At 36.6% G+C, this 247,954-nt stretch overlaps 2 protein-coding genes across 5 annotated transcripts in view; both read right to left on the reverse strand.

The window, feature by feature from the left end:
• Window positions 1-27,189: 27,189 nt before the first annotated feature.
• On the reverse strand, window positions 27,190-164,153 carry DOP1B (DOP1 leucine zipper like protein B). The gene is made up of 39 exons (XM_044670271.1): window positions 164,016-164,153; window positions 152,708-152,889; window positions 152,442-152,612; window positions 149,402-149,591; window positions 147,540-147,638; window positions 143,799-143,922; window positions 137,722-137,831; window positions 136,726-136,840; window positions 133,874-133,994; window positions 130,977-131,096; window positions 129,230-129,329; window positions 128,504-128,695; window positions 108,336-108,355; window positions 105,334-105,344; window positions 100,341-100,997; window positions 99,451-99,453; window positions 95,610-95,878; window positions 86,237-86,389; window positions 80,378-80,478; window positions 79,792-79,982; window positions 75,940-77,551; window positions 74,070-74,184; window positions 73,020-73,208; window positions 68,842-68,958; window positions 67,535-67,669; window positions 63,390-63,445; window positions 58,411-58,515; window positions 58,234-58,300; window positions 57,096-57,240; window positions 48,831-48,913; window positions 47,666-47,775; window positions 47,349-47,495; window positions 46,084-46,145; window positions 45,308-45,436; window positions 43,901-44,037; window positions 42,896-42,951; window positions 30,119-30,280; window positions 29,651-29,780; window positions 27,190-27,746 (listed from the first exon to the last, which is right to left on the reverse strand). Exons 1-39 carry the CDS (start codon window positions 164,151-164,153, stop codon window positions 27,492-27,494), a joined length of 6,879 nt encoding a protein of 2,292 aa, XP_044526206.1. The 3' UTR covers window positions 27,190-27,491.
• An 18,302-nt stretch (window positions 164,154-182,455) lies between these two features.
• LOC123242484 (amyloid beta precursor protein) overlaps window positions 182,456-247,954 on the reverse strand; it is a 174,294-nt gene continuing 108,795 nt past the window's right edge. Inside the window, exons 6-17 of one of the 4 annotated variants that reach the window (XM_044670272.1) lie at window positions 239,228-239,430; window positions 230,238-230,405; window positions 224,099-224,232; window positions 220,365-220,439; window positions 219,527-219,685; window positions 213,509-213,637; window positions 212,488-212,587; window positions 203,121-203,342; window positions 194,747-194,800; window positions 190,421-190,521; window positions 188,851-188,997; window positions 182,456-183,434 (exon numbers count right to left, since the gene is read on the reverse strand). In XM_044670272.1, the coding sequence (XP_044526207.1) occupies window positions 183,333-183,434; window positions 188,851-188,997; window positions 190,421-190,521; window positions 194,747-194,800; window positions 203,121-203,342; window positions 212,488-212,587; window positions 213,509-213,637; window positions 219,527-219,685; window positions 220,365-220,439; window positions 224,099-224,232; window positions 230,238-230,405; window positions 239,228-239,430 (1,594 nt within the window). In that variant the 3' untranslated portion in view covers window positions 182,456-183,332. The remainder of the gene's footprint in view (window positions 183,435-188,850; window positions 188,998-190,420; window positions 190,522-194,746; window positions 194,801-203,120; window positions 203,343-212,487; window positions 212,588-213,508; window positions 213,638-219,526; window positions 219,686-220,364; window positions 220,440-224,098; window positions 224,233-230,237; window positions 230,406-239,227; window positions 239,431-247,954) is intronic. The other 3 variants (XM_044670275.1, XM_044670274.1, XM_044670276.1) reach the window with 3 other exon arrangements.

Consider the following 247,954-nt stretch of genomic DNA (forward strand, 5'->3'; position numbering starts at 1 on the left):
ACGGAGGGGGGGGTGCCGGGGGGGGGGGGTGAAGACAATTCAGATCAGATAACTTCAGACAACTTATGTGGAAATTTGTTATGTGTAATTGGTAAAATACATTTTAAAATGTATGTTTCTATGATGAACTGTGAAGAACCAAACCATTATCAGCAAAACAAGATAACTCAAGATAACCCTAAGGGATTCATGATAAAAAAAAAATGCTATCCTCAGCCAAATAAGGAACTGCTGGAATCTGCAATTTTCACTTTTCTCCGTGTAGTTTTTTATCACATGCGTGATATGTCTCTTCCATAATGGCATAGGGAATATGTAAATATGCACTGCATGAAAGCACTAAGATAACATCTCAAAATGTTTACTTCCTGAGAAGTGGGTATACAAATGGGATTCCAGTGTCAACATGAAATCTGGACACCTCAATTTTACCCATGCTCTTTGAGAAACTCCAGTACCTGGCACACCTGTTTTGGGTTGAACTATAGACCTTAAACTGTTTGGGGACCCTAGTGTGGGTGGGATTAATGGACATAGTCAAAATGTTGAGTGCCTTTACTTGTTTTAGAAGCTTCTCCCATTATATTAAAGATCCCTCTCAAGAAGCCCAACTCTTAGTTTGACCCTTTCTTTTGTAATTGTTATAGTTGACAGCTCCCTGATATCCCTGAGGTTGGCTGCAACCTCTTTGCAGCCTGCTTGCAGTTTGTCTATGTAGGCTTGTAGTACCAAGTTATCCAGAGTATAAAGTTCTGTCCCTCTTCAGAGCTGGCATCTAGCGTGGTGCCTTCTCCCAGGAATACGTCCCCAGAGTCCTCAGGGTGTATGTAGACTCTGTGTAAATTCTTAGCGCTGGGCTCTGTGTGGCAACTGAATATTGGACATACCAGTATATGATTAATTTGTAACTTTTAAGTCCTGGCATAAAGGGGTAGGTCAAGGTGTGTCTAAAGGGAGACTCCAAACTACTGACAATTCTAATGCTGGATTGGTTTAGAATCTATGTCTGTCATGTTGTCATCTGATTTTGAGAGTGGGTTTTGACAGCTTCCTTGAAAAGAAGATCTCAAGGAGGAAATCTCCATTCTCTTGGCTAGTTTGTATTTGGCCTGTAACAGAAGGGGAATTTTTGGCAGACAAGGATTTTGACAGCTACCCAAATCAGTATGATTATTTTCTTACATTAATTTATCTAAATGATATGGCCCCCAGTAGTGAGAGTGAATCCCAGATTACAAGGTCTCTAGGTAGCCATAGCTTAGAAAGAGACATGTAAGCCTGCTCCCTCGCATGAGAAAAACAAGTACTGTATGTTCTTCCAAGAAATTACTGATGTAAGAGTTCTGTGAGAACAACACACAGTATTCTATAAGAAGTTGGGTCATACATATTGAATTGACATGTTAAATTATCACCTATAGAAAACTGTTCAAAGCCACTTAAGTAATCTAAACCCATTATTTCTATCCTGTTAATCACTGACTTCCACTGTGAATGATCTAATCCATCCCTCTGCTTGATCCAATCCTCTATAAATAACTACTTTAAATCAATCAACTTTGTCACTGATCAAGTGCATTTCTGTGCAGTCTTTCAGTCAGTCTGGCAGCTCCGCCCACCTATAATAATCCCAGAATCATTTTTCTCATCCCAGTTCACTGACCTACCAGTAATCTGTCAAGCAGATCTTGACACTTTACTATTAATCCTATAAGTTTTAAAGCTGACAACTCAGCTAGTAAAACTATTAATAGTTGGGACTACTTCTTACTACAAAATAAGAGCAATCAATAAACAGTAGCTCACCCTAAACTGAATTTATCAGGAACTGACAGTCATCAGGGAAGATGAAAATTTACTAGTCAAACTTCTGCAGAAAATTGGTGAATGCTAATATACTGCTGGTGAAGTTGTGAATTGGTCCAACCATTCTGAAGGGCAATTTGGAACTATGCCCAAAGGGTTTTAAAAGAATTCCTACCCTTTGACCCATCCATACCATTGTTGGGTTTGAACCCAAAGAGATAATAAGGAAAAAGACTTGTATAAAAATATTTATAGCTGTGTTCTTTGTGGTGGCAAAAACTGGAAAATGGGGAGGGGGGGGTCCATCAATTGGAGAATGGCTGAATAAATTGTGGTATATGATGATGATGGAATATCATTGTGCTGAAAGGAATAATAAACTGGAAGAATCCCATATGAACTGGAAAAAAACCTCCAGGAACTGATGCAGAGCGAAAGGAGCAAAACCTTTTCAGAAAAACATTGTACACAGAGGCACAATTATGTTAATTATTAAAAACATTATGGTGCAATAGAATTTAACTGACTTTTCTACTAGCTGCAAAGCAATGATCCAGGACAATCCAAAGGAATTTATAAGAAAGAACGCTATCCACATCCAGAGAAAGAACTATGGAAATAGAAACACAGAAGAAAAGCATATGATGGATCATGTAGTTCAATAGGGATATGATTAGGGTTTTGATGTTTTTAAAAGATCATTCTACAGCAAATACAAATAACATGGAAATAGATTTTGAACAATGATACAAGTATAACCCAGTGGAACTGTTTGTCGGCTTTTGGGGGGGGGGGGAGGAAAGAGCAGGTGAGGGATCATGAATCATGTAACCATGAAAAAATATTCTACAAAAAAAATTTTTTTAAAGAAAATTGATGAATGAAGTTGGGAAAATGTGCATTAGTAAGAATGAATAATTCAGTTAATCCTTCTATTTGGATTTATAGTATCACCTCCATGATTTTTTTTTTAACCAATGTAACCATTAAAACCAAGTATCAAAATAAACAACTAAGAACCAGATCTCAACATTCCTATATCCCAATCTTAATTCAATTATAGTGCTCTCAGTAAAAATACTTTTAACATTTTAGTAAGAGCAATACGTGTGTGTGTGTGTGTGTGTGTGTGTAGCAGTAAGGTATTTAGGAGTGTATTCAAAAAATTTTTTTATTAATGGGATCTGGAATGAAAAAAATTTCAGAAGATATCAATGAAAACAGATACTTCATATAACTAAACTAATCCAACTTTTCAAACTTTCTCCTTTTTTGCATGCTCTTTCAATTCTTCTCATTACTCAAAGCAACATGTTGTAATTCACAAAGAGAAGCTGACCTTGAAACAAAGAATGTTTAGGTTCAAATCCCACCTCTTAACATATATTTCCTGCATGATAATGGGCAAATATAATTTAACTGCTCTCAAATTCAATTTGAGAAGTTATAAGCCTTTTTCTACAAGGAGCTCCCTGTACCAATTGAGGTTCTTAATCTTTTTTGTCATGGGTTATTTTGGCAATCTGGTGAAGCCTACATATATCACCCCTTGTCAGAATTTTTTTTAAAATGTATAAAACATATAGAATTACAAAGAAAATCAATTATATTGAAAGTTATCAAGATTTTAAAAATAAGAAAAACAATTTCACAGACCCCAGGTTAAGAACTTTTTCTTTATATAAAAGACCTATCCACCCTGGGCAAAGATGGCCCTGGGGAGCTGCTCCATTCCCCCCTCTTCTCAGTCCCAAGGACATTTTTTACCAGCCTTACCCCTCTAGTCCAGCCACCCAAAGCAAGTACTTTCTCCCTCAACTTTCTCAGTTAATCCAGAGCTCACATACAGCTTGAATTTGCCCTCTGGGCAAAAACTCAGAAAAGGTTCACCAAGGAAACATCGACCTTCCTCTACTACAGGGCTAAATCCTCGTCCTTCCTCTATAATCAGTTCTTAAACTGAGTTCTCTGAACATCTTTTATTTTTTATAACCCTTACGTTCCACATTAGAATCAATATTGTGTATTAGTTCCCATACAGAAGAGTGGTATGGGTTAGGCCAGTGATGGGGAATCTTTTATATTTTTTTAGGGACCCCATGCCATGCCCCACCCACTCCCCAAGACTGCATGCCAGTGCCAGCCCCACATTGCATGCCATGCCAACTGCTTGCCCCACCATCTGCATGCAGGGATATGGCCTCCAAAGATACCAGTATGTACAATTAGAGGAATATATCTTCATTCCCTTCCTGAAGGTAACAGGGTTCCCAGTGCAATTTCTACACAGTGCATGTCCCTTATCAAAGCACTTATTCTGGAAGGGGTCTTGATTAATCCATCTATCCTGAATGAACATCAACCCAGTGTGGCAGTCCTGGGGATATTCAGTAAAAGTGAAAGGCTGCCCCATGAGAAAGCAGGGGGCATTCTCTAAGGTATTCCACAGAGGGTAGCTAGAAATGGAATAGACAGAATTTCCTGGAAGCCTCAGGCATTTGGTAGGCCTTTAAGGCACTGAGACCTGAGGCCAGGGGCCCAGGATAAGTGTCCCCACCTGCTGGGAGCCACTCAGAGAAATAGAATCTTTATCAGGGTCCCATCAAGATCAATACAGCTAGCAAAGCCCAGTGCTGATTCTTATGGCCTAAAAGTCCTTCCAATCAGATCCCTTCTCAAGCAGAAAGTCTAAATTAGGTGGCTCTTCATTTCTTAAAAACCAAAGTGAGAGGCAGAGAGAGATGGACGTGTGTGTGTGTGTGTGTGTGTGTGTGTGTGTGTGTGTGTGTGTGTGTGTAATATATATAAATCTAAAGATGGGCAGGGTAGATTTAATCTCATTATCACACTGGGTTCAATTCTTGTCTCAGATACTTCCTAGTTGTGTGAACCTGGGAAAGTCACTTAACTCCAATTGCCTGTCCTTTACTGCTCTTCTGTCTTGGAATTCTTCTAAGAGAAAAGGTAAAGATTTAAAAAAATGATGGAAAAATTCAGAAGCTACTAAATGAAAAATGAGAATTTCATTAGTCTAGAGACTTCCCTAGAGAGAGACTTCTCCATTTAACTCACAAGTTGGGTGGTCTGAAACCCACATGTGATAAAAGAAGTGACAAATCAAAATTTACTGACTGCCTCCTGGGCAATCCTAAGAAAAGCGTCTGTTGTGATTGGACATGTAAACTAAGAGGAAGGCACAGGAAGTGCCACAAAAGAGGCCCCTTTAAAAAGAAAGTTGAGTGAGTTGAGGGCTCTCTTCTGGTTCTTGCTTGGATGTGGAGGAGCTCTGGACCTGGGACCAGACCAGCAGAGAGTCGATAGTGCCAACTTCCCCTGGCAGCTCCAGTACTTGGTGGCACTTGAATAGAAACTAAGGAAACAAAGGTTAGAATTTACAAAGAAATCAATTTATGAATAAAACTAGCAACTGCCAATAAATCAGGTCCTAGACTTCCTCAGTCTTATGCAAGTACACCGTTTGGAAGTTTAAAAAGGCTTTCTTATTGGCAATAATAAAGAATTATAGAGTGTATGGATGTTCAAGGAGACCTAACACCTCTACCATGAGGGCTTGCTGAGCCCTTTTCAGGGCTGCTCAGCCATCTTGGTGTCCACCTACCACTCAACTCTAACCTATAGCCCCAAGAAGCTGTGGTATGCATGCATCTCAGTGCAACTGATAAGGCCATAAAATTGGTGGTGAATTAGGGAGACATGTACCCCAAGCATTGGAGACTTCTTCCAAAAGAAGGGGCAGATGAGAACAATTGGTTCCAATGGCCATGAAGGCAGCTGAAGCAGGCACAGTGCACGGTGCATCAAAGATGCCAAGGTCCTGCATCTCAGGAATTACCAGTCATTTTGATTCTTGTCTTGCCAATGGTCTTTGATGACTCTGGAAGAGAGAATGAGGCTGGCAATTTTGTGTAATTTTGCCTCACCTAAATCCAACTCGCCCAAAAATCAAGATATCACCCTGTGGGATGACTGATTTGCCAGAGGTTGCATAGCTAATGAACATCTTAGGGCAGCAAGGTGATGTGGTAGATAGTGCTGGGCCGGGAGTCAGGAAGATTCATCTTCCTAAGTTCAAATCTATCCTCAGACACTTGCTGGCTGTATGATGCTGGCTTGGCCCTGTTTGCCTCAATTTCCTCAGCTCTGGGATGAGCTGGAGATGGAAATGGCAAGACACTCCAGTGTCTGTCAGAAGAGCTCTGAAGGGAGGTCTTGAATGTCATCACTGGGAATTGGACACAACTGAAACAATTGAACAATAATTTGTTTAGTTGAGAATTTTCAAATCAGCTCCCTGACATTCCTTACTGTATTTTTAAGTTCCAGAAGGGGAAAAAATAAAAACAATTATTCACTGTTGTATACTCAGTGGATAGCACCATGTCTTAAATATTTTATATTTTTAATTAAATTTTTATTGGGTTAAGATAAAAAAAAAAAAGATCACCCAGTGATGTTTTTTTGGTCCTTTTTGAAAACAAAGGACAAACAATGAAGAACCAATTAACTAATACAATCTTGAGCAGCACATGGGTTCTCTCTTTCTGAATGGCCAAAGTTTTACAAATTTTCTGGCAATTTCAAGCATATCCTGGTACATTTTGTGGTTATTACAAAAACATACTTTTATACTGAGCTGGGTTGAAAGCAGTAACGCACCTACACTTGCTTCCCTTTTATTATGGGCAATCTCCTTATTCACTTGCTTGTGTTTGATATGAAGTTTTGTTCAATGATGTGGATGTTTTTGGATCCTGAATAACAGGGACCTCTAAGTGTAACATAAAAGCAAAAGCAAATAGTCACAATAAACCACATAAACAAGAGGAAGAAAAATTTGCCACACAAATGTTGGAAATGCTCTGTTTCTATGTGCCAATTTTCCTTCAATGATGAGAATATTTTGCAGGGGAGCAACTAATTGAGATTTAAATTTAAAAGTTCACATTTGATAGCTAAAGTGGGAGTGGGATAGTAAAGTCTAGGATTTGAACAAGATCTTGAAGATTATATAGAATTTTTTTAAAAGATGGTGTCCCAGACAGTCATAATGACATCTCACCCAGGTGTCTCTACCATCTAACAACTCCCTTTTCTAATCCATCCTTCACAGTATCCAAAAACATCCCAATGCCAAAGATCAGAACTCTGCTCAAAAATTGTCTCTACTTACTTCATAGGATTAGTCTGAGGACCAAATGAAATAATATATGTGAAGCACAAAAAAAAATGTAATGAATGATGAGGAAAGGGGAGAAAAGAACATTAAGAAAACCTTAAAAATACAACTCAGAAAAGAGCAACAGTTCAGAAAAGGACACAAACAAGGCAATTTTGTTACTTTCTTATTTAGTTTAATATACACTTTCAGAAAAAAATAGATTCTATGTATAAGAATTTCACTGTCATATACTACTTTTTTCTGTGCTTTATTAAATGAATCATATTAAAAAAATTTTAATTAAAAATGAAATGTAATATAGGACAGAAATAATGTGAGACAGTATTAAGACTGTTGCTAAATTTGTGGGCAGAGTAGGGATTCAAACTACAATCCTTATATCAAGTGGTAACATATTTATAACAGTGAAATTGCTTCTCAGCTCCAGGAAGGGGGAGGGAGAGAAAATGAACCATGTAACTATGGAAAAATATTTTTAAATTTAAAAAAATTAAAAATCAAACTACAATCCTTAGAATCCAAATCTAGCATACTTTTTCATTGTGCCATACTGCTTCTCTCAAAGAATGGTCTATGTATACACATATGATTCATTCCATGAAAGGTCTCCTGGAATGTTTAAATCTGTAACAAATCCAAGCTTAACAGTGGTGATTAATTCCAATATCAATAACTTTCCAAATACCTTAAAAAGAGAAGGCAATCTTTTAAATCAACTGACACATGGGATGTGTCTTGGTTGGACCCAGGGACCTTGTAAAATATACCCTGTAGATCTGAACAATGCCTTTAACAAACAAAATAAATACTTCTCTGAGGGTGAGCAAAACTAGACAACACAGAATTAGGTCTTTTTATCCACAATTACTTCAAATAATATCAAAGCACCTAACACCACAGTCTTTGAGCAGATCTGCTTGGCATAATCAATTACAATAAATGTAGTAATGCATAATCCTTTAAAAAAAGGTTGATAGCTACAGTTTTTACTTATTACCTGGGAAGTATCTTGAAATTTCTATTAACTGTAAATTCTTTTTAAAATCAATTTTAAAAGCTAGGGCTTCTACTAGAGAATAGTAGTAAGTAAAAATTTCAGGGCATGAAAATAAATAAATAAATGAATGAATGAATGAATAAATGAATGAATGAATGAATGAATGTGTATGTAGATCTTTGTAGTAAAGGAGGAAAAAAGATATTTTTATTTTATGTGTACCTTGAAGCAGTTATGGCCAACCTGAGTTCAAATCTAAAATCAGTGTGACCTTGGGAAAGTTAACTTAACCTCTGCCTGCCTCAACCATAAAATGGGGATGGTAATAATAGCACCCAATTCCCAGGTTGGTTGGATCAAATAACTTAATATGTGTAAAATGCCCGACACACATAACAAAAGGCAGCTGAAATTTATAAATGTTTAAGATTTACAAAGTGCTTTGAATTCAGGTAAACAACTTTATGTCAACAAGCCCCTACATGTGTCAGGTTCTGTGTCCTGGGAATACAAAGACAGATTAAATAATTTTTTAAAATCCATCACTGCTTTCTAGGATCTCAAGACTTACTACGGGAGGCAACAAGTAGGCAACTATGTACAAAATAGATTTTCATCAACTGATGAAAATCTCAAAGAGAAAGCATTAGCATTATGAAGGGTCAGGAAAAGCTTCTGGCAAAAAATGTGGTATTTTAGCTGATACTGAAAGTCAAGAGGTGGAAGAGAGAACCAAAGACTGACCCTGAAATTGCCTAAAGTCCGGAGATAGGAATGTTGTTATAAAGGCCAGTATTACAAGACTAAAGACTTGGGGAGTTGAGGAGTTGGCTATTAAAAACCCTGAAAAGATAAGATGAGGCCAAGTTATGTAGAGCTTTAAAAACAAAAGATTTCTTATTTGATCCTGGGGGAGGGGGACATAGGAAGCTACTAGAATTTATTTAATTGAAGATTGAAGGCTGATTTTGGTGGGGCAAGTGGAAATAATTCACTGGGAAAAGCCATCTTGGAAATAATTTAGCTAGAGACAATCTCAAATTTCATATCCTAAATGCACCATCTCATCACCTAGCTTGTTATACCAAAACTTAACTCGATTTATAGCTAGCTCCATAGCCCAGTTTCAAGTTAACTTGAAACACCACTAAACTTACTCCTTCCCACCATCTTCTCAAAGTCATGCACAGAAAGATTATTTGACCAGTGCACTTATTTTGGCTTTCACTGGCAAAAAAATATAAAAGAGTTGGGCTTTTTTAAATAGAAAATATGAATTCGAATTAGGAAACCCTAAACAAGTCAAGGATTCCATTTTCCTTATCTCACAGGCTTCTTCTTAAAAGCGATTAATTGATGTTTCTTGACTTAAAGGCCTTTTGTAGGGGGGTCTCAAGGTGGGAAAAAAAAGAATTACGTTGACTTATCTCCAATACTTACCTGGTACCACCACCACCACCACCTCCCTCCCCCCCCAAAAAAAAGAACGAGGGGAGGAGTCCGCGACCCGCCCTCCGAAAGCAATGTTCAACAACATTGCCTTGAGGAAGGGAAATAGAAACTAGACCGCGGCGCCCCGCCCCGCCCCGCACCAACCCCACTGGCATCAGGAGAAAAGGAAACAGAAACTAGTCCGCGGCGCCCCGCCCTCAGGTGGCCCCACAAGCCAGCAATTCCAGTCCACATCTTGGCAGTTTTGCCTTCCTTCCCCGGGGCGCCCAAACAGTTTATAGTAAGTCTATATTACTCCCGGGAGGCGGATGCGTAGGTTCTCCACTCCAGTATACACGTCCCCCAACAAACGGCCAGCCTCAGACCCACCCTGGCGAAGGCTTTCACTAGTGGTCCTGATGGACCCGCAGCCAAGGCGGAGCGACGAGTCACCACTAGCCCCCCCTCTCTCCTCGCCTCCCCCACGCTGCCGTGATAGCTCACCGCGCTGAGCCGAATCCCGCTCTGTGTTTGTGCCGCCATCTTGGGTCAGCTACAAAGCCAAGCACAGCCACCAGGGCAACCCGACTAGTAGTCAATAGCTACACTTCCCCACCTACTTCCGGAGGAAGCGATTGGCTAAGACGTGACTCCTCCCACCCACTTCTCGTGACCACCCTTATAGAATGCTTTCCGGACAGGTTAAAAGAAAGGAATGGGCAAGAAAGTGGGTGGGGCAGTGCATGCGCAATATGTAGTCTGTTTTTTTCCCCAGCCTATTTCTTAACACTTTGATGTCTTTAGGCTAGGTAGATCTAGGCTTAAAAGACACTGGGCTTTTCATGCTAAGAATCACAGAGGTAGACGATTTAGGTAGACAAACCAACTAGAAAAGGCTTTTTTTTAAGCCTGAAAATAATTTTTATTTTTAAAATCCTTTTAAAACATATTAATGTAAGTCCTTGTAGCCTTATTAAATAATTGCAAATATTAAATTTGAAATATGTTATTGTTTAGTCTTGTCTTAATTCTTCATGACCTCATCTGGGATTTTCTGGGCAAGGATGCTGGAGAGGTTTGCCATTTCCTTCTCCAGTTCATTTTATAGATGAGAAAACTGAGGCAAACAAGCAGCGTTAAGTAACTTGCCCAGGGTCACACACCTAGTAAGTGTCTGAGGATGAATTTAAACTCAAGTCGTCTAGACTCCAGGTCTGCAATATCTACAGGCCCTAAAGTTGAATTAATTGTACTTAATTTTAGTTGTTTTTGGTGGTGTAAGGTACAACTGGTCATCATTTGAAAAAAGTTATGGACTAGGATATTCCCATATATTGAAGGCAACATATTTTGTGTCAGTGTGTGGAAATTGGAAGAAAAGGTGGGCATTTGAAGATTGAATAATAGTTAAGTAAAATATTATGTCAATAAAAAAAAAGTGTTAAAAGGGCCTAAGAGTGCCAGATCTCAAACTACATTATAACATAGTAAAAATGTAGTATATATAACATAGTAGTATAACATAGTATATAACATGTAGTATATATATAACAGTAAAAAAAAAATTAAAAAATAAATTAATCAGTGGAGCAGATTAGACACATAAAATCCAGAAACTGATTAACATAATAGTATAGTGATTGTTCAGGCATAGCTAAGAATGCAGTACCTGAAAAAAATTGGCAGGAAAGCTCACAAACTGTCTGATAAAAAATAGGTACAGACCAGTATTTCACAGTGTATATAAGATAAATTCAAAATAGGGAGGCAATTTAGATATAAAAACAGTATAGGAAGATGAAACAATGTACATTTTGCAACTCAGGATAGGGGAAAAGTTCATGATCAAAAAAGAAATAGAGAAGGTCATAGAAGATAAAATGAACAATTTGTATTTCATAAAATTGCAACACTTTTCCACAAAGCCAGTACAATTAAAGCAGGGAAGATAAAATTAAATGTAGGAAGTCATGAGTAAATATGTCTGCTACCATCTAGGGAAAAAAGCATAGAAACTGAAACCAAGTATGGCTTCTGTTATGCCCTTGAGGATCCAATGAACTGGTAATTCTTGATCCAGATGATTGATTCAACTTTCTAGTTGTTATTGTACATCTACTCCTGACTTCTGATTAGACATGTGTTTGAGGTCATGTTCCTAGTCAGGTCTGGGTGCTAAATAATTACATTTTTCTTTATTTAGATTTTCTTCCCAGCATGTGTTCACCTTCTAAGATAATTAAATTAGTTCAGTGCTGGGAGGGTCCTTAGAAATTATATCTGTAATTCTTTCATTTTAAGGATGAGAAAATTCATGCACATAATATAGCTTTATATATGTATGCAGTAATTCATTTTTCCCTTCGTTATTTATAACTGTTTTATTGTGCTAGTTGCACATCATTTATTCATTCAACAAAATTGGACATTTACTGCTTGTAGGATTTTATGCCAGGCACAATGGGAATGGAGAAATGAATGGTATCTCCCTACCCTCTAGAAGTTTTCCTGGGAAAAGAATGAGCTAAAAGGCAGCAGTCTGACAGATGCCCTATTATAAGAGATAATAAAAGACCAAGAAAAAGCACTATTACCAAACTAGTCTGTTCTTTTATAGTTTTTCCCAGAACAAATTGAAAAGAATGAAACAAATGATGACAAGAAGAATGCCATGATGTATATACTATCTGTCAGGGTTGTCCATGGCTTGAATGTGGAAAATGAAAAGCCTATTAATCTGTGGTTAAATTTGGGATGGAAAAAACAAAAAGACTTGTCAAGAGATGTGCTTGTATCTGTGCAAGAGGCTGATAAAGATAGTTGATAATAACCTGAAATGCTATCCCCTTTCTTGACCCTCCTTTCCCAAAAGCTCAAATGTGGAAAAAGAATAAGAAGATTCTGATCTCCTAGATGAGAGCCAAAAAATGGAAATGAAGCTTATTTTCAGAAAGCATAAACTGAATCTGGAAACCTGGGAGTTTTCAGATAATGAGAGGCTTTTTTATTACATATTATTTATTTGTAATTTAGCAACTGTTGGGGGTGGGTTTAATGCCAGCACCATGATAGGTTGGGGAATGAGGGAAGAAATAAGGTACTCTCAAGGCATTGAACAACTAATAAAAGAAAGTGTACTTTGCCCTAACAAAAATAGGATATGCAATAAGGATACAATTTCTAACACCATGTGGCAGTTAGATGTATTTTACAAGGAAGAGGCCATATGGACCAAAGGGCTTTAATGTTCCTAAACCAGAACTGGGAGCTGGAGTACTTCGGTTACAGGTGCCTCACCACCCTGTCTGTTCCCCTGTCCTCTCCCTATATTTCCAGCAATCTGAAGCCTATCCTTTGCCTGGGTACAGAGCAGGGACTGCCCAAAGCCCAGACTAGAATTAGACAGAGAGTTTAGGAATCAAGCAAGGCAGGGAAGAATTAGGAAACAGGTTGATTATCAGAGACAGAAAGAGATCATTCAAGACAAAGAGGAACATCCAGTCCTCTTTATGAACCATCTGGTTACAAATAAATAAATTTTAAAATCCTGAGGAAATTTACCAGTTTAGCCACAGGGAATGAATAAGAAATCATTGTCCTACATTTCCATTTTGTTTGTCAGTCAACTCAAGGAACAAGACTAAAACAGCAGAAACTAGATCTTAATCTCCAAACTCCTACTTTCCAATTAACCAAAGCTGCATCTAAGGTCTTTTATGTTAGGAACCTATTGAAAGGTGTTTTCCTTTTTATCCCTATTTATTTTTCTCCAGATATCTATTAGCTCTAATTTTTCTAACATTTCATTCACTTCCCTTACTTTTTTCTTATTTATTTTTTGGTTTGATTTATCTAGTTCTGATAAAGGAAGGTTAAGGTCCCCCACTAGTATGGTTTTACTATCTATTTCCTCCTTAAGCTCCTTTAGTTTTTTGAAAGTTGAACAAGGAGGAAGGCTCTTACCGGAAATAAGCTGCTTCCAGGCATCCTCACCTCCCAAAAGCAAAGGTGGAAGCCCAATGGTTCTTGTTATACCTGCAGAAGGAGTAGGCACTGGTCAAGGGAATGTCATTTGAAGGAACAGCAGCCCTTCACTCTGCCCAGCCTGTGGACTACAGGGGCACTGGAAACACAGTAGTCCCATTAGGATGGAGCTCCAGAACACAGAGTAATAGAAGTCCTGGAACTGTCTGTCCCATTTTTATCTCCCATTATGGCAGCAGACAATTGGAGTTGGTAAGAAATCCCTTAGATCCAATGGAGTTTTAAATAACTTACACTTTTAAACACTAAGCACTAAGACTTTTTATAATCTACCAACAATCTATTCTCAAACTCTAAGATAACTTAATATAGTGAAAGGGAATTAGTCATTTATCCTCTGTTTTGGGGAAAACAGAGGCAGATAAGCCTCCTTTTCCCCCTCTGCTGGCTGGAAGTAATGCTTAAATCTCTCTACTAGATTTCTTTATTAGTATTTATTTCAGAGTTAGAACATGTATACAACTGGGTTTAAAAAATATCCTAATTTTTAAATTATGCTTGTTGGACTCAGTGAAATTGCAGTCTGTATGAAAAAGTCATGATTCAGTATTGTAGAAAGATTTTTTTAAGCCGAGAGGCTGCATTTCATTCTGTTCTTATCTATCAGTGTAAAGAATGTCTTCAATTTAGAGGTCTAAAATGAATGAAACCCATTTAAACCATTTATGGGTTTAAGTGTTTATATTAAAATTGAGAATTGAAAGAAAAAGTTTCCAATCTCAGGGGGAATGTATTATATATGTGGGTGAGTATTGATGGTAAATGGGTGGATATTTAGCGTCCCTCCTTGTTAGCTTTCAATGGACCAGATCAGCTCATCCACACCCCAGGGAAGACCTATAAGGGAATAAACTCAAAAAGGTTCCCAAACTAGCAAAGCTATAATGGGGATGTTGAAGGAAGGTGTTGGGGTTCAATGGTGACCCTAATGGATGGGATCCCACCCTCAGAGCCAGCCCTATTGAGATAAGCCTCCCCCACCTCCTAAATACACAGCTTTACCCCCTCAAGATTGAGTCAGGTAATGGTATTCACCCCACCCCCCAGCCACAAGATCAGTCACCTCCCCCCTCAATGTAACTATTCCAGACTTCTAAGTATCAACTATCAGGGATTTAATAATGGATAAATCAAATAATGGAGAAAAAGGTTTAGAAGAATAAAGGAAGGAGGGAAAGGATAAACTACTCTATCAAATATGTCTTCTCTCCCCAGAGAGTAGCTCCAGACTTCTTCAGTGGCTTGGTCACAGTAGCTAACTCTCTCTTTCCCCTACAGTCTCCTATCAAATACTTCTATCTAATATAACACAGGGAAGTAACAGGATCAATGGGTTCAGGCAGGATCAGGGAAAGGATCCCCCCTCATTCAAAACTGCTCCTCCCCCCAGAAGTTCGGTTTGGAGAATGGCTGTTCAGTGTCTTTATTGGTATTAGTGGTCTCCCTGATTAGTCTCTCATACAAGTACAGGAAAGCCAAATTCTCTCTGGATTGACTCCACAAAACCAGAACCTCCCAACCAAAGAATCAAGCCCCCAGCTCCTCTTCTGGTCAGGAGAGAAGATGAAATGTAGTGACAGTTGAAAAACTCCTCTTGCTGTTGGCCCCTCCTAAATGGAAGTCTCTTAGAGTTCCATGGGGTCAGCTTCCAGTCCCATCCAAGATGAGTGCTTAGTGATCCTTGATTTACGCCAATTCCACACTTACAATTATTATCCTATAATGTAAAGTTTAAATTCTTTTGAGAGTAATTTTAGGACAAGAAACTTGCTACCTCCCCGAATCCAGAAACTGAACAATTTGGAGAAGGCTCCATGAAAATGCCTACAAAAACCACACACTGTACCAGAAGATCTGGAGTGAACTTTGGGATGTGGTGAATTGAACTGTGGGAGGTTGAATCCATTTGTTTTGACTGTACACTTTTATGCGAAAGGGGACTGCCCCCAAATTCATCTTTTGGAAATATAGCAATCATTGGTTTTTGTTCTTTTTTTCTTCTATTTCCCTTTTATCCCCAAATTATTGTATATACCTTTAGTTAAAAAATCTTTAAAGTTATAAGTTTGTTATGTTTAAGTGATCCCTTGGGGAGACTAATCTCCCAAAGGATCATAGGGAGGAATGTGTAAATAGGATTTTGTACCCTTTTGTACCCTTCATCTCCCAGAATCCCTTTCCCTTCATTCCCATGTTACATGCTTACGTTGTATCAATAAAGCTGTGTACCCTCTCTCTCTCTTCTCCCACATGTGCAGTTGGGAAACTCTCTATTTGCTAAAGCTATCACTTTCCTCTGCTTCAAATTAATATTAATAAATATTATAAAAATATAATACTTGGAAGGTTGGATATTAATTCTTAATCTTACAAAGATAATTATATAGGTTTTTAAAAAAATCTTTTATGATGATGATGAGGAGGAGGAGGCAACTAGGTGGCTCAGTGGATAGAGAGCAAGGCTTGGAGATGAGAAGTCCTGGGTTCAAATATGATCTCAGACATGTCCCAGCTGTTTGACACTGGGCAAAGTCATTTAACTCCAAATTGCCTACACTTTACCACTCTTATGTCTTAGAACTGATATCTCAGATTGACTCTAAGACAGAAGGTAAGGGTTCTTTTTTTTTTTTTTAAGTTTTTAATAGGTCACCAGTCCTTTATATTCAAATTTGAATCATTCATTTTAGGTATATGAAGTTTATATATTTTAAATTGTGTAAAATTAAAAATTGATTCTTAATTCTATTTGTTAAGAATCAAGCCAGCATTGGTTTAATATGTTTTTTAAACCCTTACCTTCCGTCTTGGAGTCAATACTGTGTATTGGCTCCAAGGCAGAAGAGGGGTAAGGGTAGGCAATGGGGGTCAAGTGACTTGCCCAGGGTCACACAGCTGGGAAGTGTCTGAGGCCAGATTTGAACCTAGGACCTCCAGTCTCTAGTCCTGGCTCTCAATCCACTGAGCTACCCAGCTGCCCCCAGCATTGGTTTAATATTCTCCTTTCCAAGTGAGTCAAAATTCCTTACCCCTGCAAGCTTACTCAAGTAACCTCAAATCACTTGGATTGCTTCTTATGACATACCTCAGAACCCCATATCCTTCATTTTGGAGAAGCTTACCTAAAGGTCAGTCTCCTCAATCCAAACTATTATTGCAACTCCCACTGCCTACAGACTAATCCAAAACCTGAGGCCTACTTCTGAGTAGTAAGATAAGAACTGATTTCCCCTCCCACTGATATAATGGGGAGAAGCTGAGATGATACTTCTCTCAACTCCTCACTGAAACATCTAGCCATTTAGGAGAAGAAATACCTATATCACTTGAAATTTTTCTCTATCATCTTGTTAATCATTATAAAATATCCCACTGCTGCCTCTCAGGGTTTTGGCTACTAAAGAGCTATTGACCCCTTTTATTAGTCTTGCTAATAAAGAGAACATGTTCAGATTTTTGACTTTAAAACACAATCATGCATATATATATATATGCATATATATATATATATATACACACATATGTCATAAAAGTATTTGTTTTTCAGATTGCTAACTGCAACATCCTAGTTAAAACATTTATCTAGTGGTCAGAATGCATGAAAAACAAAATCCTTAGAATTAATGTAGCTTGTTGGCCATGGGTGGGGGGAATGCGGGGGGTGAAGGGGAAAGTAGGAGCATGAATCATGTAACCATGTTAAAAATTAATATTAATAAATGTTTAAAATTAAAAAAAAGAATTAATGTAGCTTCTGAAAAAGGTGTAAAAAACAATTTGGGTGATATAAAGTCTGCTCAATGGAAAAAAAAATCAAAGGTGTAGAGGGTTATCAGAATAGAATATAGTTTTCAGTAATGTAAATAGACCTTTCTATATGTAGTTTTTCAGTCTTAATGCCTTTTTTATGCTTATTTTTAATAGTCCTAGTAATAATACCAGTACATATATGAGACATTAAGAAACAAACAGAAAGAATGAAAAAAAAGAATAAAATGTGAAATATTTTCTTGCAAAAACAGTTAACTTAGAAAATCAATAAAGGAAAAAGAATTTAAGAATTATTGGTCTACCTGAAAGCCATGTCTAACAAAAGATCCTAGACATCATATTTGAAGAAATTATTTGAAAAAATTGCTCTAACATTCTTAAACCAGAAGATAAAATAACTACCAGTTTTCTTCTGAAAGAGATCCTGAAATGAAAATTCACAAGAATATTATAAACAAATCTAGAATTTCCAGATCAAGGAGAGTATAAGCAGCCAGAAAGAAACAATTAAAATATCATGGAATCCCAGTGAGGATAACATAAGATTTAGCTGCTTCTACATTAAGGAGTGATTAGTTTTGAATATGATGTTCTGGAAGGCCAAGGAGCTAGGATTGCACCAAGAATCATCTATTCAGAAAAACTGACTATAATCCTTTAGGGGAGAAAAATAGATATTTGTAGACCCCAGTAGTGAGAACAGGTCCCAGTAAAATCACAGCCATAACTAAGAAATTGCAAAGTACATAGTCTGCACACCAGCATGAGAAAAGCAAACTTTTCCCTCTCCAAATACTAGATGTTCTTCCAAGAAAATTACTGATGCAGGAGTTCTGAGAGAAGAACATACAGTATTCTGTACAAAACTGGGACATATGTTGATATGTTAATTGACATGTTAACTGTGATTTATTATCCTATAGAAAACTCTGTTCAGAACCACTGAGGTAATCTAAATCTATTGTCACCACCTTGTAAATCATTACTAACCATTGTACCTGCAAAAGCAGTGATTCCCCGGTGAATGCTGCAGCAATCCAGGAAGCGGTGATGGCCACAGGTGCATTTATCTTTCCTATTAATTGCTATTAAAATTTTTAAAAAATTAATTTCCAGAGGCTAAGTAATATTTTTTCTGGAAAGGGGGTAGTAGGCCAAAAAAGTTTGGGAACCACTGAGCAAAAGACTTACCTAATCCCTTAGCTTACATGATTTTTCTCTTTAAAGTATATACCCCAAATCATTAAACTTTGTCCCTGTTTAGCAAGAGGATGTCTGATCTGTCAGTCTGGCAGTTTGACCCTCCTATAATCCCAGAATCATTTTTCTCATCCCAGTTCATTAACTGATGAGTAACTTGTTGAGCAGAACTCAAAAGATATTTAATGAAGTAAAGGACTTTCAATCATTCCTGATGAAAAGACCAAAGCTCTGGGAGTAGCTTGGTGACTCAGTGGATTGAGAGCCAGGTCTAGAAATGGGATGTCTTAGGTTCAAATCTGGCCTCAGACAATTCCAGCTGTGTGACTCTGGGCACTTAACTCCCATTGCCTAGTCCTTACTGCTCTTCTGCCTGGGAACCTACACTTAGTATTGATTCTGAGATAGAAGGGCTTTTTTTAAATGAATGAATGATGAGAATACTGCTAAAGGTTGCTTTTGCATAACTGTGTAGAATTTATTCTACTAGCTAAAATGTATCTATTACACAAAACAAGAGAAATTCTTATGTAACTTCTGTTTGCAATGAACTTGCTCTAAGAAGCTATTAACTTTTTAATTAATGTTAATTAATTATTTAACTAAATATTTAATTAATATTAACCTTAAAAATGAACAGATATATGATTTTGCACAAATTGCTATGCTCAATGCCTTGATTGTTTGGTTGGTATAATTTGTATTCAATACCTGATCATTTATGCATAATAATACTCAACATTTTTCTCCCTGTTTAGATGGACTAAATGAGATCATTGGGGCCTGATCCTTCTCATCTGGTGACTTAATACTTAAAGGATTTGGCATTTTGGCATGAAGTGGCAAAATCCTGAATGGTCCCTTGGTTCTCGTCCCCTGCCTTGATAGTGACAGAGGATCAGGCACTGCTACCTTAAAGAAAATATCACATTCACCTTTGTTTCCTGCTTCAACTCTCCATGTGGCATGTTTTATGCTCTGGTTTGAGACTCTCCATAATAAGGGGTGAAGTGCTTTTGTTTCTATTCACACATGCACCCAACTAGGTCAATTTCTGCCTAGGTTCCTGGTTGCTTTTTTCTTGTTTTGTGTTTACTTTCTTGAGGAGGTGATTGAACATTGTTTATTGTCTGGGCATGACCAAGCTTGTGGTTCCAGAAGTTTAGTGGTTCAAGGTTCAGTGGTGGCAAGGAAAACTTCTGTAATGGTCTAATCAACTATAAATAGGAGGAGAAGCCCAAGTCCCTGGCTTGCTTTGCCAGAATACATAGACTTTAATAAAAGTAGTAGAGCTAAGGTGAATATTTGTAATGTATTTAGCACAGTGTCTAGATCACAGGTCTGACCATGCCATCCCCATATTCAATTAGAGGACTTATGTTTAGTACGTGGAATTATTTCTATTTCAGAGTTTTATATTAGGGTTCAGGTTCACCCCTCAATCTCTGCAAATCATTCCCAGGAGCTTTAAGGAATGCCTCATCCAATTAATTTTTTCTATTTTAGAATAGATGGGAAAGGGAGATTATGGGTAAGATTATAAGATCTGTCTTACTCAGTAAATAAGCTTATTATAGATGTACCTGCACATATTCAAACTGAGACCTTCAATTTCCTACTGAGAAACATTAGCAAAGGACAATCCTGACAAGGCAGGACTAGATTTCTCCTCCTACACAATGAAGGACATGGGACCAAGTTTGTAAATGAACACCATCACCCAAGGGATATGGAAGAGTTGAGAGTTTTGAAGGACTACTTCCCCCTGGCTATTCACCAATTAGAGATATCTTGGATATCTAGGAGAGAATGGAGGGATGAGCTCCCAAAGTGTATTTATGGTTCCATGCATGGGGACTTGGGGGTCTTTTGGTTACCAAGAGAATCATTTGACCAAATTAATTTGTATTGACTGGCCAATTAAGAAATTAATTTAATACCCAGAACTACTGCCTCATCACACAATAACCTCCATTGGTTCCCAGTTACCTCCAGAATCGAATACAAAGATTTTATTTGGTATTCAAATACCTTCATAATCTAGCCAAACCCCACTTGTCCTCTCTGTTTTCTTCTTTTTTTTAAAAATCCTTACCTTCTGTCTTAGAATTAATACTAATTATTTATAATTATATATAATTAAATTATAATTAATACTGAGCATTAATTCTAAGGCAGAAGAGCAGTAAACATGGGGTTAAGTGACTTGCCCAGGGTTGTACAGCTAGGAAGTGCCTGAGGTCTAATTTGAATCCAGGACTTCTCATATTTTGTTCTGGCTCTCTATCCATTGAGCCACCTAGCTGCCCCACTTCAGTGTCTTTATACCTTTACCCCCTCAATATACTCCTCACTCCAGAGTCATTGGCCTCCTCCATCTCTCAGCCATGGGCGTTTTCTCTGGCTCTCTCCTATGCCTGAAATACTTTCTCTTCTTAAGTTCCTCAGGGAAGTCTGCTGGCTTTCTTGGCCTCCTTCAGTTTCCAATTTTAATCCCACTTTCTCCAGGAAGCCTTTCCCAATCCCTCTTAATTCTAGATCTTTCCCTCTGTTCACTATCTCTGATTTATAATCTACTCCTGCCAAGGGAGATATCTGTGGTAGTGGTATAGATGAATGAACACCAGAAAGGAAGTACTGTTTTTTTTTTTTTTTTAAAACCCTTACCTTCCGTCTTGGAGTCAATACTGTGTATTGGTTCCAAGGCAGAAGAGTGGTAAGGGTAGGCAATGGGGGTCAAGTGACTTGCCCAGGGTCACAGAGCTTGGAAGTGTCTGAGGCTAGATTTGAACCTAGGACCTCCCATCTCTAGAGTTAGCACTGAGCTACCCAGCTGCCCCCAGAAAGGAAGTATTTTTGAGGCTCTGGGTTAATAGATTTAGCAGATGAGAAGGCAAAAGGAGTCTCTTTAAACCCAACAAGTGAAATCATAGTCCTAATTCCCACCTTCCTTATAGAGCCCGGGGTTTCCAAATTCTCTGAGAGAGAAATCAGGGAACTAGAACAATTAGGGAGGTTCTGACCACTCCAGATACACGGCTCCTCCCTGATGGGAGGCAAATAGTGAACAAATGAGGGAGGTGCTGGCTGTTCTGTGATTTGGCATTGAAGCCCTTCGGATGAGTGGGAATCTATACCATAGCCAAGCAAATTTGGGAGAGATCTGCCAAAAAATCAACCAGAAGGTTTTGAAGAAGCAGGTGCAAGGAGGAAGGGAACCCAGTCTCAGACTTTTCCAGAGCATTCAGATAACTACAAAGAGATGCCCCTGGTTGGCAGACTGAAGTAGTCATCCTAGTCATAGGTGAGCATCTGAGGAGGTGGGTGGAAGCTTACCCTTTGGCTTTGGCCACAGCATCAGGGATCTCCAAGATGATTTTATTTTATATTTTAAGTAAAAAAAAATTTTTTTTAACCCTTACCTTCTGTCTTGGAATCAATACTGTGTGTTGGTTCCAAGGCAGAAGAGTGGTAAGGGTAGGCAATGGGGGTTAAGTGACTTGCCCAGGGTCACATAGGAAGTATCTGAGGCCAAATTTGAACCCAGGACCTTCTGTCTCTAGGCTTGGCTCTCAATCCACTAAGCCACCTAGCTGCCCCCTCCAGGATCATTTTAGAACAAATAATTCCCCCCTCCCCAAAATATGTTAGTAGAAAACATTGACTGGAGCAAAGGTAGTCATTTTGCCTCATGGGTATTTATAAGGACTAATGAGAAGATTAGGCATTTCCTGGGAGTTTCATTCCACCTTCCTCCCTAAAGAGTGTAATGAATGAATGAGAACCTAAAGAAGCATATTTCAAATTTGATTTTAGAAATTAAGCTTTGCTAGACTAAGTGCCCACTCATTGTCTTATTAAGAAAAAGAACTGCCTCAAGATGAGAAACAGGAATCTCTCCTTATGAAATGCTTTTCAGGCTGTCCTTTCTGGGAGGGATGAGAGACCTCTCATCTTTGGAATCTAAAGATCTTTTTCTTAAAACAATATACTGGCTCTGTCCTCAGACACTGAGTCTGTTGGCACAAATTCCTCCTCTTGAGTACTTGTAGTCCACAAGTACCAACTGGGTGACTTAGTCCTAATTAAGTCATGGAAGGACTCCAAACTCCAGCCTGCCTAGAAAGGACCTTATAAAGTCTTGTTAATCACCAAAACAGCAGTTTGTATGGTGGAAAAAGGTTGGACACACTATAACCCCCTTAAGGGACCAGGGAACCCACCCCAGCAATGGACAGCAGCCCTGACCTTGGATCCTCTTAAACTAAGACTAAGTAAGGGACTAAAAAGCTAAAAGTGGAATAATTGGGGGAAGAAAGGGATTAGTCCCTCTTCCCTTTTCCATTTTGTTTTTACTAGGTTGGAACAAAGGCCTTGACCTACCAGAGGATGACCAATGAGGAGTGGAGCAGGGTATTCCAGGCAAACTTTGGATTACCATCACAAGGAAACTTGAGCCCCCAAAAGTTGTTGAAAGCTATGCAACATCTCCAGATAATCTGATTATCTGGCTTAGTTGATAAGAAAGTAGCTCTCAATGAGTTTAGGATTTTATTTTTATAATGTATACCAAACCCAATTCACACACACACACAGAGGACTTTACAGTTGCACAGTCAAGCCGAAGTTACATCATGGTTTTACAAAGCACAATAAAGTTATAGTTTTATAAAGAACTTTCTCATGAAGATAATGCTGGATGAGAAAAAAGTCCCAAGCCTGAGTCTTCTACCTTATTGGGAGGAAAAGCACCTGCTGGATGAGTCATCTAACTTTTGTCCAGTTTTGACCTTGACTGTCTGAGAACAGTTTTGAGCTTAATTTTCTGCATTTCTGCCTTAAAGAGAAACTGTTAACCTCTTAACTTCTGGTTTGCTAAGAACTTAAAGCTTTCCAATGAGACTATAATGTTTTTTCAATAAGAAAAGGTGTGGATCATAAAAGGGATCAAAAGAAGAGTCTCAGATTTTTATCTATTTGAGGCCGTTTCTCTTATTGGCTTTCCACAAACAGTGTTATGTATAGTTGGAAAATCTTGAACCCCTGAAACTACATTACCCAAACTTCCTTTCTGTATTACCCACAATTCCTTTTGCCTTTCATATACATGCATGGTTACAGTCTGTATATAGTTTGGGTTCACTCTGCTATGCTCTTTCTCTTCCACGTGAATTGAGTGGGGAACGTTCTCTGTGTTCTCTAGCTCTCTGGTTAAATATTAATAAATATTTATACTCTATAAATATTATACTTTTAGAGATATTGAATATTAATTTAAAAACCCATAGTTATTAGATGCCTGACAAGTATTAGACTGTGGGAGCTTAGAGATCCAGAGGGCCCTGGGGAATGAGAATAAGTCGTATGCCCTGAGGAGGAATTTGGGACAAAACTGTCCCGAGGACCTATCTGTCCAGGAAGGAGTGATATTTGGTGGACTACCTAATTCCAAGGGTATGCTTCACACTCTCAGAATAAATCCTTTACAGAAAAATTGACCATGTTCAAAGGGGAGTCAACCTATATCTATGAAGACAGAAAATGTAACCCTATAATTTTAATAATTAAAGATTTAGGGAGTGACCTAAAGCAAACCTTTGGGTTAGGGGCAGATATATATATGGAAGAGACCCCATAGGAAGTCTAAGGATAAGAGTAGCAGGACAAGAGGGGACTGAGTCTGAACTGAACTTAAACATTAACTTTGGATTGGATAAGAAAGTCTTAAATGATCCCAAAATAGTCAAAATAGTTGAAATTAAAGATCTGATACATGTAAAACCCAGTGGAACTGTGCGTTAGCTAAGAGGGTTTGGAGGAGAAAGAACATGAAACATGTAACTATGGGGAAATAATCAAAATTTAAATTTAAAAAAAAAATGAAAGATCTGAGAGAGGCCTTAGAAGTGGAGACAGGATATAGAGATTCTAATGCCTGGGTGGAATGGATTAAATACATAGTCAATAGCCTAAAAACAAGCAACTGTATTGCATTGCCCCAACTGCACCCTTCCCTACTGAATTAACTAATAATCCTGCAGGGTTCCATTACATAATAAAGTTATTCCAGAATGAATTATCCAGGGCAAAGGACTCTTGCTACTCTCTTTCTACTGAAGAAAGGGAATGAGAATAACTCCCACTTTCTCTCCAATCTTTGAATCCATTGTAAAGCTAATCAATTTAGCATTCCTATCCTGTATATCTGGATTAAAAGGTCTGTCTCTGACTCTTAATCATTTCTTAAAAATGTTCATTTGAAAGATATTCCCTTCGGGAAGGTTTGAATGTGTCATTTAAATTGAGGATTGAATTTTCTTACAGAGAAGGGTTTTTTTTTTTTCTGTAAATCTTGGGTTATTTTGTCTCAGGTCAATGAGTTGAGGCATGGCCATGCATTTCTCTCTCTGTAAATCTGGAGAAATCATTTCAGAATCCATGATGTGAGACATTGATCCACATTTTAAAGATGGGTTTCCTCGGTCTCTCATTTTTGAATAGTGTCTAAAAAGGGCACATTTTATTATTTCAAGATCCCCTTAGATTTCTACATCACACAGCAGAAACATGCAGGCAGGTCCAATTGGGAATCCCTTTCAGCCTGGCATTTGAAAAGTCTGAGATTCCAAAGTCAAGAACCTAGAGGTCCTGCCAATCCCATATTGATCTTTTGACTAATGAATATATCTATAGGAGTTCTGTAAGGAATCCCGGATGAATTTAAGGGCAGAAATCAAATAGAAGTAGGGTTTGAGTGCCTCTTTTGGTTTTACTATCAACATGAAGGTGGATTGGATAAATTATAATACACCAACAAAAGTTTATAGATTACACTAGGGATGCAGTAAAGGGGATTGTTAGCCAGTTGAATGCAACTAGCAAGACAGCCTGGGATAGACTAACCCTGGACATACTAGCAGAAAATGGTGGAGCTGATGTGATGCTCAAGAGACAGTGTTGCATTTTTATTTCCAATAACAGAGCGCCTAACGGATCCATCATGAAAGACCTCAATGGGCTCATCACCCTAGCAGAGGAATTGACTGGAAATTTGGAGGTGGACATCTCATGGACTGGGCAACTGGATAACTGGTTTGGCAAATGGAAGGGAACTGTTCTCTCAGGCCTGACCTCTCTGATAACTAAAATGGGAATTCTAGTGGCCCTAGGTTGTTTCCTAATTCCATGTCTTAGGGGATTGGTTCAAAGATTGATCGAAACAGCTTAATGCAACTCATTAAGCAATAATTATCTCTCCACCTGCTTACTCCAATGCTCCCAGGTTAAGAGGATGAATTGGATAAACAAAATCAAAGGATGTTCTCAGTAGAAGAAAGCTCTATGAAGAATATAGATGTTATAGTTGTGAGGAAATAAAAGAGGAGGGACTAGGGAAACGGAGATTTCCATTTGCAACATTTATAGCTAAATTCAGTTAGGTTACACAACCATTATTCCTTGGCCAGTCAGAAAGAGCCTATGGTTAAAATTGTGGTCCGAGAGGTGCAAACCTAGCAGAAACCTGGTTTAGCTAGTTCTGTGTTTAGAGCCCAGCCCTGCCTTCTAACCAAGAGGTAGAGAAAGACCATAGAAGGAAAAATAAATTAGGCTGGGATCTCAATAAGGAGGGCAATGGGAGATGTAATTGGGGTGGGAGGCTAGCTTCCTCCAATAGGCTGTAACCTCTGGAGGATTCAACAAATGAGGAAATAGGGGAGGAACTGGTCCTTTAGGCTTAAGAAATAAATCCTGCTGTTTCTGGTCTGAGCTGTGCCTGTCAGCAGATGTGGGTGGGAACCTGCTCTTGCAAGGACGAAAATAGTAGATAAGGCATCCTTTCTTACTGGTGGTATCTGTGAATAGACTGAAAAGGGAATGTATAGTGAGGAAATTCCCTCTACCAATGCTAGTCATAGTCTGTGACATTCACTTTTTCCTTTTTATTATAGATTTTCAGTTTTCTCTGAATGGTATTCCAATGACCAGAGACATGCAAACATCTTCAATTTTACATAAATCTTCAAATTTACATACATAGGCTTACATGTGCTTATTTTAAACCAATTCTTGACATTTCTTTGCTTATAATTTCAGCAAATTAAGTAATACATTAACATATTATTTCCATTAATTTTACCTTAAAGCCTCATTATGGCATGAAGATGACCCTCTGGAAGAATTTATACCAAGCTGAAAAGGCCTCATGCCTGGGTCTGGTTAGATTATATTTCTATTTTTCAAGAACTAGGCTATTTAAGTTTCAAGAGGCTCATTATCAGGCTGGCAGCAGAGGGATGAATTTTTCAGCTATAACAAGTGAAAAACATATCGTAGACTATAGAAGGGTTGCAAAAATTAAGAGGGGTGGATGACACACTGATGAAATCACAGATCTCTGAAATACTGAAACATCAATAGTAACTCTTCAAAGAGGATAAAAAACCACAGTGATGATCCAGTTTGTTTTTTAACAAATTCAGGTAACATAACTAAATTGATTTTAATAGGAGAGGGGACTAGACAATTTCAAATTTCAAATATCTTCTATGATTGTTACTTTGTGTAAGGCATGTATATTTACTTTCAATCATTCCTATTTTGGAAAATCATGTGTTCGTCTTAAAAAAAAGAAGTATCTGTATGAAAGATTCAAAAACTATATTAACATATTTTTAGAGACACAGTGCATTTGGAAGAAATAAAAATATAACTACACTTCTGTACCACCAACAAAAACAGCTTTCCTTTATCTTTATATTCTTTATTTATACTGTAAATATATTGAGAGTTACAATTTTTCTAGATTTGGATGCAACATCAACTTTTGAAAAATTACATAAACTGAGTAAAAAAAAAATCAGCCCTTTGATCTAGCTTTCTTAAAAGTCATTTAAGAAGATTTTCCATGCCAATCAGAAATAAATTAAAAATTAACTTTTAAAATGGAATAGAAAATAAATTGACAATACCACCATACTACAGTTCCATGTTAAATCATATTCTAGTAATAAAATGTCACAAAATCAATGGAACAAAGAGCCTTTAACATTCCAGATTTTCCAGAAAATCACATTCAACACTTTCCTCCAGTTGTTTCAAGATCTTTGGGCCATCTGCAATAGAAAATTCTGCTAAGGAAGACCTTGGATATTCATGAGACAGATTACTTTGAGTCTTAAAAGCACAGCTCAGGGTCCTGAAGAATGGCATCAACTGCACAATGCTGGATATAGAATGTTGATGTAAAAGAGGGAATTCACACTTGAGAGAAGCTGTCTCATTAGTATTGTTTATCTCCTGTAAACAAATGCAAAGTAAGTTATTTGGCTTTCTCAGGATCTCTATACTAAGATTTCAGATCAACTAAAAACTTTAAGGGTAAGACTTTTCATGAAAATTTAGTATCAACAGTAATTAGGTTTCAAATTTAAGGTCTAGATCAGGGGTCGGCAACCTTTATGGTCGTGAGAGCCATAAACGCCACATTTTTAAAATGTAATTTCGTGAGAGCCGTACAGTGCTCACAGTGCCGCTCCTGTAACAGCGCCTGAAAAAAAATTGACTTTATGGCTCCTGCAGAAAGAGCCCTATTTGGCCCTCAAAAGAGCCATATCTGGCCCGAGAGCCATACGTTGCCGACCCCTGCTCTAGTGGATCTCTTTTTCCTGGGCTTCAAACATTATAATGGCTTCTTAACGATGCCATATGCACTGGTAGAAAGAATCATAAACTCAGGGTTAGAAGGGACCTCAGAGGTCTATTTGAACAGAGACTCGGCAAAAAAATTTTTATACATTATCCACAAAATGCTTATTGTATCTTTTGCTTTAAGATTTCTTGGGGGGTGGGGGGAGGGGCAGCTAGTGACTCAATGGATTGAAAGCCAGGACTAGAGTTGAGAGGTCCTGAGTTAAAATCTGGCCTCAGACACTTCCTAGCTGTGTGACCCTGGGCAAGTCATTTAACCCCTACTGCCTAGCCCTTACCATTCTTCTGCTTTGGAACAAATACAGAGTATTGATTCTAAGACAGAAATAAGGGCTTAAAAAAAAGATGTCTTGTTAGTAAGGAACTCTAAATCATCAATAAAAAAAAGTTTGGACTTAAGAGGAACAAAGACAAAGACCTTCTTCCCCATTCTATATTTACATTAATCTACAGCAACTAACCAAGCTACAAATCCATATAAAAACATTATTTTCCTACTAATGTTTTTCAGATGATATTTATGAGGATTTAAAATAAGACTGGGTCTTCCTATTTTTCTCAGGTTGAAAGTTCAGGGACTACTAATGGTCCTGAACTCATTGGCACAGAAGCTTGGACTACATACATTTCCAACATGGAAACCACCTTGGGCAATCCACTGTTGAATTTGGTAACCTAGTTAGCTTAGCCCTACTGCAGCTCAGAATTCCAAAGTAAACCAATGCCGTACCTTTGGCTGAATATTTACCTTCTCTTGTTAGTTTTTTTTTTTTTTTTTTTTTTTTTTGTTTTTTATCCTGGGACTCCATTCTAGGAGCATAGGGCCACAACCAGTAGGCAATGGGACACACAGTTGCTCAGGGTCACCCAGCTGGGAAGTGTCTGAGCCCAGACTTGAACCTAGGACCTTTCGTCTCTAGGCCTGGCTCTCAATCCACTGAGCTAGCCCAACTACCCCTACTTAAGGTTGCAGTTTCTTTAGCAGATGTAGTTTTTTTTACAGGGTGGGGTTGCTAGCCCCACGCCCAACCCTCCTCCTTTTTTCATCCGGGCTAGGGCCTGTCCTTGGCCCAGGAGTGGTAAGGGTGGGCAGTAGGGGTCAAGTGACTTGCCCAAGGTCACACAGCTGGAAGTGTCCAAGGCCGGACTTGAACCTAGGACCTCCAGTCTCTAGGCCTGGTTCTCAATCCACTGAGCCACTCAGCTGCCCCTTCTCTTGTTAGTAGTAAACCTCATTTTGTTCATTGTCATATGGTTTATGAGTGGTTCAGGCCTGAGAGTGGAACTACTCTAAATGAGATCACTGGACTGGCTTAAGTCAGGTTTGGCCTATATCTATATTTTTTATATTTTTATTATATATTTTTATAATATATATTGTATATTATATATTATATTATATACATTTATGTATATATTTAATAATATCTATGCTACAATTTAGAAAAAGTTAACAGTATATACTTAAGTTTAAAGAGCAATTTTTTGTTTACCCCATATTTTAGGTTGAGAAGTTCCAAGATTCTAACAACATGTGGTTTACATTCTTGGTGATACTCCTCTAAATCTGAGAGAAAGGCAGAAGTTTTTGTATCTACTTCTGGAACAAAAGCCCATTTATACCTAGAAAAAAGAAACAAAACTTTGGATCAGATATATAGTTCAGTGGTCATTTCTATGGAGAAATCATAATGTGTCTTTTTATTGGTGGAGGGAGAGAAGTGAAGAAGAAAAGAAATTCTAGTTTGTACATTTAGTAGGAGAAATAATTGCAAGTCACCTGAAATGTAGATTCTGTCACAAGAAAGCTGTGTTACCAGAAGTCTCAATTGCCATTAGTAACAAAGTTTTAAATGCTCATATATATATTGAAACAACTAAAAGCAATTTCAGTGACAGAAGACAGACATCACTAAAAAATAGTACATATATCTGTTCCCTGGTAAGTATATTTAACTTACATTTGAAATAAAGGCATCTTGTCTGGTGGAAAAGAAAGTGCTGTGTCCAGGAACTTGCAAGCTGATAAATACAAGAAGAGTTCATTTTGGGAAATTTCACCAAGAGAGGGCCCACTGCCATCAGCTCCTGAAGCTCTCATTCTGTTTACTTTGTTGTTGCTTCTGCAATTTACAACCAAGGACATGTATATTAGAAATTCAGAAAGACCCTTTAAATTGGAAGGTTATTTGAAATTTTCCATTTCCCCAGAAAGGTTTATCCTATTAAAAGTTTTTATAATATCTCTAAGTGGGAAGGGAGTAGAGAGGTCATCTGATTTAACCCTTACCTGAAATATAAATTCTCTCAATATTTTCCAAAAGTGGTTAACTAGAAGTCTTGGGTTCAAATCTGACCTCAGGCATTCCCTAGTTGGGTGACTGCAGGGGGCCATCAAAACCCGTCCTATCTGACATGGTCACAGGGGGGACCTCGATGAAGTGCATGGCAGCCTCAGGAAGGATAGAAACCCCTGTGTGACTCTTCTCTTACTAACACTCCTTATTACTGAAATTATTGTGATCAATATCCCTACTCAGCTCCAGGGAAAATCAGAAGAACAGTAAAAACTGTTACTAGAACCCTCACAAGCTCCCTAAAAACTCCTAGGAAATTCCCACCTTTATATGTATTAATACAGAAATTCCCCTAAAAGTCACTTCATAACAAACCAGCAAATAGTGAGTTAATGTTTAAGATTTTAAACTCCAACAAACTGCACCTGGATTTTCCACTCCCATACACAGAAGCTTATGTAATGAGAAACCAGAAACAATAAGCCTCCCCCTCCCCAATCTTTGATACATTGGATGAAAAATGGAGAAATTGTCTTCAAAGGCCAGTACCTCCCCAAACTGTGCTCTCCACCCCATAGCCAAGGAGACAAGTAAACATACCTTTGAGACATGTTCTGGGTTGCTGAGGAGTGAAAAGTTGTTAGCAACAAAGTTAAAGTATGACTTAATACATTGTCTCTAAGAAAAGATATATGATGAGAATGGATTTCCATGCCAACATTATGTGTGATCTCAAAGCGTATAAATTAAACCTTACTCAAGGCAGAGCAGAGCAGTATTCATGATGCCTGCCTGGCTGAAATTCAAACTGTCTCTTATTTGGCTTAACACCCCGATGCTGTCACACCACCTTGAGCCCCTGGACCTGCAGAAGCCAGCCTCTCCCAGGTGACCCTGGGTAAGTCACTTAACCACAACTGTTTAGTCTTTATCACTTCTCTGTTTTGGAGTCAACACTTTCTAAGTTGGAATTCTAAGATGGAAGAATTCTAAGTTGGATTCTAAGATGGAAGAAAAGGGTGTAAAAAACCCTAGTCATCCAAGCCCTCCTTGGTCTCCAGGACTCTTAGGAGATTTTCTGTCTCCTAATATAGCAACACCTCATTTCTGAATGGCTTTCATTTTTTGAAAGTTAAATTTTCATATATAGTAGGGAATTGAAACCTTTCTCTGCAACTTTTGCAACTGCTCCAATGAAGCAAAGTAGAAAAAAATTTTATTTTTCTTCCACAAACTACCCTTTAAATCTCTGAGATGATTACTTCCTTTGTTTTGAACAGTAGCTTTTTAATGTGATCTAAGACTGCTTTAATATTTTTGGCTTTCAAGTCAACAAGCATTTATTAAGCACTTACAATGTGTGCCAAACACTGGGAATACCAAAGAAGGTAAAAAGGTAATCTCTGCTTTTGAGGGGCTCACAGTCTGGTTATGCAAACCAGAGTACACTAAATATATATGAGATAGACTGAAGATAAACAATAGATGGAAAGCACTAAGACTAAGGAAGATCTTGGAAAAGGATTCTTCTAGAACAGGGGTCGGCAACCTTTTTGGCCATGAGAGCCATAAACACCACATTTTTTAAAATGTAATTTCGTGAGAGCCGTACAGTGCTCACAGTGTGCGCTCCTGTAACAGCGCCTGAAAAAAAATTGACTTTATGGCTCCTGCAGAAAGAGCCATACATTGCTTACCCCTGTTCTAGAGAGTGAGATTTTAGGTGAGACTTCTAGAAAGCCAGGGAATCTAGGAGATAAAGTAGCTTGTGCAAAGAACCCCAAGGACACCAGTGCCACTGGAGACTAGTAAGGTGTAAGAAAACTGGAAAAGTAGGAAGTGACAACCTTGTTTTATGGAACCCCCACATTTACCTTTGTCTCTTAGGAACTTGCCTTTAGGGAACACCCAGACAGAACCTTGTCCCAGGCAACAAGCACCCATTAAGCACTCTGAATAGGAGGGATTGAGATAATCACCCTAGCCTCCAGTAAGCCAATCAATTATACTTCCTTTTCTTCATTCCCCAGAGTGTACATAGGACCCAAGGTCTTCAGATCATTGGAAATTCCCATGATGGGCATTCCCACTTTCCTGGAGACATTGTTCACAGTCTCAGAACTTGACTCTGTGTGGTGTAAGTTTATGACTCTGTGTGGTGGCCGTAGGAACTCTGTCTCCCTTGTCCTGATTAAAGACTTGTTCTCTGTATCTGTGTTAGTGGTTCTGGGTTTTTCCAAGCTAACATATTTGGAGGCCACAACGAGATTCAAAGTTGTTGCTGCTGAGACAGCCCACCCACTAGAGAATGACCAAACTGAGTTTCAATCAAGACTCAACTTGGCAGGTTGGCTGGGTCAGTAAAACTCTCAACAAACAATGAACTCCTGTATCTGGGAGACTGAACCTCTCTTTAATCAGAAGTTTGTTGAATGAGGGACAATCTGCCCCAGCAAGTCCACCATTTGGGGACCAGGTCCCTGTAGGTATTTAGATTATAGGTATTTGGATAAGTGGCAAAAGTTGCCTAACTTTGGTCCTAAGCATTTTTTCTGGCCAGAATGGGGTTTAGTATAGCCTGGCTGTGCAACCTCCAGAATGTGTTTGGTTGTACATACATGAGGAAAACAATGTGACTATGTGTCTCCTCATTCTTACTCTAAGGGAAGTAGGAGAGGGGAAACATGGTGTGGTGGTACAGATACAGCAGTGCAAATACATATTTATAAAATACCTAAAATCTCCCTCTTACAAGAAGCAAGAAAAATCCACTAAATCTAGATAATTTTTACATAGAAAAAATCCAGACCACAGAACACACAGCAGAGGACAAACATGTAAACACATCCAAACCCTCCCCCCAAAATGAAAATTGGTCATAAGCTCTTGAAGAGTTCCAATCTGAGATCATGAGAAAGGTGGAAGAGATTTGGCAAAAAAAGAGGGAAATAGTTCAAAAAGAAAATAACAGTTTAAAAGGCAGAATTTCGCATATTGGAAACTGAGGTTCAGAAATCAAATGAAATGATAAGCAAATTGAAGACCAGAAATGACCAGCTGGAAGCCATGAAGAGCCAGGTAGACCATACAGAAAAGGAAAACCAAAAGATTATAGCAGAAAACCAGTCTTTAAAGGCTAGAATTGGGCAAGTAGAAGCCAACGATCTCACAAGACAGCAAGAATTAATAAAGCAAAGTCAAAAGACTGATAAAATAGAAGGAAACATAAAATATCTCAATGAGAAGATGACAGATCAAGAAAACAGGTCTAGAAGAGACAACTTGAGAATTATTGGTCTTCTGGAAAAATCAGAGACAAATAGAACTCTAGATATCATACTATAAGAAATTATCCAAGAAAACTGCCCTGATGTCCCTGAACAAGAGAGCAAAATAGACATTGAAAGAGCTCATAGAATACCCTCTACACTAAATCCTCAAAAGATAACCCTCAGGGATGTAACAGCCAAATTCAAAAGCTTCCAAGTTAAGGAGAAAATATTACAAGAAGCCAGAAAAAAGTTGATTCTCTAGGACTTTTTAAGTAGACCATCATATCATCTGCAAAGAATGATAGCTTAGTCTCCTCATTGCCTATTTTAATACCTTCAATTTCTTCTTTTCTAATTGCTACTGCTAGTGTTTCTAGTACAATGTTAAATAATAGAGGTGATAATGGGCAACCTTGTTTCACACCTGATCTTATTGGGAAGGCTTCTAATTTATCCCCATTGCATATGATGCTTGTTGATGGTTAAGATACACACTGTTTATTATTTTTAGGAAAGGACCTTCTATTCCTATACTTTCTAGTGTTTTCAGTAGGAATGGGTGTTGTATTTTGTCAAAGGCTTTTTCAGCATCTATTGAGATAATCATATGGTTTTTGTTGGTTTTCTTGTTGATATGGTCAATCATGTGGATGGTTTTCCTAATGTTGAACCATCCTTGCATTCCTGGTATAAATCCCACCTGATCAGGATGGATAACCCTAGTGATCACTTGCTGGAATCTTTTTGCTAGTATTCTATTTAAGATTTTTGCATCTATGTTCATTAAGGAGATTGGTCTGAATTTTCTTTGTCTGTTTTTGATCTACCTGGCTTTGGAATCAGTACCATATTTGTGTCATAAAAGGAATTTGGTAAGACTCCTTCTTTGCTTATTATATCAAATAATTTGTATAGTATTGGGATTGATTGTTCTTTGAATGTTTGATAGAATTCACTTGTGAATCCATCAGGCCCTGGGGATTTTTTCTTAGGGAGTTCTTTGATGGCTTGTTCAATTTCTTTTCTGATACAGGATTATTTAAGTATTCTATTTCTTCCGCTGTTAATCTAGGCAATTTATATTTTTGTAAATATTCATCCATATTACCTAGATTGCTAAATTTATTGCCATGTAATTGGGCAAAATAGTTTTTAATGATTGCCTTAATTTCCTCTTCATTAGAGGTGAGGTCTCTCTTTTCATCTTTGATTCTTTTTCTCATTTGAAGCCCAAAAGATTTTGCTCCATCCTCTCATTTTTCACTCTATGTATGTCTGTCTGTCTCATGTGTGTTTCTTGTAGACAACATATGGTAGGATTTTGGTTTCTAATCCACTCTGCTATTTGCTTCCGTTTTATGGGCGAGTTCATCCCATTCACATTCAGAGTTGTAATTATCAGCTGTGCATTCCCAGACATTTTGATTCTCTCTCCTAGTCCTGTCCTTTCTTCTTTCACTCTCTCCTTCTATACCAGTGTTTTGTTTTTAATCAGTTCCTATAATACCCTCCCTTGTTGTACTTCCCTTTCTCCCCCCTCCCTTCTTATTCCCCTCTTATTGTTCTTTAAAGCCACGCCGCACTCCCCCACAAGCCCTCTCCCTCCCTAGTATTGCTTCCCTCCCCACCAGTCCCTTTGTTACCCTTCTAATTCTCTATAGGGAGTGAATCAATTCTCTGCCCCAATGGATCTGATTGTTCTCTCTTTAAGTTGATTTCAATGCACTTAAGTATTGAATATTTCCTCTCTCTAACCTCTTTATCCTTACAGTGTATTGTTATTTTTCCCTGTTGGTCCCACGAGCTTCTTTATGGAATATAAATTTATTCCTTTTTGTTTGTTTTCCTATTTTTCTTATTATCTTCTCCACCCCAACCACCCCCCGTTTTGTATATATTTATACCTACATACATACATATAATACATATTATATGTATGTATATATCACTTGACATTTCATCCTATACAGTTTGTCCCTTTTCCCTCTATGTAAACTTCTTCTAGTTACCCTGTTGGTAATAACAATTTTTAATATTTGCCAATACCTTCTTTTCTTCTTCGGAATAAATAGATTGAACTTGTTGTGTCCCTTAAAGAAAAGAATTTTTTTCTCCTCACCCCATTCTCTTAATTACCTTATGTTGATTCTCTTGAGTTCTGGATTTGGGCAGCAAACTCTCTGTTTATGTCCAGTTTTTTCTTGATGAATGTTTGGAAGTCCTCAATTTTATTGAATGACCACACTTTCCCCTGCAATAATATAGTTAGTTTTGCTGGATAGTTGATTCTTGGTTGTAGACCCAGTTCTCTTGCTTTCTGGAATATTGTGTTCCATGCCTTCTGGTCCTTCAATGTAGATGCAGCCAGATCCTGTGTTATCCTAACTGTGGTTCCCTGATATCTGAATGACTTCTTTTTAGCAGCTTGTAATATTTTTTCCTTGGACTGGTAGTTTTTGAATTTGGCTATAATATTCCTGGAAGTTGCCAGTTGTGGATTAAATGTAGGAGGTGATCTGTGGATTCTGTCAATTTCCACTTTTCCCTCTTGTTCAAGAATTTCTGGGCAATTTTCTCTGATGATTTCTTGTAAAATGCTATCTAAACTTTTTCTTTTATCATGATGTTCTGGTAAACCAATAATTCTTAAGTTGTCTTTTCTAGCTCTGTTCTCCAGATCTTTGGTTGAATCAATGAGGTGTTTCATATTCTCCCCAAATTTTTCATTTTTTAAATTTTGTTTAATATATTCTTGCTGCCTTTTGAAATCACTTGCTTCTAGTTGTTGAGTTCTGTTTTTTAAAGATTGAATTTCATTCCTGGCTTTTTGGTCATCCTTCTCTTTCTCGTCTGATTTTCTTTGTAGATCATCTTTTACCTTCTTTGCTTCATTTTCAAGCTGGCCAATTCTGGCCTTTAAGACTTTATTTTCTTGTTTTAGTTCATGTATTTCCTTTTTCAAATTGTCTTCAGCCTCTCTTGATTGCTTTTTGAGTTCCTGAAGTTGTTGAGTTAACTGAATTTTAAATTCTTGAGTTAACTGAATTTTGAGATCTTCCAAAGTCTGTGTCCAGTTTGCTGGAACTACTTCCTCTTCTATTTCTATTTCATTTTCTCTCTTTTCACTTCCTTGAAAGAAGCTGTCAATTGTAATTTCTTTTCTCTTTTTCTGTTGCTTACTCATATTTTTTCCTTCCTTGTTCTGCTAGTTTGAACAGATGTATTTAATGATCTTTGATGAAAGATCTTCCCCCCCAGCTGGCAATGGAGGTTTGTAGTTACTTTCTTTGCCCTCTGAAGACTTCTTATCTGTCCAATTGTTGGAATTAATCCTGTATTGATTGGATTAATCTTACTGCTTACTCTTCCCTGAGGCTAAAACCTGGAGGGGAGGGAAAAACAAACAAACAAACAAGATGGGGATAAGAAGGAGCCTTTTTTTTTTTTTGCTGAACTGAGCTCTCCAGCAGAGAGGTGCCCCTGAACTGTTTGCTCTGTTTGATCTGGTTTTCTTTCCTCTTGAAGCCCTGTGTTCTCTATCTCAGTCTGAAGGAGCCAAGCTGTCTGTGGTCTGGGGTTTGGCTCTCTCTAAGCCACCATCTTCTGGGCATTTTTGCTGTGTTTCTCTGGTTTTCTCCTCCAGTCACCTCTCCAGTGCCTGTGTTTAACTCCCTGAGTCTGGTGCCAGCAATGCCCTCTCTCCCAACTGGTGCACCCACTGGCCCTGAGATTTCCTGGGGCCTCTGGAGACTCCGCACAGCATGTGGGGGAGGCTTCCTGGGATCCTGGGATTCCCCTTCTATGCCCTCAGACCCAACAGTTCAAGAATTGAAGCCTCTTTCTTGGCGTACCTCTTTAGTTACGCTGCAGTAGGGTTCCCCCTGCTATGTCCCGTTATTAGATTTGGTCCTCTTTCTTCTTGAAATGCATTGTTTTCTCTCTGAGTGTGTAAGGGTGCGGAGGTTTTAAGATTCGCTCTCTAGGAAAAAATTCACAAGTCTCTTACTTAGAGATTTCCACCCTTTTAACTCAATCAATCAGAAACTTGTGAATCCTTTGATAACAGTTTACACCCTCAGAGGATGAGATATGAATCCCACAGACACTGCCCCCCTGGGCAGTACTAGGCAATTTGGAAGCTGTGATTGGCCCCTGTGAGAAGAGGAAGGGACAGGATTAACTGTGGGAAAAGTACTATACAAAGTCTTGAACTCCCTGTCCAGGGGTCTTTGGCTTGAGTCTTTGGTTGAAGCTTGGAGCTTTGGCTGGTGATATGCCTCTTGGAGGTGGTTTTGGACTTGGACCTTGGTTTGACTTAGGACCTTGGCTTTTGGACTGTTTCTTGGAGGTGGCTTTGGATCTTCTCTTTTGGACTTCGTTTTGGGTGAGTGAGTAGCTGGCCTTCCCTTCCTGGCTTCTGGAGAGATTAGTTCTGGAGAGTCCTCCTTCTCCTGGAGGAGGCTGCGTTGATAGAACCTTTGCATAAGACACCACCAAGTCCTCTGGCTGAGGGTTAATGAGCCCTGGGGGCTGAGCTGGACACTGGAGCAACATTTAGTGTGATAGGCTAGACATTTTCTCTACTCTCTTCTTATATTTTTCTACTTTCTCTTTCCACCTCTTTGTAAATAAAAGCTACTAAAAGTCACTTGATTTGAGCTATAATATTTTTTAATCAGTGACCACAATATTACTTTAGAACTCTCATATTAACATAAAAACCTAATTTTAAATTCTTACACATGGAAAATAAATTGGCTGGGGATGCAAGCAGTCCAGTGGATTGTCTTCTGGTTGTGGCAGATATAGTTCTGTATCACGGGAAAGCTGAGAAGGTGCTCAGCTGGATTCCCTAGAAAGAAACTAGAAACTTCAGTTTTATACCTGGCAGGTTTTATTACATGGCTTTGCATCATTGCCAACTTATACCTGACATCAATACTCCAAATTATAGGAGCATTTCTCCCTTATTTTATTCATGTCCCTCTTTAATCTTGTTATTGCAAATTTTCTATAATCATGAAAGGTAAAAGGTCCTAGATAGGCTAATAATGCTGAATAGTAATTAAAGATGCAAATATATAGAATTTAAGCTATTCAAACAATTAAATGGATGAATACTAAGAGTTTTAGTTATCAGTAGGAAAGAATGACCTATGATCCATTAACTTGGATGTAGTATTTTAATTTGGTATTACCTATATAGAAAAACATATCCTGAAAGTGCATAAAAATTAAAGGAATGTGAAATAAATTTTTTCAAATAGTGGCTAACATGAGTGAAATTTCTAATCCACTTGAGCATGGTTATGATTATTGAATAAGTGAATTAAAAAGTTGTTTTTATATCCTCAGCATCTCATTCTCCAAAAGGGGGAAATGAGAATGTTGAATTTGTATCTCATTCTCCAAAAGGGGAAGTGAGAAGTATAATTTGTAATTTTGAATGTACTTTCAAAATTGTTTGAAACTGAAATAGTCATGCAAGCATTTTAAATATTATTTTGGGTCTATAATAGAATACATAATTAGAAAAGTTATTTTCACTACTGTTCTAAGCACCAGTATCAAGTAATTTTTAAGGACTGACAGTACATTTCAGTCAGGCCAAAATTACTGAATGTCTGCAATGACTGACACACATACCCCAAGAATCAATTAATTCGTATTGGAGAATTTGGTTATAGATTTTGAATGTTATTTTTTCCTTCTAGAAATGAAACTCTTCAGGAACCTATTTATTGCAAAGGAGGTTTCTACAAAGGAACAAAGGTCACTGAACCCTCTCTTCAGACCCATAAGACATTAAAGACAAGACAGACTTTGGAAAATTGGGTAGTTTTTGTTAAGATTTTGCCAAAGGCATAGTGCCAGCCCAGTCACTGCAGACAGGGAGCAGGGAGTGCTCCCTGAAGCAGACAAAGATCCATAGGGAGAAGGAATCAGGAAGCTTAAAAGATATACTTGAGTGGAGATAAAGATTATAGATGACTCTCAAGGAATATAGATCCTAAATGGAAGAGAGATATAAGACAACAGCTAGCCAGAAAGGGTATTTTTAGGATGGGAAACTATGCTTATGTTTGTAGGCAGGAAGGAAGCAACAGAGCCTGAAGATGAATGAGAATGGAATCATTTGTGCAAATAGGGGGATTTGCTTTGGCAAGAAGAATCATTCCCTCAGGTGTAAAGGAAGAGACTGTGGGAGAAAATGTTGGTTATGTGAGACGAAGAGAACCAGAGAATTGGGAGCTCCAGGTGATTAGTCTGAAATTTTTCTGTGAAATATGAGGAAAGGTTCCAAAGGAGATGAATCATAGAAATGGGAAGGGAGCAGGAGTGTAAGTTAATCATTTAGGAATGCTTGGGGGGGGAGGGGAAAGGGAAGGGAGTGCTCTCATTGTTTATCAGTATTCAGCCTCCCAGGTGGAGTCCTCTCAGGGTTTTCTGCAACTTTAAGTGGGGATAGAAGGAGGAAGTAGTCTCTGTGGGAGTAAGGCAGCTAGGGGCCCAGGAGGGGCGGAGTGAAGATAGGAAGCTTTCTTGGGCTGGAATAGGCAAGGCAGCTGCAGTGAATTTATAGGAAGCTGGAGAGAGTGCCTGGAGGGTGTCACACAAACAAACCTGGAGCTTTCTTAAATATTCAGATAGATTTGTGATCTCACTAATTTGAATATTCCCTCCAGTGATTCAGTTTGAAGTTCTTTCAAGCCAGCCCTTGGGTGTGAGTCTTTCCCATTTTTCCCAATCTGTTTGCCACCGGGGGTCCACAGACCATCCTGAAGGCTTCCCTTGCTTTCTTAGGACATCCTGGAGACACCAGAATATCCTGAGATGGTACACCTACCTGTCAAGTAACTAATCCCTTTTTTCTTTCACATTTTCCTTATGACATTCTTTACTCCTGTTCCTTAAAGGAGCTCTGAAATTTCCAGAAGGTAATATAGCCCAATTTCCTCCTCCTCCTCAATTATAGAACCAACTCCATATCCATGTGCACCGTATGTCTCAAATATTTATGGAAAAGCCCTATAGAACCAAATACTTTTGTCTCTGTAACTCCCACTCTAGGCTTCTGCTGTCTTAGATAGATGAACAAGGCACTGGCCTATTATGAAGGTAACTGACATTTTCTTGCCAGCTGCCTCCACTTTTTTGGCAAAGAATTAAATCAATACTATTATTACTGATGGAAAGTGTGTGATATTCTATTTCTTTATGGTTCCACTCACCACCCCTATAACTTCTCATACCAAAATACTACTCTCCTTATTTGTATAATCTATGATATTATGGTGATTTTATATTAGTTTTCCTACTTTAGCAAAGTGCCTGGCACATTGTAAGTGTTTAATAAAACTTTGCCATTCATTTGTTCCAATCAATTGTGAGAAACAGGGATTTCTGATTCATTGGCCTCTTCCACGTGGATAACTTTTTTTAAGTGGTTATAATTTTTTTAGAAGATTTTGCATAGTTCCAAGCCTAATGGAACCAGTATTATGTCATCTACCAAAAGAAGCATCTAAAGGACCTCAATCTACAAAAGGATCCTTCTTCAAGGGACTAAAGGACTGTGGAAAACATGTTTATCTTTGTTTTATGCCTCATCTAATATTCATAATCAGGGCTACTGAACAAGAAGGTAAACTCAGGAGGGCTGTGGGTCTATCTGTAATGTTCCTAGTGGTGTCCCCTTAGGACATACACTCTGCCAAACTCTGGAGGTATCTCAGATATTTTTTGCATTCTTATCTTAAAGATTTTGTCTAAACTCATAGATATCTTTTCCCTGTTTTCTGCTACCTATGATTAATTGCTGGTTTGAGTTCCCCAGTTGGTTGCCAAGTCTGCATGGTTAAAAAGAAGTGGTTTCTAGTGGGCAGATCTTTTGGAGGTAGCCATCAAGAAGTTAAGATGTGACTCTAGGTTTGGGTGGAGGAAGGAAGAGACTGGGGTAGCCAGGTGGTTCAGTGGATAGAGAACTAGGCCTGGAAGTCCTGGGTTCAAATATGACCTCAGAAATTTCCTAGCTGTGTAATCTGGGGGAAGTCACTTAACCCCTACTGCCTAGCCCTTACTGCTCTTCTGTCTTAGAAATGATACTGAGAGAGAACGTAGGGGTTTAAAAATTATGTTCATTAATATAATTAAAACATTATTCCTTCTCATATGACCAAATTCCAGCCAAACTAGCTTACTTACTATTACCCATACACAATGTTCCCTCTTCTACTTCCATGCCTTTGTCTAGTCTATCCCCTATTTCTGGAATGCTCTCCCTCATTTATCTGTATCCTAGTGATTCTCTTTTGTTGTTCAATCATTTCAGTCTTGAGTCCTGTCCAATTCCTCATAACCTTACGTGGGGTTTTCTTGGCAAAGATATTGGCCTTTTCCTTCTCTGGCTCATTTTACCAATGTGGAAATAGGCAAATGGGGCTAAATGACTTGCCCAAGGTCACGTAACTAGTATCTGAGGCCAGATTTGAACCCAGGAAGATGAGTCTTTCTGATTCTAGGCCTGGCCCTCTATCCACTATGCAACACAACTTTCTTCAAAGTTCAGCTCAGATGCCACATTCCTAGAGAAGGCCATTCCTAAGCTTCCCAGCTCTTGGTATTCTTCTATTCCCTCCTATAATTATTTTATGCATATTTCATATATGCCTAATCTTAGTATATATGTCACATGTATATTAAGTCATATATATATATATATATACACTACACATATAATATATATATAAGACAAACAAAAAACAAAAATATATATTTGTTTTTGTTTTTTTTCCTCCTAGTAGAATATAAACCCCTTGAAAGCAGAGAATATTTTATTTTATCTTTATCGCCAATGTTTATTAGCACAGTGTCTGGCATTGGTAGGCACAATTTTTTTAAATTGAATTGAATTTTAAAATACTATCTTTTCAACTTTCAGAATCTATGCCAGTGGCAAGTGGCTTTGTACCTTCCTGGTATAACAAGCAAAACTTTAGTATATTTACAAGGTTGCATGCTTGCAGACAAATTAAAAATAACCTATTTCTATGGCACTTTTTGCCTTTATATTTTGCAGAGGCTTATAAAGACTAGACTATATATAAGACTAGACTATTCCCCAAACATGCACAAGGACACAAATACAAAGACATTTGTAAATTCTTACTTTGATGATTCATTCCTCTGTTTTAGATCATCTTCAAATTGTATAAATGTCTGAATCTTTAAAAAAAAAATACATCTCTTAGTGACTTTTAAAAAGTATTTAAAAGCATAGTGATAGTTATCACAGTCTTTTAAAAAATTACATGTATAGGGGGCAGCTGGGTAGCTCAGTGGATTGAGAGTCAGGCCTAGAGACGGGAGGTCCTAAGTTCAAATCCGGCCTCAGACACTTCCCAGCTGTGTGACCCTGGGCAAGTCACTTGACCCCCATTGCCTACCCTTACCACTCTTCTGCCTTGGAGCCAATACACAGTATTGACTCCAAGACGGAAGGTAAGGGTTTAAAAAAAAAAATTACATGTATAGCAGCTAGTATTTGGTGTTTAAACATAATAAAGTGTTAATCTGTTTAAATTCCTAACTTTTTTGGTTCTTTGGGAATCCTAATCAATTAATGATCAACATATGTCCTTCTCTAATTTAATAACCATGAAAAGAATATTTTATGAAAATGAAACAAAGGCAGTTTTTGAAAAATGTCACACCATAGTCATCTTCCAAAGAAAACAAGAGAAGAGGGAAAAGGAGAGATTAAAAGTGTGGTGCTAGCTTGACTCTCTCATTCCTCTCAGATAAATAACTTTTTTTTTTAACCGCTTACCTTCTGTCTTAGAACTGGTTGTAAGGCAGAAGAGTGGTAAGGGTAGGCAATGGGGGTCAAGTGACTTGCCCAAAGCCACACAGCTAGGAAGTGTCTGAGGCCAGATTTGAACCTAGAACCTCCCGTCTCTAGGCCTAGCTCTCAATCCACTGAGTCACCCAGCTGTCCCCTCAGATAAGTAATTCTTGAGACTCTTTTACCTCTTTTTTCCCCCTTAAAGCCTCTTGCCTATGTTGGTAAAAATTCTTCACACTTCTGCTGAGGGACCTTCCCAATATAGTCTGCCCAAGCTCTGCCCACTTCTTGGCTGGAGCTTGTATTTTTAAGACAAATGTTTTTGCTCACCAATTCAGTGACCATTATTGGCCACAATGAAGTCAAATGTTGAGGAGATATTCTTAGCAGCAAAACTCTGAAAAAAAGGAACATCTGAGCAGCAACTAGAGATGTTTGTCCAACTCTGAGGTTCTCTGTCAGTCGTTCTGGGGAAAGATTAATAATTTATCAGAAAAATATGAATAAAAATAAATGTTTTTATTGGTGGAGCCTAAGGGATTGCTGTTAATCTGGCTAGTAATACATTGAAAATAATAAATTAAGGATGTGTGGTTAAATGTCTTCAGATTAAAAACAATTGCTGAAACTGGTATAATGCATATTAGATGGCCTGGGGGTGGGGTGGGGGAGAAAGGGAAGGGAGGAAGAGAGAAAATCTGAATCCTGAAATTTCAGAAAACAATAGCCAAAAATTGTTTCTACATGTAACTGAGAAAAAAGGCCACAAACTTCTGAATTTTAGATGGTCCTGCATCATAGGGTAGGGGGAAGAGGATCTTTCCCAAATAAGGAACCGAATCACCCATGATGAATCACACTAAATGAAGAAACCCAAGGAGGGAGAAGGCTATTTCAGAGAACACAAAGATAAGGAACATGGAACCCTCAAAGAGGAAGTCAGACCATATGAAATCATCAGAAAACCCAAGGAGCAACACAGGAATTAGCCAGACCACTGAGTGAACTGAGAAGGAAGCAAGGCAGCAATCTGTATGAGTCTCTGGCCTGGCAATAGAACCTTATAATAAACTTGAGTCTGTGCAAGTGTGATAAACAACTAAGATGGGAGCTGTAAAGGGATTGGACTGAATGTTTTCAGAGACAGCCAAATAAAAGTGATGTCTGTGTTACAAGATGGGGAAAAAGAAGGAAGGACCAAAACCCAAAACAACATTTGTTGTTGTTAGGATTTTTGTGTAGTAACTTATTTTCCCTCTCGATGGGATTTAGGTTGATATTCTGTAGGTAGAACTCCAAGGAAAAACCCATAAGCAACAATATCTGTGATTCTTCTTTAGAGAAGATAATCTAAGGTCATTTTTCTGGCATTTGCCAGATGCACATGAGGCAGAATTTTCTGGGAAAATGAACACTTGGCAGACCAGAATTTAAGAAGGACCTTGAAGGACCAAGCTGAGGGATAACAATAGCACCTCACTTCTTATCAACCTAATTCTGGAACCATGGAAAGGAGGGAGCATCTCTGACAAATCTCCCTCCCTCCCTTGTACAGGAAGTTATGTGATAATGCACATAAGTTCCCATTTAGAGATGTACTTAGCACCAAATGAATGAATTTCAGTGAGTAGGAGAAATAGCAAGTCTCTTTTCCAAATTCTTGCCCGGGACGTGCTGCTTCATGCAATGAGTGGCCCCAAATCAAAGTCCCTCATAAGGAAAAATAGTATTTCTTACCTTGTATCAATGGAAGGTAGAGATGATATTGATCAACATCTCCACTGAAGACAGCAAATGCTTGACGTTTCAGCAGCATGGCTTTCTGCTCAAAACTTGAAAACAATTTTAAAGAACTGCTTTGCATATCTAATATGAAAAAGACAAATAGCCGGTACTTAGTGAGGAAACTTGGTTGGGGGGAGAGTGTTATAGATCATCAATAGTAATAATTATTTCCTTCAGCAAAAAATCATAATCCAATTAAATAAAGGCATATGCCAACCATAACTTTATTTTTTATTTTATTTTAACTCTTACTTTTTGTCCTAACATCAACTCTAAGTAAGGAGGGCAAGGGCTACGCAAATGGGGATTAAGTGACTTGTCGGGGGTCACATACAGCTAAGAAGCATCTGAGGCCACATATGAACCCAGATCCTCCTGACATCAGGCCTGGTGCTCTAACTATTGAGCTACCTAGTTGCTACATACTCCTCTGTCCCCCTTATCTTTATTAAGAGTGAGGATATAAAGATTCATGAGGATATAAGGACAATATAAATTCTCAAAAGTTTTGCTATTCTGAGAAAATTACTTACGATTTCTTTTCAAGGGAATATTAGGGATTTTCTAAACATATTTTATGTGTGAATGTCAAAATCAGTGTAAACTGGACATACTCTCTAAAAAATACACTGTGTTTTTAGTTAAGCTTTGGCTATCTGGAAGCAAGATTTTGTGTCTAAAACATTAAAAAATTTAAATTACTAATGATCTTTGAACAATATACTTACTCATTAAATCTTTAAACATTGTTTTTTCATGTGTCAGAAGATGGTCAATAATGGACCTCCAACTAAAGATGGTAAAAATAATAAGATTAAATGTAAAACTGGAAATCTAATTAAAAGTATCAGAAAAATATTAATTTGAAGATTTCCCAAATAAAGTTAATGAAGATAAAAAAACAAGGAAAAATAATACTTGTATGTAAAAAAAAAATGCAAAGGCCACTTGTTCTTTAAGATTATCAAAGGGACAGAAAAGCCATTAATTAAACTAAAGAAGAGAATACATGACTTATAAATTTAAGATTTTATTGTTAACTTTGACTTTTTCTAGAGCTTCCACCAAATAAATTAGCTACTTTATGATGCTTTTTGCTTACTTATTATAAAGCACTGAAATGGTGGAGAAAATAAGGTCCATTTGCCAGTGGACTCTAAGGTTTCTTCCAGCTATAACCAAAAGACTATTTTATAGAGTACTGTTTTAAAGGGGACCTTGAGTCCCCAAAAGGACATCACAGGAGAGTTTAAAGGGATCTTGAGGAAACTGAGGCAAACAAGGTTAAATGATTTGCCCAAAGTCACACATCTAGTAAGTGTCTAAAGCCAGATTTGAACTCAGAAAGATGAGTCTTCCTGACAGTTGGCACTCTCACCACTACAGCTTGGCACTGGAGTGTTACTTAGCTGCCCATTTTAGTTTATGGTGGATTTATTTGCTAGAAGTACTTCTTCTCTTATGACTAAATTCAACAATGTAGTGTTCCAGCTGCAGACTTCAGACTGTCCTATAACTTCCTCTCTTTAAGGCTACTGCTATCATGAGATGGACAAACTTTAAGTTTGGAAAATATCACTACTCTAGACATGGGATGCCTGGCAGGATTGGGGCAGTGATCAGAAGGGAGAAGATAGGGTTGGAGAAAGAGGTGAGATAATTTACATAAATTAAAATCTACCTACTATATAAATAACAACAAAATATAGTATATGGATGGGAGACAAAATATCATAGAGCCCAAAATGAAAACATTCTCTAGGAATAAAATATTCTTCCCATTGAGATGAAATACTTTTAGAGTGAGATGAAATGCTTTCAGATATTAGAATAACATGCTATGAAAAACCAAATTAATTTAGTTAATTATAAGTAATATGTTACAATTTTGGGTTTATTTACTATTACTTAAGTTTCTTCTGACTCTTTGCCTTCATATCACAGATTATTTTGGTTTTAAATCAGGTATTATATTCAGAAAAACATTTCTTACTGAACACAAGAAGTATCCATCTGAAAAAAAGCCGGGTCCAAATATAACTCCAGGACTTCTTTTTTCCAGGCTCGTTTTGTATAGGCATAACTACTCAGGGAGCTGAGCAGCTGGGAACCAGCTCGGAAGCTAGGAGTGTTGTAGGTACTACATAAGAGGAGGCAGGAAAAGGAAGAAAGGAAAGAAAAGACTGAGTTTAAAGACTGTCTGGAGAACATCAATTGCTATATTTGTCCACCCTCCCTACACCTATATTCTCATCCATATTTGGAAGGGATAGTGGGGATGACGAAGAAGAGGAGGGAGAATTACATTACCTGTGATTGCGTAAATAAGGAAAAACGTAATACAGCAAACGTGAAATTAATGGCACAGCTTTCTCCTTCTCATCGCTACGATAAATCATGTCCAAGAGACATGCTACAACCTTAAGACAAACAGTAAAAGGAACACAACTCTCAGGACACATCCCAGAAACTTGTTGTCTAAGACATTCTAACAATAAAATTTCCAGGGATGACTTTCTGTCAAGATTTTCCATGTGGTATAGTGAAAAGATTAGTCCTGGATAAATCACTTCCCTTGTATGGACCTTTAGTTCCTCATCTGCAAAATGAATGGGCTAGACTACAATTCTCTTTAAGGTCTCTTTTCAACTTTAACATTCTGTGATAGTTGCTAAAGTCACATGTTTTTAAGGCTGCAAAGAGAATATTGGTTTTATGTAACTGATACACTAATATGAGTGTTTCACGGAACTATGATGTTTTTATTTGATCAAAATAATAGTACTATGAGAAAAATTCCAGTGCTAATAAAGACTGGCAAAAGGTGGGTCACTCAAGAACCAAAACAACCATGGCACCAGCCCTGGACTACAATTTCCATGCTGCAATGGGGGCCAAAGCTTATGTTAGGTTTTCCTTAAGGTCACAGATTTAGAGCTGGCAGGTTTTCCTTTAGATCATATAAATCTATGAGCTGACATGAAAGTCTTCTGGTTCAACCCTCTCATTTTACAGATGAGGAAACTGAGGTGCAAGGAAGTTAAGTAATCTCCCCAATGTTACACAGAGTAATGACTGTCTGAGGTGAGGTTTGAACTCAAGCCCTCTAACTCCAGAAAGCCAGTGCTCATTCCATGCTACCATGCTGCCTCTACAGCCCCCAGATCCAGTGTTATAACCCTTGCACTCAAAGCCCTTTTGGTGTCCCTCACACCATAGTTCGGTCTTCATTACCTCGAATTGGAGATCCACTTATTCTCTATTATTTTTCTTCACAAGGTCCCTTGTTCCAAAATGTTCTCATCTTCCCCTTTATCCTGGTAGTATTCCATAACCCAGGCAATCATTTTAAAGATTCCACAAATTATTCTAAAGCATTCTATGGCCAAATTAGTTTGGTAGTCTCTGATTTAAGGCAACTGGCACTACCATAGTCTAACACAAAGACTCATTCAGAGAAATCAAATGTCTTTACCTCTGCAAGGAGAGAGAGAGCATGCACACTGTATACGGAGGGGGCAGATGCTGACACCATTGATGAGGGTGCTGCTGCGGCATCTGTTTGTAAAAATAATAACTGTATTTTAATTTAGAAGGTATATCATAACTTTGCTGTCCAAAAAATATCATATATGCTTGAGTTAAGTTAAAATCTTTTCATATTCCCAAACTTTAAATGTATGCATATTTACTGTTCATCTCTTTGATAATACATACTCATAAAAAGAACTGAGAATCTGAATGCCCTTTAACTGATGAAATAAACCAACTCAGGTTCAAAGCTTACTTCTTCACATTTACCTAAAACAGTATATATTACTAGCATAGGTTGGATAAAATGACCCTCTGAGGTTTTTAAAATAAAATTTTTTAAATTAAATTAAATTAAATTTTCATTATCACGCAAAAACATACTTCCATATTGGTCACTGTTGTAAGAGCACACTCATGTAAAACAAAATCCCAAAATAAAACCATAAATGCACTGATGTGAAAGATAGTATGCTTTGATCTGCATTCACCTGATGCCAACAGTTCTTTTCATCATAAGTCTTTCAGGATTGTCCCAGATCACTGTATTGCTAAGGGTAGCCAAATTTTCAGGTCATTATCATACAATATTGCTATTACTATATGCAATATTCTCCCAATTCTGCTTATTTTGCTCTGCATCAGTTTATGCAGATCTTTCCAGCTTTTTCTGAAATCATTTTGCTTATTATTTTACAATAGTATTTCATCACCAACATATGGCACAGTTTGTTCAGCCATCCCTCAGCTGATGGTCCTCTTTCAACTCTAAGATTATGTGTATAAAACTTTAATCAACAATGCAATGACCAGGACAATCCAGAGGAACTTAGGAGAAAGAACGCTATCCACATCCAGAGAAAGAATTGTGGAAAGAGAAATGCAGAAGGAAAACATATGATCAATCACGTGGTTCGATAGGGATGTGATTAGGGTTTTGATGTTAAAAGGTCCCTCTATTACAAATATGAATAACATGGAAATAGGTTTTGAACAATGATACATGCATAACCCAGTGGAACTGCTTGTTGGCTCCGGAAGAGGAGAGAGAAGGAGGTGGGAATCATGAATCATGTAACCATGGAAAAATACTCTTTTTTTTTTTTTTTAACCCTTACCTTCCGTCTTGGAGTCAATACTGTCTACTGGCTCCAAGGCAGAAGAGTGGTAAGGGCTAGGCAATGGGGGGTCAAGTGACTTGCCCAGGGTCACACAGCTGGGAAGTGTCTGAGGTCAGATTTGAACCTAGGACCTCCTGTCTCTAGGCCTGGCTCTCAATCCACTGAGCTACCCAGCTGTCCCCAAAAATATTCTAAATAAATTAAAAAAAAAACTTTAAATGAAAGAGACATGACATTTTGAAGTCTCGTATATCTGGAGGCTATCTATGGTTTCTTTTGATTGGTATTTTGTTTTCTATCTTTAGGAAATGGAGTGATTTTCTTATGTATGTCTCATTATGGGGTTGGAGGATTTCCTTATTATGTTCTTCTGGGAGAAACTTTAAGCTATCTTTAGATATCTTGTCTTCATGATCAAGATACTTTCCTTGTATGGATATCATGTTTTCTTTTAATGTTAATGTCTTTTAGCTTCTATTTTTCTAAATTGTCCTTAACTTATATATATTGGCATTTCCAGTTATTTATTGTCTCCTTTCTTTCTTTTGTGAGACTTGCCATAGAGGATTTGAATTTTCTATTCTGCCAATTCTTTTTGTGGTACTGGTCATAAATTCTGTTTTCGCAAATTTTATTTCTCTTTTAAACCATTCAACACCATCCTGCTTTGGTTCCATTTTCTCTTAGGAATCCACATGTTCCTCTAATTCAAGAGCAGTTGATTCATTTTCCTTTGTCTTACAATATTTATTATAGCTAACTTGACTTTCTGGTGGAATTGAAGGCCATAATCCTCTTCTGTTATTTTAACATCATCCCTGTTGGCTTATTTTTATATTTTTATAACCCTTACTTACTATTTTATACAATGCTAAAAATTGATTCTAAGGCAGAAGAGTGATAAGGGCTAGGTGATGAGAGTTAAATGACTTACCCTGGGTCAAACAGTTAAGACATGTTTGAGGCCATATTTGAAACCAAGACTTCCTATTTCTAGCTCTGGTTCTCAATCCACTGAGCCATCTAGCTACAACTTTTTTTTTTAATTAAAAACTCTTACCTTCCATCTTAGAGTCAATACTGTGTATAGGCTCCAAGGCAGAAGAATGGGAAGAGCCAGGAAACGGGGGTCAAGTGACTTGCCCAGGGTCACAAAGCTAGGAAGTGTCTGGGGCCAGATTTGAACCTAGGACCTCCCATCTCTAGGCCTAGCTCTCAATCCTCTGAGCCACCCAGCTGCCCCCTGGTTTGTTTTTTATAAAAGTTTTTAACTGAGTTTTCTTGATCCTGAGATCTGTGATGATTTCAACCTTTCTCTCTTTATATTCTCAGTTGTTCCATTTCTGATTGCAGTTTCCCTCATTGCAGCCTCCTCTTATCCTGGGTCACTCACATTTTACCAGACTCAGCTTCTGACCCAAGAAACTTGTAGGTGGTTGAGAAATGGTCCTGGGTAGATGTTGGGCCCTTTTCTTCAGGTTCAGTGGAGTCACACAGACACACAGACTCAAAGTCCTAGGCCAGTTCCCTCTGTTCCTCAGTTCTCTAGTGGAGTCTGTGGTGGCACAGCCCTGCCTCAGCCACAACAAACTTCTGCCTTTTGGCTATCCCAGGACTGGGAGGAAGGAGTGGGAGAACTGGGTTCTGTTACTTGCCCATGGGACAGCTTGTGCAGCCTTGCTTCCATGGTAGAGGATGGGGAGGAATGCAGAAAGAGCAAATTAGGGGTTAGGGATTAAACTTCTCTGCTGTTAATGCATTCAATTGTTACCTCATTAGGGTTCTTGGTGACCTAGACCATGGAAACAGCTGAAATTCTTTTATTTCTTAGGTATACTTCTTATTCTGGAGAAATTTGAGAGATTATAAAGACCACAGAAAATATCTTGTCTTCCCAGCTTGTTAATCATATAGTCTTAATGAATATCCATCTTTTTAATGTCCAATATTTGTTAAAAATGTCAGAGTGAGACTATATCTAGGCATTGCCCTATGTATCAGTAAATACTAAATTCCAACCACAAACCAATTAAATTTTAAAATATCATATTTTCTCAGTAAGACATGGGATCACAAGGTCATAGATTTAGGGCAGGAACAGACCTTAGAGATCATCTAATATATAAATAACACCCTCGTTTTATGTTTGAAGAATCCGAAACACAAGGTTAAGTGCTATGCCCAAGGTCCCAAAGGGGGTAAGTTGGTCTTTTAACTTCAGAAGACCAATGTTCTTTCCATTGCATCCTTATATCTTCCGCTATAAGCTTGATCATAAAAATAACAGAGACCAATCAAGATGGAGGAGTAGAAAGTAGCCATGCAGCTCAATTCCCTCAACTATTCCAAGTAAGATCTTAGATGAGCGCCAGACCAAGAACTGATCAGAAATCAAGGCGACACCACAGTGGGTCAACTTTCCATCACAAGATCACAATCCACAGGCAAGGGTCCAGGGTTGGGAGGACTAGGATCTTGGGGGCCATTATCCTGTTGCTCTTAACCAAGAATGGAGCTTGTGAGGCCAGACTTCAGGAGCAGAAAAGAGCTTTGGTGATGCCTCCCTAAACATGGAAAGGGGTCTAGAAGCCAAACTATGGGAGTGAATGAGGATCTGTGGCTTTGAGACTCAAAAGGACATTTCAAAGACACAACCTAGGGGCAGAAGAGGACTGATATACAGATTTCTTCTCTCACAAAGAGCTCACCCCAACAGAAAGTCCCAATTTAGGAAGTAAGGCTGGAAGAATAAGTAACAAAAAAGATAAAGAACTAGTATGATGTTCTATCTACATCTACAAAGAATTAGTAGTGATCACCAAGACACAAACCCAGAAAAGAATAAGTCCAAAGCACTACCTGCAAAAAAAGTCTCAACCCCTTCCAACCTCCCCCGCACACACAAATACACATACTGGCCACAAGAGCACTAAGAATTCCTAGAAGAAATGATGCCAGAACTAGAAAGAGAATTACATTATTATAAAATGAGATTATAAAATGATATTACAAAAGAAATGAGAGGACTGTCAAAAAGAAATAAGAAGTATGGAGGAGACCTGGAAAGAGAATTAACAGTTTAGCACAATAGACATAAAATGTTTATCCAAGTAATACACTTTCCAAAAAGTAAAATGGACCAAATAGAAACTTTGAGGAAAGAAATTTGAAAATAGTCAAAACATTTTTAAAATTTTAAAAAGTTTCATGTTGGAAAAAAAGGTTAAGGAGGTATAATTTAAGAATCCTCAGACTATCTGAAAGTCATGATCAAAAAAAAAAAAAAGCCTGAAAAATCTTTTTGTTTTAGAAGCAAGTCTGCAATTTATTTCCCCAGGGATTTGAGTCTGACCCTCATTATCCAATGACTTGAATAAAGACATAAATGCTGCAATTATCAGATTTGTAAAATTATACAAAACTGAGAGGGATGCTTAAAATCCTCTACAATGAACTGACCACCTTGTTCTGATCATTGACTCAAATTTAATAAGATGAAATCAAACAGGGGTAACATGTACTATCTTTTACCTGATTTAGAAAATCAACCTCACATATATAAAATGGGTAAGGTATACATGGATAGCTAGCCAAATGAGAGTTTTGGTGAAAATCATATTTCAAGACTTTATAAATGAAAACTTGCCCATTGGGCAAAGTAAAAAAATGGAAAGAATCCACTAATCATTTCCCAAATAAAATTCCCAAATAAAAACTTCTGGGGAAACCACTGACCAAATACAGAGCTTCCAAGTCAAATTAAAAAAAAAAAAATAAAGCAAGCAGTCAGAATTTAAGTACTGAGAAACGATAGTCAAGATAAGATTTAGTATCTCCTATTAAAAGGAGTATGTAGAGCATGGAATATAAAATTCAGAAAGGCAAAAGACATAGGCTTACAAGAATAATTTATCTGGAAAAACTAAGTATAATCAATCCTTCAGAGAAAAAAAAATGGATCCTTAATTAAACAAAGGACTTCCAGATGAAAAAACCAAAGCTGAATAGAACCTTTGAAATACAAACACTAGAATCAACAAAAACATAACAGTCAATATAAGTAAACAAAAAGACAGGATTTTATAAAGATGAACATTCTAATGCGGGTCAAATGTAAGAATGAGACGAGGCACTGACATTTTGAAAAGAACCTCGGAATGTTGGGGTGAAGGAGAGTCCAAGAGACCATTGGAAGAGCAGAGACTTCTGGGAGAGGAGATCGTAAGCAGGGGTCTTTTGGGGGTTTGAGCCAGAGAAGAAGGACGTGGATCCAAGCTCTGTGATCCCCTGAGGAGAACTTTTGGTTTCCAGACCTGAATAGGAGACCTGCTCCAGTGACATCTTGGCTTCCTGACATTCTCCTATACCAGTGATGCGCAAACTTTTTAAAGAGGGGGCCAAAGGAAAGGAAATGCTCATCTGTCAGTCTGTTTCTAGGGCAACTCTTTCAAAGTTTCATTGTACTGTATCCTACTCATTGTATTTGTCAGATTAGGAATAATGTCACATAGCTGGAGAGAATATTTCTGGAGGCTCCATCTGACCCGCAGGCTATAGTTTGCCCATCACTGTCCTATACCATTAGCAGTGCTTAACTGTGTTTAGGGTTACTAGACTCCTTTGGGGAGCAGTCCCCTGAACCCCTCTTACTTTGGGCCTTTGCCCTAGTGTCCCACCTAGACTATCAACGATCAACAATATAGATTGTAGGCAATTTATTAGCTGGGCAGGAGAAACTCTGGATTGAGGGAGATGTTGGCTCTTTTTTGGGATTGAGACTTGGTGGGACTCTCCAGAGCGACGGACCTGATTTAAAGATCCCTTTACCCCCTTTCCTAATGTTGGGCCTAAAATTCAGACAGGCTACTAAACTATTTCTAGCCTGTTCAGTAAGCTGCTTCCTGAGTCTCCTGGGCAAGCTGCTTCCTGACCCCCTGACCCTAACACCCCCTTGATGGATGGATTCCAGATGCTTTCTGACCCCCTAGCCCTAACATTCCCCCTTGATGACGTCTGAACATGGATGTTCCCAGACCCTTTTCTCCAGAAACCCTATAAAAACCCTTGGCTAAGAAATCCAAAGGGTCAGTCAGGCAAGCCTCTCTGCCTACTGATCCTAGCATTATTGCTAGTAAATAAATGGGCCTCTTCTTGTGTATTGCATTGTCAGTGTGATTTCTACTGAATCTGGGCCAGCTATTAAAATTTGGGTCCAACATTGGGACTTGTTCAACGACTGAATCTGGGCCAGCTATTAAAATTTGGGTCCAACACTACAACTACCCTACCTCATTTCCTTTACCCTTATTGACCAGAATAAATATCAATGGTTCAGGTCTGAGTTAGTTTCATAGGAGGAGACTAGGTTGGGAGGTGGTGCAACAGCCTGGTCAGGCTGATCTCCTCCCTTAGTCTGACCACCAGCTGTGAGGAAGGGGAAGTTTCTATGTACCTTGACTTGCATCAACACAGAATTGGGGTATCACTCACTTCTCCGTGAGGGGGTTTCATTCCTTCAGCCCCTCAAAGGTGGCACATGCTTCCAAGATCCCTCAATTTTACAAGGAGACCCCATCTAGTCTCACAGTGATAGGGGGTGGCAATTAGGGAGGAGGGAACTTCAATTCAGGCTTCACCTTGTTCCAGCTACATCCCCCTTCCCCTTATAATACCCCCTCTTTACCCAAGGGAAGTAATAATATAAGTATCCTATCAGAATCTTAAAATCAAAGGAGTAAAATAAGAATGAAGCAGTGATTTTGTTGATTTGCTGATGTTAAAAGAAGTTTAGGGAGGGAACAAAGGACACTAAGGGGGGGGGAGGGGAGGAAGGATGGGTAATTTATTATTCCTTATCATTGTCTTTTCCAATGTAAATAAATATACTTAACCTTTCAAATTTTCTTTTCACTATGTTCACATTTCAAAGTGTCTATAAATATTGGCCTTTTTATCAGGAATACTAGGAGAGCTTGTATCATTAAAAGTACATTTCTTCTGCAACCCCCATCTCCATTTAGGATTATACTAAATTTGCCAGTTAAATTATTCTTGTTTGTAAGTTTTTATTTTCTCCTTGTTGGAATAAGGTATTTCTATGTCCCCTCTTCTTTAAAATTGTAGATGTCAGGTTTTGTCTGATCCTGACTGGCTCCTTGGTGCTTGTACTCTTTCTTTTGAGCTATTTTCAGTGTATATATATATAGTACCTACATTTTGTCTATGCTATTCCTGAGAGTTTTTAGGTTGGTGTTTCTTTCAAAAGAGGTCAGCACATTTCTGAGGGACTTATGAGAAAGAACTCTATCCACATCCAGAGAAAGAACTGTGGGAGTTGAAACACAGAAGAAAAGCAACTGCTTTATCACATGGGTTGATGGGGATATGATTGGGGATGTAGACACTAAATGATCACCCTAGTGTAAATATCAATAATATGGAAATAGGTTTTGATCAATGACACATGTAAAACCCAGTTGAATTGTGAGTTGGCTATGAGAGGGGAGTGAGAAGAGGGGAGGGAAAGAACATGAATCATGTAACCATGGAAAATTTTCCTTAATTAATTAATCAATAAAAAAAGTTCAGCAGTGGATTCTTTCATGTATCATTTCTGAAAGTATAGTATCTGCTTATTTTTCATGATCAGATTTTTCAGGTAGTCTGATGATTTTTTTTTTTAGTCTGATGATTCTTGGATTATCCTTATTTTGACTTGTTTTTTCATATCAGTTGTTTTTTATGAGAAATATCTTACTTTTTCTTCCTCTTTGTTTTTAGACTTTGATTTTGTTCTAGTATTTCTTCTTGTAGAATGGAGTCATTAACTTCTATCTGCTCCAACCCAATTTCCAAGGAGCCTGTTACTTGATTAAGTTTTTGTAAGTTCTACAATAATGTATTTCTCTCATCTTTCTTTGCTCAAGGGATCTCATTTCATTTTCAATTCTTGCCTCATTTTGTTAAGTAATTCTAGTGTAGCTTGGGGGAAATTCTATGCTTTTGCTTAAGGTTTTGCTTATAATTGAAGAATCATTTTATTCATCTGTATAGCAAAATATAGACATGTGGCTCCTTGATATACTCACCATGTAAATCTTCTTCAGCATCACATTCATCTAAAGAGATTTGAGGTTGAGCCTTCACTTCCAAGTTTCTGCTTAGCCAGCTAGTTTGTTCCAGAGAAGAACCAGCTATATTTCCCACAGCTTCCAGAATTTTTTGGGTGATGTCCTGAAAAGTAATTAGTGGAAATATAAGTGAAAAATAATTTACTGGGAAAAACTTGAGTACCAAAATAGCCAGGTATATCAGACTAGTCATACTAGTACTCTGGCAACTGAGATACATACTTGAAGATATTAATTTTATTGGGTACTCTGGCTCTTTTTTTGGTAATGTACTTTCTATACTTAGTACAGGAAGGAAAATTGAATAAATGTGTAGATGGAAAGAAGCTACTAATTATTTAAAAATTTAATCATGTTTTCAAACAAAAATATAGCTTAGAAGAAAATCATAATTAGAAAACTGTGAGATGGTCAAGATGGAACACAATTTTTCAAGAATCACAAGTACTTAATAATATAATAATAAGATACTGTCGATATGAATTTATGACCATGAAGTTATCAACAATATTTGATATGTTAATAGAATGATATAAAGTTAACATTTATATTGCTCAATTTAATATTTCAACAAAAACAAAATGTTTGTTTCTGGAGAAAAATCCTTTTTTGTTTATGTTAGCTTTCAGAGGTGAAAAACTATAAATATAAATGAAAATGTTATCTGCAAATTATGGGTGGCATATAATTTCTTATCTTTCTGATTTGATTAGAAGCATCTGGTAGTGTAGTGGATAGGCTCAGGAAGATGTGAACTCAAACGCAGCCTTAGATGTTTACTAGTTTTGTGACCCTGGGCAATTAATTTAACTTCTGTCTGTCTCGGTTGAACTGTAAAGTGGGGATAATAAGAGCCACTACCATGTAGAGTTGTTGGATGATCAAATGTGATCATATCTGTAAAAAGTACTTAACGCAATGCATGGTACACAGTAGATGCTATATAAATGCTTATTCTCTTTTCCCTTTTCTACAATCTAAAATTAATATGATGGAAGACAGAATTATCAATCCATCTAAAATATTTCATAATAGATGACCGTGATCACAAAGGGCTTCTAGGTTAATAGTTGGCTAAAGTTTTTCATACACATACCTGCAGGTCTTTCTGATCCTTCTTGCTTTCCAGATTAGGTGTTCTTGTCACAAAATCATTGAGCATACTAGTGAAAAACAATTTATTCCAAGTCAATAATACAACACACATTTTTGCTGGTATGAAATATCCCCCAGTGAAAAATCCCATGACAATTAAGATATCCTCATTTGATACCTGAGTAGCAGAAAGTATCCAGGTGGTGCTAAATTCAACTGTACAGATTCCTTTAATACCCCTAACAATGAAGGGAAGTTTTCCTGTAGAACTGAGATAGGGAGCCTGTTTGAAAAAAAAAAATCAAGATTTAACAGAATCACAGAATTTGAGATTTAAAAAGGACCTCAGATACACCAAAAGAATCCCCACTATTTGATAAATGGTCTTCCAATCTCTATTTAAAATTACGGAAAGGGAACCACCATCAAGACTAAATTGGATTCTCTATAATTTCTTTTTTACTGCTCCTAGTACTCCTTCCACATAACAGCACTTTATTTTTTATTATAAAGATGTTTTATTTTACCAATTATACAAAATAACAAATTTCCATATAAGTTTTCTGAAGTTATATGATCCAAATTGTCTTCCTTCCTTCCCTTCCCTCCCCCTTCCTGGGGTTGGCAAGAATTTCAATCTGGATTATACACGTATTATCATGCAAAACATATTTCCATGTTAATCAGTTTTGTAAGATAACAGTCATATAAAATCATAACTCCAAAACAAAAATCCAAGTAAAGTAAAAAATTGCATGCTTTTGATATGCATTCCTACTCCAACAGTTCTTTCTCTGGAGGTAGAGAGCATTCTTTGCCATAAGTCCCTCAGAATTGTTCTGGATCACCACATTGCTGAGAGTAGCTAAGTCTATCACATTTGACCATTCCACAATATTGCTGTTACTGTGTATAATGGTCTCCTGGTTCTGTTTATTTCATTCTGCATCAGTTCATGTAGGTCTTTCCAGTTCTTTCTGAAATCATCCTGTTCATCGTTCCTTACAGCACAATAGTATTCCATCCCCAACATGTACCACAATTTATCCAGCCATTCCCCAGTTGATGGACCTACCCTCAATTTCCAATTCTTTGCCACCACAAAAAAAGGACAGCTATAAATATTTTTGCACAAGTAGGTCTTTTTCCCTCTTAAAAAATATCTTTGGGATATAGACCTAGTAGTGATATTACTAGCTCAAAGAGTATGCATTGTATAACAGCATTTTAAATATTTAAAGACAATTAATTTGTTCTCCCTGAGTTTTTTCATCTCCAGGTTAACTTGTCCAGTTTCTTCAACAAGTTCTCATATGACATAAATTCAAGTTCCTCCTAGAGTTACTCTTCTCTAGACATTCTTCAGTTTATCAAAGTCCCTAAATCACAATGCTCAGAACTGAAAGAATAGTAGGATTATCATTTCTCTATTCCTGAAACTCATATTTCTCTTAAAATAGCCATAGATAACATTAGCTTTTTGGCTGCCTCATCATACTACTGAGTATACTGAGTAAGTTCACTAAGGCATTCAGATCTTTTTCAAAGGAACTGTTGCCTTTTCCACCTTATTCAGTTTATTTTTTTTCCTATCCAATGTAAAAATTTACATTTATCCCAACAGAACTTCATCTTAGTAAATTTAACCCTGGGCAAGATCCTTTTGGATTCTGACACTGTCAAACTGTGCTGACAATCCCTCCCATCTTTATGTCGACTGCAAATCTGATGAGCATGTAACCTATTCCTTTATCAGAGACTTGGATAAAAATAGTTAAAAGCTGAGAACCAAGCACAAATTCCTGAGGATCTCCTGATAAGCTGACATTGACAATAATGACAACTCTGAGTTGAGCCATACAACCAGTTCTGATCCATTTAACTGTATTAAAGTCTAGTTTATAATGCTCAATCTTCTATACAATACGAGATACCTGATGTATGGCATCCTTTACCAAAGTCTTTGCTAGAATCTAGACAGACTATATTGAGTAAAAAAATGTGTCTCTCATTTACTAGCTTAACACTGGACAGAACATGGCTAGCAATCACACGATTAAACGAAAAGGAGAAGTGAAAAGAGCGTCTGATTTATCTGCTTGTCTTTTGCTTTATAATACAATATGTGCAGGAACTAGAATATAGTACACATGGAACAAAAACACAAGAACCCCACTTAGCCTCTGACTAACTCATTACCTAGCACAAATTGGTCCTTTTAAAATGAAGAGTTTGTATTTGATGTTTGATGAATTCCTCCCGAATCTAAAGTTCTAGTTCTGTCACAGATGTTCATTTCCTTGTCATTATGAAAAGCTTATAAGGTTCTTATCCAAAATACTAGAGAGGTAGGAAGGGACCAAATTATAAAGGATTTTATTTTGTTTTTTTTTCCCACATTTTGATTTTTTTTTTAGAATATTTTTCCATGGTTACATGATTTACATGCTCTCTCTCCCCCAGCTAACAAGCAATTCCACTGGTTTATACATGTCTTATGGCTCAAAACCTATTTCACCTATTATTCATATTTGTAATAAAGTAATCTATAAAGAACTTTAAAAGCCAAACAAGTCCTCTTTTTTCCAGATATAATCACAGCAGGTGTAGGAAAAAGGAAGCTGTTACATCATCTGTTACAGAATCCCTTCTGAAAATGTATAAAGCCTTTGTAATACTAAAGGTCAAATGCCTAAAGAAGGCAGCTATAAAAAAAAAAACACCTTTGTTAGATATAGAAAAAGATGATCTATGAAACAATTAAAGATCACCATAAGGAATACAGACAGATATCTAGAAGCGAAACCTGACTGGTTAGAATGGTACAAAAAGCTGGAAACTACTATGTACCTGATGAATACAAATAAACTTTTGTGATCAGAATTAGAAGTTACGGACCTTTGGGTCTGTACAGTATTAAAGTTTCTCTTTCTTTCCCAAAGCTTTTGTTAAGCCCAACAAGGCTTCAGTTAATGTACTGAAGATTGTGATAACAAACATTGCAGGGAGTTACTTAGCTCTTAAGTCAAAAATCAGAAATGACTTGATTTATAAATGTGATTATGGCAAGATCAGAAAAAAGAGAAATTGCCTTGACTGATAATGCCCTTATTGCAAAATCTTTTGGTAAATAAAGAATTGTCTATACAGAACATGTGATCCATGAGAGCTATACCATTTGCAAAACTTGAAAACTGCTAACAACTTCCTGTGGTCTTTCTAATTATCATCTTCATGGGATGGAAAGAAGAAAAAGACCACAACATATTTTGTGGAAAGTGGAAATACTAGTAATTGAAGACTAGATGAAAAGGTTTATTAAGGTCTCTACCATGATTATTTTTCTAATGGTCTGTTAATAAAAATCCCTGTGATAAAAACAAGACAAAAAGCCAAACAGGATTTTGTATTTGATCCTGGAGAAAGTAACTGGAAGTCACTGGAGTTTATTGAATAGGAGAGGGTAGGGGGACATAGATTTGTACTTTAGAAAAATCAATTTGCCAGCTGAGTGGAGGATTGATACATTGGAGTTGGAAGAGACATCTGGCAGGAAGACTAAGTATAAGGAATCAGGCTCTAAGATATGTAAATCAGACACTAATGGTAACCAGCCCAGAGAAATGTGTGATAGCATCAGTATATATTTCACTTTCTGTACTAGGTCCTAAGGATAAAACTTAATTCTCAAGAAACTTACGTGGGGAAAAGACGTGTATACAAATAGCTATGATACAAGATGGAAAGAGTGTTGGACTTGAGAGAATAGAAATCAGTTATATGAGAATTCATTTTTCATATACCGGATTAATTCCTGCATTTTAGGGACAATTATTATATATGGTTAGGATTACATCATTTCTACGCCTAGGATGGGTAGATTTTTGACTATTAATGGGATCGAGCTAATTCTATTTACATACTTTGTCTGGGATCTGGGTCAGAGATACTATCTAGTTTGCTGCTTTTTTATTTTCTTTGTCCTTGGGAATCCCAAGGAATGTCTTTATATTCTTTTTTTTTTTTCTTTAACAGAATTTTGTTAATAGATAAAGGGAAGAAGAGTCCTTTTCTGGCCCATATGACTTGTCCACCTGTGGGAATGCGGAGATGTAGATATACTGATGGGCCACCTCTTAATTAGCTATCACCAATTAAAGATATTGTGGGATGTTTGAAGGAGGGACTGAATAATGAGCTCTTTAAAAAAAAAATATATATATATATATACATATATATAATAAAGATAAATACATAAATAAAAATAAAATGAAATAAAAAATATTTATTGGGGGCAGCTAGATGGCTCAGTGGATTGAGAGCCAGGCCCAGAGACGGGAGGTCCTGGGTTCAGATCTGGTCTCAGACACTTCCTAGCTGTGTGATCCTGGGCAAGTCACTTAACCGCTATTGCCTAGCCCTCACCATTTTTCTGCCTAGAAATCAATACACAGTATTGATTCTAAGGCAGTAGGTAAGGGTTTAAAAAAATAAAGGGTTTGGGATAAATTACTTATAAAGTACCTTTCAGCCACTGGAGCCTGTGTCTCTTTTAAAAGAACACTACAAAGAATGCTATCTATCTCCAGAGAAAGAACTGCTGGAGCAGGAATGCAGATGAAAGCATACAATTTTTCACTTGTTTATTTAGGTTTATATTTTGGGGTTTTTGGTTTTATAAGATTAGTCACTTACAAAAATGACCAACGTGGAAATATGTTTTGTGTGATAAAGCATGCATAACCCAGACTGAATTGCTCTGCAGATCTGGGAGTGGGGAGGGAAGGAAGAAGGGAGATGATTTGGATCATATAATGTTGGAAAACTTATACTGAAATTTGTTATCACATGTAATTGGTAATAAATTAATTAATTTAAAAAATAATACTACATTAGGCCAGGCTTTATACTGAGTTTTGTCTGATTATGTGTTAGCATATGTCACACAAATGGCAGCTTAATTCTCTAATAAGGGAAAGTGAAATTGTCTGCCTTGTCCATGCTTGGAGAAGCAATGGCAATATCATTTGAATAATCTCCAAGCCAAGACTCTAAATTAGGGGAAAAATTTATATTTGCCACTAGATGTTAGCATAATAGAATTTGTGATTTGGGAATACTTGACCAAGGAAATTAGTATACTAAAAACTCAATTACCTTTGAAGGTAAGTGTAGCTGAAATGCAACACTGGGATATCCACTAGAGATGATTTCTGAAAATTAACACAAAACATTACTGTAATTCAGCAGAAAATAGAGAAGGCACTTTCAAATACAAGGAATACAACATCCATATGTTTTATTAAATGAGAAGAATCACACTTTATCATTTTATAACTGAACTCATTAAACCTATATTAAGCATCGATGCCATGGTTTCTGGAGGCAGCTTCCTGAAGAACACCTCTTCCTTCCCCCAATGACCTGACTGGCCTAGAGGTAGTGGGGCTGGTGGGTTGCTCCAGAACACACAAGTCACTGGACCTGCCACCTCCCTGCCCCTGGGGGCATGTCTCCGGGAGGCACATTCTTGCTGGGTTAGGCAGAGGAAGCCTCCTCCTTTGGTAAACACGGTGAGTGCTTCATTTGGCTCCACTCTCACACCTGAACTCCAGTGCCTTGGCTCAGGGCCAACTACTCGGCAGGCCCAGGGCAGGCAGGAAAAGACCAACAAAACACTCTCTAAAAAAGTCTAAAAAAGAGATTAGGCATCTCATCCAAATAATGTAAGGTGAGAGGGAGTGAGAGAAAATCTTAATAACTGGCTGGCTGAGGCAGGCAGGGGAGAAATGGGGCAAGGCTTCCCCGAGGAGGTGAGGGGGAACTGAGCTGAGAACTCAAAGAAGAGAAGGATTCCAACAATTTAGGAGGGAGCAGTGAGATGGGAATGAGGCTGTTGATTAACAGCCAATTGGCCATCTGCCTAGAGATGCAACGAATCTATAGCAAAAAAGGATGGAAAGGTATGTTAAATCTAGACTGTGTCAACTAGAAAAAACACAGAAATTATTAAATAGTCAGAAAAACCACTCTTTAATTAAGAAAAGGAATTTAGCACTAAAATTAGGCCTCCTGGCAGAGCTGTGAGTTATCAATCCAAAGAGCCATTAAAGTGGGAAGCTTAAACACCTTTTTAGAGGAACTTGGGGACTGAGGATGAGAGGGATAGTAGATTGACTTTCCAATGGTAACAAAGGAGGACTCCCAAATAGGAATAACAGTGAGGGGCTGATGCTTTACTATGAACACCAAAGGGAAAAATCCAGCCCAGGGCCAGGCTTTAGCCTAAGGGGAGAAACCAATGGGACAAAAGAGATACTCAAGACCTCCCCTCAGGGAGAAACTCCTGTGACAAGGTCAAACTTGGGGCTTTTCTCCTTTAACCTAACTAAACTGGGGATTCTTAAATCTTACTAGGCTACAAGTTTGGGGGCTTCTAGATTCCACATGGACAACTGTGAAGAGTCTAAAGATTTTCCATTTTAACTTAGCAGCCATAGGGAAGCTGAAAAACCCAGTGAGCTATGCCCTTAAGTAAGTCTCTTTTGGCAGCCAGGTCACTATTGTTTTGCAATATACACTCCATTTCATCACACAAAGATTGCATTGTTCTGGTAATATTCTGCTCAGTATTCAATCTGGCCAGTAGGCAAATTCTCAATAAAAAGTAGGAAAGGTCAGTCAGCATGGAATATAAGAGAACCCCAAGTTTTAGGGTTAGCTTGTAAGCTGGAGACCCCAAGTTCATCCCTGTTCCCATGAGAGTTTGCCCCAAGGGAAATTTCAGATTTTGCTATTCTCAGGCTGAACCATGGACCCTAAAGTAAATGATAAATTTTTTGCTAAATTTCCTTTTATCTTAGAAGTTTTCCCCACGGTATCAGGCCTGTTCCCAAGAAGACCAACACCTGGGCCTGGACCATCCTTTTAGCATCCATTGCAAGGCAGGAACCTAGCCCCTGGCTATGATTCCTTTCCCAAGATTGATTGTATCCCCTCAGTATAGTTTAAACACTCCCATTTCCCTGTAGCTATGTAAGGTCAATCAATCACATTTCTGGTCCCTAGGTTTCCCAAAAGGTATATAAGTTCCCCATATTCTTTTGTTCCTTGGAGCTATCATCTGGCAAGGTGTCACTCCCAGGAGCTGGTGACCAGAGCTGCCCCTCAGGGCTCTCTGCATGGTTTAATAGTGCTCAGCTCTGCAAGGAGGCCTAAATTTTAGCACTAAACTCCTTTCCTTAATTAAGGAGTGATTTTTCTGACTATTTAATAGTTCTGTGTTTTTTCCAGTTAACAGGTCATTTTCTGGAAGCAGAAGGGAGGGACAAAGCAGGGAACTTAGGACTGAGGAGGTTTGGAATACCTGTTGTGGAGAAGGAGGAAGAAGGCTGGAGGGGAATAAAAAGATTTCTATGGAGGAGAGAGTGGTTGGAAGATTGGTGATATGCATTTGTACTGGGGAATCTATTCAAGCACAGTTTTTCATGAATTATTTTTGTATATGTTTTACATCATTGCACACATGTACATCCTATATCAAATTGCTTACTGAGGGAAGGGAGAGAATTTAGAACTCAAAATTTTTAAAATGAATGTTTAAGGGGCAGCTGGATAGCTCAGTGGATTGAGAACCAGGCCTAGAGATGGGAGGTCTTGGGTTCAAATTTGGCCTTAGACATTTCCTAGCTGTGTGACCCTGGGGCAAGTCACTTAACCCCCATTGCCTAGCCCTTAGTACTCTTAGTATTGATTCTAAGATGAAAGGTAAGGGTTTAAAAAAAATTAATGTTAAAAATTATTCTTTCCACATAATTAGGGAAAAAATAAAATGTTATGAATTATTCTTTGTAGCATTCAATGGCTTCAAAGACAAACTGAAGACAGCAGGTAAAAGCAGCTTGGGATTAAGGATAAATAGTGTGAAAACTGGAAAGATCTATGGGATCTAAAGGGGGAAAGACAGTGTCTTATTGAATTATTATTATTTTAAAAAATGTTTTTAAATCCATACCTTCCATCTTGAAATCAGTTCTGAGTATTGGTTCCAAAGCAGAAATGAGACAAGGGTTAGGCAATGGGGGTTAAGTGACTTGTTCAGGGTCACACAGCTAGGAAGAGTAGGTAGCCAAATTTGAACCCAGGACCTCCCATGCGGGGCCTGGGGCTAATAGCAGTGTGGAACAAGAGAAATGCAGACTCCTATTGTCTGAATTGTCCTGGGAACAGGAAGAAATGGTTGCCAGCTCTAAAAAGTGTGGCAAAGAATAAATTGTGCTTTCAGGAGTAAATCAAGTTTCAGTGAACAATGAAATTCTTTCAAGTACTGGCTGAGATTATTTCAGAATTGAAATAGATTTATGTTTTTGTGAAAATTAGTTTTTAATATGGAAGACAGCACACACACCTAATTAGGTATTCTGTATTGTGTTTTCACAACATCTACATAATTTATGCAAATTTTAGCTTAATTAAAAGCCTTTAGGAAAAAGTGTTAAACAAAAGATTTGAGATCTGGTTGTGACAACAGAATGAAAATTTTGTGTCCTCATCACATTGATTGGAAATTATGAAATCTATAAACAAAAGACAAATTTATCCAAGGAAAGAAACAGGCTACGGAAAAAAAGAACAAGTAGGAATATATAAAAGGTAAAAAGATCAGCAATGAAATATTTTCACTGCATTGTAACATTTAGGAATTTCAGCACCTTGATTGAATAATGAAAACGCTATTTACATTAAATACCTTTCATACACAGTTCCAAAAAGACATGCAATGCAGACAAAAGACATTTCTAGTTTGAAGATTAAAAAAACATGCAGGAGAGGTAGAGAGCCAGGCCTGGGTTCAAATATGGCTTCAGACAGTTCTTACCCAAGTGACCCTGGGGAAGTCACTTAACTCCAGTTGCCTAGCCCTTATTGCTCTTCTGCCTTGGAACAGATACCCTTACCTTCTGTCTTAGAATCAATACTGTATTGATTCCAAGGTAGAAGAATGGTAAGGGCTAGGCAAAAGGTGAAAGGCTAACCCAGGGTCACACAGCTAGGAAGTATCTAAGGTCACATTTGAACCCAGGACCACCTGAGACTCCTAATGGCTTTCAATCTGCTGAGCCACCTAGCTGTCCTTCAGATACTTAGTACTGATTCTAAGACAAAAGATAAGGGTTAAAAAAAAATGCAGGATAACTAACTTGTTCAAGTTTCATTGTAAATGAAAGCTCTATGCTAGGGACAACTTAAAAACACAAGTTTCCAGAAATAATAAATATATTAGTATTATATGCATTATCTACCTCTTCTCCTTTGATTTGTGATGGTTTCTTGACAACTTCTTTCACTAGGTACAGTATTGTATCAGTTTTCAATGTATTAAGTGATGAAATCAAATCCACAAGAGTTAGCTGAGAGGAACTCGCCACAGGGACAATCTATAACAAAACCCAAGATGTATCAAAATATAATCAAGTAAAGAAGAAAGGAGTGAAAGGGAAAAAAAAAAAAAGAAAAACTTCTCATCCATATGAAATTAAAGAAACAATATGTTAATAAAATCCACTTATAGCTCCCTAGACAAGAAAGGCAGTTTTCCTTCTGGCCTCAGTGATGGTCCTCTGGCTCCCAGACTATGATACAATGACTGCTTGTCTTTTCTGGAGGACTGAATGGCGCTCGCTGCACAGAACTGGAAAATCTTCCACTTGTGGCCAATTTTTCTGTATCTTGATTGGTGTGCTAGAAGCAAATGGATGTGGGTGGCTAGTTTATGGCCAGTTTCTTCTTACAGGGAATCTCTGTTCCTTCAGCAATTGTTCTAAGCTTTTTGAGCAAGGGTTCTTTTTTTATGTTATGGACTTCCTTGGCAGTCTGGTGAAACCTACAGACCCCATCTCAGAAAATGTTTTGAAATACATAAAATAAAATGCAGAGTACTAAAAAGGAAACTGATTGTATATTAAAATATGGTTATTGAAGTGTATACATATTTAAAACCAAGTTTGCAGACTCCTCTTTAGGAGGTATGCGGTTCTTTGGTGGTCAAAACCATTATTTTCTCTGCATTCTAACAGCTCTCTCCTAATGGTGACAGCTGATTGCCTCCTCTCTTTCCAGGCTGAACCAAGCCTTTAATTCAAAGCTGGTCTGAAGGCAGAAATGACTCCCTGAAACTGCTTACTGAAAGATCTGTGTCTTCCAGATTCTGTCAAGGACTCTTCTCAAACCCTCATTTCCCAATCCCTTAGACTCCCTCTCTAGAGAATGGTCTCTCCGAATCTACTTACTCCTCAGGTCCCATCTCTTCTGGGAGGCAGTGCTCCACCTGCACACACACTGTCTCCCTTGGCCATTTTATTTGACTTAACCATTTCACTTACATTCAAATGAATAAATCTTTTTTATTTTTAAGCTAACTTTTCGAGTCTGTCATTCTTGACAGCTCCTGTCTAGATACTAGGTTTTACTTCAAAGCTCTCCCACAACATTTTCACATACAGTTAACTTCATGATTGGTAAGAGAAGGGCTACTATCACAAGTTCTGTTATACAGTACATTTTCAGACAGATTTTGATATTTCCTCTTTCGTGAGTTGTTTAATTTTACCTTACTATGATGCTTGACTTTCTTTCTGCTCCATACTGCTGCCACTGCTGCTATTAATTGGACCCCAAGCTGAATTCCCAGGGGATTCAAGAAATCTAAAATTTTTTGTCTTATAGTCTAGAAAATAAGAACATTATTACATAGTAAGAATCATGCTAAAATATTATCTTGTGAAAACCTTTCAAATTTCTCTACCATGGTGAGATTTCGACTCTTAAATTATTGAGAAACCTAGCTTAGCCTCCTCTCTAGTTTGAAAATGAACTATTTGTACAAGATTCTATGAACATCTGTTACTAGCCTCGGAATCAAGCAGAGGGGCAACTATAAGAGAGAAAAGGTCAATTTTTTTTCCCTTACCTCTTTCATCTCAACAGGTCTACTTTTTTTTTTTTTTTTTTTTTTTTAAGGCAATGGGGGTTAAGTGACTTGCCCAGGGTCACATAGCTAGGAAGTATCTGAGGCCAGATTTGAACTTAGGACTTCCTATCTCTAAGACTGGCTCTCAATCCATGGAGCCACCCAGCTGCCCCTCTACTTTCAATTTACTAGACACAACTAGGAAAACTAGGAAGAAATTATGTGTAAGCCCACTTGAGAGAGATCTATGTGAACCCAAGTACCTTGATTCCAGTTTTTCTGAAGGTTTTCTGTAGGACTGTATATTATACAACTTGGTTATATTTTTTGTGATAACTTCAGTCTTATTTATCTCAAATGTAGTAATATACAGTATTATTGCAGCTGCATCTTTGACTTCCAGTAATGTGGAATGAGGATAATTTGGGCCACACTCCAGGAAATTCTAGAGTTTATTGCAGTGTTGGTGAACTTTTTTGAATTCACATGGCCAAACTGCAACTTTGAGCTGCCTGTGAGGGCCTCCCATTACCCTAGAGTGCCCAGGGGGTAAGTGCTCATTTTGGGTGGCTGGACAGAGTGGGGAATGGAGCAGCTTCCGCACCCCCACCCCATGCACAATACAGTCGTCCCTCACTATATCACGGTTCACTCATCTCGGCTTCACTATCGCAGGTTTAAAAAAATACCTCTATCTAATTCTGTAATGTGGAGTTTTTGCTATATGGTGGGATTTTGTGGAAGAACACCATACTGTACACAATGGAAATACAGTCCAGCACACTATTGGCTGTTGGAATGAAAGGCAACCAACCACAGCACTGTGTTCTGTAACGTGGGCACTGATTGGTTCAGTAACTGTAGCATTGGTCTGTCTGCCCTGCACATTTTCACCTATTGCTGGGGTATCTGGAACACAACTCCCGGGATAGGTGAGGGATGTTATAAGGGGATATGAGGACCTGGAAGGTATGGATTGGATTTGGTGGGAGAAAGAGCACACTCTCACCCGCAGGCCTCTGTGTAGGTGCTGCTGGCAAAAGCTATGCCTCTCCCCACCTGACAGGCTCTGCTGGACTGAGCCTGTCAGCTGTCCCCTTTTAACAGTTGCCCAGGCAGGGAACCACTGAGAAGCCCTATGTGTAGTTAACTTCTCTAGTTCCTCAACCTGCGGTTGGAATGATTATTGATAAGGGCTATTGGTGCGCTGACTGGATAATGCTGTTGGATCTGACTGTGTGAGTGACTCCCCTTCCCAAGGGCTATGGATATATTCACCACTCGGGAAAGGTACATGTAACAAAACACTATATTTAATTCTAGTTAATGGGGTTAGGAACAAGGGAAAGGATGAAGGATTTGGGGAACCTTATTGCTAAATCTAAGTTAATGATCAAACTATGGAGATTGCTAGATCAGGTAGAGACTGGAGGTTCTTCACTCTCTCCCTAACTCTGGCCTGACTTGGCTGGAGCCAAGCCATAGATTAGGGAAGGCTACTGATGATCTTCTTGTAATGACAGTGTCACTGTTCTCTCTCAGCTCTATTAATGATGGTTGCAATTGCTCTCTAGCTCTCTCAGTAAGTCATTTGGGTTGCAGGTACAGGCCTACCCTCCCTCGACCTCCCACCTCCCAAGTTCTGCTCCAGACTGAGCCCCCTTGTGCTGTGTGCCTGGTGGGTATTTACAGGGTTGGCTCCAACTGACTTTTGCCCTGGCTCATGGCACCTGGGTACATTCCAATGTCTTCAACTGCCAGTCTTGTCACTCAAAGTGGTATCCATCTTGTCCCAGAAATTCATTACAACCAGAATCATTGTATTTTGCCAATGCTGGTCTAGAGTATGTTGACAAAACCATGGTAGAGATGCTAAAATTTATTCAAATGGACTTATTTAAAAGTAACTCAACATCTTATACTGAAAAACTCAGAATAAATGGTACAATTACATTAACGGAGCCTGCTTACTGAATATCTTTTGGTAAGATTTTTTCTCTTTAGGGTTTCTAAGGTTCTTGAAAGCCAGAACCTAATCACAGAAAAGGGCTAACAGTGAAGTGCAAAAATAACTATAAAAAACGCAATGAGCCAAATGATCTCTGAATGAAGTGAATACATTTTCTAGGCAAACTAAAAAGAGAATAATGAGACAGAGTAACAATGATGAAACATGCTCTTTTAGGGGATGGGGGGGCAGAAGAGAGTGGCAGGCACATTTAAAAGTTAATGCTGTCCAAAGTCAAGAGCTGAGGGGATGCAATGTATATAAGAAAAAGAAATAACCTGGAGGTGTTCTGTCAGAGCAATAATGACTGGGTTGGGGAGAGAGAGAGATTGTTTCATACAAATTCCCAGAGCAGAGGAGGGTTTATACCAAGAAATCGAGCTAAGCAATGCATAAGGTTGGGGTAGTGAGCAGGTTGTCCAGCCACTCCTACTGTCACTCTACTATTATCTCTCACTTCTCTGGAGAAGACTGCACTCAACTACCTCCTGCCAAGCACCTCCCTCCCTCCCATCCTTTCTTTCCATCATAATTCATACCATTGGTTCTGAGGTAGAAGAGTGGAAAGGGCTAGGCAATGGGGGTCAAGTGACTTGCCCAGGGTCACACAGCTAGGAAGTGTCTGAGGCCAGATTTGAATCTAGGACTTCCCCAGGTTGAGGAACTAGAGAAGTTAACTTTTCTAGGCCTGGCTCTTAATCCACTGAGCCACCCAGCTGCCCTCAGGAATTAAGTAATTTGTGCAGGATACCAAGTTCAATTCTAATAAGTACATCTGCCCTGCTAGGTAGTTCAGGGGATAGAGTGCTGGGTCTGGAGTCAGGAAGACTCATCTTTGTGAGTCTGAATTTGGCTTCAGACACTTACTAGCAGTGTGACCCTTAGGCAAGTCACTTAACCCTGACTGCCTTAGTTTCCTCATCTGGAAAATGAGCTGGAGAAGGAAATGGCAAACCACTCTGAGAAAACTCCAAAAAGGATCACAAAGAGTTGAATGTTCCTGAAAAAAATGACTCAACAACATCCAGCCTAGCAAAGGCCGGTGTTTAAATAATGTTTATAAAGAAAAGTAAATGTTTAAAAGAAAGTTTAGCAGACATTTTTGTAGTTAGAAGGAAAGGTTTCGGGCTTCCCACAGAGAAGCTTCAGGGAGAAAAGGGTACCCAGAGTTCCATATTGTCTATAGGTTAGGGTTGGGTTCAGCAATCTGCTGGTATCAACAGCATCACTCACTCTCATAGACTTGACCCCATTTTTTGACAATTGCTTCTGTCTGCTCTTCTACTTTCCCAACTCTATATGACTTCTCAAAGCAATAATGAGGTCAGGAGCTGTTTTTTCTTTGGCCGTGATTTCAGCCTGGATTAGGTTTTAAAGATAAGAATGGGGGAAGTCGGAGGAGTAATTGGGGAGCCCATCATTTCCTGTCCTCTCAAATTGTTCTATTAGGCCAGTGATTCCCAAAGTGGGTGCCACTGCCCCCTGGTGAGTCCTGCAGTGATCCAGGGAGGTAGTGATAGCCACAAGTGCATTTATCTTTCCTATTAATTGCTATTAAAATTAAAAAAAATTAATCTCCAGGGGTCTAAGAAACATTTTTTCTGGAAAGGGGGAGGTAGGCCAAAAAAGTTTGGGAACCACTGTATTAGGCTAATGAAGATTCACTACATAAATGGGGAGGATAAATCTCATTTACTGGCTACATTCTAATTCAGGACTTTCAATTATTATTTTTTTTAAAGGAAGGGGATATACAGAAAAGCAATAGAGAGAAGAAAGAAGAGCACCAACATTTGGAAATGTTTCTTACTTTGGTAGCTTTAAAGTAAACTAGAGATGATCCTTTAGAAGATCCAAAGAAATCAGCTTGTCTTTTTTGGGTTTCTTCTTTTCTAATGACACTCCATAGAAGTGACATGGTGTTAACAATTCGAGGCAACTCTTCCAAAATAGCATTCTTGGCATTTCTCAAGTTGATAGGATCACTTATAGAAGTTGACTATAAGAAGAAAAAATCATGTGTGTGTGTATGTGTATGTGTATGTACACACACACACACATATATATATATGTATATATATATATATATATATATATATATATATATTAAATATCACCCTTATACCCTCACCCCAGAGCCCCTTCTCAGTAGATTAAGTTCTTTGAGTCAGGGAAAGTTTTTTTCCCTCTTTTACCCCTAGCCCCATGTGTAATGAAGACACTTAATAATCAGTTTGACTGTTTTAGCTCCAGCCCCCAAAGCAGATCATGATTATATATGCTAAGGTTTAACTAGCCAGAATCCCCCTTCTTCTTACTCACTGTGGCATCGTTAAAATTAAGCCTCCTAGCCAGTTCCCTCTCCCCAACCTTATCATTCCAATGGCTCACAACACACCATTGCGTCACCCCTTCAGGTGCCTATCAGTGCCATGGCAGCTTTGCCGAAAGGCTCTATATAAGTTTGAGCCATGAGTAGTTCTGGATTTGTGCACATNCAAATTTTTCAAATTAATAAAAATATATTTTATATTTTATTATATATACTATATATAATATTTTATTATGTACATAATAAAATATAATAACATAATATTACTAGGTTTATATATATAGCAACAGTCAAATAGCTTTTGTTTAGTCATCTCCAATGATAGGAGAACAAACAACTTCAATAGATATAATTAATCACTATTAAGTGCCTACTATGTGTCAGGCACTGTATCATAAAAGTACAAATGTAAATCATAGGTTTAAAGAAAAAATGCAAATACTACTGCTTTTTTGAAGCAAGACATAACCCAATGGAGAAAAGACAAAGTATCGCAAACTGGCTCTTGAACTGAGAGAAAATAATTACCATTTTTGTTTGATTGGGTTGTTGTTCCAAGAGGCAGAAATGACTTATAGTTGTTAGTCCTTCCAAAAGAGTGAGTGGGTAATCTGGTGAAACGTTCTCCCTCTTACAGGGTATGCTTTGGAGAAAAGGTGAAATAGGTGTTGTTTTAAAAACATTTTAATTTTTTCCTCAATTACATGAAAAAACCCCAACCTTTTTTTAAAGTTTGTATCAAATTCTACTCCTCTCTCCTCCCTCCCCAAGGCAGTAAACAATCTAATATAGATTTTACGTGATCAATAATATAAAACATTTTCTATATTAGTCATTTTGTGGAAGAGAATTCAAACAAACAAAAAAAATGAAGAAAGAAAATTAAATAAACATATCTCAGTTTGCATTCAGACTTCATCAGTTCTTTCTCTAGGGATGAATGGCATTTTTCATCATCAGTGCTTGGGGATTGTTTTAAAGGTGATAAATAATTTTAAGAATTTTTATACATAAAAAAATAAAGGTTATGTGATTCCATTTATAAACCTAAGAGACAATATATAATCCATTGTGAAATTTCTCAATACTGTTGAATATCATTGAATATATCATTTATGTCTTTTGTTTCAAATTGGTTTTTTAAAAACATATGGTGAAGGGGCAGCTAGGTGGATAGGTGGATTGAAAGCCAGGCCTAACGACTGGAAGTCCTAGGTGAAAATCTGATCTCAGACACTTCTGGCTTCCTGGCAATTAATTTAATCACCATTACCTAGCCCATATCACATTTCTGCTCTAGAACTAATACACAGTACTAAATTCTAAGATGGAAGGTAAGGGTTTAAAAAAAAAAAGAAGCACATGGTGAAAATGGCATGTAGACAAAATTATACCATGAAGAATATTAAGTAGAACTTGATATTTACCTCAAGGTTTTACTACTCTTAGAAGATGGTAGGATATTATTGATTCTTCCCTCTGTTATTTTGTCTCTCTCTGCCTTGTCCACCTCTTCCTTCCCTCTGACTTCAAAAGAGGTTGGGAGTTGGGAGGAGGAGAGTAGTCATGGCAGCCAGTTTTCTTTTCTTTCTTTTTCTTTTTTTTTTTAAAACCCTTACCTTCCATCTTAGAATCAATACTATATATTGGTTCCAAGGCAGAAGAGCAGTAAGGACTAGGCAATGGGGGTTAAGCGCCCAGGGTAACATAGCTGTGAAGTGTCTGAGGCCAGATTTGAATACAGGTCCTCCTGTCTTTAGGCCTGGATCTCAATCCACTGAGGTATCCAGCTGCCCCTGGCAGCAAGATTTCTTGGTCGGCTCAACAGACTATGGCAGGTCAAAGCTACTTGAATGTATGTAAGCATTTTTGTTACATAGTATGGCAGAGTGGAGAGATTTAGAGTCAAGACACTTGTCATCAGAAATGTCTGATCTTCCCTAAACATTTAATTGTGAGAACACAAGCAAGTCATTTTGGTCCTCGGAGATTCAATTTCCTCCTTTATAAAATCAGGATAAATAATATCTGTAATACTACTCAAAGGATTGTAATGATCCAAGTGCTTTGTGGACTTCAAGAGGTTATTCAAACAAGAATTATTGCTTAAAATATATTTTATGTCATTTAAAATTATTTTCCTTTCATAATGATCCAAGGAATGACATTTTCATTTCTATACCCATCTTACAGATAAATCATCTGTGGTAACTGATTTGCCATTGGTTATAGAATTAGTAAATAACTAAGAAGACTAGAAGAATTCAGATCCTGGACAATGATAAATAAACCATCATGAATATTAGAGCAATGCTCCAACTACAATCTATTCCAAACTAGCCGTTCTATATTATAGTCTATAATGGGAAAAAAAATTAAGATTACTGGCACATCTTACCTGACAGAAGACTTCACAAACTCATTCTCATACTGCCTGACCAGTTCGTCTAGATTCTTGCAAATCTGCACCACAAACGGAGCGACCGTCCAGCCTAAGGATTTGCCAAAGTACGGTAAAGAGGACGTGACCAAACTAACCCAGGCCGAGTGCATCCCGTAGCCACACTCTGGCTGTAAACCCCTCACCACGGCAGAGATGAACAGTCCCTGAGAAGTAATGGGGTGCGGCTGGACATACTGCATAGCGCTGATGGACTCCTGAAATCTGAGGGTCTTTTGCCATTCCTTGGACAGATCTGACTGGTTTTCCAGTTCTTCTTGGACCTTTCCCAGATGGTGTTCCAAGATAATCAGCACCTGCAGGAGTTTCAGAAGCTCAATCTGCAGGGGATTCCAGATCGTATCCTGACCAAAACTAATCAGCCCTTCTTCAAAAAGTCTCTCTTCTCGAGGGGGCTTAGTCGGAGCCGAGGCAAGAAGTTCATACTGCTTCTGACTGCTAAACATGGAAACAGATAAAGAGAGGAGGACAAACTCCTGAACTTTGCACTGCTCCAGTAAGTTCTGGATGAAGTCCACATTCTTCCCCTTAAATAATTTGGCGACATTAGTCAGCTGGCTCATTATCCGGATCAAGACCTCGACACTCTTGATCTGTACAGCTTGGTTGCCTAGTATGTCTCGGTGGGAGACCTGCACATAGCACGGAAAGTATGAACGTAGGAAACTCAGGCAGAGATAAATAAGGAGCTCGATCAAAAGGGAATGAGGGCAGGTGGTGGGTGACTGAGTCTGTAGCTTTCCATAGAAACTCTGTCCCACCAAAGCTTCTTGGTGACGAGCTAAGAGGTTATAAATTAGGTTCAAATGAGCAGTGGAACTGGTATCCATGTTAGTCCTAGACACTGCCTCAATGAATTCCTTGGGGTTGGATTTGAGGACTGTCTCTAGCACAGAAAAGGCATATAAGACTCGCTTGGAGTCATAGGGTTGTAGGTACAACAGAATGTGCTTAAATAAAGCCTCGGTCATCGCCTGCTTTTCCTTCTTCTGTTTCAGTAACTTGGACATTGTGAGTGTCTGATGCATGTCCGCTTCCTCATCACTCGAGAGTGACTCTGAAGCTTGGGTCTTGTCTGAGTCAAAGCGCACCAGGTTCCGTTTGGCAACTGTTTTAGAGACCTGAGCCTGGAAAAGAGAGGCTGAGGCGGGATGCTTGGGAGGAACTCGGTCATCCACGGGGCTACAGTTTTCTTCACTGCTCAGTTCATGAGGGTCAAGGGAAGGTGTGGAGAAGGAGGAGGTATTTTCACTCTCGGTGGCTCCCAAGCTGGTATCTGCTGACTCGGTGTGTTCACTGTTGTCCTGAAGTTCACCTTCGGCCTTGTCTGTGCAACCAGGGACATCGTCGTCATCATCCTCTGGGACATTTCTCAGCGGAAGTTTCTCTGGGTCTTTCTCTACTTCGGCCCAAATAGCTTCCCGGTCTACGGTTGTAAACTGATTCAAGGGCAGGTTTTCATGGCAGCTGCTGCCTTCAGGAAGTTCAGACACTCCATACAGTTCTTTGAAACAAGCTTTTTTCTTGCTAAACCAATGATGTAAATCCTCTGCAAGGAAGAGTTAATAACTTTTTAGAAGAACTGAAACTGTGGATAAATCAGTTCTTTAAAGAAAAGACTTATAAGACTAAAAAAGGTCATTTAGTTAACAGTCCTAAAAAACTATATAAAGCTGTCAAATTATTAATCATGGGTAAGAGAAATTATTGTGAATATGTTTTTTAAAGTGCTCTATATATGTTATCTTGATTAGTACAATAACACTGGGAAATAAATGCTATTATCCTCATTTTTACAGATGAGGAAACCAAAGCACAGAGAAGTTAAGTGATTGGATCAGGGCCACATAGCTAGTGTCTAAAACAAGAGTTGAACTCAGATCTTCCTAATTCCAAGTCTTGCCTGTGTCACTTACTTGCCATATACATACACACACACATACACATGCATATAAAAATGTTTATATGTGAATATATTTTATTTGTACATGCACACACATGTATATACATATACATACATGTATGCATATATAACATAAAATGTTCTCTCTCTCTCTCTCTCTCTCTCTCTCTCTCTCTCTCTCTCTCTTTCTCTCTCTCTCTCCCTCCCACCCTCTCTCTCTTTCTGTCTTAGAACAGATATTAAGAATCTGTTCCAAGGCAAAAGAGTGATAAGTGTTGGACAATAAGGGGCTAAGTGACTTGTCTAAGACACACTTCTAGGAAGTATCTGCATCCAGATTTAAACTCCAGGACCTCCCATCTCCAGACTCCAGAGCCATGTAGATGCTCTTTCATTTATGTCTTTGACTAGACCTATGATGTTGCTTTTGTAGGATACATCTAATGAGGAGCAAACCAGCATCTACAAGGAAACTTACAGTCTTAAAGGGCTGTCTGAGGCACTAACTTTCTCAGGGTTACAAAGTAGGATTGAAATGTTGGTATTCTTGACTCTGAGGCCAGTTCTCTATCCACTATGCCATACATCCTTTCTCTAAATGGTCTATTACTTTCTCACACATAACCATCATAGACAGAATTTTAAAGATGGAAGAACTTAATTTACAAATAAGTAAACAGATATGTTAAATATTTATAGAGACTATTTTAACATAGAGCCTTATTTTCAATAGAAATAAGACAAGCACACACATGTATGAGTCTTAAAAGAAGCTTTTAAAATCCTATGAGGTATGAATATGAAGTCTAATGATCTCGATTGCATGCTAATTTATGATCTCTCAGCTATGCAAACCTGGCAAAAGCTAGTGAATTGGCCGACTCTAAATATAACTTCAAGATACCATCATTCCCTTTGTGATGGCTTTCTCAAGTAGAAGTATGGTAACGAAGAGGGAAAGTGTCTCTTGAGCAATAGCTCTAACTGCAATTTATAAGAATAATGGCAAATATCATATCAATATAGCATAGGGCAGCAGTTGGATTCAGAGTCAAATGCCCTGGATTTAAATTCTGATTCTGCCATTTGCTATTTGTATGCCAATGAACAAATCACTTACCCCTCTCTAGGCATTAGTTTCATAATATCACAGAATTAATAATCATTAGAGTTGAAAGGAATCTTAGGAGAAAAAAATTGATCCAGTCCAAATGCCTCATTTTTACAAATAAGAAAACCAAGTTCTAGGTAAATTAATTGACTTGACAGATTCACAAATCAGTGAATGTCAGAGGCAGCACTTGAGACCTCTAAGTTCAATGACCTTTCGACTACATCATATTACCTTGAAGCCAGAAAATGAGAGAGTGGGCTAGGCGATTGCTATGATGTCTTCTAGAATCTATGATCATTTGGTTATGCTAGACTAACTAGCTTGTTCTATTTCATGGTAGGCTTTTGCTGTCTAATGTAAGCTCATTCTCTCTCTCTCTCTCTCTCCACATATATACAAAAATATAAATACACACACACACACACACACACACACACACACACACACACACAGTTTTTGCTGTGTGGATAGAAGTTCATTATTGCTGGACTTCCCCCTGTATCATTTCAACCATTTGCACCAGAGAAGGAGAAAGCTATTATTTTGTCTTCTGAAGTCTTTCTTTGTTTATTAGTAGAATAGATTTTTCAGAAATAGTAGGAACCCTAGGAGAAAAAGCATTTCTTAGTATTAATAAGTACAAGTCTCTTCGGATTGAAAAAAGAAAAGAGAAAGAACCTCTCACTATCACCTCTACTACTAAATGATTATGACCATGGTCCCTTTTCATAGGCCATGACTTGCTTTTGTCTGCCCACTCCAGTGTGGTTACCTGCTGAGTTTTTCCGCTTGATGCAGTGAATGGATATTCTCTGTGTCTTTGGGTGAAGTAGAAACAAGAGAACAGGTTCCAGGATGCGGGACACATCATTGAGGGAAAGAGCACGAACCAACCAGCCTTGTGCTGCTGCACCAATGGCTTCATCAGAACAAGTCAGGCTGTCCAGTACAACAAACAAGGACCTGCAAACAAATCCTAGGAATTCATGTGCTGTGACAAAAAACAGGAATACTCTTGACCTATATCTGTTTGAGCATCCAAAAATAAAATACTTCATGCTTTCCAATTTTAGATATTTCAAACTTTTAAGTATTTTTCCTAGATGATCTTCCCTCAAATCACAAAAACTAATTATCAATTCCCCCAACACTGAACTCTTCCCCTTTTTAAAGAAGAAAAAATTTAAGTGAAACCAACAAACTCAGTGACCATGTCTGATAACATCATGACATTTTCTTTATCATTTGTCTCTTCCCTATCTTAGAAGAAAGGAATGTTTCATCATCTGACTACTTTTCAAAAGACCTGTTCAGAGAAATATCAACTGTCCAATGAAATCTTCAAGTTACCAACCTACCTATCAAAGGAACGACTGTGGGATGTCACCCGGTTGCTTTGAATCTCTCTTGTTAGATGCCAGATTATGGAGAATCTAAATATTGCTTCCAATCTTGTTCCCTTGAATGCAAGATAAATGAAAATGAACATTTTGTTGGTTTAGCAGAAGAATGCACTATTTTTCATGACTTGAGTCCTCTGAAATACTCATTATCTTCTTTTTTTTCTTAACCTATTACAACAGACTAGTTACATATAAAATGTATATTTAGCATACCAGAGATTTACTACAATCAAAGTTAATGCCTTGATCTCTATCTGGGTAACCATAGTCCCTGCCACCCCAAAGCAATCTGTGAATTCTTTCATTTGGAATTTCATTTTCTATATTCAGAAGATCTGAGCAATTCCAGGGAGAGAGTCAAGGAGTCAATAAAGTAGAGGAAGCAGATGAACCCTCCCAATATTCCCTTCTAACTAATTTTAAAATAATGCCTCCAATAAAATTCTACAGTGGGAAAGCCAACAAAAGGTCAGGATCAGACCATCAGAGGCAGCTCTTAGAAGTGACAACAGTAGGAGTTTCAGAAGTTCTCAAGACAAAGACAGTAAAGAAGATCTGGTAAATGGTTAGTAAGAGATTACAGGGGACACCTGAGCTTGCACTGGGTACAGAACCTGCACTGTTTGCAACTCTACTGCCTGTGCCCACTTCGAGGTCATACTTGCAGGGAAGAAAAGAACACCTGTTATCAAAAAGGAGCAGTGAAAATACCAAAAACTTCCAAATACCTAGGACTAGTTCTGAAAACAGCAGAGCAAGAGAAAGCCTAAAGTTTGGAATGGTCTCTACCTCATTCCACCCCTGGCGAACCAAACTTTAACATAAAGTTCAAAGTAAAGAAATAGGCTGGAAAAAAGGAGCAAACAAAAAATAAGAGAACTCAACCATAATTTTATCTACTATGGTGACAAGAAAGATCAAGATAGAAACTCAAAAGGCAATGATTTCAAAACACCTACAAGCAAAACTACAAAAATAAATAGTAATTGGACTTGAGCTCAACAAGAATTCCTAGAATACCTAAAAAAATGTTTTTTTTCAAATCAAATAAGAGTGGTGGAGGAAAAATTGAGAAATGAAACAAGAACAGGAGAAGAAAACTATGAAAAGGCAACTAACAGCTTGGTAAAAGAGGCACAAAAATACTGAAGAAAATAATATCTTAAAACCCAGAACATGCCAATAAAAAAAGAGACACATGATTTTACTGATTTAAAAAAAACCTTTATAAAACAGAATTGGCCAAATAGAAAAAGAGGCACAAAAATTCACCAAAGAAAATAATTTTATAAAAATTAAATCATACAAGTGAAAGCTAATGACTTCATGAGACATCAAGGGACAATAAAATAAAGTCAACAAAATGAAAAAAAAGAGAAGAAAACATGAAATATCTCATCTTAAAAAATAACTGATCTGGAAAATAACTTGAGGAGATATAATTTAGGAATTACTGCATTGCCTAAAAGCCTTGTTAAAAGAAAGAGCCTAAGCATCATCTTTCAAGAAATTTAAAGGAAAACTTCCCCAATATCCTAGAACCAGACTGTAAAAAAGAAACTGTAGATCACCTCCTGAAATAGATCCCCAGTGAAAACTCTCAGAAATATCATAGCCAGGGGGCAGCTGGGTAGCTCAGTGGACTGAGAGCCAGGCCTAGAGAAGGGAGGTCCTAGGTTTAAATTTGGCTTCAGACACTTCCTAGCTTGTGATCCTGGGCCAATCAATTGACCCCTATTGCCTAGCCCTTACCACTCTTCTGCCTTTGAACCAATACAGAGTATTGATTCTAAGATGAAAGGTAAGAGTTTAAAAAAAGAAAAGAAATATCATAGCCAAATTCCAGAGAAAGAGAAAACAAAAATACTTCAAGTAGCCAAAAAGAAATCATTCAGAACTTTTGGGTTAAGATGGCTACAGAGTAGTTGCAGAACTTTTACCCTCCCCACCACCCACTGTACCATATCTCAAAAGAACAAAAAGGCCAAGTTCAGATGAGTGAAGGGACTCCACAATAGGGCGCAGCATCATAGGTATGTGGGATTTGGGCATTTCCATGCTATAAGGGGGTAAATTAGCTCCCACCAAACCACGAGCTGATCAAACCCTCCCATGTACAGGGCAGGATTCATAGAGCAGTGGGGAATAACCTCTAAGTTCTTGGCAGCGGATCAAGAACACCCCTGAGAGCAGCTTGACCTGAAACCCCAGGAGGCTGAAGAGTGTGCACCTTGGGTGCAAAGAGGGGAATGCGGATGGGGCAGCATATGGCAGAAACTGCGCCCAGACTCAAAAAGTAAAACTGCTTTGTAGCTCCATACACAAGAGAGCCTGCCCTCTTCACCCAGACTTCTGAGGGAAGCAAGAAACAGCAGAGTAATGGCTAGCAAGGCTTAAGAAAAACCAAACAACAAAAGAAGCAAGAAAAATCCACTAAATCTAGATAATTTTTACATAGAAAAAATCCAGACCACAGAACACACAGCAGAGGAGGACAAACATGTAAACACATCCAAACCCTCCCAAAAAAAAGAAAATTGGTCACAAGATCTTGAAGAGTTCCAATCTGAGATCATGAGAAAGGTGGAAGAGATTTGGCAAAAAAAGTGGGAAATAGTTCAAAAAGAAAATAACAGTTTAAAAGGCAGGATTTCGCAATTGGAAATTGAGGTTTAGAAATCAAATGAAATGATAAGCAAATTGAAGACCAGAAATGACCAGCTGGAAGCCATGAAGAGCCAGATAGACCATAAAGAAAAGGAAAACCAAAAGATTATAGCAGAAAACCAGTCTTTAAAGGCTAGAATTGGGCAAGTAGAAGCCAACGATCTCACAAGACAGCAAGAATTAATAAAGCAAATAAAGTCAAAAGACTGATAAAATAGAAGGAAACATAAAATATCTCAATGAGAAGATGACAGATCAAGAAAACAGGTCTAAAAGAGACAACTTGAGAATTATTGGTCTTCTGGAAAAATCAGAGACAAATAGAACTCTAGATATCATACTACAAGAAATTATCCAAGAAAACTGCCCTGATGTCCTTGAACCAGAGGGCAAAATAGACATTGAAAGAGCTCATAGAACACCCTCTACACTAAATCCTCAAAAGACAACCCCCAGGAATGTAATAGCTAAATTCAAAAGCTTCCAAGTTAAGGAGAAAATATTACAAGAAGCCAGAAAGAGACAATTCAGATATCAAGGGGCACCAATCAGGATCACACAGGATCTGGCAGCCTCCACACTACAAGACCGCAAGGCTTGGAATATGATATTCAGAAAGGCAAGAGAACTGGGTCTACAACCAAGGATTACCTACCCATCAAAACAGACTATATACTTCCAGGGGAAAGTATGGGCATTCAACAAAATAGAAGATTTCCAAGTATTTACAAAGAAAAGACCAGGACTAAATGGAAAGTTTGTTATCTAACCACAAAAACCAAAAGAAACATGAAAAGATAAATAAGAGAGGGGAAAGAAAAAAAATTTTAAGGTTCTTCTTTAAGGGCTTTGATAAGATCAAATTACTTATATTTCTATATGGAAAAATGTTATTTGTAACTCTCAAAAATTGTATTTACCGGGGGCAGCTGAGTAACTCAGTGGATTGAGAGTCAGACCTAGAGATGAGGAGGTCCTAGGTTCAAATCTGGCCTCAGAAACTTCCCAGCTGTGTGACCCTGGGCAAGTCACTTGACCCCCACTGCCCATCCTTACCACTCTTCCACGTAGGAGCCAATACACAGAAGTTAAGGGTTTTTTTAAAAAGTGTATTCACTATTATAGTAATTAGAAGAACTATACTTAGGGAAAGTTTGGGGTAGTAAGTGGTCTCAGATGATACACACAAAAAAAAGAAAAAAAGAAAGAAAAGGGGGGTTGGGATAGAAGATGGCACCAAGAGAAACTTAAAGGAATAAGAAAAATAGGATAATTTATACCACACAAAGAGGCATGTGGGAAGGGGAGGGGAAGAATAGTATTATAAGAAGGAGAGGAAGAGAGTGTTAATAGGTAATATTTAAATCTTACTCTCAGAGGAATCAATTCTGAGGGGGAAGAGCAGCTAGATCCATTGGGGCAACAAATTCTATCTTATACTACAGGGAAAAGCAGAAGGGAAAAACCAAGGTGGGGAGTGAGACAGGGAGTACATAAAGGGAGGGAAAGAGAGTGGGGAGGGAATCTAATTAACCCTAAGAAAATAACAAGAGGGGAACAAAAAGGGAGGGGGCAGAAAGGGAAGTAAAATAAGGGTGGGAATTAGGGGGAATGATTAAAAGCAAACCATTGGTTTAAAAGGAAATAGCAAAAGAAGAAAAGGCAGAATTAGAAGACTTAAAAATGGTGAAGAATACACAGATGACAATCATAACTCTGAATGTGAATGGGATGAACATTCCCATAAAATGGAAGCAAACAGCAGAGTGTATTAGAAACCCAAAGCTTACCATATGTTGTCTACAAGAAACACGCATGAGGCAGATAGACACACACAAGGTTAAGGTGAAAGGATGGAGCAAAATCTGTTGGGCTTCAACTGAGAAAAAGGAGGGAGGAGTTGCAATCTTAATAAATGATAAAGCCAAAGTAAAAATAGATCTGATCAAAAGAGATAGGGAAGGTAAATACATCCTGATAAAAGGCAGTATAGACAATAAGGAAATATCAGTACTTAACATGTATGTGCCAAATTGTATAGCATCCAAATTTCTAAAGGAGAAACTGGCAGAACTCAAGGAAGAAATAGATAATAAAACAATACTAGTAGGAGACCTGAACCTTCCCCTATCAGATCTAGATAAATCAAACCAAAAAATAAATAAGAAAGAGGTAAGAAGAGAGGTGAATGAAATCCTAGAAAAATTAGAGTTAACAGCTATGTGGAGAAAAATAAATAGGAACAAAAAGGAATGTACTTTCTTTTCAGCAGCACATGGTATAGTCTCAAAGATTGACCATGCACTAGGACAAAGAAATATGGCAAACAAATAAAAAGAGCAGAAATGATAAATGCAACCTTTTCAGATCATAATGTGATAAAAATAATAATTAGTAAGGGCATATGGAAAGGCAAATAAAAACTAATTGGAAATTGAATAATATGATTCTCTAAAATCAGTTAATTAAAGAACAAATCATAGAAACAATTAATAATTTCATTGAAGAGAATGACAATGATGAGACATCCTACCAAAACCTGTGGGATACAGCCAAAGCAGTAGTTAGGGGAAATTTATATCCTTGAGTGCATATATTAACAGATTAGGGAGGACAGAGGTCAATGAATTGGGCATGCAAATCAAAAAGAAATCATTCAAATATGATGAAGTTACAGTGAAGATCACACAATAGTTAGCCAATACCATGCTAAAAGTGTGGAAGGCTTGGAATATATTGGAAAGAACTAGGATTGCCATAAAAAATCAACTCAGCAAAATTGTATAATTCAATAATGGGAAAAATGGATATTTAATAAAATAGATGATGTTCAACTATTCCTGATGAAAAGACCAGAAATGAACAGACAGTCTAACTTGTAAATTCAAGATTTAAAATAAGCCAAAAAAAGGTAAACATAAAAGAGAAATCACAAAGGACTCAATGAGGTTGAATTGTTTACATTCTTATATGGGAAGATGATATTTGTAAAATCTAATCTAAATCTAAATCTACTAATGTGAAATCTAAATTTACTAATACACTAAACTAAAATATACTAATCTAAAATCACTAGAGAGTCTAATAAACCGAAGGAAAAAACAGTAAAGAAGGGAAAGGAAAAATTAACAAGTAACAGAGACTTACTTTGTCAGGTTCCAATAATGAATGGCAGATAATATCTTCACAGATGTTAGGTGATGGTGCCAAGCAGTGTAGCTTGTAGAAGAGTTCCACACAAGCAATGTGATGCTCTTGTGTGTCTTTGTTTAGCTGATTCCAGAGCACCTGTGCCACTCTCTATGATAAAAGGATAATTATTGAGATCCTAATTATCTCTTTTTAAGAAAAGTTTTAATATAAAAATGTTAGCTTTTACCCAAGTTCTCATGAACAACAGACCCATAAGCTCTTAAAAGAAAAGAACAATATGATAAGCAGGTACTGACATCACAACTTTTAGGCATAAAGTTGCAGATTTCTGGGTGTCTATAATCCTAGTACCTTATGTTAAATCCTGTATGCTTCCTTTTCTCCTAGCAGTCAGCTATAAAATACTGCAATTTATTAGTTTAAGTATTAATCTTCTTCATAAAGTCTTTAGGCTGAGTAAATAAAGTTATATTTGTCTGTAATTACAGTCAGCTAATGCTGGTTACTACATAGAGCTAATGAAGCAAAGACTACATATGAATCCCCATATGGTAAAGTTAGTTTTGTTTCATTCTGAGGTTATAAGCTGTACCCCAGTCAAGTGTAGGCAGTGGGCTGAAATTAGAGGTGTGTGTGGACACATGCATATGCACAAATCAGCACAAATATATCATTATTATATGCAAAGTATATCCCAACATTCATATTTTCCTGACATTGTGGGTAAACAGTATCATTTTCATATGAGGCCATTTATGATTATGCTTAATGCATTTGATCGATTGATTTAAAAACTTTACCTTCTGTCTTAGAATTGATATTAAGTGTCAGTTCCAAGGCAGAACAGTGGTAAGGGCTAAGTAATTGGGGTCAAGTGATTTGCCGAGGGTCATTTAGCTAGGAAATGTCTAAGGCCAAATTTGAACCCAGGATTTTCCACCTATAGGCCTAGTTCTCGATCCACTAAGACATCTAGCTTCCTCTTGCTTAATACTTTTAAAAGTCAAAGATGATCTTGTTCAAGATTCATGAACCATAAACATTGATAAAGGAAAACGCAAGCTGCGAAGATGAAACAATTACAGAATTTCTGCTAAAAATAAAGCAAAATTAAGGAATGGATACTTTCCCATTAATTTTTTTCTTGTATATGTCTTTAAAATATAAAAAAGTAACCCATTACATTTTAATTTTTAAAATGAGGCACTAAGCTATTTACAAAAAAAGAAAAAATATATAACAAGTGTTCATGCTATCTCCTGGAAGTTAACAAGTAAAATTAGATCAATGAGAAAGGAAAATGTACATAGCACACATTTCTACAAATTTCTGTATTTTTCCTTTCATTGTCCTTGTAGTGAACTCTAGTTAATCATTTCTGAGGCATTCTTTCCATTCAAATGTGAGTTCTTCCAATATATGGCCGACTGATTTCAGCTACTTGCTATTTTGGGCTTTTGACATGGCTGCAAGCAAAGTCACACACAGAGATGGAACTGATGCTGGATAGCTGCAGGTGGGCCATGACAGACCTGGACAGGTTTTGCAGTGAGTGCATTAACCATAGTAGCTCAAACAATGACCAGAAGCAAATATGGAGAGTGCAGTACTATTCTGGACTGGTAGCTGCCAAGAAACCTTAGCTGCTAGGGTGATCAGGCTGGGAGACTCAAGTAAAAATCAGCACTTCTCTCTATTTTGTTGGCAGAGATAATTTCAATGAGTTCCAAACATATAGCCCCTTCCTTATTATATAATCAATAACAAATTAGTATTTATTTATTAATTATATGATAGGTACTATGCTAAGCAATGGGGATAATATAGGGGAGACAACATGTGAATCAGAAAATAAAAGATAAATGCAGAGAATAGGGCAAGTAACCTTAAGGAAAAAATGGCACTAAGTTTCATGCTGGGAGCTAAGATGGTGGCATAAAGGATGCTCCATTCTCTTGATGCTCCACACACAGACAGAAGTTAAATAAATGGCCTTAAAACACAGGAAAGCTGGAAAAATACATCTCACTGGAGTAAGAGGAGAGAGGAGACCAGGCATCGCAGCATCTTCAAGAACTGGAAGAACCTGGAGCAGCCCAACCTATGGTGACTCCACCAGAGGCAATGAAGATGTGGAACAGGAATGAACCTGGCCCAAGCCACTCCACACAGGTAGACAAAGTAGAGAAGGCAGGAATCTTACAAACTCATATGCCAGTGCAGTCGTGATGTCCCAAGGGAGCAGAGATGGAGAAACAAAACTTCAGGACCCTATTCACACCCACATGGCAGCAGAGTTCCTGAGGCAGCAAAGCAGAGAACTTGCCCAGCCCAGGCCACCTGGCAGGAGTAGGAAAGCAGCAGAATGGGGACCAGCCCAGCTCATGAAACAACAGGGGAGTTCATAGCATGGGGTGCTGAACATAGGGAGACGAAACAGCAGCAAAATGTCCTAGGGCAAGCCTAGGGTCATCTCCTGGACAGACATACCATGAGAAACAAAGGCAGCTGAGCCTACCCCAAGCACGAGAGAAGAGTATTCTGCAAGCTTGGAGCAGTGTGCCTTCTACCCTAGGAACAGAGAAGAACCTCAACAGACAGATAAGGTAATGGGGGGGAAAAACAACTAGAAAAATGAACAAAAGACAAAAAAACAAAAAATAATCCTTGACCATAGAAAGTTACTTTAGTAACAGAGAGGACCAAAATACAAACTCAGAAGAGGACAACAATGCCAAAAAGGAAACATATGAAGCCTCAAAGGAAAGGGTAAAAAGAATTTCCAGTCTCAAAGGAACCTCTGGAAGAAGTTAATAAACCAAATAATAAGAGAACTGACAGAAAAACTCAATAGCTGGGGGAAAATTTCACTGAGATCACCTAAAAACTACAACAGGCCAAATGAAAAGTGAAGCATACAAAATACTTTGAAGAAAACAAATTTCTAAAGAACAGAATGGACTAAATGGAAATGTAGGCAAAAAGAAAACACTGATGAAAACAAGTATTAAAAGAGTAGGATTGGACAAATGGAAAAGAAAACACAAACTCAAGGAAGAAAATAACTCCCCCCAAATTAGAATTAGACATCAGGAAACAATAAGACAAAATTTAAAAATAGAAGAAAATTTTAAATATCCCAATGGAAAAATGACTAACCTCGAAAGCTGACTTAGGAGAGATAATTTAAGTATCATCAGAATATCTAAATGCCAAAATCAAAAAAAGAGCCTGGACACCACATTACAAGAAATCATAAAAAAAAACAAAAACTGCCCTGATATACTTAAACAAGAAGGAAAAACAGAAATTGTAGAATCTATCAATCACCTCCAGAAAAATAATAATACCACAGGGCTACTGCAGTCAAATTCCAGAACTCCCAGGCCAAGAAAAAAGTACTACAAGTGACCATATGGAAACAATTTAAATATTGAGGAGCCACAATCAAGATTAGAAAGGTCCGAGCAGCTTCTGCATTAAAGAATTAGACAAAGAATATGATATTTTTAAGGTAAAGAATCTAGGACTACAACCTAGAATTACATATCTAGCAAAACTAAGCATAATCTTATGTAAAAAACTAATATTTAATGAAATAAAAGAATTTCAGACTTTCCTGATCAAAAAGCCAGAGCTGGAAAGAAAATTAGATGAGCAAATATGACACCCAAGAGAAGGATAAAAAGGTAAAATGAAAACTTAAGGATTTTTGATAAGGTTGAATTGAGTACATTCATATCTGGGAAGGTGATAATTGAAATAATTAAGATATCTATGATACTTGAAAAAAGGTAAGGTTCTTAAAAAAATGTGAGATACCTAAAATACGTAAGAAGTAAAAGGTAAACTACTTCTCATTAAGAGGTACATAAGTGGTAAATATGGAGGAGAATATGAGAGGAAGTGATTATGACTAAACTTTACTCTCATCGAAACTAGCCCAAAGTAGGAATAATACCACACTCAGTCGACTAGCCATAGAAACCTACCTGACCCTATAGAGAAGTGGCAGGGGCGAGGGATGGACAAAAAGGAGGGTGAGTTGGGGGAGGTGGTCATCAAAAACAAAAACATCTATGAACAGGGAAAGGCTAAAAAGAGAGAGAAAAGACTAAATGGGGGAAAAGATGGAGGGAAATACACAATTAATAATCATAACTGAATGTGAATGGGATGAACTTACTTTGAAGAGAATGAGAATCCATGACTTCTGATTCTTTTTATTTATTTATTTTTATTTTTCTCCATGGTTACATGATTCATTTTGTTTCCTTTACCTCTTCCCTTTTCCCTCCCCCTTCCCAGAGTTGACAAGCAATTCCACTGAGTTTCCTGATTCTTTTAAAAATAAGAGCTCAGTTATCACAATTAATCAGTATGTAGCCAAAGGAAGTGATTATTCTGGGACAACGATTGATTTGTGATTAACAGAATTATAGTAAGATTAATAGAATTCTAATAATTATTTTTTACAAAGGAAAACTTTTAACTACACAGTAAATCTAGCTACTTCCTCTTTTTATACAAGGGCAGTGTCTTCTAAGCAGAAAATCTATCGGTCATGCCCTCTAAGCAGAAGGCTTCACCATATATGGCATACAGGGATATCGGGGCAGAAAAATGTCTGGTAGAGATATCTCTCATTTTCCAACTATCCTAGGATTGATGGTTGACCTTTGGGGTGGGATCTTGTGATGTAATGTTAAAGTATTAAAAAGGGAAAAAACTCTTATTCAATTGTCTTAGGTTGGCAGGAAAACCTAGTGACCCAGCTTTGCAGAGAGACACTGGACTCTCTCAATAAACCTGTTATTGCCTTGGAGTTTTGTCTCTTTGTTTTATTTGTAGATTGGTTGAAAAATATCCATCACAACTCATAAAATGAAAAAGATAGCAGAGTAGATTAGAAACCAGAACCACATAATATACTGTCTAAATGAAACGCATTTAAAACAGGAAGACACACACAGAATAAAAGTAAGATTCTGGAGCAGAATCTACTACGCTTCAGCTAAAGTGAAAAAAGTAGACGTAGCAATCATGATTTTGGACAAGACAAAAGTAAAAACTGATTTAATCAAAAGAAATAAGGAAGGAAACTACTTCATGATAAAAGGTACCATAATTAATTAAACAATATCAATATTAAACATTTATGCACCAAATGGAATAGCATCCAGATTCCTAAAGGAAAAGTTTCATGAGTTTTAGGAGAAAATGGTAAAATGTTAGTAGTGGAGGACCTCAACTCTCCTCTATCAGAAACAGATAAATCCAACAAAAAAATAAACAAGAAAGAAATAGGTAAATAGAATTTCAGAAAAACTGGATATGATAGACCTCTGGAGAAAACTGAATGGAAATGGAAAGAAATACAACTTTTTCTCAGTAGTACATGGCACCTTCACAAAAACTGACCACATAATAGGGCAGAAAACCCTCATACTCAAATGTAAAATAGCAGAAATATTAAATACTTACTCTTCAGACTATCAAGGAATAAAAATTACACTCAACAAAGGGTAGCAAGAATACTAAAAATTAATTAGAAATTAGATAGAAATTAAGATGATAGATAGAAATTAAATAGAGATTAGAACAAATCACAAAAACAATTAATAATTTCATAAAAAAATATAACAATGAGGAGATAATCATATGAAAACTTGTGGGATACAGCCAAAGCAGTATTTATGGGGAAATTTACATCTGAAAATGCTTATATGTGAAAGAACAGATCAATGAATTGGACATGCAACTAAACACACTAGAAAAAGAACAAATTAGAAATGCTCACTTAAGTATCATTTTGGAAATCCTAAAAATCAAGAGAGAGATTAATAAAACTGAAAGTAAGAAAACTTTTGAACTAATAATAAATAAGACAAAGAGTTGGTTTTATGAAAAAATGAATAAAATAGACAAATCATTGGTTGACGATTAAAAAAGAGAAAAAATCAAATTATCAGTATCAAAAATAAAAAAGAGAAAACTGCTACCAGTGGAGTAATTATTGGGAGTTATTTTGTCCAACTATATGCCAATAAATCTGATAAATGAAAGAGATAAATACTTGCAAAAATATAAACTGTCTAGATTAGTAAAAGAGGGAATAGAATACTTAAAGAATCCTATCACAGAAAAAGAAATTGAAAACCATCAAGGAACTCCCTAAGATAAAGGCCCCAGGGCCAGATGGATTCACAAGTGAATTCTATTAAACATTCAAAAATCAACTAACTCCAATACTATATAAACTATTTTTTTAAAAATAGGGGAAGTGGGAATCCCTACAAACTCTTTTCATGCCACAAATGAGGGATTGATACCTAAATGAGGAAGAGCTAAATCAGAGAAAGAAAACCATATACCAATCTCTCTGATGAACACTGATGCAAAAGTTTTAAATAAAATACTAACAAGGAGGTTACAACATTATATCACAAGAATCATACCCTACAATCAGGTGGATTTTATACCAGGGATGGTTCAATATTAGAAAAACAATCAGCATAACTGATCATATCAGTAACAAAACCAATAGAAACCAGATAATTATTTCAATAGATAGAGAAAAAGTATTTGAAGAAATACAACATCCATTCCTTATAAAAACATTATAAAACACTGTAATAAATGGAACCTTCTAGAAAGTGATAAATGGCATCTATCTAAAACTACCATCAAGTGTTATCCATAATGGGGACAAACTAAAACCTTTCCCAATAAGGTTAGATATAAAGTAAGGATGCCCATCATCACCACTCTTATTTAATTCTGTACTAGAAATGCCTGCTATAGCAATAAGAGCAGAAAAAGAAATAGAAGGAATTAGAATAAGCAATGAAGAAACAAAGTTTATCACTCTTTGCAGATGATATGATGATATACTTAAGTGAATCAACCAAAAAACTGAAAACAGAATATCAGCAAATTTTCAGGATGCAACATAAACTCACATAAATCAGCATTTCTATTTACGACCAACAAAATCCAACAGCAAGAGGTGTAAAAGAAAATTCCATTCAAAATAACTCTAAAGAATATAAAATACTTGGTGGCATATCTATCAAGACAAACTCAGCAACTAGATGGATACAATTACAAAACACTCTTCCCATAAATAAAGTCAGACCTAAGAAATTGGAAAAACATTAATTAAATTGCTCATGGATAGGGATAAGCCAAAAATATTGAAAATGACAATCCTACCTAAATTGATTTACCTATTCAGTTCTATACCAAACTATTCCCAAATTGCTTATAGAACAAGAAAATTAACAACAAGGTTTATCTGAAAGAACAAAAGGCCAAGAGTATCAAGACAATTAATGGAAAAATGAAGGAAGGAGGCCTGGCTGTACCAGATATCAAACTATATTATAAAGCAGTAATCTTTAAAACAATTTGGTACTGGCTAGGAAATAGAAGGGTGGATTAATGGAATAGATTAGTTAATCAACACATGGCCATTAGTGCTGTAGCAACTAAGTGTTCCAGATAAGAAATGAATAAGAAAGAGAGCAAGTTGAAAAGATATGAGAAACTGCCTTGTGCTTTTAATGATGTCCAAATTCATCTATTTAATGTTAATATTTTTTTGGTGATACTATATGCCTATGAATCAAGAACACTACAATTTCTGAAGAAATAATATCTCAGGAGATTAAAACTGAGAAGCATTCAAAGGGCAATAAGGAAACCCAGGGTAGACATAAATATAGTTGAATATATCCATGAAAATTTGTGTTCAATTTTATCACCTCTGGCTCCTGAAGTGATGTCCCCAGGATTCAGATCAACTTGAACACTTGTTTTTAAGTACCTATCGTGTGTTTTTTACATTAAATTTTTTTCAATGAACAAAAATCTATTTTTGCTCTTTCTTCCCATTAAATAAGAAAATAAAAAAAATCTCTTGTAACAAGTATGTATTCACACATTTCTGAACATCATTCCCTAAGAGTGCAAAGGACCTTTTCATCATTCTCTTCCACTATCATCTGTATTCTATCTGTTTCAATTAGCTCTTTCAAGTTCTCTAAACCATAATTATGGGTACAATTTATTTACATGAAGCAGCTTTCTATAAATCAGGTCATCTTGTTTGCCTATGACATTTAGTTCAAGTTTCATTTTTCCCCCCTGTAGTATGGCTTTAGGATAAGAATTCATATAAATAGGGAATATTTGGGAAATTTGTATTTTTCTGTTGTTAACGTTTCAACATCATTTCTCCTATTGAAAACTTCCTTTGTACCTAGAGGTTTAACATCTCTACTCTATCCTAAGCAATTCTTATCCAATACTAAAATTTATAAGCAGGAGGTAGAGTAAAAGATATCATTAAGGTAATTTATGATTAAAAAAAGGTGGGAGGGGTCACAGATGGAGAGATCAGATAGCATGATGGGGCTTTTCAGCTCAGTGAATCACACACTTCATACAGCCACTCAAAGCAATATAGTCTGTATCTTCTCCACTATACCCTACTTTGGCTTTTGGAAGAATTATTTAGAATAGGTGAAACTTTAGTTTAAAAAAACACTTTAAAAGAAAGGAATCTTATAAACTTGATAATTTACTTTGGGGTGTTTTAAACCTTTACTTTTTAAAACAAATTACTTTTTAAGTGTAACTAAATTATTTAATGGTGTAGCTCAAAGTTTCTCTTTTTCATTCCTCACAAAAAAAAGAACAGAGAAAGAGAAAATTATCTTTTGTATAATAAATTTGAAGTATCACATCTAAAAAGCCTCAGATTATCTTTCAAACTAAGTAATTTGAGTTTTTAAACTTTTTTTCAAAGATCATACATCATTTTATCAATTTTTTTTTTAACCCTTGTACTTCGGTGTATTGTCTCATAGGTGGAAGAGTGGTAAGGGTGGGCAATGGGGGTCAAGTGACTTGCCCAGGGTCACACAGCTGGGAAGTGGCTGAGGTCGGGTTTGAACCTAGGACCTCCTGTCTCTAGGCCTGACTCTCACTCCACTGAGCTACTCAGCTGCTCCCATTTTATCAATTTTTTAAAAAGCTATTTCATTAATTCATTTTGGCTTTCTATCGCAGTAATTTCCAGATATAATTTCTCCCAATACCAAATAAGCCCTACCTTGTAAAAAAGAAAAGTAGTTAAACAAAATTAACAAACTGTGACTTTGATAGTTTTATGATATTTGGTACCCATAGCTTTCTCCTTTCTACTGAAATCTCAATTTAAAAAAAATTTTCAGTTGTAAAATTCTGAATGCAGTTTAAATTCACTTCATGAATGCAACTATTTTCACAATGACCCCTGTGAATGAAGAGGCTAGAAAAATGCCCTATTCACATTCCAAGATAGACACAAATTAAAAAGTACCTGATAGAAGTCCGTTTTCTTTGCAATGACTTTTAATATTCCTGGAACAATGGGAGGAACTGTTACCATTTGTAACTTTCCAAACAGTGGATTACTTCCAGAGATTTTACTCCGTTTCATCCTGTCTTCACACACAAGGGCCAGGGACTGAGAATGGCTTATTATCTCGAGCAGTGTGAAGATGGAGACATTCTGAATCTGGCAGTCATTTACACAGCAGCAGATAGTCATGAGAGATTTAAGCCACATGGGGAAGCTGGATTCACATTCTCCACAAAGGGAAGACAACATAACGAAGACACAAAAACAAAGAAATTAAGATACTCAATTTTTCAGACTTCACGGCAGCTTAAAACTCATTATCAGGCAAACATTTAAAGTGAAGATGCTATTCTGGAAGTTTATTTTGTCAGTAGATTTGATACCATTACAGCAGTAGTTCCCAAACTTTTTTGGCCTACTGCCCCATTTCCAGAAAAAATATTACTTAGCCCCCTGGAAATTAATTTTTTTTATATTTTAATAGCAATTCATAGGAAAGAAATGCACCTGGGGCCATCACTGACTCCCTGGATTGCTGCAGCACCCACCAGGGGTTGGTAGCGTCCACTTTGGGAATCACTGCATTAGAGGGATAACAATCTATGTGTTACATATAAATGTCTTCATTTGCAGCATGGTATAGTAGATCGAAAGTTGGCTTTAGGGAATCAAGAAGGTCGAAGTCTGATTCTGACCATTCAAAGGAGTTAAGTTGCTTAACCTCTTAGATCTTCAGGCACCTAAGATTCTAAGTTAGAGAAGGACAGTAGAACTGCTCTGAAAGAAAGAACCCCCCCCCCCCAGGGGGGCTTCCTGTAGCAGTGAAATTGCATACCATAAACAAAAACAAATCCTGCCATAGTACAGAAAAATCTATAAAATTTGGAAAGTCTGTGACTCTCTAGGATTATGAGAAGCAACATAGTGTATCTGATAGTACTGAAATTGGAGTCCAAAGATATGACTTTCAGTCTTGGTCCCAACACACTTACTATGTTCTAATTAGTTACTTTGAGGGTAAGCTTTATTTATTTTAAAAAATTATTTAAATATATATGTCTCTAACCAATTCCATGTAATAACAAATTTCCACATAAGTTTTCTGAAGTTATATGATCCAAAATGTCTCCCTTCTTCACTTCCCTCTCCCTTCCTGGAGGTGGCAAGCAATTTTATCTGGGTCATACATGTATTGTCGCTCTCTGAGCTTTGGTTTCCTGCATAATGGGGATAATAATATTTGTACTGTTTGCTTTGCAGAATTATTGTGAGGGATTAATTCAATTACGTTGAAAATCATAAAAATTTTATATGTATCAGCTATTTGATCATATAATTATATTTAATTGCCTTTTCCCTAACTTATCACAGTTTGCTGCTGAGGAAAAAAATGAGAAAACCTAATACTAAATATGATTCTTCTTTACAATTAGATTCACATTTGTATTTTTTGGTTATGGAGGGTCAGAATTAGCAGTAGAATTGGCACAAAAAAATCTATGTGTCACTGTGCAAATCATTTCCTCTTTCTGGTTCTGGTTCTTTATCTGTAAAATGAAAAGGGTAGACTAGATGCTTCCTAAGGATTCTTCCAGCTCTAATCACTACAAAAATCACTACAAAATGTTTCCATCTGCCTTTCCCTGCAACTGGCACAAGGGAAAAAAAAGTGTGATAAAAGCAAAAGATCCTCGTTAGGGGAAAGAGTATTAAACTTCAAAGTCAGGAAGGTCTTGATTTAAATCCTGCTTTAGATGCTCTCACCACCCATACACATAGTCTTTCCACTGGGCCCTCTGGAATTCCTCTTTCATAGACATCAAACTTCCCTTCATCTTAATTCTTTTCCTCTCCCATTTTTTCCATCATTTAACTTATCCATGAAACCTGGCTCCCCTGTGGCAACACAGCCTCCCTGGCCACACTTTCCTGTAGTAGCTGAATCTTTATTCAATGGAATCGAAACACTTCTTGTTCCTTATTCTTTTTTTTTTTTTTAAACCCTTGTACTTTGGTGTATTGTCTCATAGGTGGAAGATTGGTAAGGGTGGGCAATGGGGGTCAAGTGACTTGCCCAGGGTCACACAGCTGGGAAGTGGCTGAGGCTGGGTTTGAACCTAGGACCTCCTGTCTCTAGGCCTGACTCTCACTCCAGCTGCCCCCTGTTCCTTATTCTTACTGCCAGGTTTTCCTCCTGTCTCCATCCCTTAAGATCTGTCCTCCATTGAGGTTTATACTATTCATCTCTATCACTCAATAAAAATCCCCACAGCTGTTGTTCACAGACTTCCAGGTAACTTCCTTTACTTCCTCATTGAGGACCTGGTACCCCCCTAACTCCTTGACCATCCCTCCTGCACTAGCCACTCTCTCATCTTTTCCCCATCTTGACCCCTTGGTGAACCAATTAATTCTACACTTTCCTCCTGAGACCCTCACCCTCATCACTTTACCAGTTGTGCCCTGTCGAAACTCAGCTTTGAATCATTCCCCAATCTGCCACCTTCACTCCTACCCACGAACAAAGGTTGAGAGAAATCACACCACTATCCTGACTACAAACGTCTTGACTTTGCCCTCCCTGCTGCCAGGCAATCCTATTATTGTCCTCCTCATCCCACTCTCCATAATCCTTCTTCTCAACCTCTCTCCCTACCTTCTCAGCTAAGAACCTCACCTATTTTACAGAAAAAATTGCAGCCATTGACCAGACATTCAATCCTCGTCTCGTATCCCAGTGCCTTCTGCCACTGCCTCCTTCACCCCTGTGTCCCATGAAGAGGTGGCCTTGGCCCTTTCTCAGGCTAAACCTTCCACTCATCCATCTCCTTCCCTGTAGCCTCCAAGCATGTCTACATCTCCCTCCTCTTCAAAAAGTCCCCTCTCACCCCCATTGCCCGGGCTCATTAGCATCCCCTCCATCTTCTGCCCTACGTGGCTGAATTCCTTAGAAAGGTTGTCTAGGATAGAGGCTTCTACTTTCTCTCACTCTCTTTTTCAAACACTTTACAATTTGGCTTGTGATTTCAACAGGCCACCCAAAAGGCCCTCTGCAAAGTTAGGAATAATCCTTGAAGACCTTTTCTCTCAGGATATCACTCCCTCCAACCTACTGGGCTGCCCAGACACTTGGCTAGATTTTCATCCAGATCTCATCCTCCACCCCTAAACTCAAAATATTCAAAACTAAATTCATTATCTTTTCCCCTAAAGCCTCTGCCCTTTCTAGTTTCCCTATTTAAAACACACACACACACACACACACACACACACACACACACACACACACACACACACACACNCACACACACACACACACACACACACACACACACACACACACACACACCAACACACACACACACACACACAATCCTTACTTTCTGTCTTAAAATTGAGACAAAATATTATTTCTAAGGCAGAAGAGTGGCAAAGGCTAGGCAATTGGGGCCTAAGGGACCTGTGTAGGGACATCCTGATGGGAAGTGTTGGAGGCCAGATTTAAACTCAAGATCTCCTGTCTCCAAGCCTGGCACCTGAGCCACCTCACCATCCCTATAATGTAGAAGGCAACATCATCTTCCTAGTCCTTCAGGCTCAAAACCTACGGGTCATACTCAGCTCTTCAATATCCTTCATTTTCATTCTGGAATATATCCCCTTCTTTCATCTGGCACCTCCACTATTCTGTTGCAGGCACTCAGGACTATTGCCATAACCTTCTCAGGGGTCCACCTACCTCAAATCTCTTTCCACTCCACTCTTTCCTAAAGCTCAGATCCAACTAGACGCTAATGACTCCCTGTTGTCTCTAGGATCAAATATGACACATTTTCTTTGGCACTCAAGGCCCTTTATAAGCCAGCATCCTCCTAACTTTCCAGGCTTCTCTAACCCAGGGACACCGGCCTCTCTGCTGTCCCGAGAACAAGGTGCTCCATCTCTTAGCCCCAGAGAATGCTTAGGATACTCTCCCTCCTCATCTTTGTCTCCTGGTTTCTCCTTCACATTCCAGCTAAAATCTCATCTTCTACAGAAAGCCTTTCCCAACTCCTCTTAATTCTGATGAATCTGGTTAATTCCAATTCCATCTTTTAATTATTTCCTATTTATCTTGCCTATAACTTGTTTGTACATATCTCTTTATTGTCTCCCTCATTAGATTGTGAGCTCCTTACAACCATGGGCTGTCTTCTGTGACTTCTTGTATTTTCCTAGCACAGTACCTGACACAGAGCAGGTGCTTAATAAATATATACTGATTGACTGAGAAAGTTACTTAACCTTTTTCAAACTCAATTTTTCTCACCTATGAAGTAAAGCTCATAACAGAACCTGCCCTAGAAGGTTGTTGAGGCTATTACATAAGATGATGATATATGTAAAACATTTTGCAAATCTTAAAATTCCAAAAAAAGATTATTTTTATTGTTAGTCAATAGTGAACTTCTTTTCTTTCTTTCTTTCTTTAAACCCTTATCTTCTGACTTAGAATCAATACGAAGTATTAATTTCAAGGCAGAAGGGTAGCAAGGGCTAGGCAACTGGAGTTATGCAGTAAAGGTGTCTGAGGCCAGATTTGAATCCAGGATCTCTTGTCAGTAAGCAGGACTCTCTATCCACTGAGTGGCCTAGCTGCCCCAGGAAACTTATTTCTATAGATTATTTAAAAGATTATTTCCTTCTTACCAGGTGCTTGGAAAAGAGATGTATAGAGATGCTCTGTTTCCTCCTGAGAAAGGTAGACAGGGAAGGTCGAACAGTCCAGCAGAAAACGACAAGCACTAGCAAAGGCTTCCTGGCAATCCTTGCTCAAATCTCCCAAGTCAATAATTACCTTGTAAATATACCATTCCTCTTCCTCTTTTTCCTTTTTCTTGCCAAGGTTATGGGTTGAAGAAAAAGAAGGCCTTTTTTGCTTAGTTGGAGACACTCGGACTGTGAATAAGTCTGAAAGCATCTGTTTAAACTGGGGCACTGTGATTGCCTTTGTTTCCAGTAAGCTTCTCTTCTTGCCAGAGTTTTCAATAATTGTGATGTTTGCTTCATCTTTGTCCTTTGGGCTTATAGTTACCATTGACTGATTTTCCTCTCCACGCTCTGGTAGCTGCACTCCAAAAATGTGCTTGTTGGTAAAAGTAGTAACTAGTTCTTGAAGGTAGTGCAAAGTTTTTTGCATGCTACCATTTCTTTTCCAGACATCATCCTTTTCTGGAGAAATCTTAGGGATTCCTAAGTGCTGAGAAAGTTCTGGGGATGAAGCACTTAGGCCAATACCACTGTCTTCAGATTTAAGTGGGGGAAATGAAGCATCATCATCATCATCAGGAATTGCAGACTTTGTTTCTACATTTTCTACAGTTTTTCCATCACTTTTATCTATTTTAGGATTCTGTCATGAGATAAAAATATTTCACTTTTTAATTATGAAAACTTGAAAAGAAGGGATTCAGATTTAGTTAATTTCTATGTAATATTTAAAAAGTACACACAAATCAAAAACCTCTTTTGTCTTTCAGAACTGTAACTCTAGTCCGGGATAAGAATTTTTTTTTTAAATTCATTCACTGACTTAACAAAAAACTATTAAGAACCTGTTGCCTTCAGAGCCTGTGGTAAGAATAAAGTAAAGATAAGGAAGAAAAAAAAGATAAGGCAAAATCTCTGCACTACAGTTGGTGAAACTGTGAACTGATCCAACTATTTCGGAGAGTAACCTGGAATTGTGCCCAAAGAGTTATAGAATTGTGTAAAAACTTTGACCCAGAAATATCACTATTAGGTTTGTTAAAATGATTAGAGAATAAAGAAAAGAACCTATATATTCTAAAATATTTGTAGCAGCTCTCTTTGTAGTGGCAAAGAACTGGAAACTCAGGGGATGCCCATCAATTGGGGAATAGTTAAACAAGTTGTGGCATGTGACTGTGATGGAATATTACTGCACTGTAAGAAATGTGGGCTAATTAAAAACAAAACAAAACATTGAAAGACCTACATGAAATTATGAATAGCAACAGAAAAATGTTGTCTGAAGAATAACTTGTGTATGCTCACCTCCAGAGAAAGAATTGATAAACAGAAACAAGCAAGACATATATATATATATGTATATATACATATATATATATTTTTTTTTTGTGGGGGGGAGGGGTTCAAATGATGCCTTCTCTAGTGCAAGGAAAGGAGGGAAGGAAGGAGAAGCCTAAGAACTTTAATTTAATAAATGAACTAATTAAAAAAGAAATTGATACTTAAAAAAAGAATCTCTGCCCTCTTTGAGCTTATATTCTAGAGGAAAATACACAGATAACTACTTTATATAACATTATATAAATGCATGAAAAGTTCATGGTCTTCAATTAGAATAATATATCAATAATATGAAGAGAGATTAGTGTGTTATATCAATCTGCTTACTCAGAGGATGTTGGTCTTTTTTTAGAGTCAACTGTTTTTCTTACATACACTATTATTCAGTTGATCTTCCTCAAAGTTTGAAGTATTCAACACACTCTATCTCTCTAGGAAACAATAAAATAACTGATTATTTTTCTAATTGCTTTTACTTGTAGTTTTGATTTACCTTAATTTTTTTTATTATTTTTATTTTATTTTATTTTTAAACCCTTAACTTCTGTGTATTGGTTCATAGGTGGAAGAGTGGTAAGGGTGGGCAATGGGGGTCAAGTGACTTGCCCAGGGTCACACAGCTGGGAAGTGTCTGAGGCCGGATTTGAACCTAGGACCTCCCGTCTCTAGGCCTGACTCTCAATCCACTGAGCTACCCAGCTGTCCCCTTGATTTACCTTAAGACTGATATTTTTTGTTAAATTTTCATGGTTATTTGACAAGAAGTTTGGGAAAAACTGGGAAGCAGTGTGGCAAAAACTGCTTTGGATCATGATCTTGCATGACACATCCCACGATAGAGTTCCAAGTGGATAGATACTCAGCTATATTAAGAAATGGATAGAGGTTTTGTTCATATCTTTAGCTAATAAGAGAAATCTTAATTAAACAAGAAATAGAAACCACAAGATAAAGCATATAACTTCAGTTACATGAAATTGAACAGCTTTTGCATAAATAAAAACAATTCAGCTGAAAGAGGAAGAGTCGTTGTTGATTAAGAAAATAATCTTTAAATCAAATATCTCTGAAGAGGGTTTAATATCCAAGATATAAGATTATTAACTTAGGACTATAAGGAAATTTAGAGGTAACTCATTCATTTTACAGAGAAGGAAATTGAGGCTTAAAGAGATCAAGTGACTTCCTTGGGTCATAGAACTAATTCAAGTCTTCCTGGCTCCAAATTCAGCATGTTACCCACAATGACTTACTACCACAATGATGATGATGGCAATAGTGAAAATAATAATAGTTAACATTTATATAATGACTGCTGGGTGCTAGACACGGTGAGAAACATACCTCAAATATTATCTTATTTGAATTTCTGGGTCAGGTGAAAAACAAAATGGCAGATGATATTTTTTGTGTTGCTACACAACCTCTCAAACCAATTTAAAACAGAAATTATGTGCCAAAGATAAAGCAACTTCAGCTATTTCCATGGTCTAGGGGCCACTCAGAATCCAAAAGAACCTTAAAAAAAAAACAAACCAACCATCACCAACAAAGCCACAACCCGGAAGCCCAGGAGCTGATGCCTACTCCTCCTGAGCTCACTTAGCACTTTTCCTCTTCCCTCCTCTGCCATGGACAATGAGGTTACAATAGCAAACCCAAAGAACCAATTTCAGGTGGCACCAAAACCCCCTCCTGTGCCCCATTCTCTCCTGCCCCTTTCTACTGCAATAGTTGCAGGTTCCAAAATACATCCTCAAAAATCAAAAGCATTTCTGTGTAACAATAACAAAATATAAGAAGTATAATAGAAAGAGAAATCCTATCCTAAGGAACTATTATTATGAAATGCATAAAATATCTGGGGATCAACTTTCTAAGGCCCATAAAAGGCTTGTATAGATTCAATTACAAAGTGTTACTTAAGTCTAGAGTTGTTATACATGGTATGGTATGTGTTTTTAGACTTTTCCAATGTATTGATCAGGGGTGATGACTTTTTTTTTCACCTTTCCAAAAAAATTTTTCATATGGAATGACTTTCAGGGAGGAGAAAAGGGAGGGATACCATGGGATACTATGATAATATAAGAAATAGAAAATATCAATAAAATTTTATTTAAAAAACAAATATTATCTCATTTGATCCTTACAACAACCCTGGGAGGTAGGTATCCTCACTTTATAGAAGATGAAACTAAAGTAGAACAACCTGTTGGTGCCTACTTATATCTCAGACCTCCCTGATTCCAGTGCTCCAGTGCTGCCTAGGTGCCTCTAAGTAGTAATGGGTAAAAAGGTTATGAACAAATAGTTCACACAAACTATTCTAATTATATTGTAGTTATTATAATACAAATATTAGTATATTAATTATATTTCTAGAATATTAACATTTCCTATAATATAATAATTATATTACATTAATTATAACCATATTATAATTATCTAAAATTTAAAAATATAATTATATAATTACAATAATTATAATTATATATTGTAAGGCTGAATTTGGGCTCAGAAAAAGTTGGGACATTGCAGACTGTGGAAAATTATAAGTATAGTCTATGTACAGGTGAGTATTGTCCCATTCCTCTCTAAGCTGCACGCAGGACTTTCTTTACCACCTTCTCTTTTGTTATCTTTCCCCAGCACAGTGAGCACATAGTATACACTTAATAAATTCATACAGACTAACCCAGGGAGCCCTTGTCCAGAAAACCTGTCCTTGGGTCTTTCAGGGAGTTTCTAGTACCTTGTTAATACTATGTCACCTATGGAAGGTTTCTATTTATAAACAAAAGCTCCTCAACTCAAGGGTCTTTATACAGTAACATTAAAGATTCAGAAAAATCAGGCAGGTGCAATTAGAATGACTTGAAGTTTGACTCTGGCTTCCAGGTCCTCTGTAACATATTTCTGCAATGGATCATTTCACATCTCCCATAAACTAGACTAATATATTGTTGGAGGTTTTTTGGGGGGAAGTTTAAGCCCTTACTTTCTATTTTAGTAACAAATCTAAGACAGAAGGGTAAGGGGTAGGCGAATGGAGTTTAGTGACTTGCCCCAGAAGTGTTGGAGTCCAGATTTGAACCCAGGTCTTCTAGTTTCCAGGCCCTGGAGCTCTATCAAACACTGTGCTATTTACCTGTCCCATATGTTTGTCAATATAATGCTGAAGATTAATATTATTTAAAGTAATATTGGGAGAAGAATTTGGAATCACGCCCAAAGAAGTATAAAACTAAGGTATACTATTGCTGGGTCTATTTCCAAATGAGATCAGGGGAAGAGGAAAAGAACCTATGTGTAACAAAATATTCATAACAGTTTTCTGTGGCAATAAAGAACTGGAAATCAAGGGGATGTCCATCGACTGGGGAATGGCTAAACAAAATGTGGTATAGGATTGTGATGGAATTCTAATGCACCATAAGAAATGATGAGCAGATAAGGAATGGTGAACAGGATGATTTCAGAAAGAGCTGGAAAGACTTCCATGAACCGATGCAGAGTAAAATAAGCAGAGCCAGGAGAACATTATACATAGTAACAGCAATTTTGCTACTAACAGCAATGCAGTTACCCAAGACAATTCTGAGAGACTTAAAAAAAAGAATGCTATCTACCCCAGAGAAAGAACTGTTGGAGTGGGAATGCAGATGAAAACATATGATTTATCACTTGTTTATCTGGGTATATGATTTGGAGTTTTGGTTTTACAAGATTATTCACTTATAAAAATGAATAATATGGAAATTTAAAAAAACCTTTAACCACACAAAAAAGAAATGATGAGTAGATTAATTTTTTTAGAAACTTGGAAAGAACTATGAGTTAATGAAGAGTGAAATGAGTAGAATGAAAAGAATATTATATAAACCTACAGATTTGATATTTGAAGAATAACTTGTTAATGTTCAACTCCAGAGAATGAACTGAAAAATGGGAACACAAAAGTTATGAAATACACATATCTGTTTGCTGGATGATGCTTTCTGTGGTGTAGAGAAAAAAGGTAATTTTGAACTTGCTGCTTGATTTATATTGGTTTGAGGATTTCATAAACTGTATTAATTCCTACATCAGGACCCCAGATTAGGAAGGCCCCAATCAATTTCTACAATTACTGTGTATTTCTGTGTCTGGGTTCTGGGCCAGAGATACAATTCAGTCTGCCGCTTTTTGCATTTTCTTTGTCCTAGGGAACCCCAATTAATGCCTTTCCTTTTAACAGAATTTAGTTAATAAATGGAGGGCACCAGGATTCTTTTCTTGTGTATGTGAGCCCAAAGACATGGGGAGGAGAAGGGATAGTTTGATGGACCACCTCCTATTTCCCAATAGGAGATGTCTGGGAAAGTTCCTGAGAGGGGCTGAATAATGAGCTCCTGTTTATCTGCTAGATCTAGCTTCAGTATCTCTGGTCATTAAGCGAGCCATTGACCCATGTCATTTTATTGGTTATGATTATAATCAATAAACTGGTATTCTTACCAAAATTTCAGCCTCTTGAGATGATTTTATTTATTTTTTAAAGTATTTTTCCATTGTTAAATGATTTATGATTCTTTACCATTATCTCCCCCATCTCAGAGCTGACAAGCAATTCCACTGGTTTATACATGTGTTATCACACTTGAGATAATTTTTAATCATAACATTGGGAAAATTTTGTTTAGACGTTGGATAAAAAAATACAGAACATATACACTATGTCTTTTCTGTTTGTTTTTTTTAAACCCTTATCTTCTATTTTAGAATCATACTAAGTATTGATTCCAAGGAACAGGAATTAAGTGACTTGCCCAGGGTCACACAGATAGGGAGTATTTGAAACCAGCATCTTCAGTCTCTAGATCTGATTCTCCATCTACCAGGCCATCTAGCTGCCCTGCCCTTTCTGCTTAGTAATATATTCTATGACCAGGAACATTTTTCTTTATATCCATAATATAGTTCTGAAGTTTTCATGCCTTTCTCCATTTTATAAGTTTTGTTGTTGTTGTTGTAGAAGTTGTTGTTGTGAAGACTAATTCTTTAAAGAAAAATATAATTCTTTCTCCTCTGGACTGTGTGAGGGCAAAGAGGCTTTCACTACTGAGCTGTTTTGTGCTTAAGAAAAACTATAAACAAAAAATGTGGAACTACAGTATACTATTTAACCTCTAGTCTGATATTCAGGCATGGCATCTCTACACCTTTAAAGGGAAGCTTTTGAGAATGTATTGTGTGAAGACAAAGGGATTAAGTTTTAAAGCTTTCATTAGAAGCTCACTCTCCTAAAGGCAAGGCAATTTAAAAAAAAGACTGGATACTTCTTTTGGAATTTTCTTTGGTACAGAAACTTTTTGGTGTTAAAGGGAATTTACTGATTCATGAAAAGTATGAAAAAGTTTTTATAAAATTTCCTGATGCTTTTCAGAGGGTGTAAAATATTCTTTTAAAAATTCACAGATAGCACATCCATAATTGTGCATGGCAAATACCTTCTGTATTTAAGGAAATTTGCTTTTAAAAATAACTGCATCTGTGATTTCAGAGGGAATATTCTTCCCAACATGACTTCTAATCCTAAAGAATTCTTGTCCATGTTCTCCCACAGGTGTTTCTCACAAAAGTCTTTCTTGAGGTCTTTTTACATTACATGGGCCCCAAGTACAGCACTCAGGTTGCCTGTCAGTTCTCTTCCACTACTGGCTCACCTCCTCTTGCAATTGTATCTTTTATTCCACTTTAAAAATTGCTTATTTTTTCCTATCACATTAATTCTAAATTCCCTTCTCCAGTAAGTTATATCTGGTACCAAAGATTAAAAAAGAACGAGGAAGAAAGGTCAGACTAAAGGAAAATAAGCAATACATTAGCTGTTATATTGACCTCTCTACAGAAATTGTCACCATCAACTAGTCTCTCCTCTTGGATATTTTCTGAGTTTTCTTGACACTGTTCTCTCTTGATTTTCCTCCCTTGTGTGGCTGCTCTTCAGTCTGCTGAATCTTCAACCATGTCACATCTACTATGGGTACTCCTCAAGGCACTGTCCCCTGCTTCTCTCTATTCTTTCTCATTCTCCTACAAGCTTATTATGTTGTTGTTGCAATGTAAGTAATTTCCAGCTCCATCCATTCAGCTTTAGGTTCTTTCTGGAGTCCATATCACCAACTAGACATTATCGGTTTTCATCTGAATGTCTCATAAGTATTTAATTTAATTTATTTAAATTTACTCACAATTAATTTTGAATATTTTTCCAAAATGATTCATATTCTTTCTCTCCCCTCCTCTCCTCCTTCCCCACTTTCATAGCCAAAGAGCAATTCCACTGGGTTTTATATGTATCAAGACTCTTTGGCGCAGTAGGCAGCTCATCAGTCTTTGTAAGCTGAAGGTCCCAAGTCCCATCCTCAGAAGGAGGGTGTGATATATAGGGAGAGGATTCTGGAGACAAGAAGAGTCACTTGACTTGGGCTTGGCTCTGATGGGAATGATCATCCCCACTCAAGCTCAAGTAAGGCTTATTGTTAGTTTGAGATTAGTGAAGTTGGACTTTCCTTCAGGAAAGAACCATCACTCACAAGGTCAAACCTGGGATTTTCACCTTTGAGCTAACTAAATAGGGGTTCATCAAATCTTTCTAGGCTACAAGTTTGGGGGTTTCTAGATTCCACGTCGAAAAAGAATATTTATATTTGCTTTTTATTTTTGGTAGTGGTAAAGAGCTGAAAATTGTATTGGCTAAACATGTTAGGTTATATGAACGTGATGAAATACTACTAAACTGAAAGAAAAGATGAAAGAGATAATTTCAGAAAATCTTGGGAAGATTTCTATGAACTGATGCTAAGTGAGATAAAAGAAACAAGGAAAATAATTTATACAATAACATCAATATTGTTAAGACAAACAACTTTGACGGATTCAATAGAGTTTATGATGAAATTTGCCATTCTACTTCTATGGAATCAGATTGAAGCATATTTCCTTCTTTTTATTTCTTTCTTTCTTGGGAACATGTCTAATATTATCTGGTGTGACTATACCTATTTATAATTTTTTTTGACTTCTCAATGAGTGGGGAATGAAGAAGATTCAGAACTGAAAACAAAATTAAATTTTTTTAAAAAAGCATTTCTGTTCAATTCTAACAAATAACAACCAGGAAAAGTCTACAGCAAGCAAATGTTCCAGATAGGAAGAATATCCTCCAATATCATAGCTCTGATAGCCTCTGAAGCATGATGTTTACAAGGGGATAGTCTTTATTCACCTCATCAGAATTATGAAGCCAATCAAGAACTCCTTTTTCAGATAATGAATGTCTTACCAATTCTACCTCCAGATATGAAGGGACTTATTCTTGGAGGGCCAGCCCTGCTTAATTCCCACCAATATCCATCTATCCCAATTGTATAGAGCATCAAAACAGCTTTTCAACAAATGTTTCTCAGATAATTATCTCAAATTATGAAATTCAAACTTGATTCACAAATTATTAATTATCTCAGTGGCTCATAAGAAAGCCAACCAAGTCTCTAAAGAGGGGTTCTTAATATTTTTTGTGTCATGGACTCTTTTTGAAGCCTAAGGACCCCTCTTCAGAATAATGGTTTTTTTTTCTTTTTTTTTCTTTAAACATTTATTAATATTCATTTTTAACATGGTTACATGATTCATGCTCCTACTTTCCCCTTCACCCCTCTCACTCTCCCCACCCATGGCTGATGCACATTTCCACTGGTTTTAACATGTGTCCTTGATCAAGACCTATTTCCAAATTGTTGATAGTTGCATTGGTGTGGTAGTTTTGAGTCTACATCCCCAATCATGTCCACCCCAACCCATGCCTTCAAGCAGTTGTTTTTCTTATATGTTTCCTCTCCTGCAGTTCTTCCTCTGAATGTGGGTAGCATTCTTTACCATAAATCCCTCAGAATTGTCCTGGGTCATTGCATTGCTGCTGGTATAGAAGTCCATTGCATTCAATTTTACCACAGTATATCAGTCTCTGTGTACAATGTTTTTCTGGCTCTGCTCCTTTCACTCTGCATCAATTCCTGGAGGTCTTTCCAGTTCACCTGGAACTCCTCTAGTTTATTATTCCTTTTAGCACAATAGTATTCCATCACCAGCATATACCACAATTTATTCAGCCATTCCCCAATTGAAGGACATACCCTCCTTTTCCAGTTTTTTTGCCACCACAAAAAGCACAGCTATAAATATTTTTGTACAAGTCTGTTTATTTATGATCTCTTTGGGGTACAAACCCAACAATGGTATGGCTGAATCAAAGGGCAGGCATTCTTTTATAGCCCTTTGAGCATGATTTCAAATTGCCAGCCAGAATGGCTGGATCAGTTCACAACTCCACCAGCAATGCATCAATGTCCCAATTTTGCCACATCCCCTCCAGCATTCATTACTCTCCCCTTCTTTCATTTTAGCCAATCTGCTAGGTGTGAGGTGATACCTCAGAGTTGTTTTGATTTGCATTTCTCTAATTATTAGAGATTTAGAACACTTTCTCATGTGCTTTCAGAATAATGTTTTTAAATAACTGGAGAAAATGTTAATTTTCAGTTAGAGATTAGTGAAAATATTTAACTTTTAACTGAAGTTGAAACTTAAATGCTTTGGGTACAAAACGGGAAGCCAGGACTCAGTGGAAAAGACCCTGATGTTGGAAAAATTAAAGGGAAAAGAAGGGGACAGCAGAGGATGAAATGGATGGATAGTGTCATGGAAGCAAAGAACATAAGTCTGAACAGAATCTAGGAGATAGTGGGGGGGAGAGAAGGGCTAGGTGTGCTTATGTTTCCTAGGGTCAAGAAGAGTTGGACAGGATTCACAATAACAACAGGGATTGTGGGAAGGAGAATAAGGTTAAGAATCCCTGTTTCTTGTGGAAATATTTAGCCCGTATGTAGTGTGTTTCCATTCCAAAATACTCCTTAACCTTTTCCAATTCACATCCCCTAACAATTTGAATTTCTATAATGATAATTTCCACATCTCAATCCTAGGAAAAATAGAGGTTGAGGCTGAGATAATTTGTCTTCTCTTGCCATTGCCATCTGTCCTCCCAGCAAGCTATGAGCCAATAGTCAATCTCATCAGATCTTGTTGGTTACATAAAATGTCTTAGGCCAGGTGCACATTTCTCTTAAATGCACATTTAGGATCTAAAGATAATGAGTCAATAAGAGGGAAAAAATAAAACAAAAACAACCCAACAACTGTATTTGTAAAGGCATACAGCAGCAAATAATCTTTTCAATTCTAGTTTTCTTTCTAAAAATGTTTTACATTCTTCTTAATTATTGTTCTTAATTATTTTAAACTGAATTGTTAAATTGGAATTTGCATTCTTGGGTTTTCTTTCAATTATACTCTAAGCAGAACTTATCTTTTCCCCTAATCCCTCCCCCTTTCCTACCTTTCCTATTACTGAGGTCAACACTCCTAGTCATTCAGGCTCAAAGCCTAGGGGTCAACCTGGACTCCTCTCTCTGCATATTCAAGCTGTTGCTCAGGCTTCTCAATTTCACCTTTGCAGTATCTCTCAAATACATCTCTTTCTCTCCTGACACTGCCACTACTCCCCAATACATACTCTTTGATTTAGTGATGTTGGCCTTCTGGTTGTTCTACAAACAAGGTATTTCATCTCTGCTTCAAGCTCTCTCTCTGCCAGTCATCCATGCCTGGAACACTCTCTCTCTACTACAGCTACTGACCTTCCTAACTTCCTTTAAGTCTTTTTTTTTTTTCTTTTTTTTTTCTTCTTCTTCTTTTTTTTTTTTTTTCCTTTAAGTCTTAATGAAAATCCCATCTTCTACAGGAAGCCTTCCTCAATCCCCCTTAATTCCACTGCCTCCCACTGTGTCCCCTTGGCACACAGTAGGCACTTTATTTTTTTTTTTTAAATCTCTTTTATTTTTTAAGCTAGCTATTGGTGTCCATTTTTTTTTTAATTTTAAACCCTTAACTTCTGTGTATTGACTTGTAGGTGGAAGATTGGTAAGGGTAGGCAATGGGGGTCAAGTGACTTGCCCAGGGTCACACAGCTGGGAAGTGTCTGGGGATTTGAACCTAGGACCTCCTGTCTCTAGGCCTGGCTCTCAATCCACTGAGCTACCCAGCTGCCCCAAGGCACTTAATTTTTACTGAATAAGGTGATCTATGCATTCTTTCAATTGGAATTTAATTTTCTGTATTCAGAAGTCCTGGATGGTTCTATTATTTCTTTCATTATTGAGGTGTTTTTTGCTCTTCAGGAGCTGTGGTCGAGTTGGCTATAAAGACCTATGTAAACGTTTGCAGCCTAGAGTGGGGTCTTCATGTCACACAGGCTTTGAAGTCAGCCTGTATTAGATCATTGGGTTTACTAGTACGGTCTTGCTGCAATGTGGAAAGAAGTACTGAGGGAGGTTAGGGAGAGGTTTGGAATGAACTCAGGATCAATGAACATCAGTTCCTGTGTTCTGGGTTTTTTCTTAAAAAAACCTTTTGGATTTTAGATGTCTTAGACCATGAAAACAGGTGAAGGTGCTTTATCCTTGGTACATAATGTTGGTTTTGGAGAGATCTGAGAAGTAATAGGGCTGGAAGAAAATGTCTAGTCTGCTGTCTTGTTACTCACATCATTCAGAAGTTGTTACCAATTACTTCTTAAAGTATGGTGCTTATTCTTTTCCTGTTTTATAACCTCTCAAGAATCCCAATTAATTAAAGGCTTCTTGTTTAATTGTCCAAGAATGTTTTATTCCTATCTGCTAATTAAAAAAAAATTGTTACATTCTGGTCTGATTCTTCCACTTTATTTTCCTTATCAATTCATCTTCAATTTTATATATTTATACATATTCAATACTTGTACTACTCTGCTTTAATGATGTTTTAATTCTTTGATGTTACTTTGTATTTTAAATTCTTTTGCCTATTTTTTTGCTATATTATTGAGTTAAAAACATGTAAAACTGGTTCCCACTTCACATTAAAAAAAAAGTCAAAGGGAAGAAGACAACCTTTAGCAAAGCAGCTGTTTGCTTACATAGGGTTGGCCCTCTGTTTGCTGGTAAGCCTTCTTTACAAAGGGCCTAATGCTCTTTGACCTCCTTCCTACATTTTACATTCAAGGAGCAAAGTTTGAGTTTCCCTAAAATATGTGTGCTTCCTTGGAACCATACTTTTGTCTCAGTCCCTTCCTCTGTATTCAGGGCATCTCAAATCTCTTAACAATATTAGGGAGAGGAAACATAGAAGGATAAAGGAAAATAGGTTTTTAATTACTTTAATGCATTATATTATCATCTGTATCTTACAAAAGAAGCCTCATAATGGCTAGAGAGTAGGCTCCAAAGCGAGGAAGACCTGGGTTCGAAGTTTCATGTGTGAGGTTCCCTAGTCAAATCATTAAACTTTTCAACATTCTGGCCACTTTTTTCTGCACAGGTAGAGAATTGTCCTTACCTGAAAATGGTCATATCAGTTAACTCACAGAGCTAGTCCTTGTCTGGGATAACTCTTAGATCTTCTTGTCCAGCCCTAATCTCTTTATTGACTTTTAACTCCAAATGCCCATTAACCATCTCAAACTGGATGTTCCATAGATAACTTAGACTTAACATGTCTAAAACAGAATTCATTATCTTTCCCCAAAACTTTTCCTTCTAACTTTCCTATTACTGTCAAGAACACCACTCTCCTTCCAATCACCAAGGCTGGAAACCTACATACTCCCCTCAGTTCTTTACCTTTCTCTTACCCCTTATTTCCATTTGGTTGTCAAGTCCTGTTCCTTCTACCTTTCTAACATCCATCACATATACTTCCTTCTTTCTCTGACAATACAATCATCTAGGTGTAGATCCTCATTCCAAGTCTCATGCTTGGAATACTGCAACAGCCATAGGTTATTCTCCCTGTCCCAAGTGGCTCTCCATTCCAAGTAATCCTTTCATTGGCTATCAAACTGATCTTACTATATGGATCCATATTACTGTTCATCACCCCAAGCCCCAGCATCATTCAGTAAGCTCCAGGGGCAGGAACAAAAATTAAATCCTCTGTTTGGGTTTTGGTTGCTCTTTTATACCTTTCTATTCTTCCAAAACCTTATCCTCCCACCAAATACTCTGCAATCCAATGACACTCCAACTCCAACACTCCATCTCTCTTTTCTGAGCATTTTCACTGTTGTCCTCAATGCAGATGCCTGGAATCCTATCTCTACCTAGTTTCCTTCAAATATCAGCCGAGGTCCCACTTTCTGCATGAAGCCTTTCCAAGTCCTCCTTAATCCCAGAGTCTTCTAGGGGCACTTAGGTAGCACAGTGGATAGAGTGTCAGGCCTCAAGACAGAAGGACTTGGGTTCAAATCTGGCCTCAGACATGTTGTCCCCTCCATTGGACAGTGGGGGTTCTTAGATTATAATTAAGGAGATGCTTATTATTCTGCCATCTTATACAGCAATAGCCAATAGGAGGGAGGGGGGTGTAAATGACCTGAATAATCACTACTAAAAAGTGACTTAGGACATAGTTAAAATAAAGCCCACTTTAGAATATTCAAGAAAGAGCCTTGGCATTTTGGGTTTTAAGAATTAAAGCTGAAAATGGATTTAAAATTTTCTCAAATTTACTAATGATAACTGCTAATTTGGACTTGCCATTATCACAGTAACTGAGCCCTCTTCTGCATCAAGAGTCACAATCTTGTTTTATCACATGATTCTACTTGATGGGAATGATATCAAATAGAAAGTGTTTGACCTTTAAACACTCTATAAGCTTTCTGAAGGGGAGAGGTACAACTACCCAGAACGTAAATAGGTTTAAATTGACATTGACATTAACAATAGAGAGCCTGTTCCCTATTAATTTGTATATAAAATATGACTTGTTAGGTAGTCTAACAATGCATAAAGCACACACACTTGGTTAGTTGATGGGGCAGAAGAAAAGTATTACTGTGAGAACTATGATTCATGTTTGAAGCATTTGGAGTGGTATCTAACATCATTACTACTCCCAAATAGTTTTGAATAGCCTTGCTCTTTGTACATAATTCAGCTTTCAAAAGAAAAGGAAATGTAAATGAAAATGACCAATTCTAGCAACCAGATGATAAATACCCCAAGAATATCAAAAGTTAACCCAAACTGATGTACATTATAGGTGATCAAAAAATAATGGGTACTCTCATTTGAGGAATTATTTTTCCACATGCTTACCTGTAGTTCACATTGCTTTCTTTTATCTCTATTTCTCTCCATTTATTGATATTCCTTTTTCTTATTTGAGTCTCTTAATGATTGACTAGTCTAAAACTATCAAGCATCTAACAGCTGTTCACTGTGTTCACTGTTCACTGTGTGTTTAAATTTTATTTCATCCAATATAATGGCATGAGATAATGGTGAAATAATGAAAATGGCATTATCCTAGAAGTAAAAAAGCTTGTGTTCTAGGCCTGGCTCTGCCACTTTTAAAAAGATGTTTGTTGACTTTGGACAAATAATTTCACCTTTTTTGACCCTTAATTATCTCACCTATATAATTGAATATCACCTTCCATAAGGGAGAAGAGAGAACAAAAAGATCTCTTTCTTTTTTTTAAAATCCTTACCTTCTGTCTTAGAATCGATATTAAGTACTGATTCCAAGGCATAAAAATGATAAGGTCGAAGCAAAAGGGGCCTTGCCTGGGGTCACAGAGCAAAGAAGTGTCTGAGGTCAAATCTGAACCCAGACCCTCCCATCTCTAGTCCTGGCTCTCTAGTATAATGACATTTTGCAATGCAATATGAAAAGAAAAATGATTGACAGTTAGCTGTTTAGAACTTGGAATGAGCTGAGCTTGGCAGAGTCCAGCAGGTGAAAATACAGTTGATTGAAAAAGTATAAAAGAAGGATTTGAACTGAGAGAGATCTCAATTTTGAGATAGGGCTTGGGTAGGCCAAAGGTCAACTTGAGATACCAGCAACCAGGACTGATTACTTCCATAGTCTCAAATCCTGTGTTATCCTATACTGAACATTTCTGATTTAATTCACTCATCAAGAAGAAGCAACATCATTTACCATCAAATAACCTGATTATTTTTTTAAGGTTTAAGTATAATACTTGGTTTCCTTTTTGATAACTATACTTGAACAAATATAAAATATATGTTTATAATACTAATCTAAAACAATTAAAAAACATTTAATAAGCATTTATTGTGGGTAAGAGGGTGTTGGATGCTGAAGATATGAAGACAAAATGAAAAACAGCTCCTACCCTCAAAGATCAATTTTAGAACTAAAAGGAAACTTAGAAATCATTTAAGGCCAAACCCTTCATTTTAGAGATAAAGAAAATGAGGATTAGAGAGATTAAGCAGCTTGTCTAAAGCTACAGAGTTAGGAAATGCCAAAACAGATATTCAAACTCAGAGTATCTGACTCCAAAGTCAGAGATATTCATCACGACATCACCACTGAATGACAATTTGATCTCAGCTCTAGCAACTCATGAGTTGTTTGATAGATTTATGAACTATCTAAAAATATATTAAACCAAATTAGAGAAGGAATTTCATTTCATAACAGCACATGTTCTGAGACAGCATGGCAGCTTGAAGAGCAAGCCATAAAATCAGCCTTCCCTGTGTGACATTGGGCATGTCACTAAAGTTTTCAAATGCCCTGGTCCACTCTAAGACCATATTGAACTACTAAAGAGTTGTCACTCTGTATTGGTTGTCATCTTATAGGAACAATAAAATCATGGTCTAGGTAGTGATGTTGAACTTTTTAGAGATGGAGTGTCAGGCCCCTTCCCTCCACCTTCCCAACCCCCCCAGACTGAGTGCTGTGGCTTGCCCAACCTCCACCCCCATACCCCAGACAGGGGAGGAAGCACTCCCATTGGGCTGCTGGGTAAAGGGGTGGGTGATGAGAGGTGTTTGTAGAGAAGGGGAGGGGAGTAGGTTGGGCACCCTGCTCCTCTTCAGCTCTGTCACCTGTGAGCCACCCACATTACCTTCTATGCCCTCTATTATAGTTAATTAAAAGTTGTAGGGATTTCAGGGACACCCTTTGAGGTTAAAAAGCTACCACCTAGGATGGCTTCCCTGGACCCACTGAGTATGGAACATTCATTTTTATTAATGCCCAACTCCCCAATGAATGTTGTGGGGAGAGACTTGTTGTGTAAATTGTGGGCAACAATTGTGTGTATCCCGGTAGGTGATATATCTTTAGAGTTACCAGAGGAATCATTAGATTTATTCCCAGTATTGTTTTTAGAAAGCCCAGATACAGATACAGATACAGAAACAGATACAGATGCAGAAAAGACTCATATATATGGAATCCCTGCAGATATCCTTGAGGCATTAAGGGCAACATCATGAACAGATGTGGGGTTACTAAAATCAGCTGTGCCAGTAAAGATTACTAAGAGAGGACCACTTCTATCAAAATTCCACAGTACTCACTATTTAAAGAAGCCATTGAAGGAATAACTCCAGTGATAGAATCCCTCATAAGACAACAGATTATAGCACCTTGCAAATCTGAGTACACTACCTCAATATTGCCAGTAAAGAAGCCTAAATTAGATGCGACTGGGAAAGTTGTGTATTGTTTTGTACAAGATCTCGGAGCAATTAATCACTGCATAGTAAAAAGACATCCTGTTGTTCCAAGTCCTGCAATAATAATTTCAGCAATTCTCAGCCTTGCAAAATATTTCATGGTGGTAGATTTATGTTCTGCATTCTTTTCCACTCCTATTCATAAAGACTCTCAGAAAATATTTGAATTTATGTGGAAAGGCACATAATACACCTGATGTTGTCTTCCACAAAGGTACGTGGAAAGTCCAACATTGTTCTCCCAAATTTTAACAGAAGACCTTGCCAACATTCGCTTTAGGGAGAGCAGGCTTATCCGCTTTGTAGATGACCTGCTTTTAGTGTCTCCAACAGCAAAAGCTTGTTAAAGAGACAGTAAACACCTTCTGCTTGAGTTGTTTAAAAGGGGACACAAGATCTCAAAGTCCAAGGTTCAATAATGTCTACCTAGGGTGGAATATCCAGGATCTGTGTTATCAGAAGGGTCCAGATATATCTCACAGAAAAGAATTGTAGACATACAGAAACTAAGTGCCCTAAAGACAAAGAAACAGCTGAGAGCAATATTGAGAACCACAGGGTTCTACAGACAGTGGATACCAGGCTATGGGGAAATAACAAAATTGCTAACTAACTAAACTAACTAAACAAAAGACATTGTTACAGAACCACTTAAGATAACAACAGAACACTTGCAAGCAATCTCTAAATCAAAAGAAGCGAACCGTCAGCACCTGCTTTGGGAATTCTAGACTACAAAAAACCACTTGTCCTCGATGTCCATGAAAGGAGAGGTGTAGCTTCTGATGTGCTCACTCAGGCTTTAGGTTCATTCCAAAGACCTATTGCATACTACTCTGCACAACTTGATCCAATAACTGCAGGGTCCTGCCCTCTCCCCACTTCCAATGTCTTCGAGGTGTGGCTGCCACTGCCCTGTTAGGATGCCCTTTGATGATAATGTGTCCTCATTAAATGGAAGCATTGATGCTGAGACATAGAACCCAGGCTTTCTCAAATCAAAGCTAACAAGATATGAGATCAACTTGCTAGGAAATGACAATATTACACTGAAAAGATGCAACAACTTGAATCCTGCAACTTGATTGTCAGACTTGCTAACTCATGGGGAACCATTGCATGACTGTGAGAAAGTGGTTCAGCTAGTAGAAAGACATCAGGAACATCTCTCTAATACACCTTTAAACAACCCTGATCTAATTCTCTTTACTGATAGGTTATCCTTTATGAGGAAAAGCATAAGGTACACCAGTGCTGCTGTGGTAGCAGAATTTGAGACTCTGGTTTGCCTCACTACCTAGCAATTTAAGTGCCTAAGCTGCAGAACTCATTGCATTAAAACAAGCTTGTGTAATATCAAGAGATAGAGTTGCAATAATCTACAGAGACTTGAAATATGCATTTGGCATAAGCCATGCAGCAGAATTTTTCTGCTTATAGCGTGGATTTTTAACATTTTCTGGGAGAATAATAGCAAATGCAAAAATAATCACTGAACTTTTAGCAGCTGTAGTCCATTGCAAAACACATACTCTTAATGATGACTTTGTAGCAAGGGGAAACCATAGAGCAGATGTCACAGTGAAACTAGCTGCAGTAGAAGGTCCTGAAGTTATATTAAGCTCAACAAAGTGGGAAATCCTATTTTCCCCAAAACATTCTATAGTCAAATCTGCCAGGCAATACACAGGAAGGGTCATTTTGGCACCCAAGGCATAGTGGATACAGTAAAGAAAATGTGTGTAGCACCTGGTATTACCAACATTGCTTCAAAGATCTGTTCATCTTGTCAAGTTTGCCAACAGTATAACCAATATGTATTCAGGCAAAAAGCCTTTGTAGGATTGCCACTAGCATTTATACCTTTTGAACATTTACAAATAGGTTATATTAACATGCCAAAAACAAGAAATTACAAATATTGCTTAGTGATTGTAGATCAGCTGACAAGATGGTCAGAGGTTTTTCCATCCAATAAGAATACAGCCAACTTTGTAGCAAAAGTATTGTTAAAGGAAATCATACTATAAAGGTTAAATTTAGTGGTTGGACTTGAAAAAATGTGGTTGCCCAAGTTATTATATCTCAAGTCAGAAGTTTATTTATCAAATTAGAAGGGAAATAATAAATTTGAGAAATGTGAGAGAGGTTAGAGAAAATAACCATACTAGTCCTCAGCCAGGAGGACCAGTAGTAAGTAACTATGAGGTCTCCTCGAGATGGAAGCTAAACTCTTAGGAAACTAAAGAACAATGCACTAATTTAAAAAACGCACTAAACACACATTGCTATAATGAACAATGAACACTGATAAGAAAGACTTTTGCAAGAAGAAAGAAGACTAGGGGGCAGGTGGGTAGTTCAGTGGAATGAGAGCCAGGCCTAGAGATGAGAGGTCCTAGGTTTGAATCTGGCCTCAGACACTTCCTAGCTGTGTGACCCTGGGCAAGTCACTTGACCCCCATTGCCTACCCTTACCACTCTTCTGCCTTGGAGCCAATACACAGTATTGACTCCAAAATGGAAGGTAAGGGTTAAAAAAAGAAGAAGAAAGAAGACTGAAGATTGAAGACTGGATTTCTGAAGATATTACTTTGCATTTAAATGACAGATGGATCTGTATAAAACAGAGGCTTGTATGATAAGATATATGATAAGCATATAGAGTAGGGAAATTTTCTAGTTTAAAAGTGATTAGTAATATATAGAAGTAATTTATAACATAATTTGAAACACTAAATAATTCAGTAATTAGAATTCATAGTAATATAAATAAATAGATGCTAATCAAAATGTATTAGAAATATTAAAATAGGTATAAAAATTAAATTTAGGAGTAAATTCTTACCTCAAGGGAGAATTTTATATACTCCTACAAAGTAACATCACATTTATATCCTTATTAAAGGAAACTTTGAAAGTTTTCTACCCACTATATGGGGGATTTTATGTTTTCCTAACAGGTGACTTTAAGGGGATATGTAAATAGTGTGTAAATATTATGTATACTTGTATTTATGTATATTTATGTATAATAGGTTTCTTACGAAACTTTTTTTTGTTTTCATAGTCATTGTAAGTTGATTTTGAATTTTTTACCTTTAGTTTTTTAACCTGCAACAGAATAGCTAAAAGTTGGTTTGATTTTTTTCCTTCCATAGTATTTGTAAGGTACATTTTGAATTATTATTTTTAGGTAGGATTTTGTTTTCTGTAAGAGTATAAGTTACAGTGTGCTATTTTCTTATTGTGTTATTGCTAATGTTTGCATTTTGAATTTCTATAACTGTATTGTTTGATTTGCAATTTTGCAAAACTTTTTCCTTACTTTCTTTTTCTTTTCCCTGTAATTCTCTTTTTGTCCTTAGCATAGGTTTTAGAATAGTTTATTCTAGTTATAATGTATATAGTATAGTTTATATAGTTTTATATAGTATAGTTACAGTACTATAGTTTAAGGTATAGTTTTAATAATTACAGTATAAACTTAAGGTAACAGTTATATTTGGAGAATAAAATGCTTGTTTAGGTATAGAATAGAATAATTTGGGTTAGTAAGAGCCATTTGGGAAGACCATGTCTTCCAAAAGGATCTCAGGGGAAAATATAGTTAAGAGTTAATTAATTACTTGTACTAATTAGAGATTCTTGGTAATTAGGAACAGGTTTGTTGGCTAGAGAAAGAGGATTGAAGGGTTACCTTAAGAAGCCAGCTAGAATCTTCCTGGAGGTTCCTTAAAAGAATTCCTAAGAGTCTTAAGGGGTCTGTTGGAAAAAATGGAAACTCTTTGAGATCTGATACTCAAAGGGCAGATGTCTGGATATTTCCTCTGGAAAACCCTGAAAGAGTTGGTTATAGTTGGTTTGAAAGACACTTGGATATTTGGGAAAAATTTGTGGAAGAGACCATTGGTGAGGACTGACTGAGTTTTCTCTGTGTCACTACAGAGGGAAGTAGGCCCATAGCAGGGCCTGGAGAGAACTAGCTGCAGGAACCTGACAGTGGCTGGATTGATCTCTAGCTGGAAAAAAAAAAAGGAGACAGTGGATTTCTAATATTTTTAAGGAGATAATTAATAAGAATAGTTTGGTAAGATTAGATATTAAATATTTAGACAGTTAAAGAGTTTAAGTTCAAGCACGAAGAAGACTCTTGTGAGACATTTGGGTACTGAAATATAGTTTAGTATTTTTAGATTAGGGAATGTATCTCAATCCTATATTTATCCTTTTCTTTCCTTTCCCTGCTCCTTTCAGCAATATAATACATAGGTTTCTTGTTATAAGCTGTCATGAAGTGCCAGAGAGACAGAATAATTGCCACAACCGTGGGTATGAAGCATATACACTCGTCTAATGTAAAGGCAAACCATTTATAATAATCATAAATTTCAATCAATTGTTGTATTAAATTTGGTACCTTTACCAGCCCAAAATGGTATAATCCCTACATAAAAGACCAAGCCAGTAAGGAAAGACTGCCGAACACAAAAGTCATTCTTGCCAGATTCATTTTCTTTTGGTTTAGAAGATGGTAGGTTTTTTGTTTGACTGTGCTCACCAGATGTTATAGGGGATTTAGGAAGGATGTTATAAGGGACTTGCTAGGGAGGAAATATGGGAATTAGGTAGGATGTAATAGGGAGATGCAGGATATGATATGAGGCTGAAGCTAGGGGTAATAACTGGTAGGATCAGGGAATAAGACAAGGCAAGGGATCCAAGGCTGAAGATATTCAAGTGAATAGACTAGGTAGTAGGGAAGTTAAGGCAATATAGTGGATAAGGAAGGTTCAATGATGAAGGATGGCAGTTGAGGTGGTAGGAGAAATAAGGGAATGTCTGAGTTCAGGGAGTATAACACCGAGGTAACAAGGATTGCCAGGGAGAGGATGAACTAATCTAAACAGGCAAACAGCAGCAGGGCATACACACTAGGACTTAGACTAAAGACAAACACTGAAGGGAAATAGACTGATTGAAATTAACTACAGGGTTTAGTTAATATCACAGGAAGGGACTTGTTTTGAAGTTACACCTCCTTCAAGATGGATACCCCGGCTTCCTTCAAACCCAGAGTATGTTGATTCTATTCTTCTTCTTCCCTTTCTTACTAATTAACTAATGAAGTAACCAACAGGTCTGTTTTAAACACAAAGGGGTTTATTGTCTTCTCAGGTTAGATTGTCAGGGTAAAAGGATCAAGGAAGCCCTAACAGTTGCTTAGAGAAACCTCGGGGGGGGGGGGGGGGGGGGAAGGGAAGCAGGAATGGAGTCTCAGAAAGGACCCTGCCTTTACTCAGCTCTCAAGGTGATTTTGAAATCAAAAGGGATTAGGATGATGGCTACAAAACCTCTCTAGATAAATTACTGCAAGGCTAGAGCTAAACTCTCACAGATTTGAACTAATTCTCTGATTCACTTTCCTTATTCACTCCTATCAGACATTTAGGTAAGGGAAATTAAGGTAGGAAATGAGGTAGGGTATGGAGATTCAAAGGTTTTATCTAAATTAACAAATCTCAAAAAAATACTCCAAAGCTAGGCTAGGTTTTTAATCTCAAGAAGGGGAAGAAGGAGCTCAGCTGTACCCTGGTTCTCTCCACAAGTTCCCAGGTCCAACTGAAACTTTTTCCCAAGATTCTAAACTCCTAAATGACATAAGAACTCAGCCAAAGCCTGCAAAACTGTTATGCCCCCCACCCCCCTCTATGTACTACACTAGCCAGTTTCCATCTACCAAACTTTCAACTAGGCCCTAACTGCTGTAATGGAATCTCATCCAATACCAGCTGATGGGCAACTGTCTACTCAAGATCAGTAATAACTGGCCCAATCAATACAGTATCAATTTACATCATCACATCTCCCATTGGGCTGCTGGGCAGAGGGGCAGAGGATGGGAAAAAATGCCATCAGGCAAAGTGGAGAGGGAGAGGGGAGCAGATCCTCCAGAGTCCCTTTGCCTTTCTAGTAATGAACTGGAAGTGGGGAGAGTGGTCAAATGCCATCTTTGGCACCCATGCCATAGGTTCTACTGGTCTAGAGTCTATCTTTCCTTAACCTCTTTCAAAATACAAGTACATATACACAGAGCAACAAGATGAAATTGAAAGTGTTGAAAATTTCTGGAATTTGATTAGTCCATACAGGATTAGGAAATTTCAAATTCTTTGTTTTTTATTATTTTGATTTTTTTTTCAACTCTTATCTTTTGCATTAATTCCAAGGCTCAAGAGTGGTAAGGGCTAGGCAATGGGGGTTAAGTGACTTGTCCAGGGTCACACAGCTAGGAAGTGTCTGAGGCCAGATTTGAATCTAGGGCCTCCCATCTTTAAGCCTATAAGATATTAGAAAATAAGTATTGTTTTATTAGTTTAAAGACAAGAAGTAGAGAAACTGGCTTGAAGAAGAATTGGAGTTTCAAATAGAGCTGAGAGAGAGTGTTAATTTCAAATGTGGCAGTTATAACCGTTATTCTATGACAGTTACACTCTCTGAGTGTGGCATTCCAGGAGTAGGCTTCTGGCAGTCAACAGAGCCACATGCAGCTTCTTTCTCTCTCAGGGCTAGAGAAGGTAACATCTTTGCCTCTCTCTATCTCGGTCTGAGGGAAAGACCTGAAGGAGGGGAATTTTTTCTTTTCCAATTTGGGAAACACTGTTCATTTATCTGTTACTGTCTATAGATTGATTAAACTGTGAAAAGATCAAACAATACCTGGTCTTTGGTTTGGACTATGAGTCTGTTAAGGTTCAGAGTCCTAACCTGATTCTTATGGAGACTCAACCAGGTAGCCTTGGTTATCTTTGTAACTTAAAGGCGAAGTTAAAGAGTTATGGTGGTTAGGTTTATTTAGAATAGTATAAATTTGGTTAGTTAGATCATGGAGGATTAGTGTAGCCTTGTGAACCACAGGAGAAGCGAGCAGTTACTTGCAGGACCTGGGAGTTTATTTGGGTGGAGTTAGAATCCCTTAGAATTAGAAATCCTTTTCCTTTATATATATTTAAATAAATAGTTTATTTTTAATAAACAAGAGTCTCTTTAGCATTCCTTGCGCCTTGCACTGCTTACCTTATTGACAGGCCTGGCTCTCAATCCACTGAGCCACCCAGCTGCCTCCCAAATTTCAAATTCTAAAACCATCTTTTCCACAATAGTCAAGTTTCTGATTATGTACAAAGGGCTTTAAAAGACTGCCTGCTCTTTAACTCAGCCATATCACTGCTGGGTTTATACCCCAAAGAGACAATAGGGAAAAATATGTGTTCAAAAATATTTGTAGCTGCTCTCTTTGTGGTAGCAAAAAATTGGAAAATGAGGGAGTGTCCATCAATTGGGGAATGGCTGAACAAATTGTGGTATCTGATGATGATGGAATATTATTGTGCTGAAAGGAATAATGAACTAGAGGAATTCCATGTGAACTGGAACAACCTCCAGGAATTGATGTAGAGCAAAAGGAACAGAACCAGGAGATCACTGTACACAGAGACTGCTTCACTGTGGCACAATTGAATGTAATGGACTTCCCTACTAGCAGAAATGGAAAGACCCAGGACAGTCCAGAGGAACTTATGAGAAAGAACGCTATCCATATCCAGTGAAAGAACTGTACAAGTAGAAATGCAGAAGAAAAACATATGATTGATCACATGGTTCAATGGGGATATGATTGGGGATGTTGACTTTGAATGATCATTCTACTGCAAATAATAATAAATAGGTTTTGAACAATGATATATGTAAAACCCAGTGGAATTGCTCATTGGCTATTGGAGGGGGAAGGGAAAGAACATGAATCATGTAACAATGGAAAAATATTCTAAATTAATCTTTTAAAAAAGGTCTAAATAGAGCTGAATATTAACTGAGCTATGCACAATTCTCTCAGTCTAATAAAGAATTGCTTTCTACACTTTAACTATAAAAAAAAAATCAAGTTCCTGAAAGGAATTATCTGGATCATAGGCCCAATTCCCAACTTCACTTTGCTCACACTCATTCACACATTCTTTATCTGACAGTTTTCTTTCTTTTGCACAATTTAGTTAACAAACCTCCAAAAAGGTCCCAAATTGTTATTGTCTGAATAATCAGTAGAGATTTCAATCATGTGCTCCAGAATAAAACTTATCAAAATTCACCATAGTTTTTTCTCAAATAAAACATATGTATATAAACATATATACATATATATATATTCTATTAAAAGCATAACAAAGCTTGAATATGATTGTCATTTTCTGTAGTCATTGAGGTTGTCTTGGTGCCTAAAACAAAATTCAAGGTCAAAGTATGCTACATTCTGCTAACAAAAACCTGCATTTTGACTAACAGGGCTAAAGGTAAAAAAAGCAGATATGAGAAAGAATGCCAAGGTGCCCTAGAATTTATCTTGAAAGAAACTCTCATTAAAGGGGAAAAAATCATGCATCATTCTTTTAAAAAGGGGAAGTGAAATTTGTTCAAGATTAAATTTAAATTTAAAGAAATTCTTGCAAAATTTTTTGTACGAATTACCTGAAACTAGGGAATGATATGCTATACTGTTTGATGCCAACCCCCTTTCCCTCATTTGAATGGAAAACTATAAATCTAAAAATAAATTGCCAAAGGATTATTCTTTTTTTATTTTCCTGGTCTAGGAGTGTAGGAACATCACAACCTTTTCTGGTATCAGAGTGACTTGGTCCATAGTTGAAGGTATGTGCATCTGTATGTGTTGTGAGCCATAGAGAAATAACATAAATGGTGAATCCCATCAGATCCAGCTGTAGCTGATTGTTGTAACTACTCTATGACTCTTTTCATTAATAAAGGTTTTACTGTGTAATAAATCACTTTAATTTAAAAGAAAAGGGGGAGGGGCAGCTGGGTAGCTCAGTGGATTGAGAGTCAGGCTTAAAGATGGGAGGTCCTAGGTTCAAATCTGGCCTCAGACACTTCCCAGCTGTGTGACCCTGGGCAAGTCACTTGACCACCATTGCCCACCCTCACCACTTTTCCACCTAGGAGCCAATACACAGAAGTTAAGGGTTTAAAAATGTAAAAAAGAAAAAAGAAAAAAAAGGGGAGAATATGTGGGAGGCCAATAAGAGAAACAGTCTCAAATAGATTAAAATCTGAGACTCCTCTTTTGACTCCATATCATATCCACATCTTTTCTTATTTAAAAAACATTACAGTCTCATTAGAAAGTTTTAAGTTCTTAGCAAATCAGCAGTCAAGAGGCTAACAGTTTCTCTTTAAGACAGAAATGCAGAAAATTAAGCTCAAAACTGTTCTCAGATAGTCAAGGTCAAAACTGGACAAAAGTTAGACAAGCCTCATCCAGCAGGTGCTTTCTTCCCGATAAGGTATAAGACTCAGCCTTGGGACTTTTTTCTCATCCAGCATTATCTTCATGAGAAAATTCTTTATAAAACTATAACTTTATTGTGCTTTGATATGACATAGTCTGTATTTCTGCACAACTGTGAAGTCCTTTGTGTTTGTGTGTGAATTGGGTTTGGTATACATTATAAAAATAAAATCCTAAGCTCATTGAGAGAGAGAGACGGAGAAGCAGCTATGAGCTAATAGAAAGATCTCCTGTGTCCCGTTACTTTCTTATGGACTAAGCCTTCCTTATCAGATTATTTGGAGATGTTGGATAGCTTTCAACATGTATGGGTATATATCTGTGTGTATCTACAATGCATATATACAATACATATATATATATATATGTTATACATGCACCATATATAATATATACACAAATACATAAAGGAGTATTGAACTAGGAATCATAGGATCAGAGTTTTAGAGTTTAAAGAGCCCCTATTAAACCAGTCTAATCTAATTTCACAGATGAGGAAACTGAGGTATGGAGGGCTTAGGATCTTAGGATCACAGAGATAACATCTGTTAGAGCCATGTTCCAAACCCAAGTCTTTTCATTTCAAATCCAGCTTTTTGTGCTGTACCATACTGCTTCTCTGAAAGAATTAGATTCTGGTCATAGCTGTACCATTTATTAGCTGTGTGAACATGCCATCAAGGAAATCCTTGGGCAGGTATGAGTTGGATGGCTTCTGAGAACCCTTCCAACTTTTAGACTCTCTGAAGTCACAACTTAGCTTCAGTTTCCTTATGAAGTAAAGAATAATAATTATGCCTTTTCCCATTAAATCATATATTAACATTTTTTTAACCTTTACCTTCTATCTTAATATCAGTTCTAAGACAGAAGAGTGGCAAGGGCTAGGCAACCAGGGTTAAGACTTGCCCAGGGTCACATATCTAGGAAGTGTCTGAAGCCAGATTTGAACCCTGGACCTCCTGATTCCAGGTGTGGTCGCCTATCTGTTGTGCTACCAGCTGTCCCAAACCATATGTTCTTAAGCTGTAATTTATGAACTTATCTGATAACTATATTTCAATATAATTGGCTCCAATATAATAATCTTTTTTATTTTATACACTTAAAAATAAATTATTCTGAAAAATGGTCTCTGACTTTCATCTGACTGCCAAGATGTCCATAACATAAGCCCCACACACAGAATCATAGCAATACTGTAAGTCTTAAACAGTTCTTATTTTTTTACTTTTTATTTTATTTTACCAATTACATGTATTAACAACTTTCCGCATAAGATTTCCAAAGTTATATGATCCAAATTGTCTCCCTCCTTCTTTCCCTCTCCCTCCTGGAGCTGGTAAGCAATTCAATCTAGGTTATACATTATTATTATGCAAAACATATTTCCATACTGTTCACTTTTGTGAGTGACTAATCTTATAAAACCAAAACCCCAAAACATAAACCCAAATAAACAAGTCAAAAATCATATGCTTTCATCTGCATTCCTACTCCAGCAGTTCTTTCTCTGGAGGCGGATAGCATTCTTTGTTATAAGACCTCATACACATTTCTATTTGATGCTAAAACTAATGTCAATCTTTCCCTAATTATACTTTGCTTCCCTGAAAAAATGTAGGCATTAGGGATATAGTTCCTTGTTTTTATCAGAAACACTAGTTATCATACATGCAAAGTAGAGAATACTTTTTATAAGAAACAATCCATTAAGCATTTTGATTGATATAAGTACATACCGGATTTTCATTCTGTGTCTCAATATCCAAGTAAGATGGAGGCATTTGCACTTTGCTAAGCACTTTGAAGCAAGTTTTTAAGGCATGGGTGAGCTCGGGCAAAGTTAAAAATTCCAGTTCCTCATAAAGGCACTGCACCATGTAACTGAGCATCTGTGGGAGATACTGAGTTTGTACCTCAGAATAAAGTTCCTATTTTTAAAAAGAGGAGAGGAATATAATTCAAACTATCATCTCATATAAATTTATTTTATTGATTTGAATAAGGTTCACATTAATTTGAAATTTAATAAGTAGAATAAAAGAGACATTTCTTTTCTTCCTTGATCAACTCAACTAATATTTTATTCAACCATTTATTTAATCATTCTTTATTCTTTCCCAACCAAAAAAAGAACATGTGACAATTTTCATCTGAGAACAATTATAATGTTTTAATTAGTAAGTGTGTCTTTTTTGTTTTCTTTACTCGTGCAAATGTACTATAGTACTGGGATTATGTTCAACTTGGTTTGATTCCATGGAAGCACATTTAAAATTAACAAAATAGAAGATTTATATGGCAAGTCACGTATGCCTACCTTTCATATACAAAAAAAGTGATTGAGTCCATGACTTTGTATAATGAACATGATTATTTTTCAAATAAACTACTATCACTCTACAGAGAAATGCAAAGACAAGAGCAACCCATGAATAATCTATTTATAAGCTAGATTCTCTTACCAATGGAATTACATCCAGGAGGAACACAAGCAATACACAAAGTTCTGAAACTGTTGGAGAAGTGCTGTTTTTTGCAAAGGGATAATTTACTTCCATGGATCTGCTTCTGCCACAAAAAAAGGGGAAAATTACTTTTTTCAAATATGATCTTTACTATATTAAGACTTTCAAACACTTAATTCTCTTCATATTAGCTTCAAGTATAGTAACAATTTCTGTGATTCTAACAACACAGATCCTAAAGAATTACAAACCATTCATTAGAATCTAAGACTAAGAAGTTCAGGTGGAACAGAACTAGCTTTGGCTACAAGGCAAACCAAGAACTTCAACTTGCTAAATTCAGATTTCAGGAACCCTTTCTCTCAAATTCTATACCCAAGAGTAGATCAACATTTAAACTCAGTAAATTGTTACTTAGAATCCTTCAGTTTCAATAGAGAAGTTTAATTAAGTTCCTACAAGGAAATCCAATACTCTTCTTAAAATAAAGCATTGAAATATACTCTTGGCTCACAAAATATATTCATAAAATTCTTGGAGGGAGAAGGGACCTTTGGAGCTCATTTAACCCAATTCCCTCAATTTTACAGAGGAGAAACCTGAGGAGGCCTAGAGAGAAATGACTTATCTAAAGTAACATATTTAGTTATTGGTAGAGTTATGATTGAAACTTGGATATTATGCTTCCCAAACTTAGTGTTCTTTTCAAGTCTGATGAACCCCTTTGATGAACCATTAGGCTCATCTGACTTGTCCTAGAGCCAGAAGCAAAGTTGATAATTTTCTGATATCTAGTATCCTGAAATATGAATTATGAATTTATCTTGGAAAGATGACTGAAATTTTGACACAAACAAAATGGTGTCCTAAAGTTGAAACTGAGATGATTAAAACTTTGATTCTACTGAGTTTTTTGGTACAGAATTATTACATGCATATCTATTTTAGAGTAATAAACTTTTAAAAAATAGAGCACTTCATGTTAAATATACCTCAATATTTTCTTTTTTGAATTCAATTTTGCTGTTTTTTTTCTATTTTCATTAATCCTTGTATTTTAGCCATTTTGGTTGTTCCAAAGCATCTTAAAATTACATTATTACTTATTCTTCTTAGTTGATTAAAATATTTTTTGTTATTTTTGTTTTCTTTGTATGTTTTTTTCAGGCATTTCTATTTTTTTTAGTTATTGTTTTTTTTTGGGGGGGAAGTAGGCTTGCTTTTCTGATCTTTTCACTCTACCAACTTGATTCAGTTTCATGATTTAAAATTTAAAAGATGACAGCCCATTCTGGAGCTAAAGATCCATCTTCTCTAAGAAGATAAAATCCCAAAGAGCCCTGTCAACATACAAGCTCAGCAGAGTGATGTAGCTGGAAAATACACAGCATATTTTCTATAAACTATACTCTTAGGATAAAAAGAAACATTAGCATTACAAAGTAAAGAAAATATTATTCTCCTTTTTCAGTTAATTAGTTTCTTTGAATCTGAAGATCAAATGATGCCGTTTTTGCACAAAATGCTTGATATTTAAGTGGCTTATTTTCTCTCCAACTTCATTTCTTGGGTGACAAACCCTAACACATTTTTTTTTCTTCTGCAGCAGTTAGGGTATGAAAACTCAGCATATGTTATAGTCGAAGTCTGAACCATTTCTAACTTGATCACTCTAATTGCCCAAGAAAGTTCTTATACATTTCATTTCTCTTATACATCCTTTAATACCAAATTGTATAATTACCTAAAGCAGTCTTCAAAACATCGGGTCATATAATCCCAGATGAAATCTGTACTTAGGGAAGTAATTAGAAAATTCACAGTTTTTACAATCTCAGAGGCATATTTGTTTTCTTTTATTGCACTGTGAAGAAAAGAAAAGGAACATATATGTGAAAAAATGTTAATTTGTTTTCTTTTCAAAATATTATTTGTAATATTGGATGCCTCTCTAAGAAGGTTCATGGAAAAAAGAGGTTACAGAGGGAATCTGTTTGGTGTGAAAAACAAAATATATCAAAAAAAATTAAAAATAGGTTAAATTAAGAGAACATCCTGGACCTGAAATATAATTATTCTACAATTCCCCTTAGTTTATTATGTCTCTAACTCTTTTTTCCTAAAGACCCAAGAAGGTAATTGTGTAGGAAATTTGTCAAAGTCCTTATGTAAGAAAGTTTTCAAAAAAGGGAATTTTATCTTTTTTTTCTTAATTTTCTTTTTATTATCATGCAAAACACATTTCCATATTGGTCATTGTTGTAAGAACACACTCATATATAACCCAAACCCCCCAATAAAACCATAAATACACTGATGTGAAAGAAAGATAGCATGCTTTGAACTGCATCCATTTGACTCCACAGTGCTTTCTTTGGAGGTGGATAGCATTCCCAAAAGGGGAATTTTTTCAACACATATTACATATGAAGAAACTATCTTCTACAGTCTTTGGGGATTAGCATAAAAGTCATCTAAAGTATTACTGACTGACTACAACTCATTAACTGACTGAAAGCAACTCATTAAAAAACTAAGTTGTTAGCCCTTTCACAATCAGAAAAACCTCCTAGAGTTGAAGATAGTTAATATAATTTAAGTCAAATACCATCTCATTGAAGGAAAGGATGTTAACGGTTAAAGACCTGAATCAGGCTTTTTTTTCCCCTTTAAAAAACTGGTCAGAAAAATTTGAACATTATTCATAACTAAGCAAATTTGTGACTCATTTCCCCCCAAAAAAGTTATTTTCTATTTTCAAGTCTATCATCACACATATGATCCTCCCTAAATAGTGACTGATATATTTTTTTTAAACTCTTACCCCTTTCTGTTTTAGACTCAATACTAAGAATCTCTTCCAAGGTGGAAAAGCAGTAAGGGCTAGTTACCTGGGGTTAAGTGACTTGCCCAGAGTTATACAGCTAGGAAATGTCAGAGGTTACATTTGAACTCATGACATCCCATCCCCAGGCCTGACTCTTTATCCACTGAGACATCTAACTGCCCCAATTCTTGTACTCTTTCTGAGTTTGGTTTGATTCATTTCTCACAGTGCCTTGTCCATGGAAGGCACTTAAATATTTATTTTGATGGAAAAAAATGACCCATTTCTTCTTAAGATTATCAGCATGTAGCTCTATGTGTTATGACTGAAAAAGTCCCTTAACCAAATTGTGTCTAGGTCTGCCCATTTGTAAAATAGGGATAATAACAGCACATACCTCCCACCGAGGTTGTGGTGAGGATAAAATGAGATAATATTTGTAAGGCACTTTGCAAACCTTAAACTACAAATATTAGCTATTACTCACCTAAGCAAAGCATCTAGTTTGTACAAGGCCTGGTAGCAGACCTTGTGGAAACAAAGACTAAACGTATAAGATACCTGCCCTCAGGAAGAGCTTGCAGGCTGAGGAATGAGACATAAAAAAGCAAGCAAAGATCCAATTAATTCAGGAGAGGGAGACACCAACAAAGTGGGGTGGAGAGAGTAGCACGAGATCAGGTAAGGGTTGGCACAGAATAGTGTTCCTCTGTAGAGCCTTGAATGAAGGTTAGAGATTCTGAAAGAGAAACCTGAGAAGAGATCCAAGCAAAGTCACAGGCATGGGAGATGCTCAGAGAACAACCAGTAGGGTGGTTTGGCTGAAATTGAGTCCCTAAAGGTGAATAATAGGAAATATATTTGGAAAGTTAAGTAGGAGACATTTTGGAAGACCTGAAGTTAACAAGCATTTATTAAAGTTTTTAATGCCAAACTAAGGAGTTTTGTTGCCCAGAAGTAACAGTTTTCCTTTACAGACTTTTGGGTAGAGGTGGGACACATTGAGACCTGGGTCTTAGGGACATTCATTAGGTAGCTGGGTGGCTCTATTTATTTTAGAATCTCTTTTTCTTCCCCACCTACCTTTACCTCCTGCTCTCTGAATCCTCACTTCCTACGTGGCTGCTTTTAGATTTCGTTCATCAGCAATATGAATCCTACAATCTAATTGAATCACCATGGCTAGGTCCTCTATGTCCTATTTCCCTATAAGATTCTTCTACCATAAGGATTCATTATAATACCTTTTAGAATAGCCCAACATTTCTATCTGAGCAAATGGGATTTTTATAGTGGGGAGGAGAGAGAAAATTGTTGTTGTTGCTCAGTATTATCCAACTCTTTGTGACTGTGCCCCACAGCATACTAATACTGTTCATGGAGTTTTCTTGGCAAAGGTACTAGAGTAGTTTTCCTCCTCCAATAGACTAAGGCAAACAGGTGAAGTGAATTGCTCAGGGTGATCCTGCTAGTAGGTATCTAAGGTCAGATTTGAACTCAGGTCTTCTTGACACCAGGTCTAGTACTATATCCACTGAACCAACTAGCTAGTACGGAAATAGAGAAATGAGAGAAAATACTGTACTACAATGGAAAAGAGGCTTTCATCAAAAGAGGAAGGAGTGGGAAGAGATTGGGATTTGGAATCAAAGGACTTGTGTTAATATCCTAGTGAGACCTTAAACAAATCATTCCACCTCAGTTTCCCAATTTGAATAATGAGGAGGTTGAATTTGATGTCTTTTAAGGTTCTCTTCCAGCTTGAAATATTACTATGAAAAGTATAAAAAAAGGGAAATCCCTCACTGTCATACCTTGTAAGTAAATTTCCACTTTGAGTGTAGCTAGGTTTAAGATCAATCCCCAGGGCGTCTCTGCAGTAAGAATATAAGGCTCTGATCACTTCAAGAAATAAATCCCCAACAACCTGAGGCCCTGCAATTGAAAAGAAGGTCATATTATAATACTAACAACAAAAGTTAGTTCAATTTCTTGCCCCAAAGTTAAGTTCACAAAAAACAATCATTATTTATAGGAAGAGAATAATTCTATAACATGTAAATATTTTTTCTTTAAAAACTTTAAAGCTAGCTTAGGAAGGAAAAAAAATTAAATTAATATGTTCTTAAATTAAATGAATTGTCTGCCTTACTTCACATGAATACAAATTTATAAAGCAACTTCCTATTCTGGATGCCCTTAATCAAACTACAACATCTGGGAAAAAATGTCCAGCACACAAAAAAGAAAATGAAAATTCTTATATATATAAAAGATATTTATAGAAATAATAAAAATACAAAGGTTAAAAAAGGTCTCATCCTACTTGAACACAAGGGTCAGGGTGGACATGATTGAGGATGTGGACTCGAAACTACCACACCAATGCAACTACCATCAATTTGGAAATAGGTCTTGATCAAGGACACATGACAATACCAGTGGAAATGTGTGTCGGCCATGGGTGGGGGGAATGTGGGGGGTGAAGGGGAAAGTAGGAGCATGAATCATGTAACCATGTTAAAAATGAATATTAATAAATGTTTAAAATTTAAAAAAAAAGGTCTCATCCTTTTTCTCTTCAGAGGACAGTGATAATTCTTACACATGCAAGAACCATATTTTAGTTACATGCTGAATTATGGAATACTTTCACTGTCTTCTAATATTTTCATATTATTCCGAGACAATACCAGAGAACAATTTAAATCATTTTTATTTATAACAAGTTGTCCCAGGTTGAGATTATTGGACAAGTATTGGTCTAGAAAGGGCACACCACCCAAGGTTTACCAATGAGTAAACCACATGATTGTGTGTTATTAGGAACATTACTTTCTTCATATGTATCCTTCTTTTTCATACTAAACCATGATTATTCATCAGAATTATGGGCAACATAAAGCAAAAGGAAAATCTGTTTTGGCCATCAGAGATCAACAGTGTGAATGGGAAAAAAGCTTTGCTACATTCAGTCCAGAGTACAATGACTACTGAATACTCAATGCTTTATTTTCATCTTCTTTTTGGTTAACACTGAATCTGTATATACTTTGGTATCTTCAAATAAAGTTTCCTTTTGCAAATATCTAATTTCAGGTTAGGCTTATTTAAGATTTGTAGCTAAGTTTTGGAAAAAAACTGAAAAGTGAGTGGAAAAAAAATTTTTTTTAAAGAAAACAAAAAAACACCCAGTTGTCATGGGAATTTTAATATTCATACAACAATGCTGAGATGTCAATTTTTAAAGTCTTATGCTATATTTGCCTGAGGGAATTAATTCCTCAAGCTAAGAACCCAGGTTTTCTTTTGTTTTTTCAGATTCAATAAATATAAGTAGGCTACTGATGATTGCTGAGAAATATTGAGAATATTTGACAAGACAACTTCAATAAGCAAGAAATTCTGTCAGAGATGAAAGGAGGCTTTAAAAAAAAGGCTGTTACCAAATATTAATTGAAATTTAAATAATTACTTCAGTGGATATTCTAGCAAAATATGTAAATATACTAAGGACCTTTCCTAACATATGTTACCTCTTTAAGGAAAATATTAAGAAATAATATTATTGGGACAGTTAGGTGGCTCAGTGGAGAGAGCCAAGTCTGGAGGTCCTGGGTTCAAATCTGACCTCAGACACTTCCTAGTTTTGTGATTTAACCCCAATTGCCTAGTCCTTATCCCTCTTGTGCCTTGGAATGGATACTTAGCATTGATTCTTAGAAGGAAAGGGTTAAAAATTATTATTTCTGTCTGAAGCCTTTTTTGGAGCTATATGAATGAAATAAACCTTGTCAGTACTTAATCAAATTCCGGAGGAGACAGTGTCCTAATCTGAAATCCCTAACATCCCTATCAAGGGCCTAATTTCTAAAGGGAAACAAAGTTAAAGCTCAGGGAGGAACTCTGATATCTATAGTGACAGAATAGAGGGAGGTGGGGTTGACTGGATAAGGGTTGAAACTCCTTTTATAAAGCCAATTAAGAGCTGTATCTCTCTTTTCATACCCTTGACCAGTTGAATTGGTTTGGGAAGATGATTCTCTAGAGTGCATTTTCAAGCTATTATGTTTTAAGTTCAAAAACAGAAGCCTAAAATTTGTGTTATTATCTTGACAATGGAAATATGTCCTTTTTTCCAGATTATTATAAAATTTTAAGTAGAAATCGCTGTGTTAGAGAGATTTTCAAAAGCAGTTCCCTTCCACATTTCTTTGGCTATCTTTGTCTTTAAGATTAGGCTTAGATACTTAATAAATTAGTTTCTGACACATTTGTGCCAATCAAGTAGAATCCTGGATTGCAAAAAAAATGGACTTGGCAAATGAGGCTCACATGTTATTATTCTCTTGAAAATTAAATTATTGGACTTTAACTACTGAAGAGAGATTCTTCAGATGCAATAACAAAACATCATGCAATATGGTTGGCTTGGAAATGAAATTAAATATTTTATTCCTTTCATTTCATTAAATGAAATTTATTTATGTGGAAAATTTATGTGCCAATATATTATAAATTCTGAAGATAAAAATCATAAGGTAATATTCATCACCGATGATAAATGATCCTTAAGACTGGGAAGATTCTGAAATGCTTCTGAATCAAAGAGACATTAAATTATTTTCAACATAATTTTCACATTAAAATAGTTTTACCATATTACCTATTTCAGGCTTGTCAAGGAGGCTAACAAGAATACGGAAAGGTTTCAGGTAAGCCTGCTGACTTTCTTCAAATTCAGAGCCTGTGAACTTCTGATGCAAAATTTCAATCAATGCCTAATTTAAAAAATAATATGTTAGAATACTTCATACCAATAGTGTGAAAGTTTAAAAGATTTTTTTTTCTTTTTTGAGGAAACTTTGTGGCACAAGGGGCCTAGAGTCAGGAAGAACTGAGTTCATATCTGGCCTCAGACACTTATTAAGCTCCGTGATCCTGGGCAAGTCATTTTGCTCTGTTAACTTGAGTTTCCTCAATTGTAAGATGGGGATAACAATAGCATCTACCTTGCAGGGTTGTTGTGATGATCAAATGAGATAACATTTGTTAAAAGTACTCAGAGTACTTGGTACAGAGTGGGTACTATATAAATGCTCATTCCCTTCTCCTCCTCTCATTATTTAGGTCATTCTGTGTGCCATAAAATACCAGAAGATGGAATCAAAGATGACGTTGTCTTGCAGGATGTAACAAACAAATTGAGGTCTATAAGTATAGACATCAAGGTGTACATATACAATGCTGGGATCAATCAATCAATTAACAAATATTTATTAAACATCTACTCTATGGCAGGCACTGTGCCAATAGCTTCAGATACAAGAACAAAGCAGGAAATAATCCCTATTTGCAACGAGTTTACATTCTACTTAAACATATATATAAAAATTCACAAAGCAAAAATATGGTATTAATAAATGCATATTTGTGTATATATGTATATATGTATATACTTAAATGTAAAAAACACAAAGTAATTAAATTCACAGTAGTTCAGGAGCAAGGGCACTAGTAGATGGGAGGTTCAGGAAAGGCTGGACACACTGACAGAACACATTTATGTTTTGTCAAGGCTCAGCAAAATAAGCCAATTGATATTTCAGAACACATAGCTCTAAGAAATTTGAAAACCTTTGGGCAGAAACAATTCCCTTACCTCAACTAAGAGTTCTTTTGAGTATTTTTCAAAGAAATAGATGGACTGGTCTTCATAAGATGCTGAGACATTTGATGCAGGCACAAGAGTATTTCCTTTGATATCTGACCCTACAAATGAAATTAAAACATTCATTCAGAAAGGAATTTAACATACAGATAAAGTAAACAAGATAATATCATCTAATATGGGGCAAGGTTTAAATATCTTGTAATGCAATTTCTCCCAGAAAGGCAGAGAATGAGAAGGGAGCAATAGGGAGAAGGGAGAGTCTCATTCCGTTCTTTCACTGACTGAAAATTGGCTCAGTTAGAATACTGTAGTAGTTCACCTCAATGGTGATTGTATTCTCTCCTATTTCTTCCCACACACTGCCCCTTCCTCATCCCTGCTCTTTCACTTGTTTTCAATCTCTCTCACTCTATTGGCTCATTTCCTACTGCCTACAGACATGCCCAAGTCTACTCCACCCAGACAAGAACACCCCCCCCCCCCCCATGATTCTTCCATCCCTACTATAACTTTCTATTTCTCCTCTGCCCTCTGTAGCTAAACTATCTAGTGTCATGGGTGTGTCCACTTTTCCTCCTCTCACTCTTTCCTCTAACTCCTTACACTCTGGCTTCTGGCTTTATGATTGCACTGAAACCCTAAAGCACTTGCTCCAGTGACTAATGATCTCTTAGTTGCCCAACCCAGTGGCCTTTCCTCCATCCTCCTTCTTGGGGAACTCCCTGTAGTCTGTGACACTGTGGATCACTCTGACCTCCTCTCTCCCGACTCTCCTCCAGTTCATGTCCTCTCACCATCAGGGTCTCTCAGGGCTCCTTCTTGGGTCTTCCCTTTTCTCCCTATATTTTGGGGCATGCCCTTCTCACTTCATGTCTTGAATACTGCTTGGTTAGCCTGTGGGTGAGTCTGTCTGCCTCAAATTTCCCCCCACCCCAATACATTCTCCATTCAACCACCAAAATGATTTTTCTAAAACACAGGTTTGATTACATCACCCCTCTACTCAATAAACTACAGTGATTTCTTATTGTCTCCAAGAGCAAATACGAAATGCTCCATTCGGCACTCAAATCCCTTCATAGCCTAGCCCCTTCCTACCCCTCCCACCAATTCATTATTTATAGCCTTCACTTTATCCATTACACATTGTAAGTGCTCTGAGGCAGGGTCTGTCTTTAGCCTCTATTCATATCCCTACTGCCTAGCATAGTGCCTGGCACATAGTAGGAACTACTTAATAAATGTTTACTAATTAACTCAATTGATCCTTATGTCAACCCTGTGAGGGGTGTCATGAGAAAGCGACTGTTTTAAAAGTCCATTCTATCATTGTGTAATACTACGTTCTGCATAGGGGTGGTCGGAAGCTGGACAACATATGAAGACGGAGGCTACAGGTCTAACCCCAGACCTGTCTGACAGTGAATGGACACTCTGATCAGAGGAGATAGTATAAGGAGGCCCATTTTCTCAGGAGCAACCTTAACTAGCACTTCAGTACCATATCCTAAATATGTATTGACTGTAGTGAGAGAGAACCTCTTAAGATGGAAGAAGAAGACCAGAGTAATTAATTTGCCAGTAAAAGGAAGGTTAAGAATCCCATGGGATCCTATGGATCATTTAAAGGTAGGTGATCTAATTTGCATGGAAAGTATGACTGGGTAGAAATGAATGCACCAGCCCTAATTAAAGGGATCATAAACTTCATAGCCACTGCCTCAGAGAATCATCTCCCCAACATTAATGATGGTCCCAATCCCTCATTTTTGCTGTTCTTCTGAGCATTCACCTGGTTATTTAATTTGGGAAAGGGCAAATGATGTTTCCAAAAGGAAAAACTGTATGCTGTAAGAAGCAACAGCAGCATTCTTCCATTAATCTTAACAACAGAACAAAAAGCTTTTATTTATCTAATTTCATTTTCTACAAGCCTCAGATTTACTTAGCCAGCCCCATGGAGGAATTAATATAAATAAATACTTCATCTGCTCTGTCCCTCAAGGCACACAGTAAATTATGAGGACTTATGAGGAGCTCAATTTCTTAGGATATCCCCAATTACTGAGTTAATAGATGCCAAAGTTCAATTATGTATTTCTTTCTCATAAGTCAAACTGAGAAGCATTTATTAGGCACTTACTTTGTAAGAGGCATTATACTAAGTGGTGGGAATACAAAGAAGGGCAAACACAGTTCCTATCTACAAAGAGCTCATAATCTAATGAGGGAGAAAACACACAAATAACTAAGTCCATAGAAGCTATTTACAAGTTAAATTGGAGGTAATCTCTGAGAAAATCATTGAGGAGGAATGGAAAATGAATGTTTGCAGAAGGTGGGATTTGGGTTGGATCTTGAAAAAATCCAGGGAAGCCAAAAGGAAGAAAAGCATTCTAGGCATGGAGGACAGCCCATGAAAACACAGAGCTGAGAGAGATAGAGTACTGTTTTAGAATAGCAAGGAGGCCAGAGTCCCTGAATAACAGAGTTCTGAAGATTGGAAAGGTAGAAAGTAGTCTGGGTATAGAGGGTTTCAAAAGCCAAATAGGATTTATGTTTGATGATGGAAATTTTAGAGAATAACTGGAATTTATTGAAATGGTATTTAGGAAGATCAAGTTGGCAGTCAGCTAGACTAGAAAAAGACTTCAATCTGGGAGAGAAACAAGAAGGCTAATGCAAGGCTAACCCAGGGATGAAATGATGAGGTCCTATACGTAGGTGACAGTTGTATCAGAGGAGAGAAAGGATGTACACAAGAGACTTAGGATGGAATAATCATTAGGACTTAGCCACAGATGGGATATGGAGTGTGTGAGAGTGAGGAGTCAAGGATGATGCCCACATTGCAAGGTGGTATAACTGGAAAGAGAAATGTTCTCAAAAGTAATAAGGAAGTTGAAAAAAGAAGAGGGATTTTGGAGAAAGGTAAAGAGTTCACTTTTGGACATGCTGAGTTTAAGATGTTTATTGGATATACAGTTTAAGTTTAGTTAGTTAAGTTTGGTTAAATTTGATATACAATTAAGTTAAAATAAGCAGTTGAAGATATGAGACTAGAAGTCAGGATAGAAGTTAGGGATGGAAAATAGATCTAAAAATCATCTGCACAGAGATGATAGTTAAATCCACAGGAAGTGATGAGATTATGCAGGGAAATAATATAGAAGCAGAAGAGAAGAAGGTCCAAGGCAAAGTCTTAGAAGATCCAGCAAAGGAAGCTGAAGCAATGGGATGAAAATTTATTGAGAAGAGAATATCAAGAAGAGAGTAATTAACAGGTCAAAGACTACAGTGAAGTAAAAAAGGATGAGGATTGGGTGAATAACTCAATAATTGAAATAACCAATACCTAAACTAGATGCTTCAATGGATAAAGAACCAGGCTTGAGGATGGAGCTCCTAGGTTCAAATATGACCTCAGGCACTTCCTAGCTGTGTGATTCTAGGCAAGTCACTTAAAGCCCAATTGCCTAGCCCTTACCTCTTTTCTGCTTTGGAACCATCCAATTCTAAGACAGAAGGTTAGGTTTAAAAATTTTTTTAAAGGATAAAGATTGAGAAGAGGCCAATATTTAGCAATTAAATAATCATTGGTATCTTTGGGAAGAGAAATTTCAGCTGAATGATGAAGCTGGAAATCAAATTGCAGAGAGTTTAGAAGAGAGAGAAGAGAAGAAGTGGAGCCATATATTGAAGGTGTCTTCCTCAAGGAGTCTAATCACAAAAGGCAGGAAAGATTTAGAATGACAGCTAATGGAGATAAATGAATAAAGTGATCATTTTTTTAAGGATGGTGGTAGGAGACGAACACGTTTGTAGACAACAGGGAAGTAGGCAGTAGATTGGGAGGGATTAAAAGTTAGTGAAAGAGTGGGGATGATAGTGGGGGGTCATATGCTTGAGAAATCAAGATGAAATTGTTTTACTTGTGCTTTAAAGAGGTTTCCTCATGTTAGATGGGTGAAGGATACAGTGGGAGAAAATTTTTGAGTGATATGAGATGAGGATGAGGAGAAAAGGGGGAACTCTATTTTTGTTTAAATTTTTAAAATTTAAGTATAAGGCAATATTCTCAGCTAAGAATGTGGAGCAAGAGAGAACCACAAAAGGTTTGATGGATGCAAAGGTTTGGAAGAGTCACTGTGGTATGAGAGTGGATATGGTGATATAAAAGAGTATTTTCTTGTTGCAAATGATGGCCTGGTTGAAATTATGCAACACAAATTTATAGTGGATCCAATCAACACAGTTTTGTGATGTCTTCCAACTTTGGTAACAAATGAAGAGCAAAGGCAGCAGATAGTAGGAGTAATTTGAACTGAGGCTTGACAAAGTAAGATGGGCAAAGGGATACGGGCAAAAGGGATTCAAGAGAAAAGGAAACTATAGAGTTGAACTAATTCACTAACGATTCATGCTGGGGAAGGGAGGAGAGTATAGTCAATATAGGAGTGATGGTCTCAAAAAGAACTAATGGGTCACAGGATTTGAGGTTATAGTGAGGATAAAAAACAAGATTGGGAGTTGCAAAGAAGAGGCAGAGTTGGAATGACAAGTTTTGATCAGATAAGAGACTCTCAGGGTTCCTAAACATGGAAGCGATTGTAAGTGTTGGCAAGATTAAGGGGAAGCTGATCTCTATGTACAGCTTAAGTGGGGTGAAGTAGTCATGGGAAATGAGGAACTAGTAGTTAAGAGTGTTTGAGGGAATATCAAAACATATATCAAATCTTTGAGAAGGAGGGTTGGGGTGGAGACAAAGAAAGATTGAGAACCAGGAACTGAACTCACTGAGGAAAGAAACAGTATCCTGAAGCCCTAAACATAGCTAGAAAATAGCTACCAAAATTTTGATTGGGTGGTAGATATAGACTGAATGGACCTTAAAGGAGTAATAGAGGGAGAGATCTATAGCAATTGGCACAACTTTTTAAATTCCCAGTAATTTTTTTCAATATGTATCTCCCTTTTCATCAGCTACAGTGGGTCATTATAAAGGAGATTATGGAGGGAATATGTTTTACTTTACTCCCTTATGTGAATCAATATTTTTTTGCTATTAGCTACAGAATATGGTTCAGTCAACTATAAGGGTCTCTATTTAGTCCTACCCATGGCTACTAAAAGCACTCAAGCAGATACTGGCTTGCCAAACTCATGTCTACAATACATTCTTTCTGAATCAACTGTCATAAATGAGGTTCAAATAAGAGGGGCTTGCATCAACTTTACAGCCATTCTACTTTAGCTAAGATGCTCCTTCCTTTAGTGGCTTTCCCTTAAAACAAACTGAATTACCCCTCTGAAGCTGCTAAGATACCCCTGATATAATACTAATCTGACTGCTGATATCTAGAAGCCCCTTCATATGTCTGATGGACCCCTCTTTCTAAGCCAAAGTAATTCAAGCATATGGTCAATGCTCCTACCAGGGTCCTATAGTTAAAATAGCTCAAGCTTCAGGGAACTCTGGCCCTTACTCTAAAGGAACAGTATCTCCAAACAAAAATAGGTGGGATAGGGGAGCAACCAGTTTGGGTAGAGATAGTAAGATGACAATAACTCATCAAGGCACTATTATGTAGCAAAAGAAAACCTTTCCAAACCACAAATACCCAGGTGTGGGGGAAGGAAGGAAAAGAGAAATTTCTCCTCCCCAATTTGGCTTTTTTCCCATATATAGTCTAAAGAACGCATTTGTCATAATTATGCACCACCACGAAATTCATCTATCCCCTCTGTTTTCTGTAGCAAAGAGACTTCTAGTTTAATGATGAGTTTTGGATAGAATTTCACTGTTCTTCACGCCTGAAATGAAATGGAATTTTACTTGCAATTGGCTTATGTTTTGGGGAAATGATTTTGTGAAATAAAAGTATGGGCAACAGAACTGAATAACCAATGATATGCTTCAACTAGCAATATTACTGTGTTGTTCTGAAATTATAGTTTCCCTAATATATAATTTAGAATCTATGTAAGAAATAAAAAATTGTTTGCAAAATTCTGAACTAGAAACATAGACTTTAATTTTTAAATGAAAAATTATGTGTCAGTACCTAGCAACCATGCATAAAATCTTCGGTTAAGGGACATATCTCTTCTCAACAAAGTCTGGGCAGCAGCTGAAAGAATTCGAATAATATCCGATCTGAGCAGTGGGATGGCACTTTTATCAGAGTCCTAATGAAAAAAGAAAACTTTTGTAGATAATTGAAAAAAGCAAACTCACCACCCCTCTGACATGTAAATTACCATGGTGCAAAATATCAGAAACTATATTTCTAAAAATTTACAATAAAACTACTTCTCAAAACCACTTAATATTTTAAGTCAGTGTTTGAGTGTTGGAAGGGATCTTAAGGGTCCTGAAGCTCAAATCCCTTCCAGATAGAGAAATCTATTCTACTCTATATTTAAGGCACCATTAAATGTCATAATAGGAAGGAAGGATGAAAGAAAATAATCATATTCTGTGCTAAGCACTTTACAATTATCTCATATGATCCTTGCAATGATCCTACTATGTATAAGGAGCTATTAGTTAATAGGGATATAAAGACAAAAATGAAATAATTCCTCCCTAGGAAATATAACAGAAGCAGATCAACAAATACAAAGTAATTACCACTATTAGGGATCCTTCACAGAGGAATTTGAACTGAACCTTGACAAACAGAAGCTAAACCTTCTAGCATAATATCTGATAGTAGGTGCTATATAAATTCTAGTTATTATTATTATTCCACACTCTAATTATAGGATAAAACTATGTGGCTTTATAGAAGCATGAAATGGAAGACTGAATACAGAGAACAACTTGTAAGCTAACTGAGCTGGAATACAGATACATAAAAAGGGAGTGATATAAAATAAGGATGGAAAGGAAGTTTGAACTAGATTTTGAAAGACCTTAAATGCCATCTTTTTTTTTTCTCTAAACCCCTACCTTTCATCTTGGAATCAATACTGTTTACTGGCTCTAAGACAGAAGAGTGGTAAGGGCTAGGCAATGGGGGTTAATTGACTTGCCCAGGGTCATACAGCTGGGAAGTGTCTGAGGCCAGATTTGAACCTAGGACCTCCTGTCTCTAGGCCTGGCTCTCAATCCTCTGAGCCACCCAGCTGTCCCCCCTTAAATGCCATCTTAAGAAATTTATATTTAATCTTATAGGCAACAGGGAACCATTTAAAGTTTTTGTTTTTTTTTTGTTAGGAAAATAACAAGCCATTGCTATGCCTTAGGAAGATTATTTTGGGAACTGTATGAAGGTTGGATTAGCCAAAGGAAAGACTATAGGTAGACAGAACAATTAGGAGGCTGTCACAATGGAATCATCAAAAGTTAATAAGAGGAGGCAGCTGGGTAGCTCAGTGGATTGAGAGTCAGGCCTAGAGATGGGAGGTCCCAGGTTCAAATCCAGCCTCAGACACTTCCCAGCTGTGTGACCCTGGGCAAGTCACTTGACCCCCATTGCCCACTCTTACCACTCTTCCACCTAGGAGCCAATACATAGAAGTTAAGGGTTTAAAAAAAAAGTTAATGAGAGTCTGAAATAAGGTGGTGGCCACATCAGTGGGGAAAAGAAAATGAATGCTGGAAGATGCTGTGAAAAAGAATTGATAGAACATAAAAACTCATTAGCTATGGATGGGGAGAAAGAATGAAGACTTAAGGTAGACTTAGAGGTTATGAACCTGGATAACTGGAAGGATGGTAATGTCTTCAATAGAAATGGAAATCTGGTAGAAGGGTGTGTTTAGAGAAGATAATGAAGACCATTTGAGCATGCTGAATTTGAGAAGCTTGAGATACTGAGGGAAAAGTGTCAAGCAGGCAGCTGGTGAAGTAGAACTCAATTAAGACATTATGTCTAGATATGAAACTAGTGAGTCATTTGTAAAGAAGTAATGTCTAAAACATGGGAACAAATGAGATAACCAAGGGAACAAGTAAAGAGAGAGAAGAGAGCTTGGGCAAAGTCTTGGTGGATACTTTAAGGGGTATGAGAAGAATAATGAAAGAGGCCAGGAAAGACTGGTTAGATGGGTATGGGAGAATTCTGTCTTCGGAAATGGAGGATAGTATATTCAAGAGAACGGGATGATCAACACACACACACACACACACACACACACACACACACACACACACGCTCACACACACACACGCGCACACACACATAGTATCTATTATTTCTCTATAATTGGGTATCCCTATCTCACTCAGGCTAAGAGTAAAGTGGTTGTTCAAAGGTCTGATCAGAAGAGGAACAATGACTTAGTTTATTTCTGATCGAGACAACCTAGTGACACCCTTCCCTTCTGCCCCCACTGTAAGCTCATCATATTAGTGTTGTACTTAGTGTAGACACCTAATCAGTTGAGCCTGCTGCAGTTCAGAACTTCTAGGCTCAAGAGATACACTGATCTCACCCTCCCTGGTAGCAGAGATTATACTACCTTATCATGGCGAGCAAGAAAGGCAGTTTTAGAAGTCATATTGGAGGGACTGAGAAGTAACTGGATGGTAAGTAAGCAAGTGCTTACTCTTTCTAAGAGCCTAGCAGCAAAAAGGTTTATAATAAAATCTTGAGACGATAACTGGGTCAAGTAAAGTTGTTTTAAGAATGAGAGAGAGGGGGCAGCTGGGTGGCTTAGTGGGTTGAGAGCCAGACAGGAGGTCCTACATTCAAATCTGGCCTCACTTTCTAGTTCTGTGACCCTGGGCAAGTCACTTGACACTCACTGCCTAGCCTTTACTGCTCTTCTGCCTTGGAATCAATATTGAATCTAAGACAGAAGGTAGGGTTAAAAAAAAAAAAAGAATAACAGAGACCTGAATGTGATTTTAGACAAAGGTGAAATGGTGCCCCTAAGTAGAGAGAGAAGAAAGAGGCCAGAAAGAGGGAATAATTGATAGGATGAGCTGCTGGAAGAAAGGAGATCAAAGGAAACAAATAAGGAAGTTAGTTTTGGTAAGGAGAAGTAGGGTTTTGAGATATGAAACAGAGGAGATGATGGAGTTCATGATGGATGCCCTCAACTTTCTCAGTAAAGAAGGAGGTTAAAGAGGTAACAGTGGTCTTGAGATGAGAAAAGGTTCAGAACATGACTATAGAAAGCACGATAACAGAATGGGGAAAAACAGGAAAAAACTTTTGCTATGCAGAAGTCAGAACCTAGTTGAGAACTGATTACATAAATTTGGGACAGAATACTCAACAACTCCGGAAAAAGAATGGAAAAATCAGACAACAGATGTTAAATAAGGTTGAGGATTGGCAGACTGTGGACAAATGGATATCAAATTCAAATATTATATTTTTAACTTCTTAACCATAGGAACAAGACTGAAGTGACAGATATAGGACAGGTATCACATGCTGGGAGAATAAGGAAGCGTATAGAGAGATGATAGGCAATCGGAAAGAAGAGACTTACTTTGCCAACCTGGCTTCTCTGCTTTAATTCAATGTCCCTGTCATACTGTGGTTTTAATACAGTTATAATTTCTATGTTTTTAAATCTCATACAAAATCATTAATTCATTTGGATCCTATATTGGACATGAGTGGGCAGTTCCAAATACCAAAAACAAAAGAAAGCACAATCTTACATTCAATATTTGCTTTGGGACCATCATCTCTATAAAATGGAAGTTTAGTCTCATTTGCTTAAGATTTTAAGTAGTAAATATTTATTTAGTCATTTAACTCTCCTTAATTAAAGTTATGAGCACTCTGTTTGAAATATATTTCTTGGGGAAAAAATGCCTCTGAACAAGACAAATAACTTACCAGACACGTGTAAAATGGGAAAAAGAAAAGAACTATTTCCAAATTGTTTCTCTGTACCAGAACATTAGAATCCAATAATGAAGCACACAAAGATTTTATCTGTAAATGATAAAACACCATAATAAATTTATATCTCGAAGACATTTTAGTTATATTTATGAGCTGTTAAGTTTTATCATATTTATGATTGACTTGTTTCTGTAATGTTTGTTCTCTCATTCCTTTCAGTGCCCTTTGTACTGTGCCAAGAAATAAATGCACTTCCATTGCCCTAAGTCTCATTCCACCCCTTGTTACCTAATAGCATTTTGAGAAAAGTAGTAGGAATGCCTAATTCTAACCCCATTTTACTTCTGCCAAACAGGCATAACTGAAGAGAGTGCAGCCACCCTGCTTCCCCTAACAGAAATATGGAAAATTACCTGCAGGGGAACATGACCTGTTTTTCTCTAGTATAGAGAACGCCTGGTAAAATTCCCTCTATAAACAGGTCAGCACCTGTTCTAACAATTGCTTGTGGGCAGTGAGGAATTAAGTGATTTATCCAGGGTCACAAAAAGAAAATATACTTCTGCTACCTACTCCATAGGGTTGTAAGGAAATGCAAGCAGTAAACATACACAAAAACATATTTGGCTTGAATGTGTGATTTCACCGACATGAAGAACTCCAAGTGTTGAAACCTCTTCTATGAAAACAAATCAGTAATTACCCTGTAATCTATTATCTTAGAGATTTTGCTGGGGGAATGAGAGGTTAAGTGACTTCTCCGGGGTCACAAGGATAATTTATGTCCAAGGCAGAACTTTGGTCCAGATCTTCCTGACTCAAAGGCCAGTCCTTTATCCACTATATTACACTGCCTCTCTAAAGCACCATATAAAAATGAATTATTAATAAATAATTTCTGATACATTTAAAGCCTTTAAAAAAACCTTAAAGCCACAAGACTAATCTTTAAAAGAGATAATAGGAACTACTGCAACAATATCTCTTTGTGAAAAATTAAAATAAAAATAAATGGAAGTTTCTTTGGAATTGCCTTCAGAAAGCAGTTTTTAAGTCACAAGAGAAATGGTCTCATGACTTCATTGTTGTGATGCCCTCCTGATAACCCCAAAAGGGGTATTACCCAGCTTTATCACATACTATTTATCAAATTCTGATTTTTGGGCTATTTCTAAAAAGGAGATTTGCCACTCCTAAGAATAGACAGATGAGGCAGCTGGGTGGCTCACTGGATAGAGTCAGAACTGGAGACAGGAAATTTTGGGTCCAAATCTGGCCTCAGACACTTCCTCGCTATGTGACCCTGGGCAAGTCCCTTAACCTCCACTGCCTAGCCCATATCACTTTTCTGCTTTAGAACCAATACATGGTATTAGTCTAAAAAAAAAAAAGAACAGAGAGATATAGATTTAATGATGTAACTGTAAACAAAGATGCCTACATATGCCTATGCACACATATGTAAATCACATGTACACTGGGACACTTTGGAGCAAAGAATTCTAAACTGTGTCTTGAACCATGTCCATATTATTGGATCACATATGGAGTCTCTCAAGGTAATTATTTAAAATCAGACGACATTCCTTTGATGTCTGGTTTCTACTCTGTTTGTTAAAAAAAAAGAAGTCACCTCACCCCGTGCTGGCATCATGCCCTTGACAACTAAGAGCGAAGGATTCGCCCCACAGAGACTCGCGCAACACTCCATTTCCCCTAATGCTCACTTCTCTACTGTTCATTTTCAAGAGCTCAGAAGGACGATTTCCATGGAAAACAGGAGGGAAGAAACAGAAGCACAAGTCAGATCGCTCCAAGCCCCGAACCTTTTCTGAGAAGGATAATGAGCTTACTGTGAGTTGGTAATCCGTCCCCAGCATATACGTCTGCTCTTGGCCAGGCAACTCTCTCTGGATATGGCTGACAATAAAGAGGGACGCGGGGAGCCTGATGGAAGGGCTCACCGCCACGGCGCCCCACAGTGCCGTATAGAACACGTCTTTGCCGACAACCAGGGACAGCCTCAGAAGCAAAGCATCTGTTCTGTTACAAAATTATAAAATAATTATTAAATAGTTCACTCTCCACATATTTTTTTTACTCCGTATGTATTCTAAGTGTAGCGTGCCTTCTGAGAAAGTCCCCAACATATATTTTTACACTAGGATTTGGTACCCAGAGAATTGTTGCTCTCTTAAGTTCTGGCATAATTCTGTGGGCTTGCCTTTCCTCTGAAATCACTATAAATTCCTCTGAAATCAATATAAAGTGTATAAAATTACACTTTATATACCTTGTATGTTCATAGTTATCTGCATGTTATCACCCTCATCAGAATGAAAGCTCTTGGTGGGCAGACACCACATTTTTTGCCTTTTCTTGTATCTCCACTGCTTAGCATGGTATCTGGCACACAGCAAGCACTAAATAAATGCTTATTGCCTGAATGATTTATTGCACTTCTAACACTATAAACCAATAAATACTCATCATTGTGCTTCTTCTTAATAATAAGTCAGTAGCCACAATCTAACTCTTAACAAAGGCATTTAATAAGACGGCACAACTTTGGATAACAACAAAACATTTCCCTCTACTCTCAAAAACCTGGGCACACTTCCCTGCAAATACACAGTGTTAATAGGAAGAATAAGCTCAAACTTAAGAGTGTAATGACAGCAAGGAGGCCTGGGTGTAGAATACATATATGGCAAAGATAACTGATAACTTCTGGAACTGCAGAGTCTAGTAGCTTTTTCTTTCTTAAATTCCTTATATAATTATATAATTAAATTCCTTATATAATTCTTCTATAAAATCCTTCTTTAGTATTGCATGTTTGGGGTCAGGTTGCTCTATTAGGTTCCAGGATCTGCTCTTCTAGGCTCAATTCTCAACTGCCAATAGTTACAGAAACCCAGTTTTCTCATTAAAAAATTGATTCAATATGAAAGACTTTATAAAAGTATAAAAGGTTATCAGTTTGTCAGAAATAAAATGAGGTGACAGTTTTTAGTGTTAGATATTTATAAAGACACTTACTTTCTTTTAAACACTAAATAAAAGAATAATGGTTAAAATATAGAAAGTGGACTTTGGAAACATTGGGAAGCTATTTGCATAGTCTTAATAATTCTAATAAATCTAGAAATGTCTGTGGTCAAATCTGAACTCAAGACCTCCTGTCTCTAGGTTTGTCTCTGAGCCACCTCGCTGCCCCTACTGTCATATTTAAAAAAAAAGAACAATGTTTCTGATTGTGTGATTAACAACACTGATTGGTCTTCCATTAAGGCTGGTTTAAAAATAGAATTTATTCTTGTTTTGCTGTGAAAAAATTAAGCTAACTTTATAGCTTAATGAATATTTTTCTAGTTCGAAAGCGATTCACAGATAGTAGGCATTTAATGAATATTAGTTGAATTTTCAGCAATTCCACATATCAGCTTAAATCCTAGAATAGGAGAACACCACTGTTCTTCAAGGATATAAAACCTACCTGAGTAAAGTTCCTGCTAGTTTTGGGAAAGATAGCAGAAAACACACACACACACACACACACACACACACACACACACACACACACACACACACACACACACCACACACACACAGAAAAAAACAACCAAAAAAACCTGATATATACCTGAATATAAAACCTGGTCCTATACCAGCAGATCCGTCTCTGCTATATTTTCTGTACAACTGTTGTTTAGTTGTTTTTCAGCTGTTTGATTCTTTGTGCCCTAAGCTGGGGTCTTCTTGGCAAAGATACTGGGGTATTTTGCCTCTTACTTTCCCATCACATTTTACAGTTGAGGAAACAGAGGCAAATAAATAAGGTTAATTGACTTGCCTAGGGTCACACAGCCAGTGAGGATCACAGGTCATATATGAACTCAGGAAAAAGAGTTTTCTTTACTCCAGGCTCAGCATTCTATCTACTATGTTACGTAGCTGCCCACTCTTACCTCAACTGACCAATTACTAAGAAAATACTCACACTTCATTGGCTTCTCTTTAGCCACCCGAGTCATTGGTTCCCAAACATTTTGTGATCATGCCTCCTTCTGCAACCTGATCATCTTTCATTCACCTAATTACAATTTTTATAACCCAAGTTAATTCCCTTCCTCTTACTCCTCCTTATTTGCTTTTACATTATAATAAAACTTATTTACTTTAGAACAAAGGAAAGATTTAGGGAAAAGAATAAGATAATGCTGTCCAAATGAAAATTATTCTTTAGTTTAGCCTCTATACTAAAATAAATCCAATATTACAATCTGCAAGTTCTTTACATATATTTTATAATAAAACATAAATGGATATCATAAAATATTATTTGTATATTTTCTCTGTGAAAAATGGAAAACAAAAAATGAAGAATGAAAACATATAATTCACTATATTATATAACCTATAGAGCAAAGCAACTAATACTACAGCACTAATTTCAAACTTTTTAATGGAGAATTGGATATATTGCCAAATTATTCAGATTTCAATATTAGTAAACCCAAATTAATTTGCTTTACTATATCTCTAATATATTTCTTAGACTATATTTAAAGCTTTTATTCCTCACATATAAAAATATTCGTTAATGCCTTTCCCTTCCCCTATTCACTCTAGTTCTTTTTCCTTTCTTTACCGTCTTATTTTTTGCTAACATACCTAAGGTCTTGTGAACAAAACATTTGAGAATTTCCACAGACCACTCAATTTCAGAGGATGCAAGACCATCATTTGCTCACATGACCAAAATAAGTATTTCTTTCCCAAGTCCAAGCCGTATAGTATTGTTTACAGTTTATATAACACTAGAGCGAAAGACCCCTCAGCTTTAGCTCTCATTCTCAGGTACTCAGGTAACCAGATACAAGTCGTCACCTGTCATAAATCTCTGAGCCCTCCTCTAGGCCAGGCAGCAGTCCAATAACAAATGCCTGAAGACTCGGCAGAAGCAACTTCTTCAGAGGAAGAAAGTATTTCTCGTATAGACCAAGAAGGACAGGCCTCACTGAGACTGCTCCATTTGTCAGAAGAGGAAATAAGCCACAACTGAAAGGAAAAAGGAATAATCAAGAATACTTCTGAAGCTGAAAATTAAATATGCTTTCTTGATAACAAAATAGAATTTCAAAAGGCAAACTTACCTGTACAGGAACAAATCTTTGGCAAGCCATTTTGTCCCTATAATTTTAAATATGATTTCATAGGTCTCTAAGGCTTTCAAATGTACTCCACTAGGCAAAGCTGGATGCAAACACTGAGCTAATCTCTTACTGATAATGAGACGTCTTGGCAATAGGGAATATGTCAGGTTGCTTTGAAGAGCCTGTAAAACAGGAAATATACAAAGGAAGATGACTTTGAGAGTTAAATGTAAATCTTGCACTTATCTAGAGTGTTAACATGAGAAAAGAACAATACAAACAAAATTCTTATCATTAAATGTCACCAGCAAGATTAAAATAATACCAATGTGCTGAACTGAAGAGAGGGAGGGGGGGGGGGAAGCAGACCCACAAGGGGAGTGCAACAAAGGGAAATTTTAGTATTATTTCTGATGAATGTAAATATTTTAAATTCCAGAAACAATTTATCTCCGTGCTGCTGAGTATTTTGCAACTGTATTAAAAAGTATGACTATAGAGGAACCAAGATGGAGGAGTACAATCTGAGATCCAACTGAAATCTCCCAGTATCCCCTTCCAAAAAACTTTAAAATAATGCTTCAAATCAAATTCTGGAGTGGCTGAGCCAAGAGAAGGTCAGAAGGACACATTTTTCCAGTCTGAGACAATTTAGGAGGTCTGGAGGAACAGTCTGTCACCCTAGGGTTTCTGGAGGCCCAGAGCACCAGCAATGGGTCTTGGAGGTGGCTGCAATAACAGCAGCAGCAACAGCAACAGATTTGGCAGCTCTTAGTTCAGAGATGACAGACAACTGGTCAGAAAGCGGCTATAGAACACCTTTTCAGGCACCAGGTGCAACTGGCACTGATTGGCAACTCTACTGCCCATAAGCTGTTCCAGATTGCAGATCCAGGATGGAAAGAAATACTCATGAGTGGTCATAACAGAGCAGAGACCCTGGTCCCAATCATAGCACCAAGGGAGCCCTTCCTGGGTAAATGTGGAGGGGCAGACCAAGAGAGCAGTGACCATACCAAGGAAAACACCTTAGAAGCACTGAAAACTTGCTGACTCCCAGAACTAGCTCTGAAAGCAGTAGCATGAAAAAGCCTAAGCTTGGGATAAAGCTTTCTTACTCCCAGGAGAGCAGAGTCTAACTTTAAAATAAAAATTTAAATAAAGAAATGGGGAGTTGGGGGGTTGGGGAGGGATGAGCAAACAATACAACAACAACAACAACAAAACTCATGATTATAAAAAGCTACTAAGATGACAGGGAAGACCAAGACATAAACTTGGAAGAAAACAATGTGGAAATAGATATAAGCAAAGGCTCAAAGAAAAAAAATGCTAATTGGGCCCAAGACCAGCAGGAATTCCTAGAAAAGCTAAAGAAAGAGAAAAAGGGGAATGGGGGGGGGGGGTAGGGAATGAGAATGATGCAAGAAAATTATAAAAAGAGAATTAATAGCTTGGTAAAAGAGGCACAAAAAAAGATTACTGAAGAGAATAACACCTTATAAAACAGAATTGGCCTAATGGTAAAAGAGAAAAGAATTCCTTAAAAAACAAAATAGGCCAAATGGAAAAGGAAATATAAAAAATTCACTGAAGAAAAGAACTTCTTGAAAGGTAGGATATGTCAAATAGAAAAGGAAGTACAAAAGCTCATCAGAAAAAAAAATCCTTAAAATTTAGAATTGAGAAGCAGAAGCTAATGACTCAATGAGACTTCAAGAAGCAACAAAACAAAGGCAAAAGAATGAAAAATAGAAGAATATGTAAAATATCTCATTGGAAAAAAAATCAACCAGGAAAATAGATTGAGATAAGCTCATTTAAGAATTCCTGGACTACATGAAAGTTCTGATCAAAAAAAGAGCCTAGACATCATATTTCAAAAAATTATTAAGGAAAATTTCCCTCATATCTTAGATCCAGAGGGTCAAATAGAAAATTAAGGAATCCAGTGACCATTTTCTGAAAGAGATTCCAAAATGGAAATTCCCAGGAATAGCCAAATTTCAATGCTCCCAGGTCAATGAGAAAATATTGCAAGTACCCATAAAGAAACAATCCAAATATCATGAAGGCACAATCAGGATCACACAAGATTTAGCAGCTTCCACATTAAAAGAACAGAAGGTTTAGAATATAATATTCTATAGAGAAAAGGAGTTAAGATTATAATCAAGAATAACCTTCCCAGAAAAACTGAGTGTAATCATTCAGGGGAAAATGCATTTTTATTATAAGATATGTTGTAAGATATTAATTACAAGATATTTAATGAAATAGAGGGTTTCTGAGATTTCCTGATGAAAAGACTAGAGCTGAATACAAAATATGACATTCAAATAGAAGACTCAAGAGAAGCAGAAAACAGTAAACATCAAAGAATAATCATAATGGACTCAATGGAGTTAAACTGTTTATATTACTAAATGGGAAGAAGATACATGCAACACCTAAAAATTTTATCATGATTAGGGCAGTTAGAAGGAGTCTGCATAGACAGAGGACACACATGTAAGTTGATTATGTTGAGATGATCTAAAATAAAAGTCATGAGAAAGAAGGATGCACTAGGAGAACAGAGAAGGGGGAAGAAGAATTAGAATGGGGCAAATTTTCTTACATAAAGGAGGTATACCAGGAAGAACTTTTATAGTGGAGGGGGAAATGGCAGGGTAGGGGGTAATACTTAAGTCTTACTCTCATTGAAATTAGTTCTAAAAGGGAAGAATATATATATATATATATATATATATATACATATAAATATTCCACTTAGGCATAGAAATCTACCTTACCCAACAGAGAGACAGGAGGAAAAGGGGATAAAAGACATGGGGGGACATTATAAGGGGAAGAATACATGGGGAAGGCAGTGATTAGAAGCAAGACAGACTTTTTATTTTATTTTATTTCATTTTTTTTGCAAGACAGACTTTTGAAGAGGAACAGGATAAAAAGAGAAAAGGATAAAGAGAAGAAAATTTTACCATGAATGGGATAAGCTAATCCATAAAGTGGAAATGGAGAGCAGAATGGATTGGAAAACAGAATCCACCTAGATGTTGTGTACAAGAGACACACTCAGAACAGAAAGACACATACAGAGTTGAAATGAAGGGATGGAATAGGGTCTATTATGCTTCAGCTGAAGTGAAAAGGGCAGAGGTAGCAATTATGGTTTCATACAAAGTAAAAGCAAAAACAGACTAATTGAAAGAGATAATCAGAAAAACTACATTTTGCTAAAAGGTACCACAGACAATGAAATAGTATCAAAAAATTTTATAGCAAATTTTGCTGATAAAAGTCTCGTTTCCCAAACATATAGGGAACTGAGTCAAATTTATAAAAATAAGAGCCATTTCCTATTTGATAAATGGTCAAAGGATATGAATGGACAGCTTTCAGAAGAGATCAGAGCTACCTATTGATAAGTGATAAGAGATCCACGGATAAGTGACAGATGTTTGTGAGGGTCAGATAATCAGGGGCTAAACCCACCATAATAGCTGTGGAGAGAGAGGCAGCTCCTCACTAGAGAGTGAAAGCAAGGGAGAGAGAAAAAATAGATAGAAAGAGTGGAAATCCAAGAGACACAAATCACACAGAGATTGTGGCAAGGTCTACCATTTATCATGACAAAAAGAAAAGTTTTTATAGAATATAGAATTTAAGCATTACACCATTCTTAGGGGTGTAACTTTCTCACAGAAAATTATTTGTGAAAAGACTTTAACCAAAGCATTTCTACAAACCGAAACAACTGAGGAATATTGACAATAATTTGAAGATTTACAGGAATCTAGGAGAAAAGAGAAGCTGGGTCATTTAGTCATGATGTTACAGAAGCTTCTTTGATCATCAAAATAATGAACAACTGAAGGACGATAATGAAGGAAGCTTTCTAAAGAGATGTCTGTATTTTGGTTATAGCTAAGACAATACTTTTTGAGTTGCTATTTTGAGACTCCGGCCCTGCTGTGGAATCCCAAGCAGACTCATAAATATGTCTTTATGACTGCTTTTCCTCAGTGGATCTAATTTGTCATTTAATTTCCTTCACATATCCTCACAATCTATAGTCACATGAAAAAATACTTGTCACTACTGTTTTAGAAAAATGCAAATTAAACCAAAGGGTACCACCTTACATCTATCAGAAAAGATATGCTGGAATGCAACAACCTGGGACAATTCTGACAGACTTATGATGGGGAATGTTATCCACCTCCAGAGAAAGAACTGTTGGAGTTGGATGGATGCAGATCAAAACATACCATCTTTTACATCAGTGTATTTACTGTTTTATTGGGGAGAGGGGTTGGTCATGTATGTGTGCTCTTACAACAATGACCAATATAGAAGTATTTTTCATGATGATAAAAAAAAAGAAAAAAAGAAATGACATTCTGGAGGGAAGAAAGAAAACAGGCATATTAATAAACTTTTGGGGGAGTAGTAAACATTTGGAGAAGAATATGGAACTATGCCAGCAGGGCTCTAAAACTGTGCATACTTTAATTTTGATCCAGCAATACCTCTACGAGGCCTGTACTCCCAAGAGATTAAAGAAAAAACAGAAAGGACCTATATATACAAAAATCTTTATAGCACCTCTTTTGGTAGAGGCAAAGAATTGGAAATTGAAGGGAAACTCATCAATTGGGGAATGGTAAACAAGTTGTGCATATGACTGTGATGGAGCAGTATTGTGCTATAAGAAATGACGTGGTGGTTTCAGAAAAAAACATAGTAAGCCCTATGAACTAATGCAAAGTGAAGTGAGAAGAATGGGGAAATCATTGTTCATAGTAACAGCATTGCTGTAATGATGATCAATTGTGAAAGACTACACTGAATAATACAAAGATCCAAGACACTTCCAACCACTCATGATGAAAAATTGCTATCCACCTCCAGAAGGAGAACTGATGAACTCTGAGTGTAAATTGAAGTATAATTTTCTTGTTTTACTTTTTGCTTTTTTTGTGTGAGATGGCTAATCTGAAAATGTTTTATATTATTTCACATGTATAATTGATATCATCAATTAAGTTAAATCAATATAAATAAAATAAAAAAATTTAAAAAGTATTCACATGTATCCTATAAAAATCAGTAGTGCAGAGGTAAGTTTTGGACTTGGAATCGCAAAAATCATACTTTAAATCCTACCTCAGACACTTGCTAGCTGTGTGATCTCATTTAATCTTTTTAAGTTTCATCTTCCTCACTGTAAAATGGTGAACATAAATCATCTACCACACTGGGCTGTTGTGAGAAACAAGTGAGATAGAACATATAATGTTCTTTGGAACCTTAAAACACTATATAAAAGGGCAGCTAGATGGCTCAGTGGATAGAGAGCCAAACCCAGATATGGGAGGTCCTGGGCTTAAATCTGGCCTCAGTCCCTTCCTAGCTGTGTGACCCTGGGAAAGTCACTTAACCACAATTGTTTGGCCCTTACCACTCACCACTTTTCTAACTTGGAATGGTTAACTAGAATAGATTCTAAGACAAAAGGTAAACATTTTTTAAAAATGCTACAAAAATGCTAGCAATAATAATAATAGTTATTATTATTACAATACAGTAAAAGCTCAGAGATAAGTAATTCACTACTTCAACAGGCCTAACCATGAGAAAGTTTTTCATTAGGTTGAACCTTAGGAAGAATCTGCTTCTAGCAGTGTCTTCTAAAGTTAACAAAATAAAAGCTGATTTCTTTCTTTATGGAATAGCCCCTAGGGTATTTGAAGATAATAATTAAGTCCTCTTTAAGTCTTTTTTCCCCCTTACAGCCTGTCCACACATCTGATTTCATAACCACCTTCATCCTCAATCAGTCATCCTAGTCACTCCTCTGGGCGCTCCATTTTATTCACCATCCTCTTGAAATGTGAGAGAGAAGAAATCTTTAGAATTGGCTTGACTATAGAAAAGTAAAAGGGGTGCTGTTTTTCTAGATGCGAGCATTCCTTTATCAAAGAATCACTCCACTTTTTCATTGCAAGATAAGAGGTACCACCCTGGTTTCTTAAAAGCTATATTAGCAGGGGACCTCTGGCAGGTACTATGAAGCAGGAAATGTTTCAAGGATGGGCTTGGTTTATAGCCTGGGTGTTTGTGGTACAAATATAACCTAGAAGAACTTGGAAGTTTTAGTACTAGAAGGTTGGTCACAACATGATTAATTATTGTGATCTTTATAATGCAGAAAAGCTATCCACAAAAGCCCAAAGGATTGTTTTGTTTTTTGTAAAAACTCTAACTTCCATCTTAAAATCAATACTGTATATTGGTTCTAAGGCAGAATAGCAGTAAGGGCTTGACAATGGGGACTTCTCATCTCTAGACCTGGCTCTCAATGCACTGAGCCACCCCGTTGCTCCAACTGACTCTTCTTAAGGGGTCCTTATGAAGAGCTAATGTGAAACGGAAAGCATGTGACATAGCCAGTAGGGCCATACACTGAGCTTATACTGTTTACAAATAAATGGTCTGAATTTTAAAACAATAACAACTATGAACACAACCAGTTCATGAATTCCAGTTCATTTTTTATCTAGCTGTCAAAGCCATTTTTCTCTCCAACTTCCCTTTTTCTATTCAATGTCCCACTAGTCCTCTAGTCACAAAGGCTGGCAATCTTAAGAGTTCTCCTTGACTTCTTTTCCTCCTGCAATCCCCATATCCAATCAGTTCCCAAATACTATAGACCCCACCTCTACAACATCTCTGCATTGCCTACCCTTTGTCTCCACTCATACAATAACCACCACTACCACATCAGAGCTCCATCACCTGCCTGGATTATTGCAACAGCCTCCTGAATTGTCTCCTTTGCTGCTAGTTTCTCCAGAGTCTCTACTCTATTTTCTACACAGGGACCAAACTGGGATTGTTACAACAAAGGTCTGATCAGTTTACTCTCTTGCTCATGAAGCTTCCGTAGTTCCTGGTCTGTCTCTAAGAGAAACTCTTTAGTTTGGCTTTTAAAACCCTTCACAATTTAGTTCCCCCTTACTTTTCCAGGTCCGTTATTCCGCTCCTTCACATATTCTCCTTCTAATCATCTAATCCTAATCTAATTAGCTGCTCGTTGTTCCCTGTGCATGATATTTCATTACTTATTTCTATACCTTTGTACAGCCTGCTCCTCATAACTCTCCTGTGGAATCTAGCTTCTTTCAAAGCTCTACTCAAGGAGTCAGTCTAATTGGGCTTGCAAGTATAAAAAAAAGATTATTGGTCAATACAGTGTCAAGAGATTAGAGGAGAGACTAGGATTAAATTGTTTTGAACAAGCAAGTTTCTACTATTCAGGAATGACTTTTTAATTTTTAATACAAGATCTGGGTATCTGTGTTTGAACTGTGCAGAGAAAGAAAAAGAACAGAATCTGTAGATCAGAGGGAAAATGGGATCAATTTTTTTTTTTTTAAGCAAAACAAGCTGCTGGTATCTATCTGGCCTCTTTTTTTTTAAAGGAAAATTAATAGGATTTAGTGGAGTATAAAATAATTACAGACTTGACTGATGACATAAATCCACCAGTAAAACTGGTCATTTGCAGAATGGAACATAGAACTCAATGGTTTGCTATTTTTAAGAAATACACTTAAAATAGACACAAAGTTAAAGTGAGAGGCTAGTATAATATTAACCATTTCTTCAGCCAAACCCTAAAAAGCAAGAATTGCACTCAGTATTTTAGTAAGACAAGGAGATTACATTGGAGCTCATGGGCCATCCTATGGAATATAGGTAGAGCTGACTTGTACTGAGACCTGTGCTTTAGTCTGTTAATAAAGGGTAATGGCTCTGGACCTTTGGACTTTAAAAGGAGAGAAAAATCAACTGTCTTGTCTCTCTTGAAAGGGGAGGGATCCCTTCTCTACCCTTGGCACGTCCCACCCCTATCCCCAAGTAGCTCTGACAGCTGCTCAAATATGGTAACAAGATCATGTTCTTATCTAGGTGAACCTAAGAAAATACCTCAAAATCCTATCTGCCTCTGCTGCTTTGTCAATGACAACATATGAATTTTTTTAAAACAATTCTTTTGTGGGGATGGAAATAAATGGACATCCTATACCCAAACTACTTTGTATCTTGAGTACCTAGAGAATACCTTTCTGGGTACTTTCACATGGACCAAGGGCGGGGAGGAAACACATCCCTTTTAGGTTACAAAGGATTTATATAGGTGTGTACAAAAGAGATGTGAAGTAATTTTTTTTTTCAGGGAGGACATCAGCAGCTAGAGGATTAGGAAGGGCTTCATGGAGAATATAGCCTCTGAAATTAGGTTTATCAACATCTCACCCCCTATGCCAAGATAAATTCAAAATGGGTAAATGACTTAAATATAAAGAGGGAAATTATAAGTAAATTTGGTGAACATAGAATAGTATACCGTAGAATATCTATGGAAAAGGAAAGAATTTAAGACTAAGCAAGAGATTACAAAATATAAAATGAATAATGTTGATTATGTTAAATTAAAAAGGACTTTAAAATACTGTATGCCCTTTGATCCAGCAACATCACTACTAGGTTTGTACCCCCCAAAGAGATGATAAAATGGGATGTACAAAAATATTCATAGCTGTGCTCTTTGTGGTGGCAAAAAACTGGAAAATGAAAGGTTGTTCTTCAATTGGGGACTGGCTGAAAAAATTGTGTTATATGGTGGTGATGGAATACCATTGTGTTGTAAGGATTGATGAACTGCTTGATTTCTATATAAATTTGAAAGACCTCCATGCATTGATGCAGAGTGAAATGAGCAGAACCAGAACAATGAACACAGAAAGTAAAACATTGTGAAATAATCCAATGTAATGGACTTTCCCACTAATAGTAATGCAATGATCCAGGACAGTCCTGAGGGACTTATGAGAAAGAATACTATTCGCATGGAGAGAAAGAACTGTGGGAGTAAAAATGCAGAAGAAAAACATATGACTGATCACTTGTTTGTATGGGTATAGGATTGGGGGTTTTGGATTTAAAAGATTACTCTATTATAAAAATGAATAATATGGAAATAGGTAAATGAATAATATGGAAATAAGAATAATATGGAAATAGGTTTTGGATTTAAAAGATTACTCTATTATAAAAATAAATAATATGGAAATAGGTATACAAATAACATTTGTATAACTCAGTAGAATTGCTTGTCAGCTCTGGGAGGGGGGATGGAAGAGGGGAGAGAGAGAAAATAAATCATGTAAAATGGAAAAATATTTTAAAAATGGAATAATGATAATAATAATAATAATTTTTAAAAAGAGAGAATATAGCCTCAGAGCTGGATCTTGCAGGATACAAGGAATTCTCAAGAGGCAGAGGTGAGGAAAGAGCATCTTCCAGGTAAAAGGGACAGCACCCTTCCCCAAGAAGGGGAATCTGAATTCACATGAATCAGGTTTAGTCTGACCCCAAAAAGAAGGGCCAAACTCTTTTCTAAATCTCTGGCTCCTTCTACACAAAAGTAGAGGCAAACATTTCAAATGAAAATTTTAGTTAGTTTTCATTCATAGGTAGGGTTTCCTGAAGGGAATTTACAAGGTCCTTTTTAAAAAGGTAGTTAACACACAAAGCAGAATGGATAAAGGACAGCTATTTATTTCCTCTATCATAAAAAGAAATGTTTAAAACACAAAAGATACATAAATATTCACTTGATACATACCTAATATATGAAATATAATCATGTCCTCCCTATTTTGTTCTCCCCAAAGATTTACATTTAAAAGAATAAAACATGAAACACTTTTAGGGCAGAGATAGAGTTTTGGATCTGAAGTCAAAAGACCTGAGTTCAAATCAAAGATACTTACTAGCTGTGTGACTCTGTGCAAGTTACTTAATAGCTGTTTGCCTCAGTTTTCCTGATCTGTAAAATAGGGATAATAATAACATCTTCTTTCCAGGGTTGTTGTGAGGACCAAATTGTAAAGTGCTTAGCACAGTGCCTGGCACATAGTAAGTGGTATATAATAGTAAAAGCAACATAATGCATTATAGGCAGTATGTATAAGGTATGTAATGTAATAGCAAAAGTTATTACTATTCATATGCAACTGATGAACAGGGATTTCATCTTCATCTTAGCTCTGCTCAGTCCAAAGAGTTCATGGAAATTCCATATTTCTTAGCAATACAGAACATGGCTTGGGTTCATTTTTATGCTAGTAGTCATCTTCCTTATCAAAAAGTATGATAGTGGCTGTTGGGAACACCTGCTGTAGGACAAGCTGGCAGTGGCAGGAGCTTGAGAACTTTGGCAGTAGCCACCAGGCTCTCTCAGTCTATCTATGTCAGTAGGACTATTAAATTGCTCAGTAAAAGAAATACAAAGCAGAAGAAACCACTGGGCTTTGGAAATCCAGTTTTTGGGTCATTTAGGCAAGTATGAGCTTTTGTTACCATTTGGGAATAGCTACCATAGGGAAATGAATACATGAAAAGGCCCAAATCACACATGAAAGAGGAGGCTAGACATCACTTCTTTTAACGTTTACTGAATAAAAAAACAATGAGGGAAGTGGAACACTGTAATATTTTTAAAAGGCGCAAAAGAAAATGAAAGGAAGTGCATAAGAAAGCACAGATGAACAGTTTGAAAAATAATATGTAGGATAGAGTACTACTTTTTTTTCTTTTTACCAAAGTAAGCAGTTTAAAAGGAGAGTCACAGATTTATATTGAATCTTGTTTCTGTATTTTGCTATGTGCATGGAAACTCTTTTTTTTTGAGGTGTTTGAGCCCAGAATTTAATACATATATAACATAATTTATATATTTTTTTCCTTCAAAACATTATTTATTTAATTTAGAATATTTTTCCATGGTTACATTATAAATTATATATTTAGTTAATAAAATAAAAGCCATAAAGGCTAGTCAAATGGGATAAGTGACTTGCCCAGGACTGCACAGCTAAGGAAGGTCTGAGGACAGATCTAAACCCAGGACCCTCCTTCTCCAGGCCTGTCTCTCAATCTAGTGAGCCACCAGCTGCCCCTCTTCCAGTGTCTTTTGAAAGATAAAATGTGCAGTCTGTCACCAGGCCCATACTAAAAGCTTTTCAAGTTTGCTAGCACCTACTTAACTTGCATAGTTTTTGTTTTGGAGAAAAACAATTAGCCAAAAGAATGAATGCTATCCCAAGTTAAAAATACTAGATAGAGTGTGAATATTAGTTGTGGTCTTTTAGAAAAGATTTATATTATTCCCCATACCCCTCTCCCTACCTCCCAGATATTTCAGTTAAATACACTCTTCAAATACCTTATTGAGTCTACCAAGTGAAGAGATCAGATCTGCCCATTCACTTGATGATTCAAAATTTCTTAAAGCTTTTTCAATCACTGAAGAATAATTTCTGTATCTGTAATCACTAAACAGCTCTTGCTCTTCTGGATCCATTTTACATTCTCACAGCAGGAGAAGATACCTGAAGCCAACATAAAAGAAGAAAACAAAAACAAATGTGCACATATTATAAACCATATAACTCTATAAAACATTTTCTTCTATAAAATGTATCAGTATATAAAAAGTATATCTATAAATACCATTTTGAAGAACATTTTGCTTAGCCTTAAAATTATTTTATTAATAGAATCATTCATTGTGGGAAACTTGGCAATGCTACCAAAAGGGCATTATGACAAACTAGCAATGCAAAATCAACACTTCTATCTTTTTTCTTCAAAAAGCAAGCACAATGATGAAATTAGGTCTCCCTGCTGTTGACCTTATATTTAACCATTTAAATTTTCATAACTGTAAATAATTCTCCCTAAGATTTAGTTAATAAGGTACAGAGGAGTTTCAATTTAAGCAGAGGGATCAAATCACAGATTTTTGACATTGATGAAATTTGAACAATCAGAACGATATTTAATGCTCAATTCATTTTTTTCTGAGAAAAAAAGAACTTTAAAACTTTTCAGCAAAAAACCAACAACTTTTCAGCAAAAAACTTTAAAGCAAAAAGGCATAAAAAGCTTTTTAAAAACATGACAAAAGTAAAAGAAAGGCTTAACTATATACTATTCATTAAATCAAGTTTTTTTCAAAATGCCAATAATGTCTCAAGCACAAATTTCTCATTTTTAACCTATCTAGAATCCAGGTACTTTGGTGTGCTATTCTTTCTTTGTTCTGTGTCTTTAAAATTACTTCCCATCATCCTTTCTCTGGTGAATTTCTATCATCTTTTTAGAGCCTCCAAAATAAGTGGAGTCACATATAATAAAAGTCATAACTCTAGTGGGTGTGATCTTAATGCCACTAATAAGTGAAATACTATTATTCTTTTTCCTAGATTGACAATAGGTAATTTTTGATAACTTAAATTTAAGTTGCACTGACATTATTCTTTAACAATAATCCCTTTTTATGTACTTTACAATGGGAATGCACATTCATTTCTAGCCTAGGTTATTTGATTTAAAGGAAAAGTCTTTTCAAATACCAAATTATTCCTCAAAAATTTTTCTGGTCCTTAATAAATATTATATTTATTTCCTTCAATCCTATAGAATTTTCTTAAGCACCTAAAGATATCTAACTGCTTAGCTACTTAAAAAAACAAACAAAAAAATCTTTGCCTTAAGACAACCATTTCCTACAGACAAAATACTATGTAAGGCAATGTGCTATATTTCGTCTATAGCAGAGTAACCAAAAGAAAAGATGGATAATTAATATACTCAAGAAGACAGACTGATGGAAGTGGCTTCTATAGAAAATGCTAGGCATCAACTGAGAGAGAGAGAGAGAGCAACAGGTCATTCTGTAGGTAGTAACAAAACGTTTACTGACATTAAAAGGCTCTAATTAAGAGTCAAAGATCAGATAGCTAGAGGTGTCAGAAGAAACAAAATGGCCTTGCGAAGCCACAATAGTCTGGAATACTCTAACTTCAATGGTGACCAAGGTGAATTGGAGAAATTAGGAAGAGAACAAAGTCAGCAGAAATTAATTTGTATGGTGAGGATAAAATTATGCTTGTGGAAAGTGTAGACAACAGCGATAGAGAAAGCTGTGGTTTTGAAGTAACTCAATTGGCTATCTAGTTGTAATTTTTTTTAAAGTATTAATTGGCATGACAAACTCAAAGCAGAAAAGGTGGCAGGTGGGGATGAGCACAGCATGTCAACAGTAATTTCAGAAACAGGTTAGCCAATTATGATTGTCTTTGGCATTGATAACTGAAAGATAAATAAATGCTAAAAGAAATAATTAAGCTCACAATTAGTATAAACAATTATTTTATAAAATACTTTTTGCTTGAGATTAGAAGTTTGGTGGATGGGCAAGGTCAACAAGACTGCTATCGAAATATGTAAGCAATATTTAAATCAGTTATACTCACCTTGTAATTGGAGAAAAAAAATTTCTCCCAAAGTTATTACCAAAATAGTTTCTTTTTATGTAAATTCACTTCTGGCTATATTATTAGTTGATAAGGTTAACTGGTTGATGATCTAGCAATAAATAATGTATCCTAGCTGTGTCATGTAATCAAAGCAGTCCTATACCTTTCTTTATGCGGTGAAAACTACATATTAGCATGTATGTACTAACAGTAAATTGTCATTTCTAATAACATCAGCAAAGAAAACCTCTGCAAACACATTTGCTGAAAAACATCTCAGCTCTGATTCTTACATTAAAACTGAAATTACTTTATGACTGATAGTCTTTCGAACAAATAACAGATGTTTAAAAAATATTTGTTGATCAATTGACTAAATAAATATATAAGGGTGTGTATATTCTGAGCTTTAAAGAGGTAACAAAACTAGCTGAAAATAATTTTTTTTTTAATAAGCAGTCACAATTAAATGGCTTGAGGTGGAGGGGGAAATTTCATTATCTTAGATAAGATACTACAAAAGTTGTTTTTTTTTTCTAAAAAGAGATTTATTTTTCATAACACTAGGAAGTTAGATGGCACAGTGGATAGAGTGCTAGATTTGGTGTCAGGTAGACATCTCTCTGAGCTCCATTTTGACCACAGGTACTTATTAGCTGTGTGATCCTGAGCAAGTCACTTAACTCTGTTTGCCTCAGTTTCCTCATCTGTAAAATGAGCTGGAGAAGGAAATGGTGAACCACTCCAATCCCTTTGCCAAGAAAATCCCAAATGGGGTCACCATAGAGTTGGACAGGATTAAAAATGACTGAACAACAAAAAATATAACATCTACACAATTTCTTTGCTCAGTAGATTGTATGGAAACATAAACACTGCAAAAATTAAAGTCAAGGAGCATACTTTAGGGACAGAACCTTATAGAACTCACTGTTCTGGGGTAATCTCTTAAAATATCTAGATCTTCTTTGGGCAAAGGATTTATTTTTCAAAGGATTGCTCTCATGAATGAACAACACACACACTCCACTCTACTTATCTACGCTTCTACTTGCCAAGTAGGAAATCAACATTTGTAAAGAGCCTACTATGTGCCAGACACTAGTCGCCCATCTTTAACATTCCTAGAGAGCATCAAGTGTCAGCTGGATTAAAGGGACCGTGGACTAATCGATTAGGCCCAAATTAGCAACAGCTGATCTTCCTTACAGTTAAAATATTTTCAAGGCACCCCCTTTCTTCCGCTATTTAAATAAAGTGGAAAACCGGGGGAGGGAGGGCTTTTCTCCTACTGGCTTCCTCTTGCAAAAAGGGGCGCTTGGTTTGACAAGAACCACAGAAACATCATAATACCTCAGACACCTCGACCCTGCCAGGAATGGACCGTGAAGCTCACCTGGAGCCCCGGGTAGGAGAAGGGTGGATCCCCAGCAGCTCCCCCACCCTTATCCCAAAGGCTATGCAGGGTAGATCCTAAGGAGGCGGAGGTACAAAGCCAGCTACTGCACTGCAGCAAACAATAGGAAGGCTGCCTACCTCAGCCACGGTCCCAGCAAGAGGACGAGGGCCTGGAGAGTGTGGAACAACCTTCACAAACCGCAACTTCTCCGGTGGTTGCTACCAAAACGTATGTCAACAGCAATCTAGGGGAAGGGAAACCGCCCAGCCTCTCATCCAATTTCCTCGCTCTCCGAGGCTCCACCACTGTGCTCCCACAGATCCCCAGCGATCCAATGGGGACAGTCCTCCGGACGCAGGGGCGGGCACGCACCGAGAGCCGCTCGCCAATGCTGCTAATGTCAAAGAAGGAGAACTGACCAATTACCGTCTCCCAGTCCTCGCTTCCTTCCAGGTGAGACTGCAGCTGAAGGCGGTACTTACTTCGTGTAACCCTAGCGAGAGACGGAGCCAGCCAATGCTGTTTCTTCCTGTAGGAGCTGACAAGGTGGAATAGATGTGAGAAGGACGGATAAAACTCTCCTTTTTAATCCTCTGGTGAGCCGCTATCATTTGCTTCCATTGGGGTAGAGAGTAAAAGCCAGAGCTTCACACAAAGGAAGTAACCGGAAGAGCCAATTCCATCCCCGCTGAGGCAAGCGGGCTTACTTGTTATCTGTTCCTCCTCCTTCAGAAGCTCAACACTGCTCTCACCCTAGAGCTCCGGTTAAAGTGAAAAGGTATTGAGGTGTGAAATTGTTACCGGTAATAAAATAAAGTCACGCGTTGGTAACCAAAGTTTTAGGCAAACTTCAGTGTAATTCGCAAAATGATCAGATAACAATGCGGGAATCTTTGCCTTTGACATCCCTACCTTGCGGGTGTCTTGTCATAATTTACCTCAATATTGCCAAAAGATGAATGTTAAAATCAGCAAAATGTAGTAGTTAGTCGTCCATCTGGGCTGCTTCCCTAGATTAGGGTTGGATTCCCAGAGGGGTAATTATTACTCTCAGCAGGATCTAGGAGTAACCCTGTGGTCTGCTGTCCTGACACTAAGCATCCAAGCACTTCCTATTAAACATACCAATAATTAAATTAAAGCAAAGGAATTTACTAAGCTGACAGCAACAAAACAAAACAAAACAAAAAAGGCTACAGTAGTAATCGTGGTATATGGTTGTAATGGAATACTATTGTGCCATAAGAAATAACAAGATGATCACAAAAAAACCTGGAAAGACTTAAATGAAAGGATACAAAATGAAGTGAACAGAACCAGGAGAATGTTGTACTCAGTAACAATAATAATGTATGATGATCAACTGTGAATGACATAATTATCAACAAGGCAAGGATCCAGGGCAACTGCAAGGGACTCATGAAGAAAAAGAATACCGGAGTAGAAGGAACAGATGGAGTCCAAATGCAGATTGAAACGTACCCTTTTTCACTTTTATTTCCAATATGAATTTTTCCCTAGTGTAAACAATGTGTCTTATTGCACAACATGCCAAGCAGGGAAATATGTATTATATGGTAAAAAGTACCACTTAGATCATTACCTGCCCATTGGGAAAGAGTATAGGAGGAAGGGGGGAAAAGAACGAGATTTTTAGACATAGCTAACATGAGAATTTGTTTCTTTTGGATAAGTATATTTATTATAATTATAAATATGTTTCTGATGAATCATATGTATTATTGTTAATGTGTTGCATATTACATTGTTATATTAAAAAATTAAAATACATATGGTTATAGCTAAAAAAACAACAACCCTAGTAGCCACAATATATTTGTGGGAGCCCACAGGCTAGGTTTATAGGGAAAAGCAGACTCAAACTTAGAGGACACTGGTAGAGAGGCACACTTGTAAAATATATATGTGAAAAATATAACTCCAACTCCTGGTATTACTGCAGGGTCTGGAAAACCTTTCTTTTGTAGAGAACTCATATCTTTTGGATAAAGCATCTCTCCTGGTTGTATTGCTTAACTTGGTTCACAGGATCTGCTCCTCTCCATGCCTCTGAGTTGCCAGGTCTAGCTTTCTTGAATCTTTTGGTGAAATTGTAAATTGGGCCAAACATTCTGGATAACAATTCATAACTATACCAAAAGTGTCAGTAAACTATAATTACTCTTTTACCTAAGAAAGGTCAAGGATGGCAGGAAAGGCAGTAGTGTCAAAATACAGCAGCACTCTTTGTAGTAGTAAAAAATGAGAAGCAAAATGGATATCCATCAATTAGGGAATAACTTAAATAATTTAAATGTATATGGATCTAATGGAATTGTTTCAATAATCCATTATAACACAATCCACTACATCACAAACACAATAAATATGAGGAAGTAAGAGAAACTTTGGAAGACTTGTATGAACTGATGGAGAGAGAAGTGTAGAACCAAGGAAACAGTATACCCAATGACAACAATAATGCAAAAAGAAGAGAAAAAGCATTGAAAATCATCAGAAAGTCAGTCAATGCAGTGATCAACATTGGCTTCAGAGAATGGCATACGTTGCTATACATGGTCAGTATGTTGTTTTTATTATGACAATCTTTGATTATTGATTTCTTTTGATTAATTTTATTATTTGGGGTGGAGAGAGGGTGGTTTCAAATTAGGAGGTTTTTGAGCTAGCTGAAACTTGTCCCTTGGGTTTTGAAAATTTACTTAAGTCTTCAAACATTCTTCAGATAAGAAGTCAGAGAAAGGATCCAAATTGTCCTTGACTCCTTGGTCATCTTAGTAACATGTCAATCCCTTCTCTCAATTAGCCTATTATGAATCTTCTAAATGTAGTTAAATTATAATCTGGTTTAGTTTACATATAGAATCTATTTAACTAGGTTTGTTTCCCTTAGAGGATGTATGAAATTTGTGATTCTGGTTAACTAAGTTTGTTCAACTTTTATGACATTAAAGGAAGCATGGGATTATAAATCTGGTTTTAAAAAAAACAACTTTTATCATCTAAAAGAATATACAAGATTACAGTATGTAAAAGAATTGTTTCTTAAATCACTTTGATGTAATTTTGTCTATTGAATCCCAACTTTTGTTCAAATTTATTTTTCTTTTCTGAGGCCTGATTCTGGGCTTAAGCAGAATAAAACCTAGGTTTTTACATCTATAGTTTCTGCATTGTATAACATATATATTTCCACAGTTATCTATCATATGAACTCAAAAAGATATATCTAACATAACAGTTTGGTTTGCCTAATTATACTTCATTGTTATTGGCAGAGAGGAAGTCATTGTAAAGTGGAAGTTGTATAAAAAGAAACCATTAAGAATTTATTTAGAAAAACAGTAAGGTATGTTCTTCAAGAGCCATATTTTAGTCATATCTCACTGAGCTTTAATGATATGTATGTCAAATTTGTTTCCTTTTGTTAAGTTTTTATTAATCATGTTTGTCCAAAGTTTGTGCATTTGTAAGGCTAAATATTTTATTTTTCACTTCTTGTGTTTTGTCTCCAGTGATTTCTCAGCATCTCTACTGTTATCCTATCTATGATGTAATTTCTTCCCTACTCTTTCCATTTTAAGTTAAAACCTTTTTTGATTCGCTTTGCAAAAATAAAGGTAAATAAATCATTATTGGCTTATTAGGTATACTCTATGAGCAAAGGAGCCCATCATTTCTATAGGTTTAGCAGAAACCCAGATCTAATATTGCTGTTTACTTCCTAAATCTGTCTTTCTTTTCTAAAGTCTTTGATGAAAGCAATGATGAAACTAATGTTCTTAAAGTCTTGAATTTCATTCCAAAAACTTCATAACAGTGGGCATGACTTTCTAGATTCCTTTAGCCATTGTCATTTACATCCATGTGATTCATCAGAAGTGGTAGTTGCAATCTGATTTTACAAGTTTCGGTCATGAACTAGAAGCCAACAAACCCTTTTATTATTATCAGTTTGACAAATAGTTGTCTCATTATTTCCCAGCAAACAATCACCAACCATCATTCCTCTATTTTTCCTATGACTCTTATCACTTACCTGACAGCACTTGCACATCCTCAGCAGCATTCATGTGAGAACAAGCCAGTTGCTTCTTCCTTAAGAGTTCAGCTCTTTCCTCTTTAGGAAAATATGTTAATTATATAGCCCTTGTAGTTTTATTACTCAGGTGACTCAAGAAGCTAGAAGCATCTGCTTGTGGAAGACCAGGCATTACCCAGAGTTCTGTTTCTGTGGAATTTTACTTTGGAGATGCCCAGACAATGCCAGTCACTATAGAGAAGAATAGGGGGCCAGAATGAGAAGGGAGAATGAGCATTGCTCAGAAGATCCAATTTGGCTGCCATCCATATTTGTAAGGATATCCTTCTGCTTGGCAGAGTATGTGAGATGGGAGGAGCAGAGGACAGCAAAGATAAAGCTAGTCTAGACCTGAAAAACCTAGGAGGCAAGAGCAAAAATAGGGCCAACCATAGGTATTGAGCAGATATGGGTGATGAGAAAAGGAAGAATTGGAAGACCATTGGGGTTGGTGAAAGGTACAAATCCAGCCCCTAATAACCTGCCTTTCCTGTTTTATTCCTGGAAAAGGGATACTTCTCTATATTTCTGTGTTTAACCACTCAATTCCTGGTTCCTTCGTTGGAGGAGTATGGTACTTGGCGGTGGTTTAGAAAAGTCATCCCAACATATTTCACTCACAAAATCATGCCCTCTGTACTATGTAGACTTTTTCTGACTGCCCTAATAATGATAAAGCTTTTAGAAGTTGCCTAAATCATCTCCCCACATAGGAATATAAACAATTTAACCTTATTAAATCCCTTATGATTTCTCTCTCATATGTCTCTTTTTATGCTTTTCTTGAGTTTTGTGTTTGAACATCGTTTTCTATTCAACGCTGGTCTTTTTTTAAAAAATCAGGAATGATTGAAGGTCCTTTATTTCATTAAATATACATTCTTCTCCATGTCCAGGTTTTTCTGGGTAGGATACTCTTGTTTGTAATCCTAGTACCTTCTTCTAGAACAGTGATACCCAAAGTGGGTGCTACCGCCCCCTAGTGGGTGCTGCAGCGATCCAGGAGAGCGGTGATGGTCACAGGTGCATTTATCTTTCCTATTAATTGCTATTAAAATTTAAAAAAAATTAATTTCAGGGGGCTAAGTAATATTTTTTCTGGAAAAGGGGCAGTAGGCCAAAAAAGTTTGGGAACCACTGTTCTAGAACCTTTAATGTGGTAGCTGCTAAATTTAATGCGAACCTGACAAGGTATGTTAATGATTTCTTTCTGACTGCTTGTATAATCCCTCTGTGGCCTGGAGCTCTGGAATCTAGCTATAATATTCCTGGGAGCTTTCATTTTGGGATTGTGTTCAGGAAAGGATCAGAGGATTCTTTCAATGTCTGTTTTGCTCTGTGATTCTAAGTTATCAGGACAATTTTCCATCATAATTTATTGAAAGATGATGTCTGGTCTCTCTCTCTCTCTCTCTCTTTTTTTTTAAGATTGTAGTATCCAGTAGTCCAATAATCATTATCTCTTCAGTTTATTTTACAGGTGAGTTATTTTTCAAATGAGGAAGTTCACATTTTTTCTGTTTTTTCATTCTTTTGACTTTATTTCTTGATGTCTCAAGAAATCATTAGCTTCCACTTGACTATTTCTAATTTCCAAAGAATAATTCTTTTCCTCAGATTGTCTTTTTTCCCCACTTGACCAATTCTGTTTTTAAAGTTATTTTCTTCAGTATTATTTTGTGCTGCTTTTACCAAGCTGTTAATTTTCTTTTTATAATTTTTTATTGCCCTAGTTTCTATTCCCAATTTTTCTGTACTACTCATTGATTTTAAAAATATATTTTTGCTCTTTTTTAAAAACCTCTTTAATTCTTTTTGTTGGGCATGTGTCTACAGTTTTCTTAGGATTTACTTGTAGATGTTTTTATGCCATTTTCTTCCTAGTTTGTCTTGAATATCCTGGTCATTGAAGATTTTTTTAATGGTTAATTTTTTTGTTGTTTGCTCATTTTCCCAATCTATTTCTTGACTTGGGACTTTTTGCTAGAGTTGGGCTCTGTTTACCTGGGATGAGTGTATCCATTGTCCCAAGCTTCAGACTGCTTCCTGCTATTTTTATATCTAGCTAGGGGTGGTGGTGGCATTGTGTTTGTACATTTTTGGTGATTTCAAGGTAGTACAGGAGAGGGGCAATTATGCTCTCCTGGTCTGTGCTCATCTCTAGGGAATAGGGGAGGGGGGGCAGGGTAGGATAGCCACCCTGACCTTCTGTAGCATTTTCTGGGGGGGGTGTTTCAGTGTTTCCATGGTACTGTAATCTGGAGATATCTGGTCATTGCCCTCCTTTGCTGTGCTCTGGTTCTTATGCGTAGGGTCCCTACTCCTTTGTAACTGATCACTCCACTCCACCCTGGAATTACAACTCAGAGGGAGGCGGAGTCAAGATGTTGGCTTAGACAAGGCAAAAATCCAGACCTCTGAAAACCCTTCCACACCAATCAGAAACAAAGTGCTTCGAGGGGAGGACAGAAAACCAAATCTAACAACAGGACAGAGCTGGGGGGTCTGCCTGCTGGGTTCAACTTAAAAGGTACACCCCAAAAAGTCTGAATTCTTGAACTTTCAGGTTCAAGGGAAAGGAAGGACTCCTCCCCCACTTACAGTGCTGAGTCTCCAGCAGTGGCTGGAATCTCTGGGAGGGCAAGGGCTCTAGTACGGAGGGAATGCCTTGCTGGCACAGCTGTGCCAGGCTCAGGGCATTGAACACAGGCAACAGGGAGGCAGCTGGAGGAGAAGGGCAGAGAGGACAGCCTAGTCTTAGCCCAAACACTCCATCTTGCCTTCCCCTACCCCCTCTTTCTTGAGGTTATGGCCTCAAAGCATATCCAACTCTGTAGATCAACTGTGCCCTGGCTTAATCTTATCAATAGGACAGATAAGAAATCTTCAGAGGGTAGGGAAGCTCCAACACCCCTACCCCATAAACTGCACTGAAAGTAGCTGTAAGCATCTACACCTTCAGCTTCTGCTGCCAGCTGGGGAAGATCTGACCTCAGGGCTCATTAATATAATCAGCCTAACCTAGTCAATCAGCAGAGCAGAGAAGAAGCTCCTTCAGGAAAGACTAGCCCAAACCCACAGATCCAGCAAATAATCAGAGGAGCAAGATTACAGCCAGTTACAAGGGTGAAAGAAGGAAAAAAAATATTAGTAAATGACAGAAAAAGAAAAAAGAAATTACAATTGACAACTTCTATCCAGGTAATAAACAAAGAGCAAATGGAACAGAGGAGGACCAAGAAACACCAAAAAAATACACAGAAAATCCAATGAATTGGACACAGGCTTTGGAAGAACTCAAAATATAATTCAAAAAACAATTAAGAGACTGAAGACAATTGGGAAAAGAACTTAAAAAGCAAAATGAGTCATCTGGAAACAGAGGCACATGAACTAAAACAAGAAAACAGTGTCTTGAAAGCCAGAATTAATCAGCTTGAAAATGAGGCAAAGAAGGTGAAAGATGACCTACAAAGAAAATCAGACCAAGGGGCAGCTGGGTAGCTCAGTGGAGTGAGAGTCAGGCCTAGAGACAGGAGATCCTAGGTTCAAACCCGGCCTCAGCCACTTCCCAGCTGTGTGACCCTGGGCAAGTCACTTGACCCCCATTGCCCACCCTTACCACTCTTCCACCTATGAGACAAAACACCGAGATTAAGGGTTTAAAAAAAAAAAAGAAAAGAAAAGAAAATCAGACCAGAAGGAGGATGACCAAAAAGCCAGGGATGAAATTCAGTCTTTAAAAATTAGAATCCAACATCTAGAAGCAAATGACTTCACAAGGCAGAAAGAATCTATAAATCAAAATCAAAAGCATTATAAAATTGAGGAAAATATGAAACACCTCATTGATAACAGATAGAGGAGAGATGATTTAAGAATTATTGGAAGATCATGACAAAAGGAAAAGCCTGGATATCATTCTACAGGAAATTATGCAAGAAAACTTCTCTGACATTCTCGAACAAGAGGGAAAAGTGGAGATTGAAAGAATCCACAGATCACCTCCTATATTTAATTCCCAGTTGACAATGCCCAGGAATGTTATAGCCAAATTCAAGAACTACCAGAACAAGAAAAAAATATTATAGGCTGCTAAGAAGAAGTCATTTAGATACTATGGAACCACAGTTAGGATAACACAGGATCTGGCTGCATCTATACTGAAGGATCAGAAGGCATGGAATATGATATTCCAGAAAGCAAGGGAATTGGGTTTACAACTAAGAATCAATCTACAACTAAGAATCAACTGCTCAGCAAAACTGACTATATTCTTGCAGGGGAAAGTATGGTCATTTAATAAAATAGAAGACTTCCAAGTATTCATAAAGAAAAGACCAGACTTAAACAGAAAATTTGATGCCCAAGCACAGAACTCAAGAGAATCACCAAAAGGTAATTAAGAGAGAGGAAAAAACAATAATTGGTTAAGAAGGAAATAGTGAAAGAAGAAAGGGCAGGACTAGGAGAGGAAATGGGGAATACACAGGTAGTAATCATAACTCTGAATGTGAATGGGTTGAACTCACCCATAAAATGGAAGCAAATAGCAGAGTGGATTAGAAACCCAAATCCTACCATATGTTGTCTACAAGAAACACACACACAGGGTAAAGATAAAAGGCTGCAGCAAAATCTATTGGGCATCAACTGAGAAAAAGAAGGCAGGAGTCGCAATTATGGTATCTGACAAAGCCAAAATAAAAATAGATCTGATTAAAAGAGATAGGAAAGGTAATTACATCCTGATAAAAGGCAGCATAGGCAATGAGGAAATATCAGTACCCTACATGTATGCACCAAATGGTATAGCATTCAAATTTTTAAAGGAGAAACTATTGGAGCTTAAGGAGGAAAGAGATAGTAAAACTATACTAGTGGAAGACCTGAACCTTCCTCTATCAGATCTAGACAAATCAATCCAAAGAATAAATAAGAAAGAGGTAAGAGATGTGAATGAAATCTTAGAAAAATCAGAGTTAATAGATATATGGTGAAAAACAAATAGGGACAAAAAGGAATACACCTTTTTAGCAGTACATGGTATATTCACAAATACTGACCATGTACTAGGGCATAAAAATATGGCAAACAAATGCAAAAAAGCAGAAATAATAAATGCAACCTCTTCAGATAATAATGTAGTAAAAATAATTAGTAACGGTACCTGGAGAGGCAAATCAAAAATTACTTGGAAATGAAATTATATGATTCTCCAAAATCAGTTAAAGAACAAATCAGAGAAACAATAATTTCATTGAAGAGAGTGACAATGATGAGATATCCTATCAAAATCTATGGGATGTAGTCAAAGCACTACTTGGAGGAAAATTTATATCCTTGAGTACATTTATTAACAAATTAGGGAGGTCAGAGGTCAATGAATTGGGCATGCAAATTAAAAAACTAGAAAGAGAACAAATTAAAAATCCCTATATAAAAACTAAAATAGAAATACTAAAAATTAAAGAATTACAACCCAGAATCTGGAAATTGATTATGGAGTTGCCTAATCTGGATCCTGCACCCCCTGGACTCTCTTTATGAGCAGGTATCCAGTTGCTATACTTTCCCTAGTGCTCCCACTGTTGCTGTTACTGCTGCTACCTCTAGGGTCCATAGCTAGAATGATGGCCAGCCTTCTACCATGGGAGGAGACCTCTATCTACCCTGCTGTCATTCATAGACCTCTTTCTGTCTCTAAGTTTCTCTACCGCTTTTGGAATTTCAAGCAGCCTTGAGAAGTTCAGGGAACATGCTTCTATCCTGTCCCCTATCTTGGATCCTGGAGTTTTGAGAAGATGCTTTGCTAGTTTAAGCCACCAGAATCCGATTTACAGATAATTACATAGCTAAGGGGTGTATGGTTTTGAGTTATATGGTGGTTCATCTATCTCTGCTATTCAAAAACTTGTAAAATTATTGATAATACTGAGGGCAGCCCAGTAGCTCAGTGGATTAAGAGTCAGTCCCAGGGATGGGGATTTAAATCTGGTCTCAAACACTACTTAGCTGTGTGACTCTGGGCAAGTCACTTGATCTCCCATTTCTTAACACTGCTGCCTTGAAACCCATACACAGCATTGATTCTAAGATGGAAGGTAAGAGCTTTTTTTTTTTTTTTTTTTTTTTTTTTTTTTTTTTTAAAGATTGATAATAAGACCAGAGGATTGGTTCTTACTTTCATCTCAGGGCTCCCTTTTGGAACTCATAATGTTGGGAGGAGAAAGACAGATTTCTGTTCTATTTAGCTAGTCACTATAGACCCTCTGAAGTTAATTAATAGACTTGGACCACAAAGAAGTTTAAAAATAAACAATAGATTTATAGAAAACAACTCAAATTAAAAACCACTTAACAAAACAGAAAAAAAGTGAAAAGTCTGAGCCTCCCTTCTCTCCTCTCTCTCTTCCTTACTCCTGTCATTACATTGCTGTTAGTTTTAGACCCAAACTCCTGGCTCAGAGCCTCTGATAGTCTCATTTCTTCACAGGGAAGAAAGAAGATGGTATGTTTGGAAGTGCGATTCCCAGAATTCACACAGCTTTTAGAACCTCTTCTAAGGTGCAGAAAAAAACCAAAGCTGCCACTTAAGACACAAAGATCAGAGCCTCAGGCTTCATTCTCAGAGTGTATTTCTCCTTAGCAGAGTGGTACTTGGGACAGTTCCTGGGGTGAGCAGGGTATTTGGGGTTACAACTTTAAAGCTCCCGGTTTGAAAATGTAAACCCAAAGGTATTGTATAATCCATTCCTGAAATTTTTTAAACCTTTTTTTTTTTTGCCAAGAAAATTTTAAAAGGCAATTATCCATTGTCCACAAAATCTATTACAGTGGTACCTTGACACACGAGTTTAATTTAGTTCTATGGCCAAGCTTGTAACTCAATTTGCTTATGTGTCAAATCAAATTTCCCCACTTAAATGAATGGAAATGCAATTAATCTTTCCTGGCCCCCAAAAACCACATGAATTTTTTGTTTTGTATGTTTTTAAATATGAAAATGTACTTTATAAATAACAAATAAATATATTTGTAGATAATAAGAAAGAATGTAAAGAAATAAACCTGCTTATGAAATGTTATTTACCTTCAAACTCAGGGAAAGATGCTGGCAGATTTGTGCGCTATAGCTTAACATAACTTACTCTCTACACAAGTAATGCTACATTTAAATGCAAAATTGATCTTACACATTACTTATGATATGTTACTTCATTGCTGAACTTAATTGCTATTTTTTTTACTTTACTTATCATCATTTTCTTCATTGAATTTTGGCTGTTTTGTCACACTTTTCCTGCATTTCACTTAGAGGCCATTACAACAAAAACCTTTTTATGGAAGTGTGTTTCTTCTTCCCTTTCAGAACGTTTTGATAATGTGTGAAACAAGTGTCACACAGCTCCAACCAGGACCTGTTGCAACTTTTTCTGGATGTGTCTTTTCAATAAACTGTTTAATTTTTTTCCCAAATCCTCAACATTTCCTTAATCTTGCTTGTACTGATTACCTCATCCACCTTGGGCTCCTCCCACAGGCAGAAGCTTGTGATTCAAATATTGACTCCTGACTTAAAGCAAAAAATCCTGATCGATCGTGACCGCTTGTATCTCAAGCATGACCGCTCCTGACTTAAGGTACTTGTGTATCAAGGCACCACTGTATTGTAAAAAATAAAATTAGTAGTTAAAGGTATATGGAACTACTTTACTAAGAAAGAATGTGAGCATAGGACTTCATTGCTTGATTAAGTGAAATTGGTTTTAACCAAGAGTTCTGTTTCTTATGGTCACTGATTTTTATTTTTAGATGTATATATTCCAATATTTCCAGTTTTTCTTTTAAAATTAAAGTTCCTAGAAAGTTTCCCTTTTCTAATGGTAGAGAGGAGAACTCTATTTACCCATCTCTCACAGATCATCCAAGAAATTTATTTTCCAGTTGTATTCCAGTTGCATTTTTCCAATCTCTGGAAACAGCTGTTGAGAAACTTCCTCTTGCAAGTCATGAAATCTAAAGAGAACTTAGAAAATAGCAATATCTTCTAGAAAGTCCCTGTTAGGGACTTGAATGAAGCTGCTTGTTCTAGCTCTGACATTCTAGGTTCTGTTGGCTTATTATTTTTTCTTCCAAATTCCCACAGGGAATGACTGAATTAATTTAATTTCATCTAAGGGATTCACTGCATCCAAATAAAAGACTTTTCTGTACATAGTTTAAATGGATTTGTTTGATTTATTAGATGTTGTTACTGATATAGTTACCAGTTGTTTATTGAACAGATAACTACCCTTACACATACTTTCTCCATTTTCTTCTTATTCTGTAACTATTACTTTTACTTGTACAAAAGCAAATAGTTTTGTTATTATAATTGTCTTTTAGAAGCTCCTTTATCTCATTTGGCTAAAAATTCTCCTCTTAGTAATAACTGTGCAAAGCATTTTCATTCTCTTCTATAAAAAAAGATATAACCTTTTATATTTAGGTTCAGTACATGTTTTGAGCTTAGTATGGGATATGATGTAAATGTCAATCTCAATTTTATTTCTGGGAAACTGTTTTGCAGTTTTACCAGCAATTTTTGGCAAAAAGCAAATCTTCCCCTCTCAATAATTTATATTCTTGGGATTATTCAACACTGGACTACTGTTTTCAATTGCTTCTATTTCTTATAATAATCTCTTCCATGTTAAATACTTTAAAATAAACAAAAACCTAGTACTAAAAAAAATTCCTAGTACTAAATCATTTTCAACTATTGCTTTATATTTTGATGTCTATAATGCCGCATATTCATATTTCATAAGGCCCATTTTAAAGTATCTCATGTATTTCTGAATTTATAGAAATGATCAAATTTGTTTCTGTTGGAAAAAGTCATTGTAATATATCTAATTTCACATTTCTGCTTCAATAATTCAGAAGTGTAATTAGATCCATGTTTGAGTTTCCTCTCAAATCATAGCAGTGGTTACTTTATCCTAGTTTTGGCTATCCTTGTTCTATGATTTAATCATTTAAAGTTATTTGTAATAAATAAATGTGATTTGGGCATTTGAAAAATTTCTCAGTAATAACTACAGTCTTCCTAGGATCAAAGACAAATTTTCCTGATCTGGGCTTCAGTCTCACTACCTTCTGGAAGGTGTTCTCTTATTCTAAGCATGTTTCCTAAGTTATAACTCATTAAGTAGACCGTTTCACCAACACTGCTGAAATTGAGGTCTGAATCCTGCTTCTTTTTTCCTTTTAAACTTGCAGGTAGGTCCAGTAAAGGGAAAACTAGTGAGGGTAAGCCAGTTTTACAATAAAAAGGTTTCTTTCTTTTAGTGTCATATGGAAACACATTTCACACAAATAAAATGACACTTCCAATAAAGTATTAATTTACATTAAACAGTGTGTAGTGGAATTGGTTCAAAATGGCTTAGGAGAGTAGATGATAAACTTTTTGGTGTAAGCATTTAGATCTCAGAATTGGCAAACTCTAACACTAACATGCTAATATTGGGCCTCAATTTACTCCTTTGTTGATTATGTAGACTTAACTGATGAAGGAAATGCTAACAAAGCAGATAAAACTTAAAATGTGTTATTAAGCATTTAGGGGAAGGGGCAGCTGGGTGGCTCAGTGGTTTGAGAGCCAGGCCTAGAGATGGGAGGTCCTTGGTTCAAATCTGGCCTCAGACACTTCCCAGCTGTGTGACCCTGGGCAAGTCACTTGACCCCCATTGCCTACCCTTACCACTCTTCTGCCTTGGAGCCAATACACAGTATTGACTCCGAGATGGAAGGTAAGGGTTTCAAAAAACAAAAATAAAACAAAACAAAACAACATTTAAAGGAGGTTGGCAGTACAGTGGATAGAGTGTGTGGTAGCTATAGTCAAGAAGACCTAAATTCAAATCTGGTCTCAGACACCATGTGATCCTGGGCTGCCTCAGTTTTATTATCTGTAAAATGGGGACAAGAACACCCACTTTACAGGGTTTTTGTGAAAATCAAAGGAAATAATAAATGTAAAAAAGCTTTTAGCCCAGTGCCTAATATAGTAGGTACTATATAAATGCTTATACCCTTCCCTTCCCATCTACCAGTACCCCACTGATTTTGCATCACTATTTTATTTTAAACTGAAGGCAAAATTTAAAAGGGCATGTGACAAGAGAATTTTTGGCTCAGGCTTTTTGCTGTGTTAAGAGAAAGACTATTAAGGGAAAGATACTCTGACTCAGACTTTATGGTACCATTATGATAAGAAGAGGATACTATGTCAGTCTCTATTTTGAGCTTCCAGGCATTATTCCTGGAAGCTAGAAGGTTAAACTACCTACAAAATCAAGGTTGTGAGAAACTAAGTCAGTTCTGATCAGCTGGAAAGGGTTTCTTCTTCCTCTTTCTATTATTTATTTCTACATGTGTATATCCTTATCTTTTTTCTTGCTTTCTGTAAAATTTCATTTTTTTAATGTAGCTTATTTATTCACATTCTATATAAGGTTGCTAAAACTGATGATCTGGGCTCACTAACATTAAGTTTTCAGTGTAGCCTATGCTCTGAGCATAATAATAAAACTGTAGTTAACTTTCTCTGCATTATTGATTCAATGAGTGGCAGCAGTAACTAATTGATGGAATTGAAGATAATTTTTCTCTCAAGCATTTATATTCATCCAATCATGCCTTTTCTTTCTCTATATATGATATTTTTCTTGAAATCATGAATAAAATGAGACTGGTCAGCTAGGAAACTGACTGCTTTCCAGTCTTAAGAAATTCATTTTAATAATAAGTGCTTGTTTACATATTTCAAATAAAACTCTTGCCCAGTGTTATTTTATTCAATTTATTTATGTAACACTGTGTATAAAGCAATTGATTTCATAAGCAATGATTTTGTACAATCATCTTGCAGAAATTTTTGGATAAATCCTAGTAATTTGTGAACATCAGGCTATTTCCCCTCAGATCCCCAGCCCCCAATAAGAAAGTGCTCAAAATCACCAGAGATTATGTGTGTTTTTTTTCTTTTAAGAGCAAATGAAATATGGGGGCAAGTTTTAGGAAAGGAGAACTTCAACTTTTAATGTCTAAAATGTGCACATAAAACAGGCACAAAGAAACATGTATTCTCATGAATTCTATATCACTAATATAGCAGAGGCAACAATCTGTACAACAAAATGCAACTATAGAAGAAAAAAAGACTAACTCATATGGAATACATTTAAAAAAGTATAGTTTTGCTTTTAAATGCATAGTGATAAGGAAAAAAACCCCAGCAAATAAAAGCAGCTAAAGTTCCACATAAATAAAAAGCATCCCCCCATTGATTCTTAAAGCATATTTCTTTAGGATTTAATATTTTGTCACAAAGCACAAGAATAATATGCAACTGGCTACAGAGCTACATAATAAATAATTAGGTAGAGAATCTACTCATGCATTAGTTAAGTACAGCTAAAATCTTTATATCACACAAAACCATTCATTAATAATGTAGTGTAAAGACTGCAATGTAAAGAAAGAGAATGTTACTGATTTGCATTAATTCATATTCAGGCATCTAATTATGTTACAGCACAGCTGTCAGAAGATGATAATGAGTAAATAATAAAACTGGGAGTTTTTTTTCCTTTCCACAATATTCTATAAATGAACACTGATGGGCAGAGAAGCAATCATGTTGCTGTCCAACATAACATCGGTCTAATTCTGCATCTGTTCAAAGAACTTGTAAGTTGGATTTTCATAGCCATTTTGTTGCATCTTGGAAAGGTGGCGCTCCTCAGGGGTAACTGCAGCATCAATCTGAAAAGGCATTCAAATGAAACTTGGGTCATTCGTTTGATCCATCCCGGCAACTAACACGCAAAAGAAAAAGATCTTAGTAATGCTTTTCCTGTGTCTACAGAATAGCACGTCTATAATAGGGCGCTCACCACCCCTGACACGCTCTGTTCTGCTAAGTTTCTACACTAGGCAGATGGAATCCCGCTCCGTAGAGCAGCTGCATTGGCTGTTCTGTGACCACCAGGTGGTGCTCAACACCACGACTGCTCACAGCATCTCTTCTCAAACTGCTCACATAAGTTCACAAAAAGTGCTAAAGATCATTTTATTTGAAAATCAGACTACTAATTGTGATGAAACATTGTGATTAAATTGAATCCAAGGTTCTGGAAAATTTCATGTCTTCAAGGAAAATAGCCAACGGTGAGAACCAAGACCATATGGGAAAATACTCAATCTTATGGTCACTTCTTTTTTACTATATTTATTATAACTTATTTCTGAGATTTTAGTGTATGTATTCAAGTGAAACTAACTCTGTGTAAGAATGGTTGTGTACTTTGTTGATAGGGGCTACTGGTTTAAAGGCTTTCTGCCTAATAAGTTCTCTGGAGAGAGCTCCAGAGTGAGACTCTTACTAGTTTCCTACTGTTCCTGACATTAGCTTCCTTCTTAAAATAATGCCATAGCAAATTAAGGACATAAAATAGCATTTCAGGTCTAATGTGGACCTTTAAATTTAACACTGTAAATTTAAATACTTGTAACATTTAGTCTCATAACTCATAACTTTTTTTTAAGACAATAGTTTAATAAATAGAATATTCACTCTCAGGGTTTCTCAGAAATTTTCATTTCTTTTCTAAAGATAACTGAAACTGAACAGATGCAATATATTATGGTTTGTCTCTAAAATTTAAGGCATGTTAAAAAAATTACTTATATGAAATAGGTACCCTTGTATAAAAAAAACCCAGCATCTGTTTCTTAAGAAAATGTGCATTAATTGTTTCAATAACTGTGCATTTTCTATCACGCATATGGCAGAAATGGGTCTCTTTTCATATGAACTCCCATAAATAGGAATTTAATTGATACAGCATGTGGTGAAGTGGAGAGGATGCTGAATTTAAGAGTCAGAGGAGCTGGGTTTGTATCCTGGCTTTGCTCTGAATATTTCGGTATACATTTCTTTCTATCTTTGACACCCAGGGGAATGTTGATTCCCTCATTAAACTAAGGCTCAATAACCTAAGTAGAAGAGCTAAGACTGGAATCAATGAGACCAAATCCAGAGCTGTTTCCACCATACCACATTTACTCATCATTTATAGAGAATTCTGTGAAACCCTTCCACAAGACCACAGTTCTCAATAGTGAAAATAAAACAGGCCAAAACCCAAGTGAGAGTGAATCATTAAACTATGGCTAGTTTGGGATGGAGCTAGATCTCATACTTTGAATAGAATGGAGCTAAAAAAATACTGCAGAACAATCTATACACAGAATTACAAATATTTTCCTTAATGTTATACAAGGGCATGTTATTCTATAGGTGTAGCCCAAAGGTTGGCATATTACATTATACTTTCGGAAGGTGGTAGTTGTTAAAAAGGATGGTGTTACAAATGCTTCCTCTGCTTCCTCATCCTTTCTAGTCATAGTTAGTCAAAAGCATTTCCCCTATTTACTTGAACAAATTATTAAGTATATATCTGACAAGTAGGCAGTATGAAGTCTTAAAATTCTCCCTACTATAACTTCTTGTTAAAGCATGACCTGCCTTATTTCCTTGGAATAAAATGGTCCACTATATAACAACTTAATTTGTCTTATGAGGCAATAATACAGTCTGCTCTAAATATAATTTTGCACAAGGGAATAATTTAGTCACAGATCTCTTCACTTACTTTTGATCTCCTTTGAAGTCAACAAATGAGGTCACCATGCTTTAATTGGCATATGTAATTAGCAACAACTTGATAGTTAAAAATGCCATCATCAAAGATTGGAGATTTAATATACATTCACATTACTGAATCGAAATCTGTCTTTCTGGAAGAAGCCATCTGAACAAGCTATTTTAATATGCTCTGAAACACCGTATTAGTGTTATATTAGAGATGGAGAAGTATTTTGAATTTTTACTATTTTTCTTGCTAGGGTAATATAGAAAAAAACTACTTTCAAAATTTAGAAAGGAGGAATAATAGAATCTTACTGATAGAATATTATATTTTTATCTTTTCTGGAAAGCACATGAATATCAACAATTACCAATAATAACCTATTCATTATTCTATTATTCATTAAAGGTGAGACAACATTTAGGTATTTTGCAGATCATCTTTTCATCCTCTGAAGTCAACTTCTCAAGACTGTTTTTGTATAAAATGGTACCCTCACAGGTTAATAATGTTTAATTCAGGTATTTCTATTAAGGTAGTCTCAGGTAGCCTTCAGTGTTATTTTCTCCAGGCTCCTTATTCCTACATCCCATTGTTATATTGCTACCAGTACCAGAGAAGGGCAGAATTTTGTCTTGAGATCACAAAGCATCTGATAAGTCACCACCTTTACAAATAGTGTCCATTTAGTTGTTTTTTTTTCCCCCCAATGAACCACGAATCCAATAATTTCAACAATGATTCACATTTTGTTCCATTTGGAAATATCCTTTTATATATTACAATTAAATTGTCCCATGCTCAGTTGGAATAGTAGGAGTATAGGTGGGAGAGTGGAAAGGAAACTGAGCTAAGGGTCAGCCATGATGCAAACTTCCTTCAAGTTCCCATCAGAAAAAAACCTATAACTTCAGTATTTTTGATTCATTGTGCTGAAACAACTGAAGGGAAGAATAACTGCTTTTTCCTTTAGTCCTATTGCCTCACTTCTCCCTAAATGAATTTTTAAAAAAGGGTAATGCTGTAATTTACTGAGATGTATAACAAACTAGATCTGGTATACCCCAAGATATATACATTTCAAGTCAGAAAATTCTGTTTATTTCCTGGACTGGAAAACACTCACAAAGATGGTTGTTCATAACTGTCCAGTCAAGCACTGATTCTGATTCAATGTTCTAATTATACTACCATTCTTATGAAGTATCAGGTAAAAAAGACGAAGGAAGGAAGAGAACAAATAAGAAGCAGTTCTTATATAGGAGGAGGATAGATGACTAATTAAAAAGATAGAGTTCAAAAACTACTGCAAAAAAGTAGAGTCCAATTTTAGTCACAATTATTTCTTGTTTCTTTAATGTTTAAATATTAAGAGACTACTCATATTTCTTGTTTTTGTCTACCTGCTCCTTATGTTTCATTTCTCATTAACCTAATCAATCTGGGTGACAGATTTGGATAGTCAATAAAAAGTTTGGTTGAGGAGAAGATTTTAAGTGTTGAATAAAATGTTACCCAAGGATTATCTGTGAGACTGTTCACAGTTATTTCTGTTCAAGAGTTAGTAGCATCAATCTTCCTAAGTGGTGAGTGAGAAATTTAACTGGCTGGTAGCATGGGGCTAGAAGCCAGGACCTGATAGAGATTTTAGGCACAGTTCTGTTTTTGCTTTGGTATGTGAAGTTAGGGCCACAGTTTATTTATGTGAAAAATGAAAATGTTGGATGGGAAAATGTGGAGTCCTTCCTAAATCTAAGAATTTTATTCAAGATCTGGGAAACAGAAATGGTGTACCAATTCATTTTTTTTGTAAATTATTTAAAACTCACTAAGCAATTTTAAAAAATCCTTAGAATCTATTTTATCTGATTAATTCATTATTTCACTAATCATCTCTTTAATGACTGATTTCGCAAAGCAGAATGTTAGTCTAAAAGAAAATATACATATACCTAACCTGTGTAATTATTTTCATCATCTTTTTGTTTATATAGAAAATGCTAGCATTTATTTCTTCATACCTTGCTATGGTCATGGGCTGGTAATCAGGACAAAAGTTTTTTAGATCCTTAATTATGCAGTAGAATATTTACTACTTACTTAAAAATGCAGAGATTCAGAAGGATCATTGGAAGTGAAAACAGGAGGGTAAACAATAATATTCAAAGTTGCTAAACAAGATCCCTAATAACATTATTCTTCCATATTATTTTTCCAAGCACAGCTGTTGAGCATATGGTACTTTCAATAAAACTTTGCAAGTCACCTATGATTTTAAACTCTGCAATGAAACCACCCCCTTCCCCCCACTACTATCTGTGGCTAGGTTTGACATAAAAGCCAATTAAACAAATCAAATTTCAGAGCTTACTTCTTAGAAAAGAAATACAATGGTGATTGAGATTATAATAACATTAAAAATTCGAGGAAGTTGATTCTGGTGATGACACCTTTCTTTCTTCATTCATTTCTAACACTTCTATTCAGGCTTTACCTTCTTTTTCCAAATAGCTAATACCCTCAAGCCCTCATTGTTTTGTATCTACATTCTTCTTATAACCTCCTACATTTAAGTGTTTTTGCGTTCTACTATTCACTTCTGAAATCTAACCTCCATACAGCTGCCAAATATAACTTTCCTGAGGCACAGGTCTTCATTATTTTACTCCCTTGTTTGAAAACCTTCAGGAGCTCCTTACTATTTCTAGGACAAAAAACAAATTCCTTATACCATGGTATTTAAGGTCTTTGAGAAACTGGCTCCAACTTGAAAGTTATTACCTGAATTCAACCATCTGTCTTTTCTCTCTCTATGTGAAGTACACAAGCTCTCTTTTACCTACCTATCATAATCCTTATTTTCTTTTAAGGCTAAGCTCTATTCTGTCTTCTCAATGAAGCCTTTTTTGCTCCTCTCAGTTTTAGGGGGAACCCTTTAAAATATTCTGAACGTATTATGTACATGTTGCAATTCCTCAGTAGAATATAGGCTTCTTTAAGAACAGATTGATGAGTTAAATTTTGATTATTTGAAGGTTTCTATGTAATTTTTATTTCTGAGCCAAGATTTATCTGGATAGGATCTGACTAGTCTGTGGTAGGTAGAGGGGGAAGGAGGTATCATAGATCTAAGCTGGAAGGGACCTCAGAGGTCCTTGGATCCAATAATTTCATTTTTGAAATGAGAAAATGATGGAAATCCTTGTGAGTCTGTTTTTCGTATGTGATTTTATACTTAACAGATCCTTGATAAACATCTGTTGAATAAAAGGCCAAAGACAGGTACTACTTTTTGTTAACAAATGCAAACTTTTGTTAAAAAACCCTTAAGAACCATTTATCAATAAATGCGGAATTGACCTGAATTGAGATTCTAGTGACTTTTGCTTTGAGGTGGTAATTTTTGGACTATATGTAATTTCATAGTTTCTTTTACATATATTCCTCAATGACCACTTGTGTAATGCAGGGTTTTGTACTGCAATATTAGCTTAGGCAAATGCACATACACAGTTGATTTTACCTACCTCTACTACACCATGGTGGATAGATGTGTACTGTTTCTTCTTCAGCATCACCAAGGTGAAGACAATAACTGTTGCTATGACAATGCCACCCACCATGAGTCCAATGATTGCACCCTTGTTTGAATTCATATCTTCAGCAAAGAATACCTTCAAAACAAAAAGAGACTTAATTACTACTGAACGCAGTTTTACATACATAACCAAAAAATTTATTTCAAAGTTGTCTGTCTAAATGAAATGTTCCTTTCTTATACATCTCTTGGTTATTTCAGTGTCTAATTATTACTAAAGGAGGTTTTTTTGTTTTTGTTTTGTTTTTTTTTCCAAGAGTGATAATTGCAGTCTATACTAAAATTTGCTGCTTCCTTGGGGATTCTTGTAAATCTATTTTGGTATTTATAGCAGCACTTATTGTAGGAGCAAAAAATTGGAAACAAAGTAGATAAAAATTGATTGGGCAATGGCTAAACAAATTGTGGTATGTGAATGTAATGAAATATTACTTTGCTATAAGAAATGATGACTATGAAGAATACCAAGAATCATGGAGAGATGCAAAGCAAACAATATACAAAACAAATATAACAATGTAGGAGAAAAGAATAACCATCAAAAGACAATAAAAAATGAAAGTTGCAAAGTTATAAAGAACAAGCTTGGATCCAAAGAAGAAATATGACATGACATTTCCCCCCACTCCTTTGCAAAGACAAAGGGTCTATGAGTACAGAACACTGCATATGCTGTCAGTTTTGTAGGTTTTTTTTCTTCCTTTTTTTCCTTAAAAAAGAAAAGAAGCTTATATGGGATATCTGTTAGTGGAAAAGAAGGAAAATTTAGGAAGAAATTTAGCAATATAAAAACAAAAGATATTGATAAAAACTTATTTTTTAAAAATCTAAAAAAACAATTTAGGAGTTTCTGGCTGTCTCCTTTACACTACTCTTACAAAAATTTGTAAAGTAAACCAGACCAAAAAATTACTATGAAGTCTGATGAGAGACTATGATGATCTCCACTCCTTCCTGAATTGCACAAAAAATCATCCAGAAACCTGGTTGAAAGGAAAAGGAGCCAGCAAAACCAGTGCCAACGCAGGAAAACCAGTAGATAGCCTCTCAGTAAGACAAGAATTATCCAGAGAGGTAGTCTGCAAGGTAATATGTCTAGATTCTGTAAGACCAAAGGCAGCCCCCTAGAAAGACCCAGGGAAATGAGAAAGCCTCAGAGTAGGTATGTTGGAATACTTGGAGAGTGGTAGTGATTGGAGTGATGTGATAGTGCTTACACAAAGACACATATACATGGCTATTATTTGGACAAATATAGCTCTGAAAAATAGTGTAAGGTAATAAGAACTGTTCTTTTCCCACTGCAGAATACAAGTTTTCTCTACCCATTTAGTGCAACACTTTATGATTCTAAGATTATTCTAAAGTCAGCTTTTGGTGTGTAAGTTAGTAAATAAAATCAAGGGGCCACTGAAATACAGATAAAAGGAATACATGCTAGTATGTAATGAAATTTTGAGCAAAAGGGTTTAAAACAAAAGGTTAATTTTTATACTTACCAATTTTTGATGATGTACTTCATATCCTGAATCATGTCGGAACTCTGCATCCATCTTTACTTCTGATATCTCCTCTGTTTTAATGTTTGTCAGTCCAGAACCTGCATTGGATCATAATTAAAAATACACTAAAATTGTAATTGTTCAGGGGTATATTATTTAATTCACTGTAGGCCTTTATATGTTTTCTCTTTAGGTAAAAAATATTAAAGTTGAGTATTATTTAACTGAAGAAGGAAATGGCAAATCATTTCAGAATCGCTGCCCAAAAAATTCATGGACATTATTGACCATGGGGTCATGAAGAGTTGGAAATGATATGACTAAACAACTGCACAACAACTGAACGAACATGTTTTGGGGGTCCGTACCTATCATATTAAAGTACATTCATGTTTATTGAGTTAGATATTCTAGTAGGATATTTACTGGAGAGTGCAAACAGTTAAGAATATCCTTTTTGAGAATGCTTCTATTCAACTAACAGAATTTTTAAGTTAACAACTTTCCTGACCTGCACAAGCCCTATTCTGATGCTTCATCATAGCACAATGGTGATGATGAATTCTTTGAAGGCTAGGCCAGAGGAGCATGAGCTCTGCAACAATGTATTTTACTTGAAAGGCTTTGAGTACGCTATTGATTAAAGAACTAGCTAAGTATAGAAAAGCACATAACCAATAGGCAGGTCACTTGGTGAGAAATTTTTTTTGGCCATAAAAACTAAAGAAAGAAAGATAATATAGTCTTCAGTCCTCTACGAGAAGACCTCCTGTTTCTGCAATGATATCAGCAGAACAGTGAAAAAGGGGGAAGAATATGGTAAGAATTATACAATTTTTATTTAGCTGTTTGTATTCTAAAGGTAGGATCTTTGTCCACTCACCAACAAATGGACAGACTGTAGGAATTGGATTATATCAATCTTGACATTCTTATTATAAATGCAGTGGGAAAACAAAAGGTTATCATTAAATAGAAAGATGGTTCTTACTGGAAAGAAAAATAGAATTGGAAATCTGACTCACACCAGACAAAATTTATATAGCACCAAGTATATACTAGGCACTGTGCTAAAAGCTTTACAAATTTTAAACCTTACAATGCAGAAGAAAACAAACATTGTTTCATGATTATTTCATTTTGCAGTACTCAAGGAAAGAGTTTTGCAAAGAAAATACCTGCACTTATGAGCTAACTTTTGTAGTAGAGAAAAAAAAGGAGGTAAAGAAATTCTATGAAGAACTAATTCATTTTATGGTGAAGTGTTCCAGATAGTTTCTGACTGCAACCAAGCCCCTGCACATTTCAGAGCCTTTAACTGAGATAAAATTCACTCAAAAGGATATTTATTGACTTATTTTCAAGAGTATGATATAGAATTGAAAGAGAAGATATATTTTTGGACAAAACTTGCAAAGAGATAATAGCTAGGCCCAGAATTAAACAGGAGGAATAAAGTAGACTAGATTGCTTTTTTGTCTGATTTTTAGATTTCACTATGAAACAAAGGCCTTTTAATTTTTTTAAGGCGAGAATCACAATACCCATTATAACTATAATATAATGCAAAACACATTTCTGTCATATCCCAAAAAAGTAAGAAAAAGAAGAAAAAAAAGTATGCTTCAGTCTTTATTCTGAGGCCCTCAATTCTCTATCTGGAGGTGAACACCATTTTTCTTTCTTTTCTTTTCTTTTCTCCCCAAGTATCTCAGTCCTTCCTCCCTACTTTCCCCATACCATAGAAACCATCATCTGGCAAACAGATGTGTATATATAAATTATGTCTTTTGTGTTTCCATTTTTCAGTTCATTCTCTGGAGGGAACATTCACAAATTATTTTTCAAATATTAAATCTGTAGCTGGATATAATGTTACCTTGGTTCTGCTTGCTTCACTCTTCATTATCTGATAGTTTTTTTCAAGTGAAAAAAAAATTAACCTGTGCAGAAATATTCCAGATTGCACCTTTCATAATGAGTCTATCCAACATTGCTATTACTGTGTGAACTGTTCTACTGTTTTTAATCACTTCACTTTGCATCATTTCATAAAAATCTTTCGAGGTTTTTCTGAAGTCATTCCTATCATCATTTCTTACAGCACAATAGTATTCCGTCACATTAATATACCATTACTTGGTCAGTGGTTTCCCAGTTGATAGATATCTCCCCGGTTTCTAATTCTTTAGCAGAAAATGTATTTCCAATACCAAATTATTTTTAATGATTACAGTTTTTGAGGTATAATTTGAAATAAAGTACCCCAAGTTCCCCTTCCTTTACTTTTTTTCATTTACTCCCTTAATATTTGACCTTTTGACAAATTGGTTTTTTCCCCTAGCCTTCTGAAATATCATATTAAAAATCTTGTGTGATCATAACTCTATCTATCTAACTTCATCCATGGTAATTGATTTCTTTCTTTCTTGCTACTTTAAGTATTTTTCTCCTTGACTATGGATTTTGGCTAAAAAAATTTTCTGAGTTTTCCTTTTGAGATCTCTTTTAGGAGGTAACTGGTGGATTCTTTAAATGTCTATCTACTTTTGCCCTCTGGTTCCAAGATATATGTGAGTTTTCCTTTATAGTTTTTTGAGTTTATGATGTCTAGATTCTTTTTTTTTCTTTTTTTGATCATGGCTTTCACATAGGCCAATGATTCTTAAATGATATCTCCTTAATCTTTTTTCCTATTTTACAATTTCTTCCATGTTTTCCCTAGTCATGTGGCTTTGTATAATTGTTTCTTGATGTCTCATAGAATTGTTAGCTTCTACTTGACCAATACTAATTTTTATGAAGTTATTTTCTTTGGAGAGATTTTCTAACTTTATTTTTAACTATTTGGCTAATTCTGAAAGTTAAGGAGTTTTTGTTTTTATATTTTTTGTGCCTCTTTTATTAGGCTGCTAAATAATTTGTCTTAAAATTTTTCTTATGTAGCTCTCATTTCTTTTTCTAATTTTTTCCTCCATTGTTCTTAATTAAAAAAATTTTTTTTGTTCTTAAAAAAATCTCTTTCTTTAGCACGTCTAATGATTCTTGTTGGGCTTAAATCCAACTTGCATTTTTTCATAAAGGCTTTGCTTGTAGATGTTTTCAAGTCTTGTCTTCTAAGTTTGTGTCTTGAGCTTCCTTGCCACCACCACTTTTAGGTCAGATTCTTAATTTTGCTCATTTTTCTAGGATTTGGACTTCATGTTAGAGTTCAGTTCTGTTCACCTCTGGGATAAGGAAGGGGAATGTCCCCTTTCTTCTTGTTCTGCTGCTTTTGCAATTTGGTTTGGGGTGTGTTTAAGATTCTGGTGCTTCCAATGTGATACGATCTGAGAAGAGGTCTCTTCACTATCTTTCTAGTTTCTGTTATGGTCCTTTCCCAGGTAGAGGTCATGCTCCTTAGTGGCCATGACCTTTCTTGGTCTTGCCCTTCTCTTCCTTCCATTTATACTGTATACATCTTTTGTGTATATAGATATTTACATGGCATTTCCCCTCCATTAGAATGTGAGCTACTTGAGGGCAGATGGTATATTTAATAAAAGCCAAGTGACTGATTGCTCAAGGTTAAGTAGGCCTAACACTGAACCAATACAGAAAACCAGAAAGCAAGGGTATTCATAAAATTATGTATGTGCTATTTCAACCACATTTAAAAGTCATCAATGTGGGTATTCCCTCCAATGTTACAGATTGCAACCTGCCCATATTTGTTTATCCTATTCTTATCCATGTTTCCTCTTAAGTTTGTAATAGGACAAAAATATTAATTGCCAAAGACCAGAAAGTAGAATTACTTTTGTCAAGATACCTGTAGTTCCTGAGGTTTTGAGATTCTATTTCTGTCTCAATAACTTAAAGACCTAATCTAGATACCTTGAAAGGGTGAAAATAAGAGATGTTTATAGTGTAAAAAATTTCCAATAACACAAGTAGTGATTGAGTCACTACTACTATACTAATCTATATGTATACTATATGAATACATATACAATATACCTATACTATACTAAACTAATATACATATCTATACTATACTAATTTCACAAATAGTTGCTGTAGTTTGTTTCAAGGGGCATCCTTAGGCCTTTAAAAATATTGCTTAATTATTAGTTCAAGAAAGTCATGACATAGAAGAAAAGCTGATTAGACATAGGTTTTATTAATTTTGACCTTGAGAACAGAAAAAGGCTTCAATGACATTGTTATTTGAACAGTGCTCTTATTTATAATAGATATTGCTTTCTCTATAAAGGTCTCTTCAGACCCAGCAAATCATAGAGCATAGTCAGAGAAGGTTGATCAGCTAAGCAAGTTAAATACCTGGTCGAGTTGTCAGTCCTCGGTCAGCAGCAGGGCGGGCATCAACAGGCTCAACTAGGCATAGGAAGCAAGACACATCAGAAAACAAACAAAAGAAAAACACCAAGAAAAGATGGTAAGTCAATTGCCCTGCAGAGTAAAAGAAGGAAAGCATGAACCATAAACAAATTGGAAAGCGTAATAGCTGAAAAGATTTATATTAAATTAATCCTAAAACTAAAGGAAAGGAAAGGAAAAGAAAGGAAAGACCATCGCTTCATAAAGCTTCAATTTTACTGCTAAGTTCATCTAACCCAGCAACAACTTTCTAATCAGTGGTAACCAGAATGGAGAATAGAATCAAGATTTTCTTCTCTGCTTATTTAAATAATTTCTTAGAGTTTAATAAAAAAAATTGATGCCCAGCTCAACTTAAAATCTTAATGACAGCTGTTCTTTACCATGTAAATTTAGAGAATCACCTAGGAAAGTTATAACTTTGGAGAAAAAAGGAATAAAAAGTCTGCATTGAAGCAATCTGCACTTCTCCATATAGTTTTTGGTTTGTGGAGTGAAAAAAGGGAAGGATGTGCTTTATTTTTTCAGTCTTATTATAATTTCTACCTAAATTGTTAATTGTTTCAGCACTTAAAAAGCATTCAAAGCTTTTTTGTCTACATGACACCCACTTACCTCTACACTTATATCCCATGAAAATGTTTCCATTCATTCTCTTCTTTGGTAAACTTCATTACCTTATTTCCCTGGAACTTTTCCTTATGCTTTTCCCATCTCTATACCTTTGCTCATCTTTTCTTTCTTTCCCTTTCTGGGAGGACTACATAATGCCCCATAATCTCTGACTACTGAAATGCCAGGTTCCTCACAAAACCCAGTTCAAATGCTATGTCTTTCATGCAATCTTTTCTTACCTCCTGAGAGTGTAGCAGAGGTGTCAAATATGAAGCCTTGCAACACTCCTCCTGAGTGCTGATGGGAACCAGGTTAAAAATGTAATTGGGAAATATTTAACAAAATAAATTTTAAAATACAATAAAACTAAAATAGATGTGTGTGTGTGTGTGTGTGTATGCACTTGCATGCATTAAACTGTACATAAGGATCTCTGCAGGCCTAAAAGTTATCTATATTTTATTGTATTTTTAACTATTTTGTTAAATACTTCCCAACTATATTTTTTGGACACTATTCTTTAGGACAAGAATTGCATTTCCACTTGTTTGCAGTACTGTTCACTTCTTCCCTTTTGCACTCATTCAGGTATATTTAGGACACTTGGATTTACACAATAGCTTAAATGTTACTTCTAAAGTACCATTGCCTTGGCTACCAATTTGAATCCTTCAATTTTTGGAAAGCTGCATGGAATGCTCTTTCTTCAGGTCTTTTTAGTTGACCTCTACAATGGTGAGTCAAAAAGAAACACCTTTATGAGGGGCTCTTCTCCAGGCCAAAAAAGTCTTGAAGACATCTTCTTTGACTTTTATAAGAAACCTAGCTAAACCTACATATTGTATGTGGGGTGAGGAGAAACAGATGGAGAAACCCTTGCCTATCACATCCTATTTCTTGGTGGCAGGGTCTTACAAGTATTCTAGAGGACTTTCCACCATTTAAATGACTTTAGTTCCATTGCTGGACAGCCTTAACCTTGGGGAGAAGAAAAACCTAGAATTGGCAGTGTTCTAGGGAAAAAAAAATTTAAAGAAAATAGAAAAAAATTGTAAAAGGTTGTTCTGTTGTGTTTCCAGTTGCATCTGACTCTTTATGACCCATTTGATCCTTTCTAAGCAAGATACTGGAATGGTTTGCCATTTCCTTAACCAGTTCATTTTACAGATGAGGAACCTGAGCCAGACAGGATTAAGTAACTAAAAGTGACTTGCCTAGGATCACACAGATTTGATTTCAGGAACATGAGACTTCCTGACTCTAGGCCTGGTTCTCTATATCCACTGTGCCTACTAGCTGCTAGCAAAAACAAAAAGAAAAATTTTAATGGCCCTGGAAGAATGACTAAATTTAGAAGATGAAGACTTAAAATCTTAAGCTTTGCCTCTTCCCTTCAGAAGATAGTGTCCTAGGTCTCAATGATCTTGGTGCATGTAGAGACCGATGCCAAATATTTGTAGTTCATAGATGAACTCCTGAAGTAAGGCAGTGTAATGAGCAGGTGAAGAAAAACCAAACTGCTATAAGCAGCTTTAGCACTGGGACTAACTGCATCATTAGTCAGAGTTCTCTGTATTAAGGTAGTCTTTGTGGTTCACATTGAGTCTTATACTAGGCAGAGACATTAAGCAAAAGTAGCACCAAGAGCATAAAAGCTGCAGGAGAGATGATGACAGCTTCATCACAGACACTATTTTTTCACCATGACTGAAATAATTTATCATGCTGGTGCCACTGTTGATTCTAAAACTTGCTCTATACCAGTGATTCCCAAAGTGGGCGCCACTGCCCCCAGTGGGTGCTGCAGTGATCCAATGAGGTGGTGATGGCCACAGGTGCATTTGGGGGCGATGAATAATTGTAAGGGGGCAATGAATAACTGTAAGGGGGCAGTGATAGTATGTGACAGGGGGCGCTAAGTAATATTTTTTCTGGAAAGGGGGCGGTAAGGCCAAAAAAGTTTGGGAACCACTGTTCCAACACTCCCTCAGTATTTACCAGCCCAGCACTCAGAGCCTCTAGAAAGAGTATCAAATTTTTTCCCCTTCAGATACTTCCATAAGGGTTAGAAAAAGACCTTTCTTCATCTTTATTCAGAATCACCACCAAGGCACCTAAGAGATAGCTTTTCTTCTAGAGATCCTGAGACATTGTGACCGTTTCAGCTCCTCCATGTAATTGGAAAGCAAAGCACCTTCTTACAATACCATCTCCTGGTCACCTAAGCCTATTCAGGGAAGGAATTGTCCAAATCAATGCAAAGAAAAGGACATCTGTCATTTAAGGGGGCCCCATGATGTCACAGAGGGCGCAAGGGCTTGAAGGCCTTAGGAACTATAACAGAGAAAGAATAAGGAAGTGCTGAAAAGGGATGGGTAGAATTATGCTAAAAAGTAGTCCCTACCTATTGGATCGAGGAAGCCACTGGATAGGAGAGTTCTGTTCCTTCTTAGCCTGGCACTGCTGGATATCTATTGTTGATTATTAGTCAATCTCTTGCCTTGAAGGAGGGTAAGAAGGTCATTTTGGCAACTGGGTATAGGCCATGTGGGTTAAGTAAGTATGCCAAGAAATGTAGTTTGGCAGAAGTAGCTTCCTTATTCATAATGAGGGTGACCCTGTACCCAACGTAGCATGGCATCATCATCACTAGGTCAATTTTTTAAAGTTAATGAAAGCATTTTGCAAACTATGAAGTGCTTTACAAAAGCTAGCTAGCTAGTAGTAGAGGTCATCATAAGCACCTCAATTTAAGTTTTAATTCTTTCTTTAAAGGTCTTTTATTGATCATTACTCTGCTTTCATAAGTAAAGGATGTGTGAAATGTTTTGGCTTTTCTGAATTCATTTATGAGATTTTTGTGCCTTTTCACCTAGTTTCGGTAAAGATGCTATGCATAGTGAGAAATATATATGTTCTTCTCTATTCCAATTTAACCAGAGATCTATCGTATCCTCAAACATAATCTAAGTCTTTAACTCATTTGATCATATCTGTTTTTATTGCTTTGAAGGAGCTTGTGATTTTTACCCCTCATTGAAAAAAAATTATCTGAGGCCTAGTAAATTGTGCTCCAAACCTATCATTTCAACTGAGTGAATATTGGTTTCAAATAGAATTCTTATAAACACTATATTTTAAAATTCCTCTTTCTAATTAACTCTCCATCTTCCATTTTAGCCCACTCAGTTGAGACTATTAATTGTATTTTCCTTCCATATTCTTTTCTACTTATTCTTCTCTTCTTCATAAACAAGATGAATTGATGTATGATTTTCCTTTATCTAGAGCAGATTGTATTCTTTGTTTCCTTATTTGTTATCCAACCCAGGAGCTAAAATTTCTTTTGCTAGCCCTATTCTTGTCCCAACACCAGACTAGGCTAGGGCTATTTCTGTGCCTGCCTTAGAATGCACTTTTCCCTAGACTAGTCCTTCCTACCTGTTTTCCTGCCAAACATAATCAACTTGTATACCAAACTGTGGCAGTTTTTGTTCAATTCTCTTTTCTCTGGTTTAAGAGTGAAGTTTCTGACATGTTTCTCCTTTCTCCTTCCTCTCCGAATGTGTATTCTTCTAGCACATCCCAATTATAAGAAAAAATTAAGTTCCTCTTCTATATTGCTATCAACATTTAGTCCCTTCAAATTGTTCTACTATATTAATCCTTCTAGATTTCTTTCTTGATGTGTGAGTCTGTGTTTCAAAGTTTTGGTTCAGTTTTGGTCTTATGTTAATGTTAAAGAATGTTAAGAAATTATCTGATCAAGGGGATCATTTTTTTCCACTGTAGGATTACATTTAGTCTTGCAGAGTAAGTTATTTTTGCTTTTGTCTTTTGAGATAATGTATTCCAAAACTTTCTCTTCTTAAAAGTAGTTACAGGGAAAACAAGGTGGCTCAGTAGATAGTAGGCCTAGAGACGGGAAGTCCTAGGTTCATATCTGGCCTCAGACACTTCCTAGCTGTGTGATCTGGGCAAGTCCCTTAACCTCCATTGCCTAGCCCTTATTGCTCTTCTGTCATGGAACTGATGCTTAGTGTTGATTCTACGACAGAAGGTTAGGGTTTAAAGGGAAAAAAAAAACCTAGTTATAACATACTCTTGTGAAATACTGACTGAGGTTCCTTAGTACTTCAACTCTTTCTGGCTACTTGAAGTATATTTTTTTCTTTGAACTAGATGCTCTGGATTTTGGCTGTGATATTACTGTGTATTTTCAAGTTGTAGTTTCACTTAGTAGATGACCAGCAGTAGATTTTTTCTATTTTCACTCTATTCACTGTTTTCAATTGATTTGGGTAATTTTTTTTTAATGATTTCTTCTATCTAGAGTTTTTTTGTTTTTTTGTTTTTTTTTTTTTTTGGCTCAGGATATTTAGGGGGCTAAATGACTCTTAAATTATCTCTTCTGGATGTTTTTCAGGTTATTTGTTTTTGAAAGTAGATATGTTACCTGTTCTTTCAATTTTCCAGTCTTTTGACATTGTTTTAATGTTGCATTTTGTCTTACGGAATTACTGAATTCTGTTTGCGCTACTCTATTTTTCAGGGAGTATAATACTTGGGTACTTTCTATCTTCTTTTCTATGCTATGTATTTTGCTTCCATGCTTTCTTCAACAATTCTAATTTTATTTTTTATTTCTTCCTTCATTTCTTTTAGCTCTTGAGATTAAGTCATTATTTTCTCTGAGATCTTACTTTTATTTTTTGGGTATTGTTTTTCTGGGCTTATCTTTTGGGCTTTTCATAACTCATAGTATTTCTTCATTGTATTTTGAACTTTTGTTTACTCATGTCTGCAAAACCATTCCTGGCTCTCTCCCTTGCTATTACTGCTTTTATGGATCAAAATCAAGATTTTATGAACACATTTACAAGAGGTCAAGCAGGTTTCATATTCCATTCAGGGAAACTACTTTTACTTCAGTCTGGGCTAGCTTCCAACCCTTCCCTTCTGTCTTTGGGTGCCCTCACTGAGTGAGCCCATAGGCTTTAGGAGATTAGGTTTGCTCCAGGTCTCCTTTGAGCATCTTTACTCAGGGCTTCTGCAAGCTTCAAGCCATTTGATCATGCAGACTGTTATTGGATGTAGGAGCTTAATGGTAAAACTTTGTTTAGTCTTAGAATGGAAAAAGGTGCTTACTAGAGCTCTGTGAGAGAATGGAGCCTCTAGAACTTTTCACATCACCATCTAACCATGAATCCCTGTTTACCCTTTTAATTTACTCATCTATGTACCTGTTATATATCTCCTTAGAATAATGTAAGCTTCTTGAAGGCATAGTTATATTAAGGCAAGACAATTTTTAAAAATTTTTTACAGGTTATAGTATTATTAAGGGATTAAAGTTTGGGATCATTGAAAAATATTTGTCTGTTACTCAAATGCCAAATCTTAAATTTTGTAGTACAACTTTGAGCAGTACCATATATGAAATAGAGAGGGTAGTAGCTAGGTGGGACAGTGGACAGAATGTAGGGCCTGGAATCAGGAAGACTCATAGCTGTGAGTTCGAATCTGGTGCCAGACATTTACTAGCTATGTGACACTGGGAGTCACTTAATCTTATCTGTCTTAATTCTTCATCTGTAAAATGAGTTGGAGAAGGAAATAGCAAACTACGCCAGTACCTTTGCAAAGAAAACCCTAAGTTGGGTAATGGAGAGTCTGACATGACTGAAAGTATTGTACAACAACTACAACAACATGAAATAGAGAACTAGTCTCAAAATCAGAAGGACCTGGTTTCAAATCTCACCTTTACATGTGACTGTGGCAAAGTCACTTCACTTTTAGGGTCCCAGACTACTCTAAGTCTACCAGAAGATTCAGTTCTAATTTGCACTGGTAGAGGAAGTTTCTTACTGGTGTCGAAATCTATTTATCATCTCCAGATAATTTGATAAGGATGGCTTAGTTGATAAGAAAGTTAATGGCACATGGGAGATCTTTCTATCATCTCATGCTGCTGCTGCATCTCTGGCAATGAGCTTGGGATTTTATTATATAATATATACAAAACCCATTACACACGAAAGCACAAAGGAACTTCGCAGTTGCACAGAAATTACAAATTATGTCATATCAAAACACAAAAAATCTCATTGGCTTCAAAATAGAACAAGGCCAAGCCTGAATTCTGGCTGCTCCATTATCAGCAAGCCAAGTCTGGGAATACTTTCTCAGGGGCAAATAGCCCCCACTGAAGGAGGTTTTGTCTAGATTTGGCCTTCGCTGTCTGAACTACTTTTGAAACTAAAACAGTTGTATTTCGGACCAAAGGAGAGAATGTTAACCTCTTGACTTCTGGTTTGCTAGGAACCAAAGTTTTCCAACAACGTCAAATACTTTTTAACAAGAAAAGGTGTGGATCACAAAAGGGGTCAAAAGAGGAGTCTCAGATTTCTATCCATTTGAGGCTGTTTCTCTTATTGGCATCCCTCTCCTGAAATCACGGGTCCAGTTAAAAAAAAAAAAGTACAGCCTTACTTCTACATTAAATTACTTTTATTTCTTTGACTTCTTGTTTTTGTTATATAAAAACACTAATTTCTGCTTTTGGTGTTTGCAGTATCAATAAGACTATAAGATGATTGTAAAAATATGAAATTTGTCCCACTTCATTAAAATCATGAAATGAAAGCTATTTTAAATGGAATTTTATTTCACATTTATGTTTTCATACATGTATAATTTAAATATTTATTTTGTATCTATTTACATATATATATGAGTTCTATATTAAAATATAAACTCCTTGTGATCGGGGATTTCTCTCTCCAGAGCAAAGGACATGCTTGGCAAGAAATAAGCACTTAACATGAGCTTGCTGAATGACTGAATAGAAGCTAAGTGGACATTTGTTTATAAGATAGGAGATGTATTTTTGCAAGCTTAGAACAGCTAGTAAATGTAGATATCATGCTGTAGATGTGTTTCTTCAAAAGCGGAGGAAATGTTTTGCCAGAAAAGATTAAGAGCTAGTCATATTTAATTTAACGAAAAAATCTATACGTCCAAAGGTCTACATATGAAAATGTAAAATTAATTAAATTCTAAGCTTCATAAAGCTTTAAAGAAACTAAACTTCTAAAAGCAAATGCTCCCAAATAACTGTGATTTTGGGAAATGGGTCATTCTAATTTAAACTAAAATCAGATAAAGAATATTCTAATATTCCTTCTCAACTGTAATGATTTAATGACAAGGGTCATTAAATAGTCAACATCTTAAATCACGAAGCAGAAAGATAATTGCTAGATAATTAACACAATGACAAGTTGCTTTTCTGTAGGCCGAAGGAAGGCAACACAAGAGCCAATATGGACCATGTAGGCTGATCAGTGCCAATCCTAAAGGGCCCCAAATGTTACATGTGGCGTACACAGATGTAACAGCAGATTGCCTAAAAGTTTATGTCTGCTTGTTTCATCTTCCATTTCCATTACTGCACATCACAGATCTCAGATACCTTAGAATTTTTCCCAATACTTTTCTTCAAATGGCATGTTATATCAGCAAAACATTCTTTATGCCAACATGTAGTTCTGGTGCTTTAATTTTAGAAGACATGGAAACAGAACTGATCAGACACTAATTTTTTCCTATCAATATGACAAATTAAAGAACATAAAAATATAAGTTTACCCTTTGGGTATATTTTGCACACACATCTCTATTTTGCTGAAAATCTTACCTTCATTTTCTGTATTGGCTGGAACAGAATCAACACCAAAAGGATGCCATGGCTGCAGATCATCTAGGCTGAATTCTCCATCCACTGGAAGAAGTTCCACTGTGGTTTTAGTTTCAGTCAGTGATGGCATGAGAGCATCATTTCCATAACTAATTCTGGGCTCACTGATCATGTTGGCCAAGACATCATCTGAGTAGTTTTGCTCTTTCTGAAGCAGCTCATCTGTACAATTAGAACAATGTCTAATGATTAGTAATTAAGCATTAAGTCATTTCCTATTTTGGTGTACAATTTGGTTGATCCTCTCAATAAATATATTTTTTAGAAGAATAAGTTGGAGACTGGTTGCATATTTATTGGTAATGGAGAAAACAGTAGGTAGAAAACAGATATGCATGAATTCTTTAAGGCAACTGGGGGAAGAGAACAAGCATTTATAAAGCTATCAGTGCTAGGCACTATACTTAGTGCTTTATAAATATTATTTACTTTGTTCCTCACAACGATCCTGTGAGGTAGGTACTACTACTGTGGCATCTTTTTTATAGGCAAGAAAACTGTGGCAGAAATCAAGTGTCTTGCGTAGGGTCACAGGGCTAATGTCTGAAATTGGATTTAAATTCAGGTCTTTCTGTATTCAGGCCTAGAACTCTATGTGACACTGTGACACCTAGCTGCCTAGCAAGAATTTACAAGACAATACTCCCAAAGCCTGAAAGAACTGATGGCTTCTCTAAGAAAATAGAGCCATTTATTTAATAAACATTAAAGGCTTGATTTTTAACACTTGGCTCTACTTCAAGCTAAATTAGGTATTAAGTCGCTTAAACTTGTCAGACTTTGTTTTCTTTAACTTAAAAAATAGAAATAGGGGGCAGCTGAGTAGCTCAGTGGATTGAGAGCCAGGCCTAGAGACAGGAGGTCCTAGGTTCAAATCCGGCCTCAGACACTTCCCAGCTGTGTGACCCTGGGCAAGTCACTTGACCCCCATTTGCCTACCCTTACCACTCTTCCACCTATGAATGCACAGAAGTTAAGGGTTTAAAATAAAAAAAAAATAGAAATAACATTTATGCTAGTTTTTTCACAAAGCTGTTATGGAAATAAAAAATACAATGCAGTGTAAAGCATTTTGTAACTGTAAAGTATGATATAAACTTGAATTTTAATTGTGTAAATTCAGAGGGACTCAAAAATTAGGACCAATAGGTGAAAGAACTTTCTAATTATTAGTTATCTAATAACTTGTTATAAGGAGGTTTGCTTATGATATTCCTATCTATCTACATCAGTCCCTTTAAAAGAATGTTTTATTGATGTATCTGGGGGCAGGTTATATATCCATAGCACTTCCCAGGGAACACCTGACAACCCCTCTCCCCCCAAGCTCCTTGCATTACAAACAGTAAAACAAAATAAACTATTGACCTTGTCTGATAATGTACTTCTCATTCTGCATCTATAGACTACCAACTTTCTCACAAAAGGGAAGACATACTGGTTGGTATGAGAATTTATTTTTCATATATTACATTAATTCCCATATAGCAGCTGTGGATTAGGAAGGCCCCAATCAATTCCTATAATTACTGTGTATTTCTCTGTCTGAGTTAGGAATCAGAGATTCTATCCAATCCGCTGCTTTTTATATCTCCTTTGTCCTTACTAATTCCAAAGAATGCCTTTTCTTTTAACAGAATTTGGTTAATAAGTGAAGGGGACAAAGGAATGGGGAAGGGTTGATAGTTGGATGGACTACCTTAATAAGCTATCTGCCAATTAAAGATGTCTTGAGATGCTCAAGGGAGGGGCCAAATAATGAGCTCCTAAAACTGCCTGAATGAGCTTCCCTGTCTCAGATAGTTTGGGAGAGCCATTGACTCATGCCACTTTATTGGTTATGCTGCTGGCCTAGCCAATAAACTGAACAATAAATAAATAAAATAACCAACAAACTGATATACTTCCAAAAAAATCACTCTCAAGACAATTTTAATTATAACAAGAGTCTCTTCAAAGACCAATGATGATATTTTGAAAAATCTAAGCTTTTCTGTTTTCCCTTTGGCCTGGTCCACCTAACTCATGAGGTACTCTTTGGAATTCCCTTAATACTGAACTTTGCCACACAAAATATTCTTCTATGGTTAAGGAAGCCTTTTGATCATTTGAGGATAATTATCCTGTCTACCGATTATTTTATTCTCCTCTATAGGTCAAAGATCTTTAGTGTCTTCAACATTCTCAGTATGACACGGTTTCAGATTCCATTCTAAACAAATTACTCATCTCTGGATTCAATATAATTTCACAGGATCACAGAACTTTGACTTGAGATGAGATCTCTCAATCTTGTTTATTGTGTCACTGGTAACATAATATGTCTGTTGCTTTATTCATTATTCAAGTATCTGCTTCTACACAAAGTTTTCCTAATTCTCCCCTACTGCTAGTGCCTACCCTCCATCTCTAACTGCCCTGTAATTACTCATAGGCAACATCCCTATGCATGGCTCTGCCCACTGAGGGATGCTCAGCCACTATCAGTCAAGTACAGGAAGGCTTGGGGCAGGCCTGATTCTAGTCACTCATGCTGGAGGAGCAGGTCAGTGATCTCTCGACAGCTTCCTTCTGCCCAGAGTGACTGACCTAGGGCCGAGTACAGTGTGCCAATAAAACTCTCAATTATCTGTGCAGCTGGAAATCTGTGCATATACTAATAGGTAAACACTGTCCTTTGGGCCTTATTCACAAGCATGGTGAGGGCTGTGACTCTTGGCATTTTCGTCTTACATCCAATTTGTTGCCAGCTCTTGTTTTCACGTTCACATCTGTCATACATTCCTGTTCTCTTCTTTGTTGCCAAGTCTTGTCATTTCTGCTTTTACTACATTTCTCAAATATGTACCCTTCTCTCCATCCCCCACTGTGGCACAAATCCTCACCTTCAGACTACTGCAACATATGTAGAATTGGTCTCCCTGTTCTAATCCATTCTCTACTCAGCTGCCAAAGTGATCTTTCTAAAGTACAAATAGGACCATACCAAACTCTCTAACATGGTCATTCCTAGTGGCTCCCTACTGGCTGCCTCACAAAGATCAAATAAAAAAAAAATCCTTGGTCATTTAAGGGCCTACTTAATCTGGCCCCTTCTTGCCTTCTTTTGTAGCAGTGATGGCAAACTCCAGGCACCTGTGGAGAGGGGAAGGGGAGCAGCCTAGCCCCTGGTGCCCACTCTGGCACATGTGCCACAGGCTCGCCACCATAGCTCTTATACTTGATCCCTCCCCTCATTCTGCATGAGGCTATGCTGTCTCACTGGCTGTTCTTCCCACAGCACACTCATGTCCTAGTTCAGTGAATGAGCACTGGCTCTCTCCCATGCCTGAAATGGTATTCCTCACCTAGCTTCCTTCAAGATTCTGTTTAAGTCTCTTTTTCTATAGGAAGTTCTTACTGGTCTCTTCTGGTACTAGTTCTTTTCCTCTAAAAGAGTGTTTCTTCACTTGAAATCCATGAACTCCAGTGCTCAGCACAGTGCCTAGCACATAGTAAGTGCTTAATACTGACTGATGAACTTTCAAAAAATTCTGATAAAAATATTTTAATGCAATCAATAGATTTGTGAGCCTATTTTAATATATTAATTTAAGACATTATTTTGAGAAAGGGTCAATAGGCTTCAGCAGACTCCTGTGGGGGCCCATGTTACCAAATGAGTTAAGAATCTTTGCTATGAGAGTGTATTTATCTTATATGGACATAGTTATCCGCATTGGTACCAAGGAAAGGAAGGTGATCAACAATGTATAATGATGCAGAGAAGTTAAGAAGGATTAAGAAGAGACCAGTAGATATGGCAATTAAGAGATCTGTAGTAATTTTGGAGAGAACAGTTTTAGCTGAATAATAAAAGTAGAGAGTTGAGAAAGGAGAGAAGAAGACAGGGAGGAACCTATTGCAGGCAGCGTTCTTAAGGAGTCTAGAGTTGCAGGGGAGAGAGATGGAAGTTGGCTATGCAGGATAGATGAATCAAATGAGGATTTTTTTGAGGATGAGAAAGAAATTAGTGTTTTTCTAGGCACTAGAGAAGCATTCTCAGCATAAAGAGGGAATAATGCAGATAAATGAGAGTGTGATGAGTAAGGAGGCAGTCTGTTGTAGAAGATGGGATGGAATGGGATCACTTATGCAGGTATAGGGGTTTGCCCTGAGCTCTTTTTGTGGTGGTAAAGAAGGGGAAACTATGGAGGATGGAGGAGCAAGTTAAGAATAGGAGTATGATGGAATATTTTATTGTGTAATAAGGAAGGAAGAAGGTAAAAAAAAAAGCTTTTGGAGAAAGCTGGGAACAAACATGATTGCGTAGAATCAGAATAATTTGCACACCTAGCTGTGTGACTCTGGGCAAGTTACTTAACCCCTACTCCCCATTGCCTATCCCCAACTGTTCTTCTGCCTTAGAATCAAGACACAGTATTGAGTCCAAGATGGAAGGTAAGAGTTTAAAAAAATTCACACAACAATAATATTATAAAGAGAAACAACTCTGAAAGATTTAAGAATTCTGATTGATTAACCACAGTTCCAGAGGAACAGATCAAGGGAAATCTATATATCTATATCTCCATTCATCTCTCTATCCATGCACATACATTCTCTCCTTACCACCTCCAACCCTCCTATCTCCATTGAAGAAGCAAGAAAAAGAACCCACTACAGATGTGTAGTCAGGCGTAGCTATGTGTACATACACAAACACATATACATGCATATCATTCTACTTGTTTCTCTGCATGTAAATATAAATGTTTATATACATCTATATGTATGTGTATAAATACAGTTGATCTTAATTATTCACAGATGCTAGATTTGTAAGTTTACCTACTTGCTAAAATTTACTTGCAACCTAAATTTTAAATCAATACTTGCAGTGCTTTCATAATCATTCACCGATGTGCACAGTGGTGAAAAATTTGAATCACTCAATGTACATGTTCCTAGCTGAGATTGAACAAAAGATATTTTACTTTTTTGTTTCAGTTTTCAATCTGTAAACAAGTGTCCTTTAGGTAGTCTATTTAGTCCCACATTTTCCACACTTTTTTGCTTTTTAGTTGGGGATTTTGCTGTTTAAATGCCCCCTAAGTGTTGTCTTGAAGTGTTGTCTAGGTGTTCCTAAGTGCAAGAAGGCTGTGATGTGCTTTATGATAAGGTGGCTTCCTTCAGGCACAAATTATAGTGTTGTTGGCCTTGAGTTCAATGTTAATTAAACTACAAGGAAACACCATCCAGCAAAAGGAAAAAGAAATTTGCCCATTTGTATGTAAGACTGCTACAGAAAGCATTAAAGTAAATGTTATGACCAGAAGTTCATAGGAATATAATCCTGTATTTTCCTTAGAAGCAATGGTTCAGTATTTGCTAATTTACTGTTCACAATGACTTTATAGAACATAACTATTACATACAAGGATCTCATGTATGTGTATATATGTGTAAATACATTTGTTTACATGCTTATGCTTACATACACAGTGATAGTGACATACATATGCGCGCACATGTATGTAATACATAGACACAAACAAACATGGCTGATTTGGGAATTTTCTTTTTTTGCCTGACTCTCCATGTCTGAAATGGGTTTTCTTTCTCTTGCTTTCTCAAAGGGGAAAGGGGAAATTGTGGGTGTGAAAGTGAGAGAGATTGAAGGCATTAAAAATAAAATAAAATTGAGTTAAAAAAGAAAATCTGCTATGGTGAATCAATTAGGGAGGTATAAAAATATTGCCTTGGGGCAGTGAGGGCCCAGCTGAGATTAGGTAACATCAATTTGTCAAGGACTCATCAGCACGGTGGTGTGATTTTCTCCAGTCTTACCCAGTAAGCATCTGAGTAGGAGGGAGTGACCCAAGGTGAAGGGGCTTGGCGGGGCAAGACTGGTGATAGGATAAGGAGGTCAGGGACTGCAGAGAGGAGAGTGTAGCTCCTGCAGGAGTGATGGCCTAGCAAAGAAAAGTGTAGAGGAACTAGAGGTCTTAGACAGGACAATGAATAGATTAGGGATTGCAAGACACAGTAAGAGGTGGAATAACATTAGATTATGATCTAACAAAAATTTAAGGAATTTTTGAATACATAAGTAGAACACTTGTAGGTGATGGCAAGATCAAGGTGAATATCTCTGTGTGTAGATGAAGTGGGGTGGAGGAGTAGGTGACTGAAATGAGTAAATAATAACTTTTGTTTTTTATCATCTATAGCTCTCATGTATCCCTACCTCCTTCCTCCTTTTCCTTCCAGGGAGCTGTCCTTTATTACCTCCCCCATCCCTGTTAAAAGGAGGAAAAATAAGTTGTGGAAAACTCATATATCACATCATGTTTTTGTACTTGTAGTCCTCTATTTCTGTAAAGAAGCTGAAGGAGATGCTTTCTTTTATTTTTTTCTTTGCAACCAAGCTTGGTTATTACGAGGAAATAAGCTATTTTTTTTAAATACATGCAATTACATGCTAACAAAACTAAACATTTTTACTCACCTAAATACAATGTGAAATAGGGATTTTAAACAATTTGAGAATGGAAAATGGTAAATAAATAAATGGTACAGGAATTACCAAAAAATGAGGGGACTCTAGTCTACACAAATATATAGGTTAATGTTTTAAATGTTTTTAAAGGATCTAAATTGAGTGATAGATTTGGTCACGTGTACATCATATAGGAGATGATATTGAGTGACGGTGTTAAAGGGGAGAATATGGAAGTGTTATTGAGGAGCAAGGAATATTCAAATTCTCCTAAGACAACCAGTTAGGGCAGATCGATGGCATAGTGAATAGAGTTCCAGGATTGGAGTCAGGAAGATATCTTCCAGAGTTAAAATCTTGCCTCAGACACTTCCTAGTTGTGTGATCCTGGAAAAGACACTTAGCCATATCTGCCTCAGTTTCCTCATCTATAAAATGTGCTGGGAAAGGAAATGGCAAACCACCCCAGTATCTTTGCTAAGAAGGCCCCAAAATGGGACAAACAGTTGGACACAACCGAAATGACTGAGCAACAACCAAAGTTATCAAAACCATCTGGTGTTGGTTAAAAAACAGAGAGCTAGATCAACAGAACAGACTAGTTGAGGTAATCAGAAAAAACAGAACTGAATAATTTGGTGTTTGACAAACTAGAAATCATGTTATTTAGGAAAGAATTCCTTATTTGATAAAAACATATGGGAAAAATGGAAAGCCATATGGCAGAAATTGGGCTTAGACCTTATACCATATTTCACAATACATTTTTAAAAGACTATAATATTAAATATACTATTAAAATTTGTAAGGAAGTAGATCATATATCTCTGAGTATGTATCTATTTTTTGGTAATAAAACAGACTTTATTTTTATTTATTATTAAACAGCACAGATATTTTAATGGGTATACATATCCTTTTTGTTAGGTATTCTTATTACTGACAAGTAGAGAACACTCAGACTTCAATAGGGCATTCATTTGGCAACTGCTAATTTACTAAATAATATCTTCATGGGGACAAAAGGTAAATATCATAAATCTTGTTCACTGGCAGTATCAAGGACAAAAGGAATTATATGAAAGCAAATATTTCAAAGAATGTAAATCATGACCCTTTAAGTGGGAAATGAAATCTCCAAAAATCACAGTCTTAATTATAGCTCAGAACTGCAGAGAGCTTCATGTTTTAGAAGACACTTTACACGGCTCCTGCAGTCTTATTAATAAAACTACCAAAATGTTCTCAACTGTATAACTAGGTTTTTTCAGACACTTTTGTACATTTCATTTGAAAGCAAGGTGACAGAAGATATAGATGTTTCTTGCTTCTAGGCCTCAGAAGTTCTTAAACAAGAGGTAGAGCCAATTACATAGGATAAAATAGATAACTTTGAATACATTAAATTTTAAAGGCTTTGCACAGACAAAATTAATGCACCTAGGATAAGAGGAAAAGTAGCTGAATGGGCAAAAATCTTTGTATCAAATTTCTCTGATAATGGTTTGGTATCCAAATTACTATAATCACATAAAGAATGCACCCAAATCACTAAATGATAGGAGAAATGAAGATCAAAAGAACCTTGAGTTTTTACTTCATGGTCTAAACTGGCAAATGTGACAAAAAATGACAATAGTCAACATTGGAGGAATTGTTGGATGTTGCATTAATACATTGTTAGTGGAGCTGTGAACTAATACTAGCAACTTTGGCAAGCTATTTGGAAATACGCAGATAATTTTCTAAAATAGGAACTATACAAATCAAGGGACTAAAATGCTCATATTCTTTAAACATTCACAATTCCATCACTAGGATTATACCACAAGAAAGCTTGGAGTTGGCAAGAAGAATGTCCTTCCACATTCACCAAAATATTGACAGCATTTTTTTGTGATAGCAAAGAATTAGAAACAAAGCAAATGCCCATCAAATGGGAAATGGCTAAATTAAAATGTGGAACATGAATGTAATGGAATATGACTGTGCAGTAAGTAATGATGTATGTGATAGACATATGGAAAGATCTACACGAACTGGTATAAAGTAAGCAGAGTCAAGAAAAAATATACACATTGAATCCAGCAATATAAATGGAAAGAATAACTACACATCAGAAACCCAAAGTGAACATATTAAAATTATAAAGATTGAATATGACTTCAATGAAGAGATATGAGAGAATATCCCCAACTCCTCCCTTTGTAGAGGTGGGAGTGTCACAGCTGGTGCATTTTGTACATGTTTTTGAACTTTTTCAATGTATTTATCAGTTGTGTTGATTTTTTTCTTTATTTTGTCTTTAAAAAATACTAGTTGTCATATTGGATAGCTTTCTCAGAGTGGCAAGGGAGGGATATCAGGGAAAACTGATGAGATGGGGGCAGCTAGATGGCACAGTAGATATAGTTCCAGGAACGGAGTCAGGAAGACATGGGTTCAAATCTGGCCTCAGATACCTCCTAGCTGTATGACCCCAGCAAGTCACTTAATCCTGATTGCCTAGCCCCAGCTATTCTTCTGTTTACTAAGACCAAAGGCAGAGTTTTTTAAAAAAAAAGAAATAAAGAAAACTGATGATGTTAAAAAGAAGTTATTAATAAAAAACTTGTTAAAAATGAATAGGAGAATCCTATTATTATATAATTATTACATACATTTGTATTTGCCACCAGCACACTATATCCGCTCCTACTAGAACTGTAAAAAGATGACACTATTTCCCTCCAGAAATTTATTCATTTTTTTCTTGGAAGGAAGAAGCAGAAAGGAGGAAGAGTTTACAAAGCAAAAGGGCAAAAAGCTTCAAGTTGGTTAGCTTACCAACTTCATCCTGAATCTCCTCGGCTACTGCTGGCACATTGTAGAGCAGGGAGAGAGACTGGTTCATCCTTTCATAAATCACACGCAAGTGTGTCATGACCTACACCAAAGATGGAAGCTTAAGATAAACCAAAAGTAGTTTTTTCTCTTACTAGTCATTATGAGTAAAAACAATTTAAAAGATATGGAACTGATTACATATGGAACTTTTTCCTTTGAAAGGCTATTTGTATTTCTCATCTTTTTTTTTTTTGTTCCCTACTATTGCTCTGCTTCAAGACATTCTATTTTCTAGTATACCACAAACTTGTTAAAACACAGCCAGTTAGAAAGATCCTTTCTCTACCAAAATTCTACAGTTTGGGGACTAGAAAAACAGTGAGGCCAAAAATCTCTTTTCCAGATTTTAAAATATGATGGATCATATTTTGTTTTTACAAGTTGCCTGAAACTAGATATTTAAAGATTCTTTTATTCTAGAAAAGGTAACATTTAAAAGCTAAATACATGTTAAATTCCAAGAACCTGGTATGTTTAAAATATACATTTATTAAGATTTAATAACTTTTTAAAAAGGTATGATGATTAATAGACTGAAATATAAGTTATGATTGTATAAAACTTTTATTTGTACAATTTTGGAGGCTATGGCTACTTAAGAATATTTTTCATCTGTTTCTCATAATTTTATAAAAGATGACAAGAATCAGTAATAGTAAATTTATGATGACTCTTCATTGTTTCTTTAAGCTAGAATATGTAAAAAGTCCTGCAAGGGGATTTCAGAAACTACTATGAGATATAAAAGTCTTGGCCAAATTTTCAAGAGAATTAATTGTAAATGTCAATGGAGAATTTTCAGGTTCTGAAACTTAATATGCCATTAAATGCATGAAACCAACTCTTTTGCTACTATTATTTAAAAGTGATACTTTCTCAACATATACATATCAGTAAGACAAATACTACAAATTCTTAATATTTGCTATATAATTGAAATATTATCGCCTTTATTATTTACCTGAGATCTGATCTGGGCAGCTTTCTTTGGATCCACCATACGAACATGTTCAAAATGCTTTAAGGTATGCTGTCTGTCTTTCTGTTCAGCACGTACATATTTCTTCAGCATGTTGAATACATGACGTGGCTACAGAATGAAAATGGAAAATATTTTTTCAATCTATGAGAATAATCTTTTTTTGGGGGGTGATAAATGAGTGTTTCTATTGCTATTGGAACATCTAAATCTTTTTCAATAGTGGACCATGTAATCAGAACTCCTTATGTATGAACTTAAAAATTATTTACTGATTTAAATTTGAAAGCATGATGAATAATGGTGGTGGTGAACAGGTTAACAGACCTATTAATTAATTCAGTTCATCATCTATTAGTCTATAAGTTTATGAGTTGCTAATTAATTTTCCTACAAATTTCAGGCAGGTTGTCTGAGTAATCATGCAGGTCTTGTCAGCTACTAGTATGTTCTATAAAGTCTAAGAACTTGGTTTAGTCCCACTTATATTATCAAAATGTTACATCTAGATAATTTTTCTTCTCGCATATTCTAAAAATCTTTTATTTCCCACTTTTTCTAAGGCATAATTACTTCTCTTTTCTAGTACCAACACTTTGCTAAAATTATTCTCTCAAAAGTTACTAGTATAAAGGTAGGATTGAAACCATTCTATTTAGCTGGATGAAAACACTTTTTGATTGAATTGAATAATTGGAAGTAGGTATGAAAAGGGCCTGTGTATCTCTTGGAAGCAAAGAATAAATCACAATCCTTGTGCAAGACTCTTAATCCAAAATAATTTTGTATAAAAATATGTCTTAGAATCTTGAAAGAAGAGATTCTGAATATCTGGATTTAAGAAGTTGCAGAAAACATGTAACAAGGGGAGAACTGAGCTGTAGCCAAGATAGGAGATACTGAATAGAGTCCTTGGCTCTACTGGCATCATAGAGAAGGAGACTCAGACTGAGGAAAGTCCCAAGAAAAGATGTAACTATAGTAAGGAAAGAAAAAAGATTGTCTGAAGAGATTAATAATGAAATCTCAAATGAATCTAGATTTTAAAAATTTATGTACAGAAGGGGCACAGGTCACAAATTAAAAAACATGACTTGCTCTGAAAGACTAGTCTCAGGAATGTGAAAACCCAAAGGGCCTGTGAGGTAAATTGTCACTAAAAATTAAAAACTATATTGGAGGAGAGGAGGGAGAGTTAAAAAGCAAAGGAAGACTGGGTGGGAGGCAAGGAGACAAGGAGGAGGGAGACAGCAGTAAAGACTGCCCTGTTTCCTCCACTGCCACTGCCATTGCTGCTTCTTGCTAAGGAGCATGGAGGTCAGCTGAGTCCAGAAGCAGCCTGGCAGAGGAGTTGGGGAGGTGGCCAGTGATGTGATCACAGATATAGACAAGAGTGTCAGACAACAAATTTCTAGAAGTGAGAGGGTCAAAGCCAGATGCAAATTTCCAACTACCAGAGAATGAAAACAAGGGACTATTTAAAATCAAAGGAATTTTTTCTTGGCCTGTCATTTAAAAAAACATTTGATATTACTTAAAATGTGTGGTAATGTTCATGGTCAATAATACAACTTGCTTAATTTTTTTGAATATGGTAGTTTCCCAACAGAAAACGAAGACCTATTTCTTAGAGACTATGTGGATGAGAGAAGCAGTCTTTGAAACTATCTACCTTTTACAGGTCTACAAAATAACACAGATTTTCTTTTCCTTCTTAGAAGGAACCATGAATGTGCTGGCATTAATAGAATTTATGGATTTTATGATGAATGTATAAGAAGATACAATATTGAACTATGAAAAATCTTTACAGATTCCTTTAAATGTAGTCATTGGGGAAGAGAAAATATCCCATTCTCATGAAAGTGTATATGTAACAGATCACAAAACTGTATTTGGTTGGGGTAAAAATAATAGATGCATATCCTTCCCATTTGGTACCAAAGTATTTGCAAAATTTCTCCATAAGCTACTTACTTGGATCTAAATGTAGAGTCCAGATGTAGAGATGGTTAAAAATGGATATGAATTTTTTTTTATGAAGAGGCAATGATAATATTCCTTTCTGACCCAGATGAATGCAGCAAGTTGGACAATGTAGTAATTATGGTTGAAACTCAAATATGCTCTTTTCAGATTTTAAAACTTGCAGAGAAAAAAGTAAGATACCAGGAAGTTTGCAATTTAATATTGTCCAATGGCTCCTGTATTATAGTATATAGCCTTTATTTTAAAAACTATAAAATGTACTGCTTAGCTTGCTCAAAATAGATATTTTCCTTCTATTTTAATTGAAGAAATGACATTTACTGGTTATAACAGCCAAATGAAAGACTTTCTCCATTCTGAAGAAAAGAATCTTTAAAAAAAAATTCTACAATCCTATACAAGTAGCTTCTGTCAGTGAAACATGCCAGAACATGGACCTTGTAATTGGGGGCAAATGTATAATTGACTTAAAAAAAAAATCAGTTCAATATATGTATAGTATAAATGCTTATTTTTTATTACAATTTAAGGAAGGTACTAGTATTTTTTTGAGACTAGATGTTACTTTGATAAAAAGCATGCTGTTTTATATATACAATTAATATTATATAAATATAAACAGCACATATGCATTAAAATACATAAGCATATAATATATAATGATGGAATGTGTGTTATATATGTATAAAATATGTGTTTATTACATATATATGTGTGTATATACGTGTACAAAACCGAACTATATTAGATATCTCATTGTGATCCTGAGGTACTTTTAGGTTCTCAAAGGCTATATCAGTAGAGTAAAAGCTCATTTAATTATAGAGTATTTACACTGGCTACTTGGTGAGTAATTCTGGCTATGGCAAACCCCACAAAATGGGGCTGAGCCCCTTCTAATTCTATAGTGAAGTTGGCAAACTGAAAAAAAAAAAGGGGGGAGGAGGAGGGAGAAGCATCGTATAGTTTCTAGACTACCTATAAATATTAAGTTGTGGTTCTCAGTAGCATAAATACATGAACCTGGCTAAATGATCAATGATGGAAACCAAAAAGAAGTGAATCTTATAAATTTTTAAATTTTATCATATATGAAAGCAGAAGACAAGGGAGTTGCAGTTAGATGGAAAGATGGCTCTAAGAGCCTCCTGGAGAAGCAATTAAAGATCATTTTATTTTAGCATCCAGAGTCAACAAAAAAAATATAATGTAATGGGACAACATTTGGACATTAGGCCAAAGGAAACACCAGTAATAAAATAACCATAGTTTTATCAACGTCTCTTACAGAACATGAAGAAGAATCTTATAGAGACTTTGTTAGTAGTCACCAAATTAAATCAGTATTTATTTTGATTCTCAGTGCATTCAATGCAAAAGCACTATCTTGGCAATATGTTACAGTAATAAGGAGAGAGGCTAAAGAGTGGAGTACTAAGTAGAAGTAACACAACTATATACCAGGAATTCTTTGTTAATAAATTAAGTATAAGGCCTGAATAATACCACAAAAATGAAGCTGGTATTTTGACAAACGGGAAATGCCTAATGTTGGAATCATTCTTCAATCAGCTAAACTTGAAAGTTTAAACTACTTGTTGAAACAAAAAATTAATAAAAGGCTAGAAGAGTAAAAATGAAAAATAGAAAGTATTTGTAAAATTTAAAACAATTTGAACCTGAACTATTTGTACAAGTTATTGAGGAAAAAATTATTAACACTGATTAGCATAATTTCATACAATATTTTAATTGCTATAAACCAGTAGTCAGTAAACACTTAAATTATTTGCTAAATAGAAAGACATGTAAACCAAAGTTTACATCAATTAAGGTATTTGTTTATTACATGATTCAGAGATGTATACTCTTAGATGTGCTTATAAGAGAAAGAAAAGGTACTCAAGAGAAAAATAGGAAGTGGTCACATATGGGGACCAGACCAAGTATAAACAGACATGTATGTGTAGGAGTTGATATGTATTTGAAGGTGCTGGGAGATCAGTTCTTAAGTTACCTGAAGACAAGATGCCAAAAGCATAAAAAAGAAGGCATAAGTTTCACCATAAAAAGGTGAATATGAATAACTACCAAACTAGGTGCCTACTTTCCTAGCTATATAAAATTTTTAACAAAATAAGAATAACAATCTCGGGGGCAGCTGGGTAGCTCAGTGGAGAACCAGGCCTAGAGACGGGAGGTCCTAGGTTCAAATCTGACCTCAGACACTTCCTGGCTGTGTGACCCTGGGCAAGTCACTTGACCCTCATTGCCTACCCTTACCACTCTTCTGCCTTGGAGCCAATACATAGTATTGACTCCAAGACGGAAGATAAGGGTTTAAAAAAAAAAAGAAGAACAATCTCAAAGACTAATGATGACAAATATCATCATCCTCTGGAGAAAGATTGGAAAGGAGTCTGAATGCAACACAAAAGATATATTTCACTTCTTCATTTTTTTTGGTTTGAGATCTCCATAAAATGTCTAATAGAGAATTGTACATGTAAAATCTTTATCAAACTGTATACCATTTCAGAGATGGAGGGAAGAGAGGGGGAGAATTTGGAACTCAAAATTTTTAAAAATGCTAATTTTTTAAATAGATAATTGGGGGAAAAATATAACATTATTCAAAAAATAAAATGAGAATAATCTAAATATGCATTAAGGATATAGATATCGTGACAGGGTATTTTAAGGGGACATGAAGGCTTTTGCATCTTTATATAACTGATTGAAAGATGAAGAGCTTTTAATAACAGTTTTATGATTTATATAGTCCCTAAAGGTTTGCAAAACACTCAATATATTATCTCATTTGATCAAAAATAATAAGATGCTTCTATGTTTACTCTTGCTGACTGTTTCAAAAATTGGATTTTGCAGAGCAAAATATTGCCTTAAAGGATTCTTCTCCAAAAGTCAGTCTCTGATACATATAGTAGAAATCATACAAGATCCCTTGTGTAGCTGGGTAGGGGGAGAAAGGGAGAAAAGTTTAAATTGTATTGGAACCTACCCCAAGGAAACTTGGGGATGGGCCTGTAAGACCCATTCTAGGAAACAAAGAAAGTACTGACTCTTCTCTCTGGCCCCTTTCTAGTGCTTGAAAGCATGTGGAACTTGAGGATTCTGGCCAGTCCCCACGTATCAACCCCTCCACTCCATAACAGAGAGCGATGTAAAAGATGACTGATACCTGAGAAGCAAGCACCTACAATGGAAAGCCAGGGTTTGTTCTTCTGCCTTTCTAATGAAAGTGCAACTCTGGACATCCTGTGAAAGAGTATGAGCCTGAAGAGAAGGTGACTGACAGCAAAAACACCTGCTAGTCTAGGTGAAGCTGAAACTGGGTCTCAAAGTCCTATGAGCCTCTTCTGCTTGATGGTTTTTCCCTAAGCATAAGTCAATGAAGAGGAATCCTAAAATAGAGACTTTTTGATTCCAATGGCCATTTCAGGAGTTTAGGGATTTTTCAGTTAGTGTTAGCTCCCCATAGAATGTTTCCTGAAGCTATCACAGTACTTCTTGGAGAAGATGACTGCTGCCAGGAGAATGAGCCTGGCTGTGTGACCAGAAGATAGGAACTTTGAGTGAGAGCACAACCATGCGGATGAATTGAAAATGAAATGCCTGTTCAGTAGACCCATAAAATGTTTCATGTTCTATTATTTTAAGTATGGTATGTAAGGTGAGGCCCGGAGGATAAATGATCTGTATGAGGCCATAAACCTCCTGAAAATCTATTTATAAACTTATGTCTTTTGATACCAAATCCATAATTCTTTCTATTACACTATTACTGCCTCTCAAGGGTGTTAGTGAAGATTCACTCTTTCCCTCCTAGTATAATGAAGAGGCTCAGGGAAGCTTCTGAGGCATGACGATCATTTAAATCCTTTCAAAGCATCACATGGAAATAGGAATTTTCGAAAGATCTGTTATGTTTCCTCTTCTTTTTGTAGAAATTTTAAATCAAAAGCAAAATGAGAAATAATTTAGCCATACCCGTGGAGGAACTGCCTGAAGGGCTGTGATGTAGTTCTCCAGAGCCATACGACGACGGTCATTAAGCATAGCCTCAACTCTGGCCATGTGTGTCTCTACCAATTGTTGCCTCTCATTTGCAGCTTCTTGTTCTAATGATTCCACTTTCTCCTGGAAATGCTTGCAGAGGGAACATATATAGACATATGTCAATGATAGAAGACAGAAAGTAAGGGGATATGTGAAATAACTTTCTTCAAGTAATTAAAACTTTTTCTCAAAGGAACCTATGAGTTACTAATAATTTTTTTATATGTCTGAAAATACCCTGAAAACTATGTTACCATACTGAATCAATATTTTATTGATTTTATATAAGAATATTGGGTTTAGCGGATTTGCTTTAACCTGGGAAAAAGCTTAAATTTGAGTTTAAACTGTTCTTTTAAAAAAAATCAAATGGTATCAAATAGAAACACATATTTTGAAAGCATCTTATCTTGACTCTGTTAACAGAAGTTAACTAAATGACCATTAATATATAGGTGAAAAACTGATAATGAATATAATTAATATATAGATGGGCCAGAGCATATGTGTTTCCACTATATCTACATTACAGAAAGGAAATCTGAGGGGCAAAATGATGAATTATGCAAGCAAATGGGATGGTCGCAATGTTGACAACTGATGGCAATATAAAAAACTAAGGTTATAAATAATTTCAATGGCAATTTGTAATCATTTAAGTAGCCAAAATGAATCAACTTTTTTACAACAACTAAGCTAGTATCATTGATGATAATTATTTACTTTTTGTTCTGATATTTTGTTTCATTGGTAATTCATGTGGCATTACCTGGATAACTGCTTTCTTATCAGCTTTGGGCAGGTCCTTTGCTTGATGTTCTGCCTCTTCCCATTCCCTCATGACCTGCATATTTTAAAAAATGGTTTCTGAATTGAGAATAATTTGTTTCGCCACAAAAGTAGTAACACCAGTTCCCATGTTTTCCTTATATTTTGGATTGTCCTTCTAAAAAGTACTATACTTAAATGGATATCAAATTCTATTACATAATATAAGGGAATTATATTTTGTCCTAGTCTTGAATTATTTTTAACTTCTTTTTAGTTTTAGTGTAGGTGATCTGCTAATCATGCAGTAACTATAAATGTTAACAGTTATTAAAAAAAATCAGATAAAATATAGTGAAAGGAACACTTTAGGAGTTCAGCATACCCTATGGGAAAGCATGCTGATCTTCTCCAATAAATGTTTTAAACTACAATTGAAATTATTTAATTTTGATGCCAGAATTTTCAATTGAAGTAGAAACAAACGATCAATTTAAAAAAGCATTTATTAAGCATATATTATACAGCAGGTACTATGCTGAGAGAAGGAGATACAAAAACAAACTCTGACAAGGAATGTCTATTTTAGTGGGGTAGGTAACATGTAAGTAATTAGGTATCTACCAAGTATATACAGAGAAGATATCCTTTAAGAGGGAATTCTCTGACTTGGTTCACTATTAAAATGAATGGTAACTAATTTCAGTAGATCCTTCATTGGTGCTTGGCAATCTTTCTATTCACCTCTTCCTAGGTCCCTACTGAATAGCATTATTTCAAACTTTTTCCACTGAAGCTCTCCACTCTTGCCCCATACTCCTCATTCTCTGAAGACAACTATGCTCCTGGGATTTTATTGAGAAAAATGTCATTTAAACTTCCATCTCCTCTCTTTATTATCACCATCAATCCTTTCTTTCTTCTCTATTATCTCGAAGAAAAGTGCCCTTTCTCCTTTTAAAGGGTAATGGATTACTCTTTTATTCCATCCCATCTCTTCCTGCTTTTGTAAAGACCTTGCTCTATTAATTATATTTTACTTCTATCCTCAGCTTTCTCACTCTACTGTCTCTTAACCAGAGCCACAGTTTCTTCATTCATAAAATGGAATCAGTATCTGATAACAACAATAATGGATGACATGTTGTATAGTGATACACATGAACCTCACTCAGATCTCCAGGTATTTGGGAAATGAAGCCTTTATTCAAGAAACATGCTATAGAAAATTTGCCCCAGTTTTCTACTTTCCTTCTAATCTTCGCTATACTGGTTTTGTTCATTTAATTTAATAATTATATAATAAATGATATATAATAATAAACAATGATGATAAAATGGTCCATTTTATTTCTCATAAGGCTCTCTATCTTTTGTTTGGTTCACACATTCTTCCCTTGTGCATAGATCAAGCAGGGGGTTCTCAACTTTTTGTGTCATGGACTCCTTTGGCAGTCTGGCAATGACTACAGACCCCTTCTTGGAATGTTTTTAAATACATAAAATAAAATACAAAGGCTAACAATTATAGTGAAATACAATTATTAAAATAATCCCTGACCTAAAGTATGGCTACTAGGGCAGTTAGGTGGCTCAGTGGATAGAGTGAGACTTGGAGATAGGAAATCCTGGGTTGTTCAAATCTGTTCTCAAGACACTTCCTAGCTGTGTGACCTTAGGCAAGTCATTTAACTCCCACTGCCTAGCCTGTATGACTCTTCTATCTTGGAACTAATATCTAAAGCAGAAGATAAGTTAAAAAAAAAAAGTTATCACTACCATAACAACAATCCTCTAATAATAATTTTAAAAATCTTATGTCACCTACTGACCTAAATCCTAACTCTTCAGTCTTGCATCCAAGTTCAACTGGGATGAAAGAAAACTGGGATTAGAGTCATATGATTCCAGCACTTCACACAGTGCTTAGCATAAAGTAGGCACTTAATAAAATGCTTATTAACTTGAGAAGCTCATGGTTAAATTCTAGGCTTTATGTAACTTTGAGGCTTCCCTGCTATGCCTCCTTAAATTTCAGTTTTCTGGAAAGGGGCTGTACTAGATGACTCCTAATGTTGTTTTCCAAATGTAGATCTATGATTCATGTTATAATTAACAATGGAAATGAAGAGGCTAAAATGGGATTATGGGCAGATAACATAATAATGTAACTAGAAAAATCTAATTATCTCAAAAAAAATAAAGAGATAAAAAATAAATTCTTCAATTAACACAAAAATATTTTGTATTCTCATTTACTAGCAAACAGGATCAAGAAAACATTTCTAATAACAATGGCAAAATATCCCTCTAAACCTGAGTTTTGAACACATTTGAAATACTAGATGAAGAAAACTATAAACCCTAATATTGCTGAAATAAAGGAAGCCTTAAATAATGGGTGGAGGGAAAGCATTTAATATTCATGTATACATCATGGTATATACATAGTCATGATAATATTTCTAAAATTAATTTATGAGTTGCATATAAATGTACATATATAATTTATAATAGCTAACATGTACATAGTTTATTAAGATTTGCAAAGTGACTTACAAATATTACTTCATTTTATCCTCATAACAACCTTGGAAAATAGGTGCTATTAACATCTCTATTTTACAGTTGAGGAAATTGAGGTAGGGCAGAGGCTACAACTAGATCTGTGTGTGTGTGTGTGTGTGTGTGTGTGTGTGTGTGTGTGTGTGTGTGTGTGTGTGTGTTAAACTCCTCTAGCAATTCAGGTCAGTATGTTCTCTGTAGCTTATACACACACATGCACATATTACATTTACATATAAATAAAAATTTAATATATAACATATTACATATATGAACATCTTTATAGAGAAATAACTAAAACACACACACATGTGTGTCTCTCTGGATATGTAGTCACCTTCTCTGCCCCACCTAGAGCACTGAGAGATGAAGTTATTTGTCATGGCTACAAGACTGTATATGTCAGAGGCAGGACTTGAATTCAAGCCTTTCTAGTTCCTAATTCCAACGTCAGCTTTCTATGTAGTACAGATATCACAGTTTTTCTGCATACCACATGGAAAATATACATGCATACACACATTTATACACATACATACATGTGTGTATTTCCTCTGGCAAAGTCATAACATTTCATAGGAATATTCAACATGTTCTTACAGTATCCCAATACCAAATCACTTTCAGTCATTATAATAGAGCTTTCGTTGTTCCTTATTCCAGATCCTTATTCCAGATCTAGCCTCTAGACACTATGCTACATAATCCTGGTAATACATGTTATAAGAATATATGGCAAATTTGGATGATGGGTAAAAAAATCAGATTATTGAGCATATTCATTAGATAAAATTGTACCTTTTAGAGTTAAAGTTCATTAGTGGTCTAGAGAGAAATCCTAGACTCCCATGAGATGTTTTGTTAAAAATTAGGAGCACTGGGGCAGCTGGGTAGCTCAGTGGATTGAGAGCCAGGCCTAGAGACAGGAGGTCCTAGGTTCAAATCCGGCCTCAGACACTTCCCAGCTGTGTGACCCTGAGCAAGTCACTTGACCCCCATTGCCTACCCTTACCACTCTTCCACCTATAAGTCAATACACAGAAGTTAAGGGTTTAAAATTGAAAAAAAAAAAAAAAATTAGGAGCACTGCTGAAAATCTCGGGTCATGACAAATGTAGTTTATTACTAGCATTCTATGACTTTGCAAACATAAAAATCAGTCTAGATTACCTGGGACATTCTTTCTCGGTGCTTGGCTTCAAGCCTCTCTTTGGCTTTCTGGAAATGGGCATGTTCATTCTCATCACCAGGTGTCTCGAGATACTTGTCCACAGCATCAGGGGTGCTAGCTGCTGTAGTGGGGACTGGAAGGTAAAAGGGAAGGAGATTTGCAGGGAGGAGAAATAAAAAAAAAAAAACATTTGATGATAGTACATCCAGATAATAAATAAATTTACTATCACTGTAAAACTGTTTAAAAAGTATATCTGGGGGGGGGGGCAACTAAGTGGCTCAGGGGATTGAGAGCCAGGCCTACAAAATGGGAGGTCCTAGGTTCAAATCTGGCCTCAGATACTTCCTAGCTGCGTGACCCTGGGCAAGTCACTTAACCCCCATTGCCTAGCCTTTACTTCTTCTACCTTGGAGCAAATACTTAGAATTGATTCCAAGACAGAAGGCAAGGGTTAAAAAAAAAAGTATAGTACAACACAGATTTTTCATCTCAATAACAATTATTTCATCCCTTGTTAGTGCTGAGATAAAGAATATCTTTGAAATGATTGGATTTACAACTCTTATTACAATAATATTTAAAATAATTTAAAGGAAAAATACACATATGGAATAATTCTAGTTGGTCTTGAAGCATGTATGATTCTTGTGTCAGAAAGATTTTCCATATTCATATGTTTTATTTGGCCTCATGGCTTGGGCTAAAGTAAATACCTGGGTTCAAGATTTTTTAGAAAGTTGGTAGAGACATGCTCAATCAAGAACCAAGAGGTAAGATTATATACTTTATAAACAGTTTTGGTTGAGAACAGATTACTGGCACCAGGTATGGGAGGGGACATAGGTAATCAGATGTGCTGGTAAAGTTCTTGGAGTCCCTTATTGATATGAGGCCTGGGAGAAGTTTGGGTAGGGGATGTTTCTTTATTTGGACCATAAACTGGTGGGATGGTCTAATGTTAACTAGCAGCAGAAAGAAAATGACTTAAGGCCCCTGAAGTAGATCAAGAGTTCATCCATTCAAAAAGTGGCCAGTCTAATCCTCCTAACACAGGTAACAGGGAAAAGTACCAAGTGTCTGTTTCTGTCTGTGTGATTCTATGAATAGGAGGCCCAAGGGACTGAAGTCCTCTCATTATGACAGGTCATCAAATATAACATCAGATGGAAAGTTTATAATTATCATAATATGATTCATTATATTTGCTTTTTGTGCCTCAGAATTAAACCACCTTAATATCAACATTACACTTTATATATTTGTAGAAACACCCAAACCTCAAACACTGCATGATGTAAAATGAACTAAAGTAAAATCAAAACTAAATTAAAAGGCCATTTTAGACTAAATTTCTTTTTAAGATAATTGGCATTCACAAGGTTAAGAAAAAATTTTTCAGAAAAGTCATTAAACACATTTTTGTAATAACAAAATGTTTTTATAAGAATTGTAAAATTTAAGAGATAATCAGTCTACATTTTTAAATGGATAAAGAAATGAAAGGAATTTAAATCCCAAATGCAAGTGGCTATCTATAAGTGCTTCATAAGCCTGGGATATAAGTGCTGGTATTATCCTTATTTTACAACTGAGGAAATTGAAGTGGACAGTGGGTAAGTGACTTTTTCAGGGTCAGATTTGAATTCCAACCTTCCTGACTCTAGGCCACAGGCTGAGACCCACTGTGCTACTAGCAGCCTTTTGTATATTGCATTCAAGCATAGCATTCACTATACATATTGTGTAGAATTGAATCCAACCATGTAAAGGAAAGGAAGAAAGTTCAGGGAGAAATGAGGAGATAGGCCTGTAAGAAAGGAAACTTGAAACCCAGTAGAGACCAGATCCAGAACTCAGAGGATACTCGGGAAAGGAACCCAGATTGGAGAAACCTTTATCAGACAAGGAGAATAATACAGGATGGCAGCTTGGTCTCTTCTCTGCTACTTGAAAAGGAGGAACAAGGGAGTGACTAATGAGGAATAAAAGGAAAAGGCCCAAACACCAAAGTCATTGAGAGAAAAGCTTCAATTAAAAACCTAGAGATCAAGAGATAAACTAAAGAAAGTAATCTAAAAATGAAAAAATGCCAAAGAGAAAGCAAAGTATGATGGGAAAATATTATAATATTTAGAAAAATAAAGTGAAACACTAGTATTTAATGAAAGGTAGTATATCATGTGAAACCCTCAGAGATCACAAACAATTATAAGAAACTTCAGAATGCTTCAAAATAGAAATGAAAATCAAAAAACAAGAAATGATAAATAAATTGAAACTAGAAACTAGATTTTTCAAAGCAGAAAAGAAAGCTCAGTGCAGAATTATAGTTGTCCCTCAGAATTATATTTTTAAAAAGCAACTAGAGGGAGGAAGCTAGGTGTCTCAATGGATTGAGAGCCAGGTCTACAGACACAAGGTCCTAGGTACAAATGTGGCCTGGACAAGTCACTTAACCTCCATTTTCTAGCCTTTACCACTCTGCTGTTTTGGAACCAATAGATAGTATTAATTCTAAAGTGAGGGTTTAAAAAAAAAGTGGAGGAGGTAAGAGTCTTTGGTGAGGGATGAGGAACTTTTGATGTTTTTATTCTGGGAAAAGTTTGTTATGTGGGAGGCTGCCTTTTTTGGGAGATGCCTCTGTGTCAGTCTGAGTAGTTTTCTACCCAGAAGAAGGAACATGTGAGTTCCTAGAGCTGCCAGTACCCAGGGTGGTGGGGAGCACCTAAAAGTAAAGGATGAGACTAATCACAGAGAGGGCAGGGACAGAGGTTGTACTACCCAAGCTTGCCAGGAGGCATTGGTAGAGGCACTCAGGTTTCTGGGCATGAGTAATATGGAGAATAGAACACTAGGAAGATCAGTGAAACTGGTATGAAAGATGGATGAGAAAAGAGACCTTAGAGGCAAGTTTGAAGGATATTAACATAATTCTGGCAAGAGGTTAGGGTGCTCTGAATATAACTACTGAAGTGGAAATGGAAAGGAGAGAATAGATGTAAAGGATATGTACAGAGATGGAATTAGGAAGACATTAGCAATGATTTGGACATAGAAGTAAGAGAGAAGGAAGACTAAAAAAACCCTATGGCTCTCAAACCATGAACTAGAAAGATGATGATACCATCAAAAGAAATGGGAAATTTAGGGGGAAGAGACAAGTTTGGGAATCTCAGGCAGAGGCTTGATGATGATTTGTTGAGTATATTGGAGTAGGATTCCTTTTCAAGTATAGGGTGGTCTGGATAACTGATCAAGTCCTTTCCAACTTTAAAATTTTATGTTATCACTTTTCTAATTTTGTTTTTGGGTTTTGCTTTAATTTAAATGTTCTAACTTGAAGTTGAGAAAAATACAAAAGCATCTCGATGATGTTTTGATTAAATGATTAAGCTCTTTTGGTTCCCAAAAGTACAATAAGAAAAGGTCTGGCAATTTGAAAAATTTTGGCATTCTTTTTCTTTGCTTATAAAGGAGAAATTAAATGTTGGTAATATTTTTCAATGAAACTTCAACACATACGTATGAGTATTAATGGAACATTAAAAATAAACAGGAGAGAACAAAAGGAAGTTCATAAGGGTATACAGACAAGCATGGAAACATTACAGCTACCATCTTAACTTTAAATATACTTTACATTATTTCTAGGTGACATGACCAAAGGAAAAAATAGAGTACTAGATACAGATTACCACAACCTCTCAGTCCTCTCCAATATATAAATTATGTGCCACAAATAAAGCAACATCAGCTGTCTTCATAGGCTAGGAAACCCAGAATATAAAAGGCTTAAGAAAAACCCATGAATTGACCTTTGCTGAGCTTGCTCCTTACCTCTATCCCATCACCTAACATGCCACCAACAGGGAAGCAATAGGAACTGACTCAAGGTTCGCACACAAAGGCTTGCCACAAAACAATGCCATACTCCAGCCCAATACATCCTTCTTTTCAGTGATGTGAAAATCTGTTATTCAAGCTGTGGAAGTTTGTTGGGGCTGAGACAATTTAATAAAAGAAAAAAGAGTGATAGATTGGATAAGAAAACAAGACCCCTAAATCTATTGCTTACAAAAAATGTTTTTTAAAAATGAGTCAGAAAAAGTCATTGTTTCATCTATGCAATCTTATATTAATGACTGATGTCAATGTTTTCCCTTTTTATCCCTTTACATGTACCTCTATGATGGATTACTGGGTTTCACTTAAAAATGAGACCCAGCTGGTAGGTTTATAATTATTTCTCCAAATGTTCTAATTTTCATCTATACCAAGGTTTGTTTATAACCATTTATCTGTCTTCAATTTTTGGATATAAAAACCCAGCAACACTCATTACATTACTGATGCCTGCACCTTTCAAGAATCTTCTACAAGAAATTATAATAAAATACTCAGCATTCCAAAGGACTCATTTTACTACACTGTATGTGGTTTTTGGTCTTTATTAATCTGGATTGAATGGAATGGAGAAATATGAAAAAAAAAGATGAAAGAAAATGTTCCATGCACCCTATTTTTAATATTTAGGATCAAATTAAAAACAACTCAAACCCAGACACAGAAAACTTTTATCTTGAAATGAACAAATAATACAATATTTATAAAAACAAATTATCTTTTATTCAGTTGAATAAATTGTTGTAAATAGAAAAATCTATTGGGATGGTTAAAACTAGTTATGATCAATATAAAAATTTCTTTGTTTTAGATACAGTAAACAACACAATCATTCGTGTTTTGTTAATTCCATTGTTTGAAAGTGAAGGAACTTTAAGTTGAAATGAGAGTACTATAGAACAGAACCACAAGAAATTTATCTAGTTCAGTGATAGCAAACTTTTTAAAGAGGGGGCCAAAGGAAAGGAAATGCTCATCTGTCAGTCTGTTTCTAAGGCAACTCTTTCAAAGTTTCATTGTACTGTATCATACTCATTGTATTTGTCAGATTAGGAATAATGTCACGCAGTGGGATAGAACATTTCAGAGGGCCACATCTGGCCTGCGGGCTGTAGTTTGCCCATCACTGGTCTAGTTCATTTATTATTTTCCAAATTAGCCTATACTGAGGTATCTATTGTATCACTAAAGAAAAGGACTAAAAAGCTATGATATCACCATCTTTGTGAATGAAAAATTTTAAATAAGATGTTTTACTCAACAGGAAGATAGTATTTTTCACAGTCACATTTTCTCACTGTCTTCTTTACTTCTATAAAGAAGAAGGATAATGACAAATGTCTGCAGATACACCAATAAGAAAATGTCTCTGAAGAATGAAGAGAAAATTGTGTCAGACATTTGGTAAAGAAAGTTGTAGGGGAATGTTGGAGAAGGGGTTATGGATTAAGTATAGATTGGACTACATGACTTTTTGAGGTCCCATCTAATTCTGAGATTCTTTAATTCCTCAAAAGTGAGATTCAACTAGTAGATCTAAAATATTTTTCCCCTCAGAATTTGATTATTAATAGAAACAAAGAACAAAAAGCAGCTGAGATTGGTATAAACCTGTTTTTTATAAAACAATATTTTATGATACCTGCCTGGTTAAAAGGCATGCATTGTTAATCAATCAATAAGCATTAATTAAGTTTCTACTATGTGCCAGGGACTTTTCTAGATCTTTGGGATAGAAATATAAGGAATGAAACAATTTCTCGTCTCTAAGAGCTTATATATTAGGTTAATATATACATACATACATATATATATATATATATACACACACACACATACACACACACAGAATAAATAAATACAAGATAAAAACAGTACAAATATGAACAGTTTTCTCTAGGAGTTTGGCTAAGAATGAAAGGAGAAATACAAGATGAAAGCTTGAACGGATAGTATCATGATCTCATGATACTTCCTTTCAGGTGCAAAGATGCCTATGTGCAACGGCTTGTAAAGGATATATCCATTGTTGTACTTTATTAGAACCTGGAGATATGTGCTAATGACTAAAAATATTGCACAGACTGGGCAATTGCAAAAGTCGATAGATGTATTTGTTAGTGGTAGCAACAGACCCCTTTCTCAGGAATCAGAAAAATAAATTTGTTGCAAAGAGCAGAGTCAGTGGCAAGAAAGAGAGATGGCCACATGCTTGAGGAAGGATCCACTTACTGATGTTGCCACAGACTGCCATGCAGTATTCCTCAGTGCCAAAGTTGTTTCGGTTTCCACCACATCCGCCGTAAAAAAATGGTGCGCACTTCCTTTCAGTCACATCAAAGTACCAACGGGAGATCATTGCTCGACAAGGACCAGTCTCAGCTTGTTCAGAGCACACCTCTAATTATAGGATATGTGGAGGAACTACATTTAGCATGAAAATGGTTTTGTCTTACTATTAAATATGTACACATATTTATCTTTACTGTATGACTCCATATTTCAGCTTGTTGGGAATCAATTATCAATACCCTCACTGAATAATTCAATTATTTCTTATGCTTTAAAAGAAAAGGAGTCCATTTCTTATCTGATTTAATGAATAACTTCAGTAGGATAAAAAGGAATAGTGAAAAGCAATAATATTTTTAGCAGGTTAATTTCAAATGAAAGAAAGCATCTGTAAATAAAAGCCTTGAATTAAAATGATTAAAATAGAAACTTAAATTCTTACTCTCTTTTGTCAGTGATATAAACTCTTTCCCTTTCATATAGTGATTTTCCAAAAGATCTGTTAGCTAAAACATAAAAGTATGTTTTGAATGTTATATGCATTTCTTATTATTCATAAGGAGTCATTACATCCACTGTATTTTCATATGTTGCAGAGAATCACAGGGCAATAGGTTTGCAGTTGGAAGAGACATTAGCTCTTCTAGTCCAATGACTTCATTTTGCAGAATAGAAACTCAGGAAACTGAGGTTCATGAAGATTTAGTGACATGTTTTATATACAGCAAAACCAAATGGAATTGTATAAAATTTTGGTCTACCAATGGCAAAGGTAGACCCTAAATTTAAGTAGTCCGTATCTATTTTCGTAAATATGACTCTTTACCAATAATGTTCCAAACAGGAAAACACATATTCACATTAAAACTGCTAGAACTCTAAAGAAATATATTATTAATAACTTTTTATTAGTATACATTTGTTTTAGAACAGGTACACAAATCAAAGAACAGAGGTAGCAGGGAATAGTGAATAGAGAAGGAAGAAATGAACATTTATTAATGTTAACAGTATTGGACACTGTGATAAGTGCCTTTTACAAATATTATCTCATTTGATTCTCAAAACTACCTTTTGAGGTAGGTGTGATTGTAATTCTTATTTTACAGTTGAGACATTGACTCAAGAGTTGAGTGACTTGCCCAGGTCATATAGTTAGTAAGTATTCTCAGGGCAGAAATGAACTCGGGTCTTCCTGAATCCAGGCCCAGCACTCTATACACTGTGCCACATAGCTGTACCAAGAAATAGCATTTGAATAAATAGATCTAAGTCCTACATCTAATATAAAATGGTTGCTTGTTCCTGTGCAAGTTACTTGAACCCTCAGGGTTTTAAGCAGCTTTCTATGGATTATAGAGATGAAGCTAACATATATTGATAAAAAAAAGTTTCTTTGAAGAATTCCATGTACCAATGAAATAAAGGCTAAATCCCTATCTTTAGCCTTTACATATGTATTGCTAGGTACTACACTAATTTCTGGAGAAAAGAAAAAAGGAAAAGAAAAAACCCCAAAACAAAAAATAAAACCAGTGCGATATTCAAGGAGTTATATTCTCATGAGGGAGTCAATAGGCAAATAATAAGGTACATGAAAAATACACAGTAGACAAGTCACTTTAGCATCTATGGAGACCAGGAGAGAAAATCTATAGTGGTAGAGTTTAAGTTGAGTTTTAAGTCAAGCCTGAGAATCCACAGGGTGGAGGCGAGGAGACAGAGCCCTTCTAGGAAGGTGGGAAAGCCAGGGCAAAGGAATGGAGAAGGAAATGCAATGTCCTGTGTGAGGCACAGCAAGTGGGCAAATATGCTAGAGTAAAGAATGTATGGAGGGGAGTAAAGTGAAAGAAAACAGGTGTAAAGAACAGTAAATGTCAAAGGACTTTTGAGTATGAAGTAAGGGTAGGGAGATGACATGGGCAGACCTGTATTGTAGGGATTTACTTTGGAAGCTGTGTAGAGGATGGGACAGGGTAGGGAATGGTTTGAGGCAGGAAAAATTAGAATGAGAAGGCTATTATGATTGTCCAGGTGAAGAGATAAGGACCACAAATAGTGTAGTGGCTGGATAAGTGGAAAAGAAAAAAGGCCAACAGTCAGAACAGAAACCTGGTCCTGGCTATAGAATACCTATTAAATTATATCTGGAAACAAGTGCATACTTGTCCTAAATACAATGTCCTAAATCCAGAGAGATTGAATGAATCTGTGGTGAAGATTAAAGAGCAACAATAACTAACAAAATCAACTTTAATGAAATAAAAACACTTAGCAGGGATTTTCACCAACACTTGCAGGTATCCAGGTTGATTACAATATCCTACAAAGGAACAAAAAGAAAATCCAGTCTGAAGAGCTACATTTCCTTCTCAATATAAGTTTACATAGGATTCATGAAGAGAGGGTCCTAATTCATTATTCTATTCTCACTCCAAGTCTCTGTGACAAAGGGTAACTTTCTTCAGAATCTAGGTCTGGGCAAGATGAACACATTCTATCCCTTGGTCTGGGTGTGACTATATTTTATGTCTAATGGAAAATGACCCAGAATTCAACTCTAGACAATACAAAGTAACAAATAAAACACCTAAGGTGAATGATACAAAATGCAATCTCCAAAAGGGTAACAGGGCTCTATTCCCACCCAGTTTCATTAAAGACAGAACTGTTGTGGTGCCATCAAGATATAACTTGGGTCAAATGGTTAAAATGAGAGTCTAATGAAAAACTATACCAAGAAGACAACAACCAGATATAGAAATATGGCTATCAAAACAGTAGGATTTAAAGGATGTCTCAGTTCCAAAACACCAGTAAAATTATATCTGAAACAGAAACTAGGGGTTTATATTACTCCTGTTTGTAACCTGCACTTCAACCTGATAAAAATTTTCTTCCCTTTGTTCTCCAGCCAACCTTCTCTAATTTCTTGATCTCTTGGCTACCTCTCTCATTATGCGCAATATCCACCTGTAAGCAAGTTAAACCAGAACAGACATTAAATGATCCTCAAGTCATTTCAGAAGACACATTGGTTACGCTATGCCTTATCCAACAATTGGACCTGTCTCCCATTCTCTTTCATATAATTGAGGTATACTATTCATTTGTCTTGTAACAAGCCCTCTTTGACATTCATAGAGATGTTATGATATCTCCTTGATAAGAGGATAAATATAAAATTCAGGTGAAGATCCTGCCTTTCTCCCAGAGGTAAGGGTGTTTTTATTTTAGGGTATTCTCAATAGCTGGCTTGTGTCTTCTAACAAAGCTGGGCATACTAACCAAAAAGCAATCTACTTGAATCACAATCACCATCACTCACCCACCACCACCACCACCACCACCACCACCACCACCACTACCACCACCACCACCACCACCACCACCAATCCTTTCATCCTTTTATCTGGCATTAAGCAAGAGCTGATCCAGGAAACCACCAACTTAAGTAAGCTGGTGATGATGAAGGGTAAAGAGAATATAAACCATCTTGTTTTCAAGAAACACATAGGACATAAAGATTCATGCAGTTAAAAAAAGGAACCGAAGCAAAATTTATTGCTTTAGATACTATACAATTTGGTTCAGTATTGATATTAATTTATTTTCAATGGTACCTTTTGGCAAAATGTACTTTTCCTGATTATCTTTTAAAATTAGATCCATTTTTGCTTTTGATTTGTCTGAGATCATGATTACTACTCTTGACTTTTTTTGCTTCGGATGAAGCAAAACAGATGTTTCTCCAGCTCCCCCCTTTTTTTTTAACTCCATGTGTTTTTCTGTTTCAAGTGTATCTCTTGTAAACAACATATTGTTGGATTCTGATTTCTAATCCATTCTGTTATCTACTTCTATTTTATGGATGAGTTCATCCCATTCCCATTCAGAGTTATGATTGCAAACTTTGCATTTCCCTCCATCCTATTCTTTTTTATTTATCCTTCTTTCTGCCCTTTTTCCTTTTTAGAAATCTGTTTTGCTCCTGACTAATGCTTCTCTTATGCTATCTTCTCTTTTAATGCAAATTCTTCCCTCTTGTACCAAAATCAGATGTGAATGTAAAGCTCAAATATTGTCCCCATTTCTATTTTCTCTTCTATTAAAAAAACAACTCTCTTACACACCTTTTATGTCAGATATTTCCCCCATTCTTCCTCTCTCTCACCTCTTCTCCCATCCCTTTCTAATTTTTCCATTTTTTAAAAAAATCAACTTGACATAGTAGGTTAACAATCATGCCTACTGTCTAATTAGACTCCTTCTAAATTCCATGTTGATGTTCTTAACCTATTCATCTTGGTACTACTCCTTGAAAATTTATTATGCTTTAGATCAGTGATGGGCAAACTATGGCCCACAGGCCAGATGTAGCCCCTTGAAATGTTCTATCCGGCCCCACAACATTATTCCTAATCTGACGAATATGATGAGTAGGATACAATACAATAAAACTTCCAAAGAGTTGTCTTAGAAACAGACTGACAGATGAGCATTTCCTTCCCTTTGACTCCCTCTTTAAAAAGTTTGCCCATCACTGCTTTAGATGAATTAAAAAAAAAAACACAGACAGCAATCAATTTTGTTTGTAAATAAGGGAATAGTAAATACAGAAATAATATGAAGGAAAAGTTAATTGAAGGGAGAAATAAATGGGAAAACAAAGAGAACCAGCCCTTCAAGTCTAGGCAAATCTAACAAAAAGATAAACAAGAAAGAATTGAAGGATATGAATAAAAATTTAGAATTAGACATGACAAATCTTTGGTTATTACTAAAAAGAGATAGAAAAGAATTTATATACTACTTGGCTGGTATTATGGACAAAATATGTGGACAAGCAGAAATACTGAGCATGTAACTTACTAATGACAATAAAATCCTAAGCAAAAATTAAAGAAAATTTCCTTGAAAAAAAATTTAAAAGTAGTTGGTGGGGAGTATGGAAGTGGAGCCAAGATGAGTAGTATGACAAGTTACACCCAAAACTCCTCCAAGGATATCTGGAAAATGTACCAAACCAAATCCTGATGGAGAAGTCCAAGAAAAAAAGTCATTTGCGTTATTTTCCCAAATGAAGGTAGCTTTAGTAAAACAGAAAGGTCTTCAGAGAGGGGAATGGGAATTGACTGGAGAAGTGAGCCATATGGATCAAGTGACCAGAAAGAGGCTGTATATCAGGGCAAGAAAGAGTTGAGACATATAAAATGGCACAATGACAGAAAAGGATAACAATTGGTAGCTACTCAGTTTTGGGTCACTGGTCTAGTTTGGAATGAGGAGGGGAAGTTATGTCAGATGCTGTGTTCTGGAATAGGGAGTTGCTACAGTCTCCAGGGTAATTAAAAAGGAGTAAATTCAGAAGCAAGCAACTGGGAGGTAGAGTCAAGATGGTAGAGTGAGAGGAAGTAGGAGAGCCTAGCTACCTTTCTCAACAATGTATTAGACAGAATTCTGACAGTGAAATTTAAGAAAAATTTCTAGTGACTCATTTTCTTTTCAGCTCAGGGAGGCTTGGGGCGAGAGATCTGCAAACCTGGGGTTGGAGTTTTGTTTTTAGTATACAAAGTACACAGTATTTTTGGCACCCAGGGTATGAAAGAGGGCGAGGAAAGGGCATTAGGGCAGAAAGAGATTGTAGGGAATCCCTAAATTACTGCTGGCTGCAGGAATGAGGGCTGTCAGGTAGCTCTGTACCCCACTACCTAGTTCTGTGTTACAGATCCAGAATGGAGAGGCTCAGAGAGATCATGAATGTGGGGTTTAGCCTTAGTGAGGAATATGTTCTAGAAACAGGGATGTGTGGCAAAGTTCTAGCTCTAGACATTCACCTAGCAGGTAAGCCTGCAGTGGAATAGTCAAGGCAGGAGCCCAAACCAAAGGGAACCAGGTGGTTCAGTTGTTTTGAGTCCACAGGGCCTCCTTACAGGCTAATCGTAACTGAGTCCAGCAGTAGTCTACTGAGACTCCTCTGCAAAGATAGGTGAAGAAACCCAAACCTATAACAGGAAATTGAAGAGTTCAGAGTAGGAGAGTGAAGATTTTGCCCTAGATCAAACCACTTTAGGAGCCCTGAAGCTTGCAGGCTCACAGTCAAATCTGTGAAAGCAACAGAAGGATGTATGAGATCTGAAGCTCAAGATAGACATGTCTTCTAGAAATGTGCAGAGCCCTGCATGAACAAAGAAGCAAAGTCAAGAAGCAGAATGGAAAAATGTGCCAACAAAAAAAAAGAATACTATCATTTAGAACTAATATACTAACCAAACAGCTCAAGATATATATTCAATACAGAAGATAATTACTCAAAAGAAAAGGAAAAAGAAAAAAAAAAGCAAAGCTCTACAGAAAAATGCAGCTTGGAGACTAGTCCAAAAAGAATATTGAGGAGAATTAAAGGAAGAGTTAAATATCAAATGAGAGGAGTAGATCAAAAATTATACTGAGTGGGGCAGCTGGGTAGCTCAGTGGAGTGAGAGTCAGGCCTAGAGACAGGAGGTCCTAGGTTCAAACCCGGCCTCAGCCACTTCCCAGCTGTGTGACCCTGGGCAAGTCACTTGACCCCCATTGCCCACCCTTACCAATCTTCCACCTATGAGACAATACACCAAAGTATAAGGGTTAAAAAAAAAATTATACTGACCATACAAACTGTCAGAAAATCCCCCCCCCTCAAAACCTATGCCTTTACTAAGTTAGGAAGTATAACATAGGAACCTTCCCCAATTTTTAAAGCTTCAGATTACTGACTATTAGAGTTAATATGTTCTCTTTATTGTGTAATTATTTTTCATATGGCAAAGAAGAAAGATATAAAAATAGAATTAACAGAAGTATAAAGTAATTCCATGAAAATTAAACTTAGCCAAATAGAAGCTAATAACTCCATGAGACATCAAAAATTATAAAATAAAGCCTCTCAGAAGCAGGAAATTAGAAATATCTCATGGGGAAAACAACTGACCTGGAAAACAAATCAAGGAGAGATAACTTAAGAATTACTGTATTACTTGAAAGTCATGAATAAAAAATATTTTTATATATGTCATGAAAGTCATGAAAAAAAATGATATTCCTAGGAATATCATAGCCAAAGTATGGAGATCCTAGGTAACGGGAAAAAAAATACTGCAAGAACAAGAAAGAATGAACTGAGAAATCACAATCAGGATCATATAAGATTTAGCAGCCACTATCATGAAGGAATGCAGAGTTTAGCATATGATGTTATGGAAGGTAAAGGATCTGAGCTTACAAACAAGAATAACATATCTAGCAAAACTGAGTATTTTTCCACAGGGTGAAAAGGTAGCCTTTGATGAACTGGAGGACTTCTAAGCCTTCTAGCCCAGAGATAAGTGGAACTCTGACAAACAAGTCAAGAGAAACATAAAAAGATAAATATGAGCAAGAAATCATGAGGGAATAAACAATATTAAATTATTTGCATTCTTACAAAGGGAGATGATATATATATATATAGGAACCATATGCCTAACAATACGCCAATAAAACTGACAAAAAGAGAAACTGAACAAACCATAAATGAACTCTACTCTCCACTTACCAAAACCAAAAAAACAAAAAAGCAAAAACAAACAAAAAAAAAACCAGTCCAGAATCAGCTGGATTTACTAGTGAATTCTACTAAAACAAGTATGTATTGTTCAGTTGTATCCAAATTTTCATGACCCATGGAACATAAGCACATCAGTACTGTTTGTGAGGTTTTCATGACCCAGATGCTATAGTAGTTTGCCATTTCCATTTACAGTAGATTATGGAAAAAGGGGTTATAAGAGTCACACAGATAATCTGAGGATGGATTTGAACTCAGGTCTTCCTGACTTCCTGATTCTGGGCCTAGTGCTCTATCTTCTGAGTCACCTAGCTTCTAGTATTTTTACTAGTATATTTATCTAAAACCAGCTAGATGTCTTTTTAGTAAGATCAGGAGTGAAGCTGGTTATGCCCACTATCACTATTAATATTCCCTACTGTACTAGCATTTCTAAATGTAGTGATAAGGCAAGAAAAAGAAACAAAGAGAATAAACATATATAAGGAACAAAAGTATCACTTTTTGCAGATGATATGATAATTTAATTTAACAAACTCTAGAGAGTCAACTAAAAACCTAATTGAAACAATTAACTTCAGCAAGTTGCAGGATATAAAATAATCCTATTCAAATGATCATCATTTCTTTATGTTGCAAGATAATTCAGCAGGAAGAGATGGAAAGCAAAATTCCCATTAAAATAACTCCAGGGTATAAAAATACTTAGGATGATATTTGAAAGAGGAAGGAAGAAATTCTAAAAATTCAAAATAGTAGTTTTGCAAGAAAAAAAAAGCATCTAAGACTTCTATAAAAGCAAACTAGAGATGAGAAAATGAGAACATTTCTCACACATATCACCCAGCACACTTATGAATCCAGTAGTTATCCAATATCATTTTGCTTTTTCTACAAAGTAAGCTGTCCTACTTGATTTTACATTTCATTAAAATATCTAGCACTTGTTTTTTTCAAACAAATTACTGAGCCAAAAAAGTCTGAAGATTCTTTCCTAGACTATATTCTAAAAATATCTACATGCATACTTGTACATACATCCATTTATATATAAATACGAATGTTTATAAAATACACTAAATCAAAACACACATGCATATGCGTACAGAGATATAGACACACACACACATATATACATACATGTAGAAACATACAAACACATACCCACACACAAGCAAGACTTAAACTAAGGAACTTTTCTACTTAGATACTATTTAAATTTTTTAAAAGCATCGCATGTTAAACCAACTTAAACAATGTAGAATATTTTGCTGTTTGGAACATTTAAAAAATAGTAAAGGTCATATTTTTCTTAACAACTGAAAGACATCCCAAATGAGATTACCTCTAACAACTTCTTCTACAGATTCTGTAGTAGTGGTGGTGGTGGTAGTACTGGCAATGCTGGTAGTTCTTTCTGTAGCCTCTTCATATTGTTCCTCAGCTTCTTCCTCTACTTCATCACCATCACCATCATCATCATTGTTATCTTCATCTTCTACATCAACAACTTCCTCTTCTTCAGCAACTTCTACTACTTTGTCATCACTGTAAAGAGAAATACACCACTTTACTGACTGTGCAAACTGTCAGAAAAAAGATCCATGCCTTTGCTAAGTTAGGAAGGGCATGATAGGAACACTTCGATTTATCTACCGTTAGAATTTACGAAGTTCTCTTTATTGCACAATCATGCACAACATATGATACTGATCTGCGACAGAAAATTAAGACTTTGGACTTGTGGTTCAAACAAGAGAACACAAAGAGTAAGATCTAAAATGAGAAAGGCCCTTGGAGGCAATCTAGTCCAACTCCCTTATGTGACAGATGCCCAGGGGCTTAATTGATGTGCTCAAGGTCATCAAATAGAGGCAGCACTTCTAACTCTAGAACAAATAGGTTGGATTAGACAAGGTTCAACCATCAATAAATCAAGTATTTATTAATGTTTTGGTAGGTGCTGATATAAAGAAAAAAGCCAAATAGTTCTTGCCCTCAAGAATCCTACATTTGATTAGAGGGGACAACACATCCACATATAAGTAGATATAAAACATATAAAAAGCAGGTATACAGTAAAGGAAGGGTTGGATCTAGGAGTTAGAGGGATTAGCAAAACCCTCATGAAAAAACATTGGAATTTGAGGAAACCCTTCTGGAACCAGGAATTCTAAGAGGTGGAGGTAGGATAAGAGTTCATTCCAGGCATGCAGGAGACAGGAAATGCAGTGTTGTGTGTCAAGAACTGAAATGGCTGGAGTCAAGTCAACAAGCTGTGTTCTGGCGCTGTACTAGGCACTAGGTGTACAAATAAAGGGAAAAATGGTTCCTACCCTTAAAAATCTCACATTCTAACAAGAGAGAAGACATACAAATAAATATATAAGAAAAACACAAAGCAAACTGGAGAGAATCTCAAAGTGAAAGCTGAGCATTTAAGGGGACCAGGAAAAGGCTCTTACAGAAAGTGAGATTTGAATTGAGTCTTGAAGGAAGCCAGGAAAGAGAGATGGGAAATTAGAAAAAGACTGGAAAGAAACAAGGGCCAAGGTCGTGAAGGGTTTTAACCAAAAGAGGATTTGATAATTGATCCAAGAGGTGATAAGGAGCCACTGGAGTATACTGAAAAGAGGGGTGATGGTCAGATCTCACTTTACAAAAACCCCTTTGGCCGCTGAGTGGTGGATACACCGGATGGGACAGACTTGGAGCAGAGAGATGAAACAGAAAGCCATTAGAATAGTCCAGGTTTAAGGTGAAGAGGGCCTGTGCCAGGGTGGCAGCTGTTTTAGAGGAGAGAAAGAGGTATATGAAAGAACTATTATGGGAACAGTGAGGTAGTTCAGTGGTTTGAGAGCCAGGCTGGGAGACCAGAGGTCCTGGGTTGAAATCTGACCTCAGACACTTCTTAGTTATGTGCCCCTGGGCAAGTCACTTAACCCTCATTGCCTAGCCCTTACCATTCTTTTGCCTTAGAACCAACACACATTTTTCTAAGATGAAAAGTAAGGGTTTTAAAAAAAAGATATTATAAAGGTAGAATCAACAGGATTTGGCAAAAAATTAGATGAATGGGGGCAGTGAGATGCAGTAAGAAGTCAACAATGACAGCTAGGTTGGGAGCTGGAATAAATGCAAGACTAGTAGTTCCCTTAACACTAACAGCTTCATAAGAGAACAAGGTTTGAAGAGAAATCTAATGAGTTTGGTGTTGGAGCAAACCAAGTTTAAGATATTTATGGAACATTCGATTTGAGATGTGCCTAAGTGCGTTGGAGATGGGTGACTGGAAGTTAGGAGGGATGTTGGGGCTGGGAAGCAGAGGTGAGAATCATCGGCACAGAAGTGATAATTCAGCCATGGGAGCCGAGGATGAAATCACCGAGTGAAATGGTGCAGTGAGAAAAGAGGAGAAGTTAGGGGACATTTACAGAGACAGGAAGAGCAGCCAGCAAAGGAGACTGAGAAGTGGTCAAGTCAGGAGGAGGAGAACCAGGTTAGAGCAACCTTATAAAAGAACAGAAATAATAGAGTATCAAAGAGAAGAGGGAGATCAACGGTATTAAAGGCTGTGGAGAGAACAAGGACAAAGAGGATTGCAATTTGGGAATCAATGAGTAATGTGAAGAGGGCAGTTTTGGTTAAATGATAAGGTGGCAAGCCAGAGGTAGAGTGAAGAGAAGACTGAAAGAAGCTGGGATACCTGTATGTCTCCTTGGGGAGTTTGGACATGAAAAGGAGGTGAGCTAGAGTGACAGAAGAAATGGACGCACATGTGGAGGGGCCAGCCGTGGCTAGAAGGGCCAGCCGTGGTTAGAAGGGCTGCCTCTTCATGGGACACAGTTGGGGAAGACATCTGGGAAAAAAAGGAGCTCTCAGCAAATTTGTCAACTTTTTTCAGTGAACCAGCAGGCAAAGTTCTTAGCTGAGAGGATAGAAGGGTTGAGGGAATGGAGTGTGGAGGGGAATACGTGTAAGAGGTTTGGAAAGGCAAGTGAGGGACAGATTGTGAAGTACCAGAAAAATCAAACAGGATTTGGTATTTACTCTCCCAAGTGTTATGGAGTCATTGGGATTTACTGAGTAGGGAGTGTGCTGTAAGCAAATCACTCTGGGGGACCTGCGGTGATGTGCTAAGCATTTGCAATTATCTCCTTTGATTCTCACAACCCAGGGAGGGAGGTGCTATTATTATCCTCCTTTTTCAGTAGAGGAAACTGAGACGGGCAGAGGTTAAGTGACTTCTTCATGACTGCAAGTCTTCCTGATTCCAGGCCCATCTAGCTGCCTCTAATGAGGCTACAAAATTAAAATTGAGCAACCCATTTACACCCTAGGTCTCACCACATACGGATTATGGGATCATAGAAGTTAATCTTTCTGCCCTTACACTCAACTGGACAGCATAGGTCATATGACTGGTAAACTCCAAATTCTTAATTTATATTCATCATGGGCTAAAGCAAAAATCTTTCCCCCAGCTATTTCTCTTCAAAAATTTTAATTTTTGTATTTTGTTTTATCATTATAAATATTTATAGAAAACTATCACTCTTCCACCTATGAGACAATACACCGAAGTTAAGGGTTTAAAAAAAAAAATAAAACACTGACCTCAATTGAAAGTGCATATAACACCTCACATCTGTAGTAACCTCTCATATCATTAAAAAAACAAACAAACAAACCAAAAACAAACCCTTTACCTTCTGTCAAAATCTATGGCTATAGGTTTCTACGTAGAAGAATGGCAAGAGCTAGGCAATTGGGGTTAAGTGACTTGCCCAGAGTCACATAGCTAGTAAGTATCTGACAACACCCCAGTTGAACCCAAGACCTCTTGTTTCCAGGCCTGGTTCTCTATCCATTGAGCCACTTAGCTGTCCCCACATACATTTTAATTTCTTTTAAAAATTAACAGAAATGTATTTTTTCTTCCTACCACTGTACTAGGAAAAAAAGAAAATAAAAAGGAATTTCTTAAAACAAATATGCATAATTAAGAAAAACAAATTCTCTCAATGGTTGTTTTCTGTTTCATTCTGTGCCCTAAATCTAACACCCCTTTGGAATAGATGGTATGTTTTATGATTAGACCTCTGGAATCAAGAATGATCACTATTGATCATGGTTCTTACAGGTTTCAAAGTTGTTTCATTTTACAGGTTGTTATTGTTATAAATTGTTCTTCTGGTCCTGCTAGTTTCATTCTCCATAAAAGTTCTTTAAATTGTTAATTTAAAAGATTTTCAAAGTTATAAATTATTTTTCTACTTCTGCTTACTGTACTCTGCATCATTTTGTATAAATATTTCCATGTCTTTTTGGAATCAGCTACTGGAAGAGCCACCATAAATATTTTTGTAAACTCTTTTCCTCTTTCTTTGCTTTTTTGAATAACAGCCTAATAGGTCAAAGGGCACTCAGTAACTTTTGGTATATATTTCCAAATTGGCTTCCAGAATAGTTATACCAATAGTGCATCAATGTCTGTTTTCCCACAGTCCCTCTAACAGCTGTTTTTGCTTTTAATTTTCTTTTATTTTTTTGCCACTGATAGTTTGAAATGGAATCTCAGGATTGCTTTATTTTCATTTGGAGCATTTTTTTAAAGACAGCTTGAGTTTCTTCCCCTGAAAGATTCCTGTTTATATCCTTAGACAAATTATCAATGGTTCTTTTTCTTATAAATTTGATTTTGTTCCTGATATATCTTGGGAATAAGACCTTTATCCAAGAAACCCATTGCAAAGATTTTTCCTCTGGTTGTTTCTCATTTAATCTTAACTTTATCATATTTATTTAAAAAAAACTTTTGATTTTATGTAATCAGTTTTTTTTTCCCCTGCGATTTTCTGTATTCCTTGTTTGGTAATGGATTTTTCTTCTATCCAAGGAACTGATAGGGCCCCTCCCCCAAAACCCCATGTTTCTCTAAATTTGTTTAAGATGTGATCTGTTCTATGTAGGTTATGTGCCCTTTTGGAGTTTATCTTTGTATAAGGTATGATATAATTGCTCTAACTCTGAATTCTTCCACACTGCTGCCTAATTTTCCCTACATTTCTTGTCAAATAGTGAATCTTTATCCTAGTAACTAAGGCTCTTATATTTGAGATACCACAGTGTTATACACATTTACTTCTTAATATTGTGTACCTAATCTGTACCTCTGGTTAATCTATTTTTTTACCAGTACCAAATAATTTCAACAATTATTGCTTTGTGGTATAGATTTACATTTAGCATTGCTAGATATTCTTATTTCCCATTTCTTTTCATTCTTTTCCTTTATATTCTTTTTTTTTTTTAACCCTTGTACTTCGGTGTATTGTCTCATAGGTGGAAGAGTGGTAAGGGTGGGCAATGGGGATCAAGTGACTTGCCCAGGGTCACACAGCTGGGAAGTACCTCTTGTCTCTAGGCCTGACTCTCACTCCACTGAGCTACCCAGCTGCCTTTCCTTTATATTCTTGACCTTTTCCTCCTCCATGTGAATTTCATGATTGTTTTTTCTAGCTCTACAAGTAATTCTTTGGCAGTTTGGTATGGTACTGAATAAGTACATGAATTTAGGTAGTATTGTTACTTTCTTTATATTTGCACATCCTACCTTTGAGCAATTAAAAATTTCTCAATTACTGTTTATTTCTGCAAATAATTGTTTTTAATTGCATTTATACAGTTTTTGTGTATATTTTGAAAAGCAGACTTCTCAAGTATTATACCTATTCTATAGGAATTTAAAATGGAAGTTCCTAGTGTACCCTCTTCCTGTTGGATTTACTTGTAATTATATAGAAATGTTGATCACTTCTGTGGATTTATTTTCTATCATGCAAGTTTGCCAAAGTTATTAATTATTCAATTCTTTTTAAAAATTGGTTCCTGAAAGACTTTTAGATACATGTCAACTGCAAAAATTGACCATTTTGTTTCTTTTTTTACCTACGGCTATTCCCTCAAGTTGTTTTCCTTCTATTACTGCTATAGACAGAATTTCTAATGTTTTTAATTGAAATTATCATATTTAATCCAAACAAAAACATTTAAGACCACACAATCATCTCATTAGATAGAGAAAGGGCCTTTGACAAAGCCTTTGCAGAGCTAAAAGCTCTGTAAAGTATAGGTATAGCGGGACTTAAAAAAAACAAACCAAAAAACACCTTACCTTCCATCTTAGAATTAATACTCTATTGGTTCCAAGGCAGAAGAAAGGTAAAGGTTAGGCAATTAGGGTTAAGTTACTTGCTCAGGGTCATACAACTAGGAAGTGTCTGAAGCCATATTTGAACCCTTCTGTTTTGAACCATCTACATATCATAAAAGCACTTATCTAAAACCAAAAGCAAGCATTATATGCAGAGGGAATACACTAGAACTTTTTTCAGTAAATAAAGAGTGTAAAAATTCTGCTTCTTTGACTACACTAAAATCATTGGATCAGAAAATATGGCAAATCCTCAAATAGATGGGAGTGCCAAAACATCTTATATCTTCTTAGCAACCTGTATGAGGATCAAGAAACAGTAATTAGAAATGAACATGGAACAACTGATTGGTTTAAGATTGGAAAAGGAGTATAACAAGGTTATATACTGTCGCCTAATTTAACTTATATGCAGAGTATATTGTGTGAAATGCCAGACAAGATAAATCAAAAACCAGAATTAAGGTTTCAGGAGAAATATCAACAACCTCAGATATGCAGCCAGTACCACTCTGGTGGCAAAAAAAGAATTAAGAAGCCTCTTGATGAGAGTGAAAGAGGAGAGTTTACAGCTGATTAGAAGCTTAACTTTAAAAAACCACCAAATCTTGGCAACTGGTCCCATCCCTTCCTAGCAAATAGAGGAAGAAAAAGCAGCAGTGTCAGATTTTATATTCTTAGACTCAAAGATCACTACAGTAACTGCAGCCATGAAATTACAAGATGATGGCTCCTTAGAAGGAAAGCTATGGCAAAACTGGACAGGATTCTGGAAAGCACAGACATCATCTTACTAACAAAGGTCTGTATAGTTTTTCTAGAAGCAACATATGGCTGTGATAGTTGGACTATAAGAAAAGTGGGAGGGGCACAGAATTGATGCTTTGGAATTGTGGTGCAGGAGATTTTGAATGTCCCTTGGACAGCAAGGAGATCATTTCTTAAAGAAATTATCAGACTATTCACTGGAAGGTCAAATACTGAAACTTGAATACTTTGACCACATAAAGAGAAGACAGGACTCACTGGAAAAGATTCTGATGTTGGGAACAATTAAAGGCAAAAGGAGGAAGACATGGCAGAAGTGATGGATAGATGAAGGATAGAAGGACATGACATACTATATAGTCCATTGGCTCATAAAGGGTCAGACATGATTAAATGACTATATAATCATTTACACCTTTACAACATCTCTTGTATGTGTCCCTATCTCTCCTCTAACCTTGCCACCATCCTCATATAAGCTCTCACTCCCTCATTCCTGGCTTAATGCAATAGCATGTTGGTATAGCCTGCCTCAAGTTTCTCTTCACTCCAGTCCATCTTCAATTCAGCTATCAAACTGATATTCCTGAAGCGCAGGTCTTGCCATGTCATATCCCCATTTAAAACATTAATGGCTTTCTATTGCCTTCAGAATCAAATATAAAATTCTCTACTCAGCATTTAAAGTCCTTTACGACCTAGTCTCTTCTTACCTTTCCAACCTTTTTAAAGTGTGTGTAATTTATTTATTCATTTCCTTCCTTGTTTGTTTATTTTTTGGGGCCCTTACCCTCCATCTTGGAGTCAATACTGTGTATTGGCTCCAAGGCAGAAGAGTGGTAAGGGTGGGCAATGGGGGTCAAGTGACTTGCCCAGGGTCACACAGCTGGGAAGTGTCTGAGGCCGGATTTGAACCTAGGACCTCCCGTCTCTAGGCCTGGCTCTCAATCCACTGAGATACCCAGCTGCCCCCGTGTGTGTAATTTAAAAACTTTATTTTGTGTATTTTTCTGCCTTTATTTTTTTCTACTGCCAAACACATATTCCTGAATTTATGTGTGTTGAGGTCTCATAAAATGTGGTCCTACTTTAATTAAACAATGATGAAAACTAACATTCCTATTGTGCTTTCAGATGAAGCTCTTCAACCATTATTTCATTTAATACTCACAGCAGTCTAATACAATAGATGCTATTCTTATGCCCATATCTGTGATGAGGAAGCAGAAAATAGGAGAATTTATGTGAATTGTCTGGGTCACCTGGCTAACAAGTGTCTAAAGCAGAATTAGAATTGGCATTTTCCTTCTCCCAAGTCCAGTGTTCTACTTACAAGCCTGTGAGGAAGGTGCTTCTTAAATCTTGAAGTACTAGGAAATGGGAATTACTTGTGTGACTTTAAAGAAATAAGGTCAATTTTCAAATATGTCTTGATTATTTACTTATTTTTTTCAAACATTTATTAATATTCATTTTTAACATGGTTACATGATTGATGCTACTCCTTTCCCCTTCGTCCCCCGCACTCCCCCAACCCATGGCTGATGCACATTTCCACTAGTTTTGTCATGTGTCCTTGATCAAGACCAACCTCCAAACCGTTGGTAGTTGCATTGGTGTGGTAGTTTCGAGTCCACACCCTCAATCATGTCCACCCCGACCCATGCGTTCAAGTAGTTGTTTTTCTTATATGTTTCCTCTGCTGCAGTCCTTCCTCTGAATGTGGGTAGCATCTTTACCATAAATCCCTCAGAATTGTCCTGGGTCATTGCATTGCTGCTGGTACAGAGGTCCATTACATTCAATTTTACCACAGTATATCAGTCTCTGTGTACAATGTTCTTCTGGCTCTGCTCCTTTCACTCTGCATCTGTTCTCGGAGGTCTCTCCAGTTCGCCTGGAACTCCTCCAGTTTATTATTCCTTTTAGCACAATAGTATTCCATCACCAGCATATACCACAGTTTGTTCAGCCATTCCCCAATTGAAGGACATACCCTCCTTTTCCAATTTGTTGCCACCACAAAAAGCGCAGCTATAAATATTTTCGTACAAGTCTGTTTATCTATGATCTCTTTGGGGTACAAAC

This window comes from Gracilinanus agilis, chromosome 3 (assembly GCF_016433145.1).
Source record: "Gracilinanus agilis isolate LMUSP501 chromosome 3, AgileGrace, whole genome shotgun sequence".
Taxonomy (NCBI): Eukaryota; Metazoa; Chordata; class Mammalia; order Didelphimorphia; family Didelphidae; genus Gracilinanus; species Gracilinanus agilis.

Bases quoted from the DNA above. Each gene is read 5' to 3' on its own strand.
- DOP1B (XM_044670271.1), bottom strand. From the start codon at position 164,153: ATGGATCCAGAAGAGCAAGAGCTGTTTAGTGATTACAGATACAGAAAT. The intron at 128,696-129,229 runs GTAAGAGAATCT...TTTTAAAAATAG, and splicing joins TCCTGGATGTAATTCCATTG to GAACTTTATTCTGAGGTACA. The intron at 77,552-79,791 runs GTAACCACACTG...TCTTCCTTGCAG, and splicing joins CAAGCGGAAAAACTCAGCAG to AGGATTTACATCATTGGTTT.